Source organism: Eleutherodactylus coqui, chromosome 8 (assembly GCF_035609145.1).
Source record: "Eleutherodactylus coqui strain aEleCoq1 chromosome 8, aEleCoq1.hap1, whole genome shotgun sequence".
Taxonomy (NCBI): domain Eukaryota; kingdom Metazoa; phylum Chordata; class Amphibia; order Anura; family Eleutherodactylidae; genus Eleutherodactylus; species Eleutherodactylus coqui.
In genome coordinates, this window is record NC_089844.1 from 12,540,082 (window position 1) to 12,828,439 (window position 288,358).

Consider the following 288,358-nt stretch of genomic DNA (forward strand, 5'->3'; position numbering starts at 1 on the left):
GGAAACATTCAATTTGGCCTGCCTCTGACAGTCCTCAGCGTTCTGGGTACGTGTGTGGTGGGTGCAGAACGTAAACAGAAATCATACGCAGCCAGCTACGTTTAGTAGCAGGCTTGCGCCAATTTCTTTCCTGCCTGGGAAATCAAATCACTGGTAATACACCATGCTGAGGGGTAGGGGTAGGCCTATAGGACGTGGACGCGGGCGAGGACGCGGAGGCCCAAGTCAGGGTGTGGGCACAGGCCGAGCCAGTGCGGTGGCCAGGGGTAGAGGCAGGGCCAGACCGAATAATCCACCAACTGTTTCCCAAAGCGCCCCCTCGCGCCATGCCACCCTGCACAGGTCAAGGTGCTCTACGGTGTGGCAGTTTTTCACAGAGACGCCTGACGACCGACGAACAGTGGTGTGCAACCTTTGTCGCGCCAAGATCAGCTGGGGAGGCACCACCAACAGCATGCGCAGGCATATGATGGCCAAGCACCCCACAAGGTGGGATGATGCCCGTCCACCGCCTCTGGTTTGCACCACTGCCTCTCCCCCTGTGCCCCAACCTGCCACTGAGATCCAACCCCCCTCTGAGGACACAGGCACTACCGTCTCCTGGCCTGCACCCACACCCTCACCTCCGCTGTCCTCGGCCCCATCCAGCAATGTCTCTCAGCGCAGCGTCCAGACGTCGCTAGCGCCACAGTTTGAGCGCAAGCGCAAGTACGACGCCACGCACCCTCACGCTCAAGCGTTAAACGTGCACATTGCAAAATTGATCAGCCTAGAGATGCTGCCGTATAGGCTTGTGGAAACGAAGGCTTTCAAAAGCATGATGGTGGCGGCGGCCCCGCGCTACTCGGTTCCCAGTCGCCACTACTTTTCCCGATGTGCCGTCCCAGGCCTGCACGACCACGTCTCCCGCAACATTGTACGCGCCCTCACCAACGCGGTTACTGCCAAGGTCCACTTCACAACAGACACGTGGACAAGCACAGGCGGGCAGGGCCACTATATCTCCCTGACGGCACATTGGGTGAATTTAGTGGAGGCTGGGACAGAGTCAGAGCCTGGGACCGCTCACGTCCTACCCACCCCCCGAATTGCGTTCCCCCGCTCGGTGGTGGTATCTGCGGGGGTGTATGCTTCCTCCACTAAACCACCCTCCTCCTCCTCCTACGCAACCACTGTCTCGCAATCAAGATGTGTCAGCAGCAGCACGTCGCCAGCAGTCGGTGTCACGCGGCGTGGCAGCACAGCGGTGGGCAAGCGTCAGCAGGCCGTGCTGAAACTACTCAGCTTAGGAGATAAGAGGCACACGGCCCACGAACTGCTGCAGGGTCTGACAGAGCAGACCGACCGCTGGCTTGCGCCGCTGAGCCTCCAACCGGGCATGGTCATGTGTGACAACGGCCGTAAGCTGGTGGCAGCTCGGCAGCTCGGCAGCCTCACGCACGTGCCATGCCTGGCCCATGTGTTTAATTTGGTGGTTCAGCGCTTTCTGAAAAGCTACCCCCACTTGTCATACCTGCTCGGAAAGGTGCGCCAGCTCTGCGCACATTTTCGCAAATCACACACGCACGCTGCCACCCTGCAGACCCTGCAACATCGGTTTAATCTGCCAGTACACCGACTGCTGTGCGACGTGCCCACACAGTGGAACTCTACGCTCCACATGTTGGCCAGACTCTATGAGCAGCGTAGATCTATAGTGGAATACCAACTCCAACTTGCGCGGCGCAGTGGGAGTCAGCCTCCTCAATTATTTACAAAAGAGTGGGCCTGGTTGGCAGCCATCTGCCAGGTCCTTGGAAAATTTGAGGAGTCTACCCAGATGGCGAGCGGCGATGCTGCAATCATTAGCGTCACCATTCCTCTGCTATGCATCTTGAGAAGTTCCCTGCAAAGCATAAAGGCAGACGCTTTGCGCTCGGAAACAGAGCCGGGGGAAGACAGTATGTCGCTGGATAGTCAGAGCACCCTCCTGTCTATATCTCAGCGCGTTCAGGAGGAGGAGGAGGAGCAGGAGGAGGATGAGGAGGAGGGGGAAGAGACAGCTTGGCCCACTGCTGACAGTACCCATGCTGCTTGCCTGTCATCCTTTCAGCGTGTATGGCCTGAGGAGGAGGAGGAGGAGGAGGATCCTGAAAGTGATCTTCCTAGTGAAGACAGCCATGTGTTGCATACAGGTACCCTGGCACACATGGCTGACTTCATGTTAGGATGCCTTTCTCGTGACCCTCGCGTTACACGCATTCTGGCCACTACGGATTACTGGGTGTACACACTGCTCGATCCACGGTATAAGGAGAGCCTTTGCACTCTCATTCCCGAAGAGGAAAGGGGTTCGAGAATGATGCTATACCACAGGGCGCTGGTGGACAAACTGATGGTAAACTTCCCATCCGACAGCGCTAGTGGCAGAAGGCGCAGTTCCGAGGGCCAGGTAGCAGGGGAGGCGCAGAGATCAGGCAGCATGTACAGCGCAGGCAGGGGAACATTCTCCAAGGCCTTTGCCAGCTTTATGGCTCCCCAGCAAGACTGTGTCACCGGTCCCCAGTCAAGGCTGAGTTGGCGGGAGCACTGTAAAAGGATGGTGAGGGAGTACGTAGCCGATTGCAGCACCGTCCTCGGTGACGCCTCTGCCCCCTACAACTACTGGGTGTTGAAGCTGGACACGTGGCATGAACTCGCGCTGTATGCCCTGGAGGTGCTTGCTTGTCCTGCGGCTAGCGTCTTGTCAGAGAGGGTGTTTAGTGCGGCTGGGGGAATCATCACAGATAAGCGTACCCGCCTGTCAACCGACAGTGCCGACAGGCTTACACTCATCAAGATGAACAAAGCCTGGATTTCCCCAGACTTCTCTTCTCCACCAGCGGACAGCAGCGATACGTAAGCAATACGTAGGCTGCACCCGCGGATGGAAGCTACGTTCTCTCTCACCATCCAAAACGGGGACATTTCTGCTTCATCAATCTGTGTATAATATTCCTCCTCCTCCTCCTCCTGCTCCTCCTCCTGAAACCTCACGTAATCACGCTGAACGGGCAATTTTTCTTAGGGCCACAAGGCTCACTCATATAATTTTTCTAAACAATTTTTATATGTTTCAATGCGCTTAAAAGCGTTGAAACTTTAACTTGAACCAATTTTTCGTTAAACTGGGCTGCCTCCAGGCCTAGTTACCACTAAAGCCACATTAACCAAAGCGATTAATGGGTTTCACTTGCCCTCTTGGTTGGTCATGGCCAATTTTTTGGATGTACATTAGTACTGTTGATACAGCAATTTTTGTGGGCCCTCGCCTACAGTGTAATCAAATGAATTTTTAGCCCACCTGCATTACAGCTGACGTTACATCCGCTGTGTTGGGCAATGCAATGTGATATATTTATGTACCGCCGGTGGCTTCCTGGCACCCACCCATGCTGTGGGTCCACAGAGAATTATAAATGCATCTGTTTCCACTTGTAAAGAACCCCAGTCTGACTGGGGCATGCAGTGTGGGCCAAAGCCCACCTGCATTAAGCACGACATTACTACCTCAGCTGTGTTGGGCAATGCAATGGGATATTTTTATGTACCGCCGGTGGGTTCCAGGGAGCCACCCATGCTGTAGGTGCACACGGAGTTTAACCTACATGTGTCCACTTGTAAAGAACCCCAGTCTGACTGGGGCATGCAGTGTGGGCCGAAGCCCACCTGCATTAAGCACGACATTACTACCTCAGCTGTGTTGGGCAATGCAATGGGATATTTCTATGTACCGCCGGTGGCTTCCTGGCACCCACCCATGCTGTGGGTCCACAGGGAATTATAAATGCATCTGTTTCCACTTCTAAAGAACCCCAGTCTGACTGGGGCATGCAGTGTGGGCCGAAGCCCACCTGCATTAAGCACGACATTACTACCTCAGCTGTGTTGGGCAATGCAATGGGATATTTTTATGTACCGCCGGTGGGTTCCAGGGAGCCACCCATGCTGTCGGTCCACAGGGACTTCACAATAGGGAGTTGTACCTGCCTGTGTCTATGAATTAAAAACCGCGGTCTGACTGGGGCATGCAGACACCTTGACAGAATGAATAGTGTGTGGCACATAGGTTCCCCATTGCTATGCCCACGTGTGCAGCTCCAGATGGAGGTGGCACAGGATTATATTTCTCATTGCTTCTGTACAGCATTGTGGGCTATCGCCCCGCCCCTTTTAAAGAGGGTCGCTGCCTAGCCGTGCCAACCCTCTGCAGTGTGTGCCTGCGGTTCCTCGTCATGGCAGACGCACTTATAAATAGACATGAGGGTGGTGTGGCATGAGGGCAGCTGAAGGCTGCGCAGGGACACTTTTGTGTGCGCTGTGGACACTGGGTCGTGCAGGAGGGGTTGGGCAGCATGTAACCCAGGAGAAGTGGCAGCGGAGTGTCATGCAGGCAGTGATTGTGCTTTGTTGGAGGTAGTGTGGTGCTTAGCTAAGGTATCCATTGCTAATGAGGGCTTTTCAGAAGTAAAAGTTGTTGGGAGGGGGGGGGGCACTCTTGCCGGTATTGTGGCTTAATAGTGGGACCTGTGAACTTGAGATGCAGCCCAACATGTAGCCCCTCGCCTGCCCTATCCGTTGCTGTGTCGTTCCCATCACTTTCTTGAATTGCCCAGATTTTCACACATGAAAACCTTAGCGAGCATCGGCGAAATACAAAAATGCTCGGGTCGCCCATTGACTTCAATGGGGTTCGTTATTCGAAACGAACCCTCGAGCATCGCGTTAATTTCGTCCCGAGTAACGAGCACCCGAGCATTTTGGTGCTCGCTCATCTCTAGTCCTCAACTTTAGGCCGCCTGCGCACGAACGGACCGGATTCCCCAAGCAGATTTTCACAGCAGAAGACCCAGGATTCATCGAAGAAGTGAATTGTGATTGTTTGTGGGCAATCAGGAATGCGGTTGTTTTTCTGCGCGGATGTATGCAGATTTACAATAAATCGTCCGCGTGAAAAAAAGATTGCAGGCAGGTAATTACGCATTCCTGCTTCTTTTAATTCATCGTATGCATTAAAATTTGCGCCCATCTGCAATGCAATTGTGGATGCACTGCAATTTGAATGCTCCCATAGAGATCAATGGAGTCAGTCCGCGCAGAATCTGCACAAAACAGAGCATGCTGCGATTTTTTTTCTTTCCGCATGAAAAAAATCACAATTCGCATCCACTCATCTGCCTCCTATTGGACGAATATTACAGCGGATCTTTTGTGCCGATCGCCGATTCCGCAATTCAAATCTGTTCGTGTGCAGGCGGCCTTACACCAACACTGCACACAGGGATGTAAGTTGAAGCTCCTGAGCCTCAATGCAAAATCTGTGACTGGGCCCTCTGGCTATAATTCTTCATTCATAGTATTGGTCTCCCTAAATAGGCAAGAGGAACCTCATTGGCCCCCCTAGAGCTGGAGGGCCCGGGTGCAACTGCCTCTTCTGCACTCATTATAGTATTGCCCCTGACTCTACAGAAATCTCATGTAGAAAGACAATCAACTGCCCCTCCCTGAATACAGCTGTGGTGTATAATAAGGACTGTAACAGCAGGAGAAGTAATTCAATGTACTCGACTTTTTAACCCTTCCCACCCCAGGGCGTGACTGGTAAGCAGTTCTCACAAATGAGTATACAATTATACCTTATGCATGGTGCAGGCTCAGAAGCTAAGCCTGCACCATCTGCAGCAAGAGCCAACTGCCACTGGTAGCCGGCCTTCCACTGAAACAGCGGGGATCGGTAAGAAGACAGATCCCCACTGTTATCCCTTTACATGCCGTGAACGATGTTGATTGAGCTATGTAAAGGATTCACAGAGGAAGGCGGTTTCCTCTGTGACATCATCGGCCATGTAATCGGGGAGGGCCAATGCTTTGCCATGGCAACAAGCACCAATGGCGTCTGGGTTTACCATGGCCTGTGATTGGTATGATCAGTGATAATGCATACAATATACTATCATAGCATCACAGGTTCAAGTCCCCTACAGGGACAATAAAAATCTTTTTTTTAAGTAAAAATAAGTTAAAAAAAATAGAACAAAAAACAGTTTTTCGCACTTCCTATTTTCTTACAAAAACAAAGGAAAAACACATTTGGCATAGTGTCATCAGTAACAACCCACACAATGAATTGAACACAATTCTATCCCTCACAGTAAATCTATACAAAAAGCAAAGAGAGGAGCTCAGTGCTTGTTTTGCTCATTTCGCCTCCCAAAAAAACACAATAAAAATGAACAAAACAGGCATATATATACCCCAAAGTGGTACCAGTAAAGACGGCAGCTCACCATGTCATAATACAAGGCCTACCAGAGCTCCGTGATGGCAAAATAAAAAAGTTATGCGACTTTTTGGGAATTTTGGGAATTTTTTTTTATTTTGTCAAGAGTGGAAAAACCTAAAAAATATTTTTATTTGGTATTGTCATTTTCGTACCAACGCACAGAAAAAAATGATCACATCATTTATGCTGCCTGATTATATTGCCCTTGCCCTCCAAAAAATTCTAAAACTTTTACAGTACATTATATGTACCCTAAAATGGTAACAATAAAAACTGCAGCTCGCCACTCAAAAAACAAGTCTTTCTGCCATGTCGACAGAAAAATAAGAAATGTATTGCTTTTGAAAAGTGGAGGTGAAAATCCCGCCAAATTGTGCGACCTTAGGTCCAAAATAAGCCGCACCACTGAGGGTTAAGTAACAGATAACAAACGTCCTTCAATTCTCTATAAAAGGTTTTATCCCTCAGCAACCGACAAGCAAATAATAGTGTCTGGAAGGGTTAACACCCCACCTTCACATTGTGCTGAGCGTCCCGCGTCCCCGTACAGCCTTTTATCAAGTCTAATTCCAAACCTCTTCATCATGGGCGACAGGTGAGGACTGAGGGCGGCTCGGGGTCTAACGTGTTCTCACAGCATTATTGCCTTTCATAGCTTTGGGAGAGGAGCTGTACTACACCCAGGGTGTTGCAATTAAAATAAAAGTGCACACATTCTGCCTTCCTGCCAAACGAGCTTTGCTGCAGCAATCCCTCCGACAGCCGTTAGCGCTTCCACTGCTGGGGGAATGGCATCATTCCTGCCATTCCGCCTGATTCTGCGGGAATAATTGTGCATCCCCCCCTGTTGTAATTGAGCAGATTTTCATTCCTTAATGGTAAACATAATGTTTGGGAAAATTGCCGAGAATATTCGCACTCGGGGACACGTGCGCCGTCCTCAATCATCAAACGTTTCCGAGAAACTACTGTGCATTCTGCTGTAACAGAAGATCTGGTGACAATTACATGTGACATGGGGATGTATCAGGCAGCAAGTGAGCGAGCGGCGGCTCTTCAAGTCGATGTTGGAGGAAGGAAATATGGAGAAGTGTAAAGATCTGGCAAGGGTCAAATTGTGATGTGGATGTAAGGGGGCGTCGCATTATTGCCATGGTTGTTGGTATCTGTAGTATCTTGAACATGTAGGCTTGTGTCTTCAAGTGGGGGCGGGCACGCGGTGAAGGAGGTGGGCAGGGTGTGGCAGCGGTGCTGCAGGAGGAAGGGAAACTCTTTTGAGTAGTCTGCGCTGTAAGGATAAAGCATTACTGACATTGTGAACTCCAGAAGGGCTGGAACAGAGGCCTACCGGGCTGTAGGTGGAGGCCCTCATGACAGGATTAACAGTAAACCATATAGGGGGGAGGGGAAGAGTTACAAAAGTGTGGGAAAGACCAATGCAGACATCAGAGAAGAAGAAAGACCAGCAGGAAATCAAGGAAGAGGAAGAAGTTTATACTTGCAGCATGGATGTTGTTCTGTGCTGCTGCTGCTGCTGTCCGCAGTCCTGAAGGGCTGAAGCAAGAGATGAGAGAACAGCTGATGAGGGAGCCCACTGCTGACAGAGAGGAGGCTAAGGAGATCCCTGAGCTGCTGACAGAGAGGAGGCCGAGGAGATCCCTGAGCTGCTGACAGAGAGGAGGCTGAGGAGATCCCTGAGTTGCTGACAGAGAGGAGGCTGAGGAGATCCCTGAGCTGCTGACAGAGAGGAGGTTGAAGAGATCCCTGAGCTGCTGACAGAGAGGAGGCTGAGGAGATCCCTGAGCTGCTGACAGAGAGGAGGCTGAGGAGATTCCTGAGCTGCTGACAGAGAGGAGGCTGAGGAGATCCCTGAGCTACTGACATAGAGGAGGCTGAGGAGATCCCTGAGCTGCTGACAGAGAGGAGGCTGATGAGATCCCTGAGCTACTGACAGAGAGGAGGCTGAAGAGATCCCTGAGCTGCTGACAGAGAGGAGGCTGAGGAGATCCCTGAGCTGTTGAGAGAGAGGAAGTTGGCTGCGTATGACGAGCGGTTCAGTCAATGGAAAGTGGTTCACCCTAGTATTAGATGGGACCACAAAAGCATGGGCCTCTGGGTTAAGGATGAAGGCGCCAGTGTGATATTGGCAACCCCGTCCAGGAATAAGTCAGGTCTTACAGCTCGGCTAGGGGTTCCCAGTCCTCTGGTCAATCCGGAAAATTAAACAACGGAAGTGTGTTGGCAATTTAATGAAGGCCAATGCAAATTTGGGGGAGGCTGCAGATTTAAGTATATTTGCTCACAGTACAAGGATGACATGCAAAGTCATGCAGTGTTCCTTGTCAGGGCGGCATGACATGGGGTCGGGGTCCTTGGAGTCGGTTATAAAATTGGTTGAGGGAGGGAGGCATGGTGTGGATAGCCACCTTTCCCTCTCTCATTGGATGGTGTGTGTTGGTTCTGATGCTTTTTGGCTCTGACAAGGTGGAGTCTTAGCAGAGATGGTGGTTTGCCTAGCCTTGTAAAGGCTAGTCGGTCTCCGAGTCAGGAGGTGAATGGCTGGAGGCAATTGGGATATTTCCCTTTTAAATCGTGAAGCGTCAGATTTTTGGGGGGCTCCAGGGTCATCCTTCCTATTTGTGATGCAGCAGCAAGTTTGGTGTGAAAATATGGAAAAGGAGGCGTTGCTGGCAAAGACCATTATCGAGTCGGCTTTGTGCCTTCGCCTAGTGCATCGCGAAAGCATTCGCTTGTCGGAATGCTTTTGAAGAGGGGGATAATTTTACAGACAGGATTTGCATAGAAGAGGTTCTAGATTGGCTCAAAAACTATTTCCTGCGAGTATTTTGAAGCGTTTAGCTCTTTCCTTTGGCCAGATATCACAGGACACCTTGAGAGGTCTTGAGCATCCCTGTACCATGGACTCTACAACTTCATATGTGCTTTGTATACATATGAATATCCTATAACAACACAATAGTAAATATGTCTACAGCATTCAATGGGTATTCTCAGCTTACGTATTTATGGCATATGAACAGGATATGAGCGCGGCTCGCACATCTGGAACTAGAGAGCAGGGTCTAGTGGTGTCATGAAAGCCATTCTTCCAATAGGTCAGGATCTAAAAGTTGGAACCACACCTATCAGGCATTTATGGCATATGCATAAAACAGGGGGAGAGCGTTGATGATAATACTATCTCTACCAAACAATAGTTACAGGAAGAGACAGGGAGGTAGTAATATCTGTGCCTATAATAATGATAAGGGCCAAGAGGGGCTGTAAAGAAATTAATATATGTCGCTAATCAAAAATGAGAATATATTCTTATCAATCCATTTTAGCAAAATGTATGTATTGCAATATATTGTATGTGTAGCAGAAGTCATGAGGGTTTTAAGGAAGTACATCTGATCTAAGTGGAATCAGGAAGTTAAGAGCAGATGTTGATAAATTTAGCAAAGATGGCCTAACCGCAAAGAAGATTATCAGCAATTTCTTAAAGATGTGTTTGTCTGAGTCATATGAAATCAGCTATTTCTTAATGTCATATACCACGAGTTTTTGATGAATGATTATGTCATAAGTTTATTGTCAGATATGTATGGAAATCATGAGGTTATTCCCTGTATTACCAGAGGTCGCGTCCCTGCGTGGGCGATCTTCTATAAAGACTGAGACTATGCCAATAAACACTCAGAGTTCATTACTTCACCATATACCGTGTGTAATGGTCAGTACTTTGACTCTCAAAGGAGCGCTCCTCCTGCTTAGGTCAATTTGGAACCGACAACATAACTGACCAGTCTGTTTGAACAAATTAACCCTCGACAGTTCTTGGCGCCCAACGTGGGGCGGGGCTTATCTTTATGGGACATCGCAACCAGTAGACTGAAACAAACTCCTGGCCCGTTGACGTGGATACTGGATTCGGAGACCCCAGACTAAAACACCGGTGTACAGGTAAGAGCTTATCTTACTATTATACAGTCTGGATTCTTTTGATCTGTGTCTCTAACGGACTAGAGGTATGTTGTTGCCTGTTTCCTATATTTTCTGCCCCGTCCATATTTTAGAGTGAATAAGTTCATTTAACTGTCCTAGACGGAAGAACTCACTCATTGGGACTTAAAGAGTCATGTTGTCTGTATTGGAGATTGAAATAATTGTTATTGTTATAGTCTCATTTCTGGCAGTCATATTGTTACTCTGGATCTGTTATAATATTACTAAAAGTTCCCTAAGAGGCGAAGTCTGGTCTCCCCTGAATCCTAGTGTTTGAAGTTGACCACGTTTTAGTTCTGTAAATCTATTCCGGGACAGGGAACTGTGTGTTCCCAGATAGTCTCAGTGATTATCTTAGTTTACTGTGTGAAATATACGTCCTGTATACTTAGTGAAGAATAGTTGGAAGTGGTCAAGATGGGGTCTGAACAATCTAAGATATATCAGACTTCTATTGAGATAATTAAAGATAGAGAAGGGGAGGACATTTGCAGACAAGCCTATAAAGTTTACAAACGTATAGGCCTTAAGAAGGCGGGAACATTCAATTATGAATTTTGGTCACAATATGAGGATAAGCATAGAAAGGAAATAAGAAAAAAGGGTTTGGAAAAAGGCATGAAGGCTATTCTGGACTGCTCTAAAACAGCAGAAGACGAACACTGGGACTCCGAGTCCCGAGGCGAGGGCATTTTAGTTTATTGTCCTATGCCCCGGCCACCAATAGACGTTCCCATGGAAACCCCTACGGTTCCATTAGTCTCTCCTGTCGTCCCGGCCGCTCCACCAATGTCTCCTAATAATCCCTTTAATTCTCTGTATCCCAATTTGCCGCCCTTGCCTCCTACGTATCCACAGGCTACTGCCCAGATGGATACACCTCCATACAGCCCTCAATCAAGATCCCCGGGCCCTGAAGTAAATAGAGGTCCGGCTTGGGACTGTCCACGTTGTGGTCAACAGAATGCCTGTTTTAAAGAACTCTGTACAGTATGTGGGACTCCACGTCCCAGGGATCAGTGTAGACAACCGATTCCCTTATTCCCAGTTACAACCTCCACTACCCATTATAGAGAACCAAACAGACCGAGTCCACCATTGGGCACGGTCAGACAAGAGGACACTGACAGACCATCGTCTTCTAATGACAGACCTACGGACGCACATAGACCAACTCCCGGGTCTACAGTCACTACATGGCGACCCTGGAGCGCCACAGACCAGATGGCACTGTGTCAGCAACTGCCCGATCCCCAGACAGAGCCAGCAGCTTTCCATAGAAAGTTGGAAGTCATACAGAAAAACTACTCTGCCACTTGGACAGATATGGAATGTCTTATGAATGTAAAATGTCCTCTGGGCCTTTACAATAGTATTGCTCAATTTTGTGGTCTTGAAGATCGCCCAGATGACCCCCAGACATTACTTAGTGGTACTCAATATGTTGACAAGGTTAAAGCCTGGTTTAAGGATAAAGCCCAAGAGAGACGTACAGCCCTAACCCAGTGTAGACAGAACAAGGGCGAGTCTATTGAATGTTACTTTGGCCGTTTAGAGGAAGTTGGCAGAGATCTGGGTTTATATGACTGTCCAAAAGCAATACGTAATGCTGCTTTTTGTGAAGCCTTTATGCAAGGAATAGATAAGCGCCTGTCCGAACGCGTTAAAGCATGTACCCCCGATTGGCGACAGGCCAGACCGCGTGATCTATATAAGAAAGCTGTAGGATTTGTCATGGATACAGAAGACCACACAAAGGGTGTTATGGTTAAACATTACACCATGGAGGGGGACACAGCCCGACTTAACGACCCCAGGCGGGAGACCCGTAAGTGTTATAACTGCGGGAAGACTGGACACTTGGCCCGTAATTGTAGAGCCCCTAAACGCCCTAGACAGAACATGTTAGACGAAAGGGGGCAACAGGGAAGTATGGCCAATACCACATCATCCCGCCCACAGGGAAATAACGGGTATACCAATTACCAATGAAGGTCTGGCACTCCTTCCCCCGTGTCCCTTATAGTTACTGACGCACGTGGGCCACAAATTTTTCAGCCTCTAAAAATCCAGGGGAAGGAGGTGCCCTTTTTAATTGACACAGGGGCCACTAAATCATGTGTCAGTACCTCACAAGTCAATGACCTTAGTATTCCTCTCTCAGACTCCATAGCCATAGCCATTGGAGTGTCCGGTGAACCAACACCCATGCGTGAGACCGAGCCCATAGAAGTCTCCTTTCAAGGGTCACGAGTCCTCACTCGCTTCCTGGTGTCACCCGCTGGGGATTGCATCATGGGAACCGATGTGATGGGACCCCTGGGGTGCTGTATTCAGCTCCATCCTTCCGGTGAGGCTCATGTCAGTACCTCTGCGGCCGACCACCAAGTATTCTGTCTCATGGCAGCAGACTTGGTCACTCCGCCTCCTTCTTGTACTGTATATGTGTTGACCCCAGAAGATACACAGGTTCTCTCAGCAGTGCCAGAGACCCTTTGGGCAAAAGGGAAGACAGACTTGGGCCATCTCCACGTACCCTCAGTCATGGTATATCTCAAAGATGGGGAAAAAGCCCCCATGATCCGCCAGTATCCCCTAGCCATGGCACAGGAAGACGCAATAGCCTCCACTATTACAGAGTTATGTGCCTTGAATGCTTTAAAACCTTGCGTCTCACCCGCTAACACGCCACTCTTCCCGGTTAAAAAGAAAGGGAAGAAAGGTGAACCTGATACCTACCGGATGGTTCACGATCTAAGAGAAATCAATAAGGTGACCATCCTAGAGACACCTTTGGTCCCCAACCCTTACACTCTGTTGTCCACCATACCTTCCGGAACCTGTTGGTACACCTTGGTCGATCTCGCCAATGCATTTATGTCCATCCCGCTCCACCCCGATTGCCAGTACCTGTTTGCCTTCACGTTCCGAGGAAAACAGTACTGCTGGACTGTTCTACCACAAGGGGCACAAAACAGCCCAAATCAATTCACCCGATGTATGAGGCTTGTACTTGATGCATGGACGGTCCCACCAGGTGTGGCCCTGCTTCAGTATGTTGATGATCTCCTACTGTGTGCACCGGACAGACCTACCTGCGTTGCGGCCTCACTCAGCCTCCTTTGTTTTCTTGCAGACAGTGGGTGTAAAGCCAGTAAAGACAAATTACAGTTTTGCAAATCTCATGTTGTGTTTCTTGGTCACTGCCTAGGTCCTGGTACAAAACACCTCACGCCAGAACGTACCAAGGTGGTGGAGGACATGCCACTCCCTACCTCCCATGCTCAGTTGCGGACATTTCTGGGGTTAGTTTCATATTGTCGGCCATGGATTCGCTCTGCCTCCATGACCATGCAGCCTCTGTACGACTGCCTGAGTTCTAAGCCATTTGCTTTGTCTCCGGAAGCCGAGTCAGCTTTCCATCAGCTGAAAATACAGATTACCAGTGCTCCAGCACTGGGTCTGCCAGACTATGATAAACCCTTCCAGATGTTCGTGACTGAGATGGTGGGACATGCTACTGCCGTCCTCACACAAGAGCATGGTGACAAAAAGCGCCCTGTAGCATACTACAGTGCACATCTTGATGCAGTAGCCAGGGGTTCACCCTCCTGTGTAAGAGCAGTTCTGGCTGTACAAGCACTACTTGAGAAAGCTTCTGAGGTGGTCCTAGACTACCCTCTTGTGGTCCTCACGCCCCATGACGTACATGGAATTCTGACACAGGTGAGCCGTAAACATCTGTCTCTTGCTAGACAGGTTAAAATGGAACTTGCAGTACACTCTTCATCCAATGTCTCATTTCAACGTTGCACAACTTTGAATCCGGCCACCTTACTGCCATTAGGTGACACTGATTCAAATGGGGGAGTAAGCACAGGGGATCAACTTTTTGTCAATTCCCTAGGCGAAGAGGAAGCTTTTGACACCGAGCACCAGCATGACTGTGCTGCTCTGATGGAGCAGGAGACAGCTGGATTTGCTCATGTCACAGATAAGCCTCTCCTGAACCCCCACCTTGAAATGTTTGTGGATGGATCACGATACCAGAATGAGATGGGCAGATTTGTGACAGGGTTTGCTGTAGTATCAATGAATGAAGTACTGATAGGCCGCGCCATGCCCCCACATATGTCAGCACAGGAAGCGGAGCTGTGCGCTCTGACCGAGGCCTGCAAGTTAGCCCGGGGAGTCACTGCTAATATCTACACGGACTCCAGGTACGCGTTTGGCGTTGCGCATGACTATGGGCCGATTTGGCGCGCGCGGAGCTTCCTAACAGCTCAAGGCAGACCGATAAAGAATGGTGAGGCAGTAAGTAGTTTAATGTCAGCTATCATGCTCCCGAAGCAGGTAGCCATAATAAAGGTAAAGGCACACACCCAAGGGGACTCCTTGGAAAGCAGAGGCAACGAGAAGGCAGACGGAGCAGCTAAGGCTGCAGCCCTGCTGGACTGGAGGGCACCCGTGTGCAGAGTTCAGACCAGGTCCTGCCCAGCGGAGGAGGATCCTGATCCCCCTGCCAAGGACCAGACCCTCTCTGTCCCACCACAGAAGGAGGTGGACCTACTCCCCTCAGGGCAAGAGCAGGAGCGCTGGGCAAGTGCAGGGGCAGTAAAAGGAAATGAAGGTTGGATGATGGGTTTCCGTATGTGTTTACCTGCGGCTGCCTATCCTAGTATGGCCCTTTTGGCTCATGGAAAGGTGCACGCTTCTCGTAATGCCATGGTAGCCCTGGTGGAGAAAATGTGGTACGCTCCGGGATTTGACAGGATGGCAAAGGCATACGTCAAGGCTTGTGAAATCTGTGCACTACACAACCCCGGTCAAGTAGTAAAGACCCCTCGGAAGTGCACTCCGCGACCTTTGTACCCCTTCCAGAGACTACAGATAGATTACATCCAGCTGCCCAGATCAGGAAGGTATGAGTATGTCTTGGTATGCATTGACCTCTTTTCTGGGTGGGCTGAGGCCTACCCGGTCACGAAGGCCACTGCCCAGGCCACTGCAAAAAAACTTGTGTCAGAGTTAGTGTGCAGATTTGGGGTACCAGAGACCATTGAGAGCGACCGTGGTACTCACTTCACTGGTGAGGTAATGAAGGAAGTCATGTCCGCCTTAGGAGTAGAGCAGGCGTTTCACACCCCCTATCATCCGCAGAGCTCCGGAAAAGTAGAAAGACTCAATGGCACCCTCAAACTTAAGATACAGAAAGCCATGGTTGAAACAGGAAAACCTTGGCCCGAGTGCCTACCTCTGGCCCTCTACTCAGTACGGACCACACCAAATAGGAAAACAGGACTGTCTCCTTATGAGATTCTCTTTGGCTCCGTGCCTAGGTTAGGACTGTATCACCCCCAAGCTCTATCCCTGGGTCATGATAAAGTTACTTCCTTTGTGCAGGACTTATGCCAAAAGCTAAAAATAACGCACGACCTAGTCTTCTCTTCTATTTCAGACCCTGATAGTTTGGAAGGATCCCACTCTCTGAATCCCGGAGATTGGGTGGTGGTAAAGAGACACGTCAGAAAGACTTTGGAACCTCGCTTTGACGGACCATACCAAGTGCTGTTAACCACTCCCACCTCGGTCAAGCTAGAAGGCAAACCCACTTGGATCCATGCCTCACACTGCAAGAAAGTTCCAACGCCTCAGCACCACGAGGGGGGTGGAGAGTAAGCCCAACCCAGGGTGGGGGAGGAGGATGGCAACCTGGACACCAGCATTTATAGTCTGGATAGGTGTATTATTTACCCTTTTTTTTCTTGGACTATTCTCTTTTCGGGACAATTCCTCATCAACTGTCGATGTAAGAAGAAGATGGACTGTTTGGGGCGGAAGGACACCCCAACATGTGGGAATACTTTGCAAAAGACGTACTGAATATTTCCCACATGTGCATGCCCAACCTGCGGAGTGGGGAAGATATTTTACGGACTTGCTTACTGTCTATCCCCACCCCAGTAAAGACACTTCGCGATATATATTCAATAGTGCATAACGATAGTGATGTAGAGGAGAGCAATGTTTTCCAGGAGAATACCTTTCTTAATGTATATGAATATTGTTCCATTGTGATGCGGTCAAACATACACTTTATGTTTCACATAAATGATAAGAGATTTGTTTAGATTCATGAAAACAATAATACATTTTAAAAAGTCAGATGTCGGCTGTGATCTTGGGACTTGTTCCGATCGCCATATTTGGGGTCAGGAAGGAATTTTTCCCTTTTTATACAAGGATAATTGGCTTTTTCCTAAAAGGGTTTTCGCCTTCCTCTGGATCAACTCAGCCTCGAAATTCCCCATAATTGTCATTCCTGTGTGTGACTTCCTGATGTCCAAAATGGGGGAATGATAAGGGCCAAGAGGGGCTGTAAAGAAATTAATATATGTCGCTAATCAAAAATGAGAATATATGCTTATCAATCCATTTTAGCAAAATGTATGTATTGCAATATATTGTATGTGTAGCAGAAGTCATGAGGGTTTTAAGGAAGTACGTCTGATCTAAGTGGAATCAGGAAGTTAAGAGCAGATGTTGATAAATTTAGCAAAGATGGCCTAACCGCAAAGAAGATTATCAGCAATTTCTTAAAGATGTGTTTGTCTGAGTCATATGAAATCAGCTATTTCTTAATGTCATATACCACGAGTTTTTGATGAATGATTATGTCATAAGTTTATTGTCAGATATGTATGGAAATCATGAGGTTATTCCCTGTATTACCAGAGGTCGCGTCCCTGCGTGGGCGATCTTCTATAAAGACTGAGACTATGCCAATAAACACTCAGAGTTCATTACTTCACCATATACCGTGTGTAATGGTCAGTACTTTGACTCTCAAAGGAGCGCTCCTCCTGCTTAGGTCAATTTGGAACCGACAACATAACTGACCAGTCTGTTTGAACAAATTAACCCTCGACAATAGTTACAGGGAGAGACAGGGAAGTAGTAATAGCTGTGCCTATGATAGTTGGAGAGAGAGATTGGGAGGTAGTAATATCTGTGCCTATAATAATTACAGGGAGAGACAAGGAGGTAGTAATAGCTGTGCCTATAACACTAGGCAACAAAAATTTGTTTCTTCTGCCCCCAAAATGAGTTGGGGCAAAAGAAAATTCCCTAGCCCCCTATCAAAAAGACAGATTCCAGTCCACAGTCTTTATTCAATGCATGCCAACATGTTTTGGAGGTACAACAAAAGAACCCCCTGTCTCAAGTATACATGAAAAAGAGCATAAACACCAAATATATAACTAAACTTACAGTGAGGGACAGGAAGGTAATATTATTTTGCGCAGGCTTTCATTAGGAATCACTATTTTCTTGCTGTCTTTACAAGCTTTGCACGGTCAACACTTTGGTAACAAACTGAGGTCACTCTCACACAAGAGTATGCAAAAACATTGTGTTTTTCACGGAGTGTTTTACTGCATGCAAAGCTGCATTTTTATGCCTTTTTAAGCACGCATGCATGCGTCTTTACTACGTGTTTTGCAAGGTAATAACATAGACAAGCAAGTTGCTGTTGTTAGAACTGGCCAAGCCCACAGGAAACATCCCTGAAACAGTCATATGACCGCACAGGTGCCATTTTAGTGAGCTTTCCTGTATCGTGGCGATAGTTCAGTCTAGCTGTTGTCTGGAGAGGATGTCCTAACTTCAGGATGATATGCTTCGGGCAGCCCAGTCCGATACTCGAGGAAGAGCCTAGAAGGAAGAAGCAAAGGCTCTGTGTTCATCCCCTGGTGTCACAGGGAGGCCGTAAAGGCCCCTTTGCAAGCTTTTACTGCAATTTTGGAGCACATCCAGAGAAGTTCACTGCCTCTAGCCATATGTTGGTGTCCATAATTGACAAGCTGCTGGAGGTGGTGCGCTCTGGACTGACCTACACTGACATGCATATGCGCTGGTGTATCTCTGCTAAGGAATTTCTGCTGCTCATCCTGAGGTACGTTTTTTTTTTCCTTTGGGGGGGGTTAGGAATTTGGAATGTAAGATGTTCAGTGTAGAGTCCCTTTTTCCCACTTGTGTTCCATAGTTAGTGTACTTGTGGTGTAGTGCCTGTAGTTTTGTAATTGTTAGTTTTTACTTCTTTGCCACCGGGAACTAATTTGTCTAACTGCATTTTGAGTTCCTATTGCGCTGCTCCACCCTCTTTGGAATCATCAGGATGATCAATGATTCACTTTCGACAAAGCCATTGGTGATGCCTCTATCCTCTCCGCAAGCATGTATGAACATTGCCAATGGTTTTGAAGCCACAGCTCAGTTTCCAAAGTGCATTGGTGCACTGAATGGCAGGCAAATCCATGTGAAGAAGCTGGTGAACTCGGAGTCCTGATATTACAAATACAAATAATATTTTTGAGTAGTTCTGTTGATTGCCACCGACAACAACTATGGATATGTCATTGCTGATATTAGGTCCTATGGAAGCAAAGCAGAAGATCGTATCTTCAGGGCTTCCAGAATGGGTCAGTGGCTTCTTTCCAACCAGCTGTCCCGGCCAGTGCCTCGTGTGCTTCCTGTTTCCTTGGGCCCATCATTCGTTATTGTGGCAAATGAGGCCTTTGGCCTGACAACCCACATTCTGTGCCCCATTCCACGCAAAGGTTTGGACACCAGTAGACATTTTTTGAAAACTACCACTCACATGGGCTCGGCGTTTTGTTGAGGAATCTTACCAGTAAGTGATGAGTTGTTCTGGGCACTATTCAGATGGAACCTTGTAATGTGCGGCAATTCAAGCCATGTTTCTGCATAATTTTTGACGAGACAATGATGTGGGTTGGACTGCGGGAAATGATAAACTTGCAACATCTTCCCAGGTTAATGCAGTTGGTGAGACCCCACAGGGTAAGACCTGCATCAACTGGACTCTGAGTCAGAGACATCTTCATTGACTACTTCCTGTCCTCTGAGGGAGAGCTTCTGTGGCAGATGCACTCTGTACGAGGAGACAGATGATCTGGACTGTCCAAACCGTGTCATTTTTTTAACCAGCTTTCTGTTTTGTTTTTTTAGCTTTTTAGTTAGATACTTGCAAGACAATGAAGACCCTTGACGTGGGCTGCGAGCTTACATAATATGGACAAAATATACAGTTTATACATTAAAAAATATATATATTTTTGGCATAGTCAGGCCAAAATCTTTACCAATACCTCAATACCTATTCACTTTTTCAAATAAATGTGTCTTTGTTTCTCCTTGCAATGCATTATACGGTGCTTTGTAATGACTTCCTGTTTACACCCGACGACAGTGAATAATTATCGTTCAGAGTCCCACGCAAATCTGAACAATATCGTTCAGTGTAAATGGCTGCTCTGACTGCGCTTTGCAGGATGCCGGCGATACTCGCTCCTATGAGCGAGTCTCTTTGGGACGCGCTGCCGGGCAGCATTTGCTCAACAGCTTGTCCTGTGTAAACCCAGGATTATCCATCTGGTCCGGGGAGTTCCCTTTCCTGATTCCTTGCCCTCCCACCCCCCATTCCCCAAAAACAATGAAGGAATGAAGGTAATTTTCAAACTCGTGAAGCAGGAGTCACCCATGTGTCCAGAAGCCTGGCCTGGCTTGTAGGCCATGGTGGTGGCCTGGTTTTGCGATGGACCGTACCTGTCCACCTGGCCTATGTCAGGGGTATGTGGCCTAAGTTAAAGGGGTTGTCCCTCGCCGAAACGGGTTTTTTTTTTTTTCAATAGCCCCCCCCCCGTTCGGCGCGAGACAAACCCGATGCAGGGGTTTTAAAAAAAAAAAACGGATAGTACTTACCCGAATCCCCGCGCTCCGGTGACTTCTTACTTACCTTGCGAAGATGGCCGCCGGGATCTTCACCCTCGGTGGACCGCAGGTCTTCTGTGCAGTCCATTGCCGATTCCAGCCTCCTGATTGGCTGGAATCGGCACACGTGACGGGGCGGAGCTACGAGGAGCAGCTCTCCGGCACGAGCGGCCCCATTCAGAAGGGAGAAGACCGGACTGCGCAAGCGCGTCTAATCGGGCGATTAGACGCTGAAAATTAGACGGCTCCATGGAGACGAGGACGCTAGCAACGGAACAGGTAAGTGAATAACTTCTGTATGGCTCATAATTAATGCACGATGTATATTACAAAGTGCATTAATATGGCCATACAGAAGTGTATAACCCCACTTTGTTTCGCGGGACAACCCCCTGCTGTGCGGTGTAATTTGAATCCAGTTTTAGAAAACTGGGACTGTATTCCTCTCTGTGCTCATGTTCCACAGCTTGATGATAGCACACATAGTGCCAGCAGCCCATTACAGCAAAAAGGCTGTATGGTACAGTGGCGGGTGTGCATGCCTCCACTATAGGGCATGGAAAATGTTTTATACATATTTTGCAGGTTTGTGTCCAGGCACCTACACAAAGCGTTGTACCAGTCCTCAGAGTGCCTCAACTCCAGTAGGTTCAGGACTCAATTCTGCACCTGCTGAGTTGCTGATGCTGCCATCACCTGTGTGGCAGCTGCAGATGTGATTTTGCTTTTAGATGGTTGTTCTCTGGGTGCTGTGGTGGGACTGGGTAGAGCTGTGGACTTTGAGGATTATGCAGGAATCTCTTCTACTTTTTCTGAAATTTGAGACTCAAATTTGAGGGGGGGGGGGGGGGATAGTCTCCATTCTTCCTGCTCCATCTTCCCTGGGCTCCACAGTGCCACGGCTGCTGTGGTTAATGGAAAAAAGTTTTTAAGATGTGCATGCGTTGCTTTATTACTACGAAAAACACACTACCAATTAACTTGCAGTCCACTGTTCTGGCGAGGTACATCATCTGCTGCAGGTACACATTAGGGTATTTTTCCATGTGCCAGAGCCACTGCGCTGCTGCTCATTGAACCCCCTCCGAAATTGATCACGCACAGCAACAGTTTGTCTTCGGTTTATCAACTGAAAAAATCTATAAAACCATCCAAAACTTGCTCAATGTCATCACATTTAAAACACCCCCAGAAAAAATTTATGTTTTTTTTGTTGGGAAATGTTTTGGAGGCAGCGTGGCGGATCATGGCGTTTTTACATGACTCTGTCAAAAAAGACCGTGGGGTGTACAAAGCATTAGAGGAACACGTGTGGATGCAGGATGTCCTGAACATATCGCTGGGCTGTCATTGTCCCTCGTACCACTACGATGTCGTATGTGATGGACCTCCAGACCAGCGCACCAGCAGGGGGCAGTGTGCTGCACCACATCAAAGGCAGGATTGAGGCGCTCACCCTGAGGTCTCAAGACACGAACAGGAAGTATTGTGCATAATGTACTCAGGTCCAATTTTTGATAGTTAGAAGCAGTCAGCTGCACTCCTGGGGATATTTCTACGGCCAGCTCCTCCCGCACTTGGTCCTTAGCGAACCGGTCCTTGGAGATGCATTGCTGTCCCAGATGACAGGCTTTCCCCACATGAGGACAATACATTTCCACATGTCCACTAGAGACAACGTCTTTCTTTCTTTTGTCAGCACAATACTGCGTGAAGGAGCTGCTGACAACTTCTTGTTTTTCCCCCTTTTAGTGGCATAGGAACCTACACAAATGACGCAGTAAAACGCAGTATGATGCGTGCAAGTGCATTCTTATTCTATTTTTCATGCACCTCATTACTTTCTATGGGTGATTTACTGCGTGATGAAATGCTAAAAATAGGACATGCTGCATGCAATTTTGCGCATGTGAAATGGAGCGTAATATGCGGTAAAGCAGCGCTTGTGTGAGAGCCGTCTGACGGCAGCTCTTTGTTGTTTCTCCTTTGTCTGACACTATAGATATGTTGGAGAATGACTCACATTATCCCTTGGAGAAGCGCAGGGGTAAACTTTATAAGACACGTTGTTTTCTCTCTAAGTCCTGCTGCACTTTATTAGTAGTAGTATGAGACTTCCTTCTGCTGATTACTATGTGTTTTTTAGCAGCCATTTATTTCTTATTTGCGGTAAAACCTGCTTCGATATCTGTACTAAATAGTTACAAGGAGAGACAGAAACCTGTGTTATCGGTGTGTATAAGAGATACAGGGAGAGACAGGGAGGCGGCGCTATCTGTACTTGTACTAGCTCAAAGCAAAAATAGGGAGCTAGTATTATCTGTGCCAATAATAACTACAAGGAAAGACATGGTGTCACATTGTGCTTCTGGGACCGGTAGTCCTATGTACTTCCAAGAGCACATCTCTACATCGGAGGGCTGACATGGCAGACTGGGGAAATCCACGCAATCACCTGGTGTCTGTGCACCTAAATACACCTGTGCACACCTGGGGTCTGTGCACCTAAAAGCACCTGTGCACACCTGGGGTCTGTGCACCTAAATACACCCATGCACACCTGAGGTCTGTGCACCTAAATACACCCATGCACACCTAGGGTCTGTGCACCTAAATACACCTGTGCACACCTGGGGTCTGTGCACCTAAATACCAGCTACTCTTGCTAGAGGGTGCTGGTCATTATCCACTCTGTCTCAGACCTCCGGTGTTTGGAGTCCTGCATGCTGTAAAGTTAGTTTGTGTTGGTCCTCCTTCCTCCCTGAAGATGGTCTGGACACCTGATGCCCCTGTTCACATGGTCTGCAGCCCCCGCACCCTTACCCTTCTGTCAGGTGGGGTTCCAGACATCGGATTTCCTTTTTCCTCTTAGATTGGGGATGTCTGACACCTTGTCCTTTCTCCGTTGGATGGTTGATGTCTGACACTCTGCCCCTTATGTTGGTGAACATTTAAACTATGTCTGTTTTGGTGTATGAGGTTCTGGGTGGGATTCCCCTGTCTATAGGTGTTCGGACACCTGGTGTGAACAAGAGCTAACTTGTTCAGTGTGTCTGCACACCTACAGAAAGGTGTTGTGATCAATGCCTTATACAGTGTCTGTTGGTCGGTTTGTATTATGTGCTATGTTGGTGTTTCTGCTTATTCCTATCTAGGGTGAGACAGGTGTCCTGGGTTCCTGTGTGCGGTTGTCATTATTGGGATGATCACTCTACTTGTAGGCAGGGTTCCCTTTTATGTAGTTTAGTCGTCTTACTAGTGGAGGAACTTAACAGATAACGACGGCCCTTGACGGGGGCCTTGTGAGCTTATGTGTTTTGGCCACAATGTAACCAATACCTCGTACTTATTGATACTCCCATCTGCCTTGTTTAGTGCATAAGTATTTGGTCATGCTTTCATACGCCATGACATAGCTCTTTGTCTTACAGTAGATTGACCTACAGCTCTACCAAACAGAAAAAAACAACTGTTCTCATGTTGCTATGGAGACAGAAATAAAAAAAAAGTTATTTTAAAATTCCGGGTCACAAAATTGACTTCCGTAAAACGTGCTTTTATTGTGAAAAAGTTCTACAACTTAAATCTAAGTATAATTGCTGCTTTGGCCCTCTGTACTCCCGACCTGTGGAGATCATCGTGGTTGGAGCTTGACTGATCTGCTAGTTATCGCCTATCCTCTGGTAAGTTAGCTTAATGAAACCCCTTTAACCCCTTAAGGACATGGCCTATTTTGGTGTTGAGGTCGCAACAATTTCGGGGGATTTTCATCTCCACTTTTCAAAAGCCATAGCTTTTTTATATTTTTCCGTCGATATGGCCGTAGGAGGGCTTGTTTTCTGCGTTCCGCACTGCAGTTCTTATTGGTGTCGTTTTTGAGTACATTGACTAAAAGTAAGACTTTTATTTTTTTATGATAGCAAGGAGAGAAAACGCGTCAATTCTGCCTTTTTTTACAGCGTTAATCATGCAGTATAAATGACACAAAACGTTTTTTCTGTGAGTCGGTTTTTCCACTTTTATTTGTCAATTATTTTTTTCTCTAAATCGCCACATTTAAAGTCCTATAACTTTTTTATTTTTCCATGGATGGAGCTCTGTGGGGGCTTGTTTTTTTGTGTGACGAGCTGTAGTTTGTATGGTTACCATTTTGGGGTACATACGTTTTTTGATCACTTTTATTGCGTTTTTTTGGGAGGCAAAATGAAAAAAATAAGCAATATGTCTCAGTTTTTGTGCAGGATTAAAAGTGTGTTCAATTTGTTGCACTGGTGGTTACGGATATAACGATGTCAAATATGTGGGATTTTATTATTTTTTTTATACTAATAGGGGGGAAAGCACAAAGATTTTTTTTTCCTTTTTACACAATTTTTTAACTTTTTTTTACATTTTTTTATGCCCCTGTTGTGGATTTGTACCATAACTGCTATGATCACTATGATAAAGCATTGCAGGACTTCTGTCCTGCAATGTCTTATCGTTTGTATTACCGATCATAGGCAATCGCAAAGCAGAGTATCTGTATCTGGCATCCTGTTGCCATGACAACCCGTCGACCCTCCACGATTACATCACGGGGGTCCAATTATGTGAGCCCTTTACATGTAGCAAGCTGCCTAGATCGCGGCATGTCATGGGTTAACTCCGGGGGTAGCTGTCCCGATGCACTCCTGCTGTTGCAGCAAGAAGCTGGCTATCGGTGACGGCCAGCTCCCGCTGCAGGATATGAGGGATCTCTTCTGATCTGGCATTATACACAGGGCGTAAGTGTATGCCCTTTGCTTTACATACCCCTCTGCCAGGATGTACACTTACGCCCTGTGGCAGGAAAGGGTTAAAGGGGTTTTTCAGTTAAATACTAATGATGACCTATCATATGATTTCAATGGGACCCCAGCCTGCAGTTACAAGCGCCAGCCACAACATGGAGGTCCGCTCCAACCTCTGTGTATTTGCGTCGCGGACAGCATACGCCCGCACAGCTGATTGGTCAGGATCGAGAGCAGCGGACCTTAGCCGATCAGCTATTGATGATCTATCCTGAAGATAGGCCATCATTAGTATTTAACTGCAAAACCCCTTTAAGGCCCAGAATGTCCAAACCTTAATGATCTACCAGGTCATGTGGTGATTTGCAGATATGGTAGGATTATTAGCAGGTAATCCAGATCATTGGGGTCCAGATGTCTAGAGTTTTCACACTGCACAGAGCCCCCTGGAGTTCTACTTGTACTTTAACTTTTGTTTTTCCCATAAAATTTGACGGTGCAAAACAAGTATTTCCACATTTGCAGATTCCCATGTGCCTCTTTTTGCTCTGAGTCCGATGACCTTTGATATCAGGCAGGTATTTGCTGATGAAGGGGGTGTGATACAGATAGTCAGTGCTACAAAGTTTATGCAGTAGGAATGGTGAGAGCAGGAAGAGATGACTTGTAGTTCTGCATTGTGAGCTCCGTTACACTTCTGCTTGTGACTCAGGTATGTACTGAATGAGAATGGCTACTATGTGTCTGAGGAAGTTGTTACTGAGTATCTATACTTATGTGTGTTCATGTATCCAGTGTAGAGCAGCCTGATAGTATTTTCTACCTTATTATGTAGAACATTTAGGGTCAGGAGGAAGAAGGCAAATACACTCATTGTCAGTAATATCCCTCCTTTAGAAGTTGTTGGATGGACGAAACTTTCTCTGTGTGATTGTAAAGTTGATATAAGTAAGTGATTACAATATCAGAGCAAAAGGACCCTTTATTGTGCAGATCTGAGCCCTTATAGGGAGGCTCTAGTACCCTGTTGTACCGCCTCTAGCTTGGATACAAGATGTGATATGGGCGCATAGAGCCTCTAGTACCCTGTTGTACCTCCTCTAGCTTGGATACAAGATGTGATACAAGGGGCATGGAAGCCCTAGTACCCTGTTGAACCGCCTCTAGCTTGGATACAAGATGTGATACGGGTGGGCATGGAGGCTCTAGTACCCTGTTGTACCTTCTCCAGCTTGGATACAAGATGTGATACAGGGGGCATTGAGGCCCCAGTACCCTGTTGTATCGCCTCTAGCTTAGATACAAGATATGAAACGGGCAAGCATGGAGGCTCTAGCACCCTGTTGCACTGCCTCAAGCTTGGATACAAGATGTGATACGGGCGGGCATGAAGGCTCCAGTACCCTGTTGTACCGCCTCTAGCTTGGATACAAGATGTGATACGGGCAGGCATGGAGGCTCCAGTACCCTGTTGTACCACCTCTAGCTTGGATACAAGATGTGACACAGAGGGCATGGAGGTCCCAGTACCCTGTTGTACCGCCTCTAGCTTGGATACAAGATGTGATACTGGCGGGCATGGAGGCTCTAGTACCCTGTTGTACAGCATCTAGCTTGGATACTAGATGTGATACTGGCAGGCATGGAGGCTCTAGTACCCTGTTGTAGCACCTCTAGCTTGGATACAGGATGTGATATGGGGGCATGGAGGCTCTAGTACCCTGTTGCACTTCCTCTAGCTTGGATACAAGATGTGATACAGGCAGGCATGGAGGCTCCAGTACCCTGTTGTAGTACCTCTAGCTTGGATACGAGATGTGATATGGGGGCATGGAGGCTCTAGTACCCTGTTGTACCACCCATAGCTCGGATGCAAGACGCGATACAGCCGGGCATGGAGGCATACAGGTTCTATATAGTATCCTGTCACATGTCGCTCCACATTTGCTGTAACTAAGCCTCCAGATCTTGCAAACTCATAGCCTGTGGAGGTTGGAGGGCCTCATGGTCCCATACATGTTCTATTGGCGGTAAATCTGGCAACTGGGTAGTTGGAGCTGCTCTTGCTTCTCAGACACTCCTCTCTTCTATTGGTCTGTAGGGGACATCCTGAGCCCGGTCGCCTTGTGTGTCCTCACACATCCACTGGTCTCAACACCTCCTAACAGTCTGGTCAGATGCTCCACTTTACTGGTGGTCTGTAGGGGGCGCCCTGAGCCCGGTCACTTTATGTGCCCTCACACATCCACTGGTCCTAACACCCACTAGCAGTCTGGTCAGACGGTCTTCTCTGGTGGTCAGTAGGCGGCGTCCTGAGCCCGGTCACCTTGTGTGCTCTCACACATCCACTGGTCTCAACACCTACTTGCAGTCTGGTCAGACGCTCCTCTCTACTGGTGGTCTGTGGGGGGTGTCCTGAGCCCGATCACCTTGTGTGCCCTCATTCACTGGTCCCAACACCTCCTAGCAGTCTGGACAGAACAGCCCGGTGGGGGACAATTCATTGATACGACCATCCAGCTTCTCACATCCCAATAATGCGCCCCCCTCTGGTAACGGGGTGAAATCTCTTCTCTGCGTCGTAGAGGCGTCTAGTGGTCAACAAGCTCTACACAAGCGGAAGAAGAGGCCACTACACACAATGAGCCTCTGAGAGCCTTTTAGGGCCTCCGGTGACAAGACCGTTCATCTAATCACTACAACTCTCATCACTTACATATCTGCTGGGATGGAACTGCAGGACGGGTTTTGAAGCAAAATGACAAGCTCATTTGGGGGCGGAACTGTTTTTTCTTAGTTTTTTTTTGTAATTCAGTATCCTACAGATCAGATATTTGTGTATAGAGATGTGCAAACATTTGACAAAGCATGGTCCGGTTGGTTCCTCGAATTTCTGCAAAAGTTTGCTTTGATCTGAACCTAAGGCTAATTTCACATGGGCAAGCGGGATATCTGGCACTGTGAAACTCGGCCTGATATCGCACTTGGGAATGTGTGATTTCCCCGCAGATGCGAGGCGTTTTTGTATCAAAACACCTCGCATCACTTCAAGGAACGCCCAAACACAGGACATGCCGCCATTGTTTTCCCATACCGCGATGATCAAAAGAATGGGGCTCATAATCACATGAGATGTGTGCATCTTGCACTTCAAGAATCTCGCACAATTTTCTCCGTCTGAGGGCTCACACCCACTTGCGTTTTTTTTAACTCTGCGATATCGCTGCATTTTCTTAATGCAATTGTCAATGGGACTTTCTAATGTTAAAAGCGCATCGCAAGTTGGTGCTTTGCAAATTTTGTGCGATGTGTTTTTAACATTAGAAAGTCCCATTGACAATCGCGTCAAAAAAACGTGCAAGAAAAACTCAAGTGTGCCGGAGCCCTTATAAGGCTTTTCTGAGACTTACATTTTCAGCCAGCTCAACTTTTTTTTTTTTAAGAAATTGAATCCTTGCTTATCCTGACGGCTCCCCATCCAGCGCTGCAGCCCCGGTGCCCTGGCGCACGGAACCTGAAAGCGCCGGCAGGCGGTCACGTGCCATACATTGTATACACAACCACTCAGCCACTCACAAGCTTCAGTGGCCATGGAACAATCGCCGCTGCACAATGGAAGTCACATGACCGCCCTCTGCTTCTTCCGGGTTCCATGCTGTGGACATCAGGGCTGCAATGCTGGTCAGGGAGCAGCTGGAATAGGTGAGTATTCCATTTGTATTAATTAAAAAAAAAAATTCTGTCCCGGAAACCCCCTAAACAAGGTAACGGTGCTAACCACTGAGCCGAGCCACAGGAACCACCATCTGCCTGGGGTTCAGGTTTGCAGCAAACCAAAGTTTTAGTTTAGTTCAACTTGAAACTGGGTTCAGATGGTTGGGTTCACTCAGTACTGCTTGCAGCATATCAGCCGGAGGTCACCAGCCTGACATCGCCTCCCTGCTTGCTGTACCGTACAGCGACTTCTAATATACTGGATTTGTGTAAAAATTGATGGGTGAGGCGTTCTCTTTACCTTTGACGGTTCTATACAAATGCAATAAGGGAATCCCATGCATTGCTGTTGCCTTATATACTATGAGACTGCACCTTCACTGAGGAAGAATAATCTGGTAATAGGGGATAGTTGTGCACACGGACAGGCGGGATCCTACGGAGCTGGAGCTGCACATATAGAGCTGTCACAGAGGGGGTTCTAAGCAGGGAGCACCCCTATATTAAAGGAGATGTCCCGCGCCGAAACGGGTTTTTTTTTTTTTTAAACCCCCCCCCCCGTTCGGCGCGAGACAACCCCGATGCAGGGGTTAAAAAAACCACCCGCACAGCGCTTACCTGAATCCCGGCGGTCCGGCGTCTTCATACTCACCTGCTGAAGATGGCCGCCGGGATCCTCTGTCTTCGTGGACCGCAGCTCTTCTGTGCGGTCCACTGCCGATTCCAGCCTCCTGATTGGCTGGAATCGGCACGTGACGGGGCGGAGCTACACGGAGCCGCTCTCTGGCACGAGCGGCTCCATAGAAGACTGCTGAAGACCCGGACTGCGCAAGCGCGGCTAATTTGGCCATCGGAGGCCAAAAATTAGTCGGCACCATGGAGACGAGGACGCCAGCAACGGAGCAGGTAAGTATAAAACTTTTTATAACTTCTGTATGGCTCATAATTAATGCACAATGTATATTACAAAGTGCATTATTATGGCCATACAGAAGTGTATAGACCCACTTGCTGCCTCGGGACAACCCCTTTAAGTACATTAAGGGGCATCTCTATAGGGGCTCTAGACAAGCCCTTTAGGTAAATTAATCAAACCCTACATTGAACGCCCCTTTATTACCCCCCATTTAGTAGTGTTGGACTCCTTTGGCCTTCAGAACTGCAGCAGTTAATCATGCTGTAGATCCCATTGGTGATTAAATTGTTCTGCAGGAATATCGGCCCCTGCGGACAGGAAGCGTCTTGTAGTCGCTGCAGATTAGATGGCAGTGCTGACATGTTCTGACTGGCTGACAGGAAGGGGTCAGCGATTCATGTTGCTTATGCCAAATTCTGCCCCCCCCCCCCCCCCATCAGCAACAGACACCTGGCTCCATCTGACCAGGAGATGTTTTTCCGCTGCTCAGTGATACAAGTTTTGCGCTCTTTTGCCCGCTGGAGTTTCACCTTTCTGTTTCTCTTAGACACAATGGCGCTGGAACTGGTCGTCTGCTGTTATATCATCCGTGCGGAGGAACGGCGAGTTGTGGGTTCGGACACGTTAGTTGGAGCTCCAGCGTTGTAGTCGGCTGCTCCTTACTGTACAGCGCCTGTTTATCAGAGCGATTCCTGACTGTCACGTTACAGCCAGCACTCTGTCAAGTCTCTGCCAGCACACCTTTGCTACTGTGGGTTCTATCCTGACTAGCTAGGGTTAATATCTCTTGTCCTGACTAGTTCAGGTTAATTAGCCCTGCAGCTGTCAGCTGAGGTAGTGGCTGGTGATTGACAGTTCTGTCAGCCAATCAGCTTCTCCCCGCTCCCTATATAATCCAGCTCTTCTTGGCCGGGAGTTGCTGGTTATATTTCAGTGTTCCTGACCATGTAGTTTGCTCTGGTCTCCTGGCTATCTGGCTCCTGTGTTTGTCTTGCTTTCTGTGTTCTTGGCTTTTATTTGTCAGTCTCTATTTGTCCCTGGTTTTCGGTACTCTGCTTCCCCTCTGACCTTGGACCTGTCCTCTTGGAAGCAGTGAGGTCGTCCCTTTTGGGACGGGTGCTCCGCTGCAAGGTTGGTTCTGTCTGAGGGGTTCAGAGTGCCCCACTTTAATCATTACCTCTCATTTCTGTCTGCTCCTACATGTAGCCCCCCTGTGTAGCAAGCAAACATGTCAGTCCTGACATGTAATGGCCATTTTATGTGATTGTTTTTAATTTTTAATTTCCCCTTCTGTGATGTATTTATTAGTGTAGGGACCCACTACAACGCAAGGAACCGTGATGTGGTTAGTGGGCTCATGTATCTTGGCCAACATCCAACCAATGCCTTGCATTTATTATCTATCATTCACATGCAGTGTGGCATTAAGACTCCAGGGGGAGGCCAGAGTGGCAGTACCAATGTGGTTCACTGATGGAACTGCAGGGCAACCCGCCGAATTATCATGGCGCCATTAATAGGTTGCTAGTCTGCATGGTGAACCACATATATCAGAATGGTCTGGCACCCTGTATCCACTATGTGTGGGAGTGTACACCAAGCATCCACCCCCCCCCCCCTCATTATCAGGAGGCAGTGTGAGTGGGTGTCTTATCGGTGTCCTGCACAGGTGTTATTGGCTCCTCCATTTGGTAGTCAGCTACCTGCATGGTGAGAGGATGCATCTATATGCACTCCTCACTCAGTAAGTAACGGCCATTTTCTGTGATTGTTTTTAATTTTTTATTTTCCCTTCTGTGATGCAAAGTTCTGTCAGCCAATCAGCTTCTCCCCGCTCCCTATATAATCCCCCTCTCCTGGCTGCGAGTTGCTGGTTATAGTTCAGTGTTCCTGACCATGTAGTTTGCTCTGGTCTCCTGGCTATCTGGCTCCTGTTTTTGTCTTGCTTTCTGTGTTCTCGGCTTTTATTTGTCAGACTCTATTTGTCCCTGGTTTTCTGTACTCTGCTTCCCCTCTGAACTTGGACCTGTCCTTGTGGAAGTAGTGGGGTTGTCCTTTTTGGGACGGGTGCTCCGCTGCAAGGTTGGTTCTGTCTGAGGGGCTCAGAGTGCCCCGCTTTAATCATTACCTCTCATTTGTCTGCTCCTACATGTAGCCCCCCTGTGTAGCAAGCAAACATGTCAGTCCTGACTGCTCCAGTACCAAGTCATCTCACGGTTTTGTTAGCAGTCCAGCATGAATGTAACACTGACATCCTCCTCTGACCCCTTTGAGGGGCGAGTTGTTTCCGTCCACAGGATCCCCTTTTGCTCTATATTTTTCCTTGATCCTGGCATTCTCGGTATACTCTCCACACCGTTACACAAAAAAACCCGGTTGGTAATGAAATCCTAGCCCCGGCTAGTCTGGCACCGATGACCGGCCTCATTGGAAGTCACTCCGATCGCTGGATTTTTCCATCTAATGGATTCACACTCAAACTGATCCACTGAAAACTTGTCACGTGATTTTATGCTCCGGGGTCACGGGGAGACTCACCGTACAGGGAAGCGCCAATTGTGAGAGCGTCGGGGGTCTAATAAAGGGTCCGCTCAATGTATCTATAGCTATTGTATACCCTGCTGAGGGACTATATTTGCTATTTATGATGTACTAAGGATGATGTGGGTGTTTCTGTGTTTCAGGTCAGGTCTGCGCAGTCCTCGTCAGTCTTGTCACCTCCATCATCATGAATACATCGAGTCATATGTCACCGCTAACGAGGTTGGAGAGCGCAGCGTCTCGGCTGGGATGCAGCGTGCTGGACGAGGACCTCGCTCTCTACTTAGACAATGAAGATGAATTGAAGCACCTCAGACAATGTTTTCATATTCCAAAGATTATGGATTTGCCAGCAAGTAAGACATTATGTTTTTTAGCCTTTTGGCTTCAATTCTACATCTTTTTATTAATAGCGTGAAATATAATCAGAAGTAACCTCTAGACAGAACCATATTTCAGTAAAACAAAGCAGAGTCGGCCAGGGGAGGAAATAATGTCCCTGGACCACCGAGACGGGCGTTCAGTGTTACACTTGGAATATAATGGAGTGCGGACAGTCCAGCACTTTATAGGTTAACTTTTGTCACAACATTTTGTATTGCTGCTCTGCATCTGATGTAGAAAACAGGGCAGCTCTGCAAATAGTCTTGGTTACAAATTGTTTACCATTTGTGTACGCAGCTCCTGTGCAGGGTAATGTGTCTCTGATCACAGACTGAAAAACAAACCGTGTGAAGATTGATCCAGCAGACATAAACCAGTGTTACCCCCCCCCCCCCCTCACTTCGCATCCCCAGCCGCTTCTTCTTGCCAACCTAGGTACACACACTGATGGCCCAATATAGTAAGGACATCAGGAATTCAGGGGTTGGCTCTTCCCTGGATGGTAATTCCCCCCCGTGACCCCGGAGTGCGGCATAAAATCACGTGACAAGTTTTCAGTGGATCAGATTCTGAGTGAATCCACATTAGATGGGAAAATCCAGCGATCGGAGCGACTTCCAACGAGGCCGGTCATCGGTGCTAGACTAGCCGGGGCCAAGATTCACTGCCAAATGCATGGGGTCTTCTCAGCAAAAGGGCATACTGAGGAGGGAAATAACTCCTCACTGAAAGGGGTCGAAGGAGGATGTTGGGAATCCCTGTGACCAACAAGCTGCACAGTCAGCCAAATACAACGCTGGAGCTCCAACTAACGTGTCCGAACGCACAACTCGCCGTTCCTCCTCACAGATAGGATATAGCAGCAGACGACCAGTTCCAGCACCATTGTGTCTAAGAGAAACAGAAAGACGAGACTCCAGCGGGCAAAAGAGCGCAAAACTTGTATCACTGAGCAGCGGAGAAACATCTCCTGGTCAGATGGGTGCAGATTCCTGTTGCTCCGTGCTGATGGGAGGTCAGAATTTGGCGCAAGCAGCATGAATCGATGTTAGCCGGTTAGAATATGTCAGCACCTCCATCTAATCTGCGGCAACTACAAGAGCTTCCTGTCCCCGGGGGTCGATATTCCTGCAGAACGATTTTATCACCTGAAGGGGAAAGATGTTCTAATTCTCTGCTAGAGGGGGCTCTAATAAAGCATTTTGAGGGCGGAGCTAACTTAGAGGGCGTGGATAACCTAGAGCAGGAAAAAGAATGTGAGAACAGGAGTGAGAACACAAAAGGAGAGTAAAAATGAGAGAGAATGAAAGACGATGCGGTCGTCATGTTGCATACTTGGGTTGCCAATAATTCTTTTATATACTTCTTAAACCAAAGCAATATTGGCAATCCATCATGCGCCATAGAAGGTTTTACTATGTGGAACTACACCTCCCAGCGTGACCTTATCAAAGGTAAGGACATTCTGAGAGGTGTAGTGCATCAAATTAGAATGCTTTGGACTTTACATGTGAACCCAACATTGGTGTCACACAATCAGACAGAATACCCAATGATACTGAGCGACTCACAGGTGATATCCTCCACTCTGCTTCCTTTTCTTCTCTGTCTGTTCCAGACCTTCTTGTCTTCTCCAGCTAATTCTTAAGTCTGCAACGTCTATGACTTAGATGTATTTGGTTCCTCTCAAGATGATAGCACCGTTACCTGAAAATATGGCCACTCACTGTGCCCCAGAGATGAATTACAATATACACTGTGACCCCAGAAATAATCCACCATGTGACCCCAGCAATTAATTATACTACACGCCATACCCCCAGAAAAAAATTATACATACCATGCCCCCCTAAATTAACTATACTACACACTGTGCCCCCTGTATGAAATTGTACAACACTCTGTGCTCCCAGAAATTAATTATACTACACGACATGGTCACAGAACTAATGGCCTCCACATAAACTAAGTGGCCCCCATTTGTCACTTATGGTATATAGGAGTCCCCAAGTGGGCCTCCATGGTAATTACCCATTCTTCCTGTGGTCCCCACAGTAATTAGCCATCCCTCATGTGGCCCCCACAGTAATAAGTCACTATCCTTTGAGGCCCCAATGCAGTAAAATAAAAGAATTGGTATACTCACCAATTGGTTCCCTGTCCCCGCAGCTGATCACATGATCAGTTTTAGGAAGTGACTGGAGACCAGCGAGGATTCCCACTCCATACAACCCAGGTGCCATCTGTGATAGCAGGCAAATGCCCGCAACAACCGCAATCAGTGCTGACTCGGATTAACCCTTTGAATACCACTGTGTTTTGACAGCTGCATTTAAATGCCCGATTGTTTGGAGGTACGAACAGGTTCCCCACCGTGCAGAATAAATGTGTTATTTTGACAGATCGGACTGTTATGGATGCAACAGTACCAAATATATTTTGAATGCAGCAAAGGGGTGTTTTACTTTCTAGCATCCATTTTTTTTTATTTATAATAAACTTTGTTTTTAATTCTTTTTTTTTTTTTTTTTTATTCCCCACAGGGGACTTGAACTTGTGATTGTTTGATCTCTTTCAGCATTCAGTATTGCAGTATATGGTATATCTGCTGGCATTCTATTAAGACGGGCCACATGCTTGTCCTAATAGACAGAAATGCACGGCAGCCATTGCAACTGAATGACAGCTTGCAATCTCATTGAGGAGGCTGTTTGGGAACCCCAGGCTCCAATCAGGGCATTTAATAACATGACGTCTATGATCCGTGTTACTTTTGTTTTCCAGCCACTCTAGTCTGCATTGCTCCAGTCCCCACTCATTTCCAGGTAGCTTGATCATATGCCAACACTGAGGCCAGGGATTAGCAGCAGCGATCACGTGATCGGGGTGTTTTTTATTTTACTGAGGCCTTAGTCACACGGCTGTTTTTTCACGCTATTTGCGGATCGCATGACGGATGCGCATCCGCAAATCGCGTGACCGGTGCGCGCAAGTCGCCCGCAAATCGCCCGAAAATCTGCTCCTAGCCGCGTTTCATTAGAAACGGGCCGGAGCTGTCCAGCGCATTGCATTCAATGGAGACGGCAATAGAGCCGACTCCATTTAAAGCAATGCGCTGCGGGCGAGCCCGGGATGAATTGTCGGGAAGGGCTTAAATATATAAGGGTTGTGACCAATCAGAGGCAGATCATTCAGCAGGCGGGGATTTTAAAGCCCCACCGGCTAAATAGTGCCGAGAAGCAGTTCAGGAGAACTGACAGCGGCCGCGGCTGGACTCCGGCTGCAGCGGAAAGGTGAGTACACAATTTTTTTTTATTTTAACACATTTTAGGATGAATTGCAGGGAAGGGCTTATATATTTAAGCCCTTCCCGACAATTCACCCCGCGCACACCGGCAGCCCATTGCTTTCAATGGAGCGGCTGTATTGCCGGCTCCATTGAATTCAATGGGCAAACATCGTTCTTCTGTCACAGCTGTTACAGCTGTGGCAGAGAAGAATGATTTGTCTTCTATATGTTCTCAATGGGGTCGGCGCTGCTGCCGCCGGCCCCATTGAGCGCATATAGAGAAGAGAACAGGAATCACAGATCGCAGATAGGTGCGATCTGCGATTTCTGTTCTATAATTTATCGGACGAGCGCATAAAAAGCGCTCATGTGTCCGATACCATTGCAAAGCAATGGTTTTATAAAATCGCCGGATGCATGCGCAAATCGTGCGAAAAAACGCCCGTCTGACTAAGGCCTGAAGGAGCAATATTATTATGCACGGGGCATGTGGGGGGTGTTACTGAGTGTGGGCAAAATTATGGAGGGGGGCATTATTGCAATGCAGAGGGCATGTGGAGACATTGTGACTGTGAAAAGGGTTAATATTGGGCAAAGTGTGTGTGTGTGTGTGGTGACACAAAGGGTGCGGCGTAGAATAAAAGGAGCGTGGCCTAACATTAAGGAAATGTCCATGGGACGTAGGATTTTGTCTTCAGTGCTCGAAGTTGGGAGGTTTGTCTTCATGTTACTGATGATGAGATTCTGGATGTAACGAGTTAATCCCGCTGTAATTAGAATAAGAAAGCCTTAATCAGCTCCGTCAGCAGCAGATGGCCTTCCTGCTGATGGTTTCCGTGACTCAGCAAATTGTTTAGTGCAGAAAACAAAGTGACACAAGAGACAACAGAGATACAAAGTATACAAGCTGTAGACTTTCCATTTGCTGCCTGCCAGGCCGGCGGACGTCGCCGGTGGAGGCGCACTATGACACTACAGTATGACGAGCGCTTCCAGCATTACGCGGTCTTTACTTTATGTCTCTTTCCGTTTATTCCAGCTGATAAATCTCTCGTTAATGAAGACGACGACTGTGTTTACTTATGCGGGAATTCTCTTGGGCTTTTACCGAAAAATGTTAAACTCTATCTGGATGAAGAGCTGGACAAGTGGGCAAAAATGTGCGTATTGATTTCACATGATATTTATAATTAAGCTCCATTTTCAATGATTACCGTAAACCATTTTTACAAACATTCAATATTCTTGATCATTGGAGAGACAAGGCACAGGCCCTCCGATACATACGAGCCCGCAGACCTGTTGCTACATTCCTGCATTCGGGGTCTCTACAATATACTTAGAATGAGATACAATTCTATAAAATATTTTGTTAGTCAGTCACCTCGTAAGCCAATTTACTGTTAAGTGTGCGACGTTACAAGGAACCCAGCGTTAACTTTATCTTTTTCCAAACTGTCTCCATTCAAAGATATCACCCAATAAGTTGCTCACCCACCATTTGCTAATTAGTCCCGGATCGTCCCATGGGCGGTCCAACGGCGTCCCATAGGGAGACCCCAGACACCTGATATACGTGGAGAGCTGGGAAGGTATAGTGCTGACTTGTCACGGTGGCACTAACCATGCTCCATCGTGGAGGGACACCCGCAGCCAAGGCCAGAGTAGCGCCGTGGCCTACCCTGGACACCCCTAGGATAGGGATGCCCGCCAACCCGTATTACCGGGAGACACTTGTCACGAATGACCCCACTGTTTCTGCATATGCCGGCATAACCCTCGGCGAGTAAAAATGCAGCCACAGACAGTTCTTCGTACCACAGGTCTCTGGGATCGGTCAGAGCTCAGCATAAACTCTACGTGTGATAATAAGTGTACCTCCACTCAGCCCTGGAAATGCATGGGTATGACAGACATAAAGGGTGTACCTCTGCACGGGGATCCAGACTTCAGACAGCCATGTAGGAAAAGCAGATAAGCAAATAGAATCTTTGCACTGGGCCTTGCACAACAGAACAAACTTTGTGTCTCTGGGGCTCACTCCATTCAGCATCCATCCATAGCAGCACAGGAAACCTCTTCTTCTCCTCCATGCTTCAGTACATGAGGGCTGGAGGTGCCCCCATGTACCCGGACCTCCTGTATCACCAAAGTCCTGAAGACATGGACTGTCTTTTCCCGTTCGCAATCACCCATATCTATATCCTCTCTCATACCACATGACATGACAAACTTGATACATTTACATGTTGGCTTTGGATTTTATTAAACACTTAACCCTTCTAGCGCTCCAGCTGTGGAGCACACATACTGGAAATAACAAGACAGGTTTGCACAATGCATCCACATAAGGCAAACATGTATGACATTTATGGAGGGGACCAGGATGATGTACTGGGTCACTACAGACAATATTTTTGCATGGGAGACAGTTTGGAAAAAGATAGCAGTGGATTCCTTAACCCTTTCCAATAAACTTTCTTCCTACATTCTGATTGGAGCTGTACAAGCTTCAATGTCAGAAGACATCCGACAGGGTATTCTTACCGTCTATCCCCAGCCACTCTGCTGTCAAAGCCTCTCTGGAGCAGACACACTGGCTTTAGCCAGCAGATTTGTATAACAGCAAAAAGAGAAAGCCTTTTAGGAAACCCTGAATTCAAAATTGGATTGGAAAGGGTTAAGCCAGCACATAGTATATTAGGTTACTTCGCCAAAACGTAGGTGACAACTTCCTTTAATGTCAGTCATATTTGTAAGACATATTGTAATAACGCTGCATTGTTACAAATCTCTATTATTTCCCGTGTATCACTGATAGAATCGCCTTCAACATCACAAATATGTAACATCTCTCCGGAATCCTCCCTTGACAAGGTCACAACAGATGATCAAATGCATTCCTGGAACTGAAGGCAGAATTTACGTACAAAGGGTGCGAGGACGATTCAAGCCATCAGAATCCTGAAGTGCCTAAACCCATTACCAGCACTTAGAGACCCCCCTCCCCCTCCTCCAGCAATCGCTGCGCTACATAGTAATTAAATGTCTAATACTGAGAGGAGTAACAGGAACAGCAGAGGTGAAAGACAGCGCTCATTATAAGTCACATTATCATTTGTCATATTCCGCTACCGGGTGGAAATGATCACATGGTGCAATAGGAAAAGTATCACCTATTAATGTGTAATGAGTGAAGGACAGCTCTTGGGGGAGAAACCGAATAAAAGCCTCATATTCTGTAATTACTGCTGATAAGAGTAAAGGAAAAGAATAAGACATACTAGACCCAATAGATAAGTAATACCTAGTAAATGCTAAATGCATAAACTTACACCAACTCATCTATGAGGGGCTGCTGATAAGTCTTTGGCTTTACCCAGAAAGAAACGAGATAGGAAGATGAAACTTTTCATTTCTTCCTCATACTCTCCACTGATGCCAACACACTTCTTACATCGGGATTCCAAGTTCTGTAAGCCTTGCAAAAAGAAGGATTTCGGTTGTGCCTCAAACCAGTCATCTGTAGCAGCCATGGCATCAGAAATGGTGTGACATTTGGTCCCCTTGAGGTGTTTCTTCAGGTTTGGAAACAGATGATAGTCGGAGGGAGCGAGATCTGGTGAATAAGGTGGGTGCTCAACCAGCTGGAAGCCTAGCTCCACCAGTTTTGCCGTGGTCCCTTGGCAGTGTGAGTGGACGCGTTGTCTTGCAGGATGCCTTTGGACAGCTTGCCGCACCTTTTGGCCTTCAGAGCTGCCTTCAATTGGTCCAAAAGTCCAATGTAATACCTTGCATTGATGGTGGAACCATTGTGAAGGTCGCCCACTAGCAGCACGCCCTCCTTATCCCAGAACACAGACGCCATCACCTTATTGGCTGAGAACCACTGGGCCTCCACTCTGACTGCTCCTTGGTTTCAGGGTCATACAAATCCAGGTCTCATCCATAGTGACCGGTCCATCCAGGAAGTTCTTATCAGTCCGGAAACGCTGACAAACTGACCGGGAAGTTGTCACTCGCATGGTTTTCTGATCTGTTGTCAAACATTTGGGGACCCACTTTGCAGATCGCTTCTTCATGGGTAATGACACAAACTCGTTCAAGTTCATGATGTCTGCTATTCCTTTAGCTAAAATTGGCCGATTCTCCGGTATGAGGTTGTGCGCAGCATCGACGATCTCCAGAACAACCACCTCTCTCGGTCGTCCAGGACGTTCCTCATCATTGGTGCTGAAGTGGCCCGTTTTAAATTTGGCAACCCAGTCCATAACTGTAGAATATGAAGGGTATTGATCCCCCGATGTCTGCAACATATCACCATGAATATCCTTTGCGGACTTTACTTGCAGAAACAAGAATTTTATCACTCCTCTGCTCTCATTTGCTGTGAATATTGCCTCAGACTCCGCCATTTTGTTTTCCCGCGTGCCGAGATCACTGCTGCCATAAGCTACAAACACATATATTAGACACATAAGGCTTTCATGTGATATAACATTCGTTACCATAGAAACAAAAAAAGAACACAAATCCAAAGACTTAGCAGCCGCTCGTACAGGGTGGAGCGCGGTAATTTGCTAATTTGGGAGTGAAATAAAAAAATAATGAACTTGTAAAAACTTTATTTTATATTTTATTTACATTGAACAGTAGTGGAATTTACAAATTATTTGGTTATAAATATTGTATCTGGCAAATGTTGACCTTCGCTGTCCACACACCGCTGCATACGTTTTCTGAAGTTCTCATGCACTCTTTCAAGCATGTCGACTGGTATTCTGGCAATCTCAGCGTCAATATTGTTCCTTAGGTCTTCCAGGGTGTTGGGACGGTTGCAATACACCTTAGACGTCAGGTAACGCCAAAGGAAAAAATCGCATGGGGCTAAGTCTGGTGAGCGTGCCGGCCAGTTAAGATCACCCCTCAGAGAGATAAGCCGTTCAGGAAACGTTTGCCTCAAACATTCCTGGTAACTCTCGCTGTGTGTGCAGTGGCACCATCTTGTTGAAACCATGTATCCTCTAATTGCATTGCCTCGAGTGCTGGCTGGAAAAAATCCTGCAGCATAGTTAAGTAACATTCGGAATTCACAGTTGCCGGAAAAAAGTAAGGGCCAATGATGCCTACTGGTGATAAGGCGCACCACACAGTGACGCGGTCCGAATGCAGAGGTCTCTGGTGAACTTCTCTGGGGTCGCTCCAGTACCGCATGTTTGGTTTGTTTACACACCCACTGAGGTGAAAATGTGCCTCATCAGAAAAGAACACAATTGCGTCACGAGGTTTGGTTGCAAGCATGTCTTCACAAGATGTTCGTCGTGTAACATAACCCCGTGCTGACAATTGTTGGACCACGCACATTGTATACGGGTGAAAATTCAGTTCACTATGAAGAATCCGGTGGAGAGAACGTCTTGAAATGCCAAGAGCAAGTGCTTGCTTCCGAGCAGAGCGTTTCGGAGATTGCAATACTGCTGCTCTAACTCGTTCGATGTTTTGTGGTGTTGTAACACTTCTCGCAGGTCCTCTTCGTACAGATGACACATTTCCTGCTGTTCTGAATGCATTTACCCAATTTACAACTGATTGCCGTCCAGGAACACGTCCGCGTGGGGGAACAGCGAATCGCAAACGAAAAGCATGTTGCATTGCAATGATCGAGTGGTTATTTGAAAAATACGCTTCAACACAAAATGAACGCTCCTCACGTGTCCACTGCATGATGGCAACTGAAAAGCAGCTGCAGACAAACTTCCCGTCAGCCACTATAAGCAACGCCCACTCTCCCCTCTCTTCGACCAACAGCGCTGCCACAACCTGCAACTCAAAAAAGCAATTTACCGCGCTCCACCCTGTATATCCGGAAGACTAATAATTATTAGGACATTATAGTCCCAGTATTTCTGGTGGCACATCACACTCACAGCAGCTTGATTACCACACAAGACAAACACAATTTGGCTCCTCCCACAGCAGTGACATCACCACAGGTCCTTTAGCCCACTGGATCTCTGTGGTGTTGGTAGGTCACTGTGTTCTGCCAGGACTGCTGAGTTGTGTAGGAAATTATGGTAGCAGTGTCTCTTGTGGCACAATGTGCCACACAGCTCTGCTACACGGTGCATGCATTATGATCCCCACACAGCACACTCACAGCAGCTTGATTACCACACAAGACAAACACAGCTTCGCTCCTCCCACAGCAGTGACATCACCACAGGTCCTTCAGTCTACTGGATCTCTGTGGTGGCGGTAGGTTGGTGTCTTCTGTCAGGACTGCTGAGTTGTGTCTGAGATATTAATGATTTAATTGTATTCTCGTTTTGTTATTTTTGTCCTCCCCTTTTCAAGAGCCCTAACTGTGTTGTTCTTCTTGCGATTAGTGTTTTATATATGTTGTGGGACCTTCGATGTCATCACCAGGGGGCGGGGCAATGACATCACAAGGGGTGAAACATAAGAATCACTCACACACATACATACATACTCACAGACATGTGGTCATTAGTAGTTTGATATTACTTTTAACAAGGGCATTGTGGCTAATAATCAGGAGCACAAGCATTATAGTGGCCCTCCAGTTTGTGTCCCAGGAGCCGAGGGGCAGGGGTATGTTAGTGGCACTTGTTCTTTTCTGCCATCTCTACAATTCGCCAGTTCTGGATGCTGCTTTCGAGCTTCCAAGATGGCTGAGACATTCTATAGACTATCTAATCACCACTCTGTATTGTTAGACTACTGTGGATGACTGGCTTGGACGACCCTTAGCAGAGTCGGGATGTGGTTCATCTGACAGGTCCATTCCCGGTGTGGCTGTTGGGCAGTATGGGTGTCATCAAAGGGAACCAGCGGACGAAGTTCCTGTAAAAAGTCTGTCACCTGTTTCTCATTTGGTGCAGTTCACTCAAGGCTGCCTGTCCACGGGCGCTTTTGAATTGCGTTCCCCGCGACGATAGTCAGATGGGCTGACCGCGGAGATCTGTCTGCAGGTGGCGGCTCCCATAGCAGAGATCCGCCGCGGGATATCGCAACGCCCGTGGACAGGTCGCCCAAGTAGTCACAACATGCCATAGGGCACAACTTCCAAACTTTATTCAACCAGGCAGGGCTCACAGGTCTCTCTTGTCACCCTGGCAGGGAGATGTTTGTCACTTCCTTGTGGAACTCTTTGTCCCCTTCACTCATTGAGGAATTTTCAATTTTGCAGAACATTGCCTAGTACAACCACAGATGCAAAACTTCACTTTTCCTTCTTTTCAGGCCCTCTCTGACCCAAAAGGTGGGAATCGCCCATTAATATCACACAGGTCGCCTAGTGACCATAGAGAGTATGTGCGTAGCACAGGGTACTGCACACATTTTCCTTTCCAGGCCCTGAGGGCAATTTTACTTAAACATTAAAAAACAAAGTGAGAACAACAAACTCTGCAGTTCAACCCCTTACATGATGAGCTTGGTTCTGGTACACTATTTATATACTGAGCTCTTCTGGTGCTATATTTATGTAATGAGCTTGGTTCTGGTGCTGTATTGATGTAATGAGCTTGGTGCTGGTGCTGTATTTATGTCAAAAGCTTGGTTCTGGTACACTATTTATATACTGAGCTGTTCTGGTGTGGTTATGCTGCAATCTTGCTGCTTCGTGAAGAATCAGAATACAGACATTTGAGTGAAATTTATACAGTTTTTTTTCGCTATGACCATTCGCCAAAAAAAGTTGTGTACAGTGTGCCATCCAAGCTAAGGCCGGTACTGGCGGTGACAGCCCCAGTCAGTCCATGATGCCTCATGCCTCTCAATTAGTCTATTTTTACTGTGAGGATAGGCTCCATTCCCCCTTATAAGAGATAGATCATGTTTAGGTCAGCCCGGTTCACATTCATGTTGCAGTATCACGATTTGCTTAACTTTAAGAAGACACATTTTTACTTTTTAGACATTTAGTTTTCTAACTACCTCAGCAGTTCTGCCGCCGTCTCAGATGTTGTACTCTATCCCCCCCCCCCCCCCCTTTTAAAATCTATTTTCTCCTTTTGGAAATGTTACGCTGCAGACTGAGGACCTGGGAAATAGCAGCTATTTTGAAAGATGTGACACACAGCAAAACCTTTAACCCTCAAAGTTTCTTCGGCGACGTCAAAGTTAATAATTTCAAGATTTAAAAAGTGCGGAAAGAAGAGGGATTATAAAATATCTGCATAGCATTTTACAGCAATCTGCAAATGTGATAGGACACCAATATCCCGGTGCCAGCAGCAAAAACACCATTATCTCAGCTGATTAGAATAAAGTATTCACCTCTGTTTTTGAGATCAGATTCTGAAAGCTTCCGGGACAATTGTCTTGAATGCGATCTATTTATTATCATTATTGTTAGATTTCTGCAGGAAATCGGAGCGATGGAGAATATTTACTTATCTTTAAGATGTTCTTCATCGTACTTTAGTACTTAAGAAGTGAGACTTTTGCCGAATCTGACAAATACTTCAGAATATCTTTCATTTTTGAATTTTTTTTTTAAGGTCAAAAAAGCATTAAAAAGCTTGGAAATTTTTAGACCTAAAAAAAAATTCAAATTTTTAAAACTTTCATTTTAAATATTCTGAACAAAACTGTTATTTCGCTAGAACCAGTGCGAATTTTCATTCGAAGTCATGAATAAAATAACTTGGACTGAGCTCAGGCTACCGCCTCTGAGTTCCATAGTTTTATATGAGTCATAGGTGCCAAACAACAACTTCCAAGAAACTAAATCCAGCAGGTGCCAGCAGTGCCAGCCTCGGGTTAAGTGGCACAATACATGGATTTTTTTTAATTGTCTCTCCCCCCTCCCTATTCTCCCCCAAACCCTCCATCATAAGACGAATTTATATATACTTCTCGGACAGGCTGTCTACCTGTATTCTGCTTGTGCAGAAGGCGGCAAGATAGCAGCATACCTGTACCAGAACAGCTCAGTAAATAAATACTGTACCAGAGCCAAGATCATATCATAAGTACAGTACCAGGACCAAGATCATATCATAAGTACAGCACCAGGACCAAGCTCATAACATAAGTACAGTAGCACAACTAAGCGATTGTATTGTGAGGGCGCCTGTGGGTTGACAGCAGCATCTCGAAACATCAGAGGGGAGAAGACAGAGCCAGGAGGATGATGGTTCATGTGGCTTCGCAAGACGTTGTGGAGGAAGAGGATCATCTGACCAGGTGGACTAAAGGGAAGCGACGGCTTTGGATGCCCATAGTTAAGTCCATACATGCCAGACCCGAATAATGCCCAAAACAGCCAATTTCTTGTGATATTTCAGCTTTAGAATGCACACTAACATTCAGCATTAGAGATGAGCGAACGTACTCGTCCGAGCTTGATACTCGTTCGAGTATTAGCGTGTTCGAGATGCTCGTTACTCGAGACGAGTACCACGCGATGTTCGAGTTACTTTCACTTTCATCTTTGAGACGTTAGCGCGCTTTTCTGGCCAATAGAAAGACAGGGAAGGCATTACAACTTCCCCCTGCGTCGTTCAAGCCCTATACCACCCCCCGGCAGTGAGTGGCTGGCGAGATCAGGTGTCACCCGAGTATATAAATCGGCCCCTCCCGCGGCTCGCCACAGATGCATTCTGACATAGTTCAGGGACAGTGCTGCTGGTGCCGGAGCTGCAATAGGGAGAGCGTTAGGAGTTATTGTAGGCTTCAAGAACCCCAGCGGTCCTTCTTAGGGCCACATCTAACCGTGTACAGTAGTGTGGAGGCTACTTTTTGCAGTGTTGCACTTTTTTTTTTGTATATCGGCCGTGCAGAGCATTGCGTCCTGCAGTAATTTTACATTGTCCAGGGCCAGTAGTGGTGAGGCAGGGACAGAAGACATATTTAGTGTATATAGGCAGTGGGCCTTTCCAAAAACATTTGGGAAAAAAAATCTATTTGGGCTGCCTGTGACCGTCCTCAGTGTACTGGGTCTCTGCTGGGGGTAGTTGTCCTAATTCATACGCAGCCAGCTAAGTGTTACAGCAGGCTTGCGCAAAATTCTTTCCTGCCTCTGTGTTGCCTCTTACATCACCACTGTATTCCTGTCCACAAGTGTACTGGGTCTCTGCTGGGGGTAGTTGTCCTAATTCATATGCAGCCAGCTAAGTGTTACAGCAGGCTTGCACAAAATTCTTTCCTGCCTCTGTGTTGCCTCTTACATCACCGCTGTATTCCTGTCCACAAGTGTACTGGGTCTCTGCTGGGGGTATTTGTCCTAATTCATACGCAGCCAGCTAAGTGTTACAGCAGGCTTGCGCAAAATTCTTTCCTGCCTCTGTGTTGCCTCTTACATCACCGCTGTATTCCTGTCCACAAGTGTACTGGGTCTCTGCTGGGGGTAGTTGTCCTAATTCATACGCAGCCAGCTAAGTGTTACAGCAGGCTTGCGCAAAATTCTTTCCTGCCTCTGTGTTGCCTCTTACATCACCGCTGTATTCCTGTCCACAAGTGTACTGGGTCTCTGCTGGGGGTAGTTGTCCTAATTCATACGCAGCCAGCTAAGTGTTACAGCAGGCTTGCGCAAAATTCTTTCCTGCCTCTGCTGTGCATTCCGTAAGCGAAGTCAGCCTCCAACCACAGGCCAATAAGCGGCACATTTAATTACAGCATTCTGTTTCTGCGCTACTGGTAATACACCATGCTGAGGGGTAGGGGTAGGCCTAGAGGACGTGGACGCGGAGGCCCAAGTCAGGGTGTGGGAACAGGCCGAGCTCCTGATCCAGGTGTATCGCAGCCGACTGCTGCGGGATTAGGAGAGAGGCACGTTTCTGGCGTCCCCACATTCATCTCACAATTAATGCGTCCACGCGGTAGACCTTTATTAGAAAATGAGCAGTGTGAGCAGGTCCTGTCGTGGATGGCAGAAAGTGCATCCAGCAATCTATCGACCACCCAGAGTTCTGCGCCGTCCACTGCTGCAACTCTGAATCCTCTGGCTGCTGCTCCTCCTTCCTCCCAGCCTCCTCACTCCATTACAATGACACATTCTGAGGAGCAGGCAGACTCCCAGGAACTGTTCCCGGGCCCCTGCCCAGAATGGCCAGTAATGGTTCCTCTCCCACCGGAGGAGTTTGTCGTGACCGATGCCCAACCTTTGGAAAGTTCCCGGGGTCCGGGGGATGAGGCTGGGGACTTCCAGCAACTGTCTCAAGAGCTTTCATTGGGTGAGGAGGACGATGACGATGAGACACAGTTGTCTATCACTCAGGTAGTAGTAAGGGCAGTAAGTCCGAGGGAGCAGCGCACAGAGGATTCGGAGGAAGAGCAGCAGGACGATGAGGTGACTGACCCCACCTGGTTTGCTATGCCTACTGAGGACAGGTCTTCAGAGGGGGAGGCAAGTGCAGCAGCAGGGCAGGTTGGAAGAGGCAGTGCGGTGGCCAGGGGTAGAGGCAGGGCCAGACCGAATAATCCACCAACTGTTTCCCAAAGCGCCCCCTCGCGCCATGCCACCCTGCAGAGGCCGAGTTGCTCAAAGGTCTGGCAGTTTTTCACTGAGAGTGCAGACGACCGACGAACAGTGGTGTGCAACCTTTGTCACGCCAAGATCAGCCGGGAAGCCACCACCACGAGCCTCACCACCACCAGCATGCACAGACATATGATGGCCAAGCACCCCACAAGGTGGGACAAAGGCCGTTCACCGCCTCCGGTTTGCACCGCTGCCTCTCCCCCTGTGCACCAACCTGCCACTGAGATCCAACCCCCCTCTCAGGACACAGGCACTACTGTCTCCTGGCCTGCACCCACACCCTAACCTCCGCTGTGCTCGGCCCCATCCACCAATGTCTCTGAGCGCACCGTCCAGCCGTCGCTAGTGCAAGTGTTGGAGCGCAAGCGCAAGTACGCCGTCACGCGCCCGCACGCTCAAGCGTTAAACGTGCACATAGCCAAATTTATCAGCCTGGAGATGCTGCTGTATAGGGTTGTGGAAACGGAGGCTTTCAAAGGTATGATGGCGGCGGCGGCCCCGCGTTACTCAGTTCCCAGTCGCCACTACTTTTCCCGATGTGCTGTCCCAGCCCTGCACGACCACGTCTCCCGCAACATTGTACGCGCCCTCACCAACGCGGTTACTGCCAAGGTCCACTTAACAACGGACACGTGGACAAGCACAGGCGGGCAGGGCCACTATATCTCCCTGACGGCACATTGGGTGAATTTAGTGGAGGCTGGGACCGAGTCAGAGCCTGGGACCGCTCACACCCTACCCACCCCTAGAATTGCGGACCCCAGCTCGGTGGTGGTATCTGCGGCGGTGTATGCTTCCTCCACTAAACCACCCTCCTCCTCCTCCTACGCAACCTCTGTCTCGCAATCAAGATGTGTCAGCAGCAGCACGTCGCCAGCAGCAGCACAGCGGTGGGCAAGCGTCAGCAGGCCGTGCTGAAACTACTCAGCTTAGGAGAGAAGAGGCACACGATCCACGAACTGCTGCAGGGTCTGACAGAGCAGACTGACCGCTGGCTTTCGCTGCTGAGCTTCCAACTGGGCATGGTCGTGTGTGACAACGGCCGTAACCTGGTTGCGGCTCTGCAGCTCGGCAGCCTCACGCACGTGCCAGGCCTGGCCCACGTCTTTAATTTGGTGGTTCAGCGCTTTCTGAAAAGCTACCCACGCTTGTCAGACCTGCTCGGAAAGGTGCGCCGGCTCTGCGCACATTTCCGCAAGTCCCACACGGACGCTGCCACCCTGCGGACCCTGCAACATCGGTTTCATCTGCCAGTACACCGACTGCTGTGCGACGTGCCCACACGGTGAAACTCTACGCTCCACATGTTGGCCAGGCTCTATGAGCAACGTAGAGCTATAGTGGAATACCAACTCCAACATGGGCGGCGCAGTGGGAGTCAGCCTCCTCAATTCTTTACAGAAGAGTGGGCCTGGTTGGCAGACATCTGCCAGGTCCTTGGAAACTTTGAGGAGTCTACCCAGGTGGTGAGCGGCGATGCTGAAATCATTAGCGTCACAATTCCTCTGCTATGCCTGCTGAGAAGTTCCCTGCAAAGCATAAAGGCAGACGCTTTGCGCTCGGAAACAGAGGCAGGGGAAGACAGTATGTCGCTGGATAGTCAGAGCACCCTCCTGTCTATATCTCAGCGCGTTCAGGAGGAGGAGGAGGAGCATGAGGAGGATGAGGAGGAGGGGGAAGAGACAGCTTGGCCCACTGCTGAGGGTACCCATGCTGCTTGCCTGTCATCCTTTCAGCGTGTATAGCCTGAGGAGGAGGAGGAGGAGGAGGAGGATCCTGAAAGTGATCTTCCTAGTGAGGACAGCCATGTGTTGCGTACAGGTACCCTGGCACACATGGCTGACTTAATGTTAGGATGCCTTTCTCGTGACCCTCGCGTTACACGCATTCTGGCCACTACGGATTACTGGGTGTACACACTGCTCGACCCACGGTATAAGGAGAACCTTTACACTCTCATACCCGAAGAGGAAAGGGGTTCGAGAGTGATGCTATACCACAGGACCCTGGCGGACAAACTGATGGTAAAATTCCCATCCGACAGCGCTAGTGGCCGAAGGCGCAGTTCCGAGGGCCAGGTAGCAGGGGAGGCGCAGAGATCAGGCAGCATGTACAGCACAGGCAGGGGAACACTCTCTAAGGCCTTTGACAGCTTTCTGGCTCCCCAGCAAGACTGTGTCACCGCTCCCCAGTCAAGGCTGAGTCGGCGGGAGCACTGTAAAAGGATGGTGAGGGAGTACGTAGCCGATCGCACGATCGTCCTCCGTGACACCTCTGCCCCCTACAACTACTGGGTGTCGAAGCTGGACACGTGGCCTGAGCTCGCACTGTATGCCCTGGAGGTGCTTGCTTGTCCTGCGGCTAGCGTCTTGTCAGAGAGGGTGTTTAGTGCGGCTGGGGGAATCATCACGGATAAGCGTACCCGCCTGTCAACCAACAGTGCCGACAGGCTTACACTCATCAAGATGAACAAAGCCTGGATTTCCCCAGACTTCTCTTCTCCACCAGCGGACAGCAGCAATACCTAAACAATACGTAGGCTGCACCCGCGGATGGAAGCATTGTTCTCTATCACCATCAAAAACGTGGAACTTTTAGCTTCATCAATCTGTGTATAATATTCATCCTCCTCCTCCTGCTCCTCCTCCTGAAACCTGACGTAATCACGCCGAACGGGCAATTTTTCTTAGGCCCACAAGGCTCAGTCATATAATTTTTGTAAACAATTTTTATACGTTTCAATGCTCATTAAAGCGTTGAAACTTTCACCTCAACCAATTTTTATTTTAACTGGGCTGCCTCCAGGCCTAGTTACCAATTAAGCCACATTAACCAAAGCGATTAATGGGTTTCACCTGCCCTCTTGGTTGGGCATGGACAATTTTTCTGAGGTACAATAGTACTGTTGGTACACCAATTTTTGTGGGCCCTCGCCTACAGTGTAATCCAATTAATTTTTTGCCCACCTGCATTAAAGCTGACGTTACATCAGCTGTGTTGGGCACTGCAATGGGATATATTTATGTACCGCCGGTGGGTTCCAGGGAGCCACCCATGCTGTGGGTCCACAGGGAGTTGTAACTGCATGTGTCTACTTCTAAAGAACCCCAGTCTGACTGGGGCATGCAGTGTGGGCCGAAGCCCACCTGCATTAAACATGACATTACCTCAGCTGTGCTGGGCAATGCAATGGGATATATTTATGTACTGCCAGTGGCTTCCTGGCACCCACCCATGCTGTTGGTCCACACGGAGTTGTAACTGCATGTGTCTACTTCTAAAGAACCCCAGTCTGACTGGGGCATGCAGTGTGGGCCGAAGCCCACCTGCATTTAATCGGACGTTACCTCAGCTGTGATGGGCACTGCAATGGGATACATTTATGTACAGCCGGTGGGTTCCAGGGAGCCACCCATGCTGTGGGTGCACACGGAATTCCCATTGCGGAGTTGTACCTGCCTGTGACTATTGTGACTAATGAGGGCTTTCAAAAGTAAAAGTTGTTGGGGGGGGGGCACTCTCGCCGCTATTGTGGCTTAATAGTGGGACCTGGGAACTTGAGATGCAGCCCAACATGTAGCCCCTAGCCTGCCCTATCCGTTGCTGTGTCGTTCCCATCACTTTCTTGAATTGCCCAGATTTTCACAAATGAAAACCTTAGCGAGCACCAGTCATATACAAAAATGCTCGGTCGCCCATTGACTTCAATGGGGTTCGCTACTCGAAACGAACCCTCGAGCATTGCGATAATTTCGTCCCGAGTAACGAGCACCCGAGCATTTTGGTGCTCGCTCATCTCTAGTTGTATGGTAATCCACATTTGCTTCAGTAGAACTGTTAGAGGTCCGGGTATTGTGTGCATAGACCAGATTCTCGCCATGTTTGGTAGGAAATTCACTCACAGAGTTTCATTTACTAAAATGTATGGATTCATCCAGTATACATTGCTATGTCTTTACCTCAGTTGTATTAAAAGTACAGTTGGCTGCGTTTTTCAAGTTTACTTTAACTATATAGATATAGGGGCAGAGTAATATAATCATAAACCCTTCACTGCCTCAAACCACCAGGATGCAGTTGGGTCTAATATTTGTTTCACTGGTGATCTCTGGCAGCAAAGGTGTTAAGGTCAGCATTTCTGGTGATCTAGGGCTGTGAAGGGTCGCGACAGCCGACAGGAATCTCTGCCGTGGGCTGGTCCACGAAGTCATGAAGAGTCGGAAGCGACTTAACGAATAAACAACAACAGGGGCTGTAAAAGGGTTAATATCAATATTCCTGTACTCAGTGTCCCTGGTGTCCTAGGGTAGTGAGGAAGTAAAAGGGGTTGTCTAGTTACTTTATGAGTATGTAATGGCAGGTGCAGAAATATAAAAATAACAAATACCAGCAGTACTTGCCCATTCGCTGCCTCGGTGATCTAGCATTGCTGCCCTGCATTGTCACACTTCTGTGGATGCCAGGTCATCAGATGTATTACCAATAGAACATATATGGGACCATCTGGGACACCAACTTTTGACAGCCTACAACTTTGCACAATCTAGAAGCTTGGTTACAGGAAATGGGGAGCGATATGCTGCAGAATACCATACAGTACCTGTTTTCCTCCATGCCCACCCGTATCATATCTTGTTTCCAAGCTAGAGATGACCCAACAGGGTACTAGAGCCTCCATGTCCACCTGTATCACATCTTGTATCCAAGCTAGAGGCAGTACAACCTGGTACTAGAGCCTCCATGCCTGACCGTATCACATCTTGTATCCAAGCTAGAGGCGGCACAACAGGGTACTAGAGCCTCCATGCCCACCCGTATCACATCTTGTATCCAAGCTAGTGGCGGTACAACAGGGTACTAGAGCCTCCATGCCCGCCTGTATCACACCTTGTATCCAAGCTAGAGGCGGTACAACAGGGTACTAGAGCCTCCATGCCCCCGTATAACATCTTGTATCCAAGCTAGAGGCGGTACAACAGGGTACTAGAGCCTCCATGCCCCCGTATAACATCTTGTATCCAAGCTAGAGGCAGTACAACCTGGTACTAGAGCCTCCATGCCCACCCGTATCACATCTTGTATCCAAGCTAGAGGCGGTACAACAGGGTACTAGAGCCTCCCTACAAGGGGTCAGTTCTTCACAATAAAAGCTGCTTTTGCAATGATATTGTAATCAATGTTACAATCACACAGAGTCTCATTCAATTTAGACAACTTCTTGGGGGGGGGGGGGGGGGGTTGTTGTTTTGTTTGTTTTTTTTTAACAATAAATGTAGATTCATCAAATGTATCGTCAAATGTTAATTATTATTTTCTTATTTTTATCAGTATATTGTTTTAGCACCAGGAAGATTCTCATTACTTGTACATGTCTGTTTTTAGGGGTGTTCATGGTCATTTCATGGGAAAACGTCCGTGGGCGCTTGCTGATGAATGCATTGTGGACCTTATGGCGAAACTTGTAGGTATGTAGAATATATTCTGTTTATCTTTTATGCAGTGAAAAGAACCTGCGGGGGCAGATATGTTCTGCAAATCCATAATATAATGAAACATGACTCGTTACTGCCACTGCCATGGCTGGTGCACTTGTGAGGGGGGAGGTGTGCAGTTAGCATTTTCCTCTACTCTTCCTTAGTCAGACCTCATCTGGACACCCCACTTTAAAAAAGACATAGACAAACTAGAGCAAGTTCAGAGAAGAGTTCCCAAGATGGTGAGCAGTCTGCAAATCATGTCCTATGAGGAACGGGTAAAGGATCTGGGAATGTTTAGCTTGCAGAAGAGAAGGCTGAGAGGAGACTTAATAGCGGTCTACAAATATCTGAAGGGCTGTCACAGTGCAGAGGGATCAGCCCTATTCTCATCTGCACAAGGAAAGACTAGAAGCAATGGGATGAAACTGAAAGGGAGGAGACACAGATTAGATATTAGATAGTGAGGGGGATCAATGAGTGGAACAGGTTACCACGGGAGGTGGGGAGTTCTCCTTCAATGGAAGTTTTCAGCGGCTGGACAAATATCTGTCTGGGATGATTTAGTGAACTGAGTAGGGGGTTGGACCAGATGACCCTGGAGGACCCGATGACTCTGGAGGACCCTTCCAACTCTACCATTCTATAATTCTATTCTATGATATAGACCAGGTTATATCTTCCAACTATATTCTCAGGTTGCTAGTTGATTTAGCAAGTAATGACAGGGAATTTTAGGTAAATATCATAGTTGAGAAATTGTGCTTTTTCTCAGTAAGAGAAACCAAGTAATCCTGTAGAAATGGTACCTTTTTAATGGCTAACAAAAATACATGGTGTTACAGCGAGCTTTCGAACATAGGCAGGGATTTTTCATCAGGCCTTAATGGAATAGGGCAGAAGAGGTGGAGACAGAGATATACATATATGTATGACAAGGCACAGACATGATATGATTAATTTGCACATAAAGCAATACCAGAACGGGATGAGTAGAGGAGTAAATACTTAATTAGTCCCCTGATAAGGGATGTGACAGTTTTATGGACTCATAAAACATAGCTGTGTTATTTGATCATGTGACTCTAATGTTAGGTCTCATGACTCGCATGTGGCTGGCCAGCCCTGTTGCTGGCGCGCGCATGTGCGGTGATGTATACACATCCACGCGTCATGACGCCTGCGTCTGACCGCGTCGGATGCCGGCATCATCACTGTTAGGTCTTGTGACTCACACGTGACTAGTCGGACCTAAGGACGTCCTGACGCCGATGCTTGGCCATGCTTGCGCACAACCACGCGGTGACGTCAGAGCACCCACGCGTCATGACGCTGACGTTCGGCCTCGGCTGACGCCGACCGCGTCACTGCCCACGCCCCAACATGGCGACCACCAACACCGGCATTGATTTTTGAATGTAAGTGATAATTTCTTATCTTTCTATATAAATGATTCAATTTATATAATATATTATGCTTGATACAGGCTCTAAGAGAACGGGCCGAAACGCGTTGCATATTCAATAACAGAAGTTTACATCATATATGATAGAAGAATCCTACAGTCTATCCTCGGAAGCGCTGGGTGTATTTTTCTTGATTTATCTCAGCTATTCACTATTGGGTCCCCTATCTTGGGGAACACAAGCACACAAAGCAGCTCTCTCGATTCAAGGATTGAGGAAAATGAGGGAACATCTACCTATCATTACAAGCCATTACTAATGTACTCATTTTTCATAAGTTACTTTGTGGAGAGCTATTCTGACCCTTTGTTTTATTCATGGACTCTGAATTAGTGTTAGGGGGGTCAACAGGCCAGCGTGTTATCTCTGCTCTAGATTTATCATATTCTCCACTGATGCAAGAAGCTCCCTCTGAGGTTCATTGTACTCCCAAATTCTGTGATGTTGGGAAATGAAATTGCATTTTAATAAAGTAACTTTCATATATTGTATGCTATGTCCGTGACTAGAGCAATGCTCAGCCGCAGGTAATTCTGTACTTCTCTCCTTAATCATGTGGCGATGAGATCTCATCCTGGCTGTCAGTTTTTGTCCTATTTCTCCAACATAAAGGGCCCCAACAGGACATTTACTACAGCGGATCAGGTACACAACATCAGACATGTAACATGTGAATGTCCCGGGATCTTATAGTCCTGCTGTGTGTTGGGGTTATGTATCCTGTCCGTGGTCTGTACATGTCAGCATGTATTACAACTCCTTACATTACAGGGATAAGTTCCTTTTTGTGTGTCAGAGGGCAATGCACTCCTGATTATAAAGGTCCTCAGACTTGGAGATTGCCTGTAACATTGGAGGGGAGGGTCTGGGAATATGGTGGTCAGATGGTCATCCTTGTGTAGCCTATGATGGAGTTTCTTTGTAGTTTTCCTTAGTACCTCTAGCTATAGATTGTAGGTCACCACTAGAGGCACATGACCATTCTCTTCCTTCTCTGTGTATTAGAGCACTTGATTTCTGGGTATCCTGGTGGCTCTGGTGATTTGGTCATCAACTGTGGTGGGATGGTAGCCCTGGTTTAAAAATGTCCTTTTTAAAGTGGTATAAATGTTCCTCTCGGTCTGTTGAGTTGGAGGAGATCTGGTTGTATCTGATGTCCTGGCTGTACACAAAGCACTTTTTGATGTGCTTAGTATGGGAACTGTCCCATCTGAGGTATGTGGGCCAATCAATCTGTTTTCGGTATACGTATGTCTCTATTGCATTTGAGATTTTTATAGCGGTGTCCATAAAGTTGATTTCATTATATGAGTAGCTTAATGTCAGGTTTATGGTGGGGTGGAGTGCATGGAATCTCTCATGGAATTTTATTATTTCTTGTTCGGTGTTGGTCCAGGTGATTATGATGTCATCAATATAGCGGAAGTAGGGTAATGGTTTGCTGGGGCAAGAGGCCAGAAAGTCACTCTCCAGTTTTGCCATAAAAAGGTTGGCATATTGCGGTGCCATTTTACTACCTATGGATGTTCCAGAGTTGCAGGAATATTTCTTTGCTAAAGGAGAAATAATTGTGTGTGAAGATGAATCTTATGAGTTGTAACACGGATTCAGAGGCAAACCCATTGGCCTGAAGGTGTGCCTGGCAGGCGGTCAGTCCAGGTCAGTTGAGGAATTATACCATATATCCCATAACTTGTGGCATTTTTCAGAACTCTTACTGTCCTTAAAAACAATTTTTAGTTTTCATAAGAAATGATTGTGCTAACCATGTTAAGCCAATCAGTCATAATTGGGGTTCGCCTATCCATTCCCCTCATCGCAATTGTTTTAGAGCTATAAAAAGGGTTTCACGTAGTAAGATTCATGTATGATGTTACCACTGTTCATCATCCAAAAGACTCAAACTAATTTCTGGAGTTTTCAGAGCTGGTAGTCCGAGTATTTAACTAAGCAAGTCTGTTACTTCAGACCAAAATGTCTGAACTTCACTACAATTCCACATTAAAGGGTTGTCCCGCGCCGAAACGGGTTTTTTTTTTTTTTCAATAGCCCCCCCGTTCGGCGCGAGACAAACCCGATGCAGGGGTTTAAAAAAAACAAACGGATAGTACTTACCTGAATCCCCGCGCTCCGGTGACTTCTTACTTACCTTGCGAAGATGGCCGCCGGGATCTTCACCCTCGGTGGACCGCAGGGCTTCTGTGCGGTCCATTGCCGATTCCAGCCTCCTGATTGGCTGGAATCGGCACACGTGACAGGGCGGAGCTACGAGGAGCAGCTCTTTGGCACGAGCGGCCCCATTCAGAAGGGAGAAGACCGGACTGCGCAAGCGCGTCTAATCGGGCGATTAGACGCTGAAAATTAGACGGCACCATGGAGACGGGGACGCCAGCAACGGAACAGGTAAGTGAATAACTTCTGTGTGGCTCATAATTAATGCACAATGTACATTACAAAGTGCATTAATATGGCCATACAGAAGTGTATACCCCAACTTTGTTTCGCGGGACAACCCCTTTAAATGAAAAACATTATCTTTTGGTGTTAAACACGTATAGCATTGAGGGGGGGGGGGGTATTCCCCACGTGATGCCGTTTTGTAGAGGTAAAGTAGCATCAGTATAAGATGAAAGTTGAAAACAAATGAGATCCCATCATATTGGACCGGTCTTCATTCATAAGAGAAGGTATAAAGGCTCTCCACATATCTTCTACCTTCAGCTTCAAAGTTGAAAATTTAGATCTAATTCAATAAGTGTACAAATGTGAGATTAATCCTTTAGGTCCCTGAAAATGTAAAATCTCAGTTAAAGGGTAAGAGGAAATGCATAGATAAGGTTTTGTATATTGGATACATACAGCATGACGAAGTTGAAGAAACTTGTGACGATCTGATGGGTTATATCTAGGGTTGCCACCTTTGTCACGAAAAAATACCGACCTATCACAGCATTTTTTTCCTCCTTTATCTCCTGGATCCCGTCCAGCGGCTGTGCGCATGTGTGGGATCCAGGGCAGCGTGTTCTCGCGTGTAGATGACGCTTAGTGTGATTCACAGTACTTGCGAGAACACGCTGCAGTCTGCAAACACTCGCATCACATGGTCCATATCACTATATATGGGAGATATACCTCCCCTGTATACAGTGATGCTGCTGTAACCTGGATATGTCCTGTATGTAATGATATGTACAGCTAGTATAACATATACCACCTAAACATACAAGATTACATGCAGTACATGGTACATACCTCGTACTGCTCCTCCGCTCTCCTCCTCGGGTCCCAACACTGTCACTGCAGCGTAAGCCGGCCATCTACCCTGACCCCCACACATCGCATACACACAACTCCGCTACATCCATCCTAATCCCCCACACATCACACACACAGCTCCGCTACATCTATCCTGATCCCCACATATCACACACATGCAGCTCTGCAATATCCTTCCTGATCCCCACACATCGCACACACAGCTCTGCTACATCCATCCTGATCCCCACACATCGCACACACACAATTCTGCTACATCCATCCTGATCCCCATATATTGCGCACACACACAGCTTTGCTACATCCATCCTGACCCCCAGACATCACACACAGCTCTGCTACATCCATCCTGACCCCCACACATCATACACATAGCTCCGCTCCATCCATCCTGATCCCCACACATCGCACACACACAGCTCTACTACATCCATCCTGACCCCCACACACATCACACACACAGCTCTACTACATCCATCCTGACCCCCCACACATCACACACACAACTCCACTCACTCCGTCCATCCAGACCCCCACAGCTCCAACACACACACACACAACCCTGAAAAGTCTTACATTTACTGACCCCCCTCCGTGTTCATGTGATCCCTGACTCCTCCCACACATGACATAACATCATCAGATGTCCTGGAAGCTGTCAGCTCTGCAGGTCTGTGTTTCCCCTAATGTCAGGACTGCCGGAGGAGGGTTAACCAGCGCTAGGGGGCAGTGCAGGCTCTGAAAATACCGGCCTGTAATAGGGCTGGTAAAAAAAAAATACCGGCAGCGGCCTGACAGAAAAAATACCAGCCAGGCCGGTGGATTACCGGCCAGGTGGCAACCGTAGTTATATCATAGATTTGTTACATCTGTTTGAAGAACACAAAGGTCCCTTGAATGAATAAATGTTATAATGACGTTACTCCATGCCCCAATACTTTGTGGAGTAAGGAAAGTTAAAAAGGTGAGGAAGTCCTTTATTATTCCACAAGGGAGTTTCAGATGAAAGGCCTTGATATCCTGCCAGCATTTGGCTAAGTCCCATATTCGAAATGCAAGTTTAGGTCTAGGTAAAAGGGAGGAGGAGGAGGAGTCCTGTTATATAATATAACTTAAAATCTGGTAAGTCCTTAAAGGGGTTGTCTCGCGAAACCAAGTGGGGTTCAGCACTTCTGTATGGCCATATTAATGCACTTTGTAATATACATCGTGCATTAAATATGAGCCATACAGAAGTTATTCCACTTACCTGCTCCGTTGCTGTCGTCCTCGTCTCCATGGTTCCGTCTAAATTCGCTGGCAGCTTGCTTTTTTAGACGCGCTTGCGCAGTCCGGTCTTCTCCTTTCAGCACGAGCCGCTTCAGTGTGCTCCCCGCTACAGCTCTTCTGCGCATGCACAGACGAGCTGTCACTGCTCGGGAGCGCGCTGGAGCGGCCGTTCTGTACCTTCCTCTGTTAGAGGAAGGTGCAGAAACTGGAGCTGCCCAGCGGAGAAGCCCAGCCCAGCTGTCCCGAGAAGCCGCCCAGGTAAGTGATGGGTCGGGGGGTGATCTTCACTAACAGGTGAAGGTCCCGGGCCACAGCGGTAGGCCCCGGAGCCCAGCGCTGGGCTCCGGAACCTAGCGCTAGGCTCCGGAACCTAGCGCTGGGCTCCGGAACCTAGCGCTGGGCTCCGGGGCCTAGCGCTGGGCTCCGGGGGCCTTCACCTGGGCTCCGGGGCCTAGCGCTGGGCTCCGGGGCCTTCGTCTGTTGTCAGGGTCTAGCGCTGGGGAGCCGGGAGCGTAGCGCTGGGGAGCCGGGAGCGTAGCGCTGGGGAGCCGGGGGCTAGCGCCGGTTACCTGCTGCCTGGCGGTGGGTGACTGGTCGGCGGCTGCGGTGGGTCCGGTCGGCGGCTGCGGGGCGTCTGGTTGCCATGGAGACACAGCTGGTAGCGTCTCGGGAGTGCGCACGTCGGGCTGCAGCAAGCGAAGGGAAAAGAGCTGGCGGCCATCTTGGGGAAACTTTTATAAGTTGCTGAAACGCTGGAACAGTAAGTACAAACCAGCTAGAAAAGTCATTTACAGGGGGGCTTAGTAATGTATGCTTAATAAGGGGGACTGGGCAAAAAAAAAATTCACTGCTTCCTCGAGACATCTCCTTTAATGTTTTAATTTGAATCCTAGCTCTACAGTTCCTCCATATAGAATATGATCATTCATGGGGCATTTACTGCATTAATGACTTGCTGTGGTATTCTAACCTCAGTGTGTTCCATACTGTATAGAAGTTATAGAAGTTTCAGCAGTATTACCATTTTAATGAGATTTTTTCTGCCGGCCGATGATAAATAAAGTGAGTTCCATAGTTTAAATTTATCTTTAAGAAAAGTAGAGTAATATTGGGGTTCTATGAATATTGGTAATCTCTAGGAATACGTACTTCCAGGTATTTAAATTGAGGCTTAATTTTGAGATGGCAGATTTCTTTATTCATTATCCAACCCTTTTCTGCAAGAGTCATGAACATAGATTTCAGCCAGTTAATAAGTAAACCTGAAAAGATTTCAAATTTGTCAATGATTGATTTAGCATATGGTAGAGTTTGTCTTAGGTCAGACCTACAGAGTCTTCCCGGAAACTGATTGTGATACCTTGCAAAACTGGATCTTGTCTAATAAGTAATGGTTAGGAATTCAATAGCAATGGTGAATGAAAGAGGTGACAAAGGGCATCTGCTAAGATTTAAAGGAGGGCAGAGTAGTCCATTTAAGAGAATTTTGCTATTAGGCATCTCATATATGATGGAAATCCATTGACTGAAAACAATGTAGCACTTTTAGCAGATAGGGCCATCCAATAGATTCGAAGGCCTTTGGGGTATCTAGGATGCTAGGGCCCAATTCTGTTTTTGTTTACCAACCTATCTGCTTTACTACCTGTATACGTCTAATATCATATAATGAGTCGAGTGTTGATTTACCAGGTATAAATGCTCAGTGGCCACAGTGGATAATATCATGAACAACCAGGTTCAGTCTATTAGCTAATAATTTAGTGATTATTTAAGTCTGTATTTAGGAGAGATGTCTGGGTCTGTAAGGGCCACGTTCTTCAGGATTCTTACCCGGTTTAGTAGGGCTACAATAGTAGCCTCAATTAATGAATTTGAAAAACGACCTTCCATAATGCTGTGAAAAAGGAAAATTTCACTATATTATAAATAAACTTCAATTGGAGGGCCGCCTGGTGACTTATTCTTGGCCATAGCATATAGTTTCTGCTATTTTCTCCTAAGTAGTAGGTGAATCCAAAAAGGTAACATGTTCTATAGAATGTTTAGGAAAATCTTTTTTGAGATAGGTTTGAAGATCTTTAGTCTTATATGTGGCTCGGGACTGATATAAATCTCAATAAAATTGAGTAAATCAGTCAAGTATGCTAGTAGAATTAGTAAGTATTCAATTATTTATACCTAGAACTGTAACTAGGGGCTGCTCTCTACATCTGGAGGTAAAACAGATTTCTACAGCGACATAGAAGGGGGTTCTTTACTGTAAGAGCAGTGAGCCTGTGGAACTCTCTGCCTGAGGACGTGATGATAGTGAATTCGATAAGAGTAGAAGAGGAGCCTGGACGTCTTTCTTGAGTGATACAATATTATGTTATATCACTTATTCATTCTGATTGCCAGATTTGGAGTCGGGAAGGAACTTTTTCCTGTCAAATGGGGAAATTTGGTTTCTACCTAATTGCTTTTTTTTGCCTTCCTCTAGATTAATATTGGGGGGTAATAGGCTGAAATAGATAGACATATGTCTTTTTTTTTTTCAGCCTAACATACTATGTTACTATGAGTAGAAATAGTCGAGTAAAGAGGACAGCACCTTGATATAAACTATGCTATTATAATATAGTAACAGGAATCACCTGGTGCCAAGTGGGACCTACAGATAATAGAGATACCTACTTGCACCGGAGATCCTGGTAGGCTCAGCAAAGTTATCTTTTAGGTCCAACCACGATCCATATAAAAACAGAATGCAGCATTCATGGGTACCCCAAATGTATTTCCAAAGTGAAGAAATAACAATCAAACGATAATAGGAAAAAACCTTCCTGCGCTCGTGTTGTGGTCCTCATGCCAGCAATCGGGATCAATGAGCAGATCCAGTAGTACGGTCCAAGATATTTTTATTCCTTACAAGGAAATGTCCTTAATAACGATCCATAATTCAATCGATCATAAAATATGTGATAAAAATGTCATAAAGATGCAACGCGTTTTGGCGTATACAAAACACTCTTATCCAGCATATAAAACAAACATACAATACATCTATATGTAGCCATACATAACTTTTAGTCTAAGCGTTTGCGTTGGAAAACTCTCACTATTTGGACGCCGGGCGCGCTCTCGGCGCAGCTCTGACATCAGCAAGGTAATCGCCATTGGTCCCGTGGTCACAGAGGTAACGAAAGCGCCTGCTCCCGGACTTATGTGAAAGCATTAAGTGAACTCAACCTTTGTAAAACAGAAATACATTCAGACCAAAGAAAACAAGATAACGATTTTAACAAAAAGGCCCTTTTTATAACAAAATATAATTCCCAATATGACCAAACTGAGGGAATTCTAAGAAAAAAATTGGGATATTTTGAAGACTGATTTTTACATAACAAAATCCAGGAGAAACCGTTGGTGATTTACCGGAGGAATAAGACTGCAAACTGCAGCACCATCGAACCCGGGAAGGAAATATCATAATGAACATAGGAAACTTTCAATAACAGAGCCACCGGTTGGGCTATATAGACGGAGTCGGAAACGCAGTAAATGTTGTCCACTGATGGAACAAGGAAAGAAGGAGATCTTTATAAACCAAGAACAAAGAACGATCAACATCACACCATTTCTGAATTGAGATTCTACATATGTGGTTTATTTAAAGGGGTTGTCCCGTGCCGAAACGGGTTTTTTTTTTTTTCAATAGCCCCCCGTTCGGCGCGAGACAAACCCGATGCATGTGTTTAAAAAAAAAAACGGATAATACTTACCCGAATCCCCGCGCCCCGGTGACTTCTTACTTACCTTGCGAAGATGGCCGCCGGGATCTTCACCCTCGGTGGACCGCAGGTCTTCTGTGCGGTCCATTGCCGATTCCAGCCTCCTGATTGGCTGGAATCGGCACACGTGACGGGGCGGAGCTACGAGGAGCCGCTCTCCGGCACGAGCGGCCCCATTCAGAAGAAAGAAGACCGGACTGCACAAGCGCGTCTAATCGGGCGATTAGATGCTGAAAATTAGACGGCACTATGGAGACGAGGACGCTAGCAACGGAACAGGTAAGTGAATAACTTCTGTATGGCTCATAATTAATGCACGATGTACATTACAAAGTGCATTAATATGGCCATACAGAAGTGTATACCCCAACTTTGTTTTGCGGGACAACCCCTTTAATAGTGGGTCCTTGTGGGTTACAATACATAGGGCGTACGACCAATGCTCTCAGATCCCGTATGAACCAACATAGGTTCAATATCTCCACAGGCTACACAAAACACAGCGCTTCATGTCATTGTTTTGGAGAAACACCATAAAGATTACACAAAGTTGCGGGTTACCCCTCTGGAGTGTATCACCTCAAAATCATTTTCCCAACTGCGAGCTAGGGAAATATTTTGGATTTATAGAATGAATACATTAGTTCCAAATGGAATAAATGAAATTTTAGAAAAAATATAAAATGATAAAATAAAAAACAAATTAAATAACAAAAAACTATTTTCAAAATCAAATAATAAAAATGTATAAATAGAATAATCCCTATAATCCCTATACATCAATGTCTCTTCGGGAATCAAGTTGTTTCCACAGGTTTGTCGTTACAAAGACTATCTTTTAATGAAAGGTTATTTTTATATTTACGGCGTGATGTGACTTTGTAGAGTCTTTTTTATGTTCTGTTATTTTAGGCGCTATTGAAAATGAGTTTTTGTATTTTAAACTGAAACATTGTATATGCTTACCGCTATTTTGAATTATCTGGAGAGATTTTCTATGTTGATTGCCAGATAGGAGCTCTAGAATACTGCGGGGCAGATCGTAACCATCCATTAATATTGCCATTAAAGCCCATTAACTCGGTTATGTGACAATAAGCGCTGGGGGAGTGGCCTAAATACGTCTCTTCTATCCAGCATCCTGGCAGCTTACTGGCACCAGTTGCCAGGGAACGTTACAACATCCCGAGCGCTATACACGTGATCATGGACAGCGTAGGAGTGACATCATCACATCACCCACGTCAGACGCTACAATGGAACGCATTCGCATTACACAGGTCAGGCCTCTGTGCCTCTGTGACCAAGGGACGAATGGTGATTACCTCGCTGACATCAGAGCTGCGCCGAGAGAGTACCTAGCGTCTGAATAGCAGGCGTTTTCCAACACACACGCTTGGACTAAGAGGTTTGTATGGCCGCATATAGATGTATTGTATGTTTGTTTTATATGCTTGATAAGCGTGTTTAGTATAAGCCGAAACGCGTTGCGTCTTTCTGTATGGCATTACCATCACATATTTTATGATTGATTGCATTATGGATTGTTATTAAGAACATTTCCATGGAAGGAAAACAAATATTTTGGACGGTACTACTGGATCTGCTCATTGATCCCGATTGCTGGCACGAGGATCACAACACGAGCGCAGGAAGGTTTCTTCCTATTATGTTACTATGAGGAGAGGAAGAATTTTGACGGACCGTATGTGCTATAAGATAATTGGACTGTTTTCCAAATTCCAGTATTGACTGTTTGGTGAAAAAGTTTACGACGCGCCTTTTCCGTTATGTATTGTAAATCTTGCCTTCAAGTTATTAACCATCTAGTTCTATTAACATCAGTGGGGTCTCTTTTTATATATCAGTTTTTAATTCTTCCTCTCTTTGGGCTGTGTTTTGTTGTTTGTTCTACACTATTTTTTTTTATGTTCCTGTAGGGGACTTGAACCAAAAAAGACCTGATAATGCATTGCAGGACTACTGTTCTGCAACGCCTTATCGCATACAATCCATCAGCCCCCATAATTACATTTTGGAGGGCCAATAACGCCACAGAGGGAGTGTGCTGCCTTAGTGAACTCTTTGTATGTTTCAATGTACATTGATCATGGCATGTAGGGGGTCAACAGCGGGGATCGATGTTCTCATCGATCCCCACTGTTGAAGTGGGAGGTCCGCTATCAGTCACAGCCGGCTCCCACTGCGGGATGGCATGGGCTCACTCCTGATGCGTTAAGTACAATGCTTTCAATGTGTAAGCTTACACCCTATGGCGTTAAGGGGTTAAAGCGGTGCAAGTCCTTGTCCCAATCAGTCGTATAACAGAATTATTATGACAGGTATATTATCTTTTCAATATGAATTAAATAGAATTTTCTGTTCCAATTAATCTTATAATACTTTACAAGAACGTATTAAAAATGTGCAACATAAATCCTGCAATGATATTACATCATTTTAAGGTACGGTGGTTAAAGAACAGCCACTCCTCTGCCTGCGAGGTGAAGAATCTGGTGTGTTCCCCACCTATTACCCACAAGTGGGCAGGCTATGCCATTGGGTAGGTAATCTTAGTCCCGCAGATTGCGCTTGGCTGCAGTAAAGGAGGCTTTGTTTCTGCCAGTTGGCAGCGATCAGGAAAGGAGATGGGTGCGTTTTCACAGTGAATTTCTCCACTTCATCTGGCATATCGTAAAATTATATCTCAATCTTTACAATTTAGTTATCTGGTCATCAAAGGACACGAGGGAGCAACAGGTATAGGGCGTTTAGCTGTAGATAATACTGTGGATAATGATACATGTAGGAATAGGACTCCTTTTGAAATGTATTCTTCTGGTTTTCGACCCTCTACTCTTTCAGTAGTTTTCCCGATCATCTGCTTTCGGACATCAAAGATTTAGTTTTTGGGTTAGGTCTTGTGAGGATATTTACAGCGGGGCTGTAAGATCTAATACCACTATTCTATCTTCAATGTGTTTAACGCAATCTTGTAGATTTTGAAAATCTTGTCATTGGAGATTGACATCTAATTTAACTGCGTCAATTTTACCCGTTAGGGCAGCCATGGAAGAATGGATAGCAGGAAGGAGTTGTTCAGAGTTAAGTGCTAGTTCTTTTTCCTCGGAAGTTAAATTAGGTGGAGATTACCTCAGATTGTGGACGGGGGTCAATCTCCATTTAGCAGCTACAACCATTCCTTCCTCCAACACATTGTTTTGAGACAACGTTGATATCTCTGCTACAGTGGATCCTCCGCAACTCACTCTCTACCCAGATAGCGACCAAATCTGTACCAGTCGAATCCCTTCCATGAGCCACAACGTGCATTATTTCCAAAAATGGTCGATCTCCGCTTGATTCCACTCGCAATTATCTCAGATATGACTGTCATGTTTTCTCTTTGTCCTGGAACTTAAGGGGACTTGACAGGGTATTTCTTCCAATTAATATATAACTAGCTGGGTTAAGGATAATATCAGGATAATAAATCTAGCCAGGTCTTTCTTTGGAGCTTTACATTCTGTCATGTTAGGAACTAGCGACGCCCTCAGCATCCACAACTTTAATAACTTTTGAAACCTATGCTATAAACTTTCAGTTTGGATGATTAATAAGGCTGAACACTAACAAGAAGTCAATCTACCCTGCAGATCATTACAGACCTTCACTTTAAACTTGCATATAGGCATCCTGGGATATAAACCCATCTACAAACCTATAGGCGTTGTCAAGACTATTAAACTGTGTGAAAGGGAAGCTGTCATCGACTGCACTTCACGCTGCCCTCTCTGACATCCAGTAGTGACAGTTTTGTGTCACTTATATAGAAATATGCTTATATTTCAGCCAAACTTATATCTAATGAGTCGCGGTGTGCTGTCAGCACCATGCACTTGGAGTTCAGAGTATTCATGAGCTACAGGTTCTCTCCACCCACTGGCTGCTGATTGACAGCTTTCTCCCTGTGCATCTTTATCCATTGTACTAACGGTTTCCTCTTTTCATTAAAGTAGAGTATGCTAACCGACTGCACGTTACATGGGGATACATTAGTGCAAAGCGAGCTACTGTGTGCAGATAATGAGGACATGGCAATTAGTGGGAATATGTACACAACCACAATTCCAAGTTGGGATGCTGTGTAAAATTTCAGTAAATGTTAAGAAAAATATAATGCAATAATTTGGAAATCTCATAAAACCATCGAACACAACAGAATATAAAACACAGAAGGTAAAAGGGAGACATTTATCCTTTTCATTTTGAAAAATTAACTTATTTAAAAATTGATGGCAGCAGCACATCTCAAAGAAGCTGCGACAGGCTTAAGAAACGGCTAGAAGAGTAAGTGGTACTAATGAAAAACAGCTGGAGGGTCAGGCTTCAATTAAGTCACACGACTGTGTATAAAAAGAGCACGTTAGAGAGCCAGAGTCTCTTAGAAGAAAAGATGGTCAGAGCTTCATCAGTCTGTGAAAAACTGTCTAAAAACTGTGGAACAATTAAAAAAAAAAAAGTTCCTTAATGTAACATTGCAAAGACCTTGAATATCCCACCATCTGCTCTACATAATGTCAAAAGATTCAGAGAATCTAGAGAAATCCATGTGCACAAGGGACAAGGCTGATGGTCAATATTGGATGCTGGAGATCTACGGCCCTCAGGCTTCACTGCATTAAAAACAGTTGTGATTCTGTAATGCAATCACTGCATGGGCTCGGGAATACTTCCAGAAATCATTGCCTGTGAATGCAGTTCACCGAACAATCCACAAATACAAGTTAAAGCTGAATCATGCAAAAAAGGAGCCATATATCAACACAATCCAAAACTCATTTAAAATGGACTGAGGCAAAATGGAAAACTGTTCTGTGGTGACATAAATCGAGATTTTACATTTTTTTTGATAATCCTGCTGACTCAAGAGGAGACTGACCGTCCATCAGTGCACAGTTCAAAAGCCGACATCTCAGATGATATGGGGTGGCATTAGTGCCTATGGCACGGGCAGCTTACACATCCTGAGAGGCACCATCAATGCTGACAGTATCTAGAGGTTGTAGGACAACATACGCCCCATCCAGACAACGACTCTTTCAGGGAAGGCCTTGTATATTTGAAGCAAAAATTCCAGCAAAGTCGACCCAGAATTGTGGAGCCGCCAGAATCCTCCATCAGACAAGAATGGGACAACATTCCTCTCCCAAAACTCCAGCAACTGGTCTGCTCTCTTCCCAGATGAGGGGCTACTGCACAACGGTAGACATGGCCGGGGCAGAACTTTTGTCAGATGTGTTGCTGCCGTCCATTTTTAATTGAGTTTATTTATTTTGAATGAAATGGACAAATATCTCCCCCCCCCCCCCCCCCTGATCGGTTCGATGGTCTATTGCATTCTTTTTCCTTACATTTTTTTTCCATTCTACAGTGTCCCAACGTTTTTGGAATGGGGTTGTTTATATACAGTACACACACAGATATTGCAATATTTAACTCATTAAAGGGGTTGTACCAGGATCACAAGTTCTCCCCCTGTCCGCGGGATATCCATAGAATAAGGGATAACTTGCTGATTGTGAGAGTCTCACCACTGAGAGCACCGCCAAACCCCAAATCTAGGAAGATAGTGTACAAGCAGCACTCACAATCATCCACTAGGGCCTCCATAGGTATGCAGAGCCACGGACTTGTATTATGCTTGAAAAAGACCTGACTGAAAGGTCGAAACGTAGCAGCCATCTGTATGGCAGCCATTTTTTAATAGAGGAATAAAGGTTTGACATTCTTTAGTATCTTTAGTATCCATATGCTGCGCAGACTTTCTTTTCATTTGCCAATCCCAAAATCGGAGTGCTTGTGCCCCCCGTCCTCCTCACGATGAGCTTACTGCACCACCCAGAAGTGAGGAGGAAACAAGAGCATCGGTCGCACAAGGATGTTGCCGCTCCAGTCACATTCAATGGGACTGCAAGCTCTCAGGTATTTCCTTCAGTCCCATTGAAATGAATGAAGCAGTGGTTGTGCATGCTTGGCCAGCGCCCCAGTCATCCAGACATCAATGGGGGTGAGAAGTGACCCCCGCAGGGACAGGAGAGAGGGACATGGGAGTCAGTGGGGATCTCAGCGGTGGGACCCCCAATGATCAGCAAGGTATCACGTGGATAATCTGTGGTTAAGGGATAACCTTTAATGTTTGTACAACCCTTTTTAACCCCTTAAGGACATGGCCTATTTTGGGCTTAAGCGCGCAACGATTTTTGATGGATTTTAATCTCTATTTTTCAAAAGCCATAACTTTTTTATTATTCTGTTGACGTGGCGAACTGTAGTTTTTATCGGCACCATTTTTAGGTACATAGACTACATTGTAAAACTTTTATTATTTTTTTTTATGATCGTAGGGAGAGAAAAGGCATCGGTTCTGCCATAGATTCTTTTTACAGCGTTAATCATGCAGCATAAATGACGCACTACATTTTTTTCTGCGGGTCGGTACGGTTACAACGATACCAAAATTCTAATATTTTTTTTAGTTTTTTCCACTTATCTGCAATAAAAACCCTTTTTTTGAAAATCTTTTTTTTTTCTAAATCGCTGCATTCAATGTCCTATAACTTTTTAAATTTTTCCATGGAGGGAGCTCTGTGAGGGTTTATTTTTTGGCGAGACGAGCTGTAGTTTTTATTGGTACCATTTTGGCATACATTGGCTTTTTTGATTACTTTTATTGCGTTTTTTGGGAGGCAAAATGCTAAAAATTAGCATTTTACCTCAGTTTTTTAGCAGTTTTTTTTTTACGCTTTTTGCATGCAGGATAAAAGGTGTGTTCAACATGTTTTACGCATTGTTATGGACTCGATGATACCAAAGTTGTGGGGGGGGGGTTCTTTTTTTATGCTAATATGAGAAAGAGCCCCAAAAGTTTTTTTTTACATTTTTATTTTTTGTACAGTATTTTGATCTTTTTTTATACCATTTGTGTCCCCCTGAGGGACTTACACCATACTTGCTCTGATTGCTACGATAAGTCATTGCAGGACTTCTCTCCTGCAATGCACTATCGCTTATTACAGCGATCACAGGCAATGGCAATATAGGACGCTGGTATGCGGTGTCCCATTGCCATGGCAACCAGCCAGGCTCTCTGTGATTATATTGCGAGAGCCTGGCAATGTCACAGAGGGAGCACGCTCCCTCTGTGAACCCTTTCCATGCTGCGATCTACATAGATCGAGGCAGGGAAGGGGTTAACAGCGGGGGAGGCATCTCCGATGCACCCCTGCTGTTGCAGCGGGAGGCCGGCTATCACTGACAGCCGACTCCCGCTGCTGGATAGCGCAAGATCGCTTCTGATCTCGCGCTATCCACATGATGTAAGAGTACGTCCAGTTGTACCCCGCAGCCATGACGTACCCTTACGTCATATGGAGGGAAGGGGTTAATATGACTGTCACATCGGGATACCTTAATTTACAGTATTGTAGTACCTTGTAGTTGAGATCATAACTGATTAAATGTTAAGTTGCTACATCTGTACATATATTTCATACATTTCATTCTGCCTTTATCTTCATAATATGCAGTAGGATAAAGTCAGAGGGGACGGGTAAGATCAGGGCCACTTTTGTTTACCGCTGGCCCCTTGTTAGTCATGTGCTGCGCCGCCATCTGCTTCCGTTTCTTTGCATCTTACAGACAGTAGAAGGGACAAACAGAAGAGAGCGACGCGCTGTCGACAGGGTCAGACTAAAGACAGGCTCAGCTTCTCTGTCACCATGGAGATACATGGTTCATCCTAGGAGCTGTATACACAAAATAGTCATAGGATTTCACTCATAACTATTTCCTTTCTTGCTTCACATAGTCTTTCATGGGGTTGCCTGGCATGCAACAATTTTAATAATATCCTGCTAAAAGAAGTTAAAAACGACTTTTTGGTTTTGGGACAAAATTCTGTTTTGGAATTGGAGGGGGGTAGATGACCTGCAGTTGTTCTTTGCCGGCTCTTTGACCCGCCGGAGCCGGTTTTCAGCCGTCCAGGATGGCCAATGCAATTTTCTAACTATCTAATGCACACTATGCACTGTTCACCGATTGGCCAGTTCTGATCACATGAGCAACACTAGCCAGTCATAGAATAGATATAGTGCATTAGTAGTCTAGTACTACTAATGTATTGTGGGGATTCAACAGTCTGAAGATTGCATCAGCCTTCTTCGATGGCAACAAGCAGGATGTAGAGCTGGCAAATTTCAGGACCAGTAGAGAAGAACAAGTGCAGTTAATGGTTTGCTCCCCGTAGCCTCAACAGAATATTGTTGTTAAACCGGAGGTTCGCTGTAATACAAAAGTGTCTCCTGTCGGACCCCACAGGAAACGAGCCTGATAGAACAATGGCTGCATACAGCATTTCTCACTAGGGGGGACTGCAAACCCATTGTAACTCCGTAACACAAAACTTTATAGCCCCTTGGGGGCTTTAAAGAGCAATTGAGCATTTCTTACCAAATTTCCCCACAGATTACAGCTGATCACTGGGAGCTCCAACAGCAGGACACCCTTAGCTCTTTCCGAAAGAGGGATCACCCAAAGTGATTCACCCCTTTAAGGCGTCTAAACTTTAGGATATGTATTTGCACAGTGACCCTTCCATCCCATTTCATATTATGAGCCGGACTCTAAAAGACATTTAGTAGTTGGGTTGACACGGTGAAGTGCTGATTTTAACTTTGTAAAATAGTCATCGTGGAACTTGCTGGTTCGATGCTGCAAGGAGCTGATTCAGCAAAGAGCCGTTACAACAGAGAGAGCTGAAGTGATGAAGTATATATGCAAAAGGCAAAGTGCATTAAATTAGAATGATTGGAGCGCTATTCATTAACATGGCGGCTGATTTATATGGCACTATGTAAAGCCTGCGCCCAGCTCCAACCATTATTAGTTCTGTAACATTCGTCTTCCATTAATCATCGTATGGAGATCAAATAATCTTAAGTCCTATCTGCATTAATTCTAGAATAAGTTGGAGTCTGAATGTAGTTGAACGTATGTCAAACATTTTAAGAACGTGCACAAATGGAGAAGACGAACATTTAGAAAAATGTGTCATTACACTTTTTGCAAGGAATGTAACATTGGTGATTTAGAGTCCGGTTTGAAGTTACTTGTACATAGTGTTGGGTGACCTGAACCAGTAGAACCCTGTTTTGGTTTCAATCTTGCTAAAAGTCTAGTTCAGAGCAAACCAGAACCGAGCTTTCAGCAAAGTTCTGCTCTAAACAGGGTTCTTCTGGTTCACTCAACATTAGTCCTAAACAATGGCGTATAACACTGTCCTTGAGCCATAAAAACACTCTATAACACTCTCAGAACATGATACAGGGTTTCTATGGCTCTTGGTGCTATACAAAAGTTTTAAGGGCTCTGGAGAACGTCGGGTTAAGTTCCAAATAATCAAACCAATTTTTTTTGCAAAATTTCAGTGAACCAGGTGGTAAAATAGTAACAGATGGGGCTACTAGAGGGCTCTATAACAGTGGAAAAGGGACATCTCCCATTGTTAATTAAATAGGTGGCACCTGAAAAGATTTGTGTCGCGGCTTGTAGGTAGCAACAGCATTGTGGCATGGTGGCCTCAACATGGCCTAAGATGGACACGGGGAAGGTCTGAGCTGTTCTGGACTGAGTTCAACCTAAGGCCCTTCAAAGATTCTTGATGTTTACGAATAACTATCGTAAGTTTATATGTGGGTTTTCTGAGAGATTCAAACCTTTGACCAATATGATGAAAAAAGGGTGTTTTACTTCTGAATGGTCGCCAAAAGGAATTCTTGCATTTGAGACTTTGAAGAGGTGCCTTGCATCTGCTCCCATTCTTGTTCAGCCAGACTCATCCAAGATGTTTGTTGTTGAAGTGGATGCTTCAGAGGTCTGGAGGGGGGGGGGGGGGGGGGGGCTGTTCTGTCTCAAAGCGCTGTTGAATTAAAGAATCTTCATGCTTGTGCATTTTTCTCACGAAAGTTTACCTCTAAGGGACAGAACTATGATGTTGGCGACAGAGAGTTGTTGGCCATTAAGTGGGCGTTTGAGGAATGGTGACATCTTGTGGAGGGGGCTCAACATAAGGTGACAGTCATCACCGATTAAAAGAACTTCATTTATTTAGAATCAGCAAAAAAACTTAACCCTAGATAAGCTTGGTGGTCATTGTTTTTAAATCAAGATTTAATGATATTTTTACAGACCTGACTTAAAAGCCAAAGGACAAAAATCCCCCCTGTCCTTATTCAGAACCATGAGCAAGGCTTGTACATTTAAACATCATAAACATTTTGAAGAAACGTTCCCCTCCTCCAATATTTGCACTTAAATCTTCTTTCTTGAATGGCTTGAAGGAGTCAAGGAGGAGGATAGGATGAGGGGGAAAGGACACGGGTGGGGGGGGGGGGGGGGGAAGGTGGGCAAGGAAACACACTGGGGAAGTACTCAGAATGTTACTAAATTCCGTTCCAACCCGAGACGCAAAGCACCTTAAGCCAACCTTTGACACTGGGGCCCAGTCTAGGGACCCTGTCCAGGGCCACAACACCACGAGCCAAGGACACCCACTTCTGAAGGAAACAATAGAGAGACATTCAATCCCATCTGGGATGTATCTAATCAAAGGCACGGCACATGTCCTTTATTAAGTTCTCCATTTGAGGGCCCGCTAGAGGCTCCACATCCGCACAAATCCATCAAGTTTTCCCTCAACTAGCTTGAAAGTTCTTCTAGATTACAAATCAGGTCTCCCTTCTCTTCCCACTGGTCCACAGAGGGAGCAGTCCACTGGAGCCACAGAAGGGGGATCAGGGCCTTAGCTACATCAAGCAGGAAGGCGATCAGCTGATTCTTCAATGGGTAAAAGCCTATAGAAGGTCTCCAAAGGAATATCATGTCTGCTGCAAGTTTCAGGTCTGGTGAGAGGCGCTGAAGTACAATCTCTACCTCTTTCCAAAAGGGGGCAATGATTGGGCATTCCCACCAGATATGCAAATAGGAGCCCCAACCTGAGTTACATCTCCAGCATCTATCGTGAGGGGCAAGTTTGTACGCAAAGAGCCATTGAGGATTCTTATACCATCTCACCAACAGTTTATAATGACTCTCCTGCATTAAAATACACGGGGAGAGTCCATATGCAGTTTTCAAAATTAATTTTATGTCACCTGATGAGAGAGAGATATTCAGTTCTCTCTCCCAAGAGACCAGAAAAGAGGCCTTAGTCTGTGCGCTTTCTCCTCTAGTAATCTTTCGAAAGGGGTCTTTGGTCTAGTGAACGTGAAGGTTTTATAAAATTTACCCAGGGAGCTAGTTACATGCAATCTCTGTAGAAAGAAAAACTTGTGGTTGGGTAACATGGAATGAAGAATCTCATCTGGTTTTTTGTTTGCCTGGACCTGAAGGTCCCCCACTGTTTTTCCAGAGGATCCTCTCCACACACTAACTGTCGAAGGGTTGGAAGGTATCTCAAGCAGCCCGCAGAAAGCTCTCAATGGAACCATTGGGGAGGGCTTAGGGGCTATGGAGCTCCCCAGGTCATTCCAGGTCTCGCAGGGACCCCTAATCAGCGGACTAAAATTAGTTGCTCTGTATTTAGGTTTGTCTGGAAAACATAGGTCCTCTAGAAGTGTATCTCCATATGAACCCTCTGCCAGACAGAACAGTAAAGGATCCCTAATTGGGTGAGTAAGCTCCATCCAATAGTAAAGCTGGATTGCTTTATAAAAACCCCTAATGTAGGGTAAATCAATCCCTCCCTCTCAGCGTTGTTTTATCATTAAACTGTAAGCTAAACAGGGTCCCCTCTGCCACCAGACGTAATCCGTAAAGACTCTGCGAAAGACCTCAAAGAAAGTCTGAGCCAAGGAAATCGGGATCATACGCAGTTTCTATAAAATTGTCGGGAGTATATATGATTTAAGTATGTTTTTCCTACCAAACCAGGATATAAATAGGAGTTCGTAGGCGTGGAGCATTTCCTTAACTTGGGCTATAAGGGGCTAGAAATTAAATTAATAAAGGTCTTCAGCTTTTTTTGGTGAGTTTAATTCTTAAATAGTCAACTGAGGAGTTAGACCACGAAAAAGGAGAACATGATCTCAAGTAGCTACAACAAGTGTCTGGGACTGAGACGTTTAATATAGTGGATTTGGAGACATTAACTTTAAAGTTTGACAGGGAGCCGAATTCCTTGATTAGTGAAATTAATCTAGGGATGCCCTTTTCTGGTTCGGTAAGGACAAACAAACTGTCTGCAAAAGCTGCAGATGATAAAGTATGATGCCCAATACTCAGGCCTTTAATATCAGGATCCTGCCTAACGCTCTGGAGTGGGGGTCCAATGTAAGAATAAAAAGAGTCGGGCATAGTGGGCAGCCCTGACGAGTCCCATTGCGGATGTCAAACGGGTCAGACAGTAATTCACTAATTTTCAGTCTTGCGTAGGGTCTAGTATAGAGTGAAAAGATTGCGGAGATGAAGGGCGGAGGAAAATTAAAGCGACATAGGACTACTTCCATGTAAGTCCAGCTCACCCTATCGAAGGCCTTCTCTGCGTCAGATCCCACGCGAGACCATAGGAACAGCATGGGACTGAGCATATTTTGTGACATGTAGCAGCCTAAGGCAGTTGTCCCGTACTTCTCTTCCTTTAATAAAACCTGATTGTTCCCTGTTAATTAAGGAAGGGAACGTAGTCTTCTAGCCATTTGGTTAGTAATTTGGCCCACAGCTTAATGTCAAGGTATATCAGTGAGATTGGTCTATAGCTGATGCACAGTTCTGATCCTTCCCCTCTTTTTGTATAAGCGTAATGTGTGCTTCCTGGGACTGTTTGGGAAGGGATCCTCCTTGTAGTAACGCATTAAATAGATCTTTTAAATGTGGGACCAAAGTTGGTTTAAGGGCTTTATAGTAGACTATGGACAAGCCATCCGGGCCGGGGCTTTTCCCTGGAGCGAATGACTCTATTATGTTTTCAATCTCTAGGGAGGAGATCGGAGCCAACAGGGAGTCAGCCTCGACCTCACCCAGCCTAGGGAGTTGTAAGATGTTCAGGAATATGTCAGTCTGATTGACTGTGGGTCAGTATGTGAGTCTTGACCTTGGAGGTGGTAAAGGACTGAGTAGAACTGTTGGAATTCCTTTGCTATTTCTATTGATGAGGATACCACTTCACCTGATTGGGTTTTTATTGAGTTATTGTGCTTTTTACTGCAGGTTCTTTTTAAATTAAAGCAGACATAAACTTGCTTCGTCTATTCCCATGGGCATAAACCACATGTTTAAGAAATAGGTGTTTCTTATTGAATTTGGATTCCAGACAGGTTCATAAATCCTGCCTCAAAGAGGTCAGTTCCTCCAGGTTACTTTTAGATTGAGAGCTCTTCACAGCCTGTTCTAATATTGCTATTTGAGAGAGTTTTTTATCGATTTCTTCCTTTAGCTGTTTTTTTACTCTAGTCCCCAGATCAATTAAGAGACCCCTCACAAAAGCCTTATGAGCTTCCCACAGCATCGGGACCTCCAAGTCGCCTGTAGAATTTAATAAAAAGTATTCTTGTACTAATTCGGCAATACAGACCATCTCTTCCTCCGCGTCCAATAAGAAGTCATTGAGACGCCATCTCCGCTCCCTTGGGGTTTCCCGAAAGGGGTGTATGTCAATGTCTAGCGGGACATGATCTGAGATCGTCATAGAGTCTATACTGGCCTTACCCAGGTGCACCAGAAGGTTCAAGGAGACAAATGGGTAAACTAGACTCTGAAAAGAGGAATGAACTGTGGAGTAGTATGTAAAATCTTTAGTGAAAGGATGTAAGCACCGCCAAGCGTTCACTACGCTCAACCCTTGGAGTCGCTGATTCAACACCCTCAGTTTCCTCTGCGAGACCTGGGAGCGACCCACCGACGAATCTAGTAGGGGGTTTAGGGTTAAATTCCAGTCCCTGCCCTGAATGACCTGGCCTACGGCGAACTGTCTGAGAACCTCCAGTTGTTTGACTATCCAGGAAACCTGATCCGCATTGGGGGCATACAGATTTGCAAAAGTCAGTTTAGTATTATTTAGTAAGCCCCTAAGGAAAAGGACCATACCCTCCTCATCTGAATATTGAGCCTCACATTTGTGATGGATTTGTGGAACAGGATGGAGACCCCCTTTGAGGCCGACGTGGGATGAGAATTGTGGAAACTCCGAGGGAAGAGTCTTCCCGGTAGGGCAACGCATTTACTGCCCTTAAAGTGTGTTTCTTGTAAGAGAAGGACTTTTGTACCGTACCTTTTGAGCGGAAGGAAAAGGTTGTGTCTCTTGAGCAGTGAATTTAGGCCCCGGACATTGAAAGTAGTAACACGGGTGTCACTCATCTCGGATCACCGGAATCGAAAATAGAAAAGGACTTCACTCCGGGTTAAAACTGCTAGAAAAAAGGAAAACAGCAAAATCCAATTATACGCAAATCCGTGGGTGGATCGGTCAAATTTACCTCAGGGTACTTAAATCCCTGGTAGTAGAGAGGAGGGGGGAGGAGAATATAGGGAAGGAACAGACAAGATATGAAACACAGAGAGGTAGGATCAAGGAAAAGAACAAGGACACACAGATACGTGACCCAAAAAGACTGCTAAACCAAAGGGCTGTAAGCTAGGTTACCGTTATCTAATGAGATTACGTATGAGTGCGTAAGGGTGAGGCGGATACAACACTCTCAACGGAACATTGGTTAGAGAACAAATTAAGCCTGATTGGTGCAGGCGCAATCGGGACCAAAATAACAGTAGAAGTAATGGCAATCCTACTAAAGGAAAGAAAAAAGAACAATGTCAGCCTGGTTTAGGCTTCAGGCTGGGTAACTGTAGGTGGCAGGTTGGCTTGAGGTATTGTTAAGAACAGCCTTCAGGTAGCTTCCATCAGTCAAATTAGTCAAAGCTGCAGCAAGTTATATTTCCAGTATGGTATAAGTTTCAAGAGGTGATAGTTATTCTAACTTCAGGTACCACTCCGTGCTACTTCCTCCCTACTCTTCTTCTTCTTGCTCTTGGGAGATTTAGCGTTACCCGCCAACTGCCAGGCATCCACTGTGGGCAGATGGGAAAAGCTCGGGGGCTCCGGTAGAGGCAGCCAGTGGGGGAGATCGATTGGGTCTATACCGAGATTTTGCCAGCATCCTTTTAGATCATCGGGAGAGCGTATATTGTATCTCTTGTCTTTATAATTAAAGCCTAATCCAAAGGGGAACAGACAAGCATATCTTATCTCCTGTGCTCTGAGTGCATCCAGGAGTGGACATAGGAGGTGGCGCTTGGCCAGGATGGAAGGTGCCAGGTCCTGAAATATTTGAAGGGGCACACCTCCATAGTGTAAATTCTGCCGGTTTCTTCCTGCCCCAAGAATAGCCAGAGCGTCCAGGAAGCGCTGCGGAATAAGTTGGCGCTATACAAATACCAAGATTGATTGATTGATTGATTGACAGGAGTTTACAAATGATGTTTCTGGGAGGCTCCAAGCTCGCAGGAAGAGGACATAGCGCTCTGTGGATACGCTCGATGTTGATGGCAGCTGCTCTGTCAGAGCCCAGAAGTGATGTAAAAAGTTCCTGTGCAACTTTCGGAAGAACCTCTGGTACCCAAGATTCTTGTAAACCTTTTATACGGACATTGCTGCGTCTGTTTCGATTTTCAAGATCCTCCTCCATTAGGAGCACTCTATTCAAGTAAGAGTTATGATTGTTCAGCACCTGGGCCATCTCCAGAGAGTGGGTGGCGATAGCAGATGAAGACGTCTCCATCTCCTCCACTCTTCTCCCCATATTTCCAACTTCCTCCTTTATCTCAGCAAGCTCTGACAAGACAGGGTGCATAGCCCTGAAAAGCAGCTCCTTCATAAACCCCCTCCAGATTTTTTCATTATCTTCCCCTTCTGAGGATGTCTCCTTCTCCCGTTCTGCACTGAGAGCACTTACAGCTTCCTGGCTCGGCACCATCTTGCCGGCCGCATGGGGAGAGCGGGCAGATCGGTCCTTTAAGTACTTCTGCATATCAGACTGGTTTCTGGCCGGGCAAGGAGTTCCTGTGTGTTCTCCGCCCTTCTCACTTGCCGGTTTTACCATCCTCCGCATCAGATAGCCGCTGTAAGAGGTCCAGTTAAGCGCCACTGCTCGGGAGCTCTGCTCTCAAGCAGCCATTTCACTCCGCGGTCAGGCTCTGCCCCCCCCCCCCCCCGACCTGGCAGTTCTAAGATCAGGGCGGATGCTCTCTCTAGGAGTTTTGTTCCGAGGTCTCTGATGAACCCCCTGCACCCACTCTGTTGAAGGGAGGCGGTGGTGTTCACAGTGTTCCTGGATCTTGAGAAGCAGGTCCGTAAGCCACAAGATTTGGCGCTGGCTGGCTTGCCTAAAGACAAACTCTTTGTTCCATTACGATTGAGGTTTCAAGTACTTTCGGAAATGCATAGCTCTGTTCTGGCAGGTCATCCTGGCATCAATAATATGCGTAAAAATATGCCATCTTTAAGACGTGATGTTTTTTGTTTTGTGTCGGCATGAGAGGTCTGTCCTAGAGCCAAATCGCCTTGGTATCTCCCTGCTGGGAAGTTGGTGCCTCTACCGATACTGCAGAGACCCTGGACTGATCTGTCCATGGATTTTATCACGGACTCACCTTCTTCCGAGGGAAATACAGTTATCTGGGTGGTGCTCAATTGTTTCAGTAATATTTGCCATTTTGTGGCTCTGCCCGGCCTACCTAACTCTAAGAAATTGGCTAAGCTCTTCACAGTTCATCTTGTTACCTTATACGGGATACCATCTAATATTGTCTTTGATCAAGGGGTGCAGTTTGTATCCGGGTTCTTCCCGTTTTGTGTATCGCCAATTAGGCATACATTTGTCTTTTTCATCCGCTTACCATATTGAAACAAATCGCCAATTGGAGAGGTGTAACCAGAGTCTTGAGCAGTATCTGCAATGTTTTGTTTCAGAGAATCAGGATCACTGGTCTGGGTATTTACCACTGGCAAAGTTTGCTCTGAGCGACAGTTCTTTAGAGTCTACAGACACATCTCCGTTCTTGTGCAATTATGGGTTCCATCTGTATTTTGGTTCATTTACTAAATTCACGTCGGAGGTACCACAAGAGAGTGATTTTCCGTCCAGCCTTGAAGCAGTTTGGGAGGAGGTGCAGCAAAATATCAAAAGATCAGTCAGAAGCTACAAGAGGGTGGCGGATAACAATAGGTCCAAGGGGTTAGATTTCACGGGGGGTGACTTGGTCTGGGTGTCCACAAGGAACATCAAGCTTAAACAACCATCTTTAAAGCTGTGTCCATGGTATTTTGGTCCTTTTAAGATTACTAAGAGCATTAACCTGGTGTCCTTCAGATTTAAGATTCCCAGATCAATAAAAATCACCAGTGTGTTTCATAAGTCAGTGGTGAATCCCGAACTTGGGTCGTCACCCTTCTCCACTGGTGTTGGTTAACGTGAATCTTCAGTTTGAGGTCAGCCACATGATTGACCCTCGTCGAGTCAGGAACACGCTGCAGTATCTAGTGCATTGGCGGGGGTATGGTCCTGAGGAGAGGACATGGGTTCCAGCAGCTGAGGTCAACGCAGACCATTTAGTCAGGAATTTTTACAAGTGGAATCCTGGTAAACCAGGACCCAAGGGTACAGAGGCCCCTCCTCAGAGGGGAGAAACTGTCACGGCTTGTTGGTCATGACAGTGTTGTGTCATGGTGGCCTCGACACAGGCCAAGACTAGAGATGAGCGAACGTACTCGTTTAGGGCGATTTTGCAATCGAGCATTGCTTTTTTCGAGTAATTGACTACTCAGGCGAAAAGATTTCGGGGCGGCGTGGTGGAGCGGGGGGTAGCAGTGGGGAACAGGGGGGATCTCTCTCTCTTCCCCCACTCCCTTCTGCAACCCTCTGCTCACCCCCGGCGCCCCCCAAATCTTTTCGCCCGAGTAGTCAGTTACTCGAAAAAAGCGATGCTCGATTGTGAAATCGCCCTAAACGAGTACGTTCGCTCATCTCTAGCCAAGACCTGTCACCTTGTTATGCAGGATAAGGGTCAATGCATCATGTGCAGAGACTGCTGGTGCTGTCTGTCCTTGCTGCATGGATGCATGCTGGATTAGTTATACCTGGGAGTAGGGTGGAGATATGGTTTTCTATTCACTCTGCCAGTTCCCAGGCGTGGAGTGGCTATATATTCTCACCCCTCCCTTTGCTCAGTGCTGCTTATTCTGTTCCATAGTGGAGAACATGCAGTTTGGAGCTCTTCTGTGCTGGGTGTTTTGCTGCCTGCAGATAAGTTGCTGCGCGTTCCTTTTCAGTTGTATTTCTGCTTTTCATTTCTGTTTTGCTTTGCTGTTCGGTTCATCTCTCCAGAGGTCCCTATAGGGACAATCAGGGCCCAGGATGAAGACCATGAGGCTGTCTCTCTCGAGACGTGAGAATTTGGTAAAAGGAAGGTGATCCCCTCAGCAGTCAGCTTGTACCTAATGGGTAGCGTCAGATGTGAACCCAGAAATTGTGACAGGAGAAACTCTCTGGACTTCCACCCAAGAGTGGGTTGATGGACTGTGTTTATAAATTGTAATGAGTTATGGCATTAGGCTGACATTAGGGCCAAAGTTAATGTAGGGTGATCAGTTCAGGGTTTATATTGTGTGCAGAAAGTACAGTGATGATGATTATCCGTTCAGTCGCATCCGACCCTCAGTCACTCTATGGATTAATGTTCTCCACGCATTCCTGTCTTTCATGGCTTCTGTCAGTTCGATCGACATGTTGGTGGTGGCTTTGATTGTATCTAGCCATCCTGTTCTTTGTCGTCCTGATCTCTTTCCACTGTCCTTGCCGAGCATCAGAACTGTTTCCAGTCAGTTCACGCGCATCACATGGCCAAAAAAAGGAGAGCCACTGTTTGATGATTTTGCCCTCTAGTGATATTTTCGGTTTGGCGCGATCTAACACTACCTTGTTCGTTGTCATGGCAGTCCAAGGTATCCATAGCATTCTCCTCCAGCACCGTAGTTCAAACACGTTGGACACGTTTTCCTGAGTTTTCAACTTCCACAACCATACGTCGTTATGGGAAAGGTAGTCCATTGACCAGTTTGTTTTTTGTTGAAATGCTAATATCCTTGCTTTTCCAGATCTTTTCCATTCTTTGCATTGCATTCCTACCAAGTGTAATCTGTCTCTTGATCTCAGGTCAAGATTGCCCATTGCAAACGATTTTGGATCCAAGGAAGATGAAATCTTGGACCGACTCAACTTCTTTGTTAATTTTTATGTTCACTGTACCACTGCCTACCGCGGTCATGACTTCCGTTTTCCTGCAGTTGACATACAGTCCCATGCGTTCGCTGTCCTTTTGCACTCATTGGATAAGGTTTTCCAGGTCCCTTTCACTTCCCGCCAGCAGGGTTGTCATCTGCTTATCGGAGGTTGTTGACATTTCTGGCACCGTTTTTTTTTAACTCCGATTTCTGATTCGTCCAGATTGCGTTGCCTCATGATCGTTTCTGCGTACAGATTGAAAAGTACTGGTGATAGAATGCAGCCTCGCTGTACGCCTTTCTTGATTCCGAACCCATCCATGTTTCCATAAGCCGTCCTGATCGTTGCTTATTGCTTGTTGTAAAGCGACCTTATAGGCTGTATATGTTCTGGGACGCCCATTTACTTCAGACACTTCCAGAGCTTGACATGTTCAACACAATCACATGCTTTGCTGTAGTTGATGAAACACATGTACATGTCCTTTGGATACTTTCGGGTCGTCTCCATGATCCATCACAGCTTCGTGATTTGGTCTCTGGGGCCACGTCCTTTGCAGAAGCCAGCCATGTAAAAAGTACAGTACTATGTGCCAATACGTGTGCAAATCTACCTCATTCACAACACAAATTTGTTGTTTTAAAGCATGGTCGTGTATGATGCTTTCAGAAAAAATGACAGGTAGCCGGGTGAGGTATTTTTTCTACTCTCTCTCTCCTTGGATCCTGCCATGTCCCCCTCTGATGATCACGCTGGCACTGCAAATCTGACTCTCTTTACAGTGCTGTGGGATCCTCAAAGGAGGATACATCAGGATCCAGGGAGCAGGCGAGTATAAAAAATATCTCGTCTAGCTACCTGTCACGTCCCGTAGCAGGGCCATAACTTAGTTTATCGTGCTGTGGCGATGTGACAGGTTTCCCTTAAAATGCCATAAAATAAGGGAAAAAATGGAACTCACCTGCTCCAGCAGTTCCCTGTCTGGTGCTAGAGCCCCAGTCTCTGCCACTGGGAATCTGGAAGTGGCAGCAGGAAGTTATGTGCCATTCAGCCAATCACAGCCTTCAGCAGCCATGGAAGAATGTCTCTTGGAATGCAAGTTTAGGTCCTCCCTTAGGCATAATGAAACCGATCTGGATGGCATATATATATTTATGCAGATGTACACACATGAAAAGGCACAGACATAGTGAGACTAATTTGTGCTTGAAACAATACCAGACAAGAGGAGCAGAAAAGTAAATGCTTAATCGGTCCAATGGCAAGAAATGTAACAGTTTTATGATCTCTACATTGGTGCTAGGAGGTGACAGGCATGTGTGTTATCTCTCCTTCAGACCTGCAAATAAGGAACATGAAACAATACCTCTGCAGCGCCACCTATTGGATGGCAGCATACCTTCAAATCAATGTATGGCTTTTTACTAAGTCTGTAAAACAATGATTGGGATTAGCACCCCTTCTAGGTGCCAACTCCCCCCAGGAAGAGACAACCAACCCATCCAACCCCCAGGTGTCCCCACACACACCCGGGGCCCATCCCCAAGTACACCCCTCCCGACCTCCTTTAGACCTTTCATATTCTCCACTGATGCAAGAACCCCACTCTAAGGTTCATTCCCTTCTTGAAGGTATCAAAAATGGTCAGAAATTTATATTCCCAAATTCTTCTGTGACTTGAAGTTGCCCTTCAGTATGAAAACACTCATCTGTTCTATGCTATCTCCATGACCACAAAAATGTTGCCGCAGGTAATTCCGTCTCTCTCTAACCGTGTGGCGATGAGATCTCACTCTCAGTTTTTATCCCATTTCCCCAATAAAAAGCCTCCCAACAGGACATTTACTGCACCGGATCCGGTACACAACATCAGACAAGGAATATGTGAATGTCCCCGGGATCTTATAGTCCTGCTGTGTGTTGGGGTTATGTATCCTGTCTGCGGTCCGTACATGTCAGCAGGTCTTACAGCTCCTTACATTACAGGGATCTTATAGTCCTGCTGTGTGTTGGGGTTATGTATCCTGTCTGCGGTCCGTACATGTCAGCAGGTCTTACAGCTCCTTACATTACAGGGATCTTATAGTCCTGCTGTGTGTTGGGGTTATGTATCCTGTCCGCGGTCCGTACATGTCAGCAGGTCTTACAGCTCCTTACATTACAGGGATCTTATAGTCCTGCTGTGTGCTGGGGTTATGTATCCTGTCCGCGGTCCGTACATGTCAGCAGGTCTTACAGCTCCTTACATTGCAGGGGTAAGTTCCTTCTTGTGTGTCAGAGGACAATGCACTCCTGATTATAAAGGTCCTCAGACTTGGAGGTTGCCTGTAACACCAAAGCAGAGGCTCCGGGAATATGGTGTTCAGACCATCATCTTTGTGTGAGAAGTCTAAAAGCTCACTATAACATAATGTATCTTTGTTAGCCATTTAAAGGTCTCATATCTACAAGGTTACTTGGTTTCTCTTACTGAGAAACATTTTGCAAATGGATATAAACTTGCATCCAATGGCTGACATGGGCTCAAAAGCTGGATCTGCACTGTCTGCAGTAGGAGGCAGCTGTGACTGACAACTGGGTTTCCATGGCCTCTCATTGCTATGACTAGCGATAATGCATTGCAGTATAGAAGTACTGCAATGTATCATTAGAGCAATTTATAGGATTGCAGGTTCAAATCCCCTACAGGGACAAAAAACATTAATAAAAATGGTTAAAACCCCCCCCCCCCAAACAATTAAAGTTTTTGTGCACTCTCCCCTCTTTGTTAAACATTTTTTTAAAGCTCACATTTGTTATCTGTAATACGTAATGACCCATACAATAAATGAAACACAGTTTTTTTTATCCTGCACTGCAAACACTATATAAAAAGAATAAGAAAGTAGCTAAAATGCTTTTTTTGTTCATTTCGCCGCCCCAAAAGATACAATAAAAGTGATCAAAAAAGCTTTATGTACCCCAAAATGGTACCACTAAAAGCTACAGCTTGCTATGAGAAAAACAAGTCCCTGTATGGCGTGGAGATGAAAATATCCCACCCTCCCCTTAAAAAAAATATATATATATATATATTTGCATCCTGAAGACCTTAAGAGGTTAAGGAGCTCAATGAGGTCTGAATTGCAATACCTGACACAACCATAGCAGGAGGTTGGACCCGATGACCCTAGAGGTCCCTTCCAACTCTACCATTCTATGATTCTATGACACGAGGGATGCTGTTTCTATATAAATTAATGCTTGTCGTAGTTTCATGCAGCCCCTTTAAGTGAAAACTAAGCAGTTCTTCTTTAGCTTGGTGAAACAGAGCCAGCTGTAAGAATCGATGTGAAATAATGTCATCCCTTAAAGTAAGCAATGTGAATGCAATAATGTAGGAAACCGCTAATATACTGCAAAAGGTGGTAAAATAAAGTCCTGGTTTACTGAGATCTATGAAAGGCCCACCAGAGCGGGAGTGTGATAATAAGCAGATATATGAGGGGCCCATTACCTGCTCCCCTCCACTAGTCTATAAACACAACGCTCCCGCCAATAGCACATAGCGTGTTATCCTGCACTCTGTTCGTGTTAATCCATCTCTCTAAACTTTATTAGTCCCTATGAAATTTTTAAACTTTCTTTGCTTTAATAATGTACTTGAATGCCCCCATCCATCTGCTCTTATTATGAGGGGACATTAATCTCCCGCCGGAGTTCTAACTTGCCCTTTCCAGTATTGTGAAAGCATTAAAAATGCCTGAGAGTCCTGAATATATTAACCGCGTTTCCAGTATAACACAAAAACAACACAAGGAAAGATCAGAACATCTTCTACAAGGACTTTAAGTCTTGTAGCTGCAGTGCCTACGTGATCTACCCACCCCTGTATAGGCAAATGGAGTCTGGCCTGCCGCCCCAGTTCCACCAAAGAGTCATCAAAACTACCGTTGCAAACAAAACTATTCACCCCCACTGCAAATTAGCTTTTTTTTTTTGCCAAATTTACAAACTTTTAGTTATTTGCAAAAAAAGTGAGAACAGTTTAAATATCTCCACACAACTATTAGAACAAGAGTTTTCCTTGCATGTTGCAGTAATGTACTGACGTATTATGAGAGATTCGAGTCCTTAATGAAACTCACGGACAGGTAAGGGTGGACACATTTGTATTGCGTCCTGTAAAGTCTATAATGCAGGCCCGGAGGCTCTCCATCTGCCCTGTTTGGTGTCCTTGTGAGGTGCTATATTCTACTTGGAGGAATATCTCCACAATACAATATCTGAACCCGCGATACACATATTTGGGTGCTTAGTATTTATCTATTTTTTATGAGATTCCAAAACGGTCTTGAAGAAAGTTGTCAGAAAGCAGAAATCTATCATCTTCTCCCTCTATCGTTGGCACTGGACCAGCAGGTGATGGGGCTTAGCTTGCAATGCTGGTCTCCATTGCAGACAGACCGATAAGAGGTAGATTTTGGCTACAGCAAACTTCCTCCCAGCGAGACAAAGCAGTCTTTTGTCTTCTTATTGTTTTACAAATATTAATACCAGAGGAGGAGACAGAATAAATTCCTCCTGGTATTTTATAGATCCAAGCAGGGGCGTAACTATAGGGGATGCGGTTGCACCCGGGCCCAGGAGCCTTAGGGGGCCCATAAGGCCTCTCTTCTCCATATAGAGAGCCCAGTACTATGACTAAAGCATGATAGTTGGGGCCCTGTTCCAGGTTTTGCATTGGGGCCCAGGAGCTTCAAGTTATGTCTCTGGTCAAGAATCCGTCACCAGACAGATTTTCTTAAAGGGGTTATCTGGTTACCGGATAACCTTCTCCCTATACCACCAACTGCTCTTAAAAAGCAAAGTCAGCTGGTCTTACCCGTCCTCTGCCGCCACAATCCACTGCTGCTGGGAACTAGTTTTTGTACCTGCCCTTGTATCAGCAGGTACGGCTATTTTACAGTGATTTTCATATGTGCTTCTATACCTTTTTCAGTGAATGATGACCCTTGACGTGGGTTGCGAGCTTTGTTTATTTCGCCCCAAATATCAACCAATAACATATCTATTTGAAGAAACAGTCGGTCCGTGAGATGCTGGGGGCCCAGGGTCTCAGTGCTTTATGTGGTGTATTTTTATGTGTGGGGCAGCCTGTCGTATCTAACAGTGCTGTAAGCCAGAATGGTGCACTACGCGTACTTGTGGCAATGGCACCCTATACAAGCTTTATCTGTGTGCAAGAATAATACTACAAACCCCCCCCCCCCCAATGCATCATGGGTGAGCGAATGGTTATTCATCAGTATTTTGCACATGTGTAATCACCCCCACATGGCATTCATGTCTTCTGCATGCAGCTTGGAACTGTTTTTTGTACCTGCTCTTGTACTTTTTAAAATTGTTTCATAACCACTCTGTCCATCCTGGTTGCTACTGACAAGACATGTGACTGCTGCAGCAATCACTGACCCCAGCAATTAATTTTCACAGCCAGTGATTGGCTGCAGCAGTCACATGGCCTGATCAGCAACAACCAGAAAGTACAGAGAGGTTGTTAAGCAATTTTACGTTGTGGAAAAAACCCTTTAAATTATAAATCTAGTTGCTGCCCCAACACTCTAAACTAGTAAGCCAAGGAGAGATCATGTGACTATTTCCATTAACCCCTTAGTTCTTCCCATGGAGCCAGGCACATAGCCTCAGATGTGCTTTATATAGAGTACAGGATTCTCTCTGGAGCCTGTATGGGCATGTTAAAAGTTGTAGTTGTTTAAAAACTGGAAAGTGCAACTTTTAAAGAGTATTTCCACTTCTGCCTTCATCTTTAACATCTTAAATGATCAATAAAGCAACTTTGCAAATAGTTTTTATTAATAACTCTTCCACTCTTTTGTGTCCACAACTCCTATGCAGACCCCTGTGTTTCCATGGTAACAAACTACAACTAAACCTTATTATTCTTATCCTGCAGTCATACTGTTAAGAAAATTGTAGATCAATGTATCAGTTAATCGTTCTTTTATTGGATTGCAGACTAGAAGGATATAGCATGATGTTAGTATAAGTAGTGAAGGGGTTAAACAAAACGTTTTCTATATCAGTGCCTGGTAGATAGACAGAAGATAAGACAGTCTCCCAGACCCCCCTCCTTGCATTCCTTGTCACTGAATCCATAACGTTTTCATTGTATGTTATAGTTACACCTTAAAAGGTGTAACTTATGTTAATCTTTTTAGTAATACCCTATCATGTATTCTTATTAATCTTGGATGTATATACTTTTCCTGTGATGTCATATATGGTATATAAACCCCATACACCTTAGAATAAATTAGAAATCATCTGATACCGCAATAAGACTGGTGTGATATGTATTTCTCCTGGGTCCCAGACTTTCTGCACGGGATCTGGGAGTGTCTTCTCTTTGATAAACATATAAATTCTCCATAAACATACTCCATTCCATCTGTGTTTTACTGCTTCCTTAAAGGGATACTCCTGTTATATCAATATCAGATCAGTGGGGTCCAGCACCTCCAGCGATCATTTGTTTGCTGGCATTGGCACAACTCTATACACTATGTAGTGGCCAGGAGTGGTACTGCAGCTGTCTCACAATCACTTGAATCGGACTGAGCTTGCAGTACTACTCCAGGCCTCTGTACAAAATAGGGAGGTGTGCTAATTCCAGTGGACAGCAGGTCCAACAAATAGCTAATCAGTGAGGCTCAGTGATCTCATATTGATGACCTATCCTAAAGATAGGTCATCAATGTTATAGCCCTGGAAAACCCAAGAAGGAAAAATGTCCAGCATGAATAAGGGACATAAAACTTTAGGCTTTATTACAGTATTTTAAAGCAAGCCAACTTATAGTCCATATCACCTGATGCAACTCATATGCATTGTCCTTAGTGGTGTTCCCCTTATGCATGATGGACATTTTTCCTTCTTGGATTATTTCTTTGTTTTTGGAGCAGAGTCCTGGTGTGTGTAACTGAGGAGCTGGTTGGGTGCAGCTGGCTGACCCTTGGTGTTTGCTATTAGTTCTGAAAAAATACCTTAAATTGCTGTAGCTTTAAAGCAGTAAAGGACCTATGGAGGGAGGTATTGTAATTCTTTGCATTTTGTAACCAGGGAGACTCGTAGGCCTGCATAGGAACTGTTGACACACAATGGTAAATTTTGATGAGCAAACTTTTCAAAAATTCAGTTTGCCTAGTTTGCCAAATTTCATCTAAAAGTTTTGGTTTTGTGCCAAATTAGTTCAAACAAGTTGATAAAAAAAAAACATAAAACGAGTACTGAACACTTCCTATGAGCCCTGACACAACAGTGGTAGTGGCAAGGCATCACCAGCGCCGTCATCGCCATAGTTTTGGCGCTCTTAGAAAGTGTTCAGCACTTGTAGGGTTTTTCCTAAATGAACTTCTAGTTTGGCAGAAATGAACCGCCTGAGGATTGGATTCTTGCTGAACCGAATTTTTAGTAAAGTTTGATCCAAATTTGCGTTCTACTGGTTCAGTTTGCGCATCGCTAGTTTTGAATCAGGACTATTCACAAACATGCTTGATTTTTCATTATAGATGCACCGGAGGAATAAAGGAGGACATAAAACCCTTTGTACCTTCAGATCAATCAAGGGAGAACATTTCAGCACAATGTCAAAAGGAGGCAAAAAAGGGGGCCATTGACTTGTAATGTTCACTAGAAGTGGTCCTTTGCTACTAATTGCAATATAATAGCAGATGCAAATAGTTTTGAAAGGTGCTGCTGCATCAACGCCCACCAAGAAGCAGAGTGACATAAATCATATCATTGCTAAAATACAGGCCTCCATCTTGGCATCTTTTTTTAATTGAAATTCCTAGTTTTTTGTACAAGACATACATAGTGACATAGTATGTAAGGCCGAATGAAGACAATGTCCATCTAGTTCGGCCTGTTTAACTGGTTACCGGATAACCTGTTTAACCTCCTTGTTGATCCAGAAGACGGCAAAAAAAAAAAACAAGAGGCAGAAGCCAATTAGCCCTTTTGTGGGGAAAAAAATTCCTTCCCGACTCCCTAATGGCAATCAGACTAATCCCTGGATCAACCCTAAATATTTCCTATCTGCCTGTATACCCGGATCACCAACCCGCTGGTCACCTGAAATTTATATCCTGTAATATCCTTCCACTCTAGAAAGACGTCCAGTCTCTCTTAAACTCCTCTAAGGATTTTGCCATCACCACATCCTCAGGCAGAGAGTTCCACAGTCTCACTGCTCTTACAGTAAAGAACCCCCTTCTGTGTTGGTGATGAAACCTGCTTTCTTCTAGACGTAGCGGATGCCCTCTTGTTACCGACACAGTCCTGGATATAAACAGATCATGGAGAGATCCTTGTATTGTCCCCTCATGGATTTATACAGAGTTATTTGGTCGCCCCTTAGCCGTCTTTTTTCAGGGGTAAATAATCCCAGTTTTGGTGCCTCTCTGGGTATTCCAGTCCTGCCATTACATTTATTAGTTTACTTGCCCTTCTTTGAACCCCCTCAGGCACTGTAACATCTTTCCTGAGCACCGGTGACCAGAACTGTGCGCAGTATTCCATGTGAGGCCTAACGAGTGCATCAGCTCTCTAACCCTTTCCATTCCACTGTCTGACATCTTCCTACATTCTGATTGAAGCTTGTACAGCTCCAATGTCAGAAGACGTCTGATAGGGTATTCTTACCGTCTATTGCCAGCCACTCCGCTGTCAGAGTCTCTCTGGCGCACACACACTGGCTTTAGCCAGCAGATGGCACCGTTGTACAACAGCAAAAAGAGAAAGCCTTTTAGGAAACCCTGAATCCAAAATTGGATTGGAAAGGGTTAAAATTAGAGATGAGCGAACGCGTTCGTCCGAGCTTGATATTCGTGCGAATATTAGGGTGTTCGGGATGTTCGTTATTCGTAACGAACACCATGCGGTGTTCTGGTTACTTTCACTTCCTTCCCTGAGACGTTTGCGCGCTTTTCTGGCCAATTGAAAGACAGGGAAGGCATTACAACTTCCCCCTGCGTCGTTTAAGCCCTATACCACCCCACTGCTGTGAGTGGCTGGCGAGATCAGGTGTCCGCCTAATATAAAAGTCGGCCCCTCCCGCGGCTCGCCTCAGATGCCTGGTGAGTTAGATGAGGGACAGTGCTGCTGGTACCGGAGCTGCTGTAGGGAAAGAATTGGTAGTTAGTGTAGGCTTCAAGACCCCCAAAGGTCCTTATTAGGGCCACTGATAGCTGTGTGTTGGCTGCTGTTAGCAGTGGCAATTTTTTTTTTTCCTCAAAATCGCCTCTGCAGAGCGTTGCACCCGGCATTAGGGACAGAAGTGTTGCATAGGCAGGGAGAGTGTTAGGAGTGAGTGTAGCCTTCAAGAACCTCAACGGTCCTTTCTAGGGCCATATTTAACCGTGTGCAGTACTGTGCAGGCTGCTGTTAGCTGTGCTGCATATTTTTTTTCTTCTCAAAATCGCCTCTGCAGAGCATTGCACCCTCCATTGATACTACAGGGAAAGAATTGTGTAGGCAGGGCCACAACACAGTTATTATTCATTGAATATACGCAGTGCTGCCTTTTGGTGTAAAAAAACTGAAAACAAATCTATTTGTCCAGCCTCTGTCCGTCCTAAGGGCTGTGGACACGTGTGAGCTGCGTGTACAACGTTAAAAAATCAGACGCACCCAGCTACGCTTTACTGCTGGCTTCGCCGTTTGCTTTCCTTAATTGGGAAAAAAATACCTGCTCTGCCAGAGTTATAATAACTCTGCTACCCTCACGTTCTGTGACACATAAGCAGGGACACAGCACAGTTATTAAACTTCTCATGTTCATTGAATATACGCAGTGCTGCCTTTTGGTTGAAAAAAACTGAAAACAAATCTATTTGTCCTGCCTCTGTCCGTCCTAAGGGCTGTGGACACGTGTGAGCTGCGTGTACAACGTTAAAAAATCAGACGCACCCAGCTACGCTTTACTGCTGGCTTCGCCATTTGCTTTCCTTAATTGGGAAAAAAATACCTGCTCTGCCAGAGTTATAATAACTCTGCTACCCTCACGTTCTGTGACACATTAGCAGGGACACAGCACAGTTATTAAACTTAGATTATTCATTCACTAGAGGCAGTGGGGCCTTTCGTTTTCCAAAAAGGGAAAAAATTATATTTGGCCTGCAGTCTTGCGCCAATTTATTTCCTGCCTGTGAAATCAAATCACTGGTAATACAGCATGCTGAGGGGTAGGGGTAGGCCTAGAGGACGTGGACGCGGGCGAGGACGCGGACGCCTAAGTCAGGGTGTGGGCACAGGCCGAGCTCCTGATCCAGGTGTGTCGCAGCCGACTGCTGCGCGATTAGGAGAGAGGCACATTTCTGGCGTCCCCACATTCATCGCCCAATTAATGGGTCCACGCGGGAGACGGTTATTAGAAAATGAGCAGTGTGAGCAGCTCCTGTCCTGGATGGCAGAAAGTGCTTCGAGCAACCTATCGTCAACACGCAGTTCTGCGCCGTCCACTGCTGCAAATCCGAATCCTCTGTCTGCTGCTCCTCCTTCCTCCCAGCCTCCTCACTCCACTACAATGACACCTGCTAAGGAGCGGGAACACTCCCAGGAACTGTTCTCGGGCCCCTGCTTAGATTGGGCAGCAGCGGTTCCTCTCCCACCAGAGGAGTTTATCGTCACTGATGCCCAACCATTCGAAAGTTCCCGGGGTCCGGGGGATGAGGCTGGGGACTTCCGCCAACTGTCTCAACAACTTTCTGTGGGTGAGGACGATGACGATCAGACACAGTTGTCTTGCAGTGAGGTAGTAGTAAGGGCAGTAAGTCCGAGGGAGCAGCGCACAGAGGATTCGGAGGAAGAGCAGCAGGACGATGAGGTGACTGACCCCACCTGGTGTGCAACGCTTACTCAGGAGGACAGGTCTTCAGAGGGGGAGTCAAGGGCATCAGCAGGGCAGGTTGGAAGAGGCAGTGCGGTGGCCAGGGGTAGAGGCAGGGCCAGACCGAATAATCCACCAAGTGTTTCCCAAAGCGCCCCCTCGCGCCATGCCACCCTGCAGAGGCCGAGGTGCTCTAAGGTCTGGCAGTTTTTCACAGAGACGCCTGACGACCGACGAACAGTGGTGTGCAACCTTTGTCGCGCAAAGCTCAGCCGGGGAGCCAACACCAACAGCCTCACCACCACCACCATGCGCAGACATATGATGGCCAAGCACCCCACAAGGTGGGACGAAGGCTGTTCAGCGCCTCCGGTTTGCACCCCTGCCTCTCCCCCTGTGCCCCAACCTGCCACTGAGATGCAACCCCCCTCTCAGGACACAGGCACTACCGCCTCATGGCCTGCACCCACACCCTCATCTCCGCTGTCCTCGGCCCCATCCAGCAGTGTAGTTCAGCGCACCGTCCAGCCGTCGCTTGCGCAAGTGTTCGAGCGCAAGCGCAAGTACGCCGCCACGCACCCGCACGCTCAAACGTTAACCGTCCGCATAGCAAAATTCATCAGCCTTGAGATGCTGCCGTATAGGGTTGTGGAAACTGAGTCCTTCAAAAGTATCATGGAGGCGGCGGCCCCGCGCTACTCAGTTCCCAGTCGCCACTACTTTTCCCGATGTGCCGTCCCAGCCCTGCACGACCACGTCTCCCGCAACATTGTACGCGCCCTCACCAACGCGGTTACTGCCACGGTCCACTTAACTACGGACACGTGGACAAGCACAGGCGGGCAGGGCCACTACATCTCCCTGACGGCACATTGGGTGAATTTAGTGGAGGCTGGGACAGAGTCAGAGCCTGGGACCGCTCACGTCCTACCCACCCCCAGAATTGCGGGCCCCAGCTCGGTGCTGGTATCTGCGGAGGTGTATGCTTCCTCCACTAAAGCACCCTCCTCCTCCTCCTCTGTCTCGCAATCAAGATGTGTTAGCAGCAGCATGTCGCCAGCAGTCGGTGTCGCGCGGTGTGGCAGCACAGCGGTGGGCAAGCGTCAGCAGGCCGTGCTGAAACTACTCAGCTTAGGCGATAAGAGGCACACGGCCCACGAACTGCTGCAGGGTCTGACACAGCAGACCGACCGCTGGCTTGCGCCGCTGAGCCTCCAACCGGGCATGGTCGTGTGTGACAACGGCCGTAACCTGGTGGCGGCTCTGCAGCTCGGCAGCCTCACGCACGTGCCATGCCTGGCCCACGTCTTTCATTTGGTGGTTCAGCGCTTTCTGAAAAGCTACCCACGCTTGTCAGACCTGCTCGTAAAGGCGCGCCGGCTCTGCGCACATTTCCGCAAGTCCCACATGGATGCTGCCACCCTGCGCACCCTGCAACATCACTTTAAGCTGCCAGTGCACCGACTGCTGTGCGACGTGCCCACACGGTGGAACTCTACGCTCCACATGTTGGCCAGGCTCTATGAACAGCGTAGAGCTATAGTCGAATACCAACTCCAACATGGGCGGCGCAGTGGGAGTCAGCCTCCTCAATTCCTTTCAGAAGAGTGGGCCTGGTTGGCAGACATCTGCCAGGTCCTTGGTAATTTTGAGGAGTCTACCCAGGTGGTGAGCGGCGATGCTACAATCATTAGCGTCACCATTCCTCTGCTATGCATCTTGAGAAATTCCCTGCAAACCATAAAGGCAGCTGCTTTGCGCTCGGAAACGGGGGCGGTGGAAGACAGTATGCCGCTGAATAGTCAGGGCACCCTCCTGTCTATTTCTCAGCGCGTACAGGAGGAGGAGGAGGAGGAGGAGCATGAGGAGGATGAGGAGGAGGAGGGGGAAGAGACAGCTTGGCCCGCTGCTGACGGTACACCGGCTGATTGCCTGTCATCCTTCCAGCGTGTATGGCCTGAGGAGGAGGAGGATCCTGAAAGTGATCTTCCTAGTGAAGACAGCCATGTGTTGCGTACTGGTACCCTGGCACACATGGCTGACTTCATGTTAGGATGCCTTTCTCGTGACCCTCGCGTTGCACGCATTCTGGCCACAACGGATTACTGGGTGTACACACTGCTCGACCCCCGCTATAAGGAGAACCTTCCCACTCTCATTCCCGAAGAGGAAAGGGGTTCGAGAGTGTTGCTATACCACAGGACCCTTGCGGACAAGCTGATGGTAAAATTCCCAGCCGACAGCGCTGGTGGCAGAAGGCGCAGTACCGAGGGCAAGGTAGCAGGGGAGGTGCGGAGATCGAGCAGCATGTACATCCCAGGCAGTGCAACAGTCTTTAAGGGCCTGGCCAGCTTTATGGCTCCCCACCAAGACTGTGTCACCGCTCTCCAGTCAAGGCTGAGTCGGCAGGAGCACTGTAAAAGGATGGTGAGGGAGTACGTAGCCGATCGCACGACCGTCCTCCGTGACGCCTCTGCCACCTACAACTACTGGGTGTCGAAGCTGGACACATGGCCTGAACTAGCGCTGTATGCCCTGGAGGTGCTTGCTTGTCCTGCGGCTAGCGTCTTGTCGGAGAGGGTGTTTAGTGCGGCTGGGGGAATCATCACAGATAAGCGTACCCGCCTGTCAACCGACAGTGCCGACAGGCTAACACTCATCAAGATGAACAAAGCCTGGATTTCCCCAGACTTCTCTTCTCCACCAGCGGACAGCAGCGATACCTAAGCAATACGTAGGCTGCACCCGCGGATGGAAGCATCGTTCTCTCTCACCATCCAAAACGGGGACATTTCTGCTTCATCAATCTGTGTCTAATATTCCTCCTCCTCCTCCTCCTCCTGCTACTCCTCCTGAAACCTCACGTAATCACGCTGAACGGGCAATTTTTCTTAGGGCCACAAGGCTCACTCAAATAATTTTTCTAAACAATTTTTAAAAGTTTCAATGCTCTTAAAAGCGTTGGAACTTTAACTTGAACCAATTTTTCATTACACTGGGCTGCCTCCAGGCCTAGTTACCACTTAAGCCACATTAACCAAAGCGATTAATGGGTTTCACCTGCCCTCTTGGCTGGCCATGGCCAATTTTTGGGATGTACATTAGTACTGTTGATACAGCAATTTTTGTGGGCCCTCGCCTACAGTGTAATCAAATAAATTTTTAGCCCACCTGCATTAAGCACGACATTACTACCTCAGCTGTGTTGGGCAATGCAATGGGATATTTCTATGTACCGCCGATGGGTTCCAGGGAGCCACCCATGCTGTAGGTGCACACGGAGTGTAACCTACATGTGTCCACTTGTAAAGAACCCCAGTCTGACTGGGGCATGCAGTGTGGGCCGAAGCCCACCTGTATTACGCACGACATTACTACCTCAGCTGTGTTGGGCAATGCAATAGGATATTTCTATGTACCGCCGGTGGCTTCCTGGCACCCACCCAGGCAGTGGGTCCACAGGGAGTGTAACCTACATGTGTCCACTTGTAAAGAACCCCAGTCAGACTGGGGCATGCAGTGTGGGCCGAAGCCCACCTGTATTACGCACGACATTACTACCTCAGCTGTGTTGGGCAATGCAATGGGATATTTCTATGTACCGCCGGTGGCTTCCTGCCACCCACCCAGGCAGTGGGTCCACAGGGAGTGTAACCTACATGTGTCCACTTGTAAAGAACCCCAGTCAGACTGGGGCATGCAGTGTGGGCCGAAGCCCACCTGTATTACGCACGACATTACTACCTCAGCTGTGTTGGGCAATGCAATGGGATATTTCTATGTACCGCCGGTGGCTTCCTGGCACCCACCCAGGCAGTGGGTCCACAGGGAGTGTAACCTACATGTGTCCACTTCTAAAGAACCCCAGTCAGACTGGGGCATGCAGTGTGGGCCGAAGCCCACCTCTATTACGCACGACATTACTACCTCAGCTGTGTTGGGCAATGCAATGGGATATTTTTGTGTACCGCCGGTGGGTTCCAGGGAGCCACCCATGCTGTAGGTCCACAGGGACTTCACATAGGGGAGTTGTACCTGCCTGTGTCTATGAATTAAAAAGCCCGGTCTAACTGGGGCATGCAGACACCTTGACAGAATGAATAGTGTGTGGCACATAGGTTCCCCATTGCTATGCCCACGTGTGCAGCTCCTGATGGTGGTGGCACAGGATTATATTTCTCATTGCTTCTGTACAGCATTGTGGGCTATCGCCCCGCCCCTTTTAAAGAGGGTCGCTGCCTAGCCGTGCCAACCCTGTGCAGTGTGTGCCTGCGGTCCCTCGTCATGGCAGACGCACTTCTAAATAGACATGAGTGTGGCGTGGCATGAGGGCAGCTGAAGGCTGCGCAGGGACACTTTGGTGTGCGCTGTGTGGGGGGGGGGGCGGTTGGGCAGCATGTAACCCAGGAGAAGTGGCAGCGGAGTGTCATGCAGGCAGTGATTGTGCTTTGTTGGAGGTAGTGTGGTGCTTAGCAAAGGTATGCCATGCTAATGAGGGCTTTTCAGAAGTAAAAGTTGTTGGGGGGGGGGGGGGGGCCACTCTTGCCGGTATTGTGGCTTAATAGTGGGACCTGTGAACTTGAGATGCAGCCCACCATGTAGCCCCTCGCCTGCCCTATCCGTTGCTGTGTCGTTCCCATCACTTTCTTGAATTGCCCAGATTTTCACACATGAAAACCTTAGCGAGCATCGGCGAAATACAAAAATGCTCGGGTCGCCCATTGACTTCAATGGGGTTCGTTGTTCGAAACGAACCCTCGAACATCGCGGGAAGTTCGTTCCGAATAACGAACACCCGAACATTTTGGTGTTCGCTCATCTCTAGTTAAAATGCAATTTGTATGAATTCTACTGTAAAATAATAATGAATCGACTTCTCGTTCACCACAGAACACGACTACTTCATTATCTTATCATTACGATCCCCAAATGATAGTATTCCTGTTGCTTTTCTTCTGATGGAACCTTCACAATGGTGCTTATTGGCCGGATTATGTTGAGTCGTCGTCTCGGCTGCGGCGCAAATATTTTCCATGATTGGACAATAAGAAATTGCTGAGACTTTGTTAACATTATTTTGCAGGTGCCAAAGCCGGAGAGGTGGCGCTAATGAATGGACTCACTGTTAATTTGCATCTTCTGATGGTGAGTCCTTTCTCCTGAGCTCGGCTTCTTCTACTTTCCATTGCAGATTCTCCTTATCTCTTATGCGCGTTCGCACACGGAAAAACATTACTTTCCCTTTCAAGAAGTTGTTTTCTTGTAAATCATGAGGCAGATGTGGAACAATAATTGTCTCCAGCCATTCTCACAAGATGCTGCGTTTCAGATTTTCAATACCCCGGCAGGTTTTCTCTGATACAGAAGGCATTTAGCATACGACCCAGGTTACTTCTACTTTATTCAAATCATCCATTCTGTGTGCTGAACCAGAACTCCCCACACCTCCCCACACCACAAATCATAAAGCCATGGTCGTTCCTCTAAAAGGCTTATGAAGCGAATACATTTTTGTGAGGATTGTTCTTCTGTGCTCATTGTCGCCCCCTGCTGAGTCACGCACTTACGGGCTGCTAAGAAGAGTGAGTGAAAGGAAGTGGCAATTGTTCTGATCACCTTCTGGATTCGAAAAGTGGTCGTCCCCATTGCAGCCGAGCCCAGCACACGTAAATAGTCACTGCATTTCGAGACAACTTGTGCTTATGTGACTGCCAATGTGATAACTAGAAAAAAGCGCAAATCACTTTAATTATCTAAAATTATATTTTTGTGCTGAAAATCCCACTAAAATGCTGCCATTAGGGGGCTCCCATCCTCCTCCTAGTTTTCTTTCCACTGCCTGTCGTCACTTGAAGTCTGTTTCTAGTAATAGAGACACCAAAACTGGTTATATAAAGTGGGTGGCGATGCTGTCTCATGCTGCCCATAGAAGTCTATGGAGAGGTAATGGAGAGGCAGAGAAACTCACACAGATGCTGCAGCAGCAAAATAGTGTTTACTGTCACAAAGCTACTGAAATCACATTGATACTGCTCAGTACTGCACCGTCTTCCATCATGTGTTCCAGCGGTCCTGTTATGGGGATAAGGAGGGAAAAAAAGCAGAGTGATTTGCACAGGTGCTGCTGCAGCTACAAGTAAGTATTTACTGTCCACAACTACTGAAATCACATCTACACTGCTCATTAATGCAGTACACTGTTCTCCATCATATGTGCTAACTGTCCTGGATCCAGCAGGGCAGTCCTCGTTTTACACGGTTGTCCCAGGCAGTTAGTTAAATGTCCCAGGCTTTGATCCTCCCACTGCTTATGGCATCACTGACTCATATAAGCTGCACTGAGCTTTTTTACGTCACACTCGGCGCTGATACATCTCTCTCCTAGTTGCCCTGGATGTTCAGAAAACTGCCTCGTGCCCACCTCCTCCTTGTTATACCCACGCAAGTTAAAATCAGTCTTCCTGACTCACCACAATCTGACTGCTCTACTGTTCCATAGAGTTCACAGGACTAGCTGCATCCCCTACTGATTCATGGGTAGTATCGGTGCCTTGTGTACACCTGTTATATAATAGCCGGTGTTGGTTGGGGTAGTAGGGACAAGTATGTAATGTTCTCAGTATGCACTTATTTTCAGCCTAATCCCCATTTGTAGATAACACTTCACAACAATACTGTACAGATGTAGCAAAGTTCAAATTGACTCTTAATGCATTAAAGGGATTCTGTCACCAGAATATGAAAAATTAGCATGCACCATAGCGCCACGCGTCACATGACTCACAATAAAAACATATGTGTAAGAAGGAAGAGCTGTATAATAACTTTATAAACTTTTATGTGTTGGCACCCTGTATGCAAAATGACCCATCGCGAGTCATGGAGGCGGGCCGAGTCACACCCTTGCCTTTGTTCATGCCCCTTCCTCTTTTCAGCCACCTACTCCAGCCACTGATGTCAGTGCAAGCAGCGGGGAAACCCTGCACTTGTGCAATGTGGCACTCGGTCGCAGTCATACGCGGACGGTCACACTGAGGTTGATGTGTCCACACCAACTTCAATGACTCCATGTGCATGCGCCAGAATGTGCCGAATCCTTGGGAGAGAAAGCATGGGGCAACCACACAGTTGTTATACAGCTCTTCCCTTCTACACGTGTTTGTTGTGAGTCATGTGACGCGTGGCGCTATGGTGCCAGCTAATTTTCCGTATTCTGGTGACAGAATCCCTTTTAGAATATCTTTCTGTGCCACAATTTATTTACCCCATCAATAGTTTTCCAAAAGATAACTTTGTGTGACGAGTTATTTTTTCTTAACCCTTCATAAAGCTATTGCTATCACAGTCAAGTTAAACTCTGCTATATCTGTACTTATAGAGAAAGCAGATATATACAAAATGTTAGTGTGGCAGAAGACGAGTCGGGGGGGGGGGGGGTGCAGTAACAGCCACAGCTGATCACTTTTCTCCAAGCTGTGTCTTCTTCGCTGTTGCAAGGCTACAACTCCCAACATGAAGAGCTGCAGCTTATGCAACCCTAGCATTGGTGGGTTCAATAGAGAAGATCCGACAGCGTAAACTGAGCAATCTTATCCCATAAGGGACCTCTTTATTCTCCAACAGATCAGCAGGAGCATCCAGTATGCATAGACAGCTTGAGAAAGACTCTGGTGTGAGTCGAAACGTTGCCGCTGATCTGTTGAAGAATAAAGAGGTCCCTCATGGGATGAGATTGTACTGTTTATGCTGTCGGATCTTCTCTATTGAACGGTTTGTGGTTTTGGATCTGGATCGGGTCCTGTATCTGGCGTGCATAGTTCGAACCGCTCTGCCGTGCCTGGCTGCTGGGGGGTGCTGCTGACACTATTATCCTTTGCTACAAGCATTGGTTGGGTTGATGTATGGTGTGTTGGGGTGCAAAGAGGGGAACATAATGGTTTAAACGCTTCTGGTTCATGTGTATTACTGGTGTACCTTGTTCTATGGCCCTGCTGGCACTTTTAGAGTTTTGATGGAGCTCAGCTTTGATAGAGTGAGCAGCTGAAGTACCTTTTGGCCCTGCGCCAGCACAGGACTCTGTAGCAGCCATCTTGGAGAAGGGCATAAGCACCCAGATAAAAGAAAATCCATGGACTTTTAGCTTGGTCCATCCCCCTCAAGAAGCTTCTGGAATGTTCTAGGTGCAGCAGGCAGCTTATTTGTTGTCTGTGCAGCATCACAGGGCTGGGACAGCACAGCCTGCCAAGACACTGCCAGTGGCAGCAGCAGATGAGAGGCTCAAAGAGTAGGCAAGGCTGGTGAAGTGGCAGAGGCAACTGGCTGTAGAGTAGACAGGACCAGTGAAGTGGCTGTAGGTGCTATGCTGTCTCTATGCTGGGGAGCAGTGAGCCTGATGACTGGGAGCAGCACCATAGTACCACCACCCACCTGCTACAAGGGTAAAGCTGGCCCTTTCACTCCCTCAAATTTCAAAACGGAACCAACGGCCAGCACTGTTTCGTCTATGTAAGACTGTGCAGACTCCATAGACCATCCAGGAGCGTCCACACATTACCTTCTGTACACTACACCAGCAGCCGATCATGTAAGACCAGCCGCTACAATCACATTGCAGCTGTCATTTTTCCATTCTAGTTTAGAAAATGATGTGATTTAGGGTGCCTGTCCACGGACGTGACTTTGCCGGCTGTAAACCGCAGGCGAATCACGCCCTCTGAAGCTTTCCATAGCGTCACTATGGAAAGCGCCGACCCCGTGTCAACGAGCGGAGAATCATTGTGCTTCTCCGCTCACGGCCGGCAATTCACAGCATGTTGCGAATTGCCGTGATTTTCCGCGGTCAGCCTATCTATCAGAGGGGCTCTAGTAGTGTGGGACTGTCACTAAAAGGCACTATTACTATGAGGGGGTCACTGAGGGGCACTATTACTGGGAGGGGTCACTGATGGGCACTATTACTGTGAGGGGGTCACTGAGGGGCACTATTACTGTGAGGAGGTCACTGAGGGGCACTATTACTATGAGGGGGTCACTGAGAGGCACTATTACTGTGAGGGGTCACTGAGGGGCACTATTACTGTGAGGGGGTCACTGATGGGCACTATTACTGGGGGGTCACTGAGGGGCACTATTACTGTGACGGGGTCACTGATGGGCACTATTACTGTGAGGGGGTCACTGATGGGCACTATTACTGGGAGGGGTCACTGGGGGTCACTGATGGGGACTATTACTTGGAGGGGTCACTGAGGGGCACTATTACTGTGAGGGGGTCACTGAGGGGCACTATTACTGTGAAGGAGTCACTGAGAGGCTCTAGTAGTGTTGGACTGTCACTAAAAGGCACTACTACTGTGAGGGGGTCACTGAGGGGAACTATTGCTGTGAGGGGATCACTGAGGGGCACTATTACTGTGAGGGGTCACTGAGGGTCTCTAGTAGTGTGGGACTGTCTCTAAAAGGCACCATTACTGCAAAGGGGTCACTGAGGGGCACTATTACTGGGAGGGGTCACTGAGGGGCACTATTACTGGGAGGGGTCACTGAGGGGCACTATTACTATGAGGGGTCCATGAGGAGGTACAAAGGATGTGTTTTAATGTACAATGGGTGTGGCCTAACTTTAAAAAGTGCTTTTTATTATAACCAAAACCAGAGTGCTTCCTTCCTACATCCGTTCCTGGGTTGCTGGAGGACGGCTCCTGTATAATGAATGCTCCTTCAGCACTCTCCTCTTGTGTCTTACAGCTATCCTTTTACAGACCTACAAAAGCACGTCATAAGATCCTCCTGGAAGCTAAAGCCTTTCCTTCGGACCACGTAAGAAGCGGCTCCTAGTCTACTAATTACCCGTAACGGACACTTTTGTATGTAAGCCTGGTGATGTTCCTCTTTCTATAGTAAAGCCACCTCCCGGGATTCTATAGGCCTCCATCGATCCCAGCTTAATAGAAAATCACACATTACGACACAGAATTGAATTTCCTCATCGATTGCAGACTGTTTCTGTAAGCCACGAGTATCAGCCGGCGCCTGGGATCCGCACGAGCCCAAACGGCTGAGAGCTTCTCATGATGGCCTTAATGCACAAAGTAAAATCAATAGAGCGCATGAAGGTGCAGCAGGTCATGTAGCTCTACCCCTACTGCAGGCTCACAGGTGAAAGCGCTTCTATATCCGTCACTAGGGGTCCAGCGCTAGATTGGGATTGCTGCTTCTAGCTATTGTATCTGTGCTCTATAAATATTTGCTCACTCAGTATAATTATATATGTAGTGTAGATGTGTGTATATATGTGATATACATATATGTGTGTGTGCATTTTATTATATTTCCCAGTTTTCCCACTGAAGCACATACAACTGGCTGAGATATCCTGTTCTCTACAGCTCACTTTTCAGCTTTGTTGTGTAGAATGGGGCAGATTTAGCAGAGTCATCTTGTTATCATTGTACTGCTGGAGACCTGTATGACGCAAGATAGCAACCCTACACAGACAGATACGGCTGTATATGACTCGCTGGTCTCCAGGGGATTGGCAGTACTATATATTTTCTTGGAGGCTGCATTAGTCATTTGCATGCTTCTGCCATTCTCTGCCATTGATTGCGCCTGTCGTGAAGCACGCACCCTGATGGCCTGAAGGACATTTCTCATATGGTAGCAGTAGGATCCAATTCCTGCTTATGGTACAAAGTATTATATTCTGGGATTCACCCTGCTTCACTGTTGTAATGTGGAGTGACAGCGCCTGGTTTTCCCCTAAGGGGTTTCTCTCATCCCGACAACTAATATCATGCAGGAAAATGAGCCTCTGATTCCTGCGGTGATTGAAAGCATCAGATCCACGTTGGAAAAATCTGACGTGGATTTAACACTTCAGATGCCAAGAGAATGGCGCCCGGAAGGAGATCATCTAGAACAGGGGTCCCCAACTCCAGTCCTCAGGGGCCACCAGCAGGTCAGGTTTTCAGGATATCCTATGAAAACATGACCTGTTGGGGTCCCTGAGGACTGGAGTTGGGGAACACTGGTCTAGAAGGTGTGAGGAGAGTTAAAAGGCCATGCATGCTTCTCTGGGAAATTTATGCAAATAGGAAGATGGAGCAATGCCTCTACAGCTCCACCTATTGGAAGACAGCATTCCTGCAAGTCAATGTAACAATCCTTGTAACAACGACTTGGAAGGAGCTGGTGAGCCATGTACAGACAGGTTGCTTCGGTTTTTGCCCCTCATCGGGGTGCAGTATGTTGTTGGCTTGGCGAGTGAGAGGCCTATAGACATGGGTCGGGAAGGGTATGGTTTCCCTTTAGGGAGAGCGCCTAGAAGGTGTGAGGAGATAAATAAAGCCAAGCCATTGTTAAAAGGCTTGTTAAAAGTCTGATTTGCAGGAATGCTGCCTTCCAATAGGTGGTGCTCAAGAGGCATTTTTCATCTTCCCATTTGCAAAAGCTGATCTTTAGCTGCTGTATTTTGCCCTTTCCTGTATAGAATGTGACAATGCTGCTCCGGCTCTAAGCAGAAAGTTATGTCTTGCAGTATGCTGTTGAATCCCAAATTCGGTTCCACGGACTTGATGTGGAGACAAGTATGCTCCTAGTCCATCCCCGCAAGGTTTGTACTGCTGCAACCCTTTTATTTTGCTCCTCTTTATCTATTCTTCATCCTTTATGCTGCTCCTTTTATTTCTAAAGTCCGTACGCGATGCGGAGAACAAGCTAACAATGTAGCGTTTGATAGCCGCGGTCTGGACGAGTGTAGTACACAGATACAAGTCCTCTGGGAATTAAATATGGATGCTATCATTATTATGCCGGTAATTACACTCCAGGGAGAATGAAAGCCTCACATGAAGGGATAGCAGCACTTTACGTTTAATTATAACTCTTCTCAACGCCTCGTAATTAGCAATCATATGAAATAAGGATGTTGCAAATGTCAAGGTGTCATTTCAAGTGTGGCCTCTTACTGCATTAGTGCAATCCTTCATTTAAGACAAACCTTTACTTTATCTGTGTTTCCCCTTAATGTAAATGTCCAGAGCAGAACAAAAAGTGCTTTTATAATCTAAAAAAGTTCAGTATTCTGCGCTGATTAATTGCTTAATATATCTTCAAACTCGTCAGAGCTTTGTTTTTTCTGACACAAAGCACCAAATTCTCTGCATAGACATAGCATTACATGATGGAATTCTGTCTGCTAGCAGTCACCACCAGGTGGAGCTCAGGAGTTTATTGTATACTGTGTTACTGTTGTTCTACGTGTGGACAGTATGCCATAGGCATGGGTTCTTTAACTCCTTCTAGTGGTGAGTATCAAAAGGACGTGTACATGTGTTTCACTTCAGCAAGGCATTTAATTGTGTCGAACATGACAAGATCTGGAAGTGTCTGAAGCAAATGGGCGTGCAAGAACATATTGAACAGCTTATTATGGAAACACGGATTGGTTCGGAATCAAGAAAGGCGTACGACGAGGCTGCATTCCAGTACTTTTCAATCTGTACGCAGAAACGATCAGGAGGCAATGCAATCTGGACGAATCAGAAATAAGAGTCAAAATTGGTGGCAGAAATGTCAACAACCTCCGATAAGCAGATGATACAACCCTGTTTGTGGAAAGTGAAAGGGACCTGAAATACCTTATCAAACGAGTACAAAAGGACAGCGAACGCATGGAACTGTACCTGAACAGCAAGAAAACGAAAGCCATGACCACGGTAGGCAGTGGTACAGTGAACATAAACATCAGCAACGAAGAAGTTGAGTCGGTCCAAGATTTCATCTTCCTTGGATCCAAAATCGATTGCAATGGGCAATCTGGACCCGAAATCAAGAGATCGATTACACTTGGTAGGAATGCAATGCAAAGAATGGAAAAGATCTGGAAAAGCAAGGATATTAGCATTGTAACAAAAACCAGACTGGTCAATGCATTGTCTTTCCCATAACGACGTATGGCTGCGAAAGCTGGACAATCAGGAAAACAGACAGAAGGAAAATTTTCCTGGAAAATTGATGCGTTTGAACTCTGGTGCTGGAGGAGAATGCTACAGATATCTTAGACCGCCATGAAAACGAACAAGGTAGTGTTAGATCGCGTCAAACCGAAAATATCACTAGAGGCCAAAATCATCAAACAGCGGCTCCCTTTGTGGACACATGATTCGCACGAACTCACTGGAAACAGGACTGATGCTCGGCAAGGTCAGTGGAAAGAGAAGATCAGGGGGACAAAGAACAAGATGGCTAGATACAATCAAGGCCACCAACATGTCAACCGCCGAACTGAAAGAAGCTGTGAAAGACAGGAATGTGGGAAGAACATTGATCCATACAGTGACCGAAGGTCGGACGTGACTGAACGGACAATCATCATCAGTGGTGACAATGGGTGGACAGGATTTTATCATTTAAAGAAAGTCTATTACCCATTTCCCCATGATCTAGTAAACCTCTCCACAGATGCAGGAGTGAAGACCAACCTATCCACCGTTTGATATAATTCTCAGCAGCTCCATGGCCCAGAAATCACCTTTCTTCAGTTAGCACATTTTATACAAATCACACCCTCCGATGGGTGGTCCAGTTCTCCGTACTTCTGCGCTAACCCTGCCTGTTGTGAACTGGTTGACATCTCCAGCTCCCATGTCTCGCTGGAGACACCATTCACTCTAGACACTGTGCTTGCCCCATTGTGGCCCCCAGTGGTTGTGAGGCTGTTAAAGGGCTTATACCCAGATTACAAGTTATCCCTAATCCATAAAATAGAGGATTACTTGCTGATCGGTGAGTGTCTCATCACTGAGACCCTCGCTAGTCCGATAATGGGGGTCTCGAATCTCCATCCTCCTCACTGTGGGTTTACTGCACATCCCGCCGTGAGGAGGAGTCTGAATGGAGCGCTACTGGTGCCAGCGCTCTAGTGGTCCATTCACTTTCAGTGCGGCTCCAGAGATACAAAAGTGACACCCGCCCAGGTATTTCCCCCAGCCCCACTGAAATGAATAGAGTGCTGACCGTCCATGTGCAGCCAGCGCTCCCTGCACACTGACCTCACTGCGGGGGAAGAAACTACCCTTGCAGTGACAGGCAGAATGGGACACGAGAATCTCATTATAGAGATCGGTGGGGGTCTTACTGCTGAGACCCCCATGATCAGCAAGTTATCCCCTATCCTGCGAATATCCTATGGATAGAGGATAATTGGCAAATTTGGTACAGCCCTTAAGGGTTTTACTGGTGTGTCCTGATGTGTAATGAATTGGTTTAATGAGAAATTGAAGTACGAATAGGTTTTCCAAGTTGTAGTAAAACTGTTCAGTGAGCAGGAAACCCCCTGCTTAATCCTGCACTGAGGGGCGGGGGGTTGGGGTGGGGGTCGGCCCCGATGACTCTGGAGGTTCCTTCCAACTCTACTATTCTAGGATTCTAAATGCTTAAAACTAGCGAAGTTCCATCCATGGCTCCATCTCCCTGGCAGTCCGCTGCCCCCGCACCCGCCGCTGGTCTTCCTTTACATTGTAGCTGTGACGTTCTGCATATACATGACTGAGACCGCCGGGACGGGTCATACCGATCCCCCAGAGCAGAGCAGTGGACGTGACTTGGGTCTCCTTGCAGTGTATTCATGAAGCCAACCTCTGATTCCCGTTCTGCTTCAGCCCCGCTCGTGTTTTTTTGCTTGCATATTTACGCGCACAAAAAAAACGTAATTGGGGCCGACTGATTTCATGCGCAAATACACAGCGGATATGCATGGAGCAGGAGTATTTGCTGCGCATTTAGGCACTCTCATTGACTTAAGTAATACGGACCAAAATGGGACATTCTGCATTTTTTTCGTGCAGCCCAAAATGATTTGAAAAAAAAAACCACACGTGAATAAGGGCGTCCTCACACGGGTGTATTCATGCACACAACATCTGCGTGCGCAATAGGCAGAGAATATAACACATTCAATGGGTAGTTCTCATTTCAAGATTTTGCTCACAAGAGTGAAGGAGCCCTAAACCCACTGAAATCAAAGGGTTCTGTTTACTCCATATTACATGCGTAATATGGACCGTGTGAATGAGGCCTTAGTTGGTTACTTTTAACTACTGCCTGCCCACTGCACAGTTTTAGGGCCGTTTTAGACGAACGTATGTGCATATGCATTCGGCGGTTCAGAACATATTTTCGCATGAATGAAGTCAGGAGATGGCAAGGAGCCAACTGATACGCCCGTGCCCGCAGATAGATCACTGTTTTTCCGATCAAAATGCCAGTTCGCACGCCCGCATGATACACCCTTCTCAGGGAATAGTATAGTAATTAAACGCCTAATTAGGCCCGGCTGTCGTCTTTTCCCTTTCATTGTCTGCAGGATAACTCTCTCCCCCTCTCTTTTTTGAACTGCCATAGAAGTCTATGGCAGCTTTCTGTGTAACATGGACAAAGATAGAGCTGCTCCGATCTTTTCTCGGATGAAGAATTTGCGCGAAAAATATACGTTCGCCTGAACAAGTCTAATTGGAGTGGAAAGCATCGCTTTGTCACGTTATACAGGTGGGATTCTCATGGGCGAAATGCCTCTTCAAATACATTCATCTGAAAGAGCCTTTAATATAACTCAAAAACCCTCTTTGCGGCGCTTTCACACGGGTATATGTGCGTGCACAAAATTTGCGCATGCAATATACAGAGAATAGAATCCATTGGTTTCAATGGGTTTGTTCTCTTTTCCTTTTTTTGCGCAGGCAGATGAAACACGCTATGCTCTGTTTTGGTGCACATTTGCACATCAAAGGTCCCTATAGAAGTCTATGCAGATGTGCGAATGTGCTATGGCTATTTAACCTAATGATGTCTAGATGTGTTCTCTTTCCTGCGGTTTTGTACAAAAATTATATTTAAAAAAAATTAAATGACACTGAATGACCCCCAGTGGTCTGATATGACGACAGAGGGCCTGTGGGTAAACAAAAAATAGACACCAAAAATAAGAAAAAATATAGAATAAGATAGAAAATATATTTGTGGCAGCAATAAAAAAAAAAAGACCCATGTCAATCTAAACTGTCGCCATAGCGACCCTGTAATATGAGACTGCGCAAATTATATATCAAAATGTCTGAAACAAATTGGGGAACTCATTCCTGTACTTCATTTTAGTGTAAATATACTTATTTTAAAAATAAGGAACTATAGAATAAAAAATATGTATTTTGATTAACTTTTTGTACACCTTAAAATGGTTGTCCAGTTGTAAATTACTGATGGTCTGTACTAAGCATAGGTCATCAATAGTAGAATGGCATGAATCCATCATCAGAACCCCCTTTGATTAGCTCTTTGCAGAGTTGGTTGCTCATGCAGTGAGCTGACTTCTGCAGGAAGTAGACAACTCTGTTTTCACTGCAGTGGCCAGGCTTGGTATTGCAGACTCAGCTTTCATTGAACTGAATAGGAACTTAGTCTGTAATACCAAGCCTGGCCACTACAGTAGGAACAGAGCTGTCTGCTTCCTGCAGAAATCTACTCACTGCACAAGCACACTGGCCTCGTGAATAGCTGATTGGTGAAGGTTCTGTTCGGTAGACCCCAGCGGATGTACTATTGATGACATATTTTGAGTATGAGCCACCAATAGTTTACAACTGGACAACCCCTTTAATTCTAGACATTAATGAAACAAAACAAAAGCAGTGAAAAGAGGTATTAAAAAACCAGCCTATAGATCACAAAAACGCAGCAAAAGTAATTTAAGTAACTTAAGAAAAAAAATAAGGCCATAAAACTACCATATGCATAAAATTGCTACAAAGTATCTGTTCCTTCAGGACTGAAACACTCTGGCTGTTAAAGGGTTAGACCAGAATTAAAAAGAAACATAGTAGACATTCTCCGGTTTTTATAAGGACATTTTTCTGATAAAAAGCAACAATTTCTCAATGGCGTCATCATTAACATTTGAGAAGGTTACAATATACTCACCAGAACATACGGCGCCATCCGTGCCATTTTATGCCTCTGCATTTCTTTAAAGGCTATGTTCCGTAAACCTTTAACGATTGCATTAAACCAGTATAAATAACCATATACCGACCGGCTAATTAGTCTCCCGGCACATAAACATTTTACTCTCTTCTCTGCGACGGAAGATTTAGTATTTTTAAGCAAATGCAACCCTGCAGTGTATCTCAGGTAAAGAGCGCCGATCCCCTAAGAGCGAGTCTGCAGCGGGCGACTGCGCTCTACCAAGTATGTTGAGAATTGTAAGAAAGCGAGGCAAAATGTTTCCATATGTGGCCAATTCTCAGGAGTGACATCTTCCGGTCAGCACATGAATTATGTATGGACACCATTTGGTCTTCAGCTCCCCCATCATTATATTGGTCTATAGGGAGGACCAGTGGTCAAGATAGCTGGAAGATAAAGCCTCCAGGCTCGCTTGAAGTCATAGAGATTAAAGTGTGTGCGATCCTTTCAGTTCTGATACAAAGATACATTTTATCATTAAAAGTCACTGTCTTCTCATTTAAAGGGGAAGTAAGAATTTTATAACAAAGTTTTCACTTTTCAACAATTAGCATTTTAGCTCTATGCTATGGTAAATTATTGGTGGATCGCTATTGCGGTGGTGTCTAATTGCTGGGAAAAGTGGTGAAAAGTGATACTGGACTTCCTAATTCCTCCCTAACCCCCTTCCTTTTCTCCTTCCCCTTCCTTTTCTTCCGTCATTCCCCTTTCATTTCCTTCCTGCCTTCCTTCCTCTCTTCCTTTCCCTCGTGTCTTCCTTCCTCCCTTTCCTTTCCTTCCTGCCTTCCTTCCTTCCTCCCTTTCCTTTCCTTCCTGCCTTCCCCTTTCCTTTCTGACTGCCTTCCTTTACCTGCCCTTCTTTCATTCCTTCTTGTTTTCTTCCCTTTCCCTCCTTCCCTGTTTCTTTCCTTTCTTTCTTCCCCTGTTTCTTTCCTTTCTTTCTTCCCCTTTTCTTTCCTTTCTTTCTTCCCCCTTTCTTTCCTTTCTTCCTTCCCCTTTCCTTTCCTTTCTTCCTTCCCCTTTTCTTTCCTTTCTTCCTTCCCCTTTTCTTTCCTTTCTTCCTTCCCCTTTTCTTTCCTTTCTTCCTTCCCCTTTTCTTTCCTTTCTTCCTTCCCCTTTTCTTTCCTTTCGTACTTTCCCCTTTTCTTTCCTTTCTTCCTTCCCCTTTTCTTTCCTTTCTTCCTTCCCCTTTTCTTTCCTTTCGTACTTCCCCCTTTTCTTTCCTTTCTTCCTTCCCCCTTTTCTTTCCTTTCTTCCTTCCCCCTTTTCTTTCCTTTCTTCCTTCCCCTTTTCTTTCCTTTCTTCCTTCCCCTTTTCTTTCCTTTCTTCCTTCCCCTTTTCTTTCCTTTCTTCCTTCCCCCTTTTCTTTCCTTTCTTCCTTCCCCCTTTTCTTTCCTTTCTTCCTTCCCCCTTTTCTTTCCTTTCTTCCTTCCCCTTTTCTTTCCTTTCTTCCTTCCCCTTTTCTTTCCTTTCTTCCTTCCCCTTTTCTTTCCTTTCTTCCTTCCCCTTTTCTTTCCTTTCTTCCTTCCCCCTTTTCTTTCCTTTCTTCCTTCCCCCTTTTCTTTCCTTTCTTCCTTCCCCCTTTTCTTTCCTTTCTTCCTTCCCCCTTTTCTTTCCTTTCTTCCTTCCCCCTTTTCTTTCCTTTCTTCCTTCCCCCTTTTCTTTCCTTTCTTCCTGCCACCTATGAAATTACCCCCTATGTGTCTGAACGAGAGAGATGTGACGTTGGGGATGGAGACTGATGTGAATGGTGGCAATCTCTGTACAGCAATCATTACTACTGATATTAGTTTGTAATGTTTTTGTACTTGGCTACATGCAGGGTGAGGAAACGCTGAGGACGGAAGATATTCTGTCAGTGATTGAACGTGAAGGAGATTCTATAGCGGTCGTTTTATTCAGCGGAGTACAATATTACACCGGCCAATTATTTGACATCTCGAGGATAACAGCAGCCGGACACAGAATGGTGAGTGCTGCACATCCGCGTGTCAGGGGGTTGGCGCTGGACACATACTGTATGCATCCTATAACCTGTTCTAACAGCTCAGCAGGTAGATCCCTGCGGTGCTGACAGCGGCTTTTGTCAGCTCATCAACCTGCACCAGACGGCGCCTCTACAACATTCCGACTCTCAACTCTTATGATTGGCCTTTAGTGACTTGACCTCCCGGCCCCGAAGCCAAAGCTAAGTACAGTTTATTGACCTAGAGTAGAAAAAAGTTATTTTGAGGGACAGCGATAGCAAACAGATAAATCTGCAGATGTAGCAGAGCTGACCGTCACTAAACTGCTCATTTTGTGGATTGCCACAACTTGTGTAGCAGGTATACCTGCACTCCCATGCAAACACAACAGATCTGTTAAGATGTTGCCAAAAGCTTTGTAAACCAGAAGGATGAGCCGTACAGCTGAGGCTATTAATCACTGTACAGTATACAATCGCAATACACAATGAGAAAGTACCAGCATGGTGATAACCTGCAGATATACGGGCAAGGGTAGCAGAGCTGAATTTATCATTGACCTGGTAACTGGAGCAACCAGCATCAGGCAGCTGCTGCCAAGGCAAATAGGATCATGGGGGGAATCAAAACAGGTCCAGGGGTGCATAATGAGAACATTGTTCTTCCTCTTTACATGTCACTGGTCAGACCACACATGGAATATTGTGGACCATTTTGGGCATCGGTACTCAGGACAAGGACATATCAGAGCTTGAGCGGGCACAAAGGAGGCAACTAAAGTAATAAGTGGAACGAGCGGACTACAATACCAAGAGAGGTTATCAAAATAACTATGTATAATATATAAGGGGACAGTACAGAGATCTCTCCTATCATCAATTGATACCCAGGACTGTAACAAGGGGGCGCTCTAATAACTATGTATAGATATATCAGGTGTCAGTACAGAGATCTCTCCCATCATCTATAATACCCAGGACTGTAACAAGGGGGCGCTCTAATAACTATGTATAGATATATCAGTGGTCAGTACAGAGATCTCTCCTATCATCTGTTATACCTAGGACTGTAACAAGGGGCACTCTAATAACTATGTATAGATATATCTGGGGTCAGTACAGAGATCCCTCCCATCATCTATTATACCCAGGGCTGTAACAAGGGGGCGCTCTAATAACTATGTATAGATATATCAGGGGTCAGTACAGAGATCTCCCCCATCATCTATTATACCCAGGACTGTAACAAGGGGGCGCTCTAAATAACTATGCATAGATATATCAGGGATCAGTACAGAGATCTCCCCCATCATCTATTATACCCAGGACTGTAACAAGGGGGCGCTCTAATAACTATGTATAGATATATCAGGGGTGAGTACAGAGATCTCCCCCATCATCTATTATACCCAGGACTGTAACAAGGGGGCGCTCTAAATAACTATGCATAGATATATCAGAGATCAGTGCAGAGATCTCTCCCATCATCTCTTATACGCAGGACTGTAACAAGGGGACGCTCTAAATAACTATGTATAGATATATCAGGGGTCAGTACAGAGATCTCTCCCACCATCTATTATACCCAGGACTGTAACAAGGGGACACTCTAAATAACTATGTATAGATATATCAGTGGTCAGTACAGAGATCTCTCCCATCATCTATTATACCCAGGACTGTAACAAGGGGGCGCTCTAATAACTATGTATAGCTATATCAGTGATCAGTACAGAGATCTCTCCCATCATCTATTATACCCAGGACTGTAACAAGGGGGCGCTCTAATAACTATGTACAGATATATCAGGGGTCAGTACAGAGATCTCTCCCATCATCTATTATACCCAGGACTGTACAAGGGGGCACCCTCTACATTTAGATGAAAGAATGTCTCTATAACAAAGAGGGTTCTTTACTGTAAGAGCAGTGGAAAATTGGCTTCTACCTTTTCTGCCTGTCTCTGAATCAACATGGGAGGGGGGTAATAAGCTGAACTGGATGGACATGTGTCTTTTTTTGGCCTTACATACATGTTACTATGTTATGTTTTTCTGGATTTTCATAACCAGCACAGCAGGTTTCCCTGCAGTCCTATGTAAACTAAAATAGGGCTGCCAACCAACAAACTCAGTCGTGCTGCTCTCCTGAACTCAAACCTGCTACATCTGTTTGTAACATCTGTATGTTGATGGATCAGGATGAACCCCACAGCCTTCCAAAAAAATTAGACAGATGTAACAAATTGTAACTTGAAGCTCCTCCCCCTGCAGTGACATCACTGCCAATGAAGTGCTGGCCAAGCATGCATAGTCAGCACTCCAGTCATTTCAATGGGGCTGATGGAAATGCCCAATCAGATGCTGCTCGGGTGTCTCAGTGAATGGAGTGCAGGAACTCCCTTACTGTGGGGGTGCAGTAACCTAGCAGTAAGGAGGACAGGGGACATGAGACCCTTATTCTTGAGATCAGCTGGGGTCTCAGCGGTGAGAACCCAACCGATCAGCAAGTTATTCCCTATGCTCTGGGTAGGGAATAACGTGAGGCTCTGGTACAATCCCTTTAACACATTTTTTAACCATTTTTTCCCAGTTAGTTTATCTACTTGCATTCCTACCCAATTGCTATCCAAGAATCCTTATTAATGTACTTACTGTTCCAAAAAGCATGGATTTTCACATTTGTCTGCCCGGTCACATGATCCTTTTCCTGTGCATGTCTTCTGGTGATACACTGTCAGAGTACATAATGTCTGGTAATGACATTGGTAATGGTGCTTCATCAGTTGTGCCCGCTGGGATGCAGGGCCTCATGTTCTTGTCTGTTCTCATTGCCAGATCAGCCCGACTAATGCGCATGTGCCCGCACTTGTCTTCGGGGGTTGTTGGGGAGTGCGCCCCGACACAACTAGTGTTCAGTGAACCAAAACAGTTGTATCCTGTTTCAGGTCAAACTTTGCTCAAAGTTCTTCTTGGCGCGTTCCTGAATCTCAGGTGCTTTGTCTTGGCTTAACTCCATAAAATTGCTCCTCCTTGCAGTGCTGGGGTCTTGGTCTCAAGTCTTGTCAAGGACAACATCTGCTTGGGCAGATTGAACCTAGGACCCCAGCATTGCTAGCCACTGAACCATTGTGCTGCTTCATCTCGTATCCTCCTCCTTTGAAGGAGAAGAAGAAGAAGAAATATGAACACAGAGGGAACATGCAAGACTTATGCAGATGTTGCCTTTGGCCTGACTTGAACCTAGGACCCCAGCACAGCAAGGGAAGAAGAAGTGTTACGGCTCTTAGACAGGAGGAGCAGAGAAATAGCAGTGTTATGGCTCTTACACAGTATTATGCACCAGTGTTTGGCAAAGTTCTAGTTTGATGTGAACTTAGGCCAGGTTCACACAGGTAAGACAATTGCTTGATTTTCATGCAATGTGAGAGTGAGTAAAAACTCAGAATTATGAAACCAAAGACTTCCAATGGTTTCATTCCCATCTGCAATGTTTTCACTCATGCGATGTTGCGAGAAGAAAAAAAGCAACATGTTCTATCTTTTTGCGTTATATTGCATTGTTGCCAATGGTGCTGGCGGCAGCAGTGATGGCCCCATTGAAAGCAATGGGAGAACTCCGCGATCCTCTACTGCGTGGGGGAAATCCCTTGAGCCATGGCTGGGAGAATCCCTTGAGTCGTGGTTGAAGGGATTCCCTAGGGGGATGCGAGGCTATTTTCACATGAAAACATCTGACACCCACAGGGATTTCACATTGTGAAAAGTGCAATATTGAGCCGTGAATCACGGCCCAATATCGCCCTCGCCCGTGTGAAACTAACCTAAGATTCAGCACACCGGCTGAACCGAACTTCTCAAAAGTTTACTCAACACCAATCACACCAGTGGGAGCGGGAGCAATAAACAAACTCGGCAATCATAGCATGAATCAGATGAGTGAAGAAATGATACGGCTCGATTGACCCATTAATACTTACAAGTACTTCTAGCGGGCTGCAGCAAGTGAAGAGATGTTTATGTTGTGCTAAAGTAACCACAAACCCCTTTAAGTGTCACTTTAAAGTTTGCTACATCTATACAGTAATCATCCTAATGATATAGTTTATAATTCCAATATACAGTCAGAGAATAATACCACAGCACTGGCAGGCAGATACATGGCATGTGCATCTGCCTGCAGTCCTATGCAAAACCACAGAAAATGACTCAACATCCCCACCTACAGGCCACCATAGAAGTACAAATAATTGTCCCATTACTCAATAAAGAACCCTGACATATATACTAACATTCAGAAAACAGCCACCCAAAGAGTCTTCTGTGGGGGAGGGGGATAATGGGTTAAAACCCCCTCATACACTTCTGTTGGCTGTGAAGATGTTAATGCGGGTGCTCTGCTGTCTATGACCGTATTGTTAATGTAGTGGCCTGAAAAAAGAAACTACATAACGCTGTTTAGCATGGGGACCGGTAATATAATAACTGGCCCGAGGGGTTAATATTTGTCATTTTACACAGCTGATGCAGGTAGCCTAGCAACCAGATAGGCTGTGATTGGCTGCAGGCAAACTGGTCAGGTGACAGAGGGGAGACAAGCCAGACAACAGTCACAGGAGGCAGTTTAAGAAATAGGTAAAGAGGGTAAAGAGTAGAGAAGTGCTAGACCAGAAGGAAAGAAAGTGGGAGGTGCCAGGCAGAGGAGCGCCAAAAAGAAGGGCGCCAGGCAGAGTAGCGCCCCAGAAAAAGAAGCGACCGACCGGAGAAAAGAAAGTGCCAAGCAGGAGAGAGAAGTGAAAAGAGACAGAGAAAGAGAGAAACAAGAGAGAAATCTGAGAAACTGTGAGTAACTGAGAAGGAGAAACAGCTTTGACACTGAATAGAGGGAAAATAAAAGAAATGTAAAAATGAAGAGAGGAAAATAAAGAAATTAGTCGAAGTTATTGTCCCAGATGGTCCCATACATGTTCTATTGGTGATAAATCTGGTGACCTGGCAGCCACAGTAGTGTGACAATGTTGTGGGGGCTTCCTGTGACCCCCTTAACTGTGCGTCCGAGCATTATGCTACTGGAAGCCGCCATGAGAGGAACACATGTGACTGCAGGATGTCCTGAACATATCGCTGAGCTGTCATTGTCCCTCGTACCACTACTAGGGGTGACCGATTGTCGTATGTGATGGCCCCCCCAGATCGTCACACCAGCAGGGGGCAGTGTGCCACTCCGCAGCAAAGGCAGGATTGAGGCGCTCACCCCGAGGTCTCCAGACATGAACATGGCCATCATCAGTGCCCAAAGTAAACCTGGATTTGTCATTGAAGACAACCTGGTGCCACTCTGTAGCATCCAGTTTCATCATTCACGACATCACTGCAAACAGAGGTGACAAGGGGTGACAGAGGCCGTACATGTAATGGGTGCTGTAAGACCAGACATCCTGAGCCCGGTCACCTTGTGTGCCCTCACACATCCACTGGTCCCAAAGCCTTCCAACAGTCTGAACAGAACGGCCGGTGGAGGACAATTCATCGATACGACCATCCAGCTTCTCACATCCCAATAATGTGCCCCTCTCAGACTCTGGTAACGGGGTGAAGTCTCTTCTCTGAGTCGTAGAGGTGTCTAGTGGTCAACAAGCTGAAAACAAGCAGAAGAAGAGGTCACTGCACACAAGGAGCCTTCGAGAGCCTTTTATAGGCCAAGGGGGGAACCACTCTTAGGGCCTCAGGTGACAAGGCCGTCCATCTAATCACCACAACTCATCATTTACAGATCTGTCTGAGATAGAACTGCAGGACGGGATTTGCAGAAAAATGACAAGCTCCTTCTGGGGGCGGGATTTTTTTTGACAAAGTGTATATTCACACACGTGCGCTGTATGGTAGCACAAGTTATATATACAGTATGGCAATTCTATTTGTGTACATACCATAGAGGCAGATGATGCGACTACTATTGGCCCATGGAGAGAGGGGTCCGCAGATCTGATTTCACAATCTGTTTTGCTACTGGGTAGCGAGGTCGTATGTCGGACCAGGACCCTAATCTAAAGCAGGACTGCATTATTAGCAAACAAGGAGGTAGAGAATTGGCCAAAGAGTTTTATTTTAAAGGGCATGAAATAGGAAACAAATACAAGACCCTCCTGACCAGGGTGGGGCGGCAAAAATGGCACCATAATGGGGTCGTATGTAAGTATATTCTATGGGGCCCCATCTCTTCTATGTACGCCACTGCGTGTACTGCACGGTGCCATTAGTTTGTGTGCACAGTATGGCAGCACAGTCTATACATTGGGAACAGTGGCTTGGTTCATGTTACCATGAGGTCGCTGGCTGTTCATCATGTCTGTCTGCATCTATTTCTATATGTTTTGTACCACACGTGAATAACCTTATTAGTGATACCCATCATATCCAGAAACCCTGTGTATCCCTGCGGTGCTGTATCCATCAGGTAATCGCATTTATTACAGTTTCCACGACCAAGTGGAAGTAAGTGCGGCTCCCCTTTCGTACAATTACAAATTCTATGTAAGTGGAGCCGCACTTTTTTTCCTCACACTATACTGACAATACAGAGAGGTAAAGTCTCGGCACGACAACATTTATTTAATACCCCAGAGAAATGTATTTTGTTCCCTTCGCTGGGAATAAATTGAGTCTATTGTTGCGGCAGATGAAGGTGCGGAGGGCCACATCAATGGATTAAAGTCACGCTACATTTTCTTACAAACTCTCAACATGATCTGAGCGATTAGCGGATTATCAGGGTGGATTTTACAAGGTTAATTACAAATGCGCTTTAAGAGTCGCCTCCTGTAGACAAGATAAGACCGTGGTTCTGCTCTCAGCTACAAAGAAGCCGTTCTAGATGGAAAGCCAACTCTCTTCTGCTGTATTATAAACCACTAGAAGGAATACAGTGAAGAGGAAGCATCTGCGTTGTACAAGGTTGGAGCCGCACATGGTGCGAGCCGCGCAGCTCTTCATGATGTACGTTTTTCTTTTCTTGCTATGGTTGGCAGCGGGACAATTTTTAGAATTTTTAATGAAGAAATAATCTAAGTAACATCTGGTACAAGCCCCACCGTGATGATCCAGTGCACCAAGCCAATCCATGCATTCCCCCAGGGGTATCCGCTCATCACTAAGATCAGAGGGGCCGGACCTGCTGATAGACCGGCTAAGTTCTCTTTAGAAAGGGATTGATTCCAGGGTGAGGAATGAAGACTTTGCAGTCGCACCGAGGCCTCGGTGGTTAAGGGGACCCAATGGCTCCTCAGCCACCAGAAGACAATAGTATTATAAATGCACATATTAAGAGGGGGCTGCTACAAGTTTTGTACTCCGATCCAAGAGCTTCAGGTTGCACCTCACCTCTGGCTTATCTCCTTTGGATAATCCCCTTACAACCGCTTCACGACTGCCAATGGTAAATTTTACTTTGTGTTGTCGTGAAGGATATTTGGAGCTCGGGAGCACCATGAAACTACCAGCTATTTTTGACAGCTGTCAGTGTCGGCAACTGCCATGATCAGGACTAGCACCAATCGTGACCATTAACTAGATATTCTGGTCAAAGTTCAGCAAAAGTCTAAATAAAATAGAAATGGACAGATTGGTGAAGCACACTGAGTTGATCCACAGTGCAAGAGGTATGAAGTATAAGTGAAGATGGAATGGAGGAGCTGCCAGCCAGGTGGACATCTTACCCAGATGGGAGGGTGTAGGATATGACCTAAAGCAATTGGATAACTAAACCTGGCACACGGCTTAGTCTTCCAGTGAAATTCTTGCTTCTTTCTAGGAGGTTGCAATGTTTCGGGTTTAATCAGAGTAGTGTTTCTCCAATAAGTTTTACACATTCCATTGGGAAAGTGTTCCCTGGCATATGAATTGCTATAAAATTGTCCAAAGTCCTTACCTATGCTATCCAGGATTTGACTCGGATCACCATTTTGGAGGCACAGTTTAGAAAGAGCTGAGAGGAAAGGTTTAGGGGTTAAGCGACAAGCCAAGAGCCTCCCTGTCTGTGTCCCTGCGGAAGGAATCAGTATCTGGACCATCTCAATTGCTTTTCAGCTTGAGTAGTGAGGCATAAGTTTAATTTGGTGCGTGTTTTAGAAATTTCTGACAAAGATCATGAGACAGGTTGGTTGGCCTTGGGACGCTGTAATAATGGGTCGCGTGATAATGGTGAGCATCTTTTTCCTTACAAAACACCCACATCCTGTTTCTTCTCCTGTGCGGAAACTAGAAAATGTGTTGGGTAATTTTGGTGCAAGAAAGCCGGGACAGAGGAACGGGAGAAATGTGGAGGAAAATCACATCAGCATGAAGTCTGTAATACAATTCAAAGGCTTTCCATCTCTTGAAGGGGAGTTAAAACCCTGAACATTATGAGAAGTAAGAGATATTGATTTAGACGCCATATCAAAGTGAGTAATTGGGTAGCAATTTCAAGCTACGAGGTGTAGGATAGAGGCAATTGCACTCTGATAAAAGCTCTTTGAAGTCTTTCTTGGGTAACAAGACTCTCCCTGTGCCCATATGAGGGGGGCAAGAAAAGACCGGAGGACCAAAAGCAGACACAAGACAAGGGAGATAGAGAGATACAAGACAGAAAAATGCGGTCAAAATGCCCTGTACAATGTGTCAGAAAAGTGACATAAGATAAAGTGATGGGAGGTAAAAGTATCAACCACCAGTCCATTGGGAAGAGGGGGCGGCAGGAGCTTCTATTTTATCCATCCCACACAGATCACATATGTCATCGCCACATTCCAATTATAAAGAAATGTAAGTGAAACAGCAAAGTAGCAAAATTATTCTATCATTGTTCACCATTATTTATTACTATGCTATATTTTTTCTTATAATATCTGCCACAAGGTCAGAGAACCCAAAGACTATAAGTCCATAAACTGATATCAGCTGGGGACTGGCCAAAAGAGGGGCCCAACAGGCTATCCATCAGGTTAGCAGTAGAGCTTTCTGCTTAGTTGTAGATCGCCCCCTGCCAATCCAGGCAAGGAAGAGGGTTGCTTAGAGAGAAGACCTACCTGTTGTAAAAAGGTCTTGCCTTCCACAAAAGAACTGAAGCCATGCAGTTTGTTTTTGAAGGAGAAGCACAATTGAAATGGAAAAACCAGCACTAGCTAGGCATTGCAATAGAGGTTTTAGGGACATGCGCCTCTGTATTGTCCTGGGAAAATGTCCAAATATATTTGGACCTCAAGACCTGCGACAGAAATGGTTTGAAGAGCTCTATAGGCTTGCATGATTTTTTTTTTTTTATAGAGTAAAAGTATCAGGACTTGAACCCAGGACCTCCCACTCTCATGTCAACTGCTCTCCTTGCTGAGCGATCCAGCCATTTGGGCAGTTCTCCTGCTTAGCCATAATCCTGTACTCCTGGTCTGGTTCCCTGTCCTGGCCCCACTCTCCTTCTAATTAGGATAATGTGAGTGATATAAAACCAATGACCGGTAAAACTTACTTCGTAGAGGAGGCCTATCTACATATGGGGCTTCTCTCAATCCAGGGATATTCCTTAGTGAGCCAAAGGAAGGAGTCCTGGGAGATTTCGATATCAGGATGTGTAAGCTGCCCATGTCATAGGTACTAATGCACACCCATACCAACAGAGATGCAGAGCTGTGTGTTGATAACAAGCTGGATGGTCCCACTCCTCTTGAGTTCGCAGGACACGGTATTAGTGGTTTCCAAAAAGAATTTTATATTTTGGTTCATCTGACCATAGAATATTTTTTTTTATTTTTTCTCTGTAAATGAGTTTTGGCCCAGAGAAGACGCCAACGTTTCTCGATTATGTTGATTCATGTCTTCTCCTTTGCATGATACGGCTTAAACTTGTATTTGTGGATTGCACAGGGAGCTGTGTTCACAGACAGTGATTTCTGGAAGTATTCCTGAGCCCATGCTGTGATTGGATTACAGAGTCATGCCTGTTTATAATGCAGTGACGCCTGAGGGCCCATAGATCTCCAGCATCCAATATTGACCATCGGTCTTGTCCGTTGTGCACATGAATCTCTCCAGATTCCCTGACTCTTTTGATCATATTCTGTACTGTAGATGGTGAGATATTCATGAACGTCATAATTCCACATTATGGAACATTTGTCTAAAGTTCCACACTTTTTAGATAGTTTTTCACATATCGGTGAACCTCTGATCATCTTTGCTTCTGAGAGACTCTGCCTCTCTAACATGCTCTTTTTATAATGTGACTTAGTAGAAAATTGACTTTCTGTTTTTCTTCAGTATGATTTACTTTTCCAGCCTTGTGTTAACCCTTTCCTAACTTCTTTAAGATGTGTTGCTGCCATCCATTTCAATTTTTTTTTTTTTAAATGAAAGGAAAGCCGTCTCCCTTCCCCTTCCTGATATGTGTTCTGTGTGGAATCAAGTCTATTTGTAGGAGGTTCCCAAATCATTACATTCTTTTTTTCTTAACATTTATTTACATTTTGCTCAGCATACCAACTTTTTTGGAATTCGAACTGTTAATTTCTGCACTTTTTTATATGGGCGTATTTTTCACATTTGTGTCTTGAAGCGCGGAGTGCGCTACTGTTGTCTGTTTTTGCCTCCATATTGGCAATCATTGGTATTATTTTCTATTGAGCAGATACAGATCAAACACTGATAACATAGTGATGCAATCTGATCTTCTCTGTAGCGCGTTCATATTCCGAATATGCATTACAGATGTGAAACTGGCCTCATGTAATGTATTTGCAGCGCTCTCCAATGCCATATAAAGTGTTTCATGGTTACGCCGCGCCGTGAGTGCTGCTTTACCCTCCTGCAGCTCTGCAACAGATGTAAGCTAACCTCCGTCTTGATGTCTGCAGTTACTTGCGGTACAGAACTTCTCAGCGCTCTACAGCAGGAACTCCTCAGCGCTGCTGCGTTCGCTCTGTGCTCCATCAAGCCCTCCTGGCGGGCATGCAGTCTGGGTATTACATACAAAGCTCCTGACATTCTACAGGGTGAAAGTTATGGAAACAGGAATTATCATAAATGGCAGACATTCAAGCTGTTTGCCTTATTTTGCAAGTCCATATTTCATTCTGAAGAGAGATCTTGATGCTAATGTAGAAGGAAAAAGGCTCATTTCTCCGCTGCTCTAAATTTAAGCACAAATCAGTCTGTTCACGGGGATAGGAAAGGCTGGATGGGGGCCACGGCACCGAAGAAAAGAACGGGGGGGCTTCAGCTGTGCACATGGCAGCAGGCGCTCAGCTATAGACAATGCTTTACTTTAGATGGACCATGTGCAGAATTTTTTGGGAAAAAATATATATTCGGCCTCATTCACATTAATAATAATAATCCAACATATTCTGCAGCTCTTATACCGTATATACGCCGCTAATTTATTTACATTTGTTTCCAATGTATTCATTTAGCTGCGTAATCCGAGGAGGATTCATGTAGCTCCACAAGATGCTGCTGCATGGAGGAAGATGATCTAAGGGAGGCGATGGATCCCAGCCTACATCACCTGGTGCCTTGTCTACTAGCTGGTGGCCAACGTCCTGTGCAAGCACATGGGTCACATGTAGCTAAGGCCGGCCATGGCTGTAGTACCGAGATACTTAGAAGTTGCACTCAGGTTGTTGAGTCTGCGGTGCCTAAAGCCCCTCTAGCTACATAAAAGGACAATCATGATAGAAATGGCGCATGGGCGGTAGGGACCCTCAGGTGTTTAAATAGGACCCAGGAGCGTCAATGTGTGCCTCTATATTTCACTAGGTCAGACCTCATGGGGTTAAATCCCTGTATACTCATGTGGCAGAGCTCAGTGTATCAATGTGTAAATCATCCTGTATAATGATATTATGTCAATAGAACCTAATGCAATGTAATACAGATTTATAAATATATAGAAGCATTCTAATGGAGTATCTGATATTCCAGAATTTCCAATAATCCAGAAATCTTGGATTTCTGTGATTCTTACAAGAGTAAAATCCAGAGACTGAGCAGAAATAAGTAATCCGGAGCCATTGTGAAGCAATCATTCAGTGTGTCCGATAATCTGGCAGCTGCCGGTGCTGGATTAAAGGAATGTTACTGCAATACTGTAAATAGAAATACCTGCCGATAGCATGTAATCCCCATCATCGGCTGCTGGACGCATTGTATAAATCCAGCGTTAGGCACTCAGGACATCAGAATCAGCAGTTAAGCGGAATATGCAGCGGTTTATCATTATTTCCGCGGCTTCTGGATGCCAGTATCTCTAAATGATTAGACTTTGTCTGATATATTAATTTGCTGCTACGTAAAATGTCTCAGAAAAGAACAGTATGTTTGGCCCTTAAGAAATGAGTCATTATTGTGCTTTTAAAACTGCTAATCTGTCTGCAGCGCTCCAGTCTGAGAAGAGAGGAAGAAGGCTGCCACCTAGTGGCCAAGATGTAGAATTACCGGGGCCTGACATTCAATGCAGGGTTATACCCAGTATATCCTGAGTGACCCCTTTATTAGAGCCCTCAGACCTCTCAGGATTGGCACTGTATGGTAATTCTCCCCGTGACCCCGGAGTGCGGCATAAAATCATGTGACAAGTTTTCCACGGATCAGTTTTAGTGTGAATTCACAATAGATGGGAAAATCCAGCGTTCTGATTGATTTCTAATGGGGCCGGTCATCGTTGCTAGACTAGCGGGGTCAGGATTCACTGCCAACCGCAGGGGGGGGGGGGGGGGTTCTTTATGTAATGATGGGGCGAGTATACCGAGAATGACTCGATCAAGAAAAAACATACAGCAAAAGGGGTCGGAGGAGGATGTCAGGAATCATTCTGACCAACAGGCTGCACAGTCAGCTGAATACAACGTGTCCGAACGCACAACTCGCCGTTCCTCCGCACGGATGGACTATAACAGCAGACGGCCAGTTCTAGCGCCATTGTGTTTGAGAATCAGGAAGACGAGACTCCAGCGGGCAAAAGAGCGCAAGACTTGTATCACCAAGGCCTAGTCATCAATCCTCTGTCGCTCCCGTCCTCCCCACCGGACATTATTTACATGGCTGCAGCTGTGTGCACACGTGTGAAGGTCTAAGGCCTAAATATGATTTTCTCTTGTCTACCACTTCTTGACACAGCTAAACAGGATTTTCTGGGCAGACTGCTAGCAGTACAACTCAGAAAAATTTACTAATCGCATATCCTGTTTGGCTGGAACCATCAGCGTAATGTAACATTGGAATGTGAAAACTCAAGTTACTGTTCAATCTAAGAGAACATCTCTAAGCAACAATGTATGTTTATGTGAAAACAAGTTTATCAGGCATAAAGCCCGCCCTGCGTCATGTTACTATATAAGCTGTGACATATGTAATAAAGGTAGATTGCTTTGCACATAGACCTGTCTGTGTCACTGCTTTCTCACGGCGGCCGCCATAACCACCTCTGATTTGGAGCCTCACAGCATATTGATGGAACAATTGAATTTCCCTAATACATGTGACTGCTGCAGCCAATCATCGCCCTCAGTGGTCCCGCGTGGTCCACTGCACTGAAGACACAGCAAACTTTAATACTTAGTACAACAAAAATATTGAAAGAGTCATGTTAAAGGGGCTTACCACAATTTCAAGTTATAGGCTTTCCATAGAATAGGGAATAACTTGCTGATTATGGGGGTCTCACCCCCGCTAATGTCGAGAACAGGGCTCCCGTGTCCCGCTCTACTGTTACTGCTGGGGTCGCTTTTTCCCCGGCAATCATGTCACTCTGAATGGAGCGCTAACCAAGCATGCAGGTCAGCGCTCCATGCATTCCAATGGCGCTGACACAAACTCCCGAGCAGCAGCCACTCAGGTATCTCGGCAGTCCCAGTGAAAGTGAATGGGCCGCTGGTGCTTCATTCAGTTTCCTCCTTACTGTGGGGGTGCAGTAACCCCACAGTCGGGGAACACAGGACCCCCATGCTCAAGATCAGCGGAGGTGAGACCCCCATCATCAGCAGGCTATTCCCTATCCTGCGGAGATCATATGTGTAGAGGAGAACTTGAAATTTTGTTAGAACTCCTTTAAAGTTCCGTTTGCTGCATCTGTAGATACAATGTATCATTTGTGTTTGTGCGGCTTTAAGGATAATAATAACATTGATATTCGGTTATTTCCCTTCGGTTGCACATCTGTCTTGGGGCCTCCAGTTGGAGAGTCCATCGCAGATCCAGCTGAAAATGCTGGAAGAAGCAGCGCAGCATGCGGCACTTTTTCTTCCTTCTGAAAGTCGGACAAGCTGAGCGGAAAGTGGGCGGAGCCCATTATAGTCGGTGGGGTCTGTCCGCTGCTGTTCGATTTCGACCAGAGATGGAACAGTTCGGCTGCGGTGAATTCCCGTTTCTTGCTCCCTGAATGGAGCTCGAACCTTTGTCACAAGAGCTTACAATTCCTTGATGATTTCCGCTTTACTGCTCATGCACGGCGCAGTGCAGCGCTGCATGGAGTCTCTGCGGGTCACAGTGCAATTCCGTCTGACAAACTTTTTGCCAACAGTCCTGATTTTCTACCTCAGAATCTTGTTTTGCTGGCAGTTTGTCACAGGAGGAAATGCTGCAAATTTAATAGACTATATGCGGAATTATGGGACATACGTGAATCCGGCACAAATATTGTCTATTCCTGTACACTCATCAAAAATGAAACACTGGAACGTAGCGGGCAGCAGCGATACACAGCTGTCACACAGCGCGCCATTCTCAGCGCTGTATTTATCCAGAGAGCCATTATATGTGTCAATGCTGCCCTCTTGTGTTATTTTTTGGACTTGCACTGACATCCCATATATTAGATAGTGTAGAGTATTATACAGTCCAGTCCTCAGCATGTAATAGTGAATGGCTCCAGGATAACCATTGTATGCTGGAAATATTGTATCCTGAAGCCAGAACTCGATGGAGAACGGACAACTGGCTCCAGAGTCTCGAAGTGTTACCAAAAGATAGAAGAGAATGAAGCAGATAAGTAATACAGATGAAGCAAATCCCTAGGCTGGGTTCACACAGGGCGTATTTGCCGTGGAAATCTTGCAGTTTTGCCGCAGCGAAATACCATGAGATTTCTGCGTGATAGGCACAGCTTCAAGACCCGCGGTACTTAGAGGCAGGTTTTGGAGGGGCTTCGCCGCATGCTTTTCTGTTGCGGCCGGCGCTTCCATAGAGAGGAACGCGGACACAACGGAAAAGAAAAAAGAATTGACATGCTGCGTCCCGGGAATCCTTGCCACAGCGCCGTCTTTGCCACGACAGATTGCCAGCCCCGTGTGGACGAGATTTTTGACTAATCTCGTCCACATGGTTGGCTAACTCCGGGATTAGCGGCTGCAGGAGGATTTGCTGCAGCGAAATTCCGCAGGGAAATCCCACGGCAAATCCACCCTGTGTGAACCCAGACTAACATATAAGAGGGAGCTGCTGCAGGCTTTAAATCACTTATTATTAGAGATGAGCGAGCACCAAAATGCTCGGGTGCTCGTTACTCGAGTCGAACTTTCAGTGATGCTCGAGAGTTCGTTTTGAGTAACGAACCCCATTGAAGTCAATGGGCGACCCGAGCATTTTTGTATATCGCCGATGCTCGCTAAGGTTTCCATTTGTGAAAATCTGGGCAATTCAAGAAAGTGACTAGAACGACACAGAAACGGATAGGGCAGACGAGGGGCTACATGTTGGGCTGCATCTCAAGTTCCCAGGTATCGCTATTAAGCCACAATAGTGGCAAGAGTGAGACCCCCCCCCCCTCCCCCCGCACTGTCAGCATAAAGATCGTTCTCCTCTGCCACAGCTGTAACAGCTGTGGCAGAGAAGAACGATGTTAGCCCATTGAATTCAATGGAGCCGGCAATACAGCCGGCTCCATTGAAAGCAATGGGCTGCCGGCGATCGCGGGATGAATTGTCGGGAAGGGCTTAAATATATAAGCCCTTCCCTGCAATTCATCCAGAAATGTGTAAAAATAAAAAATATATATATACTCACCTTGTCCCGGCAGACGGAGTTCAGCGCGGCCAGGGGCAGTCCTCCTGAACTGCTCTGAGTAACTGTGAGTAGTATTCAGCAGCCGGAGATTTAAAATCCCCGCCTGCTGAATGAGCTGCCTCTAATTGGTCACAGCCTGACCAATCAGAGGCAGATCTCACTCACACACCCATTCATGAATTTATGAATGGGTGAGTGACTGCTGCCTCTCATTGGCTCAGCAGGACCAATCAGATGAGAGGCAGCAGTCACTCACCCATTCATGAATTCATGAATGGGTGTGTGAGTGAGAGCTGCCTTTGATTGGTCAGGCTGTGACCAATTAGAGGCAGCTCATTCAGCAGGCGGGGATTTTAAATCCCCGGCTGCTGAATACTACTCACAGCTGTTCAGAGCAGTTCAGGAGGACTGCCGCTGGCCGCGCTGAACTCCGTCTGCCGGGACCAGGTGGGTATATATATATATTTTTTATTCTTACACATTTCTGGATGAATTGCAGGGAAGGGCTTATATATTTAAGCCTTTCCCAACAATTCATCCCGCGATCGCCGGCAGCCCATTGCTTTCAATGGAGCCGGCTGTATTGCCGGCTCCATTGAATTCAATGGGCTAACATCGTTCTGCCGGGACAAGGTGAGTATATATATTTTTTTATTTTTACACATTTCTGGATGAATTGCAGGGAAGGGCTTATATATTTAAGCCCTTCCCAACAATTCATCCCGCGATCGCCGGCAGCCCATTGCTTTCAATGGAGCCGGCTGTATTGCCGGCTCCATTGAATTCAATGCTCAGTGCTCGTTTAATCAAGACGAGTACCGTGTGGTGCTCGTCTCGAGTAAAGAGCATCTCGAGCACCCTAATACTCGAACGAGCATGAAGCTCGGACGAGTATGCTCGCTCATCTCTACTTATTATGTGAGAACAGCAGCTTCAGGGTCTGTACAGAACACACAGGTACCAGGCATATAAAGCCGCCCCCATCCTGATGAAAGGCAAATTCAGGCATGGTGGTCTTTCTGGCGGGATTATTGCATTGTCTGGACGCCTGCGGGGCCTCCTGCTGGGAAGAGGGTCTTCTCCATCGAAGGTTATGACAGTGCATTCACTGGTGTAATAGCTCCGGTCCCACCCATGTAGCAGGATGGCTAGTGGCTTATGCTGCAGATCAGCAGGTCCACCGGCCATGGCGCTGCAATAACTATATCGAATAGGTAACAAAAGCCTGTCGGTACTCCTCTGGTGTAATCGGAGGTTCAGTGCTTTTTATATTGAATCCTAGGAAACTGGGGTAAATATTACCATAAACAGTCAGTCGCTCCAATTGATGTCTGATGGGAGTTGACTTGGAGGGTCCGGACACCGGCTGCAGCCACATCAGTCCTAATCTCTGCCCTGGCAATCAGCGTTTGTTCCTAGAAGGCTGTAGGCCAGTTCCTAATGGGCCATACCAGAGGGCCTGATTCTGGGCACCAACGGGCCGCCATGTTGACAGCAAAGAGACTAGGCATAAACTACCCCATGCATACATGCATGCACCTTTTTATAGTTGCCGCCGGCTGCAGGAGTTCGTCGGCCCCTCGTGACCACCGCTGACCATCAGATTCTTTCTATACTTTGCTATAGGACAATACATACAACAAGACACTGACAGAAGATCGCCAGCAGAGGGCGCTGTTACATTAATAGATTGCAGTTACACATAGGAACTATAGGGCTGGGTTCACAGAGGGCGGATTTGCTGCGGTTTTGCCGCCCTTTTTTCCGTTGCGGTTTTTCCGCAGAAGAAATGCTTCTGTGGCAAAACCGCTTCAAAGGTTAATTTTGGCTTGCTGATTTTCTTGCGGAAAAATCCGCAAGCCGTTTTTTCTGCAGCGTTTTTTTACTTTTTGCTGCGTATTTTGGTGTGGATTTTGCTGCGTCCATAGAGGTCTAAGGACAAAAAACGCTGCAGAAAAGACAGAAGAATGGACATGCTGCATCTTTGAAAACCACGCCGCAGTTGCATTTCTGCACTGCGGCTATGCGGAAAAAATCCGCCCTGTGAGAACAGCTTTTTTGCAAAACTCATTTGTGCTGCATTGCACTGCAAACGCAGCGGTTTTACCGCAGTACGGATATGCAACGGCAGTCCGCGGCAAAACCGCAGCAAATCCGCCATGTGCGAACCCAGGCTAACAGATCTTATTGCTGCACAAGAAGCCCTGCACCCCTCTACATGGACGCAGGGAGAGAGCAGCACAGAACATGCAGTAACACACTGTACTGTAGAGAGGCGCTACTAGACACCAATCACAGCTAGTACTTCAGTAATACTGGTGTTATGTCCGTGACATGGGGAGTGCAGGCGCCGCAGATCCAGACTGTCCGTGACATGGAGAGTGCAGGCGCCACAGATCCAGGCTGTCAGTGACACGGAGAGTGCAGGCGCCGCAGATCCAGGCTGTCCATGACATGGAGCGTGCAGGCGCCACAGATCCAGGCTGTCAGTGACACGGAGAGTGCAGGCGCCGCAGATCCAGGCTGTTCGTGACATGCAGCGTGCAGGCGCCGCACATCCAGGCTGTCTGTGACATGGCGAGTGCAGGCGCCGCACATCCAGGCTGTCCATGACATGGAGCGTGCAGGCGCCACAGATACAGACTGTCCGTGACATGGAGCGTGCAGGCGCCACAGATCCAGGCTGTCCATGACATGGAGAGTGCAGGCGCTGCACATCCAGACTGTCCGTGACACGGAGAGTGCAGGCGCCGCAGATCCAGGCTGTCCGTGACATGGAGAGTGCAGGCGCTGCAGATCCAGGCTGTCCGAGACATGGAGAGTGCAGGCGCCGCAGATCCAGGCTGTCAATGACATGGAGAGTGCAGGCGCCGCACATCCAGGCTGTCTGTGACATGGAGAGTGCAGGCGCTGCACATCCAGACTGTCCGTGACACGGAGAGTGCAGGCGCCGCAGATCCAGGCTGTCCGTGACATGGAGAGTGCAGGCGCCGCAGATCCAGGCTGTCAATGACATGGAGAGTGCAGGCGCCGCACATCGAGGCTGTCTGTGACATGGAGAGTGCAGGCGCCGCAGATCCAGGCTGTCCATGACATGGTGAGTGCAGGCGCCGCACATCCAGGCTGTCCATGACATGGTGAGTGCAGGCGCCGCAGATCCAGGCTGTCAGTGACATGGAGAGTGCAGGTTCCGCACATCCAGGCTGTCAGTGACATGGTGAGTGCAGGCGCCGCACATCCAGGCTGTCTGTGACATGGTGAGTGCAGGCGCTGCAGATCCAGGCTGTCCGTGACATGGAGCGTGCAGGCGCCGCAGATCCAGGCTGTCCGTGACATGGAGAGTGCAGGCGCCGCACATCCAGGCTGTCCATGACATGGAGCGTGCAGGCGCCGCAGATCCAGGCTGTCCGAGACATGGAGAGTGCAGGTTCCGCACATCCAGGCTGTCAGTGACATGGTGAGTGCAGGCGCCGCAGGTCCAGGCTGTCCATGACATGGAGAGTGCAGGCGCCACAGATCCAGGCTGTCAGTGACATGGTGAGTGCAGGCGCCGCAGATACAGACTGTCCGTGATGTTGTACTGTATGTTGAGTCACAATGACCGTTATGCTGGAATATTGTACCATTACGGTAACCTGAGGGATCGCTGTAATCCATAACCCGACATGCTCGCTGCGACGCACTTTTCTTACGTAATTCTTCATCCCCTCCTCTCTTCCAGGGCTGCTTTGTTGGCTTTGACTTGGCCCACGCTGTTGGTAACGTTGAGATTTTCTTGCATGAATGGGATGTGGACTTCGCCTGTTGGTGTTCTTATAAGGTACCTTTCCTTCTTACCTGTATGCTTCCCCAGTTAAAGGGGTTGTCCAGAGAGGCAAAATCCCCACCTGGACCTCCGCTGTCAGAACCTTCATTGCCAGCTCCTTGCCCCCACAGGTCACATGGCGTGGACCTTCTATGCGATTATCACATCATTGTTGGGTGTTCAGCTCATCTTAATAACCAAGACAACCCCCTTCCCTATCTCTGCATCAGCCATGCCGTAGGAGGGCGCTGGCTTCGTTATTAACCCCTTCTCTCCCAAGGACATAAGCTTATATCTTATGGATGGTTCAGACTCAGCTTCTAAGTCCATGTCATCCTCGGTGAGAGCTAGCTATGACTGACAGCCAACCTCCCGCTGCAACAGCCAGGATCAGTGAGAACATTGATCTCTGCTGATCAATGTTAATCGTGGTATGTAAAGGGTTCAAAGAGGGAGGGCGCTCCCTCTGTGAGGTTAATGGCCCTCCACCATGTAATCGCGGAGGGCCAGTGGGTGGCCAAGGCAACCAGACACCAAATAATGGCCTATGATGCCATGGCTTGTATAAGATCACTATTATTTGTGATAATACATTGCAGTACAGGAGTAATGCAATGTACTATCATAGCTTCACAGGTTCAATTCCCCAGCAGGGACATAAAAAATAAAAATAATAAAAAAAAAAATAACATGCAAAAAAATAGTAATTAACAAAAAACTTTTTTGCATACTTTCCTCTCTTTGTTTAGAAAAAAACACATTTGGTAGCGTCACATCCATGGATGTCCATTTATTTCAATAGACATGGTCACAGTAATGCTGACTGCAATTTAAAGACGGCGCTGAGTCCCTCGTGGCCGGAGACTGATGGAACCAAGAAAAGTGAAATCTTGCTACCTGTTCTTATAAAGCATACTTGGATGTAATATCTTTCCAATTAGCACATTAAATCTGCCGGTAGACATCCAGCCTCGCTAGATCTGAGTCACCACTCTATTTATGAATTTGTGCAACTATCATGTGACATTCCTGCAAATAGAAATGCATTCCTTGTGTCAATTATAATAATATAGATTACTCAGAGACAACTCAGGAACCATTAACCATCCCCGTATAATCCCAAGTCGCTCCTACTTCAGGGGCATCAATCAGGCCAGTCGGGAAGCAGAAGCGATTGAGACTCCATTTCACCTGCAAATGAAAATGAGAACAGGAGCGTCAGAGAGGCGACAGCAAGACCCCCAAAAAGGGACTGCAGACAATCCCACTGTGCTGCTTCTTCCTGGCTGATTCTCCTCTGGTTCTGCGTTTGCTGGTGCCCTTGTCACTACTGGTACATGAGACGCTACCTGCAGCCCCATCAGGTTATACAGGATGACGCAGCCAAGCGTACCGGAGCAAGAAGGTTTACTGTGCCTCCCGGCAGTAGTGACGAGCCACTTCACTAAATTTTGGCAAAAAGTTTGGTACAGTCCAAATTACTTTAAACTGAACCAGAACTTCACCGATATTCCTGGTGTATAACACTGTCTAAAAGCCATAAAGCCTGTACAGGACACAGAGGTCAGCTAGGAGGGTAACTAAGTGATACGGAGTTGTTTAAAGCCAAAGTTAATGAAAAAAGAAGCAGAAAAAAACAAGAAAAGGAAGAAAGGAAAATAATTTTCCGTTTCTTCTTCTTCTCCTTCTCCTTCTCCTCCTCCTCCTCCTCCTTCTCCTCCTCCTTCTCCTCCTCCTCCTCCTTCTCCTCCTCCTTCTCCTCCTCCTTCTCCTCTTCCTCTTCCTCTTCTTTCCCTTCTTCTTCTTCTTTCCCTTCTTCTTATTCTTTCCCTTCTTCTTCTTCTTCTTTCCCTTCTTCTTTCCCTTCTTCTTCTTCTTCCCCCTCTTCTTTCCCTTTTTCTTCTTTTTTCCCTTCTTCTTTCCCTTCTTTTTTCCCTTCTTCTTCTTCTTTCCCTTCTTTTTTCATTTTTGCCTCTTTTCCTTTCTTCATTCTTCTTCTTCTTTCTTCATTCTTCTTTTGTCTCCTCCTTATAGCAGATAGCAAAACATGGGCCATTACACAACCTAACGTCAGGACTGAAGAAACAGGTGGAGCTGCCAGAGATCTACAAAATCCCCTTCAGCAGCTACTGACCAAACTGTCACCATGATAATGAGGGGCCCGGCCTCCTGTAATGAAAGCCTCACAGCTCAGCATTAGGCAACTCGATTGGTTTTCACCAGAGAAAACCAGAATCGGCAGCTCCGCCATTTGCACTGCATTGTCTTCACAGATGAGAGCAGCTTCAGACGGAGCTCTTACATATCTTTCATTCACCAAGATCCAATGTGTGATTTAAATATTCCCTCCCTTGATTTTTTTTTTTGAGCAATGTATATGTTCCACTAAGTACGGTTGTAGCAACCCTTTAGATGACTGGCGCATCACAATAACTCGATTTATAGCACTGTAGTTATCAAGACCTTAAATGTCAAGTTAACGTTTGCTAGATCTGTAGAGTATGAATCTTGAGGGAATCGGGCTAACTGGTGTCCATACCACGACTCACTAACCAACAAGCCCCCTTTTTGGATCTTTCACATGTACAAGAATTTGCAGCAGATTTTGCCGCCGTGTGCAGCAATCCACATCAATGTCACGTCTAACGTGCAGATTTTGATGCAAAATTGAAAATGGCAATTCCACAGCAAATTCGATATCTAGAAATGTGGATTTTGGTGTTGATTTCTGGGGTGGCAAATTCTGCTGCAAATTGCGGTACATGTGAAGAAGACATTAAGGGGAACTCCAGTCCGTCCCCGTTTCAGCATTTCTATGTCAGTTATCTGATGCTATTCTTTCCCTGTACTCGCTTGTACTTTACCTTCATTCCTTGGAGAATTCAGACCTCCATCCACTGATTTCCTGCTGAGTTTAGACTTACAGACTGCAGCCAATTACAATAAACCATGTAAAGCATGGAGGATGACCAATACCGCACCCAGGAAACAGACGACCTCAGACGCCCGCAGCTTGGTGGTCTGGTAATTAAATGTCATTCTTCCATCTGATTGCAGTATCTGAACTCGGGGGCCGGAGGATTGGCCGGAGCCTTCATCCATGAGAAGCATTCCTGCACTATTAAACCATCGTATGTAAACTCCTCTTTTCCTATGAACTCGTTAGTGTCCTGGCGCCTGAGCTGAGCCCCAGGGTCAGATTCGGGCCGCCCTCCTGTAAGTTGCACTTGATTCAGTCTTGTATCTGCAGAGCGGTATCAGCGGTAGTAGAGGAGACAAGGGTTGGATGTTGCTAGATATATGACCACCGGTGAGGGTCCGACCATTGAGAGATCGCCAAACATCAAGTGCGGCCATTGATTGTAACAGGTCACCCTGCAGCCTCCAAATGAAGCTGAGCGGAGGGGCATGATGACCATGTCTAGAGCTGCAACCACTTGGCTCCACTGTGACCCTCACAGATCAGTCACTGACAGCCTAGCCTGGCAATGCCACTCTGGACCGTGCCTGTCTGGTACCATCATGCATTGCGAATTCACAGTGGGCATTCCGCAATGGAAAATTCAGATTTAGAATCCACGACATTTGTCAAAACGCTGCAGATTCATGGTGAAAATTTTCCGCTGCATGTGAACGAAATTGTAGAAATCGCTCCCACGTGGCTTGTACCGCAAATGCTGCAGGATCTCTGTAGCAAATCCACTACGGAAATTCTGCAGCATAAACGCTGTGAGGAGGCCGCCCTCACCCTGCTGGCTGCAACATTCATGCATTTTTTTTTCAGTGCTGCTGAACTGGGGACATATAATGGGATATAGGGACAAATACGAGGCACTGGGGACACGTAACATGTACTGGGAGATATATAATGGGCAAAAGGGGACATGTAACATGTAGTGGGAGATATGTAATGGGTAATAGGGGACATGCAGCAGGTACTGGGAGACATGTGGCAGTCACTGGGAGACATGTGGCAGTCACTGGGAGACATGTAGCAGGCACGGGGAGACATGTGGCGGGTACTGAGAGACATGTACCGGGTACTGGGAGACATGTGGCAGGCACTGGGAGACATGTGGCAGGCACTGGGAGACATGTAGCAGGTATTGGGAGGCACGTGGCAGGTACTGGGAGACATGTAGCGGGTACTGGGAGACATGTGGCAGGTACTGGGAGACATGTAGCGGGTACTGGGAGACATGTAGCAGGTAATGGGAGACATGTAGCGGGTACTGGGAAACGTAGCAGGTACTGGGAGACGTAGCGGGTACTGGGAGACATGTAGCGGGTACTGGGAGACATGTAGCAGGTAATGGGAGACATGTAGCGGGTACTGGGAGACATGTAGCGGGTACTGGGAGACATGTAGCGGGTACTGGGAGACATGTAGCGGGTACTGGGAGACATGTAGCGGGTACTGGGAGACATGTAGCGGGTACTGGGAGACATGTAGCAGGTAATGGGAGACATGTAGCGGGTACTGGGAAACGTAGCGGGTACTGGGAGACGTAGCGGGTACTGGGAGACATGTAGCGGGTACTGGGAGACATGTAGCGGGTAATGGGAGAAATGTGGCAGGCACTGGGAGACATGTAGCGGGTACTGGGAGACATGTAGCGGGTAATGGGAGACATGTGGCGGGCACTGGATGACATGTGGCAGGCACTGGGAGACGTAGCGGGTACTGGGAAACGTGGCAGGCACTGGGAGACATGTGGCAGGCACCAGGGGGCATTACTTTGTATTCTCAGGGTACAGCAGACAATATACGGTCTTACACATGAGGGTGGTCTATGGCACTGTATGGGAGGAACTCAGACACTGTATAGGGGTCATGTCTGTATGGGACTTCTCTAGCATTATATAAGGGTCTGCACATATGGAGGCTTCTGGCAGTGTCTGGGTGTGGCAGTCACTCAGGAGGACCCTTTATAACTTCTTACATGGGTCGATGATTGGCTGACAAAGCGTGTATAAGAACACTTGTTCTCATTCATGGCCCCATGTAAGATCTCTTATGCGGACATGGAAACCCATATTTGCCAGCAGCAGACCCCGCTGTGAAAATGGAACGCGCTTCCAATAAACATGACAGCCAACACCCGCATGAACAATCACAGGTAGTAAGTGAGTGCTGGTGTGGCGGTGCGTTCAGGTGACGCTCGTCTTGTGTGTCGGCCTTTAAATGAGCGCCGATTCATTGTTCTATGATTGATCGGCACTTGTAGGATCTGCCCGTCCAGAAGGACGTTAAGGGAGTTTTCCCACTAATGATATTTATCCTTTATCCACTAGATAGGAGATAAATGTCTGATCTCTGGGGGTCCGACCACGGATGTGCGCAGATGTTGACAAACGAAGATTGCTCAGCACATCAATCTCCCGTCATCCCATAGAAGTGAATAGAGCGGTGGTCAACACGTGTGTCGCCGCTCCGTTCCCAGGGGCACCCAGGCGCACAGTTGTCAGGATCAGTGAGGGTCCCAGTATCAGACCCCAAGTGAGCAGACATTTATACCCCATTTAGTAGAAGGGGAATAAATGTCATTAGTGGGGAAACCCGTACGGCTTAAAGCGACAAACAAAGATGGCAGCACCGCTTCTGTAACTTCCTGATGCTAGTATGTATCGGTAGTCTGGAACACAGCCCGCTTCTCTGACTGGCCGGCGCTCATCACATGGACAGCCCTGACCAATCAATGTAACGGGTAAAGTCTTACACTGATCATGGATACTAGTGTACATCAGGTGGTCAGAAGCGGCGAGGCCCATTGTACAGGACCAGAGACTTTAATAGGCATCTATAGGAACATCTCCCTTGCAGCAATAAAGGGTATTCCTGTAATTTAACCCCTTGCAGCATTGAGGAACTATGTAAAGATATATAAAAATTAGTTTAAAAATGTTATTAATAGAGATGAGCGAGCACCAAAATGCTCGGGTGCTCGTTGCTCGAGTCGAACTTTTCGTGATGCTCGAGGGTTCGTTTCGAGTAATGAACCCCATTGAAGTCAATGGGGGACTCAAGCATTTTTGTATATGACCGATGCTCCGCATAGGTCTTCACTTGTGAAACTCTGGAAAACATCAGAAAGTCATGGAAACACCACAGAAACGGATAGGGAAGGGCAGGGGCAGCATGCAGGGCTGCATCTCAGGCTCCCAGGTCCCACTATTAAGCCACAATAGGGGCAAGAGTCTGCCCCCCCTCCCAACAATTTGTACTTCGGACAAACCCTCATTAGCAAGGCATACCTTAGCTAAGCACCACACTGCCTCCAACAAAGCACAATCACTGCCTGCATGACACTCCGCTGCCACTTCTCCTGGGTTACATGCTGCCCAACCGCCCCACACGACCCAGCGTCTGCTGCACACACAAAAGTGTCCCTGCGCAGCCTTCAGCTGCCCTCATGCCACAAGCTGGCCTCATAGCCACACCACCCTCATGTCTATTTATAAGTGTGTCTACCATGAGGAGGAACCGGAGGCACACACTGCAGAGGGTTGGCAGGGCCAGGCAGCGACCCTCTTTGAAAGGGGAGGGGCGATAGCCCACAATGCTGTTGAGAATCAATGATAAATAGAGATGAGCGAGCATACTCGTCCGAGCTTGATGCTCGTTCGAGTATTAGGGTGCTCGAGATGCTCGTTACTCGAGACGAGCACCATGTAGTACTCGTCTCTATTAAACGAGCACTGACCATTGAATTCAATGGAGCCGGCTCCATTAAAAGCAATGGGCTGCCGGCGAGCGCGGGATGAATTTTCGGGAAGGGCTTAAAAATATAAGCCCTTACCTGAAAATCATCCTAAAATGTGTAAAAAAAAATATATATATATATATATACTCACCCGGTCCCGGCAGACGGAGTTCAGCCCGGCCGGCAGCAGTTCTCTGAACTGCTCTTTGTAGTATTCAGCAGCCGGGGATTTAAAATCCCCGCCTGTTGAATGAGCTGCCTCTGATTGGTCACAGCCTGACCAATCAGAGGCAGCTCTCACTCACACCCATTCATGAATTCATGAATGGGTGTGAGTGAGAGCTGCCTCTGATTGGTCAGTCAGTGTTTTGGGGCCAGATAGGTAAAACACCGCGATGGAAAGTCTGTGTGCACCCATAGTATAAACAGACCCCTCTAACATTCCTGTTGCAAAGGTATAAGCAGACCCCAGTAACATTTCTGTAGTAGAAGTATAGGCAGACCCTGTAACATTTCTGTTGTAATAGTATAAGCAGACCCCTGTAACATTTCTGTAGCAGAAGTAAAGGCAGACCCCTGTAACGTTTATGTGGCAGAAGTATAGGTAGACCCCAGTAACACTTATGTAGCTGAAGTATAGGCAGACCTCTGAAACATTTCTGTAGCAGGAGTATAGGCAGACCCCTGTAAAATTAATGTGGCAGAAGTTTAGGCAGACCCCAGTAACATTTATGCGGCAGAAGTTTAGGCTGACCCCAGTAACATTTATGTGGCAGAAGTTTAGGCAGACCCCAGTAACATTTATGTAAAAGAAGTATAGTCAGACCCCAGTAACATTTCTGCAGTAAGAGTATAGGCGAACCCCTGAAAATTGGGGTACCATGACTGTAGGCGAAGGCCGGAAAAATTAGTGTACCAAGAGTACAAGTGTATCCCTGAAAAATTGCTCAACCGAGAGGGCAGATGAAACCCATAAATATTTTTTTAAAGATACAGCTCGCTGTTGCTTTATTTGTAACAGAGCCTGGAGGCAGCCCTGTTCAAAAAATTGGTTCATGTTAAGGTATCAAAGCTTTTGAAACGTTGAAAAATTGGGAAAAAATTGTTAGATGAGCCTTTTGGGCCACAGAAAAATTGGCAGTTCAGCGTGATGACATGATGTTTCAGGAGGAGGAGTAGGAGGACTAATACCAGAGACAGATTGACAAAGGTAAATTTCCGGTGATAGAGAAGAATGCTTTTATCTGTGGTTGCAGCGAAAAGAATCTGTTTTTCTCCGCCGGTGGAGTAGGGAAGTCTGGGGAAATCCAGGCTTTGTTCATCTTGATGAGTGTAAGCCTGTCGGCACTGTCGGTTGACAGGCGGGTACGCTTATCCATGATGATTCCCCCAGCCGCACTAAACACCCTCTCTGACAAGACGCTAGCGGCAGGGCAAGCCAGCACCTCCAGGGCATACAGCGCAAGTTCATGCCACGTGTCCAGCTTTGACACCCAATAGTTGTATGGAGCAAAGGCATCACGGAGGATGGTGGTACCAATCGGCTACGTACAACCTCACCATCTTTTTACAGTGCTCCCTCCGACTCAGCCTTGACTGGGGAGTGGTGATGCAGTCTTGCTGAGGAGCCATAAAGCTGGCAAAGGCCTTGGAGAGTGTTCCCCTGCCTGCATTGAGAACATGATGCCTGATCTCCGCGCCTCCCCTGCTGCTTGGCCCTTGAAACTGCGCCTTCTGCCGCTAGCGCTGTCAGATGGGAAGTTTAGCATCACTTTGTCCACCAGGGCCCTGTAGTATTGCAACACTCTTGTACCCCTTTCCTCTTTAGGAATGAGAGTGGAAAGGTTCTCCTTGTACCGTGGGTCTAGAAGGGTGTACACCCAGTAATCCGTGTTGGCCGGGATGCGTCTAACGCGAGGGTCACGAGAAAGGCAGCCTAACATGAAGTCAGCCATGTGTGCCAGGGTGCCAATACACAAGACATGGCTGTTCTCGCTAGGAAGATGACTTTCAGGATCATCCCCCTCCTCCTCCACAGCCCAAACATGCTGAACAGATGAGAGGCAAGCAGCATGGGTACCCTCTGCAGTGTGCCCAGCTGTCTCTTCCCCCTCCTCCTGCTCCTCCCCCTCCTCCAAAATGCGCTGAGATACAGAAATGAGGGTGGTCTGGCTATCAAACGACATACTGGCATCCCCCGTCTCCTGTTCCAACCGCAAAGCATCGTCCTTTATGCCTTGCAGCGAACTTCTCAGCAGGCATAGCAGCAGGATGGTAACGCTAATAATTGCAGCATCGCCGCTCACCATCTGGGTAGACTCCTCAAAGTTTCTGAGGACCTGGCAGATGTCTGCCATCCAGGCCTACTCCTTGGTAAAGAATTGGGGAGGCTGACTACCACTATGCCGCCCATGTTGGAGTTGGTATTCCACTATTGCTTTACGCTGCTCATAGAGCCTGGCCAACATGTGCAGCATAGAATTCCACCTTGTGGGCACGTCGCACAGCAGTCGGTGCTCTGGCAGATTAAACCGATGTTGCAGGATCCTCAGGATGGCAGCGTCCGTGGTGAACTTGCGGAAATGTGAGCAGACGCGGCGCACCTTGCCGAGCAGGTCAGACAAGTGCGGGTAGTTTTTCAGAAACCGGTAAACCACCAGATTGAAGACGTGGGCCAGGCATGGCACGTGTGTGAGGCTGCCGAGCTGCAGAGCCGCGACCAGGTTACAGCAGTTGTCACGCATGACCATGCCTGATTGGAGGCTCAGCGGCGAAAGCCATTGGTCGGTCTGCTCTGTCAGACCCTGCAACAGTTCGGGGGCCGTGTGTCTCTTGTCACCTAAGCTGAGTAGTTTCAGCACGGCCTGCTGACGCTTGCCCATCGCTGTGCTGCCGCACCACGCCACACCAACTGCTGGCGACGTGCTGCTCACACTTCTTAATTGGGAGGTAGAGGTTGTGTAGGAGGAGGAGGGAGAGAGTTTAGAGGAGGTTGCATAGACTGCCGCAGATACCAGCACCGAGGTAGGACGTGAGCCGTTCCAGGCTCTGACTCAGTCCCAGCCTCCACAAAATTCTCCCAATGTGCTATCAGGGAGATATAGTGGCCCTGCCCGCCAGTACTTGTCCACGTGTCCGTGGTTAAATGGATCTTCCCAGTAACCGCGTTGGTGAGGGCACGATTTATGTTGCGGGAGGCGTGCTGGTGTAGGGCTGGGACGGCACACCGGGAAAAATAGTGGCGACTGGGGACCGAATAGCGCCGGACTGCCGCCGCAATCATGTTTTTGAAAGCCTCCGTTTCCACAAGCCTGAACGGCAGCATCTCCAGGCTGATTAATTTGGCAATGTGCACGTTTAAAGCTTGTGCATGCGGGTGTGTGGCGGCGTATTTGCGCTTTCGCTCCAACGCTTGCGCTAGAGACAGCTGAACGCTGCGCTGAGAGACACTGCTGGATGGGGTCGAGGACAGTGGAGGTGAGGGTGTGGGTGCAGGCCGGGAAGTGCTCGTGCTTGTGTCCTGAGAGGGGGGTTGGATCTGAGTGGCAGGTTGGGGCACAGGGGAAGAGGCAGTGGTGCGACCCGGAGGCGGTGAAAGACCTTTGTTCCACATTGTGGGGTGCTTGGCCATCATATGTCTGCGCATGCTGGTGGTGGTGAGGCTGGTAGTGGTGGCTCCCCGGCTGATCTTGGTGCGACACAGGTTGCACACCACTGTTCGTCGTTAGTCTGCGCTCTCACTGAAAACCATCCACACCTTTGAACACCTAGCCCTCTGCACAGAGGCTTGGTGAGAGGGTGTGCTTTGGGAAACAGTTGGGGGATTCTTCGCTCTGGCCCTGCCTCTACCCCTGGCCACCCCACTGCCTCTTCCAACCTGTCCTGTTGCTGCATTTGCCTCCCCCTCTGAAGACCTGTCCTCAGTTGGCTAAGCAAACCAGGTGGAGTCAGTCACCTCATCGTCCAGCTGCTCTTCCTCCGAATCCTCTGTTCGCTCCTCCCTCGGACTTACTGCCCTTACTACTACCCCACTGATAGACAACTGTGTCTCATCATCATCATCCTCCTCACCCACGGAAAGCTCTTGAGACAGTTGCCGGAAGTCCCCAGCCTCATCACCTGGACCCCGGGAACTTTCCAAAGGTTGGGCATTGGTCACAACAAACTCCTCAGGTGAGAGAGGAACCATTTTTCCCACTCAAGGCAGGGGCTCAAGAACAGTTCCTGGGAGTCTGTCTGCTCATCAGAATATGTCATTTTCATGGAGTGAGGAGGCTGAGAGGAAGGAGGAGCAGCAGTCAGAGGATTCAGAGTTGCAGCTGTGGACGGCGTAGAAGATTGGGTGGCCGATACATTGCTGGATGCATTTTCTGTCATCCACGACAGAACCTGCTCACACTGCTCTGTTTGTAATAAAGATCTACCACGCGGACCCATAAATTGTGATATGAAGCTGGGGACCCCAGAAACTTGCCTCTCTCCTAATCCCGTAGCAGCCGGCTGTGATTCACCATGACCAGGAACTCGGCCTGCGCCCACACCCTCACTTGGACCTCCGCGTCCGCATCCACGTCCTTGACCCCTACCCCTACTTCTCAGCATGGTGTATTACGAATAGAGCGGGCCCCAAATAAATCACCCCACTGTACAGCACTGACAACTGGGCCTTAATTCACCGCACACAGAGACTTGTAGATAGTGGAGTCTCTATGCTGTGACTAGGAAAAAGTAACCCGCTGTCTCACGCTGATACCTAGGGGTAATTTACTGCTCACAGAGACTTGTAGATAATAGAGGCTGGGTGGAGTGGGAGAAGCCTGTAATGCCAGTGGATAGTGCTGGTAACTGCGGCAATCTCAACCCCACCAACGGAAATGGTATTGTGAGACGCTCTGCACAGCGGCTGAGCTGAAATACTTAGCAGTGGCCCAGGTAATATTACAGTACTGTTTAGCGGTGAGACCGCAGTCTAATTCACTGCAGACAGAGAACGGTATAAATAATTATGGAATTATTTGCGTACACTTTCACACTGACAGCGGTATTGTAACACAAGCTGCAGCCAGAAAAAAATTATACGGAAGGCTGCAAACAAGCCTAGCTGTGAAATACTGAAGCAGTACAACTCTCAGCAGCCACCCAGTAAAATGCAGGCGGTGAGAGGCAGCCCAACGAAGGAGCTGTTTTTTTTTTTTATAAAAAGAATACAGGCTGTATAGTGTATATCACTTTCCCTCTAAAAGTGGCTGTGTTGGCCCTACGCTGTGCGTATAATTCACTGCAGACACAGACCAGTGTAAATAATTATGGAATTATTGGCGTACAGTTGGAGGCTGACAGCGGTATTGTAACGCAAACTGCAGTCAGAAAAAAATTATATGGAAGGCTGCAAACAGGCCTAGCTGTGCAATAGTGATGCACTACAACTCCCACCAGACAACCTGTAAAATGCACACGGTCAGAGGTAGCCCTAAGAAGGACCGTTGGGGTTCTTGTAGACAGGATTCTACACTACCACTGTCCCTATCTCAGCACCACTTTCCCTATACTCTGTATAATTTGCTGCAGACTGAGAACGCTATAGCTGTAATGGCCTGCACAGCCCAAGATGAAAAAAAACAAAATGTGCAAAACTGCTCCCAGCCAGCCACAACAGTTATGCACACGGTCAGATGTGGCCCTAAGAAGGACCGTTCGGGTTCTTGAGGACAGGATCCTACTCTAACAATCTTCCTATAGCAGAAACAGCACTCTCCCTGATCTCTCCCAGTGTGTGTCTGTGGCGGGCAGCGGGCGGGACTGATTTAAATACTCGGGGGTCACCTGATCTCGCAAGCCACTCACTGCAGGGGGGTGGGATAGGGCTGGAATGTCACAGGAGGAAGTTGTAATGCCTTCCCCGCATGTCTATTGGCTAGAAAATGGCACAAAACATGTGGGGAAGGAAATGGAATTGACTCGAGCACTGCGTGGTGTTCGACTCGAGTAACGAGCATCTCGAGCTCCCTAATACTCGAACGAGCATCAAGCTCGGACGAGTACGCTCGCTCATCTCTAGTTATTAACTATTCGGGAAAATAAAAGGTATTAAAAGTTTAAAGAAAACCTGTTTCCAATATTTAAAATGAAAAACAAAGCCAATTACATATTTGGTATCGCTGCTTCTGCAAAAGTCCGATCTATCCAAGTAGCACATTATTTGCCCCGCATGGTGTTGTGGTGCGGTAAAAAATCACGCATGTCCTATCTGTTCGCGTTGAAGTACAAAATTAGAAAAGGGTTTGCAGTGAAAAACGTATCCGTTGTTCTTATAAAACCCGGATCAGAACGCGCTCCACGTATGCTTAAGACGCAGGTGCTTTACACATTTTTTTATGCATGTTTCTCGTATAAGTGAAAGTGCCGCTGTGGACGACTCTGACCAAAGCGACCTGCGGATTCACCCTCAGTTTGGACCCTCACGGCACGGCTTTTAACTCTTGAGAGTATGTGTGGGTAAAGTCTGTAGGCTCTCGTATTCTGCGCCGGCCGCAGTCCTTCCGCCTTTCACGGTAATCCATTTCTCTCCGGTCAGTCATCGTGTATTCTTGTTCGTCGTATCTCGCACTGTTTGATGGTCGCTGTAATGTCAGTACGTTGCGGCTGCCGCCTGTTGAGCCGCGAGCTGTTCGCCTGGAATTAGCTCGTTCTACGGCGGCTGTAATTGAGTCTAATGATCTTTATCTCCTTCTCCTTCCAGGTTGGTCGGCTGGTGGGGTCACGAGTTCAAATCCAGATTCAGCATGGAGAACGGTGCGTCCTCCGATAAAACATCCGCAGCGGCGCCATAAAACAATCATTTCATTCAGCGCACAGCGAGGGCGACAGCAGCGGGCGCTCATCTAATCTCGCATGATGTCGGCCCGCGCGGCCGGCTCTACACTTATGTTTTCTGCCTTGATCTTTAAATGGACCTGTCATTCCAGTACAGAAGAAACATCATTGATTTTACGACCTCAAATACAGATCTGTCTAGTTGTCCGTCTTCTGCAACGCCTCCCAGACTGACATAAATCCCAAGAGATGTGTTACACGGAGTCCTGCAGATGTAGCAGAGTTGACTTTGTCACCTGTTACAATCCTTTTTGGATTGCAGGGAATTGCTACAATTTATGGGATTGCAGGAAAGTCCGCTGTATGCCTGGGATTGGTTAGGATGGGAAAAATATGGCTGCTTTCTGCTAAAAAAACAGCGCCAAACCTGTCCCATTCACTTAAATGGAGCCGTTCTGCAATACCAGACACAACCACTGCTTAAGTGCAGCGCTGTTTTTGGAAGAGAGCTGCCACAGTTTGCTGAAATGCTACGTGGCGTTTGAGTAATTGCGCCCTCCAAGTGCCAAGACAAAGATGTGACTGCATATTTTGCATACCTTATAGTAATATGCGTCGAGCCTCTGCGCCACGTGACGGGGTTTTCTGTCAGTGGACTCCATGCATTTTTTTGCAGCCGGGATCTGTTATCCCATCAGGACTTGTGGAGGGTATTTGGGTTTTTAGTGGGTCATTGTAGCTCAGGGTTTATTCACACAGATGTGGGCAGCAACAGATCAACCAGCTGGTATTTTAACTCCTCTTTCCAAGTTGTGGAGGCGGGATTTATGAATTGGCTGAGCCGCGGCATTGATTGGCCAATTCATAAATCCAGCCTTCACAACGCACTGGCTGTTGATTGGTTCATTGAGCACTGCACTGATTGGCTGAGCACCGCTAGATGAATTAATCAGAGCCATTGCTTCCTGGGATTGGGATTTATGAATCTTCTGTGGGCAAACGAGGACTTCAGGACGCACAGCGGAGCTCCGGAGAGCAGCAGGAGGACCCGGACCCAGCCTGCTAGCTAAGTATCTTTTTTTTATAGGGACTGCAGCTAGGGCTTATTTTTATGGTAGGGAATGTTAAAAATGTATTCCATCGCACAAAAATCGCTAGTTCATGTGATGCAATAAACAAGTGGGCTACAAAAACGTGCAAATCGCTCAAATATAGCATCAGTAAAAACATCCCTAATGTGAAGGAACTAGAGATGAGCGAGCGTACTCGCTAAGGCAAACTACTCGAGCAACTAGTGCCTTATGCAAGTACCTGTCTGCTCGTCTCAAAAGATTCGGGTGCCAGCGGGGGAGAGCGGTGAGTTGCGGGAGTGAGCAGGGGCAAACGGTGGGGAGAGAGAGATCTCCGCCCTGTTAATCCCCGCTCTCCCCCGCAGCCCCCGCCGACACCTGAATCTTTTGAGACGAGCAAACAGGTACTTGCATAAGGCACTACTCGCTCGAGTATTTGCCCTTAGCGAGTACGCTCGCTCATCTCTAGAAGGAACCCATTGGAAAGCATGAGTTTTGCAAACATGCGATTTCTTGCGCTGTCACATCGTGGCCTAAGGGTGCATTCACACGAACGTATATCGGCTCGATTTTCACGCCGAGCCGATATACGTTGTCCTCGTGTGCAGGGGGGGAGGATGGAAGAGCCAGGGCCAGGAACTGTGCTCCCGACCCCTCTCTGCCTCCTCTACGCCCCTCTGCACTATTTGCAATGGGGAGAGGTGGGACGAGGGCGGGGCTAATTACCGGACTTTAGCCCCGCCCCACCTACTCTCATTGCAAATAGTGCAGAGGGGCGGAGAGGAGGCAGAGAGGGGGCGGGAGCCTCAGTTCCTGCTTCTGGCTCTTCCATCCTCCCCCCCCTGCACCCGCGGACAACGTATATCGGCTCGGCGTGAAAACAGAGCCGATATACGTTCATGTGAATGCACCCTAAAACTGAGGTAACTCGCTTGATAAATTCCCCCGAGATTCACACGTTCTCGATGTGCGTTCTGTTTAATCGGTTGCGCCACATTATATAGAATAACAACGTATTTTTTGCTTCTCCTCTAGAATTAAAACTGAGTCAAGGAGTGGACGGCTTCCGTCTGTCTAACCCGCCTATCCTGCTGGTGTGCTCCCTGCAGGCAAGTCTGGAGGTAAATAAAATAGTGAAATCTCACCGATTCCTCTTATGTGACGCCAGATCTTGTAATAACGACCTGAATGCCGACAGATCCGTTAGCGACTATTTATGCATCAAATTGAAAAGCACCTGTATGTGAAATATCCAAGAGGTTAGACATGTGACTCGTTGTTTATGCAGGGAGTTTCTCCTCCATTGATGACTTGGGGTCTAATAAGACTGGCTGCTCGTATTTAAAGTGACCGTCTGGTCCTGCACAATCCAAGATGGCCGCTCTGCTTCTCAGACTACCTGATGCACACTGTACATTGGTAGTCTAAGACACTACATGCTGCTATGATTGGCCAGTGCTGTTCATGTCAGCATCAGCGGCTAAGCCACCCGTGACACAATTGGTGGGTGTCAATGGAGTCACATGGCAGCCTGGAGCCTGGTAAAGACTATCGTCAAGTAAGTGTGGCAGTATACTCTAGAAGTGATCCAACTATGACAAGTTCAAGGCCCCTATGGGGACTAAAGATAAATGGTTAAAAAAATAATAAACTAAAAGCTCCAGAAAACGTTTCCCTTTTCAGACATAGTAAGTAAAATAAATATAATTGGTATTGGTACGTCTGTAAAAGGTAAAATATTGTAAATGTATCATTGTGAACGTCGTAAGAAAAAAAATACAGAATGAAAAAATTGGCTAAAAAGTTGATGTACCCCAAAATCGTACAACAGAAAGCAATTTAAAGGATGTGCCTGGTTACAGCAGCGTCATGCTGCCAAACTCCTGGCATCATGGGGCTCAGGATGTGAGGATGGGCGGTGAGAGGGTGTGCTGTTATCCCAGAAATGGAGCCATGCCTCTTCCTCAGTCAAGAGAATAGAGCTGAAATGTCAGGTACAGCAGGACTTCGGTTTTTTTAGCCCTTAAAAACCCCTTTAATGATCGCTGATTTACTGACTTTGAGCTCACCTTGGTAGAGGAAAGTTCTGCACTAGCGATAGTCTGTATTATGCAATCATGTATCCCAATGGCCTTAGAACCCTTCAGTACCTCCCCGGCTGCTGCAGAAAGTAATCCGCAAATGTCTAAAATCTGCTATCAATTCTGAAGAATATTAGAACTGCCCTGCTTCCTGCCCACAAACTGTTGATTAACAGCTCTCCCCATACACAGACTCATTATAAGAGCTGTCAATCCCTTTGTGAGGGGGAAGAAGGACTCTCAGGCTTTCTGTAAGAGTGGATGGAGAAGTAGGACTCTCAGGCTCTCTGTAAGAGTGGATGGGGAGAGTAGGACTCTCAGGCTCTCTGTAAGAGTGGATGGGGAAGTAGGACTCTCAGGCTTTCTGTAAGAGTGGATGGGGAAGTAGGACTCTCAGGCTCTCTGTAAGAGTGGATGGGGGGAGTAGGACTCTCAGGCTCTCTGTAAGAGTGGATGGGGGAAGTAGGACTCTCAGGCTCTCTGTAAGAGTGGATGGGGGATGTAGGACTCTCAGGCTCTCTGTAAGAGTGAATGGGGAAGTAGGACTCTCAGGCTTTCTGTAAGAGTGGATGGGGGGAGTAGGACTCTCAGGCTCTCTGTAAGAGTGGATGGGGGAAGTAGGACTCTCAGGCTTTCTATAAGAGTGGATGGGGGAAGTAGGACTCTCAGGATTGTTCTCTGAGTCCTGGAAACATTTAAATAGCTTTTTACATGCAAATAGTGAATTAAATCCTAGAAACCTAAATCTAATCAAGCTCCTCTATGCTCTACTGTCCTCGGATCAGGCAGCAGCAGAGAGCTGACAGAGCTGCTTTAATAGGACCAGTTTACATTGTTGCAGGATTCAAGACACCAAGGCAGATTCTTCAGGAAATGTAGTTTATTTATGCCAGCAGTGACTCTCTCTTTCAAATCTCCTGCTTTGCTGCAGGATCCACGGGATCCACTTCTGAAGGTCAGCTGCAGGTGTGCCACAGATTGGACAGCTTCCACTGACTTAATTGGAAGCCGTCCCTGCAGGATCTGCAGAGATATGGAGCATGCTGCAATATGTTTTTCAGAACCAAAAGGTCCACAAAACAAATCTGCATGCTTAAATTGATTTGCGGACATCCATGCACCCCTATGGGAAGCTTGATTTGCGAATCTTCCGCACAAGTGTCCTGTGCGGGTTCCACAAATGAAACCCGCCCATGGACATGAGGCCTAAGACTTTGAGACGAGCCATTAACTCTTTCTAGTAACAGAACTGAACAACAGGTTTCACTTTAGTAAAGCCAATATATACTTCTTAACTGCAAATCCTCACTACATAAACAGTTTTCACAATTTCGACCCACCCACCTATACTGCGAAACGCGGTTTCACTCTGGTTTCTCTCTTTCAGAGTTACTCGGGTGTCCCTGGGAGGTGATCAGGCTCCCCTTCTGCCTTAAAATAGAGGCAGGCCAATTACCAATTAATGCTGGTTGTAAGCTGTCCTTGTAGGCGTCGCTCCCCTTTACTATGGTTTCTGTACGTCAGGGTGAGAGGCTGGATTCCTGGGAGTCTCCTCCTTCGAATCAATGGTCCGGGGGTGCTAGGTGGTTGATGTCTCTCCCAGTCAGCCATGGGACCTTTGAGTAGTAGGAGGTGAAATGGCTGTCTCAGATCCCAGAAATGTTGTGGGATCCAAGGCAGATTCTTCAGGAAGCGTAGGAGTGTATTTGTGCCAGCACTGACTCACAAGAATAATATACAAATTCTGAGCCCAGGAAAAAGCAGGGCATACACTTTTCTATACAAGGCTAATACAACCTATACAATTTTGCTCCTCTTCCTTCTCTATATATAAGCTGATTAGTTACAACTTGCTGCCTTGCCACGTAAACGCATTAAACATGTTAACACAAAAACTGCAGTCTCATTTCCTTGCTCTTAATTAGGCATACGTCCACAATCCATTTGAGGACATCCGCCATCTTACTTGCATTAACTCTTTATCTGGATTCCTACTACCACATTTTCCTCTTTCATGCTCCATATCCTTACAGAGCATCATTATTTTGGTTCAGGGGTTTAGATTTCCATAAGGCCATAACATGAGCAGCTGTTACCATGCAGCGGTTGCTGGTCCTCCCGGGGCGATGATGTGCGGGGTCCTGCGGTCGGGGCACATCCCCTCGGCTTGTTGTCCAGCTGCCGGGGGCGTGGGTACCTGGCCGGCATGGTGCTGGTGGCGTGCGGCACCGCGGGCGCGCACCTGTGAGTGCAGCTGCCGTGCACAAGCTCCCTTTTATTATGTTCAGTTGGGAGTTGGCTGTCTCCCTCTCTCCACCCCTGGGCAGAGGCTTTTGTTTAAAGGTCGGGCAGAGACTTGCAACCACTGCCAGTTATTGGTTTCCCTCAGTGTGCTAGCTAGTCTGCCTCTGTTGGTCTCCTGTTTCTGTCATCTTGTCTGCTATACCTTGCTATTATCCGCCAGGTTTTTCCACCTGCCTCAGTTCTGCTTAGTATTGTTCATGTTGGTTATTTACATCTGCCTTTTCTGTCTGTATTCTACCCTTTCCATCCAGGTATGCCAGCGTCCCTTTTCGGTTCCTAGTGAGAGTAGGGATCGCTGCCCAGTTGCCTGCCTGGGGTTAGCCAGGAGTGGAGGCAAGTAGGCAGGGACAGGGGTTGTGGGTGAGATCTAGTGCACCCGGGCTGGTGTATCAAGGGTAGTATACCGTAACAGCAGTGATTTTTATTTCCACCATCGCTTCCACCTTACCAGTAATAGTACAAATAAGTAGGAGGAGTAGGCAAGGCAGGATGATACATACTGCCAAAATAAACAACACCATGCTCACTAAGGCTGAAAACCACCCACCAAATAAATCGTTGGGGTTCCAGGTCTACCTTTTGCATTCTATCTCTAATCTCTTACAGCAGTTTGTAAGGTTAAATTATCCACAAGATTACATTTTACACATACCCCTCCTTTTGCGACTGTTTTCTTATGTCACATAGTCCCACGGTTAGCATGAACTCTATTCTCATGCTGGAAACTTGGGGTAAACACTAAGGAATGTGCTGCCTTACTAAACTCTAGGAAGATGGACGTTCTGAAGAAGTATCCATAATCCTTCCCAGTTACAACCATGTAGGGCGGCCCCTTCCCTTCCTCAAGGAGGCTCTGTAGCTAACTCTGGGTTTGAGGGTAGGAGACTCTTGTGTTCTGTGTATGGGTCCAGATATAAAATGAGGAAATATGACGCAACATTTAATAATTTCTAGGTTGGATTTCCCTTAATAACATGAGTTCCGAACCTGTGTGTGTTCATGGACCCCTGAACCAATTATTACATAAACTCACTAGATTAGGTATACACTGAATAAAGCAGCAAAGGAGTGTACAGCTTACCACTGCACCACAAAATATACTGAAGAGTCAACGAAGCCAAGATGCACTGAACCAGGAACGAAAAGCCAATCAAACCACCCCTGGTCCTTATCTTGCCTGAGTGTATGTACTACATTTTTGATATCTTGAATATTTTTATGAATAAATTTTGAATTATCAGTTAGGTGAAAACAACACAGACCTTCAAATTCCCCATCTAGATAGTCTGTAGCTTTCACTAACGTTTCCCTTATTTATAGTATGAGTGGGTATGTAAACCATTATGTTAGCCATGTCTATTGACATTAACTGAAGCTTAACATTTGGCCTTCGTCAATTATCCGCTGATCCCTTCAAGAGTATGTGTTCAGGGCTTATCATTTATGAGAAAGTATCATATGGTAACACAAATGTGGCATGGCTACTACCATGTGATCTAGGAAGCCAGACATCCATCTTACTATTCATGTTGTCTCACACATTGTACACATTTATCAGGTAACCCATTGCAATCTCAATAGGGAGTAAGATTTGAAAACAGAGTCGGCAAGATATACCAAGTTTTTATGATCAGTGAACACTGATCATAATGGGATGCCTTGCCCCCTCAAGATGGTGACACCACTCTTCTAGAAATCACTTAATCGCCAATAACTCACGATTACCCACGTCGCAGTTACGTTCCGCCGAACTAAACTTCCGTGAGAAAAACGCACATGGACTATACCCAGATCTCTCGCTGACTTCCTGAGACAATACAGCCCCCGCCCCCACCTCAGACTCATTGACCTCAATGAAGAATGGTCGCCGCGCGTCAGGCTGTAAACGCCCTTTTGAGATGACTAAAAGCTTCCAGGGCCTCTGGCGACCATCTTACCAAGTCGGCACCCTTCCTGGTAAGATCGGTCAGGGGTTAAGCAATAACAATAATTCTTAATGAATTTACGGTAAAAATTTGCGAAACCTAAAAACCGCTGGAGAGCTTTCAGGTTATCTGGTCTGACCCATTGGGAGATTGCTGCCACTTTATCAGACTCCATTTGAATCTCCATGGGTGAAATCACATAACCAAGGAAAGACACTTGTTTAGTACCAAAAATGCATTTCTCCAACTTGTGAAGGGGGTGTGAGTCAGACCTGCCCCCTGATTGGCTCAGCGCTGAGTCTGACTCACACCCCCTTCACACCCACTGCCGGCCGCCGCGGCTGAACTCCGTCTGCCGGGACAAGGTAAGTATATATATATATATATATATATATATATATATATATATATATATATATTTTTTTTAATTATTTTTTTTTATTTTAACACATTTCTGGATGAATTGCAGGGAAGGGCTTCTATATTTAAGCCCTTCCCGACAATTCATCCTGCGCACGCCGGCAGCCCATTGCTTTCAGTGGAACCTGCTGTATTGCCGGCTCCATTGAATTCAATGGGCTAATATCGTTCTTCTCTGCCACAGCTGTTACGATCTTTATGCTGACAGTGCGGGGGGGGGGGGGCACTCTTGCCATGCCTCTAGCTAACACGAAAAGAGGTCTATACAAACCAACATAAACTCCAAAACACCTACCTTTTGGTAGCTGTATGCAGTCAATCTGCAGTCGCTGAAATGCATAGTCTGGCCTCGAACAAACAGCGAGGAGGTACTTTGACCAATTGGCTTGGGTTGTGACATGCGCATACTATGCAGCCATGTACAAACTGGGCTTTGTTTCAAAAAATCTGCAAAAAATCCCTCAAAATCTGCATTAGCAATTGGTTCATCGCCAACATGCTCAAATCCAGCAGTTATGTTGACATATGACATCTAGTCTTAAAGAACCTCATGTGGCACAGAGTGTTAAGGCAGCAAAAATGCAGTCCTAAGTTCTCAGTTCAGGTTGACTCAGGTTTCCATGCTTTCAACGTCAGTAAAATGAGTACAGAGTTTGGTACCTGAAAGCACTGTGGAACAAGTTGGCGCTATATAAATAAGATTTTTGTTTACTTTTATATTTCTGTGGGCTGTAGTGATTTCAAATACAGAGTATTTTCACCCCCCCCCCCCCCCCCACACACACACACCTTTGTATGCAGCAAAAGTAATGTAGCAGCTTCAATGTTGTTTCTTTTCATGTCTTAGTACAGACTGGGTCCATAATTGTTACTTCAATGACTGCCTATTGTGAGGGCCTTAGGGGGTACTTAGGTGTGCAGGGAAGCACAACCCCTTCTTTCATCTTGACCAAGACAGGTGAGACCAGAAGCATCCCAATATCTGTCTGGCTAGTCGCCCATAGCATCTGTGAAACCTAAGCTAGCTGGGCTATATCTGTAAGGCGTATGGACTTGTTAGCTTTTTCCAAGAAGACAAAAGCTTTTAACAAGAAAATTAACTGTTCTTCCACCTCACACCATCAGGTGAGAAGTAAATAGTGGTTTGTAACTCTTGCAGCACAGCTGGCCTAATCAGATTTACAGGTGCAGTGTCGCTGACTAGGAATTGTGTTAGAATATTATACATGGAGAGACAATTTTGTGACCCCAATCGACAGCTGAATTAGGAATGGGAGTTAAAGCAACATTTTCAAGGCCCCTAGTTGCACTTTTATTAATTCCAGACAATCATGTCCTTGAAATTCAGTGTCATGGTCTGCCCCTACCTCCACCCTTTTCAAATTCAGAGAAAGTAAGCTTTATTTAGAACTAATTTGATTGTGATGTGAGAGTGCTAGCAAGGCCATACATAGTGAATCTGGTAGCTGAAGGATTCTTAATTTGTGCTCAATGTAGTAAGTTGATGCCTGCATGAGGGACCATGACAGTAAGGGGACCCAGAACACCTCTGGAACTTGTGCAAAACTTGTTGCAAATAGGGGAAAGGATTTACAATCTATAACCAATGAGAACGGCACAAATTGTGGTTAACTGCTGATTCATTAAAGGCCTAATACCTTTTTGGGTATAGTCAATTTCTGCTTGTATCACTGTAAGTATGTCTGCCCTAATAAGTTAACTAGGCAGGTCTCTGACACCATAAATTATTCACATTGGCAATGTAAATTTAAGTAAATGTTTGTTCTGAATTTTATTCTGTTTGCAATGCATACATCAGGTTTGCCAAGTGCACAATTATCTCATTCTAGCATCATACTTCAATAACATTCAAATAAGTAGAGCCCAAAATTTTAAATACACCATGTACTTGTGTTATATGCATGAAGGACGTATACATACATCTTATTTTTTTTCACTAGACAGGTCTATATTGAGGAAGGGAAAAATCATTACACAGTTTTCCATCCCTTTCGCTATATCATCTTGCTCCACCCCTTGTGGTCTGGCTATCTGTTAGAGCCTCATTCTCACACTTCAGGTCAAGTGCTTCGGCAGTACACATATCATATAGTACACGAGCCCTTCACACACACAAAAATTCACAAAAATAAAAGATTTACATTATGGTTAGTCAATAAGTATTAAATTCCAATTCTCTTGTGTAGCAATCAAGTCAAATATTCTATACATAAAACTTCAAATTACGATGCATAAACATTATTTCAATTCAACTTTCCTGTAACCTTCAGCATACACTTGGTGTGACATTTTTAATCCAATCATCATCACACTTTGTTATCCAGCAAAGTCTGACCACTATTGGTCAAAGTGTGTACTCCTTCAGTCTTAATATATTAGTTTATTTCTATTGGATGGAAGGATCACATGACAAGGTGGGCACAAGACACCATGTAGGTACAGTGTAGTACTAGGAGTCTGTTTCAGAGTTCTGCTGTCTATGGACTCCTCCAAAACTGGAATCCAGGAAGTTATAGGCTCTTAGACTCAGAGATGCCAGGATCAATGACATTATTGAAGGAGAAGCAAGAATCCCATTCTGAAGTTGATTGCTGAGAGTCGCCAGTGCTGCCTGTGTAATTCGGCCCAATTGTGATCTTTCACTGACTCTTGTAAGTTGGACTGTATTTGTGTTCACTGCTGGAAATAAGATTTGAACCACCACGAAGATGGAGCTAAATGGGCTATTCTATGAACTGTGAGTGTTTGGAGGACACGTACATCGTCTACTGTTCACCTGATTTACAAAGGAAATGTTATTGTTGCTTGATTCATCAATCACTGAAGTGTTGTCCTTCGTGCATCGAAGGCCTCCTGAGAACTGTGGTTGTAACAGTTTGTTCAGTCCTAACAGAAACTAACTATGGAAGCAGGCAGGACTAACAGGCTTTCTCTCTGAGTGGACCCCTGTTGGTGCGTCTTATTCCCAGTGTTCTTCTATCCATTCCTGCCAGCACTGTTACGGCTGCTCCTAGTCCATTGGAGAGGCTGTTGCTTAAGACATATTTCCAAGTAGCCCATCTGCACTATTTCCGCAGGTCACAACATTCTTTGTTTGTCTGTTTGTTTGTTTGTTTGGGGGGGATTTGAACCAACTACACTATGGAGCATTGTTTTAACTTGTACAGTTCTATATGAGTGGAAGCAGGACTCACAGGCTTTTCTATGAATAGGCAGAGGCACATTTAAACAAATGTTTACCTACAAATACTGCATGTACACAACTATATACTGCCCTTAGATATGCTAGCAGAGGAGACCTAACATATTCAGAATGAATATAGTACAAATAACTGAATTGTGAATATCTATATTTAGGTCCAGTGTAATTATAGTTAATAGGAATAATACTAGTTGTATTAAATTACTTCTGGGTCAGCTGAAATCAATGATAAAAAAAATAGCACCTGCAATACTACTTGTCGTCAACAGATGGCAATAGACTAGTAAACGAGTCAGTTTTAATTACCGCAAATAAATATAGGAACTCATTTGTATAAACTGTTGCAGAAGGAAATTTAAGTTTATGGTAACAATTACAAAGGTTTTTTTGCACCAACCCCTCCCATCTGCCATATTTTTACATGTATATATTATTCACATTTGCTACTCCTATACAATTAAACAGTTAAAATAATTGGCCGACCTGCAGCCCATGAAGTCATTCAACGATTTATAAGACGGACGCCCCAGCAGAAGAACAATGGGAATTTCAAGGACATGAGTCAAACAAATGAACTTTTCCCACTCGGCGAGTCGAATTTAGAGCCATTTATAACGTTCCTGAGTGCTGATTGTTTGTATCATTTTCTACATCGTAACTTAATGCTTCATCTGTAACAACAGAAGCTGTTAAGCCAAATCCTGAAAGCTTTTTGCATGAATTTTTGCTGCTAAATTAGGCAAATTTGACCTGGGAATCCGAGTACAGATAGAAGATTTCACACCGGGGGCTCATTTGCACAAAGTACCTCACTGTAAAGACTCTATAAAAATCATATTTTGCCTCTTTTTTTTGGTTTTAGTTCATCAATGTGAGACTACGGGGTTTTTCATTTATGAACTTATGTCACCACGTAGCTGCTATGTGTCTATGTCATTAAATCCGCTGCGGGGAGTCTCCAGCAATGAGTCGAGAGCTCAGTGATTCTCCTTTTTATGGCTGATTTTACCCTTTTTGGCACAGTGACTTAGGCTTTCCAAATGCTAATTGCTGCTGTAGAACCTCAGCAAAATAGATCTAACCGTTACTAGTTAAGTCCCAGCTCCCGATGCAATCAAGGAAATGGATCTACAATGCTTTAATGCTGCGAGAATAAATATCGGAGAATTCAGAACGCGCTCAGCAGCCTGCTTTTTGAGGGACTTAGAGGTGAATTATATCCTAATGTTATTTATTTACTCACGGGGATTATTTCATATGTAAATATTTAGATTTAAATTGTACTTTTTGATAGAAGATAGCTTTATTTACAAACTGCAGTCAAATGCAAATATATGACGTACTGCAACACGGCGCAGGCTGGAACTCAGTGCAATAAATATACAATGTGCAACACAAGAACTTAACATACAGCAAAGGTGAAGCCCTACACTAGACATTACACACTGCACCAACATCTTGTCACCATCGAGGACTCCTCAAGTTCCATCATCGTTGTCTCCACACCATTCTTAACCTCCTTTTTACTGACCTCACTAATGGGCTTTAAACCTGCACATACATCTTTTTAAGATGGTGGCTTGGTTGACTACTGATGGCCCGGCTCCTGCTCTAACTACCGGTAGTGGGAAAATCCTCAGATCCTGGCAGTTTAAAAAAAGGTGAACGCCATGAAAAAAACTAAATAGAAACAATGGCGGGATTTTTTTGGAGCTTTTTCCATCTTCCCTCAAAAAAGTTGTACTAAAGTTCACAACACATTAAATGTCATTAAAATATACAACTTGTCCCACAAAAGCCTGCCCCATTGATTATAATGAGTGGCGTACTCTAGCTTCTCATCACAATGCTTTGAGGCACGTTACTTATCATGCTGCCTCCTCTCTCTCGAGCACTTGCTGGGCTGCTCTTAAGGGCAAGAGGAGATGGAGAATGAACCCTAACACTGCAGCCCTGGACTCAGGACAAACTTCCCCCTCCATTAGCTGTTGCTGGATCTGCCTATCCCAAATCAAACTCGTCAGCCACCAACAATCCTGTAGTAGACATGGATAGCCCCCTACTTATCTTCGTTCACAAAGCCCAGCCATATGTAGTCTCTGGGTGGACATCCTCTCCTGGTTCATAACCAGGTATCTCTTGGCAAGCCACATGACCCATTGTTGGAACTGGTTCAGGTATGGAGATTCCAAAACTGCAGGTCTAGGATTTTGTATTTTTGGACAACCCTTTAAGTCATTTGCTTGGATAAGCTTGTGGATCCTCTTTAGTTTCCACAAGTCAGACTTGAGTTCCTCCCTCACAATTTGGGGAGGATATTAGTAGTACCATATTATGTCCCAGTTTTAGGGTAGGCGCTCTCTGATTGGTACAACCGAACCACCTCCAGAGAGGTTGGAGATAGTAGTGGTGCAAGGACAGGATCTGCAATCCACATTCAGTTATTTTAAGAGTCTAGCAGAGTGGGCATGTCAGGGACTACTTCCCCAAGCTTCTGGAGCCCCAAACATAGTAGAAGACGGTAGTGGTCTAGTGAACAGTGACATAGGGCGCCCTGGCTTATGCTGTGCATTGAAGCACAGCCAGGATGTATATCACTATGCAATACAAAAGACTTGCCCTCAATAGTGACCTGCCTGATGACCTACACTCTATTTGTTAAGCCGACTTTAAATGCTTGGAAATGTAAAAATATAGGATGTTCCAAGTCTTGGGTTGTACCAACTCTACTTACAGAAATCCAACTAGTAGAGAGTCTCAAGAACAAGCACAATGCTCCCTGGGAAAATAATATGCAAAGCAGCTCTCCTCCTCCCGAAACAAACCTCTCTCTCTCTCTCGTGCCATCTGTAGGTATCTACTCTGTAGGTTGATGTGTGACCTTTTCTGGAGCCTTGAAATATTACTGGGGCTATCAGGCTGTTCCAAATAAAGGAGTGTCTGCTTGTAATCCTGCCTGTGATTAAAATGAGATGAAAGTTATTTCTACAGAACAGGAAGTGTCAAACTATGATTAGGCTAAGTAGTCGATGAGTGAACTGTAGGATTTTAGAAGGTTTGTATAAATATATATCGCGACATAGAAGATTTTAAAAATCAGCCAAAATTCTTGAAAAAACTTCATTTCTTCAAGACAATATTTTCTGATGATTCATTCCCTTTAACTTCTTCCCAATGCATGACCTACCTGTACGACATGGAAGGGAAGCGGTTTGTGTGAAAAGTCGCACACATTCTTTATGTAGATGGTGTAGGTACTACAGTAGAAGCTAACTATAACTGACAGCTGCGGCAGTGACTGGGATCAGAGATAACTTCAATCCCTGCTGTTAACCCCTTATGTACAGTGAAAATGTAAGGCACGTAAGCGGTTAACAGAGGGACGGAGCTCCCTCAATGATGTCATTAGCCCTCTGCCATCTAATAATGGAGGTCCATTGGGTTGCCATGGCTTGTAATAGTAAATATAAGAGATAACACACTGCAATACATAAGTGCTGCATTTATTATCTAAGCAATCAAAGGACCGCATGTTCAGGTTACCTAAAAGGGCACAGAAAAAGGTAAAAAACAAAAAAGGCAATTAATTTCAAGCAAAAGAAAAAAATAATAACCTTTTTTACACAGTTTCAGTGGAACCGTGGCCACTGGATGCCAGACAAGGGTGCCTGGGACTGCAATGGTCTCTGATCACTATGAATAACAATAATGTATTATAATCGTGATCATAACATCACAGGTTCAAGTCCCCTACAGGGAAATAGGAACTATTTAAAAAATAAAACATAAAAACGGTAAGAAAAAAAAACACATTAGTAAGAAAGATACTTTTTGCACACTTTCCCCTCGTTGCTATAAAAAATGGTAACTCACATTTGATATAATTGCATCAATAACGACAGTTAATTTAACCCTTTCCAATCCAATTTGTATCCTGGTTTTCCTAGGGGGGGCTTACTCTTTTTCCGCCATTATACAACGGCGCTATCTGCTGGCTGAAGCCAGTACTGCATGAGGTGACACGTTGGATAGGCTCTGACAGCAGAGAGGCTGGCAATATACAGTAAGAGAACCCCGGCGGACGTCTTCCAACATGAGAGCTGTACAGCCTTAAATCATAATGTCTTCAGAGGTCAGACAGTGGATTGGAAAGGGTTAACAACTTAACACACTTTTTATCTTGCACAACAAATGCTGTTTTTGCCTTCCAAAAAAATGCAATAAAAGTAATCAAAAAACCACATGTACCACAAAAAAATCCTCCATCCTGCCATGCTAAAAAGAAGCCCCCATATGGCCACGTTAACAGAAATATTAAAAAGTTACGGCTTTTGGAAAATAGAGATGAAAATCCCCCCAAAATCATTTTCCAAAATAGGCCGCGTCACTAAGGGGTTAAATAATAATAAACTCAGCTTTGCTACATCTACAGTACAGTGATTGTTTCTTCCCCTACCTGTACTTCACATCGCTGTAACATTCTGTCACTTTGATATTTCCATAAGCCGCAGACGGCGCTTCTCTAGGCCATTGTTCCGTTTATCCATTTACATTTTAAATGTCTCGTTTTTTTTTTTTTCTCTTCACAGATTTTCAATCAAACCAGCATGAAGGCCTTACGGAAAAAGTCGATTTTACTGACTGGCTATTTAGAGTACTTAATTAAACATTATTACAGTGAAAATACGGCTGAACCCAAGAAACCTTATGCAAAAATAATCACGCCCTCTCGCTTTGAAGACCGCGGATGTCAACTCTCGCTGGCTTTTTCTCTGCCCATAAAAGTTGTTTACAAAGAACTTGAGAAGAGGGGCGTCGCGGTACGTGATATTGTCCTTTGTCGCAGACGTGTTTGTAAATTTACAATGTCAATAGCCGCTTTATTTAATAAAATTGCACTTGACCCGTTAATCGCATTAAGATATTACAAAGTTTACCAGCCGTCCCACTTAATGATTGTTGACTTCCTTGCGCTGCTTCGGAGGATGTCATTGCTCTGTCCGAAATTTTCAGTTTCAAGGAAACTACTAATTCCTTTCCATTCTAAAAGAGATGGCATTTGTTAAAGGGAAAGTCTCATGTAATTAAAGTGATGCATCAGATATTTAATGATCGTTTCAGGAACTGACGGTAAGTCTGCAGAGGGAGTACTGTTGTATCTTATCACAAAGATGGGTGGAGACCTGCCCAGTCACAGGTAACGCCTTGTTACCGCCCTGATGACGCCAGTCTCAGCTCCAACCTCTTCTCCAAGCTCATGTTCATCCTACGGCCACTGCTGCCGGCCAGGCTGTCACTCCCCTCCTCGCTTCGGTGCCCCCCTCAGCTTCAAAACTGTTCTCCGCTTTCATTGCTGCAGCCGGCCAGCCTGTCACTTTCCTCCCTGTTCCATTGGCGTGCGCGCAGCTCCGCTCCGCTACCGATCCCGCTGTCATCCAGTATGATCCCACTGTCATCTAGCAGGCCACCGCCTGCACCAACCAATCCCGAGTTCTGCCCATCACCTAGGCGTACTCTGCAGCTGAGGACTCCCAACCCATTTTTCCACCCATTCTTCCGGAGGAGACAAGATACAACAGTACCTGCAGAGGGAATGAATGTGTTTATTACTCTTTAGATGTTATGGCTAAATATTTTTTAGTTTTAAAACATCCCTTGAGGCACCCATATTGGATTCACTTCCGTCCCGCATTGCCTGTAGAGACAGTGCAGCATGGTGTGTGCTTTACAGCAGCTGCAATAAATCCTCTTTACAGGTGTGGGCTGTCACATATTGCACATCTGTACACATATATTGCACACACATACATTCACATTACATGCCAAGCCACATACTTACCTCTCCTGGAAAGCTGTGACAGTGGAGAGGACCCCAGGGTATGTAGCGGACAGAGCCGCCCCTCTAAACTGCTGCCTTCCCTCCCTCCCACCTGAAAGATGAATCAAGGTGCAACATCTGGTGAAGAGCTCTGGCTGTTGTGACTTTCTGCTGACAGAGACCCAGGTCATGCAACCCGTTTATATGCATATCTGACTGCGCTGCAGGCAATTGCTCCAGTCTCTTCCCTTTGCAACACCCCCACCCCCACCCCCCATAGTCGCCTGTAGGTGGCACTAAAAAGACAGATTTTTTTCCCCTTACCTGCATACTTTTCCCAAACACTATTGCTATAAAGCTTCTCTAGCATTTCAATCTTCGTGAAGAGAATTGGTACCGTTGGAGTATTTTCTTTTGCATCACTTCTTACAATGTAACATGTAAAAGAAAGTTTAGGTTATAAAATACTTGTGTGTCTTAGTGGATGTAAAGGCTTGATACAATATTTAATCTTAGTAGTTACAAGATTTAACTTAACCCTTTGAGATGCATCTATAATCCAGATATTTTTGTTACCCCTTGCAGTGTGACATGCGTGAGCCCAACAGTCTGCGGATCGCACCGGTACCGCTCTACAACACTTTCCATGACGTCTTCAGGTTTACTAAAATGTTGGCCGAAGCTTTGGCCTCTGTTAGAAGCTCAGAAGGGATAGAGGGGGCTGACGAATAAAGACCAGAGCCGGGAGCTGGTCACTTCCTGATGGTGGTTTGACATATTCACGTTACAGATATGTGATATTTTATGTATTTGCTGTAAAAATAAAAAAATAAAGGAAAAGTTGATGACTGCAGAGAAAATAAGGAGTGTTTGAAAAATGTTTTTTTCTTAAATATTGTACTACTCAGAAGTGTATATTACAAAGGGTGGCCCCAAACGTAAGTGAAATGGGGCTCACCAATCTTGGAGCAGGCCCCCTAGTTTTTAAGTACTTTGCAGTGCAGTAAAAATGTCATGTCACCTTTATTCAGTGGGTCGAAATAAATAAAATAGGTCAGCACTACCCAATGGAAATATATCTCAATAGAAATCTATAGGTGCACTTTAAATCACGGCTGCAATATACAGTAGAAGCAGAAACCTAAAATGTACAAAATTGACTGACCTATTTTAATTTTTTTGTACAAATATTGTGAAGTTTTGGCTGCCTTCACCTGGTCGTGCACACCTGCTGCCCATTTACCTTCTGCCTAGTTCAGCCTGTTTATCCTCCTATGTTATTGATCCAGAGGAAGGCAAAAAACCCCAAGAGGCAGGAGCCAATTAGCCCATTTGGGGGGAAATTCCTTCCCGACTCCCTAATGGCAAACAGACTGTTCCCTGGATCAACCCCTAATAGTTCCTACCTGCCTGTATACCAGGATTAACAATTAACCTAAGATTTATATCCTGTAATATCCTTCTGCTCTAGAAAGACATCTAGTTCCTTTTAAACTCCTCTATAGATTCTGCCATCACCACATCCTCAGGCAGAGAGTTCCACAGTCTCACTGCTCTTACAGTAAAGAACTCTTTTCTGTGTTGGCGGTGAAACCTGCTTTCTTCTAGACGTAGCGGATGCCCTCTTGTTACCGTCGCAGTCCTGGGTATAAACAGATCATGGCAGAGATCCTTGTATTGTCCCCTCATGGATTTATACATAGTTATTTGGTCGCCCATTAACCGTCTTTTTTCCAGGGTGAATAATCCCAGTTTTGATGCCTCTCCGGGTATTCCAGTCCCGTCATTCCATGTATTAGTTTAGTTTTTCCTTCTTTGAACCCCCTTCAGCACTGTAACATCTTTCCTGAGCCCCGGTGACCAGAACTGTACTCAGTATTCCATGTGGGGCCTGACTAGTGCCTTATATAATGGGAGGATAATGTTCTCGCCCCTATACCTCTTTTAATGCACCCCAAGACTTTATTAGCTTTTGCAGCAGCTGACTGGCATTGATTGCTCTAGGGGGGATTACATTTATCAACATTGAACTTCATTTGCCATTTTTCTTCCCAAGCCCCCGGCTTATCTCGGTCTGTTTGTAGCCGCACATTGTCCTCCGTTGCATTAATTATATTGTATAATTTAGTGTCATCTGTAAATATTGATATTTTGCTGTGCAGCCCCTCTATCAGGTCATTGATAAATATATTGAACAGAATGGGGCCTAATACTGAACCCTGTGGCCCCCACTAGTGACGGGGGCCCAATCAGAGTACAAACCATTTATTACCACCCTCTGCTTTTTATCTCTGAGCCAGTTCTTTACCCATATGCATAGTTTTCACCAAATCCGAGCTGTCTCATTTTATATATCAGCCTATTATGCAAGGTAGATGGGCCAATGTGATTTGATCAAAGTATATACCAAGAAACTGCATTATTTAATATGGTTAGAGTATTGATTATAGGCATGTATACCTCTGATAGTAAATTTATTTTGCGTGCTGTTGCCATTTTAGGTTTCTGCTTCTACTGTATGTTGCAGCCGTGGTTTAACGTGCACCTATAGATTTCTATTGAGATATATTTCCATTGGGTAGTGCTGACCTATTTTATTTTTTTTGTGCAAATATTGTGAAATTTGGCTGCCTTCACCTGGTCGTGCACACCTGTCACCCATTTGTCTTCTGTCCTTCCTAATGAAGCATTTGAATAGTACCCTACCTTCCCTGGTTTTATTTGTAGGCTTAGTCCTTAAGAGAGAAGCATTTTGAGAGGTAGAAACTCAGCTTTCCCAAGTTGAGATTTACTACCGTGGTGTTAGTGTTAGGACTAGAGATGTAGAAAGAGTAGAGGCGAGTAGAGGCGAGTAGAGGCGGACCCCTGAAACCTTTCCGTAGCAAGAGTAGAGGCGAACCCCTGAAACCTTTCTATAGTAAGAGTAGAGGCGAAACCCTGAAACCTTTCTATAGCAAGAGTATAGGCGAACCCCTGAAACCTTTCTGTAGCAAGAGTATAGGCGAACCCCTGAAAGCATTCTGTAGCAAGAGTATAGGCGAACCCCTGAAACCTTTCTTTAGCAAGAGTATTGGCGAACCCCTGAAACCTTTCTGTAGCAAGAGTATAGGCGAACCCCTGAAACCTTTCTGTAGCAGGAGTAGAGGTGAACCCCCAAAACTATTCTGTACCAAGAGTTTCAGTCGAACCCCCGAAACCTTTCTGTAGCAAGAGTATAGACGAACCCCTGAAACCTTTTTGTAGCAAGAGTAGAGGCGAACCCCTGAAACCTTTCTGTAGCAAGAGTATAGGTGGACCCCAGTAACATTTCTGTAGCAAGAGAATAGGCAGATCCCAGTAACATTTCTATAGCAAGAGTATAGGCAAACCCCTGAAACCTTTCTGTAGCAAGAGTATAGGCGAACCCCTGAAACCTTTCTGTAGCAAGAGTATAGGCGAACCCCTGAAACCTTTCTGTAGCAGGAGTAGAGGCGAACCCCCAAAACCATTCTGTACCAAGAGTTTCAGTTGAACCCCCGAAACCTTTCTGTAGCAAGAGTATAGACGAACCCCTGAAACCTTTTTGTAGTAAGAGTATAGGCGAACCCCTGAAACCTTTCTGTAGCAAAAGTTTAGCCGAACACCTGGAACCTTTCTGTAGCAAGAATATAGGCGAACCCCTGAAACATTTTTGTACCAAGAGTATAGGCGAACCCCTGAAACATTTTTGTACCAAGAGTAGAGGCGAACCCCCGAAACCTTTTTTGTACCAAGAGTATAGGCAAACCCCGGAAACCTTTCTGTAGCAAGAGTATAGGTGAACCCCTGAAAACTTTCTGTAGCAAGAGTATAGGTGAACCCCTGAAACCTTTCTGTACCAAGAGTATAGGCGAAACCCTGAAACCTTTCTGTGGAAAGAGTATTGGCGAACACCTGACACCTTTCTGTAGCAAGAGTATAGGCGAACCGCTGCAACCTTTCTGTACCAAGAGTAGAGGCGAACCCATCAAACATTTCTGTAGCAAGACTGTTGGCGAACGCTCGAAACCTTTCTGTACCAAGAGTATGTGCAAACTCCTGCAACCTATCTGTAGAAAGAGTATAGGTGAACCCCTGAAACCTTTTTGTAGCAAGAGTATAGGTGAACCCCTGAAACCTTTTTGTAGCAAGAGTGTAGGCGAACCCCTGAAACCTTTCTGTAGAAAGAGTATAGGTGAACCCCTGAAACCTTTCTGTAGCAAGAGTATAAGCAAACCCCTGAAACCTTTCTGTACCAAGAGTATAGGCGAACCCCCGAAACCTTTCTGTACCAAGAGTATAGGCGGACCCCTGAAACCTTTCTGTACCAAGAGTAGAAGCTAACCCCTGAAACCTTTCTGTAGCAAGAGTATAGGCGAACCCCTGAAACCTTTCTGTACCAAGAGTATAGGCGGACCCCTGAAACCTTTCTGTACCAAGAGTATAGGCGAACCCCTGAAACCTTTTTATAGCAAGAGTATAGGCGAACCCCTTAAACCTTTCTGTAGCAAGAGTGGTTCAGTGGGGCTACCCAGTATCTGCATTGGTGAGGGCACGGTTTATGTCACGTGAGATGTGCTGGTGTAGGGCGGGGACGGCACACCGGGAAAAATAGTGGCGACTAGGGACCGAGTAGCGAGGGAACGCCGCTGCCATCATGTTGTGGAAAGCCTCCATTTCTATTAGCCCGTATGGCAGCATCTCCAGGCTGAGTAGTTTAGCAATATGCACTTTTAAAGATTGTACATGTGGGTGGGTGGCCGCATATTTCCGCTTTCGTTCCAACTATTGGGTTAGCGACAGCTGAACGCTGAGCTGGGACACTTTGGTGGAGGCAGTGGAGGTGAGGGTGTGGGTGCAGGCTGGGAGGCGTTCGTGCCTGCATCCTGGGAGGGGGATTGCATCTCTGTGCTAGGTTGTGACACTGGGGAAGAGGCAGTGGTCTGACCCGCAGGCGGTAAATGGCCTTCGTTCCACCTCGTGCGGTACTTAGCCATTATATGCCTGCACATGCTGGTGGTGGTCAGGCTGGTAGTGGTGGCTCCCCGGCTGATCTTGGTGCGGCACAGGTTGCACACCACTGTTCGTCGGTCGTCCGCGCTCTCACTAAAAAACCTCCAGACCTTTGAACACCTAGCCCTCTGTACAGAGGCCTGCCGCGAGGGGGGTGCTGTGGGGAACAGTTGGGGGATTCTTTCGCTCTGGCCCTGCTTCCCCCTGGCCACCCCACTGCCTCTTTCAACCTGTTTTGCTGCAGCACTTGCCTCCCCCTTTGAAGTCCTGTCTTTAGTAGGCTTAGCAGCCCAGGTGGGGTCAGTCACCTCATCCTCCACCAGCTCTTCCTCTGAATCCTCTGTGCGCTCCTCCCTCAGACTTACTGCCCTAACAACCACCTCGCTGACAGACAACTGTGTCTCATCCTCATCATCCACAACTAGCTCTTGAGACAGTAATTCAAAGTCCCCACACTCATCACCCTGAGTATATGAAAGTTCCACATTTTTGGCATCGGTCACGACAAACTCCTCAAGTGGCTGTGGAACCGTTTCTTCAGACTCAGGGCAGGGACCCGAGAAGAGTTCCTGGGTGTATGCCTGTTCATCATAATCTCTCCTTTTCCTGGAGTGACCAGGCTGGGAGGAAGGAGGAGCTGCCTGAGGATTCAGAGGTGCAGTCCCTTGGGTGGCGTGAGTGGACTGCATAGAAGACTGGGTGTTGGAGAAAGTAGTGGAGGCGTAATCTGCTATCCACATCAGCACCTGATCACACTGTTGTGCTTTTAATAAGGGTCTACCACGCGGACCTGCAAAATGTGACATGAAGCTGGAGAGTGGAGATACTAGGCGCTCTACCAATCCCTCAGCAGCGGGCATTGTTTCACCCTGCCCAAGACCTCAGCCTCTGCCCACACCCTCATTCAGACGCTCACGTCCTCGGCCTTGACCCTTACCCCTATTCTTCATCATGTAGAATAAAGGATAGAGCAGGGCCAGAAAAAATTTAATCAGTGGATACCGCTGATCCCTCAGCTAATTCACCGCCCACAGAGACTTGTAGATTTGAGACACTTGTGCTCGACTCAAGTAGCGCGCATCTCGAGTAGCCTATTACTCGATCAAGCATCAAGCTCAGACGAGTGTGTTTGCTCATCTATAGTTAGGACCCATCTGAGAGCTTGGTCAGCTGGACGTTGGTAGATGGACCAATGTAATTCGATCGAATTTTATACCAAGAACCTTGCATTACTTAATGTGGTTAGAGTATTGATTATAGGTATGTATACCTCTGATAGTAAATTCATTTTGTGGCTGTTGCCATTTTTGGTTTCTGCTTTTTTTATTCAGTGGGTCAGTGGGATTATAGTAATACCACATGTATATAGTTCTTTTAGAATAGGTGAACCCCTCAAACCTTTCAGTAACAAGTGTATAGGCAGACCCCTGAAACCTTTCTGTAGCAAGAGTATAGGCGAAACCCTCAAACCTTTTAGTAGCAAGTGTATAGGCGAACCCCTGAAACATTTCTGTAGCAAGATATCCTGTTTGATTGTATATTATATATATGTGCCCTTCTTTTTCTTTCTGTATGCTGAAAAAGGCTTTTAATAGCCGAAACGCGTAGCATGTTATTAAAGACAGGATTTTCATTGTTATCTCTCGTCCACTTTTGAATCGTTTACCCCGGATCCTATGAGTGCTATATCCATTTTTTATTCCTTATGGTTTTATGTTTAAACGAGGACTCCTTTCTGTGAGGAATCGTGTTGAATATTTGTCTTGCTCTCCAGAGGGCTGGATTATGGATGGGAATTATTTCTATATGCCTACTTGGATAACAGGTGCTAGTCGGTCCCCTTTATACTAAAGGTGTGCCCCACTTAGCACCAGGTGAGTTAATTGTCGTCTCATTGTTAGACTTCTCTATCTATCACAGAGCGCTGTTTTAATCCTTGATTTACTCTGTAGCAAGAGTATAGGCGGACCTCTGAAACATTTCTGTTGCAAGAGTATAGGCGAACCCCTCAAACCTTTCAGTAGCAAGAATATAGGCAGACCCCTGAAACATTTCTGTCGCAAGAGTATAGGCGGACCCCTGAAATATTTCTGTAGCAAGAGTATAGGCGAACCCCTCACACCTTTCAGTAGCAAGTGTATAGGCAGACCCCTGAAACATTTCTGTAGCAAGAGTATAGGCGAACCCCTCAAACCTTTCAGTAGCAAGAATATAGGCAGACCCCTCAAACCTTTCAGTAGCAACTGTATAGACGGACCCCTGAAATATTTCTGTAGCAAGAGTATAGGCGGACCCATGAAACAGTTCTGTAGCAAGAGCATAGGTGAACCCCTGAGACATTGGTGCACCAGGAGTATAGGCGAACACCTGAAAAAATTTGTTTACCAAGAGTGTAGGCGAAGCCCGGAAAAATTAGTTGGCTAAGATTATAGGCAAGGGCCTGAAAAATTGATGTGTACCAAGAGTACAAGTGTTCCCCCTGAAAAATTGCTTAACTGTGAGGGCAGGTGAAACCCAGAAACATTTTTTAAAGATACAGCTCACTGTTGCTTAATTTGTAACAGAGCCTGCAGGCAGCCCTCTGAAAAAATTGGTTTCAACAGAGCCTTTTGCCTCGCAGAAAAATTGGCAGTTCAGCGTGATGCTTGAGGAGGAGGAGTAATATCCGGGAGGGATAGACCAAGCTACTTCTCCCCTTTTTTGGGGTGATAGAGGATGCATATGTCTCCTGTTGCAGCTAAAAGAATCTTTAGGATCCACTGCTTTCCACTGGTGGAGAAGAGAAATCTGGGGAAATCCAGCCTTTGTTCATCTTTATGAGTGTAAGCATGTCGGCACTGGCAGTTAACAGGCGGGTACGCTTATCCGTGATGATCCCCGCAGCTGCACTAAACACCCTCTCTGACAAGACACTAGCGGCAGGGCAGGCCAGCACCTCCAGGGTGTACAGCGCAAGTTTGTGCCACGTGTCCAGCTTTGACACTGAATAGTTGTATGGAGCAGAGGCATCATGGAGGATGATGGTACAATCGGCTATGTACTCCCTCACCATCTTTTTACAGTGCTCCCTCTGACTCAGCCTTGACTGGGGAGTGGGACACAGTCTTGCTGGGGAGCCATAAAGGTGGCAAAGGCCTTGGAGAGTGTTCCGCTCCCTGCAATGGACATGCTGCCTGATCCCCACACCTCCCCTGCTTGTTGGCCCTCTGAACTGCGTCTTCTACCGTTAGCGCTGTCAGATGGGAACTTTAGCAACACCTTTTCCACCAGGGTTCTGTGGTATTGCATCACTCTCGTACCCCTTTCCTCTTCAGGAATGAGAGTGGAAAGGTTCTCCATATACCGTGGGTCGAGAAGGGTGTACACCCAGTAATCCATGTTGGCCAGAATGCGTCTAATGCGAGGGTCACGGGAAAGGTAGCCTAACATGAAGTCAGCCATGTGTGCCAGAGTCCCAGTACACAACACATCGGTGTCCTCACTAGGAGGATGCTTCTCCTCCTCATCATTCATGAATTCATGAATTCAGCTGAGAGCTGCCCCTGATTGGTCCCTGCGCTGAACCAATCAGAGGCAGCACTCACTCACCCATTCATGAATTCATGAATGGGTGAGTGAGAGCTGCCTCTGATTGGTGAGGCTGTGACCAATCAGAGGCAGCTCATTCAGCAGGCGGGGATTTTAAATCCCCGGCTGCTGAATACTACTCACAGCAGTTCAGGAGAACTGCCGGCCGGCCGCGGCTGAACTCCGTCTGCCGGGACAAGGTGAGTATATATTTTTTTTTTTACTTTTTACACATTTCTGGATGAATTTCAGGGAAGGGCTTATATTTTTAAGCCCTTCCCGAAAATTCATCCCGCGCTCGCCGGTAGCCCATTGCTTTCAATGGAGCCGGCTGTATTGCCGGCTCCATTGAATTCAATGGTCAGTGCTCGTTAAATCAAGACGAGTACTGCGTGGTGCTCGTCTCGAGTAACGAGCATTTCGAGCACCCTAATACTCGAACAAGCATCAAGCTTGGACGAGTATTCTCGCTCATCTCTAATAAGGAAGCATTTTTTCCCCCATTTAGGGCAGGAACCCGAGAACAGTTCCAGGGAGTTCGCTTGCTCAAAATCTGTGATTTTCCTGGAGTGACGAGGCTAGGAGGAAGGAGGAGCAGCCAGAGGATTCAGAGGTGCAGTCCCTAGCCCAGTAGTAGTGGACTGCGTGGAAGACTGGGAGTTCGATACATTGCTTGACGCGTTATCCACGATCCATGACATGACCTGCTCGCACTGCTGTGCTTGTAATAAAGGTCTGCCAGGCAGACCCGCAAATTGTGATATGAGCTAATACCTTGCAGCCAGCTGCGATTCACCACGCCCAGGACCTCAGCCTGTGCCCACACCCTCACTTGGACACCCGAATCCGCGTCCTCGACCCTTACCCCTACTCCTCTTCATGGATAAAGGATAGAACAGGGCCCAAATAAATTAACCCACTGTATAGCGCTGAGAACTGGGCCTAATTCACCACACACAGAGACTTGTAGATAGCGGAGGCTCTACGCTGTGACAGAAAAAATTAAACTGCTGTCTTGCGCTGATAGCTAGGGGTAAATTACCACTCACAGAGACTTGTAGACAAAAGAGGCTGTATGGAGTGGCAGAAAAAAGTAACCCAGTGGATAGTGCTGATAACTTTGGCTACTTCACCGCACACAAGAAAAGTGTATTGTGAGATGCTCTGCACAGGGGCAGAAAACTTTTAACCCAGTGGATAGTGCTGATAACTCTGGCTAATTCACCGCACACAACGAATGGGAGACGTGAGATGCTCTGCACTGGCCCAGACAAAATTAAGGCACTGTATAGCGATGGGAACTAGCTTCAGTTAATTCAGCGTACACAGCGAATTGGAGACGTGCGATACTCTGCACTGGCCAAGCCAAAATTAAGGCACTGTTTAGCGATGGGAACTAGCTTCGGCTAATCCAGGGCACACAACAAATGGGAGACGTGAGATGCTCTGCACTGGGCAAGCCAAAATTAAGGCACTGTTTAGCAATGAGAACTCTGCCTAATGCACTCCACACAGGGAACGGTATAGCTGAAATGCTCTGCAGTGCCCCAGGAAAAATTCGCTTACTGTTTAGCGATGAGAACTCTGCCTATTGCACTGCACACAGAGAATGGTATAGGTGCAATGCTTTGTACAGGCTTAGATGCTTGAAAATAAAAATTGGTGCACTACTGCTCCTAGCCAGCCACAAAAGTAATGCACACAATGAGGAGTAGCCCTAAGAAGGACTGTTGGGTTCTTGATGTCAGGATCCCTGCCTAACTGCACCCTGCACTAGCACTTTCCCTATCTCAGCATCAGCAGCTCTTTCCCTAACCTCTGCCAGCATGCGTCTGAGGCGAGCCACGGGCGACACCAGTTTAAGTATTCAGTGGTCACCTGATCGGCCCAGCCACTCACTGCTGTAGACGTGCAGAGGGCTGGTACGTCTCAGCAGGAAGTGGTAATGCCTTCCCTGCATGTTTATTGGCTTCTCGAGTAGCCTAATACTTGAACGAGCATCAAGTTCGGACGAGTGTGCTCTCTCATCTCTAGTGAAGACTGGAGTCCTTAGGTATTTCCTTTGGATTTGGCCTTAAGCCAAACAAGAGTGTGGCACAGTGGGTCTACATCCAGCGACCCTGACAAAACTTCTAAATACCAACCAGGAGCTCAAATCCAATGGATACCAGTAGGGGGACTAGCACCTTTTCCTGACAATTGCGGGGTAGCACATGGGTCAGTGCTATTAACAATTTGTCATACAGTTTAGGCTAGATTCACACAGGGCGGATTTGCCGCAGAAATTCCGCGCGGAATCTCGGGATTGGGCAGCCATGTGGACGAGATTTCTCAGAAATCTCGTCCACACGGGACGGCCAATCCACTGCGGTAAGTCAGGCTGGAACTGCGGATGCGGCGACCACAGCCGCGGCTTCAGAAGATGCAGCATGTCTATTTTTTTTTATTTCCACCACGGCCGCACTCTCCTCTATGGGAGCGCCGGCCGCAGCGGAAGAGCGAGCGGCCGGGCCGCTTCAAAGAGGCTTCTTGTTCTCCCGGCGGAAATCTTGCGGTTTTTGCTGCGGCCAAACCGCGGGATTTCCGACGGGAATACGCCCAGTGGGAACCCAGCCTAAATGTCACAAATGAAAGCAGAGAACAAATAAACAAGGGAAGATGAATAAAAATAATGGATTAACTTTGTTTCACCAAATTTAAATCTAGATTTTCGACTCTTCCCAGTCTCCCCTCTAGCTGATAAACAACTTTACAAAGTCGGTTCTTTCTACAATTACATTCAGATATTGTTCAGAAACTTCTTATCATTGTTGCAGAAGTTCCCACAAATGTGCTGCACTTGCAGGTTTCTTTGCTTTCACCCTTCTGTCCAGCTCATCACAAACAAGATCAATGGGGTTTAGGTCTGGAGGCTGCGCAGGCCATTCCATTCTGTGAAGCCTACCAGCTTCTTTTTGCCTTCTTAAGTAGTTCTGACATAACCTAAAATTTTGGATCTTTGTCTTGCTGTAATATGAACTCCCAACCAACCAGGCGGACACCAGTGGGTATTCTATGGCGTTTCAAAATGCGGTAGCCCTTTGTCCAGTGTGCCCAAGTGATCGCACTTCCTACTCCATGTTTGACAGTTGGTCTCGCAGTCAGGAACCAACCTTTCACCTACTAGACGGCGTGCAAAAACCCAACATGATGTACCAAAGATGTCACATTTTTATTCATCAGTCCATAAGACCTTCCTCCACTCTTCAGTAGTCCACCGGAGCTGCTGCTTGGGCCAGACAAGTCTTTTTTTATTTTGCAATCTTAGCAGTGGTTTCTTACTGATCCTCTACCTGTCAGACCTGCAGATAGAAGTCTTCTCTTCACAGTTGAAATGGAAACATCTTTATTTTTTACTGCATTAAGGTGGATTCAGACGACCGTATATCGGCTCGGTTTTCACACCAAGCTGATATATGGTGTCCTCATCTGCAGGGGGGGTGGAAGAGCCAGGAGCAGGAACTGAGCTCCCGCACCCTCTCTGCCTCCTCTCCACCCCCTCTCCGCCCCTCTGCACTATTTGCAATAAAAGGAGGCGGGGCGGGGCTAAGTTCCAAGAATTAGCCCCACCCCCGTCCCACCTCTCCCCATTGCAAATAGTGCAGAGGGGCAGAGAGGGGGCGAGAGCTCAGGGCACTTCTCCTGGCTCTTCCAGGCTCCCCCCTGCAGAGAGAGACGACGTATATCGGCTGAGCGTGAAAACACTTCTAAGGGTAATAATTGTCTATCTGCTTTGGTTAATTCCCTTTTTCTTGCCATTATGATAGCTATGTGTTCTGTCCTGAAGAGTAAAACTGTCCAAATCCTGCCCTAGAGGGTGTAATCCCGGCTGCTCCAACACAGGTTATATAGAATCATAGGGTTTGAAAGTCATCTACAAAAGTTGAGACATCAGTAGGAATAGTTTGCAATAACTTTAAAATCGCAGCTTCTCTTCTGTGGAGCAGCTGTCCTTGATTTGTTCCCTGAGAAAAGCCCATTGGTTAAAATCAGAAATTTATACTATTTTGTTTCAGGGTAAAATTTCATAATATTTTTATGTTTTTAACTTACTTTTCGACCTCTGAACCATTTCACGTCATTTGCTGGAGTTGAACTATGTTAATGTCAAAAATATGGGAAAATTGAGATGTTCTAAAACTGTTGAATGGTAGTATTGGTGCCACCCGGCAATTGTCAGGAAGCCTCGAACTCTAGCAATTACTGGAGTCCTCTATGATTAGCCCTCCCATTAATCTAACATTTATTACCTTCACCAAGCGAAATGTTGATTGTGGAATTACCCCTTTAGATAATAATAATAGTAATTATTAGGAAATTATAGTCCCAGTGTTTCTGGTGGCACATCACACTCACAGCAGCTTGATTACCACACAAGACAAACACAGCTTGGCTCCTCCCACAGCAGTGACATCACCACAGGTCCTTCAGTCCACCGGATCTCTGTGGTGGTTGTAGGTCAGTGTGTTCTGTTAGGACCGCTGAGTTGTGTCTAACATAATAGCGGTTTAGTTGTATTCACATTTAGTTATTTTTTTCCTCCCCTCTTCAAGAGCCCTAACAGTGTTGTTCTTCTGTCGGTCAGACTCTGTTTTTTATATATCTTATGGGACCTTTGATGACGTCACCATGGGGCGGAGCGATGACATAACCAGGGATGGAGCATAAGAATCACTCAAACACCAATATATATACTCACAGACAAGTGGTCGCTAGTAGTTTGATTTACACCCCTAAGCTCCCCCTAGTGGTGGTTGAAGGCAGAAAAAAATGTCATCATTGAACTCCATGATTGTGTGTGACTTGGGAGATCTACAGAACCTGGGCTATATGGCTACTATAAATGCTGTGTTATAGCTGAGTGCTATCTACTCTTAAATAGGGCTAAATTAGGTGACATTATTCGCCCTCATCATTCAGTAGTTTCTTTAAATGTCAAATTCCATGCAGCACCGAGAACAATTGTTTACATGATAAAAACTGACAGATGTTGGTTCTTTATTGCCTTTGCGCTCTTACAGTCACTTTACTTTCATTGAGCAACTTCCTTATAGGCAGAACCAGGAACCACAGTGAGAGGAAGACTCCTGCGCTAATGTAATGCTCCATACAAGAATGGTCTGAGGAGGGGGGGGGGGGGGGGCAGGAAACAAAGTAAATGATCTGTGAAGAGGAAGAAAGTATCCTGCATCTTCTTCCAACTTTTTGCTAGAGTTACTTGCTAATATGAAAGAAAAATCCTCATCATCATGACAGATCACTAGAAGAACAATAATGTTCTGTACGTTTGCTATTTTATCTTCGCATGTTACTCCCATCACACTATAGAATTAAGTGCAGTCCGTAATCTCTTTGTTTTGGGGAGGAGCATTTTCATGTGCTCATTGGCACCCCCTTGGGTGAATTACACTTTGTATTGAGCTTCCATAAGGGACATGTCAACTCAGGGGTGTAGCTAAAGGCTCAGGGGCCTGGGTGCAGAACTTCAGCTCAGCCCCCCCCACCCAACCCCCACCTGTACCCATACCCGTACCTAAACCGTGCTGCATACAGCCGCAAAACAAATGTACATACATGATCTCTTCCTTGGCATAGGCTTTCTAAACATGACTTATTTCCTGGACGTGAACATTTGTTGTAGCCCTTTGGGCTGTGTTCATGTTTTTTGTTGCATCTTTGAACCACAATTAAAAACACATAACTGCATGCGGTATTCAAAAACTATGTGCATTTTTAAGAAAGTGCCCACACTATTAAAAACTGCATGCAGATTTAAACAATACACGCATTTTTTTAACTGCACACAGGTTTTTGATACATTTTTTTATTGTGCGTAAAGTGTGCAATCTTATACAGGAGATCCCCAGGTTATACCAGCAGGATTTATATTACTGTATACAGGATGTATAACTTATACCAGCTGAACATATATAATTATATACAGGAGATACCCAGGTTATACCAGCATGGTCCATATTACTATATACAGGAGATGTATAACTTATACCAGCTGTACATATATAATTATATACAGGAGATACCCAGGTTATACCAGCATGATGCATATCACTATATACAGGAGATGTATAACTTATAGTAGCTGTACATATACAATTATATATAGGATATACCTATGTTATACCAGCATGCTCCATATCACTACATACAGGAAATGTATAATTTATAGCAGCTGTACATATACAATTATATATAGGAGATACCTAGGTTATACCAGTATGCTCCATGTCACTATATACACATATAACTTATATCACTGTATACAGGAGGTGTATAAGCTATACAAGCATTACATTTATAAATATGTACAGTTGGTATAAGCTATACATCTTCTGAATATAATGATATCAACCAAGCTGGTATACCCTGGGTAGCTCCTGAATATAATTATATATGTACTGCTGTTATAAGTTATACATCTCCCTGTGTATAGTGATATGGAACATGCTGGTATAATCTGGGTATCTCCTGTATATAATTATATATGTATAGTCCATATCTTCTGCAACAGGTCTGTTAATTAATTGTCGATCTCCCTTTCATTGTGCGCACCTAGTTGGATTGAAGCTGGCCTCACTTACGGTTCCATTGTGTGGAAATCACCCCTTCTACTGACCGTTGTCAGCTCAAACCTGCTCTCCAAACTGCAGGCATCATGTTATAAAGCAGGAGGAGCTGATCAGATTCATATATAGTTTTATGGGGAAGATTCAGTAGAACTCATTTATATCCCTGCCCATTCCGAGCTGAACAGTCCAGTGGGCGGTCCTATCAGTGATTGACAACTATCTGTGAATAACTGTATATACAGGACTAGCTGTCAATCACTGATTGGACCTCCAATCAGACTGTTTAAGTTGGTGATCACTGCTTGGTGACCATTTGCAGCCCTTCATGGACTTCATGTACCCCCGCAATTGATGGGATATTCCAGCAGGATAATGCATTATGCTATCAGGCCCAAGTTGTCCAGAATTGGTTGGAAGAGCATTCTAGAGAATTCATGTGATTGGTGCGGCCGGCACGTTCACCGAACCAAATTGAGAATCTATTGGATGTGGTGGAGAGGTCCATTCACAGCCAAGATCCTGCACTTACAAATACCACAGTTGTGTGCGCTTTCTAGATGGCATAATATCCCTCCAGACGTCTTCCATCCTTGTGGATTTAATGCCTTGTGGAATTGCAGTGCTCGAGGGGTCCTACATGATGTTAGTTCCTGTCCCATGACCTTTGGCATGTCAGTGTGCACAATACATATCATATAAGAGGTCCCAAAGGAATAATTTGGGGACTAAAAGTAGCAAACAATAATTAAAGTCAAAGACTAGAAGTAAAGTGATGCGATCCGATCCATGTGACTTATCTCCCTGTGCAGAGATCTGGTGGAGGAACACAATGTGCTACATCTCAGCGATAAGATCTCACTGCTTATGTTATTCTTTTTATTAGGCTGAACACATTTCTACTCGGACCGTTCGTTCAGAACTAGAGATGAGCGAACTTACTCGGCCACGCCCCTTTTTCGCCCGAGCACCGCAATGGCGAAAAGATTCGGGGGGCGCCGTCGGTGAGTGGGGGGGTTACAGCGGGGAGTGGGAGAGAGAGAGGGCTCCCCCCCTGTTCCCCGCTGCAACCCCCCGCTCCACCACGCCTCCCCCCGCCCCCCCCCCCCCGAATCTTTTCACCCGAGTACGGAAGTACTCGAAAATCGCGGTGCTCGATCGAGTAATTACTCGAAGCGAGTAGGTTCGCTCATCTCTATTCAGAACGCTGTTGCAGAAGTGGCAAAATGCGTAGCAATTCCACATCAAAACGGCTTATGAGACCTGGAGGTTTTGGAGCGGATTCTTCTGCGGAGGGATATTCAGCCACGTTTGAAAGTATCTCTTTTCACTAGTGTCGGTTTCTTGTTTTCTATTACAATGTCAGAAGTATGAGGCTTATCTATTACGCTCTTTACACCAGTTTTCTGCTGTTCTAAAACCGCAATTTAGGAGCACATGCTAAAGTTTCAGGCATTTACACTGAGCCCTAATACTTTTTCAAAAACTGGGTGAGGGAACTACTATTAGGGGATGCGGCCAGGGAGAACCTGTCATATTCAGAATAATATTCTCCAGGAAGTGGTGTACATTATACTAGGACCCTACTGCAGCTCTTAGCTGGTGTTGTTTCTGTATGGGGCATGGAGGAGCCGCCGATCGAGACACATTTATGGAGGGGCTTTCACCTCTAAATACACTCTTTCACAGAAGAAGTTATCATTTTGCAGCAACATAAGCCATACCCTGAAAATAAGCCCTAGCTGCATTTAAAAAAAAACAAAAAAAAACACATACATCACCTAAGAGGTGCTGCCAGCTCTGCTGCCTCTTCTCCCCGATCCCCAGCACTTGTCTTCAGGCCTTTCTCCCTGCTCAGGGATTTGTAAATCCCCGCCTCCAGGAAGCGCTGCCTCTGTTTGGCAGCCAATCAGAGCCAGCACTCGATGAACCAATCACAGCCATTCATGCTAAGCCACACCTAGTTTTCAAAAAAGTGGTGGAACTCCGCTTAAATGCTTGAAAAATTTTGTGAATTTTGTATGCCAGAAAACTGCGTAGGGGCATAATATAACCCCCCCCCCATATATATATAACGCCCCCCCCCCCCATATATATATATATAACGCCCCCCGCCCTCATATTACACCCAGTAGCACTCAGTAAACGTCTTTATCATCGAAAACAGATAAAGTGGAAGTGAAATACGCGGCGCAGAGCGAGCAGGAAGTGGTTGCTTCTGCATCGTTACCAGCAGTTAGAGATCCTCCGGATTGTCGGCCGCGCGTGATGAGGGACATTTCCTTCGTCACTCAAAAACTGTTCACTTTTCACTTAGGACTTTTATTAACGTTGAAAACAGGCGACCGGCGTCCCGGTAAGTGGATCCGCAGCGAGGAGCGTGTAATGTCGCATGTTGTACTGCTGTCCGGGATATGTAGAGTTCTCTGTTGACTGAGAAATGCTGCAGATGTAGTGGAGCCGAGTTTGTCAGTGCAGCAGAGCTGAGTTAGTCGTTTGGCACATCTCCTGCTGCTGCCATGCTGAACTGTGACAGTTTACCTGGGACTGCTGGTAAACCTGCATCCCGAATCATTTGAACTCACAAAAGCTCCTGACACGCTCAGCTCTGCGGCCTCTCTTCATCTTAGAACTAAAGCCAAACTGAATTTGCCTTTTACAGTAAATGTAAAGTTGCTGCATCAGCACCTCCGAGTAAACTAAGTCATTAGATGCACCTGCAGTCCTATGTAAAAGTACAGATTGTGCCTTGTGATATCTTGATACCATACATTGTGCCCAATTACATACTGAGCTCTGCTACATCTGACAAGTCATGCTATGTGCTCTATGTTCTGAGTCGGCAGTATTGGAGCGGCACGTCTGCGCTGACCACGCCAACTATTAGCGGCTGCTAATTAGGGTGAACATTGTACATCAGTTAATTGTGTAGGAACTGGGCAAAAGTTTTGATTTTTGGAGGACCAGCTGCTGAGACCCCACTTATCTCTTGAGCGAGCTAGCTGAAGTGATCATCCAATCGCCACCACTGCTCACTAGCTGAATGCCAAGTCTATGGACCCATCTTCGGCAGGCTCCTCCTAGCAGCTGGGGGGGTTCAGCAGCCGGACCTCCAGCGACCAAAACTTTTGACATTTAAAAGCCAAAAGTTTTCATAGGGTTCAGTTACACTTCCATCCATTGTTAGTAGCACTTAGTAGAGGGGTCTGAGACTCACCCCTCGGCCCTGATGCTGCCCACTGGGACACATATTGGTCCGCAGCTCAAATGTTAACCCTTTCCAATCCAATTTGTATCCTTGTTTTCCTAGGGGGCTTACTCTTTTTCTGCCGTTATACAACGGCACTATCTGCTGGCTAAAGCCAGTACTGCATGAGGTGACACGTTGGACAGCCTCGGACAGCAGAGAGGCTGTCAATGTACAGTAAGAGAACCCCGACGGGCGTCTTCCAACATCAGAGCTGAACAGCCTTAAATCATAATGTCTTCACAGGTCAGACAGTGGATTGGAAAGGGTTAAAGGCTTTTCAGGACTTAAATATTGATTACCTATTATTAACCCCTTTGTGACTGCAATGCGCCTTTTTATGGTGGTCACAAATGAGCTTTAAATTGCACATACATCTTTTCAGGGCACTGGCTTGGCTGACTACTGACAGCCCGGCTCCTGCTGTAGCCACTCAGATCCTGACAGTTTAACCCATTACATGCCATAATAAATAGCAGCTGCAGCATGGAAGCAGATGACAGGGGGTGGGGGCTCCTTCTGTCACCCACCGGCCCTCCGCTATGCAATTGTAAGGTATCATTGTGTTCTCATGGCAGCCAGAAGCATCACAAAGGTTTCTGTATCTACTATATAACTCAGCATATTAGACCCCACTTCCCACAGAATCTAGTAGGCTTAGTAGAATGCACGACCTAATGCAGTGTACCATCATAGTGATTGAACAATCACATCTTCAAGTCCTCTTGAGGGACTAAAAAAAAGTTTTAAAAAATTTCAATACATTTTAATTTTTTTTTTAAATCCTGTTTTTTTCAGAAAAAAAACATTTTAAATGAATAAAATACCGACATTTTTTTTAAAGCAACTTATCATATGTATTGGGGCTTATTCAGACAGGCATATATCAGTCAGGTTTTCATGCCCGGCTGATATACGCCGTCCCTCTCTGCAGAGGGAGGAGGTGGGCCTCGCAGGGGGCAGTGCACTAAGCTCCCGCCCCCTCACTGCCCTCTCTTCGCCCCTTGCCACTGTTTGCAAGGGGGGTGGGGGTGGGGGGAGAACTCCATACCCATCTTACCCCTCCTATTGCAAACAGTGGCGAGGGGGGGAGAGGGGGCGTGAAAACCCAACTGATATATGCCTGCCTGAATAAGCCCTTGCTGCGTTTGTATTGACTTAGACAATGAAAATATTGTGCTATTTATCTCACTTGGTGAACACCATAAACAAAATGTTAACAAGTAAAGCCAGAATTGTTATTTTTATGTTGTTTGCCTCCCAAAAACATTATAAAAAACAATCCAAAACTCGCATGAGCCTTAAAATGGTACCAATAAAAACTGCAACTCATTCTGCAAAAAGCAAGACCTTGCAGAGCTCCGCTGCCAAAAATACCATGGATGGCAGAAAAGTAAGGGGTGGAGCCATATACCCGTCAGGCTGCGAACAAGAGTCTTCGGGAGACATTTTTTTCTCCTTTTTATATGAAAGAAAGCGCTAATCTTGGTCGACTAAAGCCTTAGGTGTAGCCGACCCAAAAAACATCACTTTCTATTTTTACCAAATGATTAATGACGTAAAATCAAAATCCCAAAACAACGGCATCATTTCTGGGTGGTGGGAGGTCCATCTACCCCCCATAAAAGGAAATAAAAGTTGTACAATACATTATATGTACCTCAGAGTGCCGCCATTAAAAAGTACAACTCGGCTCACAAAAAACAAGCCCTCAAGCCCACTGCGATGTCGGGTTATGGCTCTTGCAATGCCACAATGAAAATAGTTTGGTCCTTAAGGCAGAAAATAGGCCAGTAACTAAGGGGTTAAGATAGGTCAATAAATATCAGATTGTTGGGGGGCGACTCCTGACACCTCAAACCGATGAACTGTTTGAAGAGGCCACGGCAGTGGAGTGACCCTGAGGTGGCTTTGTGTGACATCACATCTATTGGTTATTGGCCTTTCTGCCACTCAGTTCTATTCAGAGGAAGGGGGTGGAGTTACAGAACCTAACTTGTCTGCATTGTTACAACTCATAGATGAGGGTTTGCAACAACTGTATCCAATGTAGGAAGCTCCCAGTGAGGAGCCCAATGCTCCTAGAAGATGTTGCCCGGAGCAGTTCCTTAAGCTCGGCTTGCCTGGGTCCAGAGATAGAATTTAACATTGACCATTTGTTTTCCAGTATTCCTAAACTACCTGGATATTATAGCAGAGGCTAAAAGATATCATCCTGGAGCCCCCGAGTCCTACAGGCCCCCCAGTCCAGGTCCTGGACCTGTGGGAAGTATATGAAGACATATCTGGAAGAAAGTATTATGTGAATGCCATTAGCAAGGAAAGATCCTGGAAGCCTCCGAGGTCCGTCCAGCCCAAGACTGACGCCGAGGTACTTGGAGACGAATGTGTTTTCTTTAAAGGAATTGTGAAGTACATAATGATACATAATTTCCCTTTAGTGCCAATAAAACGACACAATGTGCTCAATTATATCAACTATATACGTGCAAAGTACAGAGTGAACAGAACGTTCTACTTCATCTTTATTACTAATTAACCCCTTGATGACAAGGACACTTTTTTTGTTTTTTCTTTCCCATTTTCAATGTAAAAAATCATAACATCTTTCCTTTTCGGTCAACGTAGTCGTCTGCGGGTTGTTTTTTGCCGAATGACTTGTTGATTTCAATGGTGCTATTTAATCTACCCTATAAGGTACTGCCGTCAAGCGCTGCAGTGATTTTCGGGGAAGGGCTTAAAATATAAGCCCTTCCCTCAAAATCAATCCAATAATGTGTTAAAAAAAAATAAAACTCTATACTCACCTCTCTGCAGCTGCCGGGGCTCAGCCGCGTCCAGCCGACTCTTCTCCTGCACTGCTATGAATGGGTGAGTGCTGCCTCTGATTGGCTGAATGTTGGGACCAAATCAGAGGCAACTCTCAGCTGTCATTCAATAGCTGAGAGCTGCCTCTGATTGGTCAAAGTGCTCAGCCAATCAGAGGCAGCCCTTTCAGCAGGTGGGGATATTAAATCCCCGCCTACTTAACACTCCTCAGAGCAGTTCAGGAGAAAAGCCGGCTGGACACGGCTGAGCCCCGGCAGATGCAGAGAGGTGAGTATACATTTTTTTATTTTTTTTACACATTTTTGGATTGATTTTCAGGGAAGGGCTTATATTTGAAGCCCTTCCCTGAAAATCACTACAGCGCTTGCCGGTAGCCCATTGCTTTCAAGGGAGCTGGCTGTATTGCCACAGCTGTGGTAGAGGATCGCGATCTTTAGTATATGTTCTCAATTGGGTCGGCACTGTTGCCGTCGGCCCCATTGACCACAGGTGAAACCCCTTGATGTGACAGCATCCAGGGGTTTCACATCCAAGGAATCCCCTGCTGCAGCTGTCATAGCCACAGCAGGGGATAGCGGGCAGCGCTGTTTTTGAGGGGCAAAACGCCAGTGTGACTGAGCCCTTTTGAGCGGATAAATGCTGCAAGCAGCGTTTTTTTTTCGTTATGACGCCCGCTTAGGTCACGCAAATTTTTGAAAGCATCAGTTATGCATTCAAAAATTTGTGCGTCAAAACGCCCGTGTGACTGAGCCCTAAAAGGCAAAACACAGGTGTGAATTAGCCTAAGTGGGGTGAAATGGAAAAAAAAAACAACTGCACCATTTTTTGAGGGGCATGTTTTGACGGCTTACACACTGCGGCAGAAATGATATGATAAATGTTTTCAGTGGGACATTACGGTAACAGCGATATGTAGTTTATGTAATTGTTCGCTGTACTAATTAATAATAATGTTAAAAAGAAAAAAAAAACTGTCGCCATTTCCTGACCGCTATAACTTTTTATTTTAGGGTGCTGAGACTTTTTGATCCCTTATTTTTTTTCTTGGAGATGCTGTAACCCCCAAAAAAGCCCAATTTTGGTGTTGTGTATTTTTTTTCTGCCGGCGTTCACCATGCGGGATTAATAATCTGTTATTTGAACAGATTGGACTAGTATGGATGTGGCAAAACCTAATGTTTATTTCTTTTGACTTCACTTTTATTATTTTTTGTCTCCGAAGGGTACTCGAACTAGTGATCTGATACTTATACAATCTACTGATGTACTTCAGTATTGCAGTATATTGTATTTCTCCAGACATTCTATTAAGCTCTGCCATAGGCATGTCTTAATAGGCAATCATTCATGGCAGCGCCAAGGCCATCGCAAGGCCCCAAGGCTGCCATGACATCTGAACGCACCCCTGGGGGCGGGGGCATTTGGGACTTTTAAATGCCATTATTATAACTGACAACACTTGCCATCAGAGTTCTCCTGTGACATACTAACCCCTCATACATCTGGTTTAGACCAAATAGTGAAACATTTTCCGTTTTTTTATTTAGCTTTTTTTACTTTGACTGTAGTTTTTTATTGTCTGTACATAACTATGAGAGCGGCCATCTTCCCTGAGCTGCAGTTAAAGGGGTTGTGTGATTAATGAAAATATTTTTTAGGGACTTGGCAGGTGATAAAATAAAGATCCCATACTGACCTAATTGTGGCCGCCCTCGGCGCCAGATTTATTTATTTTTTCTTTCAATTACTCAACCCCTTTAACTGCAGTTAGAGATACTGTATAATAGCGCCCCAGCAAGTGAACCGCTTTGCATCTGAGCTCCTTGACCCCCAGTGACACTTTCTTGCATCGCACTCTGAGCACTAAAAGGGACAATGACACCTATTATAAATAATTAGGGTAGGAAATTACCAAAGTTTACTTGAGGAAGTGCCTTCAGCGGGATGTGTAGGGTTCATAATGGCTCTGTTACCAGCATAGATGGAACCATGTACATGTGCAGGCAGCCCCGGACCTGAGGTATGAGGGTGGATTAATCCATATAATTGTGGTGTAGATTCCACTCTGATGAAATAGTTCTGCAGGAATACCGGCCCCTGTGGACAGAAAGCTTCTTGTAGTTGCCGCAGATTAGATGGTGGTGCAGACATGTTCTGACCGGCTGATAGGAGTACCAACATTGGATTTGACTGACTTTGTAGTGCCTGTTGGTCAGAATGATTCCTGACATCCTCCTCTGACCCCTTTCAAGTTGTTACATTTACTGGATCCCCTTTTGCTGGATGTGTTCCTTAATTTAATTTTTTAGGTATACTCTCGACACTGTTACACTAGAAGCCCCCATGCAGTGAAATCCTGACGCCAGCTAGTCTAGCATTGCTGACCGGCCTCGTTGGAAGTCGCTCAGATCTCTGCATTTTCCCATCTAATAGGAATTTGTAATTAAACTGGTCCACGGAAACCTTGACATGTGATTTTATGCTGCACCCCGGGGTCACGGGGAGAATTTCCATACAGAGAAGCGCCAATAAAGGGTTGAGGTATCTAGTAAAGGGGTCATTCAGCATAAATTCGAAAATTTGGGAGCAAAAGGGGGTAAGAATTACAAATTTATGTAAAGGTTTGTAACTTTGTTATGGCACAAGGTGTCATAAATAGAGATGAGCGAGCGTACTTGTTAAGGGAAAGTACTCGAGCGAGTATGGGCATTTTCGAGTACATGCCTGCATGCTCGAAAAGATTCGGGAGCTGGCGGGGGCGACAGGGGAGAGCAGGGGGGGGGGGGGACAGGGGGTAGATCTCTCTCTCTCTCCCCACACCCCCACACCCCCCTGCTCACTCCCACAACTCACCACTCACCCCCGCCGGCCCCCGAATCTTTTCGGACGAGCAGGCATGTACTCGAGAATGCCCATACTCGCTCAAGTAATTTGCCTTAACGAGTACGCTCGCTCATCTCTAGTCATAAATGTTCCCCAAAATCTATGATCCCCGGCAGTGTCGGCACACATTAGAGCCAAGCACAAAACTACTTTTGGAAGAAATAAAATTTCCTCTGAAGGAGGAGCCAGAAGTGTTTACTGCACCATAGCAATATTTTCCAGTACTCCTTATTCAGATGCGTTATTGCCCCATTTCAAAGCTAGTCACAATGCAATACTACACAACTAGCTACACTGACCTCAATACAGTGCCAATCACAGTGCCCTAATATACAGCTAGCTACACTGACCTCAATATAGTGCCAATCACAGTGCCCTACTATACAGCTAGCTACACTGACCTCAATATAGTGCCAATCACAGTGCCCTACTATACAGCTAGCTACACTGACCTCAATATAGTGCCAATCACAGTGCCCTACTATACAGCTAGCTACACTGACCTCAATACAGTGCCAATCACAGTGCCCTACTATACAGCTAGCTACACTGACCTCAATATAGTGCCAATCACAGTGCCCTACTATACAGCTAGCTACACTGACCTCAATATAGTGCCAATCACAGTGCCCGGCTACACAGCTAGCTACACTGACCTCAATACAGTGCCAATCGTAGTGCCCTAATATACAGCTAGCTACACTGACGTCAATACAGTGCCAATCACAGTGCCCTATTACATAGCTAGCTACAAGAACCTTAATATGGTGCCAATCACAGTGTCCGGCTACACAGCTAGCTACATTGACCTCAATATAGTGCAAATCACAGTGCCCGGCTAAACAGCTAGCTACACTGACTTCAATATAGTGCCAATCACAGTGCCCGGCTAAACAGCTAGCTACACTGACTTCAATATAGTGCCAATCACAGTGCCCTACTATGCAGCTAGCTACACTGACTTCAATATAGTGCCAATATCAGTGCCTTCCTACACAGCTAGCTAAAATAACCTCAATATAGTGCCAATCACAGTGCCCTACTATACGGCTAGCTACACTGACCTCAATACAGTGCCAATCACAGTACCTGGCTACACAGCTAGCTACACGGACTTCAACTCAGTGCCAATCACAGTGTCCTCCTACACTGCTAGCTACACTGACCTCAATTCAGTGCCAATTGCAGTGCCTTCCTACACAGCTAGCTACACGGACTTCAACTCAGTGCCAATCACAGTGTCCTCCTACACTGCTAGCTACACTGACCTCAATTCAGTGCCAATTGCAGTGCCTTCCTACACAGCTAGCTAAAATAACCTCAATATAGTGCCAAACACAGTGCCCTACTACACAGCTAGCTACACTGACCTCAATACAGTGCCAATCACAGTGCCCTAATATACAACTAGCTACACTGACCCCAATACAGTGCAAATCGTAGTGCCCTAATATACAGCTAGCTACACTGACGTCAATACAGTGCCAATCACAGTGCCCTACTACATACCTAGCTACAAGAACCTTAATATAGTGACAATCACAGTGTCTGGCTACACAGCTAGCTACACTGACCTCAATATAGTGCCAATCACAGTGTCTGACTACACAGCATGCTACACTGACCTCAATATAGTGCCAATCACAGTGCCCTCCTACACAGCTAGCTACACTAATTTCAATACAGTGCCAATCACAATGCCCGGCTAAACAGCTAGCTACACTGACTTCAATACAGTGCCAATCACAGTGCCCTACTATACAGCTAGCTACACTGACCTCAATATAGTGTCAATCACAGTGCCGGACTACACAGCTAGCTACACTGACCTCAATATAGTGCCAACCACAGTGCCCGGCTACACAGCTAGCTGCACTGAACTCAATATACTGCCAATCACAGTGCCCTCCTACACAGCTAGCTACACTGACTTCAATACAGTGCCAATCACAGTGCTCGGCTACACAACTAGCTCGTTTTATTCCCCTGCATCTCGTGTGACATTTCTCTTTCATTCGTGAATACACTTGAGAAAAAGCTATTTAATAGATTTGCCTTCCCCCCATCGTCTTCTATGGTTTCTCCTGCATTATTTGTTAAAGGGCCAGCGCTCTCAGTGCAAATCCTTTTACTGTTTATATAACTGAAGAATATTTTAGGAGTATTTTTGTTCTCTTTGGCGATCAGTCTCTCTGCCTTCTTCTTGGCAGTTTTGATCTTTTCCTTACATGATTAGTTTTTTTCCCTGTATGTTTTTAGCGCTTCTTCGCTGCCTTCTTGTTTTAATAGTTTACATGCTTTATTTTTTTCATTTATTGCTCCCCTTACAGTCTTGTCGAGCCACATTTGTTTCCTTCTACTTGTAGTTCTTTTATTTTAAAGGGTATGAACTGCTCACATGAGGTAATTCGGATGTTTTTAAACTTTTCCCATTTGCTGTCTGCACTGTTATTTTTGAGGATGTTGACCCAATTAATGTTACCGATAGTAGCTCTGAGCTGATCAAATTTTGCTTTACTAAAGTTGTTTTTTTTTTGTCGTTCCCTGATAAGGCTTCCTATCGACAACTGGAAATTAATTATATTGTGGCCACTATTTCCCAAGTGTCTCTGCACCTGCACCCCCATGATTCTGTCCAGTTTGTTAGTTAAGTCCAGAGTGGCCCTCCCTCTTGTTGGCTCCCACACAAGTTGGGTAAAGGCCCATTTACGTGGGATGAATGTCAGCCAAACGATGCCTGACACTTGTCCATGTGTGTCCTCGCCGCGGTGCTGCTGTTGCATGGGAGCTAGTATCAGTGGCTCGCTCAGAGAGTGGCCAACATGGGGGCGAGGAGGCTGCAGGAGATTTCTCTCCTTATGCTGCCCTGCCCCTCTTGATTGACTTAACATAGCGGCCGTTCAGTAATGAACGGCTGCTATTTACACTGACCGATGACGCTTATCGCTCAGTGTAAACAGCAACCATTCAGTACTGAACGGCCACAATGTTGAGTCAATGGAGAGGGGAGGGGGGCACGAGGAGAGAAATGTCCCCTAGCCTCCCCACTGTGGGCCAGCGATGCTAGCTCCCGTGCAGCAGCACGAGAACGAATATGTGCGAGGACGAGTATCAGGCATGATTTGCCCGAGGGCATTAAAGGGGTTGTCCCGAGGCAGCAAGTGGGTCTGTACACTTCTGCATGGCCATAATAATGCACTTTGTAATGTACATTGTGCATTAATTATGAGCCATGCAGAAGTTATAAAAAGTTTTATACTTACCTGTTCCGTTGCTGGCGTCCTCGTCTCCATGGTGCCGACTAATTTTCGCCCTCCGATGGCCAAATTAGCCGCGCTTGCGCAGTCCGGGTCTTCTGCAGTCTTCTATGGGGCTCCGTGTAGCTCCGTGTAGCTCCGCCCCGTCACGTGCCGATTCCAGCCAATCAGGAGGCTGGAATCGGCAATGGACCGCACAGAAGAGCTGCGGTCCACGGAGGAAGAGGCCATCTTCAGCGGTGAGTAGAGAAGTCACCGGAGCGCGGGGATTCAGGTAAGCGCTCCGGTGAGCTTTCTTTACCTCCCTGCATCGGGGTTGTCTCGCGCCGAACGGGGGGGGGGTTGAAAAAAAAAAAAACCCGTTTCGGCGCGGGACAACCCCTTTAAGGTAGTTATCTTTAATTGTTCTCAAGAACTTATCACCATTGTAAGATTTGCAGGTTTCATCTTCCCAAATTATATCTAGATAATTAAATTCTCCCATAATAATGATTTCATTGCGGTTTTATGCCTCTTCTATTTGTCTTATTAATAAGTTTTCAGTTTCTTCTTTTATTTTTGGTGGCCTATAGAAAACCCCTATCAGGATTTTGTTACTTTTCCCTCCCTATATTTCTATACACAGAGATTCAACGTGTTCATTTTCTACACATATATCTTCTCGTAGCCTCAGCATTAAGTAGGATTTAACATACAGGCATACCCCTCCCCCTTTTAACCCTGTAAATTTACCGCCCAAATCTCACTTATCATCAAGCCATGTTTCCAGTATTCCTACTATGTCCTACTATTCTTCAGACATTCTCGCTTCAAGCTCGCCAAATTTACTAATCAGTCTTCTTGCATTCGTTGCCATACAACTTATACAGTTGTTGTTATTCTTTACATTAATTATGCTACTTATGGTCCTGTTAGCTGTTCTGTCAGCTCTAACTGCACTAACCCCACTCCCCCCTCAACCCACATTCCCAATGATTGGTCCCAGGTCACTGTATACACTGTCTTCCCCCCTAATACTCTTTTTGTCCTCCCCAGTCCCAAGTTTAAACACTTCTCCAACCTTCTTGCTATCTTCTCCCCAGCACAGCTGCACCTCCCCATTGGGATACAGCCTGTTCCTACTGTAGAGTCTGTAGCGGACAGTGAAGTCCACCCAGTTCTCCAAGATGCCGAAGCCCTCTGAAGCCACTTGTTTACCTCCCTAAACTCTTGCTGTCTTTCTTGTGTGGCACGTGGTACAGGTAGTATTTCCAAGAAAACTACCTTGAAGGTCCACGCCCTGAGCATGGATTCTAGGTCACAGAAATCATTTTGAGGGCCCTCTATTGATTGAATTTGCCAATTCACCAATTCTGTTTCTAGAACCTCTTGTTGATATTAGTGAAAATATTGGTAGCCAAATGAGCACTGACAGCGCAGAAGCATGAAAGTATCTTCATGCAATAGTGAAAGGCAAGTTGAATCCTGAAGTAGCAGCCTTTAGCCTCTTCAGTGGCGGGTAGAGATGAGCGAGCACCAAAATGCTAGGGTGCTCGTTGCTCGAGTCGAACTTTCCGCGATGCTCGAGGTTTCGTTTCGAGTAATGAACCCCATTGAAGTCAATGGGCGACTCAAGCATGTTTGTATATCGCCGATGCTCGCTAAGGTTTTCATTTGTGAAAATCTGGGAAATTCAAGAAAGTGATGGGAACGACACAGAAACGGATAGGGCAGGCGAGGGGCTACATGTTGGGCTGCATCTCAAGTTCACAGGTCCCACTATTAAGCCACAATAGCGGCAAGAGTGCCCCCCCCCCCCCCCAACAATTTTTACTTCTGAAAAACCCTCATTAGCAGGGCAGACCTTAGCTAAGCACCACACTACCTCCAACAAAGCACAATCACTGCCTGCATGACACTCCGCTGCCACTTCTCCTGGGTAACATGCTGCCCAACCCCCCCACACGACCCAGTGTCCACAGCGCACACCAAAGTGTCCCTGCGCAGCTTTCAGCTGCCCTCATGCCACACGCTGGCCTCATAGCCACACCACCCTCATGCCTATTTATAAGTGCATCTGCCATGAGGAGGAACCACAGGCACACACTGCAGAGGGTTGGCAGGGCCAGGCAGCGACCCTCTTTAAAAGGGGCGATAGCCCACAATGCTGTACAGAAGCAATGAGAACTCCAATCCTGTGCCACCTCCATCAAGAGCTGCAAACGTGGGCATAGCAATGGGGAATCCATGTGCCACACAGTATTCATTCAGTCAAACTGTCGCATAGCTCAATCCGCACTGCAAGGGGAAAGCCGTAAGTGCTCTGCCCCCTACCCAAGTCAGTCAGTGTCTTTGTGCCAGACAGGTCAAACACCGCAATGGGAACTAAGTTTGCACCAACAGCATAGGTGGGTCCTAGGAAGCCCAAGACATGAACAAAAAATTGATCTGAGCGCCAAACATGGCAGACTTGCATCGCACCCACGACATAGGCCTCGGCCCACAGATTCAGCAATCCTAGGCAGGAAGTGGACTTTCACTGCACACAGGACATAGGCCTCTGCACAAAGCCTCAGCAATCGCGTGCCTACAGCGGACTCCAATGCTAGCGTAGCTGTGCACGTCTCATTAGCGCTGTATTGCTCCTGTAGTTTGTCCCAATGCAGTGCCCCGGATAGTATAGCTAACGTCAGATTAAATACAGGTGGGCTTCGGCCCACACTGCATGCCCCAGTTAGACTGGGGTTCTTTATAAGTAGACACAGGCAGGTACAACTCCGTGTGGACCGACAGCATTGGTGGGTCCCAGGAAGCCTCCGGCGTTACATAAATAAATCCCATTGCATTGCCCAGCACGGCTGAGATAACGTCAGATTAAACGCAGGTGGGCTTCGGCCCACACTGCATGCCCCAGTCTAACCGGGGTTTTTAATACATAGACACAGGCAGGTACAACTCCCTAATGTGAAGTCCGTGTGGACCCAAAGCATGGGTGGCTCCTAGAACCCACCGGCGGTACATAAACATATCCCATTGCAGTGCCATGGACAGCAGAGCTAACGTCAGATTAAATACAGGTGGGCTTCGGCCCACACTGCATGCCCCAGTCAGAATGGGGTTCTTTATAAGTAGACACAGGCAAGTACAAATCCGTGTGGACCGACAGCATGGGTGGGTCCCAGGAAGCCACCGGCGTTACATAAATAAATCCCATTGCATTGCCCAGCACGGCGGAGGTAACGTCAGATTAAACGCAGGTGGGCTTCGGCCCACACTGCATGCCCCAGTCTGACCGGGCTTTTTAATACATAGACACAGGCAGGTACAACTCCCTAATGTGAAGTCCGTGTGGACCGACAGCATGGGTGGCTCCCTGGAACCCACCGGCGGTACATAAACAAATCCCATTGCAGTGCCATGGACAGCAGAGCTAACGTCAGAATAAATACAGGTGGGCTTCGGCCCACACTGCATGCCCCAGTCAGAATGGGGTTCTTTATAAGTAGACACAGGCAAGTACAAATCCGTGTGGACCGACAGCATGGGTGGGTCCCAGGAAGCCACCGGCGTTACATAAATAAATCCCATTGCATTGCCCAGCACGGCGGAGGTAACGTCAGATTAAACGCAGGTGGGCTTCGGCTCACACTGCATGCCCCAGTCCGAGTGGACCCAAAGCATGGGTGGCTCCCTGGAACCCACCAGCGGTACATAAACAAATCCCATTGCAGTGCCATGGACAGCAGAGCTAACGTCAGATTAAATACAGGTGGGCTTCGGCCCACACTGCATGCCCCAGTCAGACTGGGGTTCTTTATAAGTAGACACAGGCAGGTACAACTCCGTGTGGACTGACAGCATGGGTGGGTCCCAGGAAGCCACCGGCGTTACATAAATAAATCCCATTGCATTGCCCAGCACGGCTGAGGTAAAATCAGATTAAACGCAGGTGGGATTCGGCCCACACTGCATGCCCTAGTCTGACCCGGGTTTTTAATACATAGACACAGGCAGGTACAACTCCCTAATGTGAAGTCCGTGTGGACCCAAAGCATGGGTGGCTCCCTGGAATCCACCGGCGGTACATAAACAAATCCTATTGCAGTGCCCAGCACTGTTGTGTCGTTAAAGGTGAAATTCTTGGACTGCCACCAGACGGACCAATGCAAAGGTATTTGCCAAGAATGTTTTCATTGTTGGAGGAGGAGGGGGATGTTTTTGAGGCACTACGTGTCCTCTCCACGTGGTTATATGCACCTTAACAGTAACCGCGTTGGTGGGAAATGGCCTCGCCGCCATCATGTCTTTGGGAAGCCTCCGTTTCCACACCCCAGTGACATAGCATAAGCAGCGGTATAGGCAGAGCCCAGAATTAGTGACATTTCAGCGGTAGCATTAGGGACAGGCCCCAGTAACATATCACTAGCAGCATTATAGGGGGAGCACAGTATTAGTTCCATTTCAGTAGTAGTAGCAGTCCAGACAGGCCCCAGTAACATATCTCTAGGAGCAGTATAGGGAGAGCACAGTCTTAGTTCCATTTCAGTAATAGTAGCACTCAAGACAGGCTCCAGTAACAATTCCGAAGCAGCGGTATAGGGGGAGCACAGTATTAGTTCCATTTCAGTAATAGTAGCACTCAAGACAGGCCCCAGTAACAATTCCAAAGCAGCAGTATAGGGGGAGCGCAGTCTTAGTTCCATTTCAGTAATAGTAGCACTCAAGACAGGCCCCAGTAACAATTCTGAAGCAGCAGTATAGGGGGAGCGCAGTCTTAGTTCCATTTCAGTAGTAGTAGACCTCAAGACAGGCCCCAGTAACAATTCTGAAGCAGCAGTATAGGGGGAGCACAGTATTAGTTCCATTTCAGTAGTAGTAGCAGTCAAGACAGGCCGCAGTAACAATTCCGAAGCAGCAGTATAGGGGGAGAACAGTCTTAGTTCCATTTCAGTAATAGTAGCAGTCAAGACAGGCCCCAGTAACAATTCTGAAGCAGCAGTATAGGGGGAGCGCAGTCTTAGTTCCATTTCAGTAATAGTAGCAGTCAAGACAGGCCCCAGTAACAATTCCGAAGCAGCAGTATAGGGGGAGTGCAGTCTTAGTTCCATTTCAGTAGTAGTAGCAGTCAAGACAGGCCACAGTAACATTCCCGTTGCAGCAGTTTAGGGAGATAACAGTCTCTTGCACATTTCAGTGGTTGCAGTATAGACAAGGCCACAGTTACATATATGTAGCAAAAGTGTAGGCCAAGCCCACACACCTTGCTGTACCATGAGTGCAGGCGAAGCCCTTAAAAAGTAGTAGGATTACACTGTAGTCGAGGGCCCCAAAAAATTGGTGTACCAACAGTACTAATGTACTCAGAAAAATTGCCCATGCCCAACCAAGAGGGCAGGTGAAACCATTAATCGCTTTGGTTAATGTGGCTTAATTTGTAACTAGGCCTGGAGGCAGCCCAGTTGAAATAAAAATTGGTTCAGGTGCAAGTTTCAACGCTTTAATGAGAATTGAAACGTATAAACTTTTTTTACAAAAGTAATATGACTGAGCCTTGTGGGCCTAAGAAAAATTGCCCGTTCGGCGTGATTACGTGAGGTTTTAGGAGGAGGAGCAGGAGGAGGAGGATGAATATAATACACAGATTGATGAAGCTAAAAGGTCCCTGTTTTTTATGGTGATAGAGAACGATGCTTCCATCCGCGGGTGCAGCCTACGTATTGTTTAGGTACCGCTGCTGTCCGCTGGTGGAGAAGAGAAGTCTGGGGAGATCCAGGCTTTGTTCATCTTTGTTCTCTTTACTTTTAGTGTAAGCCTGTCGGCACTGTCAGTTGACAGGCGGCTACGCTTATCCGTGATGATTCCCCCAGACGCACTAAACACCCTCTCTGACAAGACGCTAGCCGCAGGGCAAGCAAGCGCCTCCAGGGCATACAGCACGAGTTCAGGCCACGTGTCCAGCTTCGACACCCAGTAGTTGTAGGGAGCAGAGGCGTCACGGAGGATGGTCGTGCGATCGGCTACGTACTCCCTCACCATCCTTTTACAGTGCTCCCGCCGACTCAGCCTTGACTGGGGAGCGGTGACACAATCTTGCTGGGGAGCCATAAAGGTGGCAAAGGCCTTGGAGAGTGTTCCCCTTCCTGCGCTGTACATGCTGCCTGATCTCCGCGCCTCCCCTGCTACCTGGCCCTCGGAACTGCGCCTTCTGCCACTAGCGCTGTTGGATCGGAATTTTACCATCAGTTTGTCTACCAGGGTCCTGTGGTATAGCATCACTCTCGAACCCCTTTCCTCTTCGGGTATGAGAGTGGAAAGGTTCTCCTTATACCCTGGATCGAGCAGTGTGTACACCCAGTAATCCGTAGTGGCCAGAATGCGTGTAACGCGAGGGTCACGAGAAAGGCATCCTAACATGAAGTCCGCCATGTGTGCCAGGGTACCTGTACGCAACACATGGCTGTCCTCACTAGGAACATCACTTTCAGGATCCTCCTCCTCCTCAGGCCATACATGCTGAAAGGATGACAGGCAAGCAGCATGGGTACCCTCAGCAGTGGGCAAAGCTGTTTCTTCCCCCTCCTCCTCATGCTCCTCCCCCTCCTCCTCCTCAACGCGCTGAGATATAGACATGAGGGTGCTCTGACTATCCAGCGACATACTGTCTTCCCTCGCCTCCGTTTCCGAGCGCAAAGCGTCTGGCTTTATGCTTTGCAGGGAACTTCTTAAGAGGCATAGCAGAGGAATGGTGATGCTATTGATTGCAGCATCGCCGCTCACCATCTGGGTAGACTCCTCAAAGTTTCCAAGGACCTGGCAGATGTCTGCCAACCAGGCCCACTCTTCTGTAAAGAATTGAGGAGGCTGACTACCACTATGCCGCCCATGTTGGAGTTGGTATTCCACTATAGCTCTACGCTGCTTATAGAGCCTGGCCAATGTGTGGAGCGTAGAGTTCCACCGTGTGGGCACGTCGCACAGCAGTCGGTGCACTGGCAGATTAAACTGATGTTGCAGGGTCCGCAGGGTGGCAGCATCCGTGTTGGACTTGCGGAAATGTGCGCTGAGCCGGTGCACCTTTCCGAGCAGGTCTGACAAGCATGGGTAGATTTTCAGAAACCGCTGAACCACCAAATTGAAGACGTGGACCAGGCATGGCACGTGCATGAGGCTGCCGAGCTGCAGAGCCGCCACCAGGTTACGGCCGTTATCACACACGACCATGCCCGGTTGGAGGCTCAGCGGCGCAAGCCAGCGGTCGGTCTGCTCTGTCAGACCCTGCAGCAGTTCGTGGGCCGTGTGCCTCTTCTCTCCTAAGCTGAGTAGTTTCAGCACGGCCTGCTGACGCTTGGCCACCGCTGTGCTGCCACGCCGCGTGACACCGACTGCTGGCGACATGCTGCTGCTGACACATCTTTATTGTGAGACAGAGGTTGCGTAGGAGGAGGAGGAGGAGGGTGGTTTAGTGGAGGAAGCATACACCGCCGCAGATACCACCACCGAGCTGGGGCCCGCAATTCTGGGGGTGGGTAGGACGTGAGCGGTCCCAAGCTCTGACTCGGTCCCAGCGTCCACTAAATTCACCCAATGTGCCGTCAGGGAGATATAGTGGCCCTGCCCGCCTGTGCTTGTCCACATGTCGGTTGTTAAGTGGACCTTGGCAGTAACCGCGTTGGTGAGGGCGCGTACAATGTTGCGGGAGACGTGGTCATGCAGGGCTGAGACGGCACATCGGGGAAATTAGTGGCGACTGGGAACCGAGTAGCGCGGGGCAGCCGCCGCCATCATGTTTTTGAAAGCCTCCGTTTCCACAACCCTATACGGCAGCATCTACAGGCTGATAAATTTGGCTATGTGCACGTTTAACGCTTGAGCGTGTGGGTGCGTGGCGGTGTACTTGCGCTTGCGCTCAAACAGTTGCGCTAGCGACGGCAGGACGCCACGCAGAGAGACATTGCTGGATGGAGTCGAGGACAGCGGAGGTGAGCGTGTGGGTGCAGGCCGGGAGACAGTCGTGCCTGTGTCCTGAGAGGGGGGTTGGATCTCAGTGGCAGGTTGGGGCACAGGGGAGACACAGTGGTGCAAACCGGAGGCGGTGAATGGCCTTCGTCCCACCTTGTGGGGTGCTTGGCCATCATATGCCTGCGCATGCTGGTGGTGGTGAGGCTGGTGGTGGTGGCTCCCCGGCTGATCTTGGCACGACAAACCTTGCACTCTCAGTGAAAAACTGCCACACCTTTGAGCACCTCGGCCTCTGCATGGTGGCATGGCGCGATGGGGAGCTTTGGGAAACAGTTGGTGGATTATTCGGTCTGGCCCTGCCTCTACCCCTGGCCACCACACTGCCTCTTCCAACCTGCCCTGCTGCTGCACTTGCTTTCCCCTCTGAAGACCTGTCCTCAGTAGGCTTAGCAAACCAGGTGGGGTCAGTCACCTCATCGTCCAGCTGCTCTTCCTCCGAATCCTCTGTGCGCTCCTCCCTCGGACTTACTGCCCTTACTACTACCTCACTGATAGACAACTGTGTCTCATCGTCATCGTCCTCCTCACCCACTGAAAGCTTTGAGATAGTTGCCGGAAGTCCCCAGCCTCATCACCCGGACACCGGGAACTTTCCAAAGGTTGGGCATCGGTCACGACAAACTCCCCCGGTGGGAGAGGAACCATTGCAGCCCAATCTGGGCAGCGGTCTGAGAACAGTTCCTGGGAGTCTGCCTGCTCCTCAGAATGTGTCATTTTCATGGAGTGAGGAGGCTGTGAGGAAGGAGGAGCAGCAGCCAGAGGATTCAGAGTTGCAGCAGTGGACGGCATAGAAGACTGGGTGGTTGATAGATTGCTGGATGCCCTTTCTGCCATCCACGACAGGACCTGCTCACACTGCTCATTTTCTAATAAAGGTCTACCGCGTGGACCCATTAATTGTGAGATGAATCTGGGGACCCCAGAAACTTGCCTCTCTCCTAATCCCGCAGCAGTCGGCTGCGATACACCTGGACCAGGAGCTCGGCCTGTGCCCACACCCTGACTTGGGCCTCCGCGTCCTCGCCCCCATCCACGTCCTCTAGGCTTATCCCTACCCCTCAGCATGGTGTATTACGGGTAGAGCAGAAACAGAATGCTGTAATTAAATGTGCCGCTTATTGGTCTGTGGTTGGAGTCTGACTTCGCTTACGGAACGCACAGCAGAGCCAGGAAACAATAATGTGCACACCTGTAGTGAGACCTAGGTGCGTATGACTGAGCTACTGAAATTCACAGCGCAGAACCAGTCAAGTGGCCAAAGGCCAGTGGTAGGCCTTAAGTATTTTGCTTCTATTTTTTAAAATGGTGAGGTGAAAAACCAGACAGACACCGTATGCAGCGTATATTATGTATACTGTTTCCCTCTGGCCGGATGACAGCGGTCATGTAACGGGCAGAGCAGAGCCAGGAAACAATTATGCGCAAGCCTGTAGTGAGACCTAGGTGCATATGACTGAGCTACTGGAATTCACAGCGCAGAACCAGTCAAGTGGCCAAAGGCCAGTGGTAGGCCTTAAGTATTTTGCTTCTATTTTTTAAAATGGTGAGGTGAAAAACCAGACAGACACTGTATGCAGTGTATATATGTATACTGTTTCCCTCTGGCGGGATGACGGCGGTCATGTAACGGGCACAGCAGAGCCAGGAAACAATTATGTGCAAGCCTGCTGTAACGCTTAGCTGGGTATTAATTAGCGACTACTACCCCCAGCAGACAAGCAGTACACTGAAGTCGGTCACAGGCAGCCCAAATATAGTATTTTTCCCCATTTTTTTTGAAAAAGCCCACTGCCTATATAGACAGTATATCTCTTTCACCTTTCCCACTGTCCCTGCCTCACCAGTACTGCCCCTATACTCAGTAAAATGACTGCAGACTGAGGAAGCTATGGTCTGCACGCCCGATATACAAAAAAAAAAAAATTGTGCAACACTGCTAAAAGCAGCCTCAACAGTACTGCACATGGTCAGATGTGGCCCTAAGAAGGACCGTTGGGGTTCTTGAAGACGAATATAACACCTAACACTCTCCCTATAGCAGCTACAGCAAGACAGCACTTTCCCTGATCTCTCTCAGCTTGCATCTGTGGCAAGCCGAGGGCGGGGCAGATTTAAATACTCAGGTGTCATCTGATCTCCCCAGCCACTCACTGCAGGGGGGTGGGATAGGGCTGGAATGTCACAGGAGGAAGTTGTAATGCCTTCCATGTGCTTCTATTGGCCAGAAAAGCGCGCAAATTTCTCAGGGAAGGAAATGTAATGGAGTTGAGCACCGCGTGGTGCTCATCTCGAGTAACGAGCATCTCGAACACCCTAATACTCGAACGAGCATCAAGCTCGGACGAGTACGCTCGCTCATCTCTAGTGGCGGGTTTCTTACCACCCTGTTAGACCCACCAGGGCAGGTTTTTTAAATGGGCCAATCATTTAATTTCAAGTAATTTTCCAGTCGCGTTCCAAGAGCCATTACTTTTTTATTTTTCCAGTGACACAGCCATATGAGGGCTTGTTTTTTTGTATTTTTTGATGGCATCATTTTGGGGTATATATAATATATTGAATAACTTTTGTAAAAAAATCGGTAGGGAGATTGGTGGGGAAAAAAAGAAATTCTGCCATTTGTCTTTTGGATTTTATTTTTACGGCGTTCAACGTGCGGAATAAGCAATGTGATAACATTATTCTCTAAGTCAACACGATTCCGACGATACCAACGGAGCTGTGTAAGGGTTTTTATTTTGAGGGATGAGTTGTACTTTTTATTAGCACCATTTATTGATCTGTGCAGAATTTTGATCACTTTCTTTTTCGTTTTTTGTATGGTGAAATAGGCTAAATTAGCTATTTTTGCCATTTAAAAAAAAAAATTTCTATGCTGTGCACCCTGCAGATTAACCTCTTCCCACTCCAGGATGTACATTTATATCCTGCAGCGTCGGGGTATGTATGTAGAGAGATCACGGCGCAACCTCTCTTCATACAATGTGGGCGTCAGCTGTTTATTACAATCATACAGCATTACGTCATACTGCCGGAGCGATCAAAGCATCGCTAGTTGTGGTCCCCCAGGGGGCTTAAAAAAAAAAAAAAAAAAGTAAGATCAATAAAGTTTTATTCATTGCAAAAAAAAAAGTAATAACAGTTTAAATCCCCCTCCTTTTGCCATATCTATAATAAAAAAAAATCTAAATCATAAAAGAAGAATACGTATTTGGTATCGCCACGTCCGTAAAAGTCTGATCTATCAAAGTGGTACATTATTTACCCCGCACGGTGAACATAGTCCGAAAACAAAATAAAGAATGCCAGAAATGCACTTTTTCAGTCACCCTATCTCCCAGAAAAAATGCAATAAAAAGCGATCAAAAAGTTGTATGTATATTTCCACATTAAGGCAGGAAATATTGAGTATCCTGGACCAACGATCCCTGGCCACAAGAGACAAATTCCGGAGGGGCGCCTTCGAATACGGCGATAAATGTGGGAGTTGGTTAGCAAAGACCCTACACCCCAAAACCCCACTAACACATATCCTTAAGATCCAGACGGGCAGAGGAGGGTTAGCACACGCCACTTCAGATATCCTAGGAGAGTTTAAAAACTATTATGAGAAGCTCTATAATATCAAGGGAGACGCCCCAAATTGCACCCAAAGCGAGTTAGCCGAGATAGAGTCATACCTGGATCTCAATGGGCCTACTAGAATGACTCCAGAAGAATCCGAAGACCTAGAATCAGACTTCTCGTCCCAGGAGCTCGAGGAAGCCATTAAAAACTTAAAAGTAAATAAAAGCCCAGGCCCAGACGGATACACAGGCAGATTCTACAAGCTGTTCAGAGAAGAGATCTCCCCCATGCTACTGAAAGTATTCAACACGGTAGGGGAGGGCAGTTTATTTCCAACTCAGGCACTCATGGCACACATATCAGTCATCCCCAAACCAGGAAAGGACGCCTCGGTCTGCGGCAATTATAGACCAATTTCACTTCTCAATATAGACATTAAACTACTTGCAAAGCTGATAGCATTACGCCTACAAAACATCATCCCAAAAGTGATACATAGAGAACAGGTCGGGTTCGTCCCGGGCAGGGAAGCCAGGGACAACACTATAAAGTCCCTGGCCTTAATAGCCAGAGCCAAGCAAGCCAACCATCCCCTGTGTCTCCTGACGGTAGACGCTGAGAAGGCGTTCGACAGGGTCAATTGGAACTTTTTAGCAGCTACCCTGACAAAAATTGGGATCGGCCAACGAATGCTGGGGAAAATCATGTCCCTTTACAAGGGCCCCTCAGCCAGGGTTAGAGTCAATGGGGCCCTGTCGGACGCCTTCCAAATACGAAACGGAACCAGACAGGGCTGCCCCCTGTCCCCGTTCCTATACGTTCTCATCATGGAAGCTCTGGCGAATGCGATTCGCCAGAATGAATCTATAGCGGGTTATCGTATCGGAGGCACGGAGCACAAGATGGCTCTTTTTGCAGATGATCTCCTACTCTACCTAACTAACCCACGCATTGGGCTTCCAGCGTTACACCAGGAGTTCATGCGGTTTGGGAGGCTAAGTAATTATAAGGTCAACGCGCAAAAGTCAGAGGTGCTTAATGTCTCGTTGCCGCAGACCGAGGTGTCTCAACTAGAAGACCAATTCCCCTATCAATGGAGACACTCCGCGATAAAATATCTAGGTATACAGTTACCAGCGGACATCTCACGAGCATTCGAATTAAATTACCTACCATTCACCACTAACCTAGAGAGAGAACTAAATAAATGGAAATCCCTACTTCTCTCCTGGGGGGGAAGAATCAACGCCCTAAAAATGGACGCCCTTCCCAAGTTCCTGTACATTTGTCAAGCGATCCCAATAAAATTACCCAACTCTTATCTAAAAAAACTACGATCAATAGTCACAGCATTTGTATGGAAAGGGAGAAAACCCCGGATGCGATACTCCCTACTCACGAGACCTAGGGGCAGTGGGGGGATGGGCCTACCTGACTTAGCCCTCTACCATAAAGCAAGCATCACCAATTGCATGCTAGACCTACTCAAAAGAGAAAGCTCAAAGCTCTGGGTGGAGGCGGAACATGCGCTAGTACCAGGATCCCTACGGGGAGCGATCTGGATCCCACCCAGATACATAAGAGCTATCCCTAACATATCCCCATTTATGGAACAACTTCTTCGGACATGGGCAGAATTTGCGCCGAACTTAGGCCTAATAACGGTGCCAGGCCCACTTACTCCACTGACAGCTAACCCACAATTTGAGATATCCATGCAGGGACTTCCAGTCCTGGGGATACCGATCAACCCAACTCCGCGCCTCCGAGACGTGATGAACCCCACGGGAATTAAATCGCTGTTGGGAATCTTGGGTGAGAGAGACGCGCAGCCAAACGCGTGGCTGCAATACTTCCAGCTTAGGGGGTTTGTGGGGTCCCTGGTCCCTCAGGTAAACCTTACAAGACCGCTTACGGCCTTTGAGCAGAGATGCATGTCAACGGGTGTCCAGAGACACATGATATCCGTAATCTACGGAGAGCTGCAGTCTCGGGGATCGGAGTTCCAGATGCCTAACTACGTGGCCAACTGGGAGAGGGAAATGGGAAGGAGCCTCCCACAGGAGGACTGGGAGAGGGCATGGAGCATGTGCCATAAATTATCATCAGCATGCAAATTACAAGATCTTAATTTTAAGATTATGTCCCGGTGGTATAGGACCCCGGAGACCCTACACAAAATATACCCCCTTACACCACCTACATGCTGGAGATGTAATGCGGACAGAGGTGATATGTCCCACATCTGGTGGAGCTGTCCGGCAATAGCCACATTATGGAGAGAGGTAATGGAGATACATAACGCCATTTGCTCCCCTCAAGTTACATTAACCATAGAGATGGCCCTTCTCTCAGTCCTCCCGGGATCAATTAAAACGATCAAAAACAGCATTTTACGTTTCTTTATCTTGGCAGTCAGAAGAATTATACCAAGACTGTGGAGGTCTAGAACCCCACCGTCAAGGGCCATGTGGGTGGAAGAACTTAATGAACTCATGCGCTTTGATGAACTGGGGGCAGACGAGAGTGGAGCCCTGGAAAAGTTCTACGGTGTTTGGCAGGTGTGGATCTCCTTCCGGACTTCGGCGAGGTTAAAGACGTGGATAGAAACCGGCAGACTCTGAAGGGCAAAACAAACGCCCAATAGCACACATGGGCCCGGGCTCCACTACCGTCTTCACCATGAACGATTGGGGTATGGCTGCCCCCCCCCCCCCTTCCCTCCCCAACCTTCCCTAATGTGTCTATGTACAGTTGTTTGTCACGTTTTATATACTGAACGGTTAAGTGACTTAAACCAATGCACCAAAGTTTTGACGAGTCACTTGGACTCCAAGATAATGTTTGAGGCGTAAGTGGCTTGATAAGCGATATACTGAAGTACATACTTGAACACAACTTGTTATGATGTTTGTAATATTGGCAAAATACAAATAAAACGTTTGAACATAAAAAGTTGTATGTATTCTGAATTGGTACTAACATAAATTACAGGACATCCCACAAAAAACAAGCCTTCGCTCAACTATGTAGAGGGAGAAATATAAAGTTATTGTGCGCAGAAGATGCAGCAGAAAATAATTTAAAAAATTAAATGCCTTTGAAAAAAAATACAAGTACTACAGCAAAAAAAAAAAAAAAAACTATACAAGTTTGATGTTGTAGTAATCATACTGATCCATAGAATAAAGTTCTCACGTCATTTTTGTTGCAGTTTGTGGGCCATACAAACAAGACGCACCAAATATGGTGGAATGTCATTTTTTTGCATTTTACTCCACTTAGAATTTTGTAAAAGTTTTTCAGTACATTATATGGTACTTTAAATGGCACCATTGAAAAATGCAACTTGCTCTGCAAAAAACAAGCCCTCATGCAGCGACGTCGATGGATAAATAAAGGAGTTATGATTTTTTAAGAGGTGGGAGGAAAAAACTAAAGGGGGGGGGGGAAGGGGCGGCATCATTAAGGGGTTAAATAATGTAGTAACTTCCTTCTTTGGGTCATTACGAATGCAGGGATACCACATGTGTAATTTTGTTTTTAATGTTTTACAAAGTAAAGAGAGAAAGGCGTTTTTATTTTTTTATAATTGTTTTACCTTTTTTTTCTTTATTCTTAAAATTTTTGTCCCTTTAGGGGACTCTCACAGAGACCCATCAGGAGCCCCTGATCACATTGCGGGGGTCCGATGATGTCAGCCCTTTACATGCTGGGGTCGCATAGACCGCGGCATGTATAGGGTTAAACAGCAGAGATCAGAGGTTTTCTCCATTCTCTGCTGTGTAAGAGCTGGTGCCCGGCTAGCTTCCCCCTTCCCTCTGTCAGCTCTTTGCATGCTGTGGTCGCATAGACTGCGGCATTTAAAGTGTTAACACAGCAGAGATCAGAGGATTTCTTCGATCTCTGTTGTAAGAGATGGTGTCTAGCTATCCTCTGACAGCCAAGCACCAGCTTTCCCTGCCACATTCTGACAAGCTGATGGTCTTCATGGCAATCTGTATACAAAGCAGTGCAGGAGTTTAAAAAAAGAAGCGGGAAGTTGCCGGCAGATTGACAATATCTTCCTGGTTCTTTTTTTAAAGTCCTGCACTGTTCTGTGTGGGACTGTGAAGGCAGAGCATACTGCCATAGCTTATGGAATTGTGCTCTGCAGGTCCCATAGTGAAACATAGCCCGGAAATCTTCCGGGCTATATCACTATGGGTAGTGGAGCTTGTCCCAGAAAATTTCTGAGCGTGCCAGTCAAGGGGGTGAATGTGGACAACTATGCTGCTCTATATGAGCAAGCATGATCTTGGACCCGAGGATACGGATGTCTTGAAGCTGCTTGCAGAGACATCACTGAACCAGTTTTCACAACAAACAAGTGTTTGACCCAACCTGATGCACTGAAAGTTGCCCCCCTGGAGCTTCCTCCATATTTACTACACTTTGAGTTGTGAGAGAGCTGTCTAATAGGTTACAGAGGCAGCTGAGTCAGCGTGTGGTTGGGCCAAGAGAGAGGGCTTTATACAAACACAGTTGCGTAATCGGGAAATGATGCATTCTATGAAAACAAAGAAATACTTTCTAAAAGTATTTCAAGCTTAAATAATACCTGATAACGATGTCACTGACGGCCGGGAGTTTTGCTTTTGTGCACTAAAACAGAATGCGGACAGACTTGCTTGCAGTTATTGCAGTCATTATTCGTATGCACGTTGTTTTATCACCTGTTTGTTCTAATGTTCAAATTTTTGTAATTTACTGGTGTTTTATTACTAGCAGCGACTAAAGTAGGTTTTATTTTACTTCCATCTTAATTATTAAATACATGTTATTAATTGATACTAAATGTCACTATACTGTCAATAAAAGGCAAGCGTAACATGATTAATATGAACATTATCGTGTAATTTTAATTTCCATTTCCCGGTAGGTAAACCTCAATATTTTACAAAAATAATACCAGAAATGAATTCTCCATATCCAAATACATTAGGTTCCAAATGTGCAAGCCAATGTATAAAGAATAGAGATGAGCGAACCTACTCGTTTCGAGTAATTACTCGATCGAGCACCGCGATTTTCGAGTACTTCAGTACTCGGGTGCAAAGATTCGGGGGGCGGGGGGGCGGGGGGAGGCGTGGCGGAGCGGGGGGTAGCAGCGGGGAACAGAGGGGGAGCCCTCTCTCTCTTTATCCCCCCCACTCCCCACTGCAACCCCCCACTCATCCACGGGGCCCCCCAAATCTTTTCGCCTGAGTACGGAAGTACTCGAAAATTGCGGCGCTCGGGCGAAAAAGGGGCGTGGCCGAGTAGGTTCGCTCATCTCTAATAAAGAATTAAGATGTTCACTGACGCATGACATACCCTATTCACCATACTTGTGCCCTCCTATGTGATCAATTACATATGATTTAATATAAATACGTCTTAAGAATTGTTCCATTACGCCTGAGGAAGAACCCGAGAGGTTCAAAAGCTCGCTGTAACATCATGTATTTTTGTTGGCCATTAAAAGGACTCATATCTACAAGATTACTTGGTTTCTCTTGCTGAGAACAGTCACACCTTTATCTTAATGGATTGTGGCTTGCAAGGCTTGTATAAAGAGTCTAGCATTGACTTGCAGGAATGCTGCATTCCAATAGGTAGTGCTGCAGAGGTATTGTTCCATCTCCCTTTTTTGCATATAACCCAGAGGAGCATGAATGGCCTTATAAGTCTTTTCACTCACTCGAGAAAAGATAGTGTTCCGGACCTTTATCTTGTTCAAATGTGTCTCTCATGCGAAGATATTGACCAGAAAGGTTATGATGCACCACATACTAATTAGCCTCTGGCAATCCGCCCATAGGACAGTTCTTGGCTAATTAGTATATGGCACGTTGTCAGAAGAACTGTTTCCCCCAGCTGCCCCACACACATAAACGTTGTGTTCGGCCGTGTATTTGGGGAGGTAAGCAGCAGTCACACAGCTCTGGTCCCAGCTTATCTCCCAGGGAACAAGAGGATTGGACATTGAAATTCAACCTTCCGGATCCTTCTTCTCGGACAACATCTTGGGAAAGTTCAGATACTTCTATACATATGCTCAGTCATGTAGGTAGAGACATGGAGCTGTACCAATGTATTGCCACAGGGTAGGTGATGCCACATTGTCCGGGATGTCTCTGAACCCATTGACGTTGAGGATTGACTTCGCTATAACCAATGGCCCTAGCCCTTCCCAGCAGGAATTATTATAAAAATCTTAAAAGTTGAAAAATAACCTTTTCCTAAAAATTGGTATCGGTGCATCTGTAAGGCCTATTTCCCAGTGGAGACGTGATATCGCCGCAAGAAAATTGCAGCAATATTGCACACAACACTGATGCAATATCGCTGCGATTTTCTTGCGGTGATATTACGATTTTGTGTCGCTACAAAGTCGCGCAACTTTGTAAAACCACGTGCGAGAATTTGGGGGGGAAGGGACGGTGTGGCTTGAAATTTAAATCCTACCCCGAAAATAAGCCCTAGCTGTCTAAAAAAAGAAAAAATAAATACATCACCGAGGAGGCACTTTCCAGCTGCAGCGCACTTCTCCTGAAGCTTCCCAGCACCATAGCTTTCTGGTCAGGATTTTGAAAAACCCACCTCTGATTGGTGAGCGCCGCGGCGTTCAGCCAATCAGAGCCAGTGCTCGATGAACCAATCACAGCATGATAAACTACATCAGAAAAAAATAATGCAAAGTTAGAAGTTTTTGGGCACTTCGTCTATATGAAAAAAATTGAATAAAAAGCAATCAAAAAGCCGTATGTTCCCCAAAATTGTACAAATACAAACTACTAGTCTCCTCGAAAAAAACAAGCCCTCACACAGCCCTATTGACGGAAAAATAAAAAAAGTTATGGTGGTCAAAAATTAAGACAGAAAGCAATTTATTTAAAAGATTTTTTTCTTTGAAGTATTGCTATCTAAAAAAAAACCTTTATAACTTTGGTATCATTGTTCTCTGCGGACCCACAGAATGAAGACAACACAAAAAACACAGTAAAAATAACCTCCGCAAATGGCGCAATTGTTGGTTTTTCCCACTTCACCCCACTTAGAAATCTTTAAAAGCCTTCCAATCAGGGGCGTACCTATAGAGGGTGCAGGGGATGCGGTTGCATCCGGGCCCAGGAGCCTTAGGGGGGCCCATAAGGCCTCTCTTCTCCATATAGGGAGCCCAGTACTATGAATAAAGCATTATAGTTGGGGGCCCTGTTACAGGTTTTGCATTGGGGCCCAGAAACTTCAAGTTATTCCTCTGTGCAGCATGGTTTAGGTATGGGTACGGGTACAGATACAGATAGAGGGGGGGGGCCCAGCTCACCTTTTACATCAGGGCCCCTGAGCCTTTAGTTACGCCCCTGCTTCCAATACTTTATATGGTACATTAAATGGTACATTAAATGGTACCACTGAAAAAGCAAACTTGTTCCACCAAAAACCACGAGCCCTCAGGTAGCCACCTGAAAAAAAAAAAAGTTATCATTTTTTGAAAGGGAGACTAGCAGAACTGACCGAATGTGACCTTTTTTGTCCGTTATTTCATGCCAGATGAGCGACGGAGCCTCTGAACGCAGATGAGAACAAAGTCCTGGTGTTAAGGCGCCGCTAATTAGCTTCAATAACTAAGGAGAGATGCGAGAAGTATGAGACACGAAACCTTTAAATGATCGAAAGCGAAACAATTTGTACAGCGAGACGGATAGAAAGGTATTTGTGGTGGGAAAGGTATTGTGACAGTAAGTGAAACTCTGCAGGCAGACACAAAGTAGCTGCACCCTAAACCACAGGCCGTTGCTGAAGAGTGCTGATATAACCGTATAATGCTGCTCAGCCATCATCGGCGCCGTTAACCATGTGCTGGAAATGATTCAATCTATTTCTATGCATCCAGCAGCAGAGGTGACCGGGAGATCAGATGTGTTCTCTGGTTGTACAGAGGGACGGAGAGAGGACTTCTCTACTCATTTAGCTGCAGTGGTGCAAGACAGAGACAAATGTGACCATTCAGCTCCTTCTGCACCAGTTTGCATTAGTTTGCATCATTTTGCACCAGTTGGCACCAGTTGGCATCAGTACTGGTTTACTTGCAACCTTGTAAAGAAATAATGAATGTGGCCTTTAACAAACTCATCTATGTTACATTATGGAGCTCTGCGGTATTAGTGTACCTTGATGCCACCAGAAGCTAGGGGTTTGACAGGAGGAACTCCGCTCTCACACCCCTAGCTCCCGATTGGCTGCACACCCAGCACGGCTCTGGAGGCAGAAAGCAGTGTGCCGTGATTTCTGTCACGGATGGAGGGTTAGGGTGAGGGGTAAGTGCAACAGTTAGGGTTACTTTTATAATATAAGGCTAACTGTTACACTTACACCTCACCCTAACCCTCGATCCCTGCCACAAATTGCTGCACGGTGCCTTTACCCTGCCGGACCGCTCCTCCACTGACAGCTTCCCACCCACTGTACCTCCACTCTGGTCTCCTGCTGCCCCTGCGCCCGAAGCTACCGGGAGCGCTGTAAGTGCCGTCCCCGCTGGTGTCCCCGGGTCGCACTCCCCCTGCACTGCCACTCGCGGCTCCCACTGCCGCTTCCCCTACGGACAAACCATATTTGGCAGAAAGCAGTGCTGGCCGCTCAGCTCCCAACTCCCGCTCCGAGTGTCCCCTGGAGGCTGCTCTCCAACTGGCGAACACGCTGCAGTCAGTTTTCGCTCCAATCAGTCCTGGGCGCTCACCTCCCCATTCCCGCACTGACTGTTCCCCGGATGCTGCTGTCGGAGATTAATGTGCCGTCCTCCACTGCTGACTGTGCATCTTCGCTGCTCATCACCGCGACGCTGCAGTGACTGAAGCGTTCCCCCTGCCACGCTATCTGGTTTGCGGGTGTCTGCCTGGCCACCTGCAGCTCACATACCAGGCAAACAGTTCCTGGGGGCATGAAGAGCCTGCCTAACCAGCCTATAGGGTGCTGGAGGGAGTGAACGGCATGTCAAACTGGCTGTATCTTGTTGCCACCCACACTTCCGGTGGCATCAAGATACACCACTACCGAGCTCCGCTACATTTCTATACAGGATGCAGTCACAGTACTGATAGGACAATGTACATGAATGTGACGGCATGGATGCGCTACACGCTAGTACGGAACGCGGCCCCTGCGGCTACGAAACATGGATTTCGATTTTGTGTTGTGGTCCCTGTAAGAGTAAAACCCAATTGCAGAGTTAAGGAGTAACATGTGAGAAGCAGAAATCCACTTTCCGTGACTCGCTAAGGCCATTTTCACACGGCAGGGGAAATTGCCCAAGATTTCGGCGTTGCGAGATGCACAAATCTTGCACGAATATGAACCCCATTCTTTTGAATGAAGTTATATACATGAGTGATGTGGTGGGGGGGGAAATGGTGGCATGCTCTAACCCTTAGAGCTCTTTCCTCGGAACGCATCGCCCATTGATTTCAATGGGAGCTTTAATGCCGTGCATGGCTCACGTATGCCGTGTGATGTGCATGCGACTGCGATGCAAGGTTCTCCATTGAAATCAATGGGAAACACTTCCAATCTTCTATTGTGCAAGAAAATTGCGAGAGGCTCTGAAGTTCACAGATGCGATGCATTTTGGCCTAAAAACGCCTTGCATTCATGGGGGAATCGCACGTTAAAAAGTTTCTCGGCCCTTATATCGGGCTCGCCCGTGTAAGGTAGCTTATGTCCTGCGAGACGGCTGCTATGACTGAAGGAAAGCAGACTGCAAGTGGCTCTTTCTGCAATGATGCATGCATGGAGCCGTTTGCCAGTGCAGTCCAGAGCTGACGCCATCATTGGGGATCATGCTAGTGAATGGTGAGGCACCGATTTAGTGTAGATGTGATGCCAATTACTAGTAAGAACACGAGTCAATCAGAAGACAATGCAAATCTCAGCATGTGTGGGTTGGAATTTGGCGCAATCGCCTTGTTGGACCCTTGTTCATTCCAGGGACTGTCAGCGCGGATCGGTACCTGAATCTCCTGCAGGCGGTGGGCAACATCCTAGATGGCCTGCCCCCATCATAGCAGAAGGAGCCACTTCACGAACGCTTTCACATAGGCGGCACTATCAGAACTTCTGTTTTTTTCTTCAGTCATAGCAGTGGTCCTAGAGGATTTTGGCCACTTTCACACAGCCAAGAAAATTTTGCAAGATTTGTGCATTGCGAGACGCATGAAACTTGCACGAATATGAACCCCATTCTTTTGAATGCGGTCAAGTCATGGCATGTCCTGTCTTTGGGCTTTCCATCAGAACGCCTCGCACTTTGTTTTCAATGGGTCCGGGAATAACAGTGTACGGTATGCAATGCATCCCATTGAAACCACAGGAAGATCGTAATCTTACCGAAGTGATGTAAGGAGTTTTGACACAAAAACTCCTTGCATCCGCAGGGAAATCACACATTCCCAAGCGTGATATTAGGCCGAGTTTCACGGCCTGATATTGCGTTTGCCCGTGTGAATTTGGCCTTAGAGGAACGCTGTATGCGCATTTTTGATTCTCACCCGGTACTCTTCATCTATACAATTGGGTTTTACTCCCCCTCTTACAGGAGCCCATGCTCCAGACCATCTTGCAGCACATCCATGACTTCCTATTTACATACGCTATTGTTATTTCACCATAGGATGCCAGTGTGATATATAGCGATGCAGCAGGATCTTTCACTGCACCCTGTAGATGCAATATGTGTAGATTTAACTAATTATAATTTGATACTTAAAAGGAGTTGCACTAAAACTGACTTTAATCACTTTTTTCACAGGATACATGATAAAAGTCTGATCTGTGGGGGTCTTACCGCCAAGACCCCCAGTAATTATAAGAATGTTGATCACAGGGGTCCCATATTCCCCCTCTTCTCAGTACTACAGGCTCACTGCACCCCCCCACCCCCACCCCCAGTGAGGAGGAGATTGAATAGAGTGACGGTCACACATTCGTGGTTCCGTTCCATTCATCTTCAATGGGACTGCCAGAGATAGCTCCAGTATTGAAATGAATGGACCAACTCCGTGCATGCTGGACCGCCCCTCTATTCAATCTCCTCCTCACTGTGAGGGGGTGCAGCGAGCCTGCAGGGAGGAGTAGAAGGAGACACTGCACTCTGGCATGCAGCAGAATGTATAATGCGGCTGCATAGGGACTGGGGGCTTAGGAAGGGTAAGTTTGACTAGAACGAGCGTTTTGGGAAAGAGGGCGGAGTTAAGGGAGGAAGGGGAGGAGTGAAGGGAAAAGAAGAAGAAGAAAGGAAGAGAAGACATCAGAGAAGGATCGTCGGGTGAAGATGGATATAAAGAAGATTAGGAAGACACCCGCCCACCCAAGCCAGAAGGGCATCAGCAGGTTTCGGTTATTCGGTCATTTGAAGCAGTGGAGTGGTTGAGGAAGTTGTCACAGCTTGTGCATAGGCATAGAGCTTCCATGCTTGATGCGTTTCGAGGAGGGTTAGCAAGCCTGAAGGAGACCGGGGCTTTCGAATGTCCCAGGTGTTTTTTCCGGGTGATAAGCTTTGCTACATTTTTCAGCATGGAAGAGTGAGATTTTTGAAACTGTCAAATCCCTACTGTTGGTGCAGATTTTGACTGGATATCAGCCGTGCCTGCAGCTGATTTAATTCTATGTGGTGCTCCCCCTCACCTCCTCTGAAGGCTTCCCGCTGTCAGGACTCCCCGGTTATTGGTTCCCAGTGGCCTGTAGTGGCCGCACCTGACCAGGTCTCTGGGAACCAGAAGCAGGGGAGCGCTGACAGCGGGAAGTCTTCAGAGGAGGTTAGAGGGAGCAGCACATAGAATTAAATCAGCTGCGGATACATGGCTGATTTCCAGTCAAAATCTGGACCAACGGTACAGATTTTGACTGTTTTAAGATGCCGAAATCCAACAGAATTTACAGTGGAAATTTCCACGGTGGACATTCCCGCAGCATTTGCACCATGTGTAAACATACCCTAAGTCAGCTTGAGGTTCGCAGCCACATGCAGAGTGGCCTCACTAGTAATAGTTACCCCTATATCGGCCTTAGTAGTAACAGTAACCCCCACAGTGGCCTCAGTAGTAATAGTGTCCCCTATATCAGCCTCAGGAGTAATAGTGTCTGCTATATTGGCCTCAGTTGTAATAGCATCCCCTATATCGGCCCAAGTAGTGATAGCGGCCCCATATTGGCCTCAGTAGTAATAATGGCCCCTAAATTGGCCTCAGTAGTAACAGTGTCCCCCACATCAGCCCCAGTAGCAATAGTGACCTCACAGTGGCCTCAGTAGTAATAGTGCCCCCTATATCGGCCTCACTAGAAATAGTGACCCATCACAGTGGCCCCAGAAGTAATAGTTTCTCATATATCGATCTGAGTAGTAATAGTCACACCCTATATCGGCATCAGTAGTAATAGTAACCCCCACAGTGGCCTCAGTAGTAATAGTTTCCTACACAATGGCCCCAGTAGTAATAGTGACCCACACAGTACCCTCGGCAGTAATAGTGTTCCCTATATCAGCCTCAGTAGTAACAGTGAGCACCACAGTGGCTTTACTAGTAATACTGTTGCTTGTATAGGCCTCAGTAGTAATATTGCCCCCCATATTAGCCCTAGTAGTAATAGTGACCCCACAGTGGCCTCAGTAGTAATGATGTCCCCTATATCAGCCCCAGTAGTAATAGTGACCCCTATATTAGCCCCAGTACTAATAGTGCCCCTTATATTGGCCCCAGTAGCAATAGTGACCACCACAGTGGCATCAATAGTAATAGTGACACCCACAGTGCCCTGAGTAGTAATAGTGACCCCCACAGTGCCCTCAGTGGTAAAACTATTACTACTGGGGCTGATATAGGCAACACCATTACTAATAGTGTCCCCTATTTTGGCCCCAGTAGTAACAGTGATCCCCCACTGTAGTCCCAGTGGTAATAGAGCCACCCCATAGACCGATATACTTACCTCCTTCTTGTCTTCCTAGTACAACTGCTGTGGGATGTACACACTGACGTCAGTGTTTGCGCCTGGACTTCTCCTTCTATTTCCTCTCCTCCAGCAGAACCAATTAGGAGAGGTCAGAAAAAGGCTAATCCCAGCTGCACACACTAACGTCAGTGTGTACATTCTGAAGCAGCGCGGAGTAAAGGAGCAGCAGCGCTCTGAAGACAAGGAAGGGGTAAGTATCAGGGGAGCTCTATTACTACTGGGACTACTGTGGGGGTCACAATTACTACAGGTATCGATATGGGGATATGGGGACACTATTAGAAATAGTACTGCAGCAGTGCCAGTGAGTGATTACCAACTGGGGAGATGCAGCACCATGGTTGGTAATCACCTTTATGGTGACCGCACATCCTGAAAGGATCAGGACATCTGGTCACCTTATAAAAGTCAATCTTGGTACAAAAGCTCTGCTACATTTCTACATAAACAAACCTGTATATACAGATGTAGCAAATGTTAGCTTGACTCTGAAAGGGGTTATCTAGGTTTAAACTATTGATAGCCGGTCCACAAGCTAAGCAATCAATAGTAGATTAGTGTAAGTCCTGATCCGCTGTTCGACGGGCCGCACTGATCTACTATCCCAACTTACAAGCCGCAACGTGACCCTCATTGACTTCTAGTAGATTAGGAGATCACAGGGCTGCACGGCAATCTTTGTCCGTACGACCTGTGTTGCGGCTAAACTCACCATGCAGCCCTAACCTAGTGTCTAATTACAGTTTGTACTGACTGAGGAGCAGTCTTATCAAATGAGCCAGTTATGAGGAAGCTACTTTATGATGACTTAGTGGCCATTGCACAGGACATATGTTGGGCTGGTAACATCACTCCTTGAGGAGAGCACCAAGAAGGTGAGTGAGGAGACTTATAAGGCCATGCATGCTCCTCTGGGTAATATACAAATATAAGGGGGATGGAACATCACCACTGCAGGACATATGGACAGGGGTGTCCCATCTGAGCAGTCTCATGTTTCCTGTGCATCAGCAAATGGACAACTATGTTGCTACCCATTCACCCCTACATTACGGCTTTCAGTCACAGTTCTGTTTCTCTGTTCCATTTTTGGAGTAGAAAAACAAAGTTAAAGGAGTTGTCCCGCGGCAGCAAGTGGGTCTATACACTTCTGTATGGCCATATTAATGCACTTTGTAATGTACATTGTGCATTAATTATGAGCCATACAGAAGTTATAAGAAGTTTTTCACTTACCTGCTCCGTTGCTAGCGTCCTCGTTTTCATGGAGGCCGTCTAATTTTCGGCGTCTAATGGCCAAATTAGACGCGCTTGCGCAGTCCGGGTCTTCTTCTTTTCTCAATGGGGCTCCGTGTAGCTCCGTGTAGCTCCGCCCCGTCACGTGCCGATTCAAGCCAATCAGGAGGCTGGAATCGGCAATGGACCGCACAGAAGCCCTGCGGTCCACCGAGGAAGAACATCCCGGCGGCCATCTTCAACCGGTAAGTAAGAAGTCACCGGAGCACGGGGATTCAGGTAAGCGCTGTGCGGTGTTCTTTTTTAACCCCTGCATCGGGGTTGTCTCGCGCCGAACGGGGGGGGGGGGGGGGGGGGGGTTGAAAAAAAAAAAACGTTTCGGCGCGGGACAACCCCTTTAAACCTAATATGCACCAGAGTTACTGTATGTGTTTTAGACACTTTTATGCCTCACTAGACAGTTTTGAAGGGGGTTTAGAAAAGGGGGCTGGGTAAGGGGCGTAAAATGTTTCAGATGCGCTATGACTATGGAGCAAAAATATTGTTGTAAATTGAGCCAAGTAAGTAAGGTACCACTTAGGTACCACTTTTGTGTAACTTTTATTCCTCTTTTGGATGGGGGAGCAGGGTGAAAAACACAATTTTACCATTTATTCATGTTTTCTTCTCTTTTATTTTATGCAAGTGCTTCAGCAATCTTTAGCACTGTCATTAAAGTGAATGGAGCAGCAGCGTGCTTGTGTGACCTTTGTACTATTCAATCTGCGACCAACTGCACCACCATTCTCGGAATCGGTGGGGGTCCCAGTGTCAGACCACCACCGATCATATAGTTATCTTCTATCCTGTGGCTTCCATCAAGCCACCATTTCTTCCATGATTTTGTAATAGAGGCTTTTGTCCAAATTATCCATTGCAAATGCCAATAGAGCCTTGGGTTGCCCATACATTTTAAATAGCTGTTGGCTGGCAGCTATTTCATCTGAAACCGCCATACATATGCATGCTGGGCATGTGTTCTAAAAGTAGAGTTGGGACAAAGACAACTCTGGCAGTGTCTTATCTTTCGAGAAAAAAAGGAATGGCCAATTGAAATCCAATTGCCTTATTCTTATCTTCCCCCAACATTGGCCACCATATATTAGATGCTCAGCGGGTACTGCTGAACTACATGCTATGTATATGGCTACCCTAAGACACAACTGCTGTCAGCTTCTTGGAACCATTCTGTGACATGACCATGCTGACCCCTTAGGTGGAAAGAATAGTTCTGTCTCGATTTTGATAAAATCACAGGCCATTTTTCCTTTTTGCCCTCCCACCAAACAATCACCACCACTAGCAGTCATCCATTGTGTTGACTCCTTGTAATAACCCAAATGCTTATTGCAAATATTGGTACAAGAGAGATGGATTGTTTGATGTCTCTCATTACTTCTATTGTGTTTTATCCCAAGGCACCTCCTCAATCCCCTCAAGAGAAGCCATCGACTCTACGAAATGCAGGTGCTGTACAGATGAGAACCAAAAGTACAAATTTACAACACGATCGACTGAGCCAGAGCAAATCTATGGTCCTCCTTGATCCTGCAGAAGCGACAAAGCCGGTAAGAAAGCAAATAATGTTATCATAGATTCCGATATTACAGCTTGTGAAAAAATTACAAACCTTAAAAGGTGCATTGACTAAGCCGGATGGGAGAAATGGTTGACTTTTGGACCTGTCTGTACAGTAACAGACGCCAACATTCACTTCTTGCATCATCACAATCTTGGGCCCAAGGAGGAAATTACTCTAAGGACTCACCTACAGCTGTACTGAACATGATGAGGTCTTCCTTTAATTACACTGTAAGCAAACTTTTTTCAATGTCTCTGGGGGCCACAAGGCCTCCTGTAGTACCAGAATTCCATTAGAACAGTTTATATTCACCAGATGATCTGGCTATCTTGTGGGCCGGTCTAACCGCAGATATTCAGGAAGGGATGAGCTTTTGAAGAAGGCGTAATCCAACCAGGAATGTACAAGAAGAGTAGATATGTGAGATGTTTTGGAGGACCAAGAACAGAACTTAGCTGTCAGGACAACTATTGTATCAGCTAATAACTAGTTATAGTACAGTTGCAAGAAAAAGTAAGTAAACCCTTGGGCATCCCAGAAATATTGATGAACGTAAACACATTTGCAGGGCGGAATGGTCCAGCATCCCTCCTCCATGTTGTGCAAATCTTAATTGCAGCTACAGGAAACATTCGCTGGAGGTGATTGCTGCTAAAGGGCATGTACAGGTTATTAAAGAGTTCACACTTTCTTCCTGCACTGCTGATAATTACTAGGTGGAGGCAATTTAACAATAGCTAGGATTGTGGTGTATGGTAACTGGCATGGATTATACCACGAAAACCTCCCCCAGCTCCATGTGCTCAGAGGTGAGGGTCCTACTCACAAGAGTTTACAATAAATATGGTAGCATACATAAAGCTGCTTGAGTCGCTCACCAGCCGCTTTGTTTGTATGTACAGATATGAAATGTATTAGGGTGTATGGGATGTAAGCAGATACAGTGGGATAAAGGTATCAGGTGTATATAGAAAATAAGTAAACGGAGAAGAGTTAGATCAGGGAATGTGATTGGTTTCATTGAAGAGATGTGTTTTTAGGGCTCAGTTAAAGCTGTAGATATTGGTGATAAGCTAATTGTCCAGGGTAGCTCATTCCAGAAAGCTAGTGCAGCTTGGGAGAAGTCTGGAGTGGGAGGTCCTGATTATGAAGGAACCTAGTCTAAAAATATTAGTAGAATGGAGAACACAGGTCTGATGGTTGACAGAGATGAGGGAGAAGGTATAAGGCGGTGCAGCTCTGTGGAGAGATTTTTGGATAAAAGTGATGAGTAGAAATTGTATTCTATAGTGGATAGGCAGCAATGGCAGTGACCAGTACAGGGTGGAGGCATTAATGCAGTGACTGGCACAGGGTGGAGGCATCAGTGTAGTGACTGGCACAGGGTAGAAGAATCAGTGCAGTGACTGGCACAGGGTGGAGGCATCGATGGAGCGACTGGCACAGGGTAGAGGCTTCAGTGTGGTGACTGGCATAGGGTAGAGGCATCAGTGTAGTGACTGGCACAGGGTGGAGGCATCGGTGCAGTGACTGGCACAGGGTGGAGGCATCAGTGTAGTAACTGGCACAGGGTAGATGCATCAGTGTGGTGACTGGCAAAGGGTAGAGTCATCAGAGTAGTGACTAAGACAGGGTGGAGGCATCGGTGCAGTGACTTGCACGTGGTGGAAGCATTGATGCAGTAAATGGCACATGGTAGAGTCATCAGAGTAGTGACTAAGACAGGGTGGAGGCATTGCAGCAGGAGGAGTAGTGAGTTACAAAAATGTATCAGGGCAATAATAAGAGTTTTTTTTGCTGCTTTCATAGTAAGAAAAGGGTGGATTCAGGAGACGTCGGAGGTGCTGGTGACATGAGCGAGCAAGTGATTGAGTGTAGGGAGTGAAGGAAAGATCTGAATCAAATATAACCCCAAGGCAGTGGGCGTGCTACCCAGGAGTTATGGTGGTACCACACACTGAGATGGAAAAATCTGGATTAGGTTGTTTAGTAGACGGCAGAAACACAAGATGCTCAGTTTTTGAAAGATTCAAAAATAAATGAACCCTGATGTGGAGTACATTAAACACGACAATACAATTTCCCAAAATTTACCAAAAAGTTGACCGAAATCTCAATGTCAACGTCTGCCGAGTGTCATAGACTAATACTGAAAGTTAATTTTGTAATTGGTGTCACAAACTTCCAGCCCGCCGTGGTTAATGCCCGTCTCATTGGCGGCAGATCTCTCTCTGACAGCATTAGTTGACCAGGACGAATACCTTGGAAAAAAAAAGTTTAAAAGTTAAGTATATTTAATGAAGCCAAACATATTTTATTGCCTGTGTTTAACAAAAGGCACCCGGCTGCAGTTGTTTTTTTGACAAGCATGAAAACATCACAGCGTGAGACTGCAAAAGGAATTATGTCGAGAAATTACAAGTGATCCATTTCGCAATGAATTATCCACCTCAATAGCCTGCAGAACTCGGCTACCAATTAACACCTACTTTATTACATGTTGGGATATACTTAATAACTTTCATGTGTTTCTGCACTATTACCTTGACGGATGCCTCTTGTACAATTAGGCATAATTGGCATATCAATATGCAAAAGTTAAAAAGATTAACCCTCTTAAAACTAATGAGCATTTCTGTATCCAGCTGCTAAATGAGACAAAATTAGCATTTTTCACTTTTGGATAGGATTTTATCATGCAGTTTTTCATTGTTGACATTACCTTGTTATATAAGTTCAGTTTTTTTTGGCAAAATAGTCAGGACAATTAGCGGCAAATGAGTTCGAGCTGTAAAAAAAAAAAGTTATTTGCAACTAAGGAGTCGGGCAAAAAGGTTGCGCGTGTACCCATGATACCTGTGACATTATGGGAGAAGGGACTTGCGATGGAGTTCTGCCAGTTGCATTGGAAGAGCTGAATGTTCTATTAGGAAGGAAACTTGACATGTTATTGCTGTATCGGATGGCAGATGTAATGCATACACTGTTTAATTATTTTTGGCAAATACGCTATGTATTTTTTTCTATACAAATAGTCGGAGGTGGTTTGCAGCAACAAGCATTAATAGGATACCATGCTGATTCCTAGCATAGATCAAGGATTGATGGGCGGCTGCTCCGGTTTTTAGGAGAACCCCCTGGTGTTGGCAGAGCTGTCACAGCGATTACAGAGAACAGGACTAGGACAGTTTATGGCCTTCAACAGTATGGCATAAATGTCATATAGTAATTCTAAATGAGTATTAGCATTGCCGTCATAATTATTTATAAGAGCCATTTTCTGCATTGCGGCATGGAGGAGATATATCGCTAAGCGGGGTTCATCTCCATAAAGCATATTTAGACATGTTTATAACCCATTTTCTTTTTTTTTTTTTCCTACTTTGTTAAATTATTGTATTATCAAATACAAAATGAACCTAGAACTAGAGAACCATCGTTAAAGGGGTTGTCCAGTTGTAAACCATTGATTGCCCATCCTCAGAGTAGGTCATTAACAGTAGACCTGTGGAGCTCCATTGAGCAGGACCCTGCTCATCAGCTGTTCCTCGGGCGGCTGCACTCGTGCACTGAGATGATTTCTGTAGTGGTAAGATTTGATATTACAGGCAAAGTTCTCATGGAAGCGATTGAGAACTTGGCCTGCAATACCAAGCTTGGCCATTGCAGCAGGAACATAGCTGTCTATTCTTGCAGAAATCAGCTGCATTCACAATTGTGCTGGCCCAATGAACAGCAGGTCCTTGGGGATCCCAGGTGACTGACTACTGCCGATCTACTATTATTGACCTATCCTGAGAATAGGCCATCAATGGTTTACAACTGGACAACAACCATTTGAAAGGGTTTTGAAAGATCATTAAAAATTTTGCCAAAAGGAACTAATCAGCAAAAGATAACCGAAGAACCAATGCTCACATGCAAAAATCATAGAATCGTAGAGTTGGAAGGGACGTCAAGGTTCATCGGGTCCAACCCACTGCCCCAGCACCACCACTCCGGTAGTCCTCGCAGTTCTTTACTTATTCTTGCTGGTCTTTGCTTCCATGATGATGTGCCCATATGCCATCCTAGCATAGATAAGGGATTGATGGGCTGTCACTCCGGTTTTTAGGAGAACCCTATGGTGTTGGCAGAGCCGTCACAGCGATTACAAAGAACAGGACTAGGATGGTTTATGGCCTTCAACAGTAGTGAATAAATGTCATATAATAATTCTAAATGAGTATAAGCATTACTATTATTATTGTTTATAAGAGCCATTTTCTGCATTGTGGCATGGAGGAGATATATCCTCCATAACCTAAGAAGGGTTCATCTCCATACAGCATATTTGAATACATTTATAATCAATTTTCTTTTTTTCCTATTTTGTTAAATGATTGTATTATCAAATATAGAATAAGCTGAGAAATAGAGAACCATCGTTAAAGGGTTTATCAAGTTGTAAACCATTGATTGCCCATCCTAAGAATAGGTCACCAATAGTAGATCATTGGATGTCCATTGCCCAGGACCCCACTAATCAGCTGTTCTTTAGGCCAGTACACTCATGCCCTGAGATGATTTCTGTAGGAAGCAGGTGGTATTACAGGCAAAGTTCTCATAGAATTGAATGCAAACTTGGCCTGCAATACCAAGTCTAGACACGGCTCCAGGAACAGAGCTGTCTACTTCCTGCAGAAATCAGCTTCATGTACAAGCGCACTGCTTAAAAGAACAGCTGATCATCAGGGGTCCCAGGTGACAGATCTCTGCTAATCTGGGTGTATATGCATGGAGCGAGATCAGGAGCTGAACCCGCACCATACATGGCCTGTGTCAGCCATCTTTGACAGCTGACCCCTGTCGGCAACAGCCATTCACACTGACTGTACATGTGGACATCTCCCAATGGCTTCCATTAAAATCAGATTGATTACATCCTGTGTAATCATCATTGGCAAAGTTCAGTTGTTGTAATAAAAACCTTCCCTGGCACCGGCGGCGGCACTGATCATGACCTCCTTGCAGCTAAGATGATTGAAGATCAAATTCCGTAGCATTAAGAAAGGTGCTCCATTGAGGAAATTTGACACATCTAAAATCCCCCAATCATACACTACTGAGGTAGCAAACCGATTCCAACTGCTTGACACTGCTTGACATATCAGACCTACGGCACGAAATACAGTCCACAGTTATGGAAACCACCAGTAAGCATCTCACCTAATAAGAAGCAGGAAAAACAATGCTGTTGGTTGTCTGAACAAACCCTCAGAATAACCGATAACAGAAGAGCAGCAAAGGCAGCCGGCAACAAAGATGAAGTTTGGCAACTAAATGCCGATTTTCAGAGAGCGGCAAGGAAAGATACGGAAATGGACTGGCAAAAGCCAAAGCCATAAAAGGCCGTATGTGAGGTCAATTCTCACTGGTCAAGATGGCCCGAAAACCTTTCATGGCACGCAACAGCACAATCAAAGGCAAAAACGGGAATGACCTGAATGAGTATCAAGAATAGGTGGTTTGAATACTCAGAGGAACTATATGCCTGAAACCACGTTCCTGGACCATTACATGAGGTGGAGTCTGTGGACTTGGATCCTCCATTATGGAGTCTGAAGTGGCTGTGGCAATGAAACAACTAGCCAAAAATAAAGCACCAGGCATAGATAACATACCAGCAGAGCTATTGCTGCCAGTACCAGTGAAAACCATGACAGCACTGTGCCAGGCAGTATGGGCATCCACACAATGCCCACAGGACTGGAAAAGATCTATCTTTATCCCTCTACCAAAGTAAGGCGATTCCCAGAATTGCTCCAACTACCAAACCATAGCCCTCTTTCTGCATGCAAGCAAGATCCTTCTCAAAATTATACAGGAAAGACTGAGATCAGTAGTTGAAGTGGCGCCCCCTGATGCACAGGCAGGATCCGGCAAGGGCACGGCACCCGCCACCATATTGCAACGCTGCAATGGACCATGGAAGAAACTCGAGAATATCAAAAAAATATATACATGTATGGACCATGACAAGCTATGGCAGGCCCTACAAGAGACGGGCGTATTGGCACATCGAGTCAAGCTGATAAAATCAATTTATACCAATCAAAAAGCCACTGTGGGAACACAGTATGAGGACACAGATTGGTTTGGGATCCTCTCACCCTTCTTGTTTAACCTATATGCGGAAGGGATCATGTGTAAAATGGACCTAGACGAATTGGAAATCAGAGTGTAAATAGGTGGCAGAAACATCAACAATCTCTGTTATGCGGATGACACAACTCTGCTGGCAGAAACAGACGTCGGTCAGAAGGAACTGATATGGAACATTAAAACTGCGCCTCTATCTGAATGTAAAGAAGACTATAATTATGAAAAATGCAAAAAATGGCCAAATTCAAATCAAAATCGACAATGAGGTCATAGAATGTGTGTAATTCTCCATCTTCCTTGGCCTAAAAATTGACCAGGATAGAGAATCTATGCCAGAGATAAAACGTAGGATAGAATTGGGGTGAAGTGCGGTGCTAAACATAGACAAAATCTGGAAAAGAAGGGATATTGGTATAGCAATTAAATGCAGGATAGCGCAAACCACCGTTTTCCCCAGAGCCATGTAGGATGTGAAAGCTGGACTGTGAGGGAAGCCGATCGAAGGAGGATTGATGCGTTTGAGCTGCTGTGTATACCCTGGATGGCGAGAGTAACAAACAGAGAAGTCCTGAATAGCATAAGACCCGATATATCACTGGAGGGCGGGATGGCCGAACTCAGACTCAGGGAGGGCAAAATGGCCGAACTCAGACTCATGGATTGTGGCCATGAAATGCGAGCAGCGTCGCTAGAAAACTCCATAATGCCTGGACAGATCAGCGGTAAAAGAAGACCTGGAGCCAAAAACACGATGGCCGAAACTGTCAGAGCCGATACTGGCATGGATATCACACAACTGAAAGAAGCAAAACGGAAAAATATGGAGGGAGCTCACCTTTAGGGTCGCCGAGGGTCGTGAACGACTAAACTGCTAACAACAACAAAGCAGAGAATTAATTTAAAGAGCCACTCCGATTATTCTTCTTACTCATTTATTATGCAGCTATCCCCCCAATATACTTATGTGGGCTGGTGTCACCTAGGTTAGTTCTTCCTTTCTGTCTGAAACTCCTGGCTTCTTTCTCAGATGGTCATGCAATCTCAATTCTGACCAGATCTATTTGGGCTTATGCTGTCTGAAACTAATAAATGTCTTAGGCCTCATGTCCACGGGGAAAATCAGATCCGCTGCAGATTCTCCATGTAGAATCTGCAGCGGGTCCCTCCTGCCCCGTGGACATGAGCGCTGAAAATAAGAATTTAAAAGCATTTACCCATCCGTAGCGGGCGGGGAAAGCCTTCTCTTCCTCACGGCCGGATCTTCTTTTCCGGCCGGCGGACGAATTCGTCACGCCGGCGGCACGTCGACGGCACGTCGGAGACGTGCCGCGCGCATGCGCCGGGCACATCCGCCGAGCCGAAGCAAGAAAGATCCGGCCGTGAGGAAGAGAAGGCTTTCCCCGCCCGCTCCGGTTGAGTAATTCTTTTAAATTCCTATTTTAGGTCTCCCGCGGATCCGGACGGCTTCCATAGGCTTCAATAGAAGCCCGCGGGAGCCGTCCCCGCAGGAGACCCGCATGAAAATGGAGCATGGTCCGGATTTTTTCATGCTCCATTTTTTTAAAATCCCTTTTATTGACCATCCGCGGGTATTTATCTACCCCGCGGGTGGTCAATGCATCCCTATGGGGCGCGGATCCGCGGGCAGAAGAAGAGTTAAAATCCGCTGCGGATTTTAATTCTTATTTTGCCCGTGGACATGAGCCCTTAGTCTGTGTGATGCTGTTACATGGATCAACCATAAAAAGGGCCTGGAGTGGGACACAGACTCTCCTATTAATGTTAATGATGATGATCACACAGCATCTGTCAAACAGATGTAATAGAGGAGATTACAGCTCATCCTCCTGACTGTATACTTGTGTTCTGTAGCTTATTTAGGTGAATATAGAAAGTAATGATAGTTAAACCACCCATGCTGCACACATAAATGGTATAGTCTTAGATAATGCTGTGCTGATGCATCATGGGATAGATGTAAAACTGAAAGTAAAAAATCTTAGCCTCAATATCGTGTCTGATAAGCATCAGACAAGGGGCTGCAATACACAGAGGAGACCTCCAGAGTGTGACAGGCATTCAGGTGAGGGGGCAGGCATAGAAACAATGTGTTTTCGCTGGAGTGGCTATTTTAGTATGTAAAGGTTTTTTTATTCCCAGAGATCAGATGGTTTACCTGCAGATTTACCTTTTCATTTTTCCTTTCTTTCTGTTTGCATCCTACTCCACCATTTATACGATTGGAGCTTCCTCAAGCTGCTCTCCTACAGCATACAGGCTATCTATGAGACTGGGCCCCATTCATCATCTTCTTGATCAAGAGGACCACCTGCATTGATTCATTTCCGCCACAATGATGTTTTTTGGTTATCTAAACAGCGAGCACCACCTATCAAACATTTCAAATTCAATCAAGTAGTGAAACTATTCCTCATATGTTTCAATGGAGACAAAATAAGAACTAATGATATTTTAACTGATACAATTGATTAGTTTTATATTGTGCCTTTATTTCATGTGGGTCATCACACTGATTTCACATGAGCCAACAATGGCCACCTAAGGCTAGAATAGATATGGCTGGATACCCTCCTTCACATCTCACGAGATAGTGTCATACAGTATATGGGTATGGCCACTAACCTGTAGCTCTCCAACGATGGTGAAACTACAACTCGCCTTTAGCGTGGACAATATATATCTTACTTTTGACAGACTTATACATTTTCTATTGCTGGTTGTACATTACAATCCCTTCATACATTGCAAAAAGACAACATTAAGCTGGCTATACACATTGGATTAATATTGGCCAAACCCAACAATCTCAGCGATATTGGCCAACCATCTACTGTATAAGGAGGTTCCTTGACTCTCTTCCCTATAGCAAATGTTGGGGCAGAGAACAATTTGGCAAATTGTTTATTTTTCTCAGAGGCGATTAGCCACCTCAAGTTTGGCAATCGTTAACTCCCATCTCCCCATTGAGAATGCATGCTTGCTCGGTGAGAATGTATGTAGATGTGGTCAGGAGAGATGGCCGTTAGCCGAATCTGACATGTATGTCCACCTTTAAACTGAAGATGACCAGAAACTCATGAGATTATATATGTAGTGGTCTCAGACCTGCAGATATCCAGCTGTAGTGCAAGTACACGTCTTGTGGTATACTACAACTGCTATAGTGTGAAAATTCTAGTATTACCCCAGCTGGAGAGCTGCAGGTTGCAGACCACTGACTGGTTTCCCAAGTTCTGACTATTGTATGCTCGTGGTACAACAAATATACAGTGAAAGTTCTCCCGAAGACCCCGTCTATGAGAAGACTAGCTCCTTATTCAGACTAGATTTTCTGTGACCAGCTCCATCACACAGTTTGCATACTCACCATCTCCTTTGGGAAGACCACCCCTGGAAGGCCATTTTTCAGTGGTTTTGGGTAGTCACCTCAAACAGGCTTCACTGTAGATGTTGAAGCACGATCACCGTATATTTACCTCTGGAGACATTTATGAGATTCCATTAATCGTATGTAGACTTTCCTGCATTTCTGAAAATGAGCAGATGTTTTGTCACTGCTGGTTGCTGTCAACTAGGCATCTACCCATGCAAGGGCGTAACTATAGAGGATGCAGGGGATGCTGTTGCACCCGGGCCCAAGAGCCTTAGGGGGCCCATAAGGCCTCTATTCTCCATATAGGGAGCCGAGTACTATGAATAAAGCATTAATAGTAGGGGGCCCTGTTATAGGTTTTGCATGGGGGCCCAGAAGTTTCAAGTTACGCCTCTGTGCCCATGAATGTGTAGTAGTCTGCGCAGACTCATTTGCGGTTCTTGGCCTTTATTTACTGCTATTATTAATCCTGATCCCCGACTTTATTACAAATTTCCCTAAGTTATTAAAGTTGTTGACGCTGTCACTTTAAGAATGCTGACTAAGCAAGTTGTAATGGCGTGCCACAAAATATAGCATGGGCATCTGTGTTATGGAGACATGGCAGATGTATGCTAATGGGAGTGCTTTCAGTATTGGGTTCCTCCGCAGAGCGGAGGCTGTTGATGATGATGAGACATGCGACTTGTGACTCCAGCACGGTTGGTCAGTGTGTCAGTGCGTGACGCAGAAGAGATGCTTTTTGTACTCCCTCAATTGTGTTACTGGGGAGGAAGGGAACATTGTTGAGGAGGAGGTTGCTGAGTTCGAGGTGACACAGCGCAGGCATGGGGAGTTCGGTGAGTATACAACGCCGCTCCCCGGACTCCTCGTTCCCTCAAATTTGAGCCCCATAATGTAGTTTGTGGTGCTCAAAGGTCGTGACAGGTTCCCTTCAAGCTTTTACGGTGGGATACAGGTCCTTGGACTTCTGGTATAGTGATCATCGACAGGCTCCATGTGACCCTATCAGAGGCGTCCCAGCTGTTCTCCTCCCTTGGCTAATTGTCCCAATGTTTTTGGCTCAATGTTCTTGTTGTCTGGAGACGATGCTCCTACTTGCCCCATCCCTCTCGATGATGATGCTCTCCACTATGAAGGGGTCATTATCTTGCAGGAGTCTGAAGGCCTGGCGTATCCGCCGACTGATATCAGCTGTGGTATCTCAGCCTGGGCGGGCCCCTTAAATGAGGTAAATGTGCAGACAGAATCGTACATGGCATACATCTGTTCCGTTTTAATAAACCATTCGGCGCCGTGTCTGGTGAGTGCTCTTCCTATCACAAATATTTCCTCCATTCTTTTTGCCCTCTTTATGATGAATTATAAAGAAGACTATAATAGTAATTTTATGCTAAACAAAAGCATAATTAAGCACTTAATATGAAAACCTAGTTACACCACGCAATTATAAAAGTAACGCTATCTGCCCACAGAAAGGAGATAAATGGGACAAGACGAGCGGAGCTGATGTTAGCGCAAATTATTTTTTGTCAAATTTATTTTTAATACTCCCTGTTAAACGTTTTGTATCCCCAGTCTGCAATAAAAAATATTAAATACGTTCCTTAATCTGCTCTATATTGGTATTGTTTTATGGATCACTACTATGTGTCCTTTATAAGCAGGACAGAAAAATGATACTGTTGTTTCGAATATTAAACATTGCAAATGATGCAGTTACTCAATAAGGATCCGGCAGATGCTGGGAAGGAGCTGGAGAAGTAGAACAATGGGGCGCATTTACGTAGATCAGCGACTCCTACATCGGCGTGAGTACAGTATGTGCCCGGCTAATGGCAACAAGTGGGTTAAAGGGGTTGGCCGGGTGAAAATTCACTTTTAAAACTTAGTGCCAAATCACTTGAAACAATAAAACAATGGCTACTTACTGCCCCCTCCGCATCCCCACGATCCTGCGATTCACCCGGTCTTAGTTGACAACAGGAATAAGGTGACTGTCGCCCACCAATCAGAGGCCACAGCATCGCCGTTCCAAACTCCTGGCATCATGGCACCCTGATGCCTGGAGAATGACGGGTGATAATGTGGCCTGTGATTGGCAGGTGACGATCAACTGACTTCTGCTGTCAATAGAGACCGGTTGAATGGCGGGGCTGCAGTGCTGGACAGCCGGGGCTCAGGAAGGTACAGTAAGTAGTCATTGTGAATTTCTCAGGACAACCCCAGTAAGTGGCTTGTGCTGCTTAATGCATTAGTTGTATCTGGCGGAACCTACATGCGTCAGTTGGAAACCAACGTTGGCTCCGAGCCGGCGTAGGTTTGTGCTATATAGTGCAACAGTTTCTGGCATACATTACAGTTAATGTGACAGGCTGTGTGCAGCCATACGGCCCAACTCTGGGCCCCGCCCAAAAAGTAGCAGGTATGGCATAAAATAGCAGAAAAGTCACGTACAAACAATAATACATGAGCCCCAATGTTGTGTCAGAAACTTTACAGTGGAAATTCAAAGTTCTGAATCATGAAGCATGTTCACTTACAGGGGTGGTCCAGGGTTAGAATAACCTGGCTGCGTTCTTCCAAACACAGCGCCTTCATTGTCCTTAGGGTTGTCTGTGGTATTGCAGCTCAACTCCATTGAAGTGAATGGGAGCTGAGCTGCACTACCAAAGACACAATCACTGCACAACTGTGGGGCTGTGATTGAAAGAATGCAGGCAAGTTTTTCTAGCCCTGGACAACACCTTGAAGACCACCTGTATGCAGACAGGTGGGGAAGCAAAGTGAATTGAAAGGGTTTTCCGGGACTTTAATATTGATCACCTATCCTTAACCCCTAAACGACCACCCGCAAGTCTTTTGACGTCGGCTGTTAAGGGGTTTTAATCTGAAGCACTGTTGGGTGACAACAAAGCACTTGCTCGAATAGCAGGAACCAAAGAAGCCTTCAATTCCTGCTAATTAGCTCTTTACACGCCACGATCAGTGCTACCGTGGCATGTAAAAGGCTACCTGGGAGAGGGGGCTCTCTCTGTTATCCATCGGACCCCGTGATGTGATTGTGTGGTCCCGATGGGTAACTGTAGTGACCCAGAGTTGTGGTCTCTTTAAATTGTATTTGTCTATCTGTTGTCAATTGTTATTGTGTATTTGTCTGTTTTAGTGTCCATGTCATTGTTCTGTGTTGGTATTGACAAGGATGATTATGTCTGGATGTTGGTCTCCCTACCCTGTTGGATGTGGTGTGATTGGTTGAGTTTGAAGTTGGAGGGGTGGAGCTTGTTGGAAGGAAGGGTGGAGGAATGACAAGTGTGTGGTTGGAAAAATGTAGTCGGTGGAGGAGGACGTGTTGCAGGAGCCTGAAACTCTGGTGCGTCTGCCTGGGCCAAGTTGAGACCCATCCAGATACTGATGTGATGAGTTCCCTCTGGGGATACAGAGGACAGAACCAGCCCTGGTCTAAGGGTTTGGTTCAGAGAGCATATCTTCCCCTGCTCATCTACAAGAGGAAGGAACCATGTGAGCTCCATTACTCGGGCGTGAGTGATTGTCACATGTGTGTCGCTAGTTCAGCAAGGAACCAAGCATTCATGATAAGAAGAGGTTGTCTGTAATTTGCACTCTGTGATTGAAGTGTTCGTCTGGATGAAGTGTCCATCAGATTACTACGGCTGATGATGTTCTGTCTTACGGGAGTTATAAAGAAAAGTTTGCCAAAGAAAAGTCTGGTACTTAAAAGTTGTTGTATTATTGTATTTGGAAAATCGAAGTTGAGAACATTGAGTAAAAACCGTGTGCCTCCAGTTTAAAACTATCTATGGACTATGGACTCTTTTGTTTGGTTCTAAGGATCCATTACTTAGAAGGGGCACTGGCGTCACGTGAACAGATAAGTAAAACGTTTCTACCAGCAAAATTCCTGATTACACCCCTGTGTGTAGCTGGGCCTGGCCGCATTTAGACTTCACTGGAGGAGATAGTTGAGCCACCCGTGACCCCGCCATCTTGTTATCCCAGCTGTCTCCCCAGTCCAAAGGCCAGTACCTGGGACTCTGCATTGCCATGGCACCTGGAGACTTGAATATAGCCTCCAGGTCTGCCAGCTACAGTGGCCCATGAGGCTCAGCCTCCGGCTGAGCTTCATAGCCATTCTACTAGACTGCTATACTGAAGTTTAGTAGTGTATTAGATGAATAATAAAATATGATGTTCAAGTCTCTTAGTGGGACAAAAATAAAAAGTTAAAAGAGCATAAAAAAAGTAAAAATAAATAAATAAACACAACAAAACTCCACCCATCTCCCTTTACTATGTAAAAAAAAAAATAATCACACATGTGGTGGCGCTGCATTCATAATTAGAGATGAGTGAGTATACTCGCTAAGGGCAATTACTCGAGCGAGCATTGTCCTTAGCGAGTACCTGCCCGCTCGGAAGAAAAGGTTCGGGTGCCGGCGGGGGGCGGAGAGTGGCAGGGGAGAGCGGGGAGGAACTGAGCGGAGATCTCTCTCTCCCTCTCTCCCCCCTGCTCACTCCCTTAACTCACCGCTCACCCGCGCCAGCACCTGAACCTTTTCTTCCGAGCGGGCAGGTACTCGCTAAGGACAATGCTCGCTCGAGTAATTGTCCTTAGCGAGTATGCTCGCTCATCTCTATTCATAATAACCCAGAGAAAAAAGCTAGAACGTTATTTAACTCGCACAGCGCACATCATGAAAGCAAAATACAAAAAACATGGTGAAAATAAATAGTTTTGCCTATCTGGCCTTACGAAAAAACAGAACAGAAAATGATCAAAACATCACATGGATCAACAAATGGTGCCATTAAAAACTACAACTCATACCACAAAAACCCTCACACAGCACCATTGACAAAACAAAGAAAAATGTTAGGTGTCTTTTAGAGATGAGCGAACACGTTCGGCCCCGCCCCTTTTTCGCCCGAACACCGAACTTTGCGAACACTTCAGTGTTCGGGCGAAAAAGTTCGGGGGCCGCCGTGGCAGCGCGGGGGGGGGTGCGGCGGGGAGTGGGGGGGAGAGGGAGAGAGAGAGGGCTCCCCCCTGTTCCCCGCTACTGCCGCCCGCGCCGCCGCGCATCTCCCCGCCCCCCGGTGGCACCCGGACCTTTACGCGCGAACACTGCAGTGTTCGGCAAAGCCGGTGTCCGGGTGCGGATGTGTCCGTAACGGACATGTTCGCTCATCTCTAGTGTCTTTGAATGCAGCGATTAACAAAAAATACATTTTTTTTCTCAAAGTGTGAAAAATGTGCAAAAAGTAAAAACTATATAAATTTGGTATTGACACAATTGTACGGGCCTGCAGGATTAATTTAACATCATTTATACCGCACGGTGAACGCTGTTAGAAATAACCAACATGCCAGAGTTGCAAATATTATGCCTCTAGAAAACGATGTAAGAAAAAGCAATCAAAATGTTACATGTTCCCAAAAATTGGATACATGAAGACTGGGGCTCATCCTGCAAAAAACAAGCCCTCATAGAGCTCCGGCGATGGGAAATAAAAGAACGACGGCTCTTGGAATGCGGCGGCACAAAAGCAAATCTTTTTAAAAAACGTGTAATTTTACGTACAAAAATAGTAAAATGTAAAAAAACTTGGTGTTGCCGGAATCGTGCCGACCCGTGGCAGAATGGCTGCACTGGGATTATTTTGCAGACTGATTGAAGATTTTACCCCTCCCCCAAACCCCTAATAAACAGTTCATAAAAGTTCTACAGCAACTGCAGCCTCTTCAGGGCGTACCACACACAGCGCCCCACTGCATGTAGCAGTTGTATCCGGTATTGCAACTCCCTTGAATGGAATTGAGCTGCGGGAAGGCCATGTCAACTATGAATGTGACAGGCCTGACAAGAGGCCGCCGGGGCGAGAGCAGCCACAGCCCTTACGATATTGCCGGGAGTCAGACCCCCACTCATCGAACATTCAGGATTTATCATAACTCATCAATATTAAAATGGTTTTTCCACTACGTAAAATTGCTTCCCAGCTGCTCTGTCCTTCATGGTTGTTACTGACCCTGTCATGTGACTGCTGCAGCCAATCACTGAGCACATCAGTGATCTTCTATAGGCAGTGATTGGTTATAGCAGTCACATGTTTTGGTCAGCAGTAACCAAGAAGAGCAGAGCGGTAATGAGGCAATTTTAAGTCATAAGAAAATCTCTTTAAAGTCCTGGAAAATCAGCGTCCCCTTCATTCAGCTGATTGGCGGAGATCGGACCCTCAGCACCCCCATCAGTCAGCTGATTAAAGAGGCTTTGGGACTTTGGTGAGTTCTGGTCTCTCTATTGTTTGCTAGGCGCAGCGCTGTCTAGTGGTTGTGCTTGGTATTGCAACTCATTTGAATGGGACTGAGCTGCATAAAGGCCATATGACTGATGGGCCCGATGTCACAAAGAAGGGCAGACCTTTACTTGTGGCTTTGCCTGGTGCTTTAGTTCACAGCAGCTCACTTGCATTCAAGTAAATTGTTGTGAGCTGCAATACGTGGTAAAGCCACTACTACAGGTACGGAGCTGTGTCTGGTAAACCATGAAGCCGCCTTATTTATCTATTTTATTACATCCCTGCCAGTAGTGTTTTTTAGGTCCTGAAAATCCATTTATTCCCCCCTGCAGTACCCACTGCACATGTATGGTGGGTGTGCATGGGGTTTACATGGAGGCCTCTTCATATGTGGCAGTTGTAAAATACAGCTGACACCTGGCTGCAGCGTCGGGATAACTCTGATGGTGCCCGATGACCCCTTAGATGTCACGGTCAGCACAGCTGTGGCATTTAAATGGCTCAGGAGAGTGAGGGGGCTTCCTATGCCCCCCAAACATCCCCTCTCGTGATGTTCAAGAGATGAGAGTAACATCAAATCTTATTTCCAATTATCTTGAAGTAACTAGTTTTTAATTAATAAAATAAAAAACTTTTAAGGTAACTTTATGGTGGGGGGGAGGGGGTAAACACTTCATCGTTGTTGCTTCTTTGTCAGGTATATGATTAGTTGTAAAGACCTTGGTTGACTGATAGAAGCCGCGAGGGAGGGAAGGGTCAGACTTTCTATTCATAAATATTGGAGCGCATCTACAAAAAGTTTACATTTGATGGAAGTAGTAGACTAAAAATGACAGTTTTAGAAAAATGTTCTTATATGTCTGATAATTCGGCGGCATTACCGTCTGCTCCTCCAATGTGTAGTCTGAGGGCTTATTCACATGAGGAACGTTCTCACACGAGTTTTGTGCGATGCACAGATATGATATTTATTCTTTTAAATGGATTCATTCACAGAAGCCGTTTTTTCCTTGCAGCATTGCATCTTTCTTCGGTCGGTCCCTCGGAACCCCTCGCCCATTGTTTTCAATGGGACCTTCTAAGACATTGCATGGCACTCACACCCCGAGCGATGTGCATGCCAGTGCGATGCAGTGTCTCCCATTGAAGTCTATAGAAACACTTGCCATCCTCTCACACGCGTGAATTTCGCAATTTCACAGAAGTAAAGCAATTCTATTTTTAATCAAAAACGCTTTGCATCACCGTGAAACGCACACGTTGGCGAGCGCCAAGTTTCTCAGCCCGATATCACGCTCACCCCTGTGAGTGTAGCCCGACTTCGCTGGCAGCTAGAGTAGCGCTACTTCCCCTTCGAAATACTCACTGCATGCAACCCCCCCCCCCCCCCCCCCCCGGCTGTGCAAGGATTCCCCATGCAGCCTCCTCCTTCTCAGGACCTGTTCAGCTCCAACCCTCATGATCATAAAGAGACGGCATATCCCAGCAACATGCAGTCACCTTGTAAAGCTAATTTCACACAGGCAAGCGCGATATCGGGCCGTGAAACCCGTCGCAATGTCGCACAGATGCAAAATGATTTGGGGTCAAACACACCTCCATCACCTATTGGAGGCAGCAATCTTCCGACGCAGCTGAAAGGATCAGCCAGTGTTTACCATTGTTTTCAATGGGGAGATCCCACATTGCACTTGCGTGTAACTCGCACGCCGTGCGATGTGCTTTCTGGCCCCATGGGGCGAGGCCTTCCGAGGGAGCGCTTAAAGATAGGACATGCAGCGCTTTTTTACCACATTGCATCAAATTGCTCTTGTGTATGACCCTGTTCAAAAGAATGGGGTTCATAGTTCTGTGATATTTGTGCGACTTGCAATGCACAAATCTTGCGCAATTTTCTCGACCGTGTGAAATCGGCCTAAAATGGATATATCCCTATAAGGCAGATCCCCCAAAACATGGCATCCCGATGCTGTATAAGCTGGTGCCCTGGCTCCAGAGCTACGCATAAGATTTAGTATGTCATCGTTTCTGTAATCTGCTCCAGTCTTCATAGTCCAATGTGTTTTGGTTGTTTTACAATTTGCTGCATTTTGTTGTTTTGGCCCCAAATTTCTAAATTAAAATCACAAGTAAAAGTTTTGCATAAAGCATACATATACATGGTTTGCTTTCTGGGACTACTGCTTAAAGGGACTTCAGTGCTGGCCTTAGGTTAGATGGCACCCTGGGGGGATTTTTCTTTGGGTGGCCCACCCCATTATAAGACAAAACAGTTTATTTGCACCAGTAGGCAGTCTGCCTCTATTCTGTTTGCAGGAAGATAGCAGCATGCCCATTCCAAAGCAGCTCAGTGAATAAATACTGTACCAGAACCAAGCTCATAATATGAATACAGTAACAGAACCAAGTACATTACATAAATGCAGCACCAGAACAGTTTAATAAATAAGCACTGTACCAGAATCAAGCTCATAATATGAATACAGCAACAGAACCCAGCTCAGTACAAACATACTGTACAAGAACCAAGCACATTACATAAATGCAGCACCAGAACAGTTTAATAAATAAATACTGTACCAGAATCGAGCTCATAATATGAATACAGCAACAGAACCCAGCTCAGTACAAACATACTGTACAAGAACCAAGCACATTACATAAAGGCAGCACCAGAACAGTTTAATAAATAAACACTGTACCAGAATCAAGCTCATAATATGAATACAGCAACAGAACCCAGCTCAGTACAAACATACTGTACAAGAACCAAGCACATTACATAAATGCAGCACCAGAACAGTTTAATAAATAAATACTGTACCAGAATCGAGCTCATAACATGCATACAGCACCAGACTCAAGCTCATAGCATAAATACAGCACTAGATTTGGTATCACTATACAGATTTGGTATCACCATAATCGCACTGAATACAAGGATCATGTCATTTATACTGCATCGTGAACTCTGTGGAAAAGATACCAAAAAGCAAAACCTCGAATAGTGCGGAATTGCAGTTTCTCTGATTAATTCTTCAAATAATATTATTAAAAGTTTTACAACACTTTATATATACCCCAAAATGCTGCCATAAAAAATAAAACTCACCTCACAAAATACAACTCTTTTAAGGCTACACTGGTGGAAAATAAAAAAAAAGTCTTCAAGACGGGGATGAAAAAAACAAACAAAAAACATCCTATTCACCAAAATAGGCCAAAGTGCTAAAGGGACACGACCACTAGATAGACCCACCCATTTTAAATGATCTATTAATGCTCATGGTTTTGTGATACAGCGGGTGCCAAATGGTGCCATGAATAGGATATCAGGGTAGCATTTATAACTGCACATATCATGTGCTACTACTGGTGCCTTTCAGCCTGATTGTCCAACATGGTGGAGGCTTCAACTTCTGGGGAATCCTTCCGGGAGCCAATGGTACACAGTACACAGCTAATGCTTTTGAACGGTGGCTCAAACTCCAATTAGATGGCTGTTCATTGGGTGCAATACTCAAACTGATGACCGATCCACTTTAAGGTGTTGCAGCAATGTCACTCTCCATGGTATGTCAATGATCCTTGAATGGAGTCTTAACCAACCAAAAAATGGCACAACACAATCGGATATAAGAGAATCTAATATCAGACAGACCCACCCTTTAATCATCTATAAATGCTCCGTTTTGTGATTCAGAAGGTGCCACAACATGGTGGAGGCTTCAACTTCTGGGCAGTCTAACCAGGAGCTACAATTAATGACAAAAGTATTGGAACTTCACTGTTGGGACGAAGCAGTCATGTAGAAACCGCTCTCTAGGCAACTGTCACACCCAGAAGATGGTGTCCTGTGATTCATTTGTTCACAACACTTGCTTCCACTCACTTACAGTCCAACGCTTCAAGCACCATCACAGGTGCTTCTGTGCATTGACTGCTGTGATATTGGACTTGTGGGCAGCTGCTCATCCAGGGTAACCCTTCCCCTGCTGTTCCCTACCGATGGTTATGGGGCTAATGGATGCTCCAATGGCCTGTGAAAGCTCCTGACCGAGTGTTTCGGCAAATGATGTGCAAGATGCCTTCACAGCTTGTACAAGGCTTCGTTGTCCACATACTGCCAGTTTACGAGGTCTCCAAAAATTTGGTTGCACTGCACACACCGGATGGTTTTCATTTCTGAATAACATTGTCAGCAGTGGACTTTGGAAAGTACAAAAGTGCTGCAATGTCACGTACTGATTGGTTGCTCAGGTGACATCCTACCACCATACCCTGATGGAAGTTGAGTTCAATGAATGGCTGAGCGATACCTCTGATTGGCTGAGTGCTGTGACCGATCACAGGCAGCGCTCAGCTGTCATTCAATGAATGGCTGAGGGCTGCCTTGATTGGCTGAGCGCTGTGACCAATCACAGGCAGTGCTAAGCTGTCATTCAATGAATGGCTGAGCACTGCTTCTGATTGGCTGAGTGCTCAGCCAATCAGATACAGCCATTTCAAGAAGCGGGGATTTTAATGGGGCCGCCATCAGCAGTGGCAGCACCATTGAGAGCAATGGGCATATAGCTTTGTTCATGCGCTTTTTTGCACATCTGTGCAGTGTTGTTTTGCACACACATATGCATGCAAGACAATGCTCGTGTGAACGAGGCCTAACTAAAGTTAATTACTTTCAACAAGGAGTCTTATCGGGGAGATACAAAAATACTAAACTTTAGGAAGGCCAAGTTCAACCAACTCAGAAATGCCTCTAACTTTATTGACTGGGACAATGTCCTCAGAAATTAGAGTACAGACAATAAATGTGAAATGTTTAAAAGCATCTTAAATACTTACTGTGAGAGATTCATACTTTACAGGAATAAAAATGTTAGTAATAGGAGAAAAACAATGTGGCTCAATAAAGATGTAAAGGGGGCAATAAACAACAAAATAAAGCATTTAAAGGGGTTGTCCCGCGGCAGCAAGTAGGTCTATACACTTCTGTATGGCCATATTAATGCACTTTGTAATGTACATTGTGCATTAATTATGAGCCATACAGAAGTTATCAAAAGTTTTATACTTACCTGCTCCGTTGCTGGCGTCCTCGTCTCCATGGTGCCGACTAATTTTCGGCCTCCGATGGCCAAATTAGCCGCGCTTGCGCAGTCCGGGTCTTCTGCTGTCTTCAATGGGGCCGCTCGTGCAGAATGCCGGCTCCGTGTAGCTCCGCCCCGTCACGTGCCGATTCCAGCCAATCAGGAGGCTGGAATCGGCAATGGACCGCACAGAAGAGCTGCGGTCCACGGAGGGAGCAGACCCCGGCGGCCATCTTCAGCAGGTGAGTATGAAGACGCCGGACCACCGGGATTCAGGTAAGCACTCTCCGGTTTGTTTTTTTAACCCCTGCATCGGGGTTGTCTCGCGCCGAACGGGGGGGGGGGGGGGTAAAAAAAAACAAAAAACGTTTCGGCGCGGGACAACCCCTTTAAACTACTAAAACAAGAAGGCAGCGAAAAAGCATTAAAAAGCTATAAAAAAGAAAATAAATTATGTAAAAAGCAAATGAAGAAGCAAAGGTGGAGACAGAGAGATTCATTGACTAGGAAAGTAAAACTAACCCTAAACTCTGATTCAACTATGCAAACAGCAAAAAGATTAAAACAGAAAGTGTTGGCCCTTTCAACGGTAATAAGGAAAACATAGTAGACGGTGATGAGGGGAAAGCAAATCTATAAAATATTTTTTTTTCCTCAATGTATTCACTCAGGAAAATGAAATGTCAGATGAAATGCAAAGTGATAAAGTAAACTCTCCATTAAATGTCACAGTATCAATGGTAGAAGGCAGCACTTCTTACAGCAGTGGAATAAAAAAGATACGACCTTTATTCAATCCATGGTCAAACAGAATGCCTCAGTTAGGCGTGCACAGGCAAGTTTGTGCAACTGCATGAGGAGTGTGGGTGCTGCTGGCAACCTAATATTACTGCTTTGGTCTCCATTAAATGTCACTAGTCAAACCCAGGAAAAAGTGCAGAGCCTTCTTAAAAAGATTAAAAGAGAGAAATCGCTAGGTCCAGATGGCATACACCCCTGGGTTCTAATGGAATTAAGTAGTGTGATAGAAGACCATTTCTTCTTATATTTAAGGACCCTAAAGTAAACAGAACACACCCCATTCCACTAGTTTGGCGCATAGCCAATGTGGTGCCGATATTCAAAAAGGGATCAAAAAGTGAACCTGGAAACTACAGGCCAGTAAGTCTGACTTTTATTGTGGGTAAAATGTTTGAGGGGGTTTCAGGAGTATTCTATCCCGGAGTACCTCAGGGAAAATGGTTATATAACTCTGTATCAGTATGGGTTTTTGAGAGATCACTCCTGTCACACCAACCTGATCAGCTTCTATGGGAGGTAAATTCTAGGCTGGACCGGGGAGAGTCATTGGATCTTGCATATCTTACTTTTTCCAAAGCTTTTGATACTGTGTCGCATAATAAGTTGGTATATAAAATGAGAATGCTTAGTCTGGGGAGAATGTGTATAAGCTGGTGAGTAACTGGTCGGTGATAGAAAGCAGGGTATGTAAAGATCTGTATATGGTTACAATTTTATCTGGATAAATTGTGGGAGGGCAGAAAAGTGGCGAATGAGGTGTAACAATGATAGATGTAGGGTTCTGCATATGGGCAGAGGAAATACATGCCACTATTACGCACTAAATGGAAACCACTGGGAAACACCGACATGGAAATGGACTTCGGGATTTTAGTTAATTGCAAACTCACCTGGAGCAACCAATGTCGGGCAGCTGCTGCCAAAGCAAATAGTATGAGGGGGTGCATCTAAAGAGGTCTGGGGGTGCATGAAGAGAACATTGTTCTTTCTCTTTACAAGTCACTGGTCAGACCACACATGGAATTTTGACTTCAGTTTTGGGTACCGGTACTCAAGGGGGCGCTCTAACAACTATGCATGTATATATCAGGGTTCAGTACAGAAATCTCTCTCATCATCTATTATACCCAGGACTGTAACAAGGGGGTGCTCTAATGACTATGTATAGATATATCAGAGGACAATACAGAGATCTCTCCCATCATCTATTATACCCAGGACTGTAACAAGGGGGCGCTCTAATAACTATGTATAGATATATCAGGGGACAATACAGAGATCTCTCCCACCATCTATTATACCCAAGACTGTAACAAGGGGGGGCTCTAATAACTATGTATAGATATATCAGGGGACAATACAGAGATCTCTCCCACCATCTATTATACCCAGGACTGTAACAAGGGGGCGCTCTAATAACTATGTATAGATATATCAGGGGTCAATACAGAGATCTCTCCCATTATCTATTATACACAGGACTGTAACAAGGGGGCGCTCTAATGACTATGTATAGATATATCAGAGGACAATACAGAGATCTCTCCCATCATCTATTATACCCAGGACTGTAACAAGGGGGCGCTCTAATAACTATGTATAGATATATCAGGGTACAACACAGAGATCTCTCCCATCATCTGTTTATACCCAGGACTGTGACTGTAACAAGGGGGCGCTCTCTACATCTATAGGAAGGAAGGTTTCTATACAACATAGAAAGGGGTTCTTTACTGTAAGAGCAGTGAGACTCTGAAACTCTCTGCCTGAGGATGTGGTGATGGCAAATTCGGTAAAAGAGTATAAGAGGGGTGTAATCATGTTACATGTTATGTCACTAATTATTCCAGAAGGGTCAGTCACCCGGGGATTATTCTGATTTCCAATTTGGAGTCGGGAAGGAATTACTTTTACCCTAAAATGAGAAAAATTAGCTTCTACCTATTTTTTTTTCCTTCCTCTGGCAGAACATTGGGGGATAATAGGCTGAACCGGATGGACATATGTCTTTTTTCAGCCATACGCACTATGTCACTACGATTGGTGGGTGTCCCAATACTTTTGTCAGCATAGTGTACTTTAGAATGACAACTCAATCTCCAATTAGGTGGCTGTTCATTGGGTTGCAATTCCAAACCTGCTGACGGACCCACTTTAACGTGTTACAGCCAAGCCACTCTCAATGGCACATCTATAGGCCTTGAACTGGGCCCCAACCAACCCCAAAAAAGCACAACGCAACCTCCTAGAAGACACCGCAGGGTGATAAAACCTCCAGCCGACATTCAGCCGCTCCACGGTCACCTCTGCCGACACGTGAGCGCCTGTTCATTCCATCTAATTTCTAATTACTTCCCGAGAAAAGGTTTGAGCAGAACAAATTCCTTTTGTAATCTACTTGTGATTGAAAAGTGTCTTCCATTTGAATACAATGGAATTGTTTTTTATTTGTTCAAGTTAGCCTCCGATAAGTAATTTAAATCAAAAAACTCCTAACCTTGTTAGCATCTGGACTGATTTCCATAATAACAACCCCTTCAGAACCTACAAAGTGATGAATAATTGACAACAAATGAAATGTTTTGATAGTTGTCGGCACAAAGCATGTTTAATGTTTTGTGTTGCTTCCTAGCTAATTATGTAGATGACACATTTGTCAGACCCTGACTGCCATTAGAAATGTGTTTCCAGAGGGGAGAGAAGCAGGCTATTCATGGAGTAATTAACTGCAATGCTCAATGACCTGTGAGAGATTCAAATGGCTGCCAGTTCAGACACTGTTTTGTTACAGAAGCAGAGGGGTAATTAAAATTCCGAATTACAGTGCTATGATGAAGCATTTGTTTGTTGACAGTATACTTTTCCTCTAGTTTGTTAATTCTTTTTTAAATGGCTTCTAATCCATTTTTATAGCTTTACGAGTTGTGTGTTTGAATATTTACTGACAGCTAATATTATTGTAAATGGGTTTTATATGAAGCGCTTGCTGCTTTGCTACTTTTTTTGCAATAAGCACAAGGTAGGTAGGAATGGGATTCGGCTCAGCCTCCGTGCTGACAGACGCTCCGATCTGTCATGGTATCATAGCATTTTCATTTTTGTTTAGTTTCTGAATCAACAGAGGGGACTGCAAATGTGGTGTCACAGCAATTTACTATGCATGACTTGGGGTGGACGGGGGGGGAGGGGTGGGGGTGCGGAACTTAGATGATACTCTATGTTGGTGCTCCCTACCCTATGTAGTATAATGTTATACACGGTGCAGATAAGAATACCATACGGTACTTCATTAACCCCTTAGTGACCAGCCTATTTTGTGCCCGCCTAAGAGTTTGTCCAGTTGTAAATTGTTGATGGCGGATGCTCAGGATAGGTTATCAATAGTACATTGACTGGGTTTGTTGACAAGAATCTGTTTGCTGGGCTTCTTCATTGAGCTGATTTCTGAAGGAAGTGCAGTTCCCAGTTCCCACTGCAATGGCCAGGCTTGGTATTGCAGGTCCAGCTCGCATTGAAGTGAAGTGAATGAAAACTTGGCCTGCAATACCAATCCTGGCCACTGCGGTGGGAACGGAGCTGTCTGCTTCCTTCAGAAATCAGTTCATTGTATGAGCACACAGATGCAGTAAACAGCTGATGTTCTGTGGTCCTAGATAGAACCCCTGCAGATCTATTATTGATGGCCTATCCTGCTATTAGGCTATCAGTAGCTTAAAACTGGACAAGCCATTTAAGGACCAAGCGATTTTCATAGCACAATGTAAGATCCATAACTTATTGATGTGGCTGCATGAGGACTTCTTTTTTGTCGGATGAAATGTATTTTTTAATGGCCCCCACTTTGGGATACATATAATGTGTTTTAGAACTTTTATTACATTTTTGGGGGGGTGAGATGGCAAAAAAACTAAAAGTTCTACCTTTATTTTTGGTTTAGGTTTTACGTTGTTTACTATTTGCTAAAAATAACATGATAACTTTGTCCTCTGGAATACCAATAACTGATTCCAAGTTCATATAGATATTTTTAACTACTTCAGCACAGTAAAACACATTTGTAACAGCTAAATCTGCATCGCTGCACTCTGAGGGCTCAGTCACACGGGCGTTTTTACGCGTGTTTATTCGCGCATAAAAAGTTTGCACTGCGTGCGTAAAAAAAGGGGTCCAACGTCCATTGTCACCCATATGTTCTATCTTTGGTGGTCACGCGTTTTTTTTAACGCACGCAGTGAGAACTTTTTTACGTGCGAATAAACGCGCGTAAAAACGCCTGTGTGATTGAGCCTTAAGGCCTCGTTCAGACAAGCGTGTTTGGTTTCCTATGATGTGTTCACATGTCCGTGTTTTACAGGCGTGCAAACGCACATACCTGGAAAATACAGGACATGCGTGCACCATAGGTCCGTGGTGCATGTAAATATTCCCTGCAGGGAGTCCCCTTGTCACTGAACACTCTGACAGAACTGTCACAGTGTTCAGTGACAAGGGGACTTCCCGTGGGGAGTAAGAAATCCCCTGCCTCAGCTGTGACAGCTTTGGCAGAGGATTGCGAAGCTCTCCCATTGAATTCAATGAATGGCAGAGCGCTGCCTGTGATTGGCTGAGCACTGTGACCAATCACAGGCAGCGCTCAGCTGTCATTCAATGAATGGCTGAGCACTGCCTGTGATTGGCTGAGTGCTCAGCCAATCAGACACAGCCCTTTCAGCAGGCGGGGATTTTAATTCCTGGCCCGCTGAAAGAGCTTCAGAGCAGTGCAGGGAGAACAAGCGGCTAGACGCTCCGAGCCCCGACAGCGTCAAAGAGGTGAATATATATATTGTTTAGTTTTTACACAAGCTAGGGATGATTTTTCAGGGAAGGGCTTATATTTAAAGCCCTTCCCCAAAAAACACTGCAAGCCATTGCTGCCAATGGGGCCGTCAGCAGCAGCGGTGGCCCCATTGGGAGCAATGCTGCATGGAGCTTCGTTCACGCTTGTTTTGGCATGTGCGTGGACACGCGGATTTGTGTGAACCTACACACGTGCAAATGCACGCTCATGTGAACGAGGCCTAAGATGTATGTAAGCATTTTTCCTTTTCCAGCAATGGAGATCTGTGAGAGATTGCTTTTTGAGGAAAGAGTTGTACTTTTTATTGATACCAGTTTGGGAAACATGTAACTCTTGAATTGCTTTTTATTGCAGTTTTCTGGGCAGTGAATGAAAGAAAAGCAGTAATTGGCGTTACTTTTTAAAATAACTTTTATAGTGTTTACCCTGTGAGACAAAAATATATATTTTCATTGTTTGGGTTGTTGCAAATGTGGTAATACTTATTATGTGTTGCTCTTTAAAATTTTGGGGTATTCTATCCATTTAAAATGTATATTTTTAACTGGATTTTTAAGATTAAACTTCATTGAACTATTTTGCCACAATTTTTTCAGTCCCTTAAGAGGACTTAAATATGTGATTGTTTGATCTCTACAATAGTACACTGCATTACTTATGTACTGTATTCTACTAACCCTATGATATCAGCCTATGAGACGCTGCCGGAGGTGGGGTCTAATAGCCTAGGTTGCATGGCAGACATGAAGGCCTTTGTTATGCCTGCAACTGCCATGGGAGCCATTTGGTACCCTGCATTATCATTGTGGAGTGCCAATGGGTGACAAAAGGATCCTTATGCCCATTGTGATCTGTTTACATGCTGCAGTTGTTATTGATTGTGGCATGTAAGGTGTTAAACTGCCAAGATCTGAGGTTTCTCCACTCCTGACTGTCACAGCAGGAGCCTGGCTGTCAGTAGTCAGCCCAGCCGCTGCCTTAAAAAGATGTATGTGCAGGTTTAACATTCATTACTAAAGTCAGTAAAAAGGCGTATTGGTGGTCACTCCAGACCATGACGCCTCCTCCAAAATAGCCTCAGACCATGATGCCTCCGTAGTGACCCGAAACACCTATTTCTGGCCCCTCCATAAATATCATACATGTCATGTCTTTTGTGTAGATGCACTGTGCAAAATGTCTTGTCTCTTGTTATGTGTAATACACAGCTGCAGCAAGTGAGAGGTTAATTTTTGCATGTGGCTGGAATATGTCTGCAAAACTATCAATTTATGTCCTGTCACGTAGTATGCTAGACTCTATAAGTATGAGTGATTTGGATGTGGTAGGGAGTCAGGTCCATCACAAAGAGAGGAGTGGAGTGCCAGCCACATGGGGGTACCTTCAACCCTCATGTGGTGAAGAATGGAGGAGAGAGGTATCGTGAGGTCCCTAATTCCAGGAACCATTAAGAGAGAAAGAGAGAGCAGAGTGACGAGTCACCGTGCAGAGATCCAAGTCTTCAATAAGTGAGTGTCTGTGAAGTGACCCTTCCCCCATCCTCTCAGTGAGTGTTCTCTCTCCAGGAGCGGTACCATACAGATACCGAGGACTGTAGGACCGATGTCATCCTGTGTCTCCTCCCTGAGAGTGTTTCCCTTCCAGGAGCGGTAACATACAGATAACGAGGACTGTAGGACCGGTGTCATCCTGTGTTTCTTCTCTGACCTAAAATCTACTGTCCTGCCTGCATTGGTATTAATTTGTATGCTGAAGAATTTCAAGTAAAGTTTTGCCATTCCCTGACCATTCCCAGGGACTGAGGTACTTAAGAAGTTAATGTGGACTTCCTTTATTTCCCGCTGAGGTTTATTCAGGTGATTAAGGAACAGTGACATCACGCGTGACAACCTGAAGTTCCACCACATGTATATAGGCCATCCCTCTCCTAGGGGTGTCCGGAAGAGGCTGAGTGATACTCAGGCCAATGTCGCGTGTGTCCCTCTGGGGAGGAGTCTGGTAAGCGCCACAAGTGACAACACTATCCTCCCAGCTCCTCAGCATGGGCCTCGTATCCCGAGTGTCCGTCTTGGTCGCTGCACCTCCTCCACCATAGCCTCAGACCCTGATGCTCCCTCCACCATAGCCCCAGATCATGGTGCCTTCTTCACCATAGCCCTAGACCATGATGCTCCCTTCACCATAGCCCCAGATCATGATGCCTTCTCCACTATAGCCCCAGACCATGATGCCCATCCCACCATAGCCCCAGACCATGATGCTCCCTCCACCATAGCCCCAGACCATGATGCTCTCTCCACCATTGCCCCAGACCATGATGCTCTCTCCACCATAGCCCCAGACCATGATGCTCCCTCCACCATAGCCCCAGATCATGATGCCTTCTCTACCATAGCCCCAGACCATGATGCTCCCTCCACCATAGCCCCAGACCATGATGCTCCCTCCACCATGCTTCACAGTTGTGATGAGGTTTTGTGTTGGTGTGCAGTGTTCTTTTTTCCTTCAAACATAATGTTGTGCATTTGTGCTAAAAAGTTCCACTTCTATATTTTCCGTCAATAGAATATGTTCCCAGAAGCTTTATGGAATATCCAAGTGGTCTTAGGAAGCTTAAGAAAGCCACAATATCTTTTGACCAGCAGCTTCCTTTAAGGTGTCCTTCAATAAGCACCATTCTTGGTCAGGGTCAGTGTTTTTCTACTAGTGGACACATGGAGAGAGGTTTCTGTAGTTTGCTGAATCTACTGTACATCTTCTGCAGTTCCCCTTTGTTTTTGCTTTCTTACCTGTTTTAGGATTGCTTATTGTGATCTTGGAGTGATATAAACCGACACTGCTGGAGAGTATAATATGAATAATAATGATGATGATGATGATGAAACAATCGATGAAAAAAATTACACAGATTGAGTACAAATAAAGACATAATTCGTGAAAAAGTTGATTCATTGGAACCTCCGTAAAGAAAACTACCATCAGCCCACACCAAACAACTAGTGGGACCGTAAGCCCGAAACGGGGTTCTAAATGAAGCCATAGAAAAACTGTGGGATTTCCGTATACAAAGTCTCGGCCCACAACACACTTGATTTGACAATCATTGAAAAGAAAAGGTGTGGCTCCTTGACATTCCTATATCTGGTGGCGGCAGGGTCGATGAGAAACAACAGAAAATGGTCAAATATGAAGATTTGAGTGTCAAAATTCAGCGTTTCTGCCAAAAGCCGCCAGTGGTGGTCCCAGTGGTAATCGGTACACTGGGTGCTGTGCCTAAAGACCTTGACCAGTACTTCAAAGAACTCAATATCAACCATATTAATATATGTCAGTGACAATAGGCCACACTGCTGCGCGCTGCAGGCATCTTACCTATATATCATTCAGGTATCCATTTTTCATGGATAAAGAAAATGCAAAAATGGACGTATTCTGGCACAAAGCAGCACAAAAAATGTTCATACAGTGTCTGAAGGAATGCCTGAATTCTTTGGCCCCATCTTCCATGCTGGCAGACAGCAGTTACGGACCAGTGCTATAAATGTATGACATAGTGATGAGAAGGTCCCAAACGTTGTGCGGCATCACCTGCAGGAGGACAACCGAAATCAATGCTAACTCCAGTCTTGGACACTTTACACCCTTGATGCAGATGTCACTAGTGAGGGAGCATTGCAAGGGTTAAATGCGGCATCCAGGAAACCAAGAAAGCCCCCATGGCTGCCATAGGTAGCTGCTTGTTAGGCTGTGCTTTAGGTCAGTTATTCCCTCCCAAGAAATAATGCATACAGAATTATTCAGAGGTATTCCATGAGAGCGGTTGTGCCAAGTTATAAACTTCTGTTCTGTCCAAGGGATAACCTTATGATCATTGGGACCCCCACTGATCCCAAGAATGGGGGGCCGACCCAATATCTGAGTGAATGAAGCAGCGGTGTGCCTGTATACTTGGGGACTGACCAGACCCTTGTTCTCGGGATCAGAGAGAGTCCCAGTGGTCAGACCCCACCAATCATAAAGGCTTCCTCTATCCTATTGTTAGGGAATAACTTTTTAACTTGGCACAATCGCTTTAAGATAAAGCAAACAGATAAAGTAAGGAGCCACAAGTCACTTAAGATATTTGCCTCATCTGGTGGCACCGCCAGACTAAAACTTGCTTCAGCTACGAGCTAGAGTAGGTCTCTACTAGAATTTACACCCCTTTATGGTTTAGTGTATAAGTTATCTGATGGGTCATGCATGACAACACCCAAGGCTGGGTTCTGTTTGTGAAAGTGGGTGGGGCCAGCATAAAACTCCAAAAAGTTGCAAATTTGACACAAATGATTTTGTATAACAGAAATATGGCATACAAAAAACCTGATACATATGCCCCATTATGTATACTGCACAGTAAATGGCAAACATACCCCACACAAGGCTGGCATTGCTTTTTTCCATTACGCAACAAAAACGTATAGAAGTTAAACACCAATATATACCATGTGCACCCAAAAATGCACATGTCACACAACACCACTCCAGAATCCCGAAGAAAGGAAGGGAACTACAAACGTACCAATCATGGATACCAATAAGATGCGGCCAACGTGTCCAACAATGTGTTGGATGCTTCCTGTGTATATGGAGGTCGGGGTAGACTACATATACTCTGCCATCTTCTAAGTTTGCATCTGGTATGCTTTGGAGACATCTACACTAGTGTTTCCCACCTCCAGTCCTCAGGGACCCCCAACAGGTCATGTTCTCAGGATTTCCTCAGTGTTGCACAGGTGATGTAATTATGGTCAGTCCTCAGACATTCCCACAGGTGTTCTTACTATAGGAGATCCTGAAAACATGACCTGTTGGGTGTGCTGAGGACTGGAGTTTGGGAAACACTGATCCACACCTTAAAGGGGTTGTCCCGCGAAACAAAGTGGGGTTATACACTTCTGTATGGCCATATTAATGCACTTTGTAATGTACATCGTGCATTAATTATGAGCCATACAGAAGTTATTCACTTACCTGTTCCGTTGCTAGCGTCCCCGTCTCCATGGTGCCGTCTAATCTTCAGCGTCTAATCGCCCGATTAGACGCGCTTGCGCAGTCCGGTCTTCTCCCTTTTGAATGGGGCTGCTCGTGCCGGAGAGCTGCTCCTCGTAGCTCCGCCCCGTCACGTGTGCTGATTCCAGCCAATCAGGAGGCTGGAATCGGCAATGGACCGCACAGAAGACCTGCGGTCCACCGAGGGTGAAGATCCCGGCGGCCATCTTCACAAGGTAAGTCAGAAGTCGCCGGAGCGCAGGGATTCGGGTAAGTACTGGACGGTTTGTTTTTTTTATGCCTGCATCGGGTTTGTCTCGCGTCGAACGGGGGGGCTATTGAAAAAAACAAAACCCGTTTCGGCGCGGGACAACCCCTTTAATTGTCCTGCTACATGTCCATAAATGAGCTCAGTCTTATTATTAGGTCCTTTATTAATCTATTATTGGGGAATTACGTGTCTCTGCTAATGTGCACAAACCCAGGATTAGATTTTCTTTATATAAATGTTGGGTTGGACCCATCTGATGGATTGCATTTCATATCTTGTGCCCTGAGGATGTCATATAATACATATATATGTGCATTGCCCACACCTCACATTGTGGCACGGGAATGTTTTGATCCTATTTTAGTACCTTTTGATCTATCTGCTACATAATATCATATATATTCATGCTTTTTGTATGCCCTTTGTATTTGCACTTTGAGGTAATCAGGTGAGCCTTTGTGAGAATGATGCTGAGTACTATGTGAAATATGTAATTCTCTGTTAGTGGCACTCCCTGATGAAGCCACCCACGGTGTAGCGATACGTGTAGGGAAGCTCGGTCATTTGACACGGCCCCATGGATGGGTGTACTTTCTGATGCTCTATATACTCTTTTTCATGTGATCTCGGCTTTGCTCCATTTGCATGCTCAATGTCACATCGCCTTCCCATCACTGTACTCTATGCCGATATCTATACAATGTAGCCTTATTGTGTGATACTATCCTTTTGGAGCAACTCATTGTAGCATTCTTTATACCATCCTTTCCATATTTATGGTCCGACATCGTGTCTTTTCTGTTTCCCATCGTTGTTGGGGTTTCAGAGGTCTACATGGTTTGCCTGAATGCGGCTTTAAGTGATTTTATCCTTGTTTGCACACATATGTATTTTTTGCATGTTAATAAGCTTTGGACTTTTTGAACTATGGGGTGTCCGCCAAGGTAATACATTTCGACCCATAAAACAAGATATGCTCTTCTTTACCTCTCCTATTGGTTCAGCATGTCCTCAGATGTGTGAAGAGCGATGAACAGCTTTGAAAAAAAATCATTATTTGTGATACTCTGACTGGAGATCTCTATCCTATAAGTGTCTGTATGTGGCCACCCAGTGGCTGGAAAGTGAACTGCAGCCTTCTGAAAGTTTTGTTAGCTTGGTCATGACAAAGTATCACATGTGTTTTGTGAGAAACTGGAGTCCCTAACAAAATCCAGGTAAATTCAATGAATTTAGGTCACATCAAGTGATCATTCCAGGCTTATTTATGGAGGGGATTATAGGCTCAAACTACCATCAGTGCTAAAGGCTCCCATAACATTTATGGCAAATCCACAGCGTATGCTAAAAATGTCTCTGTGACTTCAGTGAATCACAGCTATCGCCGGAATACGGGCCCCCCTTCCCCGTCCCACCTAGTGAGTTGGCCGGACAACCAGACAGAGAATGAATAGAGAAATGGCCTGGAGTCCTAGAGACAGACGAGCATGGCGACATGCCTTATATGAAAGCCAACTTAATAGTACAATGGGAATCCCATTTAAAAAATATCCACTGGCTAATTAGTAGAAATTCTGTACATTTTAAGTTTCTGGGGGGTTTTATCAAGCAAAATTTTGAGTACAAAAGTTACAAATTTTGGCATAAGTCACATGTGCGAAAAAAAAAGATTGTAAGTTCTTAAAATTTACATCACTTATGTCACTTTAAAAAGGGGGGTGTGGTGTGTCAGAGTGGGCGTACATGGGGCACGGATGGCCTGGGATGTACTTAAGGCATGAAGAGGTGCGCCCATCTAGAAACAGGCTTTTCTTCAGATTTTGGGAATTGTATTAAGACCAACATTTGAAAAACCGTTTGTGCTTCAAACAATTACCCTCAGCCCATACCCTCAGATTAGGTCCTGATACAGAGCTCCAAATGCCCTGCAGACGAATGAATACATAAAAACCTTTACTCCAGCATTCTGGCATAGGATAATCACACATTTTTGAGCAAGTTCCACTTGTGCAAAAAATTTGCAACTTTTTGGCTTTTTCTACTGCCTTTGACACTTATGTAAAAAGTAGGAGGGGTTTGGTGGAAGGGGCGCGGCCAACTGTGATGCATCAGATTTACTATAGTTTATACCATTAACTGGAGGGAATTATAGCGCAAATCTTCATCAGGTTTGATCTGCTGTAGATTTCCGAAAGTGGTGCACAGCCAGCAAAGGAAGCTCCAAAATTATTAGGAGGCTTAATCTTCTCTGTTGACACTTATCTAATACCGCCATGTAAAATATTAGTCTTAACTAGAGATGAGCGAGCATACTCATCCAAGCTTGATGCTCATTCGAGTATTAGGGTGCTCGAGATGCTCGTTACTCGAGACGAGCACCACGCGGTGCTCGTCTCGATTAAACGAGCACTGACCATTGAATTCAATGGAGCCAGCAAAACAGCCGGCTCCATTGAAAGCAATGGGCTGCCGGCGAGCGCAGGATGAATTTTCGGGAAGGGCTTAAAAATATAAGCCCTTACCTGAAAATCATCCTAAAATGTGTAAAAAGTAAAAAAAAAAATATACTCACCTTGTCCCGGCAGAACGATGTTAGCCCATTGAATTCAATGGAGCCGGCAATACAGCCAGCTCTATTGAAAGCAATGGGCTGCCGACGATTGCACAATGAATTTTCGGGAAGGGCTTAAATATATAAGCCCTTCCCTGCAATTCATCCAGAAATGTGTAAAAATAAAAAAAATATATATATATACTCACCTGGTCCCGGCAGACGGAGTCCAACTGCGGCCAGCTGGCAGTTCTCCTGAACTGCTCTCTGTAGTATTCAGCAGCCGGGGATTTAAAATCCCCGCCGGCTGAATGAGCTGCCTCTGATTGGTCACAGCCTGACCAATCAGAGGCAGATCTTACTCACACCTATTCATGAATTCATGAATGGGTGAGTGAATGCTGCCTCTGATTGGCTCAGCGCAGCTCTCAGCTGAATGACAGCAGTTCAGCACCACAGTGCAGGGGACAGCAGGAGAAGACGCGGCTGTGCAATGGCAGCTGAAGGGAGGTGAGTATCTAATTTTTTGTTTTTTAAATCACTTTTAATTCATTTCCAGGGAATGGCTTATATGTAAAGCCCTTCCCTGAAAAAGAATTCAGGTGTGCCAGCGGACCATTGTCTTCAATGGAATCGCTGGCAGCAGCAGCGGCTCCATTGAAAAGAATGCCTGCATTTTTATTCTTTTTTACACTAAAATCTTTCTTTTTCAGGTAAGGGCTTATATTTTTAAGCCCTTCCCGAAAATTCATCCCACGCTCGCCGGCAGCCCATTGCTTTCAGTGGAACCTGCTGTATTGCTGGCTCCATTAAATTCAATGGGCTAACATCGTTCTTCTCTGCCACAGCTGTTACAGCTGTGGCAGAGGAGAACGATCGTTATGCTGACAGTGGGGGGTGGGGAGGGGTCTCACTCTTGCCACTATTGTGGCTTAATAGTGAGACCTCGGAGCCCGAAATGCAGCCCTGCATGCTGCTCCTTGCCTGCCCTATCAATTTCTGTGTTTCTTACATGACTTTGGTGATTTGCTAAGATTTTCACAAATGAAAACCTTAGCGGAGCACCAGTCATATACAAAAATGCTCGAGTCACCCATTGACTTCAATGGGGTTCGTTACTCGAAATGAACTCTCGAGCATCACTGAAAGTTTGACTCGAGTAACGAGCACCCAAGCATTTTGGTGCTCGCTCATCTCTGGTCTTAACCCCTTCCCGCCACAGGATGTAAGGTTACGTCATGGCAGGGTGGTACTTAAGGCAATATGACGTAACCTTACATAATGTGGATCTCGCAGGATCTGAAGAGAAACCGTGGCATCTGGACAGTGGCCCCTGCTGTTAACCCCTTTCATGATGTGTTCTATGTAGATGCGGTATGTAAAGGGCACACAGAGGAAGCACATTCCCTCTGTGATGTCATTGGACCTCCCCGATGTAATCGGGGAGGACCGACAGGTGGCTATGGCAACAGGATGCCACATATAGGCGTCCTGCTTTGCCATTGCCTATGATCACTATAACCAGCGATAAGGCATTGCAGTACAGAAATCCTGCAATGCCTTACCATAGTGATCATAGCTGCTATAGATCAGGCCCCCTTCATAGACCTAACAGTGTAAAATGAAAAAGCTTAAAAAAAATAAGAGAAAAAACCTTTTTTTATTTATATGAAAAAATAATTAAAAACTTAAGAAAAACCCCACGTGTGGTATCATCATGTCCGTAATGACCTGTGCTATAATTTGAGCATGCTACTTATCCTGCGCAGCAAAAAACATTAGAAAAACAGAGGAAAAATGCTTATGTTATTCATTTTACTTCCAAAAAAACACAATAAAAGCAATCAAAACAGCCATATGTACCCGAAAATGGTAAAAATAAAAACATCAGCATTGCTCTGACCATGGAAAAATAAAAAATCTATGCCGCTTTGAATGCAACAATGCAAAAATAATTATAATTCCCAAAAGAAAAGGGTTTTTATTGTGCAAAAGTAGAAAAACCTAAAAAATTATAATGTTTTTGGTATCATTGTAATCGTACCAGGGGTTGTGTGTGCTATTGTAGCTCAGCCCTATTCACTTTAATGGAACTGAGCTGCAATACCAGACACAACCTCTGGACGGGCGTGGTGCTGTTTTTGGAACAGAGCAGCCACATTCTTCTAATCCTGGACATTCCCTATAATGGTCAGCTATGCATGAAATGGTAAGTAACCCTCCTGTATGCATAGCTGTGGAGAATTTTACCTGTCCACGTATATTTTAGGTCCAATTATGCATTTATATGCAAAAAATTGGAAAAATAAGAAAAAATTACCGCCTGCAATTAAGCGAATAAACCAAAGCAAGTAGGGCCGGCTGCACACAACCGGGTCGGATTTCAGATGCGGAATTCAGCAGCGAAATCTGACCCTGTGTCCGTCCGGTGACCGCGCGTACCTGTCACTCGTCTTCTTTCTTCTGTACTGCAGATGGTCCGGGTGGCTCTCCGTTGGACATGCACAGTACAGATTTTACTACGCCATTGCCTAGCGATGATGCAGAATCCGCAACCTGTCCGAAGTGTTAATTGTGGATGCGCCGTGACTCAAATGGCTTCCACTGACTTCAAGGGAAGCCATCCGTGTGGGCCATGCAAGGTATCTGCTGGGGAACCCAGAGGTGGACGCCCACCCCGGATTCCGCAATGCAAATACAGTTGTGTGCAGCCGGTCTAAGTGTAAGAAAGGTATTTTTATCTCTTCAAGTAAAGAGAATAATACAGATGCAGCAAAATGTAACTCAACTGCGATAACTTCCTGCAACAAGCTATCTTACCTTAAAAGGGTTTTTCAGGCAGCGCACGCTGTCAGTTCCAGGATATGCCATAGTCAGAGGGAACCCCCTGCTCCAACCCCTGTGCATTGGCCGCAGTGGTTGAAGCAATGGCTTCCGCTCTGACCCAGCAGGGTCTGCCTGGAAGACTCCCTTGAACCATTGAAAAGCTTATCTTCATGGCAAGCCTTAACAACGTGCGGCCTGTGAGGTCGGACAGGGTGCCTGTCAGCAGCTTGTCAGTAGGCACCAGGAGGATGTAGACTGAGGATGACTACCCCGCTTGGGCCAGTCAACTAGATGATGAACTTCCATGTGGCAGCATGTTGTGGAGCTCTGGGTACCACCTAACCTACAGCTGGCACTGGTTATCTTCTCTTGAAGGGAATTTCTGGGGAAAATACTATTGATGACCTAACCTCAGGATAGGTCATAAATAGTTGATCGGCTGGGGTCCTTCACAATTACACAGGGGTCGGAACGGAGGCAGCAGAAGTCTCTGCTCCAACCTGTATGATGTGGCCGGCGCTTGTAACTGCAAGTCCAGCTGTCATTCACATCAATGTGAGCCGTGAAGGTCATCAATAGTATTCTCCCTGGGAAAACCTCTTTAACACAATAATGGCCACTGAAAAGCTTGTGAAAGGGCAAATAAACAGAAATTTTTCTTAACGCGTTAAGTCTCAGGTTAAACTTTGCTAAATCTGTATCTAGCGAGGACAATTACAGTAATGTTGTGGGAAGGTGCAAAGGTTAATGTGGACATAGAAATTCAACAATGACAAGTTCAGATTTCAGATGTAGCAAGTGTTAACATGACTGGTAAGGTAAAGGTAAGGTCCCCTGGTGCAAGCACCACCGAGTCACGACTGACTCCTCGGATGACGTCACATCATGACGTTTTCTTGGCAGACTGTTTTTGCGGGATGGTTAGCCATTGCCTTCCCCAGCAAGCGGTCATTTTACCGACCTCAGAAGGATGGAAGGTTGAGTCAACTTTGAGCCGGCTACCTAAACCATACAGGGATTGAACTTGCAACCTTCAAGTTGTGAGCGAGAGCTTATGTGCTGCCCTAACACTTTGCGCCACACAACAATCATCATTGAAACAATTGCAAAATGTGATTGTTCCCAGTAAGAGAAACCAAGTAATCTTGTAGATATGAGACCTTTTAATGGCTAACAAACATACCCGATGTTATAGAGAGCTTTCCAACCTACTCAGGGTTCTTCCTCAGGTTTATGGAATAGATCATAGGAGGCATCTGTATATATATATATATATATATATATATATATATATATATATATATATATACACACACACACACACACACACATATATATATATATATACACATACGCATATATATATATATATATATATATATATATATATATATATATATATATATATATATATATATATATATATATATCCACATACATATGACAAGGCACAATACCAGACCAGGATAAGTATTGGAGTAAATACCTAATTAGTCCACTGATAAGCGATATGAGAGTTTTATGGTCCCTAAATTGGTGTTAGGCGGTCACCAGGTCTAAGTGTTATCTGTGCTATAGATGTCTCATACTTCCCAGTCACGCATGAACCCTCTTGAAATATTTAGGCCTGTGTTCAAAGCGTCAAAGATGGTTATAAACTTGTACTCCCAAATTCTTCTGTGATGTTGGGATTTGAAATTGCCTTTTGATATAATAACTTTCATATGTTCTATGTTGTATCCGTGACTGAAGAAGTGCTCGGCCGCAGGTAATTCTGTCTTCCTCTGTTTAATCGTGTGGCGATGAGATCTCATCCTCGCTTTCAGTTTTCGTCACGTTTCTCCAACATAAAGACCCCCAACAGGACATTTACTGCACATGATCAGGTACACAACATTGGACGTGGAATATGTGAATGTCCCGGGATCTTATAGTCCTGCTGTGTGTTGGGGATCCGTATCCTATCCGCGGTCCGTACATGTCAGCAGGTCTTACAGCTCCTTACATTGCAGGGATAAGTTCCTTTTTGTGTGTGAGAGGACAATGCACTCCTCATTATAAAGGTCCTCAGACTTGGAGGTTGCCTGTAACATAGGAGGGGGACGGTCTGGGACAACTGCTTTAAGGTGACCATAGATATGGACTTGCTGTAAGCAGAATCATCACTTTCCTACTTCTGTACATGAATGTTCGGTTTAGCTAAACTTGCATTATGTTTGATTATTTGGGTTGAGTGCTGCATAGATAAGCAGCTACAAGAGACCCTTAGTGTTGTTTATAGCATACTTATATACTTGTGATTTCCTGTAATGTCTTACAGGCCAGACTCTGTTTTATGCCTTGAGTCAAGGTCTGTAGTTCCACAGTATTCTCTCCATCAAAGAACCTGGAACCACAATGGGAACCTGCTTGGCCCCATTATAAGTCAGTGCAATCTGTCTGGACTCATCTGGATGTGTTTGTTCATACAGTAGCTGTTGTAGCTCCATTATGAATGGAAGCCATGGTGTCTTATAGAGGTTGTTATTGGTCAGGGTCCACACTTTTAAAATACCACCAGTAATGGGCTGTCCGAAAATCTTGACATTTAACAGGATGCCAAACCTAATGTCTATTTTATCTACTTTTGTCATGTAGTCATTACAGATAGGGCCGTTTTAATATCCGAGTGGGTCAAAGTATTAAAACAGGCCCAATCCCACCATCAACCTACCCCCATGCAATTGCCCCACCACCACCCCGTCTCCGACTCATCCTAGCAGCCTGCACTCCCCTGCTCCATCCACCCATTGTCTCCACTCATTTCTGGGTCCATTAGTCACATGCTAATCAATGCATCTGTGGCAATCACTGACCTCACTGATCTCAATCAATGACTGGCCACAGCGATCAGTTGCTGGACTTGGAAGTCAGCGGAGATTGTGGCGCTGTAATGGCGGGTACTTAAGAGGTGAATATAATGGGAGATATGGAAATTACTTCCAGTTTTCCATCTGACATAGGGAGGGGTCATCCATCATCTTAGGATCAGTGAGGTCTCTGCAGTCTCTAGAGATGGTAAGTAAGGGAAGAACACCTCAGATTACTTTTCTTGAGCTCTATCGAGCAATCAGAAGCAGTGACAGGGTTTCAGCTGCTCAGCCTTATTGTAAAGAGAGTGCATGTAGCTGGACAGAGCCGACATGTGATCTTACTTAGTGCTTTTGATTGGTTCAGGGAGACTAAGCTATAATGAACTGTTGGAAGCATATAGCGGGCGGGTGCCAATGAAACAAGCACTTCTCTTCAGTTGCCTTGTTACATTTCACCCACCAACAGTCACATTAAAGTTAGAAGAACCCTCCTGAAAATGTCACTTTTTCTTGTAGATTTTGAATTAGTCTCGTGTAAACATATTTGGCGCAGCCGGACCAGTCACCTTAAAGGGGTTGTCCCGCGGCAGCAAGTGGGTCTATACACTTCTGTATGGCCATATTAATGCACTTTGTAATGTACATTGTGCATTAATTATGAGCCATACAGAAGTTATAAAAAGTTTTTCACTTACCTGTTCCGTTGCTGGCGTCCTCGTCTCCATGGTGCCGTCTAATTTTCGCCGTCTAATGGCCAAATTAGACGCGCTTGCGCAGTCCGGGTCTTCTTATCTTCTCAATGAGGCTCCGTGTAGCTCCGCCCCGTCACGTGCCGATTCCAGCCAATCAGGAGGCTGGAATCGGCAATGGACCGCACAGAAGCCCTGCGGTCCACGGAGGGAGAAGATGCCAGCGGCCATCTTCACCGGGTAAGTAAGAAGTCACCGGAGCGCGGGGATTCAGGTAAGCGCTGTCCGGTGATCTTTTTTAACCCCTGCATCGGGGTTGTCTCGCGCCGAACGGGGGGGCGTTGAAAAAAAAAAAAACCGTTTCGGCGCGGGACAACCCCTTTAAGTCTAGTTTAACCCCTTAGTGACCCAACTACTTTTACCTTTTAGAGCCAGTAAAATCACTTCCCATTTTCTGTTCCAGCGGTATTACATTTTTGTCATCAGTGTAGCCGTAGGACATCTTGCATTTTGCGGGACAAGTTCTAGTTTTTATAATATCCAATTTCGGGTCCATATAATGTATTGAATAACTTTTTTTGCTGGGTGCAGTGGGGAAAAAAAGGAATTTCATCATTGTTTTTTGCAATTTATCTTTCTGCCATTCACAGAGTGGTATAAATACTAAGCCAAATGTATAGAGGTTTTATTATGTTTTACTACTTTTGCATAATATAATCACTTTTTTGGTACAAAAATACTTTTTTATGTGTCACCACATTCCACAAACTTGTAGTTTTTATTGATACCATTTTGAGTCATATACATGACATTTGAGGGCTTTATTTATATGTTGTTTGTTTTTGTTGGTGTGCCCCCACATGGCGGTATTTTAATATTTGGAAATGAAATCTAGTTTTAATGTAAAAATAGTCTACACTGTGAAAGATATACATGGCATTTTGATTATTTTTATTCCTGTTTTAGGGAAGCAAGATTAACAGAAAACGGCTATTTTGGCATTTCTTTAAACAAAATTTACCATGCTGGATAAATAATGCAATATCTCATAGTGCAGGTTGCTATGTATTATACTATTTCTGTGCATTTTTTGTTCTTTTTATTCTTTCAATATTTAAGGCCTTGCGTAAGGCGAGAAAAAACTCTTTAAAATTTCTGGTAAAAACCTAGCAATGACTGCAGCATCTGCAGGGTTAACTGATGTAGTGAAGCGATTAGATGAAAAAGTCTTCATCTTTTCACTCCTTTTCTTGGAAATAGACCCCCATATGTGACAATAAGAGAGCAAATATGCTCTCTGATTGATGAAGGCTGATAACATGAAGAAAAGTCCATGTCGGCCCTGTCTCCTGGGACAGAGAAGGAAACAGGAAATCACAAATTTTCTGTGCTTCAGCTAGACTCCCCCTCCCTCTCTGCTCTGCTCAGACAGCTGTAAATAAAGTGACAGCTGTAATTCAATATTCCTGCCCTTACTTCAAGCAGCTGTTGCTCCGGTTTCTTAGGGGCTGCATACATCATTTTGGTGTCATTTTCATGTCTGCTTGTCAAGCTATCTTTTTCATATCTATCTATCTATCTATCTATCTCATATCTATCTATCTAACTATCTCCTATCTATCTATCTATCTATCTGCTATCTATCTATTTATCTATCTATCTTACTAATATCTATCTATCTCCTATCAATCTATCTATTTATCTCCTATCTATCGATCTCATATCTATCTATCTATTTCATATCTATATATTTATCTATTTCATATCTATCTCCTATCTATCTATCTATCTATCTATCTATCTATCTCATATCTATCTATTTCATATCTATCTCATATCTATCTATCTATCTATCTATCTATCTATCTATTTCATATCTATCTATCTATTTCATATCTATCTATCTATCTATCTATCTATCAATCTAATATCTATCCATCCCATCCCTGTCTATCTATCTATCTATCTATCTATCTATCTATCTATCCATCTCATATCTATCTATCCATCTCATATCTATCTATCTATCTATCTCATATCTATCTATCTATCTATCTATCTATCTATCTATCTATCTATCTATCTCATATCTATCTATCTATCTATCTCCTATCTATATATCTATCTCCTATCTATCTATCTATCTATCTATCTATCTATCTATCTATCTATCTATCATCTATCTCACATCTATCTATCTATCTCATATCTATCTATCTTATATCTATCTATTTCATATCTATATATTTAACTATTTTATATCTATCTACTATCTATCTCATATCTATCTATCTATCTATTTCATATCTATCTATCTGTCTATTTAATATCTATCTATCTGTCTATCTATCTATCATCTATCTATCTTTCTGTCGATTTCATATCTATCTATCAATCTATCTATCTATCTCATATCTATCTGTTTATCTATCTCATACCTATCTGTCTATCTTTCATCTATCCATCCATCTATTTATCTCATATCTACTTATCTATCTATCAATCTATGTATTTATCTCCCATCTATCTATCCATCTATCTATCTACCTCATATCTATCTATCTATCTATCTATCTATCTATCTATCTATCTATCTATCTATCTCATATCTATCTATCTATCTATCTATCTATTTCATATCTATCTATTTATCTATTTCATATCTGTCTATCTCATATCTTTCTATCTATCTATCTATCTTCTATCTATCATCTATCTCATATCTATCTATTTATCTATCTCATACCTATCTGTCTGGCTGTCTTACATCTATCAATTCATCACTTTATCTCATATCTATCTTATTTATCTATCTATTCATCTCATATCTATCTATCTATCCATCTATCAATCTCATATGTATCTATCTATCCATATATCTATTTATCTCATATCTATCTATCTCACATATATCTCATATCTATCTTTCGATCTATGTCATATCTATCTATCTCACATGTATCTCATATCTATCTTTCTGTCTGTCCATCTATCTTTCTCCTTTTTCATATCTATCTATTTATCTATCTCATAACTATCTATCAATCTATCTCATATCTATCTATCTCATACTTATCTGTCTGTCTATCTTTGATCTATCCATCCATTTATCTTATATCTATTTATTTATCTATCTATCTGTTTATCTCATATCTATCTATATATCTATCTCATACCTATCTGTCTGCCTATCTTTCATCTATCCATCCATCTATTTATCTCATATCTACTTATCTATTTATCCATCTATCTATTTACCTCCCATCTATCTATCTATCTATCTATCTATCTATCTATCTATCTATTTCATATCTATCTCCTATCTATGAATCTATCTATCTAACTATCTATCTATCTATCTATCTATCTATCTATCTATCTATCTATCTATCTATTTCATATCTATCTATCTATCTCATATCTATCTATCTATCTCCTATCTATCTATCTATCTATCTATCTATCTATCTCATATCTATCTATCTACCTATCTTTCTATCTATCTATCTATCTATCTATCTCATATCTATCTATCTATTTCATATCTATATATTTATCTATTTTATATCTATCTATCTGTCTATCTATCATCTATCTATCTATCTATCTATCTATCTATCTATCTATCTATCTCATATCTATCTATCTACCTATCTATCTATCTCATATCTATCTATCTATCTATTTCATATCTATATATTTATCTATTTTATATCTATCTATCTATCTATCTATCATCTATCTATCATCTATCTATCTGTCTATCTATCTATCTATCTATCTATTTATCTCATATCTAGCTATCTCACATATATCTCATATCTATCTTTCTATCTATCTCATATCTATATATCTTACATATATCTCATATCTATCTTTCTGTCTGTCCATCTACCTTTCTCCTTTTTCATATCTATCTATCTATCTATCTCTGTCTCTCACATATATCTCATATCTATCTATCTTTCTGTCCATCCATCTATCTTTCTCCTTTTTCATATCTATCTATCCATCTATCTATCTCCTATCTATCTATTTACTTATCTCATAACTATCTATCAATCTATCTCATATTTATCTATCAATCTATCTATCTATCCATCTATCTATTTATCTCATATCTATCTATCTATCTATCTATCTATCTCATATCTCTCTAATCTATTTATCTCATATCTATCTATCTATCTATCTATCTATCTATCATCTTTCTCCTTTTTTCTATCTATCTATCTATCTACCCCATATCTATCTATTTATCTATCTCCTATCTATCCATCTATCTATCCATCTATCTATCTATCTATCTCATATCTATCTATCTATCTCATATCTATCTATCTATCTATCTCATATTTATCTATCTATTTCATATCTATATATTTATCTATTTCATATCTATCTATCTATTTCATATCTACTTCCTATCTATCTATATATCTCATATCTATCTATCTATCTATCTATCTATCTATCTATCTATCTATCTATCTATCTCATATCTATCTATCTATCTATCTATTTCATATCTATATATTTATCTATTTTATATCTATCTATCTATCATCTATCTATCTATCTATCTATCTATCTCATATCTATCTATCTACCTATCTATCTATCTCATATCTATCTATCTATCTATTTCATATCTATATATTTATCTATTTTATATCTATCTATCATCTATCTATCATCTATCTATCTGTCTATCTCATATCTATCTATCTATCTATCTATCTATCTCATATCTAGCTATCTCACATATATCTCATATCTATCTTTGTATCTATCTCATATCTATATATCTTACATATATCTCATATCTATCTTTCTGTCTGTCCATCTACCTTTCTCCTTTTTCATATCTATCTATCTATCTATCTATCTATCTATCTATCTATCTATCTATCTATCTATCTCTGTCTCTCACATATATCTCATATCTATCTATCTTTCTGTCCACCCATCTATCTTTCTCCTTTTTCATATCTATCTATCCATCTATCTATCTCCTATCTATCTATTTACTTATCTCATAACTATCTATCAATCTATCTCATATTTATCTATCAATCTATCTATCCATCTATCTATTTATCTCATATCTATCTATCTATCTATCTCATATCTCTCTAATCTATTTATCTCATATCTATCTATCTATCATCTTTCTCCTTTTTTCTATCTATCTATCTATCTATCTACCCCATATCTATCTATTTATCTATCTCCTATCTATCCATCTATCTATCCATCTATCTATCTATCTCATATCTATCTATCTATCTATCTATCTATCTATCTATCTATCTATCTATCTATCTATCTATCTATCTCCTATCTATCTATCTATCTATCTATCTATCTATCTATCTATCTCATATTTATCTGTCTATATCATATCTATCTATGTATCTATCTATCTATCTCATATCTATCTATCTATTTCATATCTATATATTTATCTATTTCATATCTATCTATCTATTTCATATCTACTTCCTATCTATCTATATATCTCATATCTATCGATAGATCTATTTCATATACAGTATATCTATCTGTCTTTTTCATATCTATCTGTCTATCCATCTATCTATGTCCTATCTATCTATTTACTTATCTCATAACTATCTATCAATCTATCTCATATTTATCTATCAATCTATCTATCTATCCATCTATCTATTTATCTCATATCTATCTATCTATCTATCTATCTATCTATCTATCTCATATCTCTCTAATCTATTTATCTCATATCTATCTATCATCTTTCTCCTTTTTTCTATCTATCTATCTATCTATCTACCCCATATCTATCTATTTATCTATCTCCTATCTATCCATCTATCTATCCATCTATCTATCTATCTATCTCATATCTATCTATCTATCTATCTATCTCATATCTATCTATCTATCTATCTATCTATCTATCTATCTCCTATCTATCTATCTCATATTTATCTGTCTATATCATATCTATCTATGTATCTATCTATCTATCTATCTCATATCTATCTATTTCATATCTATATATTTATCTATTTCATATCTATCTATCTATTTCATATCTACTTCCTATCTATCTATATATCTCATATCTATCTATTGATTGATCTATTTCATATACAGTATATCTATCTGTCTTTTTCATATCTATCTGTCTATCTATCTATCTATCATCTATCTATCTTTCTGTCTATTTCATATCTATCTATCTATCTATCTATCTATCTATCTCATATCTATCTATTTATCTATCTCATATCTATCTTACATCTATCCATCCATCTATTTATCTCATATCTATTTTTCTATCAATATGTCTATTTATCTCCCATCTATCTATCCATCTATCTATCTATCTACTTCATCTTTATCTATCTATCTATCTATCTATCTCATATCTATCTATCTCATATCTATCTATCTATCTATCTATCTATCTATTTCATATCTATCTATTTATCTATTTCATATCTATCTATCTATCTATCTATCTATCTCATATCTATCTATCTATCTATCTATCTATCTATCTATCTATCTATCTATCTCCTATCTATCATCTATCTCATATCTAGCTATCTAGCTATCTCATATCTATCTATCCATCTATCAATCTATCTCATATCTATCATCTATCTATCTATCTATCTATCTATCTATCTATCTATCTATCTATCTATCTATCTCATACCTATCTATTTATCTATCTCATTCCTATCTGTCTGTCTGTCTTTCATCTATCCATCCATCTATTTATCTCATATCTATCTCTATCTATCTATTTATCTATCTATCCATCTATCTATCTCATATCTATCTATTTATCTATTTCATACCTATCTGTCTGTCTGTCTTTCATCTATCCATCCATCTTTTTATCTCATATCTATCTATCATCTATCTATCTGTCTATCTCATATCTATCCATCTATCTATTTATCTCATATCTATCTATCTCACATATATCTCATATCTATCTTTCTGTCTATCTTATATCTATCTATCTATCTCACATATATCTCATATCTATCCTTCTGTCTGTCCATCTATCTTTCTCCTTTTTCATATCTATCTATCCATCTATGTATCTCATATCTATCTATTTATCTATCTATCTCATAACTATCTATCAATCTATCTCATATCTATCTATCTATCTGTCTATCTATCTATCTCATACTTATCTGTCTGTCTATCTTTCATCTATCCATCCATCTATTTATCTTATATCTATTTATTTATCTTTCTATCTATTTATCTCATATCTATCTATCTTTCTATCTCATATCTATCTATCTATATATCTATCATCTTTCTCCTTTTTTATAGCTATCTATTTATCTTATATCCATCTATGTATCTCATATCTATCTATCCATCCATCTATCTATTTATCTCATATCTATCTATCATCTATCTATCCATCTATCTCATATCTATCTGTCCATCTATCTATCTGTCTATCTCATATTTATCTATCAATCTATCTATCCATCTATCTATTTATCTCATATCTATCTATCTATCTATCTATCTATCTATCTCCTATCTATCTATCTATCTATCTATCTATCTATCTATCTATCTAATCTATTTATCTCATATCTATCTATCTCATATCTATCTATCTATCTATCTATCTATCTATCTATCTATCTATCTATCTATCTATCTATCTATCATCTTTCTCCTTTTTTCTATCTATCTATCTATCTATTCCATATCTATCTATTTATCTATCTCCTATCTATCTATCTATCTATCTATCTATCTCCTATCTATCTATCTATCTATCTATCTATCTATGTATCACTTATGCTGTGTATTACATGTTGACACTTGCTGTAAAGCTTTCTTCTATAGGATCACCCTATAAATAATGTGAAGCGACATTTCCTGGGTGACAACATCCATCTCCCTGTGCGGTAACATGAAGGATGCCTCATAACGGCAATTAATCACCAGCTGAGTGAAACATTCAGTTTTGTTGCCAAAAATGCAGAATATGTTTTTCCATTAAAATTATATGACAAAGCGAGCATTGATTTTGATTGGAGGGAAATGACAGCGGCAGAGAGTGAGCGCTGATTATCCTGAAGACACTGTCATCCGGGATTGATTCCCTCTCTATTCCTTTCTATAACGACTCTTGTAATACAGATGACCCCAAATCATGTTACCTTGTCATGTCTCGGCATGGATCAAGAAGAGATGGGCTGAAAATAGCTCAGCGCTGACCTTGAACCTGACAGTAGGAAGAAGCATTTGTGCAGTTAATATTTGGCGTTTAGATGGCATTTAATGGAATTCTGCAGAGCGGCACAAGGGGGCAGGACAGCACCGTGGAAAACACATCCATGTGCAAGATACATTGTACGGGGGCGCTCCGTCCGGGTAGAAAAGACTCTTCTACAAGCAGGACGGATGCTTCCTCTGGTTGTAACATAAGAACAAGTGGAATCGCATCGTTGTATTCAATTCCCGCAGCAGGACAGCACTGCGGCTGTACAGATGGAGCAAAGCTTAACTTGACACTTAGCGCATTAAATAAACAGCGGCCCAAAACTTTTTATTCCTTGTTTAATGGCTTTTGCTGTGTTAGGATACTTTGTTGCAGTAACTTCTGAGTGTTAGGTTACACTTGGCTACATTTGTATCGAGCTGCATCATAATATTCAGTAGTAGAATAGCGATGCTAAATATTTGCGTTATTTAATAACATATTATATACTCTATTCCGATCCACAGATCAAAGTTCTTCTTTTTTTCATGTACAGATGCAGCAGTTTAACGTGACTTTAAGGCCTCCCTCACACACATATTTACAGCGGTTAGCGCTGGGCTTTAAGCGCAGCGCTAAATGCTGTCAGAGGTTCCTATTGTTTCCAATGGAGCCTCTCCCACAGCCACAGGCAGCCGCTATAATGCTGCACTTTTTTTCGACCGTGTCCATCTTATTTTTGAGCGTTTAGTGCTCCCCATCAGTGATCAGGAATGCTGAATGCCAGCCTTTAAATCGCGTGGCTTACCGCAATGCACGTTTGAGGGAGGCCTAAGACATTCAGGCCAGCCCCACACAGGTATTAATTTAAAAAAACGCGTTTTTTTGAATGCCACGTTTTACAGCAGTTTGGAGCCGAATTTTCAAATGCGTTTAACAGCGTTTTTAATGCACCACGTTATTGCGGCGGGCGATGCAGTGCGCTAAAAAGCTCTGCAATGCACTAAAATAAAACACACAGCATTCGAGTAGCGCAACGTTAGAAATGCCGCACTAAGACGCTCGTCTAAGAAGCTTCATTAAAATCAGTGAAGGCTTAACACAGCGTTTTTATCGGGCATTTCAAACGCTGTTACAACCGCCTGTGGGAGAGTGGGCTAAGGCTGGAAGGTGGGCTACATGAGCGGGAGATTACTGTGCATTATGGATGCGCTGTACGTTCGTATAATACGTAGTAATTCGCAGGCAATCAAATACATTGTCGCAGTTCCGCTAGCATTAACAAGTAGGGATTCCGTAATACATGAGCACAAAAAAAGAGTGCAGCATGTTCTATTTTGTGGGGTATTACGCACGGTAGAGCCTGTTTTTCTCTATGGACACGTAATCCTTGCCACCCATATGCAATTACATTGTGTATGGGCGGTGTGTATACGCGCCATTGCGAAACGACAGCGCAAGAAAGATTTAAAAAGCAAACAGGTGGACTGTGTATGACGGCGTGCATTAACCCTTTCCAATCCAATTTGTATCCTGGTTTTCCTAGGGGGCTTACTCTTTTTCTGCTGTTATACAATGGCGCTATCTGCTGGCTAAAGCCAGTACTGCATGAGGTGAGATGTTGGATAGGCTCCAACAGCAGATAGGCTGGCAATATGCAGTAAGAGAACCCCGGCAGACGTCTTCCAACATCAAAGCTGTATAGCCTTAATTCATAATGTCTTCAGAGGTCAGACAGTGGAATGGAAAGGGTTAAATGCGCTGTCATGTGCAGTAAAATTTTACTGCCATCCGCAGTGATCGGTCGGGTCACTGGGGGATCCAGAGCAGTATATCGCTGCATTACCCTCACAGTGTTTTACACATACGGCCGTGTGAGCCCGACCTCAGATAACTCTCTGTGCCACCATTTACCCTTTCAATGGCTTTTGTTGCAATAAGAGGACTTTTCACAGAAGGGTATCACACACAGGGGTGCCCCAAACCTTCATGCCACCTGAGATGAAGCGTAAAAATGCTCCCCCCAAAAAACATTAAAGGAAAATGCTTGTGTTACTAGTCTTGAAAGCACCAATATACAAAATGCCCAACACATATGTGAACCATAGAGAAATCTCTGAATTGACAGAGTAATAGTTCCACCAGTAGTAACGGTGAATCCCATAATGACCCCAGTAGTAATACAGACCCCATTAATGGTCCCATTATTAATAGTGCCCCCATTATTGGTCCTAGTATTAATAATGCCCCCCATAGCTTTCCCAGAAGAAACAGTGTCCCCCATAGTGACTCCAATAATAATAGTGCCTCCCCCATATTGGCCCTAGTAGTAGTAGAAACCCCCATAGTGACCCAGTAGTAATAGTGTCCCCTATAGTGACTCTTGTAGTAATACAGACTCCCTTAATAACTCAAATAGTAATAGTGCCCCATTAATAGTCACAATATTAATAGTGGCCCCCATAGCCTTCCTAGTAGTAATGGTGGCCCCCATAGTGACTCTAGTATTAATAGTGACCCCCATAGTGGCCCTAGTAGTATTAGCACCCCACAGGGGCCACAGTAGTAATAGAGACCCACATAGTGGATCAAGTAGTAATAGTGCCCCCTATAGTGATTTTAACAGTAATAATGTCTCCCATGGTGGCCCCAATAGTAATAGTGTCCTCTGTAGTGCCCCCAGTAGTAATAGTTACCCCCATGTAGTTCTAGTGCTAATAGTCTCCCCCATAGTGGCCCCAGTAGTAATAGTGTCCTCTGTAGTGACTCTAGTAGTAACATAGTATGTTAGGTTGAATGAAGACAATGTCCATCTAGTTCAGCCTGTTTTAATCCCCGTGTTGGTGTAAAGGAAGGTAAAAAGAACCCCAGCAGCTCAATTAGCTCCTATGGAGGAAAACAATTCCTTCCTGACTCCATAATAGCAGCCAGAGTAATCCCTGGATCAGCATTTGAGATCAACAACCCAACTAGTCACCAAATGTCTATATCCTGTAATGTCATAGCGCTCTAGAAAGACATCTAGTCCCTCTTAAACTCCTCTATGGATCCTGCCATCACCACATCCTCAGGCAGAGAGTTCCACAGTCTCACTGCTCTTACAGTAAAGAACCCCCTTCTGTGTTGGTGATGAAACCTGCTTTCTTCTAGACGTAGCAGATGCCCTCTTGTTACCGTCACAGTCCTGGGTATAAACAGATCATGGGAGAGATCCTTGTATCGTCCCCTCATGTACTTATACATGGTTATTTGGTCGCCCCTTAGCCGTCTTTTCTCCAGGGTGAATAATCCCAGTTTTGGTGCCTCTCTGGCTATTCCAGTCCCGTCATTCCATGTATTAGTTTAGTTGCCCTTCTTTGAACCCCCTCAAGCACTGTGACATCTTTCTTGAGCACCGGTGACCAGAACTGTACGCAGTATTCCATGTGGGGCCTGACAAGTGCCTTATATAATGGGAGGATAATGTTCTCGTTCCTCCCCCCCTATACCTCTTTTAATGCACCCAAAGATTTTATTAGCTTTTGCAGCAGCTGACTGGCATTGATTGCTCCAGTTAAGTCTACAATCCACTTGTACCCCCAGGTCTTTCTCCATCTCACTTCTCCCTAGCAGTACCCCATTTAGTGTATATTGGTGACATCCGTTTCTCCTGCCCATGTGCAGAACCTTACATTTATCAGTATTGAACTTAATTTGCCAGTTTTCTACCCAAGCCCCCAGCTTATCTCGGTCTATTTGTCTTATCTAGGTACCTTGTCCTCCGTTGCATTATATTGTATAATTTTGTGTTATCTGCAAATATTGATATATTACTATGCAGTCCCTCTATCAGTTCGTTGATAGATATATTGAACAGAATGGGGCCTAATACTGAGCCCTGTGGCCCCCCACTAGCAACGGTGGTCCAATCAGAGTACGAACCATTTATTACCACCCTCTTCTTTCTACTCCGAGCCAGTTCCTTACCCAGATACACACGTTTTCACCCAATCCGAGCTGTCTCATTTTATATATCAGCCTATTATGCGGCACGGTGTCAAATGCTTTAGAGAAGTCCAGGTATACGAGATCAATAGACCCTCCCAGGTCCAGCCTAGAGCTTACTTCATCGTAGAAGCTGATCAGATTGGTCTGACATGATCGACCCTTCATGAACCCATGCTGGTGAGGAGTTATTCTGTTGTTCTCCTTGAGGTATTCTTCGATGGCGTCTCTCAGAAACCCCTCGAATATATTTACAATTATTGAAGTGAGACTTACCGGTCTGTAGTTACCAGGCTCACTTTTGTGTGTGGAACTAATGCAGAGAATTGTGGAGAGGTGCTGTTTTTTTGTGCATGTTCACACAGTAAAAATCTGCGCTAAATGCGCCACATAATACTGCACGCTGCATTCGCCTCAGGTACTCTGCTGGGTGAACACGGTATTAGGCTTTCTAGGTTTTACAGGTTTGTCTCACATGGAATAGTCTCAAAAATGAAGCAGGTACCCCGGTTTGTGTTGCCCCCTGCTGATCAGGTGTTCTTGCTGCGGTACGTTGTGCATGCATTGCCCTTGTAGTGGCCTCTGTAAGGGATTGAAGCGTTACTTGGAGTCCATTCTAATGACTGTCCAGGTGATGCATGTGTAATCGCGACTCCTTGTGAGACTCATAGAGTTTGTTTATTATATTTTTTTATCCTACGCGCTTCCTTTAAGAACGTTTCTTGAGACGGGTGACATGAGCAAAGCATACTATCTTTCGCATGAGAGGTCAGGGAGTTGACATGGGGACCACGCAGGAATCTCATGCAGTACGGTGCCATACTGGGCCTAAGGCCAGAACACCCCAGTGGGTTCCGGTATCTCGGGACTTGGGAGTCCTGCATAACCAGTCAGTAGGTCTGTGGCATATCAGGAAAGGAGGAGTTCAGATTTGAGATTTAGTGCCCTTTCCATGAGGATTGTATCCAGAATAGAGGCTGTTGCTGAAGGACGCCCTGCGCCTTTCACCCACACCCATCATTGGCTTCTGAGTTGAAAAGTTATCTGGCTCTGCATAAACGAAGTTTGAACAGGAACTGGTGTCCTGATCTCACACAGTGAACCCCTTACAGGGCACATTACTTCTGGTGGCAGGATGCCCCAGACTTCAGTGTCTGTGAAGGCTCAAGCTGAGCCACGGCCATACCCCCAACCATCCCCGGATTCTACTTGACAGACCCAAATTTGGGATGCTGCCCCACAGTCTTGGGTGGCAGAAGGCATATCCCACGCCTCCTCCTCCTCCTCAGCAGACATGGACCAGTAATCCCAGTGGGCCATGCAAATGCCACTGTCAAATGTCCACAGGATGCCGAACAGTTGGATAGAGCAAATAGCCATAGGTCTTCTGCTCTGCCATTCAAGGCTCTGTAGGCCGCAGATGCTGGGACTACGGACAGAAAGTCAACATCAGCGCCTTGGTGCTGGTGGCACGATAACTCCACTACATCACACCTCCTGCACCGCCTGCTATCAGTGGATGAAGACGCTGTTCAGGACACCATCAATTAGATGCATAGAAAGTTTGTGTTTTCAGATGCAATATTATTGTTTAATGCAGTACTGAGGGGCATTATTAATGTATGCAGGGGCACTAAGGGGCATTACTCATATATAAGGGGGCACTGAGGGGCATTATTAATGTATGCGGGGCACTAAGGGGCATTACTCATATATAAGGGGGCACTGAGGGGCATTATTAATGTATGTGGGGACACTAAGGGGCATTACTCATATATAAGGGGGCACTGAGGGGCATTATTCATGTATGTGGGGACACTAAGGGGCATTAATCATATATAAGGGGGCACTGAGGGGCATTATTCATGTATGCGGGGGCACTAAGGGGCATTACTCATATATAAGGGGGCACTGAGGGGCATTATTCATGTATGAGGGGACACTAAGGGGCATTAATCATATATAAGGGGGCACTAAGGGGCATTACTCATATATAAGGGGGCACTGAGGGGCATTATTCATGTATGAGGGGGCACTAAGGGGCATTATTCATATATAAGGGGGCACTGAGGGGCATTATTCATGTATGTGGGGACACTAAGGGGCATTAATCATATATAAGGGGGCACTGAGGGGCATTATTCATGTATGAGGGGGCACTGAGGGGCATTATTAATGTATGTGGGGGCACTAAGGGGCATTATTCATATATAAGGGGGCACTGAGGGGCATTATTCATGTATGTGGGGACACTAAGGGGCATTAATCATATATAAGGGGGCACTGAGGGGCATTATTCATGTATGTGGGGACACTAAGGGGCATTAATCATATATAAGGGGGCACTGAGGGGCATTATTCATGTATGAGGGGGCACTGAGTAGCATTATTGCAGAGGGATACAGACGGCGTTGCTTTGTATAAAAGGGGTGTGACTTGTCATACCAAAAGCACCTCTACAGCTGTCCCTCCTCTCATTGTTTAAAAGTTGGGAGGTATGCCCACAGTAGGCGGAGCCACAAACAAGTGTCAGCTCACCTGCGCCTATTCCTGAACTAACAGCCCTGTGTGAGACAGCTGGCAGGGATATTTCACATGGACACCCGAGTTCATCAGAGTGAACCTCCATCTGATGGGGAAGATTCCGAAACCTATATGACATCTATATGCCCTAATAGGAAGTATGGATAGGGGTTGCAATCCGGAGACGTCGTACAGAGCAGCTCTCTTTAAAGGGATTGTCCCACGAAAACATGTCCTCAATCCACAGGATAGCAGATAAGTATCTGATTAATGGCGATCTGACAAGAATGGGGGTCCTAAGTGTCTTCTAACGAATGGAATACACATGTGCGCTGGCATTCCATTCATTTCACTAGGACTGATGGAGATAGCCGAGTTCAAGCATCTCCCATAGAAAGGAATTGGAGTGTTAGCATTCATTTGGGGTAAGACATTATTAAATGGTGTACTGCATATACTAATTTATGTGTGATATGTAATAGCTGCCGTAGTGTGAAGAAAGCAGTCAATCTGCTATAATTCTATATTTCCCACTGTACCCCTGACAAAACTACAAGGGGTGTGACAGTCCGCCATTAGGTTCTAAATACACCTACAGATGTGAACACAGAGTGGCCATCTGAGCTTTGCTGCAGTTAATCGCGTTTACAAATATTCTTTGCAGCAGTCTCATGGGCCATAGACACAATGGGACTTCTATAGGAATGTGTTCTGGGAATCCTCTCTGCAAGAAAGGGGAGGAGATGAGCTGTGACCATCATCTATAGTCTCCTATGGAAAAGTAATTTGGGCACACTCTGACCTATGCAGGGAGGGGAGGAGGTGAGCTGTTACATCACCTATTGTGAATGGTGGATCCTGTGTTTTATATATATATATATATATATATATATATATATATATATATATATATAATCTGTCACCCCTCAGTAATCCTGTCTGTGATTATAATGAGGTGACTGCTGAGAAATTTACCCTACAGAACTAGGCCTAGTGGTCAGTGTGCAGGGAGGGAAAAAGGCGAACTGTGAAATCACCTATTGTGAATTGTGGACCCTGTGTTTATTTATTTATATATATATATATATATATATATATATATATATATATATATATATATATATATATATATATATATATATATATATATATATATATATATATATATATATATATATATATACATATATATATTTATATATATATACACACAGAGACCCTACACTCATCTCTCCGGATCCGCTGTGAGTTTCTCACCCCGCCGCGCGTGCGCAGTGCAGAGCGTGACGTGCCGGTGCTGGGTATGACACGGATTCTCATGGTCCTTCTGCAGTGCAATGGAAGCCGTCCGTACGATTTTCCACACAGAATAGAACATGCTGCGATTCTTCCCCGCGAGCAGAAGATCACAGTTGATTTCCACTCGTGGACAGGGGAGAATCCTTTAACATAGCATGCCTATAAATGGACATTGCTGTGGAAATCGTGGTGGGCGTCTGAGCGTGACTGCCGCAGCGATAATCCGTCCGTGGGCGTTGGGCCTAATAGCTGCCATGTTATTTTAGGTCCAAAATTCTGCAATGGTGATTTCTTAGTGTAATATAGATTAGGACTTATTGTATGACCTGATAAACTGTCTAATTGTGTCTGCAAGGGGGGCTGAACATATACTGTATGGATTTATATAGCTTGAGTTATACCATCTAGTAGGGCGTTGAATCTCCCTTGGCCTTGAGAACTGCAGCCATTCCTCATAGCGTCCATCCACGGATATCAGAGGGCCCAGGATGCCCCAGAAACCCTTCCCCGCACCATTACTGCGCCACCTCCACCAGCCAACAGGAAGGGGTCAGCGATTCATGCTGCTTGCACCAAACTCTGACCTCCCATCAGCAACAGAAATCTGCACCCATCTGACCAGGAGATGTTTTTCCGCTGCTCAGTGATACAAGTTTTGCACTCTTTTGCCCGCTGGAGTCTCGTCTTTCTGTTTCTCTTAGACACAATGGCGCTGGAACTGGTCATCTGCTGTTATACTATCTGTGCGGAGGAACGGCGAGTTGTGGGTTCGGACACGTTAGTTGTGCAGCCTGTTGGTCGGAACGATTTCTGACATCCTCCTCCGACCCCTTTCAGGGATGAGCTGTTTCCGTCCACAGGATCCCCTTTCACTGGACATTTTCATTGATCGCGCCATTCTCTGTATACTCTCCACACCGTTACATGAGACCCCTACAGCGGTCAGCAGTGAGACCCCGGCTAGTCCAGCACTGATGACCGGCCTCGTTGGAAGTTGCTCCGATCGCTGGATTTTCCCATCTAATGTGGATTCACACTGAAACTGATCCACGAAAAACTTGTCACGTGATTTTATGATGCACTCCAGGGTCACGGGGAGAATTACCATACAGGGAAGCGCCAATCGTGAGAGGGCCGGGGGCTCTAATAAAGGAGCTGTTCAGTGTATATGGAAGCTGAATGAATCTGGATGCAGTAGCTCCCCCTAGTGGAGGCTGCATGTAGCAGTGTCATAACAAACAAGTAAGCCATTTAGCGATGGGTCAGCCCAATATTAGCCATGTGCCCGGTTGTAAAGTAGTAAATGAAAAAGTGTAAAACAAACCAGAATATGTGTTATATTTTAGATTCTCCCCCCTTTTGGTTTGATGACAGCTTTCCATCCTCTCGCTCAGCTTCATCAGGTCGCCACCTGGAGTGGTTTGTGATTGGCAGGTCTGCCTGGTCAAGAGTTAATCTGTGGAATTTCTTGCCTTCTTGCGTTTGAGTCCATCGGTCATGTTGTGCAGAGGTTGGGTTGGTACACGGTCCCATCCAGTGTTTAGACTTACTATTACCTTCCTCTGGATCAACAAGGGAGGTGGAAACAGGCTGAACTAGATGGACATTGTCTTCATTCAGTCTAACATACTATGTATTCAACTACTGTTCCAATCCACATTGTGGCAAGAACCACCCAACTAAGTAAAGAGAACCGAGCGTCCATTATTACTGTAAGACATGAAATTCAGTCAATCCGGAAAACTTCAATAACTTTGAGGGTATCCTGAAGAAAAGTCATGGAAAACATCAAATGCTATGATGAAACTGGTTCTTATGATGAGCGTCACCAAGAATGGAAGACCAAGAGTTACCGCTGCTGCAAAAGAGAAGTTCATTAGAGGTAGCAGCCTCAGAAACTACAAATGACAGCACCTCAGATTAGAGCCCACATAAATGCTTCACAGAGATCAAGGATCATCCAGTAGCAGACACATCGTACGTCAACTCTTCAGGGGAGACTGCTGGAATCAGACCTTTATGTTCAAACCTCTGCAAAGAAGCCACTACTGAGGAACATCAACAAGAAGAAGAGACTTGTTTGGGCCAAGAAACACAAGGAATGGACATTAGACCAGTGCAAATCTGTACGCTGGTCTTAGGAGTCAAGCTTTGAGATTTTTGGTTCCAACCTCCATGTCTTTGTGAGGCTCAGAAAAGGTGAGCAGATTGTTTATATTTGTGTGGCTCCTACCTTGCAGCATGGAGGAGGGATGATGGGTTGTTTTGCTGGTGACACTGCTGGTGATTTAACCAGCATGGCTAATACAGCGTTCTGCAGCGACATGTCATCCCATTTTAGCGGGACCATCATTTGTTTTTTAGCAGGACAGCAATGATCCCAAACACCCCCCTGGATATGTAAGGGCAGTTTGACCAAGAGTAATGGAGTGCTGCATCAGATGGCATGGCCTCCTCAATCACTGGACCTATATTCTCTTGTCTCCTCAGTATCTCACGACCTTAAACGACTCTTTTACACTTTTCACTCCCTCCCCAGCCCTAAATTGCAGCCCCCCCCCCCCCCCCCGTGACGGATTTCAGTGCCAAAAAACTGGCTGCTTACCTCAAAATGAAAATCAATGACATCGGGCAGGAAATAACCTCCCAACCCCAAACTAGCCTCGACCCTAGTTGCGTAAGTACTGCACCTAGCTCTTGCTCACTCTCTGTACTCAGACCAACGACAGAGGAAAAAGTCTCCAGATTGCTTTCCTCTGCTCGCCCCACCACCTGTGCTTGCGACCTTCTTTCCTCACACTTCCTTAAGTCCCTCTCCCTCTTCACCACCATATTCAACCTCCCTCTGACCTCTGGCATCTTTCCCTCTTCATTCAACCATGCCATCATATCCCCACTGCTTAAGAAACCGACCCTTGACTTGACCTATGCTGCTAACTACCAACGCATCTCCAACCTCCCCTTCATGTCCAAACTATTAGAATGCCTGGTTTACTCCCACTTTATAAGATATTTATCAGAACTCTCTCTTCTGGACCCCCTGCAGTTCGGTTTTCCGCACTCTACACTCGACAGAAACTTCCCTGACTAAAGTGTCAAACAACCTTCTGACGGCCAAATCGAGTGGCGACTACCCCTTACTGACCCTCCTTGATCTCTCTGCAGCATTTGACACTGTTGACCACAAACTCCTCCTCCATATGCTTCGCTCCATTGGCCTAAAGGACACTGCCCTCTCCTGGTTCTCCTCCTACTTATCTAACTGCTCCTTCAGCGTCTCCTTTGCTGGCTCTACCTCCCCTCCTCTTCCCATTGCTGTTGGGGTTCCCCAGGACTCTGACCTTGGCTCACTCCTCTCCTATTCCCCTTGCTGTTGGGGTCCCCCAGGGCTCAGTCCTCGGCCCCCTCCTCTTCTCAATCTACACAGCCCCTATTAAAGAAACCATCAGAAGATTTGGCTATCAGTACCATCTCTATTCTGACGATACCCAGCTATACACCTCCTCCCGTGACATCACAGTGCCGGTCCTCCAGAACGCCACCAACTGTCCGACCGCTGTCTATAACACTATGTCCTCTCTCTACCTAAAACTGAACAAAAGGAGATGTACTTTCCAAGGAAAGACAGGATACTGACATTCAACGTGCAGAAAAGGAACCTGCCTCGCTTTATTCAATTTGTGCCATTACATCTTCCAGTAAAAAACAGACAAGGACGCGTTTCTGCTCCTACTGGAGCCTTGATCACCTTGATGTAATGGCACAAATTGAATGAAGCGAGGCAGGTTCCTTTTCTACACGTTGAATGTCAGTATCCTGTCTTTCCTTGGAAAGTATGTCTCCTTTTGTTCATTTCCGCTTGGGCCTGGGCGGTGGAACTGAGTTCATGGAGGGAACCTTGCTGGAGCCAGGACAACACGGAGCAGGACTAAGGTAGAGAGCAAAACGTTTACTATTATGCATTTACCTAAAACTGAACCTGTCAAAACTAACCTCCTGTTTCCACCCTCGGCCAACTGACCTCATCCTGACATCTCCATCTCAGTGTGTGGCACCATAACTCCCAGCACGCCTGCTGTCTTGGGGTTCTAATTGACTCCAATCTCTCCTTTCCCCCTACATCTAATCTCTGGCCCGAACATGTCAGCTGCACCTCAAGAACATTGCAAGTATCTGCCCTTTTCTCACTGTAGACACGCTAAAAACGCTTACTGTTGCCCTCATCCACTCTCGGCTCGATTATTGCAACTCACTGCTTTTCGGCCTCCCCTGCTCCAGACTCTACCCTCTCCAATCCATCCTGAATGCGGCAGCCAGGCTCATCTTCCTGTCCAGCCGCTTCTCAGACGCCTCTGCCCTGTGCCAGTCACTGCACTGGCTGCCTGTCAAATGTAGAATTCTATTTAAACTCACTACCTTCATCCACAAAGCCCTCCACAGCACCGCCCCACCCTACACTGTATCCCTCATCTCAATCCACCACCCAGCTCGTGCCCTCCACTTCGCTAACAAAATCAGATTAAGTCCCCCTTTAACTCGAACCTCTCATTCCCACCTCCAAGACTTCTCCAGAGCAGCACCAGTCCTCTGGAATGCGCTACCCAAAAATATCCGGGCAATCACCGATACACAAAACTTCAGGTGTGCTCTGAAGCTGATTGAGCAAATGCCAAGAGCGTGCAACGCTGTCATCAAGGCAAAAGGGGGCTACTGTGATGTGTATAAAACACATTCAGGTTTGTTTAACACCTTTTGCTTACCACTTAATTCAATATGTGTTACAGAAAATTAAAAACATTAAAAACGGAATGAAAAGGAGTGTCCAAACTTTTGACTGAATTTACTGTAGACCAGACTTTGAAAACCAGATGCCCTTTTCTACAGCGCTGCCCCTAGGCAGAAATCGATTGTTCCAAATTGGAAATCCAGCTGTACTTCTTTGCTGAGCATGCTCGGTTAAGGAAATTACTCGAGCGAGCATCGGCATTTTCGAGTAACTGCCTGCTTGTCCGAAAAGATTCGGGTGGCGGTGGGGGTGAGCGTTCCCACCCGCCGCCCCCCGAATCTTTTCGGATGAGCAGGCAGTTACTCGAAAATGCCGATGCTCGCTCGAGTAATTTCCTTAACCGAGCATGGTCGCTCATCTCTAATAGCGACGTTTTGGACTAATATGTCCTTTATCAAGCTAGTAGGGGTACCACATACTCAAACTTTTAACTTGGAGCAGGGGGGAATAACTCCATACAAAGAGATAACCCCCAAGAGACAAGCAGCAACCACAGCAGTGGATTCCTGGAAACACCCTGCTAAATCAAGAAGACAATATCAGAAAGGCAGGATGAAGGTTAAACCAGTGGGATGCAGTAGAATGCAGAAAAACCAAAGGACAAGATGAGACAAAGGCCTAAGAAGAATCACCAATCTAACATAAGACAATAGCCACGGGATAAAGGCAGCACCCAAAAATGGCAATTGATAATCTGGTTACTATTGCTTGGTACCATAGTTGGCTCAACCATGGATGAAAAGCAAAGAAGCTAAAGCCAGAAAAGGTGTAGCCGTGTCCTTGGCTGGATGTGATCAGATATGTGTCATAAGAGAACCAGCTTTTCAAATGGAACATGATTTTGTAAAACTCTGTCATGAGACTTCTATCCTATATGTGCCTATTGTGGAACCAGGTGGTGGCAGTGAGAATTGGGTTACACTAACACGAGCGTTTTTGCGCATGAGATCATGTGAGACCACCATTAATTAGTACAGATCCGTAATACAGAACTGTAAACTAGCCCTTACACTACATCTAATCCACCACATTCACATCTGTGCTTATAGCCCAGTCACAAGGCCGTGTGTTGTCCATCTCATATTTATCTATCTATCTATCTCATATCTATCTATCTATCTATCTATCTATCTATCTATCTCATATCTATCTATCTATCTATCTATCTATCTATCTATCTCATATCTATCTATCTATTTAGTTATCTCATATCTATCTATCTATCTCATATCTATCTATCTATTTATCTATCTCATATCTATCTATCTATCTATCTATCTATCTATCTATCTATCTATTATCTATCTATCTATCTATCTATCTATCTATCTATCTATCTATCTATCTATCTATCTCATATCTATCTATCTATATATCTATCTATCTCATATCTCTCTATCTCATATCTATCTATCTATCTATCTATCTATCTATCTCATATCTATCTATCTATCTATCTATCTAGCTCATATCTATCTATCTATCTATCTATCTCCTATCTATCTATCTATCTATCTCATATCTATCTATCTAGCTCATATCTATCTATCTATCTATCTATCTCATATCTATCTATCTATTTAGTTATCTCATATCTATCTATCTATCTATCTATCTATCTATCTATCTATCTATCTATCTATCTATTATCCATCTATCTATCTCATATCTATCTATCTATCCATCTCCTATCTATCTATCTATCTATCTATCTATCTATCTATCTATCCATCTCCTATCTATCTATCTATCTATCTATCTATCTATCTATCTATCTATCTCATATCTATCTATATATCTATCTATCATCTATCTATCTATCTATCTATCTATCTATCTATCTATCTATCTATCTATCTCATATCTATCTATCTATCTATATATCTATCTATCATCTATCTATCTATCTATCTATCTATCTCATATCTATCTATCTATCTATCTATCTCATATCTATCTATCTCATATCTATCTATCTCCTATCTATCTATCTATCTATCTATCTATCTATCTATCTATCTCATATCTATCTATCTATTTAGTTATCTCATATCTATCTATCTATCTCATATCTATCTATCTATTTATCTATCTCATATCTATCTATCTATCTATCTATCTATCTATCTATCTATCTATCTATCTATCTATCTATCTATCTATCTATTATCCATCTATCTATCTATCTATCTATCTCATATCTATCTATCTATATATCTATCTATCTCATATCTCTCTATCTCATATCTATCTATCTATCTATCTATCTATCTCATATCTATCTATCTATCTATCTAGCTCATATCTATCTATCTATCTATCTATCTTCTATCTATCTATCTATCTATCTATCTATCTATCTCATATCTATCTATCTAGCTCATATCTATCTATCTATCTATCTATCTATCTATCTATCTCATATCTATCTATCTATTTAGTTATCTCATATCTATCTATCTATCTATCTATCTATCTATCTATCTATCTATCTATCTATTATCCATCTATCTATCTCATATCTATCTATCCATCTCCTATCTATCTATCTATCTATCCATCTCCTATCTATCTATCTATCTATCTATCTATCTCATATCTATCTATATATCTATCTATCATCTATCTATCTATCTATCTATCTCATATCTATCTATCTATCTATCTATCTATCTATCTATCTATCTATCTATCTATCTCATATCTATCTATCTCATATCTATCTATCTCCTATCTATCTCCTATCTATCTATCTATCTATCTATCTATCTATCTATCTATCTATCTATCTATCTATCTATCTATCGATCTATCTGTCTACCTACCTATACATATGTCTAGATATCTATTGGTATTTAACAGTTAACTTCTCTCTCTCTGCATTATAATCCTCGGTATCTCTTCGCCTTCCAAGGTATACAACCAAGATAAAAAATAACAATTACGGATATTTCCATTCAAGATCTTTTTGTAGTTGAACTTGGCTGGAGATCACACGCCCCGGGCTAAACATCCACACGTCTCCCGATTCACGTCTCTTGCAGATTCACATGGCTGCACCAATTTCTCAATTTGTTTTAGTACTCATTGGTTGGGGAAGGCAGAGGTAGAATGTATCTCACTTTCTCACAGAGAAAAAAAATATTTTCCTTAAGGGAGCACTGAAATACACACGGCTTACCAGATACAAGCTGTTTGAAAAGGTGTTTGGCTGCTGAAATCCAATAAAACCAATTCAAAAAGGTATTCTCCGCTCTGGAGTCCTGAGATTGTGTTTATTGTTGCCATCTGTTAAACTGCCTTTCAGGTTTGCATTGCTAAACAATCCCTGATTTCCTTAAAAGACACTTATACATTCCATGTGCTCCTGCAAAACACATTAACCCAACGCTGGGATTCTTCAGAGATGATTATATTTATCCTTGGTGTGACTCGTCTGCTAATTAACTTGCTAAGTTGTCACTATGATCCCCATGACATAAGTGATGAGGAGATCATGTTTTCATTGGAAGATGAACATAATTATCTCCAGTGTTGACTTAGGAGAACATTTGTGAGGCTCCTACTTGGGGGGATTTTGTAAACTGGGAGTCTCTGGCCTACCTTCCAAGTGTAATGACCGGTAAGCCAAGAACGAAGTGTGATATGGCCGCCTCCACAGTAGCATTGAAGTCTCTGAACCAAAAACAAAATGCTAGGAAGGTCTTCTAAAGAGATTTCTATAGATCTTCTGGGTTTTTGACCCTTCTTAGGGCAGCTATAGATGGGCAAATATTTGAAAGGGTTTTCTGATTTCAAAATTGAATTTTAAAGTAACTAAATAGGGAATTTTGAGTAAATAGAGGCTAAATGTGACCAGCAAGCCAGAGAAGATGACAGCTGCAAACCATCTCTCCCTTTGGGGGACTCAACATATCTGTGCATTACATAGGCAGCATATTGATTTCAATGGCACTGTGTAATGCTTCATTTTCCTTTAGGTGAATACTTGGTGTCAGGTTCCATAACAGTGTAGGGGGGCAACCCTGTTGGTATGTGTGAAAAAGCACAAATGCTACTTATAGCTGGAACATTCATGAAGGCTAATATAAAATGTCATGTTACAGTGGCATCTAGTGGCCAGTTGTGTAACAGCACCTCTGGATTGCTTTGTCTTGATCATTTTCTGATTGGTAGTTATCAGGTCACCTGGCAGAGAAGAAGTGGAATAGGAGTTGTGGAGCATGCTCTGAGAGGACTGGTGATGCAGTTAGTTTTGGCATTGCTCAGGAGGAGAGATTGCAGGTCCCCCAAGTCTACCCTACTGGTAGAAGGAAGCTGATATCTGAGCATAGATATCTGCATAGAGTGGAGAAGAAACCCTCCGTAACAGAGCTTAGAGCAGCTGGTGATCAGTGTTTTCAGAGTGCATGGGTCGGTGCAACTGAGAGAAAAGAAGCAGTGACTCCATCCATCACTTCGAGGAACCTGCAAACGCTACAGAAGATGACCATGGTGGTTTTGCAGCAGCTGAAATTAAACATGAAGTGTAAGCAGAGCCCGGTCTGTCGGACAGAACCGCAGTGGGCTGACCTAAAAACAACTAAGATGGAATTGTTACCAATTCTATAAACAGACTGATGAAAGATCTTGTACTGTCCTGATGGAGCCGCGTGGAGATATAACTACTAATTACTATAATTGAGTACCACTACAGTTACACTGCAGCAGGTTACAGCTGGATTGTGGGACCAAAGAGCAGGACAACCTGTGAGCAGCTCATTTTTTGGGATGCAGCCCTTTGATATAAGCAGAGCTGTGCAGAAAATACAGCTGCACCCAAAACCTGTACCATGCTACTAGAGATGAGCGAACATACTCGTCCGAGCTTGATGCTCGGGCGAATATTAGGGTGTTCGGGATGTTCGTTATTCGTAACGAACACCACACGATGTTCGGATGTTCGGGTTACTTTAACTTTCTTCCCTGAGAAATCTTTTCTATATGCGCTCAATGGGGCCGGCGGCAGCAGCGCCAACCCCATTGAGAACATATAGAAGACAAATCCTTCTTCTCTGCCACAGCTGTAACAGCTGTGACAGAGAAGAACGATGTTTGCCCATTGAATTCAATGGAACCGGCAATACAGCCGACTCCACTGAATGCAATGGGCTGCCGGCGATCGCGGGATGAATTGTCGGAAAGGGGTTAAATATATAAGCCCTTTCCTGCAATTCATCCAGAAATGTGTAAAAATAAAAAATATATATATACTCACCTGGTGCCAGCAGACGGAGTTCAGCGCGGCAGGCTGCAGTTCTCCTGAACTGCTCTGAACAGCTGTGAGTAGTATTCAGCAGCCGGGGATTTAAAATCCCCGCCTGCTGAATAAGATGCCTCTGATTGGTCACAGCCTGACCAATCAGAGGCCAGCCCTCACTCACACCCATTCATAAATTCATGAATGGGTGTGAGTGAGGGCTGGCCTCTGATTGGTCAGGCTGTGACCAATCAGAGGCATCTTATTCAGCAGGCGGGGATTTTAAATCCCCGGCTGCTGAATACTACTCACAGCTGTTCAGAGCAGTTCAGGAGAACTGCAGCCTGCCGCGCTGAACTCCGTCTGCTGGCACCAGGTGAGTATATATATATTTTTTATTTTTACACATTTCTGGATGAATTGCAGGAAAGGGCTTATATATTTAACCCCTTTCCGACAATTCATCCCGCGATCGCCGGCAGCCCATTGCATTCAGTGGAGTCGGCTGTATTGACGGCTCCATTGAATTCAATGGGCTAACATCGTTCTTCTCTGCCACAGCTGTTACAGCTGTGGCAGAGGAGAACTTGCTGTGTCGTTCCCATCATTTTCTTGAATTGCCAAGATTTTCACACATGAAAACCTTAGCGAGCATCGGCGAAATACAAAAATGTTCCGGTCGCCCATTGACTTCAATGGGGTTCGTTATTCGAAACGAACACCCGAACATCGCGGGAAGTTCGTTTCGAATATCGCGAACCCGAACATTTTGGTGTTCGCTCATCTTTACATGCTACTAAGTACTACAGCAACTACATGTGATATGTCTTATACTGGATACATTGCATTGGTATTCTACAGGTTCATGAATGCAAATATCCAACTGCCCGCTATAGTCCCCATGTGTATGACCAAACTACTAGTCGTCAATATTAAAAGCGATTTCAGTTAGTATTTTCATTTCTTAGGGCCGGCTGTTTATATTTAAAGGTTTCTATACTACGCTGAATAATACTGTACTTCCATGCAATCCCTACACTATGTAGTCTATAAAAGGACTAAATGTCTGATTGCTGGAGATCTGAATGCTGGGACCCCCTGTGATCCAAAGAATGGCCCACCCCAAATCGTTGGTAATTGTTACCAACAGGGAGGGAATGGTTGAGGGAGTACGGGTGGCTGGGACCTTAGGAGACAGTGATCATGATATCCTTGGATGTTGGATAACAAGGGGAGGAAGACCTGAGGAAACTCAGACCTCAAGGTTGGATTTCAGAAAGGCAGATGTTAATGAACACAGAACTTGCACACATGTTAAAAAGGAAGAAAAGTATGTTTATCAAATGGAAAGAGGGGGAAATATCTAAAGAAGAATATAATGCAGTCTGCAGAAACTATAGGGCAAGTGTCAGAAAAGGTAAAGCTAGTAATAAACTGAGGCTTGCAAGAGAGGCAAAAAGCAGTAAAAAAAAGAGTTGGAGGGTCAAAAGAAAAAGAAAAGTCAAAGATGCTACAGGAGTTTTACAGAATGAAAATGGTGAATTGGTTAAGAATGATGCTGAGAAGGCCGAACTTTTACATTCCTATTTTGTATCTGTTTTCTCTCAGAAAGTAGATGTAACATCAAATGATCTTCCCTGTGCTATTGGGGGAATACAAGAATGCAGGCTATCTATAAGCAGAGAGATGGTGAGGGAACACATAGCTAAGGGTTTTTACCCACTAGCGTTTTTTTCAATGCTGTGATATCACTGCATTTTTTTCAATGGGACTTTCTAATGTTAAAATCGCATCGCACAAAAATCGCAAGTTTGTGCTTTTGAGATTTTTGTGCGATGCAATTTTAACATTAGAAACTCCCATTGAAAAAAATGCAACAATATTGCAGCGTTAAAAAAAAAAAACGCTAGTGGCTAAAAGCCCTAACTTATATGAATCCAAGCCTCAAGGTTCAGATGAATTACATCATAGGATACTAAAGGAAGCAGCGGAGGTAATTGCTGAACCCCTCGCCGGAATCTGTGAAAATTCCTGGAGAACAGGAGAAGTCCCAGAAGATTGGAAATGGGCAAATGTTGTACCTATCTTCAAAAAGGGAAGAAGGTGGATCCAGGAAACTACATGCCTGTAAGCCTGACTTCTATACCGCATGTATACAAATACTTGGATAAAAATGGAGTAATTAACCAGAGCCAGCATGGGTTTGTAACAAACAAGTCATGCCAGATGAATTTAATCTCCTTATATGACAGAATCACTGACTGGGTTGATCAGGGAAATGCGGTAGATATAGTATGGCCTGCAGACGGCCCTGCAGACGGCCGGGTCGGACCCCGCTGTGAGAATTCTTGCAGTGGGATGCGGACCCATGCCGCTGCAGAGGCCTGTGGCTCACCCGCTCCCGGCGTCTTTTGTTTTCTGCTATGCGCCGGCTGCCGGCCAGCCGGTGCATGCACAGAGCGGAACCAGCCCGTCGGCGCATGTGCAGAGCGGAGCTGGCCTGTCAGCGCATGCGCAGAGCCGGCCCGTCACCACTGACATTTCTATGTGGGCCTCTGCAAGACCCGCAGAGAAATAGAACATGCCGCTATTTGTTTTCCGCGTGTGTTTTCACGCAGACAAATCGGGTCCGTCTGCATAGGATTGCGTTTTGTAATGCCCTTCTATGCAGGCGGGCACGGGTGGAAATTCTGCGGGAAATCCTGTTACGGAATTTCCGCCCGTGTGCAGGGGGCCTATATCTTGATTTTAGTAAAGTATCTGACAAAGTATCTCATCCCATACTTATTGAAAAAAATGACCAAAAATGGGATTGACAAGGCAACTGTTAGGTGGATTCACAACTGGCTGAGTGATCGTACTCTAAGAGTGGTCAGAAATGGCTGCACATCCAAGTGGGAGAATGTATCAAGTGGGGACCACAAGGCTCTGTCCTAGGCCCAGTGTTGGTCAACATGTTTATAAATGATCTGGAGGAGGGAATTGATGGGAAACTGATCAAATCTGCAGATGACACAAAGCTAGGAGGGATAGCGAACACTAGGGAAGAGAGAGAGGATTCAAAAAGATCTAGAAAAGCTTGAACAGTGGGCAGCGACTAACAGAATGGTATTTAACGGTGCATCAGAAATCTGGACCCCTCTGATCAGGAGATGTTTTTCGGCTGCTCAGTGATACAATTTTTTGCGCTCTTTTGCCTGGAACTGATCATCTGTTGTCATAGCCCATCCGTGCGGAGGAATGGCGAGTTGCGTGTTCGGATATGTTACTTGGAGCCCCAGCATTGTATTCGGCGGACTGTGCAGTGGCTGTTGGTTAGAATGATTCCTGACACCCTCCTCTGACCCCTCTCAGTGACGAATTATTTTCCTCCACAGGATCCCCTTTCGCTGGATGTTTTTTCTCAGTCACACCATTATCTGTATATTCTCCACACTATTATATGGGCCACCCCCCCCCCCCCTCCCACGGCTGGCAATGAGGCCCCGGCTAGTCTATCACCGATGACCGGCCTCATTGGAGGTCACTCAAATTGCCAGATTTTTCTATCTAATGTGGATTCACATTGAAGCTGATCCACAGAAAACTTGTCATGTGATTTTATGTTGCACTCCGGGGTCACGGGGAGAATTTCCATATTGGGGAGTGCAAATGGTGAGAGGGCCGGGAGCCCTAATAAAGAGGTCATTCATTGCACAAAGTTACTACATTTAATAGTAACCAGTTAAAACAGAAATGATGTTACAAAGTTGCCGAATTTCTTCATGCAGTTACATAAGCCCATCACAGCAGCGCCCATATAAAAGACAACGCATAAAGATATCAGACAGCTAGAAGAGAACAGAACGCTCTCCGCATTGTCTCTCCTGCACTTTGTTCTCTGTGTTCTTTACATCTTGTGATTTGCTGCATTGCAATAAATAAATGTATTTCACATTTTGATGGATTCATGTTTAAAGTCGTTGCAATGTTTTTTTTTTTTTCCAGCATTCAGCCCTGAATTTACATATTTTCCTCTTGGTATTTCTGTCCGGCCAAGGCAGATAATTTGGCACTAAAATCTAGTCACTAGGGACATCAAACTGGCATAGCAGTGTTCACGTTGGCATGAGTGTCCTGGCTCCAGTTCACATCACCTGAGCAACATAACAAGTCCTCACATCCTACATATGTGTATATCCTTGTGCCGTGGACAATTCCCTCCGTACACAATGGGGCTTATATACTAATATTGTCTATTAGTTACACATTACAAACTTAGACTTGACAGCCTTGAAATGCACCAGATTTATCACGGTGACTCTGCTGAATACTAAACTTGTCGAATTTTAAGACTGTCTAGTTTAAGTTTAGGCTCGTAGTTGGCTTATTTTTTGCCAAAAATTGTACGAAAATTTTGGTGAAATTTTTGTAGCAATTTAGTCCACCCCCTCTTTTTTTCAAAGGAACAAGCTTTTGTCAGAGCCAGCAAAAAAAAAGTGTTCAAAAGAGTCTAAAACATATAGTAAATGTGGCACAAAGCATTTTGCGCCAAAAATGTTGCATTTTAAACAGTAAATAATCCCCAAAATTGGGGCAAATTTGCCTTTCAAAAATTTAATAGTTTTCTGGACAAAGTGCGCCTGATAATTGTCTTACATGCTTCGCGCCGCAAGTCCTATATGTTTTTAAACACTTTCTGGCACTTTTTTTGACTCGTCCAATAGAGGGGCATGGTTTTTGAAAA

General features: G+C 45.5%; 2 protein-coding genes across 2 annotated transcripts in view; both read left to right on the plus strand.

Moving 5' to 3' along the window:
- Nucleotides 1-25,519: 25,519 nt before the first annotated feature.
- KYNU (kynureninase) lies at nucleotides 25,520-162,732 on the plus strand. The gene is made up of 14 exons (XM_066577332.1): nucleotides 25,520-25,588; nucleotides 32,191-32,403; nucleotides 36,760-36,880; nucleotides 52,612-52,694; nucleotides 97,796-97,857; nucleotides 102,460-102,531; nucleotides 104,252-104,326; nucleotides 111,557-111,703; nucleotides 131,450-131,548; nucleotides 134,591-134,664; nucleotides 144,977-145,029; nucleotides 147,156-147,241; nucleotides 160,663-160,893; nucleotides 162,477-162,732. The coding sequence occupies exons 2-14, from the start codon at nucleotides 32,235-32,237 to the stop codon at nucleotides 162,621-162,623; spliced, it is 1,419 nt and encodes a 472-aa protein (XP_066433429.1). The 5' UTR covers nucleotides 25,520-25,588; nucleotides 32,191-32,234; the 3' UTR covers nucleotides 162,624-162,732.
- Nucleotides 162,733-179,357: 16,625 nt separating this feature from the next.
- The window catches only part of ARHGAP15 (Rho GTPase activating protein 15), a 730,617-nt gene continuing 621,616 nt past the window's right edge, over nucleotides 179,358-288,358 (plus strand). The window contains exons 1-3 of the mRNA XM_066575178.1: nucleotides 179,358-179,447; nucleotides 182,506-182,709; nucleotides 216,592-216,741. Coding sequence (XP_066431275.1) covers nucleotides 216,652-216,741 — 90 coding nt within the window. The 5' untranslated portion in view covers nucleotides 179,358-179,447; nucleotides 182,506-182,709; nucleotides 216,592-216,651. The remainder of the gene's footprint in view (nucleotides 179,448-182,505; nucleotides 182,710-216,591; nucleotides 216,742-288,358) is intronic.

Bases quoted from the DNA above. Each gene is read 5' to 3' on its own strand.
- KYNU (XM_066577332.1), top strand. From the start codon at position 32,235: ATGAATACATCGAGTCATATGTCACCGCTAACGAGGTTGGAGAGCGCA. The intron at 36,881-52,611 runs GTGCGTATTGAT...GTCTGTTTTTAG, and splicing joins CTGGACAAGTGGGCAAAAAT to GGGTGTTCATGGTCATTTCA. The intron at 102,532-104,251 runs GTAAGAAGCGGC...TATGTCTTGCAG, and splicing joins AAGCCTTTCCTTCGGACCAC to TATGCTGTTGAATCCCAAAT.